Below are 288,358 nucleotides of genomic sequence, written 5' to 3'. Positions count from 1 at the left end.
AATTTAAACTCTTCTACAGGGGTTTCTGACTAGTATCCTTGGTCATTTAGTGTTAAGAGACTTTCCCTCAAACTTCTATTGAGGATCCAGAATGGTTTTTTTGGTGGGGTACTGGGGATTGAATTCAGGGGCACTAGACCACTGATCCACATCCCCAGCCCTATTTTGTATTTTGTTTAAGACAGGGTCTCACTGAGTTGCTTAGCTCTTGCTGAGGCTAGCTTTGAACTCGAAGATCCTCTTGTCTCTGCCTCCCGAACTGCTGGGATTACAGGTGTGTGCTACCACACCCAGACAGAATGTTTTGTATATTTCTTAAATTTCAGAGCAGATAAAGCATATTTTCCCAAAACCTTACGACTGCTGGGTTTAATTTTAAAAGTGGGATTTTCTTTTTCAAAGTTAATTTGGAAGTGTTCTGTAAGCTATAAAGCACTATAGGAGAGGTAGAAATAATAGTATTTAAGAAAGAACAAGTTGGAAACCTCTGTTACCACTATTTAGTATTGGGTGAAAGGGAAATTGTTACAATTTAAACTTCTTTTTTTTCATAATGTAAAAAAAATAGTGTTTTGATGTTAGGATGCTTACTGTAAAACTTTCTTCTAGTTATAAAATATTACAGGTTTAGGAAATTTAGTCCCTGTTTTGAATTTACTATGTAGGGAAAACAAGTTAAAACATGACTATTTAAAATTTCTTTTGCCCAGTAGGCCTGTTGACTATAATAGAGTTAGATTATTAAATGTATTCTTTGAGAGTTTATTGAAATAGTACAGTTTGTTCTTGCAAAGCCAAGTTATGCTTCAAAGATAAAATGAAATAGAAATTAGGCCTAGAAAGTTTCAAGAATGTGTACAAAGTAAAATGTGTAAATGATCAATAGCATAGATCTCAAAAAATTGCCTTAAGTGAACACATTCTGAAAACTTGCAGGTGACTATTTCAAGACTTTTTTAAATTTCAGAAAGGGAAGTGTCATAGTATATCTTCTGTAGAAAATGTTTTTTTTAAATAATAAATAAAAGTTTTATTTTAGAAATAAGAACTATATTCCCTCAAGTGAAATCAGCATACATGTTATTAAAATAGAAGAGATAGATCTCTTTTTAAACATTGCATTTGTTTTTCTGAATAGGAAAGACCAACTGTGACAGTGTTGTGAACCCGCTTCTCCCATTGAGACAGTGTTACTTCAGATTTAGGGATTGCATTTTAATTTCTCTTGCCCTTTTATTTCATGAATATACACCCAATTTTTAGTTGAAAAGGTATAATATTTTTAAACTGGGGGAAATCTCAGATTATTTTGACTTCCTTGGGTAGTAGAAGTCCTTAAAAATTAATTTTGATGTGGAAGATGATACAAAACTTCAGTATAACTTCTGGGCAATTATTTAAAGATGTGATTGTCAGTTGAAAGTTGATATTGTTGCAGCCTTCCTTATTTTCTAAGAGCATTTATCTCTGGAGGAATCTGATTCTTCAATAAGTTAACTTATTCCTTAAGGAACCTAAAATGGTCTTAAAACTTAGTTTGTGATCTGTTCATGACAGTCTTAGATTATTGTAGGCATTGTACACATTACACATACTGATTTGTTATTCATTTAGAAGGAAATACTTTGACCTATACTTGAGTTATATATTAAAATTAAAAGTTAAAAACCATTCGAGGACAGTAACCCAGGCCTATAGTCCCAACAACTCTGGAGGCTGAGGCTGAAAGAACACTTGAGCCCAGGAGTTAAAGGGCATTGTGGGCAACATAGTGAGACCTGGTCTCAGGCAAAACAAAACAACAACAAAAAACCCAAAACCCCCAACTAGGTTAAAGTTCATATGTGACAGTTTCCCCCATAAACAGCACATTGTGTCTAAAATTAGTTGGAGCTTTTTAGGTGGGCTATATGGCCTGCCCAAGTTGGAACTTTTTAATCTGGGTAAATGTTAATATTCTGTTAGGCATTTATGGTTTTTACCTTTTATTTTAAAAAGTACTGACCTACTGATGTGATTTACTCAGACTTGAATGCAGTTGTGAACAAAATTAGATTTTTAAGATGGATTTAATTTGCCTTAGAAATAGTTCTCCTTGCCTGCATTTTTGTAAGATACAGCTGTATGAGGAAGTTTTACCTTCATAAGTTAGTTCCTGACAGTGAATATCTACCATATTTTTTGGTGTTATTTCAGTCTACTAGGTAGACAGTCTTTCCATTGTAGGACAATTTAATCAGAAAAGAAAGTCAGGCTCATAGTTTTCCCTCATCATGTTAGCGAAATTTTCATCTATAGCCAACTTGAAAGAACTTTACAGGAGGCATTCACATCCTACCTCCAGGATTTTCAGGGGTTGTTTTGTTTTGTGTTGTGTTGTGTGGTGTGGTGGGTTGAACCCAGAGTTGCTTAACTATTAGACTACATCCCCAACCCTTGTAATTTTTTATTTTGAAACAGGGTCTCACGAGTTAGTGTCTTCCTAAGTTGCTGAGGCTGACTTTGAACTTGTGATCCTCCTGCATCAGCCTCCTGAGTCATTGAATTATAGGTGTGTGCCATCATGCCTGGCAAGATTTTCAAATTAATATTTTAGAGTACTTGATTTATCACAGATCTGACCATCTGTCCATCCATCAGTCCATCTTATTTTTTTGATGCATTTCAAGAAAAACTGACGTTTTTTTAATTCATTACTTGAGAGAAGAATAAATTCCATTCTTAAGTTTTAGACTGAGAAAATTAGTATTTCACCTGTCTGCAAGTTATTTGTATAAAAATTTTATTTCAGTTGATCATACAAAACATATGAGTACATACTTTAAACATATGAGTAGCCTTGTTTAATGTCAGTTCCTTTGTGCGCTACTGTGTTTTTGTGAATGTCTTCATCCCCAGTTAAATGAGGCTTGTTTGAGTTTATTTAACACAAGCCACAGGCATATACTTAATTTTGCTAGGTGAGCAAATTCTTTTGCTTACAACTGACTAATCTGTCCCAGACTCTGTCCATCCTACTTCATCCTACTTTTGTTCTTAGTGTCAGTTTGATGTAGGCTTCTGCTTAATGGACTCTCAAGTCCTTTGGTTTTGTGTCAAAATCATGTATCTTCTAAAAGATCATTCCAATTTTATCCATAAGTGATTGTTAATGGTTGTCAGCATTGCTGCCAGTAATAAATGGGAGAATGCGAGAACATTGTTATTCGAAAGCACGAAGCAATGGAATTCATTGAAGAAGGTGAATCTAGCCAAAATGCCTCTGTTGACCTGAATTCATCATTTTAACCCTTAGTACAATTCTCCCAAAAGAACAAACAGAAATTTCAAAAAAGTTCTGGTGGTAGTTTAATATTAGGTATATAAATTTAAAAAGTGAAACAAACTTGAAAAAAATTGGAGTTGCTTTCAGTGCAATTTAGTAACAAAGGGCCTGTAAACTTAAGTTTTTTCCTCATGAAAAAGAAGTGTGGATTTTGAGGATTTAAAGTGAGACATTATTACAGGAATGAAGATGATTGAAATTTAAGTGATGATAATTCTAGCAGATAAATTCTTGCTAATTTGAGTATCCTCCAACAACTGGCAGAGTGGCAAATGCTGATGACAAAACTGCTACCGGGCTCTCATTCCACAATTTATACATTCTTTAGTTGGACAGCTGTTATTTATAGCATGTGCCTATAATGACTGCTAGTGATTACCAACCTGATGATTGAGCTTCTTAATACTACTAGAAATGCTACAGATTTTCTGTATGAAAAATGAAAATCATTAAGAGTTTTTGCCTATAACATTGATATTTATACCTCTTTTAACATGTATTAAAATTTTTAAGTGTTTTCAAAAGTTTATATTGACTGAAGATTAAATTTATTTTATGGAGTGAAGTCTTTTTTTCCCTGAAAGTTTCCTCAGATCTTAGTTAATAGACATCAAACAAATTTTAAAATATTAGGTTAGATACAGGTAAGGAAAACATTTCCACTACTTGAAATTCCAAGTACCTGGTAAAAATGTAGTAGACAAGATTGAACTGTAATATTTTGTAAATAGAGTTGAAAATAAGAGAAGCTTAAGTGTTAGGTTGTAGTTGACTTAGATCGTTTTTAAAATTTTTATCATGAGTTCCTTGGTTTGTCTTATCTACATTTCTTTTTCAAAATCTTTTCCACAAAAGATAAGTTGTAGAAAATAAACTAATAAAATGACACCCTCATGTATGCTATCCAGTTTAAGAAATAGCTTTGGCCAGTAGCAGTGGTACCCGCTTGTAATCCTAGCAGCTCAGAAGGCTGAGGCAGGAGGATCACAGTTCAAAGCCAGCCTCAGCAAAATCAAGGCGTTAAGCAACTCAGTGAGACCCTGACTCTAAATAAAATATAAAATAGGACTGGGGATGTGGCTCAGTGGATGAGTGCCCCTGAGTTCAAGCCACAGTACCCACCCACCTCCATAAAAAAAGTTTTTGTTGTTGTTGTTATTTTTGGCGGTGCTGGGGATTGAACCCAGGGCCTTGTGCTTGACAGGCAAGCACTCTACAGACTGAGCTATATCCCCAGCCCAAAAGTATGATTATTTTTATCTTTCAGTTGTATTGGACCTTTATTTTATTTATTTGTATGTGGTACTGAGAATTGAACCCAGTGCTAGGCAATCAGTCTACCACTGAGCCCAAACCCAGCACTGTTTAGTTATTTTTGAATCATTAAGTAGTAACTGAATGCTGATGAAATAAGTAAAATACTGTATTTTGAAGGTAGAAATTCTAGGTGATATACAGTACTTTCTACTTATCCACAGGAAATATGTTCCAAGACCCCATGTGGGTAGAGGAAATTGCTAATTAGCACTGAACCCTCTATATGCTGATTTTTTCCTGTGTAGAATACACACATTTAATGCCTTTTCCATCTGAACTAATTACTTATCACTCACTGTGGCCCTAACTTTTGTAGTTTGAAATGCAACTGTAAAACTATCATGAATTTATTTTTCCTTCTAAACAATTTCATGGATGTAAGATTCATTTTTACTGTAGATCTTAGCATCCTTATGTACTTTTTATTTCCTTATTGAGAACTTTTACTCTTTCACTTAATGGAAGCACTTTATGACTTTTCTCTGGCAAGTGCAAATTGCCAGGACCACTACTCTTGTACTTTGGGTCCGTTAAGTAAAATTAGGTTTACTTAAACACAAGCCGTGCAGTCTGTTTGATAACTTGATTGACCTTTGACCATCAATATGAGTGACTAATGGGACCAGTAGTATATATAGCTTGCATGTGTTGGACAAAGGAATGTTTGACATCGGGGCAAGACAGAGTGAGGTAGCGCCATATTTCATCATGCTACTCAGAACACTGTGCAATTTAGATCTTATGAATTGTTTACTTTTGGAATTTTCCACTTAATATTTTTGGATCATGGTTGACTATGGTTGACCACAGGTAACTGAAACAGCAGACAGGCAGGGTTACTGTACATTAAATAGAAGGATTGGAATTAACAAAAGATTTAGGCAGAATCAAGTAATAGACAAATTCAAGTAATTTAATATATCTTCTCCTTCCAAATTCCATAAAAGATTTAGGTATCTGTAAGTTCTTGAAAATAAAAGAAAAAATATTAGAAATTACCCCAAATAACTGTTGTATATCTGGGGGGGTAGTGTGTTTAAAATAGTCATTTTTAAGTACTATTAGTCAATATTTTTAAGTATTTGTTCTAAGTCAAGTAATGTATTAACTCCTTTATTTGAATTAACTAATTTAGTTCCCACCAAAACTCTTTGGTACAATTATTGTCACTGTTATTTTATAGATGACTGTGATTAAAGAATAAGCTTTTGTTTGAAGTCACACAGCTACTTAATAGCAGCTATTACTTGTCTATCTTTGACCATAAGTAATATTTTTTAAATTTACCATCTTTTTAAAAAGATTTTTAAGATTTACCATCTTTACCTTGGTGATAAATTATTAAAATTACTTTGTGTGTAAAAATAGCTGCTTGTGCTTATTGTTAACATGTTGTGTGTGGACTAGCTGCTCTGGGATTTGTGCTGCAGGCAGGTAGCTATCAGAGTCTTCCTAAATTAAATCACTTGACCCCTGTACTCAGAGGGCTTCTAGACTTGCCTTCACTCATTTTTCTAGTGGTTCTCTTGAAATTGCCTCAGCTCTCAGTCTGAATGATATGTAGGCAGTAAAGAATATCAACCTACTTTTATGCTTTTTTCTGTTCTTTGCGAATTGCCTCTTCAGTTATTTAGTGAGTTAGTGAGTTCAGTGTATCTAAAAGTATCCTCATAGTCTGAAAGAATTAATGCAGTTTCCAGGCCAGTTGCCATGTCATTGAATGTAGTGACTTTATCAAAAAGTAGTTGAGATTTTCCTGAGAATAGACTAACTTGAAACTTTGGAGAGGTTAATATTATACTGCTGGGAAATAGATCTCAGCCTCAGATCCATTAGTCTGAGTTTTTAAAAAACTGAATGTTGGTTAAAATAGCATTTTTGTACTAATTCTCTATGGAGAATATCCTGAAATCATATGTTAGTAATAAATTTGTGTTGTTACATGTTTAATTTGAATATTTTATTTAAAAAAAAAAAGCATACCCATAGATGGAGATACTTTACAGGTTTATTTATAGATGTCAGAGTATTTTAGCTTTGGAAACTTCATTTTTCTTTTAGTTCTTTGCCCTGAATTGTGTATGGTTATTTTCCTTGTTTGAAATAGTGGATTTCAAAGTTATTTGTAACAGGTGCCTGATCATCTCTCAGATATAGACTTGAAAATAGTTCAAAATTATTCCAGGAATGTACTGTCCAATGATAAATCTAATTACATGATCAGAATTGATTTTGATTTCTTGAAGTTCAGGGAATGTATTAAAACTTAGGTAAAGTGCATGGAATGTGGAATTAGGCAGTTCGGTGCAAAGCCTGGCCCAGTCATTTAACTAGCTGTGTAACCTTGAACAGGTGATTTAATTTCTCTAACTCTGAGTTTCATGTCAGTAAAATAGGAATCATTATACCTGCAACCAGTGTTGTTTTGAGAATAACAGCAGGATAAATGCCTAGCCAAATCACTAACACATGATAAGTACTCAATAAAAATTAGTAGTTGTACAATTTTAGAATATGTCATAAATCTTCAGATTAGGATAATCTTGCCTCCCTAGCTTTTGATTGCATTTAATGATGATCCAAAGTGGAAAAGCAGTACCATTTCCATTTGGAGACTATGCAGTCACTAGTAATAGCCTTTTATTATCTCATTTATAAGGGTGACTTGGTTACTTTGATGGGTGTCTCAAGCCTCCCCTGCCTGTCAAATATATCCCTATCTGTGACTGAAGGCAAGCTTTTCAGGTAGAGGAGCAGTTTTCTTCCATAAAGAGCATTTCTGGTTTACTTGCTTTTAAAAAAATTCATAAGTAGATGCAAAATAGCAATATCACTGGTTGCCTCTTAAAGTACTAGAAATAGAAAATTATCAGGTGTGCTGAAATTGGCCTTAGGATCATCTGGTAACCCAAAGTGAAGTACTTCTTTAATCCTTTTTGTATTTTTCTGTCACTGTTCTCATCTGCATCAGCAATATAGTATTTCTTTTGAAAGGAGTGTGGTTAACAGTTTACTTTTATATTCCTATGTTACATCTTCTCTCCCTTTCTTCTTTTATCTATTCTTACCTAAGAACTCGCTGAAGTTTGGTATTTTCATCTCTCCCAAGTTCACAGGTCTCCAAAAGGTATGATTAAACTTGTTTTAATTTCCCTCCCAAAATGTCCATTTGCGTTGTATATTCCAGTCATACCTAGATGTCAGTGATACCCATGAATTCATTCTTCAGCTGTATTCTTTAAAAAAACAAAGTCTTAAATTTGTTTTGTTATTAACTATGAAATTGTTTTGCATTTATTCTTCCTTAAGGATTTATGAGTGATCTCCTGTGGCCTAGATTCTTTATGGTCATTTAAAAATCTTTATCATTTTTCTCTACTTTTCATTTTAATTTTAAAGTCTCTTAATATCGGCCAGTATCTACTTGAACATAGTTCCTTCTCAGTTTGCCCAAGAAAAGACCTTACTGCAGAGTCAGTCATTCTGATATCTAATAGACTAGGAATCCAACTTGCTACTTGTCACTATCAGCCATTCATCTTTTCTGTGCTTACTTTTTATTGTTCTAAACTTCAGTTATAATATTAAGGAAAAAAATTTGTTCACCTGTATATTTTACTTTTTTGGTAAATTCTCAGACTTCCCAGATTTCTAGTCAGCAGAGTCATTTAATGTAAGTGATTGAGAGAGAAGGGATGTTTTCTGGGTTTAATAAATCTCTAGGTCATCTCAGATACAAAATCCAGAAATAAACAAAACACCACACCAGCTGGTCAGGACTACATTCAGCTGTCTCCATACTCCTTAGCAGGAAGATGTCAGTTGTCTGGTAAATTTCTTCTTTCTGATATAACAATAAAGTTTTCTTTAAATCTGGTGTTTGTGGTTCTTTTTGTTATTCCTCAGAACATGAATTAATTTTGCTTTTCTAGAAGATTAAGAAAAGCCCTATTGAGGTGAACCTGATAGAGCAAGTTTGAAGTGGACATCAGAATTGCCCATGAGATTGATGCATTTCATTCATTCTCTCAGATATTTACTGAGTGCCTGTTTTGTGTCAGACACATTCTTAGAGCCTCTGTATATATATTAGTGAACTAAACAAAATACCTCTCTCTGACATTCTGATAGGATTAGATGAATAATAAGCATGAATATGAAAGGTACTACAGGATGGGAGGAAGCAGAGTCAAAGGGAATAGGAAGTAGAATGAGCAGGGTGATAACAAGTTAAACACCATGGATAGGGTAGGTCTCATAAAAGTCACATTTGAACTTGATTTGAAGGAGAGGAAGTTATGAGCCATATTAATATCTGAGGGATGAGCAGTATTCTTTGTTGAATAGAAAGACTCTAGTTAACTGGTAGTCCGAAAACAAATAGGAGGAATGAGGAAAACAATTTCAAAATAGGGATTTCTTTAAAAATGTTTTTACCCCTCAAGCATATACCCAAAGAAATGAAAATATGTCTACACATGTTCACAACAGTTTTTTTTATAACAATTAAAAGAAACAATGTATATGTTAATCAACTGATGAATAAAAAGCATGTGGTGTGTCCATATTATAGAATATTATTGGCAGCATGGCCAGCATAGGTGAATCTACAGTAACAGAAAGGAGATGAGTGACTGTCAGGTGCTGAGGGTGAGGAAGACTAGGGGAAGTGACAGCTGACTGTTTTTTACTGGGGTGATGAAAGTGTTCTAGAAATGGTGATGACTGCAGAACTCCGAATATACTAAAAACAACTGAATTAGTGAACTTATGTTGTGTGAATTATATCTTAACTGTTCTATAAATGCTTGTGAATGAAAATTTTCTTCTAATTATGAAAGGAATACTTGACTTTAAAAAGTCAGCTTGTAAAAATGTAGACCAAACTTAAGTTAGCCATAATTCTAGTCATTTTATTTGCACAAACACTTTGGTATGTATGCTACAATATTTTTTAGTGCATTTTTAATTAAGACCTAGGAAGTTGCCAAGCCACAAAAGCAACCAGTTAATATATTCATTTTTAAATTTTATTCAAAATAAATGAGGTAATGTTTTGAAAATTTATCATCAATCTTTCATTAGTAGCCATCCCAACAAATTATCCTGTAAAATAAACTCAATTTGAATTTCTTTCATGAAATAAATGGGTTCTGGATTTTATGCATGAAGTTAATCAGATTCTGGATTTTATAGACTTGACTTCATGTGGCTTTAGGAAGCTCATTCCTCGTGTGATTCATCACACAAGTTCAACAGCCTTTATCTTCTACATCTTGTTCCACCAGACTCCACAAACCAAACTACTATAAGTTTCTGAACACTTAATTTCAATTTCCTTTCTTATGTTGATTTGACCTGGTAAAAACAGTTTGCAAGTACACTTTGATAGTTCTGTCCTACTATATTCATAAAATGGAATGAATACCTTGTAGCCTTAAAAACAGTTTTCTCCAACAATATTTAATTCCATGGGGAAAGGTTATTTTGTGAAAACAGTTTGAACAATACAAATGACAATCTGTTTTGTTTTAAAAAACATGAGTTTTGTAAATGTAAGGAGAGAGAATGGAATGATTGCCTTTGGATGCAAGAAGGAAAGATGACATACTTTATGAACATTTTAGATTAGTTACTATGGACTTGCATTACTTTTATAATGAGAATTATTAGTTTTAAATTCTTATTTATAAAAGGTGACAGGGACAGCAAAGTAGCTTGCTGAGCAGAAATCTTTTGGAATTGTTTTGACATTTGGGAAACATTTTTAGGTGCTCTTCATGAGTCGCATTATTTTGCAATGTGAGATTCAAAGATTCATTTTTGTTAACTGACATTTTTTATTAGATCCCTTACACTCAGGATGTTGATCAAGGGCAGTTCTTGTCCTTAAGAAACCCAGTCCAGTGGGTGACAACTGACAAGACAACAATAAAAAAAGCTGTAAGAACACTGAACATACCACTAACCTTTAAACATCTTATGATCTTGTAGAGCTTTGAAAGTGAGAGAGAGAGATCATAGCTTTGGTGTGGGACATTCAGGAAAAATGAAGAATACATAATGTTGCATTAAGGATACCAATACTTTATCTTTCAGGTTTCAGCACAAAATGAACATAATTAGGGAAAATAAGGATTTGGCATGTTTCTACACAACAAAACATTCATGGAGGGGAAAGTAAGTATTCCTTTTGGTTTTATTTTTCTGTGCTTCTGTAAAATATCATTTCAAACATTAGCGTTTTGATATCTTGAATAGTACTGCACAGCTCAATTTCCTATTCAGTTCTCTTCTAAAAAGCATATGTGCACATTTTAAAAGCAAACGCTACATTTAGAATAAGTTATTGTTCTTTTTTCTTTTGATATTTCTAGTTTTCTGTATCTGTCTTGAGAAGGAGTTTTTTAAAGAATTGAAACAGTTAAGAAGAATGTAGACTAGTTAGCCACTCTCTTTGCTGCTATCATTTAATTTTGAGGTTATACAGTAGTGACAGTGTTAACTCTACAGTTACATTGCCAGAGTCTAACCTGTGTGTAATCAAGACATTTTTCATATCCATTTGATTCTCATAGGAAATATGTCATTAATTCTAGTGATGTTTGTAAAAGTATTTTTAAGTGAAATGAAATTTAAAAATTGGATTTGGGTCTTCCCCCCCCCCCTTAAGGTGTTGATCATATTGTTTGGTAGCTTTCTTAGGTAAAGGTATAAATGTTACTGTTTCTTTTCTGCAAAATGGATGGTAATTCCTTCACCTCAGATTGTTGTAAAGATTAACTGAAGAGATACTGAACATATGAAGGTATTTAAATTTTGCCCTAAGCAAAATGAGTACTCAGTGAGTGGCATCTTGTTGACCTTCGCAAAAGCAGTTTAGTCTCTGGTCCTCTTGAGTGCTAATGAGTAAAGTGAGTATGTCACATACATGGACATAGGTGACCACATTATTCTAAATTGGGTCTCAAGATAAAAGGGACACATGCAAAAAAACAATGGCTTTTGTTCTTATTCTTTTCATTTTGTAGTTAGAAAATGTGGCAACTTTTGGGATGGTGCAACATTTGAACTCCGTAGAGTTTTTTGTTTGCATTAGCAAACTGACTATAATTTTGAAAATTCCGAATTGTTTGATTTTGTTTTCTTTTAGTAGCTCAATTGTAAAATCTTCTAAATTGGCATAGTTATTACCCTTGTAGAATACTTATTTCTAATATTTTTCCCCAGATAGTTTCATTGAGCAAAGTTAGAAAATCGCCATATCCAGGGTAATATGAGTCATTTCTTTCTTTGAATCAGAGTTGAAGAAAATTGTATGTTTAAATGATTCTTATTTCTTCTCAAGTGGTAGATTGCTCTGGTCATCATAACTTATGTTTTTAATATCATCATAGCATACTCATCCATTAATTCTAAAGAACAAACTTATTGCAATATTTTATGCTTTGTGAGCTTACCAGTAATTGTAATCATCTGGAAATTAGAGAGTAGTGACTAAGACAATTCTCTTTTATTTCCCCTTTTTTTTTTTTTTGATAAAAATTTGGAGCACAACTATTTCTGTGCTTCTAGCACAATTCCTTTCCTCTATTCACACCTTGACATTTTTTTTTGTTGTTTTTAATCACAGCTTTAGGATACAATTTGCATACCATAAACTTGCCCTTTAAATGTATACAATTCAGTGATTTTTTAGCATATTTATAGAATTGTGAACCATCACCACTAACTCTTTTTAGAACACTTTCATCACCCAAAAAATACTTCCTCTAAAAACTGCTTAAGAGAATAGTCTTTACTCCCTTTTCCCTCCTCTTCTCCGCAGTTGGCAGGCACTAAACTAGTTTCTATCTCTGGATTTGCCTATTTGGAACATCCCATGTAAATGGAATGGTACAAAATGTGGTCTTTTGTGACTGGCTTTTTCCACTTAATATTTTCAAGTTTCATCCCCCCCTCGCATATGCCAGTATTTCATTTCTTTTTATTGTCAAATAATATTCTGCTGTATGGATATACCACATTTTGTTTGTACATTATCTGTGATGGACATTTGTGTGTGTACATTTTTTACTATTATGAATAATGCTTCTATGAACATTCATGTACAAGTTTTTGGTTGAATCTATTATTTTCATTTTTCTTGAGTATAATACCAAGGAGTGGGCTATCTGATTTAACTTTTTGAGAAATAACCAAACTGCTTTTACATTCCCTTTAACATATAAGAGTTCCAATTGTTCTTCATTATTGCCAGTACATATTATTGCCTTTAAACAAAACAAAACAAAACAAAAACTTAGCCATCCTACCGGATATGAAGTAGTAGCTCATGTTTTTTTTTTTATTTTAATTTTCCTAATGACTATGACATTGAGTATCTTTTCATGTGCTTATTGGGTGTTTTTATATCTTTTATAAATTTCTGTTCACATCATTTACCCATTTTTTAAACATTTTCCATTGTTTTCTATAAGAATTTATGTGTTCTGAATACAAATTCCTTATCAGATATGTGATTTGTATCTCCAATTGTACAGATTGTCCTTTCACTTTTTTTCTTTATTTTTATTTATTTGTTTGTTTTTTGCAATGGGTTCTCATTATATTGATCTGTGTAGTCTTGAATTCCTGGGCACAAGTGATCCTCCTACCTCAACTTCCCAAGTAGCTGGGACTACAGGGTCCACCACTATGCCTGACCTTCACTTACTTGATGGTATTCTGTGAAGCACAAAGTTTTTAATTTTGATGAAATGTAATTTATTTATTTATTTTTAAACGCTTGTGACTTTGGTGTCATATCTGAGAAGCCATATCTAATCTGGAGTCACAAAGTTTTAGTCTTGTGTTTTCTTCTAAGAGTTTTGTAGTTTTAATTTTGAGTTAATTTTTGTATATGGTATGAAGTTAGGATCCAAATTTATTTCACTAATAAAATACATATGGGAAAGTACATGTATATCTGTGGGAGTTGATGAATTGTACCATGAGTGTGGCTGACACCCACCTCCCCAGTCAGGACCTGCAGCATCCCCAGCACTATGGAATCACACACATACCCTAACTGACCTGCTTGCTCCACCCCTAAGGTGACCTTGACCATGGCTTTTGTTATTACCATGACCTCACACCACTAAAGAACGGTTTTGTCTTTCCTGGTTTTGAATGTCTTAAGGATGGGACCATACAAAATTTAAAAGAAAAATACCCCTCCCACATTCATTTCACATAATTTAATTGTATGAGTATCATTTGGTGAAAAGACTATTCTTTACCCATTGAATTGTTTGGACAGTCTGTAAAAAATCATTAACCATAAATATAAGTATTTATTTCTGGACTCCTAATTTTCTTCCATTGATCCTATAGCCTATCTATGCCAGTACTATACTGCCTTGGTTACTATAACTTTGTACTATTTTGGAAAAGGGAAGTATGAGTCTGTAACTTGGTTATTTTTTTCAAGATTATTTCAGCATTCTGTCTTAATTCATTTCCTTATGAATTTTAGAGTGAGTTAATTTTGCTAAAAAGAGAGCTGGAATTTGAATAGGGATTGTATTGAATCAATTGTTTATCAATTATGGGGTATTTCTACCTCTATAGATGAACTCTTCTGAAATACGAACAGGGAATGTTTCCACTTATTTGGATATTTTAAAATTTCTCTCAACAATGTTTTGTTATTTTCAGTATACACCTTGAATCTTTTAACTTTCTAGAAGAGTCTATGCTTTCCACATATTAAAGTTATTTCATTGGGTTGTGTACATTATTATGTGGCACTGAAACTTTTATTATATTTGTCTATTTTATGTTGCCAATTTTAATCTAGGTTTAAAGTATTGTCAACAATGTTAATGTAAAGAATAAATGACCAACATTAAAATCATTCTGTTGTTTCAGAGTAGCCAATTGAATTATCTCTATAGAAATATTTTATACACAACAAATTTTGCATGTGCTTTTGGGGACTCAGGACTTCAGTTCTAAGAAACCCCATGACCACCTATGTTTCTGACCCAGTCCTGACATTTCAGAAAAGTATTATTGATGGTGGCAGTGAGATGAATACATATTTTTCTTTCTCTTCATATGCCTAAATTAAAGATAACCTCCAGATATTCTCACTAAAGAAGTATGTTATACATTCCTGTCACCTTTGTTGTAGTTTCCATTATGCCCCACATTCCTTCATTAATGCAGGTCTATCACCATCAATCAGTAGAAGTTCTCTTGGTTTGCAGAGTAGCTTTTCTTCTACCTTGTTTTTCAGCCTTGCACAGTATATACATAATTTAATTAGGTCTTCATTCTGAGAAAAGTAAGATGGGAGAGTAGACTTCATGAGGGAGGAAAGCACTTTTCTTTCACAGAAGAGCAAAGTTTCCTTTTTGGCCTAAGCAAGCCATTTCAGACAGGAAGGAAGGTGCAGATGTTTCAGTTAAAGCAGAAGTACGGATTCACTATGGAAAACTTCATGGTAATGTAAGTCCTTAGATTTTTCTGGATGGAAATTACAAGTAAAATCTATTTGTGGATCAATTTAATATTTTTATACATTAGTTGCAGAAAATGTTGAATAGCATTTTAGTATTCAGATAGGATTTTAATCATAATACATTAAGATATATGGTGATTAGTCTATGAAATTTAGTGACAGGTGTTCACTATATTCAAAGACACTATATTCAAAGACACACACAATGTCCTGTAATTAGATACAGGACATTGAGAGAAGAATTGATGGAAAGTGAAGTTAGTGAATTTCTGACACTTTTCTATAAAAATTAGAAAGAGTATAAGAGAAGAGATCCCCTTTCTCTTTGGCTACCTCGCATTTACACACCTCACTAATTCTAATAACCCTGGGAATCCTGAGAGGTTTTACTCCTGTTTTGTCCTAGCTCTTGACCCTGCCAGCCTCTAAACAAAGCTCAGAAGAGTGTGACTTAAATTCTCTTTTTGTTATTGTTGTATAACTCTCTGTGACTATTATCAGGCTATCTGGAATTTGAACATCTTCCATACAGAAGTACAAATTGGATCATATCTTTATGAGAATCTTAGAGTTGGAAAAATATGAACATTGTATCCAGAATTTGAGTTCTTTAAATACTGTCACTTCATGAAACACCCCTTGTTTCTTCTTAGAGAGGCAGGGCATCTTTCTCACTGAGTTATTAGGACAGATATTTTCAGAGTGTGTCCTATCACTATTTTTTTTTTTTTCTTTTCTGAGGAGTTACAGCTTCTGATATGAATGAGCTGTCTTAGGTGAAAGTAGCCATTGACTAGAATCATGTACCCATGTATTCTGGTGATACAGTCAGATGAATGACAATTTGCCCTATCATTTTGTTCTGAGTTTTAAACATGAATTTACTAAAGCAATAATGACTACTTAAAACAAAATAATATGCATTATAATTAATTCACTTATTCTGTTGGAGTTTTGGAATCTCCTCCCCCTTCCCACTATTAGTCATCTAGCAGTGGGAACAGCTAACACATTTTGACTGTTTACTTACACACTAGGCACTGAAGTGCCAAGCGCTTTACAGGGATTATTTGTTTTAAGTAATTATATGTGTCAGCTACATCTTTCACTTGGGGAGACTGAAACTTAAAGACACTAATCAAGTTATCAGAGACTACATAATGGGTGAGAATTTCAGGGAGTATGACCCCAGAGGTGGTGGGCTTAACCCTCAGCTGTGGTGCCTCCTTTAGTAGTGCTCACCATTGAGCTCCTAACTCTTTGTGAAAACTTCTAGTTGTCTTTAATTTTATTACTAGGTGGACTGAAATTGTAGTTCAAGTAACTGGATTTTCAAAACCTTGAATAATAAAAGGAAAAATCCTCTTAAGTTCTATGAGGATCCTAAAGACTTTGAGAAGTTGATGGCCAAAACTTATCTTTAAATGGTTGATGGAAAAAAAAATGGTTGATGGAACTAGGGTGTTCATCCTAGGAAAAAGGAGTCAAATTGAACATCTGATCGAAGGAAGAATTAGGTAAGCTTTATGTGAAGCTGAAGAGTTTGGATCAGAAGGTTAAATTTGTGGTGAATTATGTATCAGTTTAGTTCTGAGGATCAGTTGTCAATATCTGCCAAACTGGGAAATGATAGAATTGCTTTTAGGGAGAATGAATTCCCTCAGAATAGTAGTGAACCATTAAAATGAGAGAGCCTTGCCAGTGGTATTAGAAAAGTTCAAGCTGTTATATTATGGGACCTAGTGAGTGACATAAAAGCGCTCTTCCTAGTTGATTAGATTTGTTTGACCTTTTTGAGGATTTTGAACTTTAAAAGTAATATGCAGCTAGGCACAGTGGCACATGCCTATTGTCCCTGCTACTCAGGAGACTGAAGCAGGAGAATTACAAGTTCAAGGACAGCCTGGGCAACTTAGTGAGAACCTGTCTCAAAATAAAAAATGGAAAAGGCTAAGGATGTGGCTCAGTGGTAAAGCACCACTGAGTTTAATCCCTAGTACCAAAGTGAATGCATCAGTGAATAAAAGTAATGCACAAAGGTCTCATTCCCTCAAGAATTTGAGAACCATTATTTAATAATAATGACAGTAATTTATTGAAAGAAAGTAGTATTAAATTTTCTCTATTAGAAAACAGAAAGATGTGAATTTTCTGTGCAAAAGAGTATGACATTGTGATGATAACCCAGTATATTTTGATTTATCTCTTTGTATCAACATTTATACATGGCAAATATATCCATGTCTGAAAGTAGCTTTCAGACAATGATTGACATGACTACTTTGAAATTCATTTTAGATGTCTGAAGTAAATAATAACAGTTTGTTAGGGAGAAACTCTTTAATGGACTCTCTTTCATTCCCTGCCATATCATCTAACCCAGCACAGATTTGGGTGCTGATTTACTATTGAGTCAGTCTATGGAATACCTAATACAGTATTGTTCTAACATGTTGGTTTTTCCCCCTTAAGAGGTGAAGGGAGTGACCACATGAAAATAATCACATTATAAAAAATTGTCTTGAAGGAGGAATCAGTATTCATAAAGATAAGAAAATTTAATGTTGTCTTAAAATTTTTATTTATAGAAATTAAAGGAGTGTATTTTAATCTAATATAAGTCCACTGTGTCTGTTTAAAACAAAATTAAATAAGCAGCTCCCTCACTGCGATCTATTGAAAGTCAGCCCTCGACACAAGGGTTTGTTAAAAAAAAAAAGTTAAATAAATGAAAAAAAGCTCACATCATCTAATCATTAGGGAAATGCAAATCAGAACCACAGAGATGTGACCTCACCCCAGTAAGAATGACTTCCAACTGAAGTCATAAATACTGGTGAGTATGTGGAGAAAAGGGAACCTAGCACACTGTTGGCAGGAATGTAAATTAATTCATCCATTATGCAGAAGAGTATGGAGGGGCCTCAAAAAATTAAAAATAGAACTACCCTATGATCCAACAATCCCACTATTGGGTATATATCCAGAGGCAATAAAATCAGCATAAGAAAGATACATTTGCACACTTGTGTTTATTGTAGCACAGTTCACAATAGCCAGGAAATGGAAATATCCTAAGTATCCATGAACTGATGAGTGGATAAAAGAAAATGTGGTATATACACACAATGGAATACTATTCATTCATAAAAGAGAATGAAATTCTGTCATTTGCAACAACTTGAATGAACTGGAGATACTTAGTAAATAAACCAGGCACAGAAAGACAAGTACTGCAGGAACTCACTCATAGGTGGGATCTAAATAAAAGTTGATCTCAGAAGTTGCAAGTAGCAAATGATGGTTACCAGAGGCTAAGGAGGGTAAGGTGAGGAAGGAACAGAAAGGTTGATAGGAGCAAGAAGTTCTGGGAGTAAAGTACCTGTTTAGCAGGCACAAGGCCCTGGGTTCAATCCCCAGCACCTCAAAAAAAAAGCTAGAAGAAAAGATTTTTAATGTCTCGGCATAAAAATATGGTGAATGAGAAGATGAATATGTTTAACTTGTGTGCTTTATACAATAAATACATAATGAAAACATCACATGGTACCCACTAATATGCATAATTTTTAAGTTTTTTATTATCAGTTAAAGTTTTATGTGTCAGTTAAACATAAATTTAATAAATAAAAGATGTTAGAAGGGACCTAGGTGTGGTAAAGATGAAAAAGAAGGTAGAGAAGTGAAAACATTTTCTTGACTTAGCCTCTGAGACTGCACAGAACAGTGCTTAACTTCTGGGACATTTCAAGCATTAATTCTTACATTTTTTACTTGGAGAATAAAATAAATATAGTATTATTTCAGGATTATGAAGATTGTCATTTTTTACTCAAGCTGATTCTGCAAAATAGAATTTATGAATTCATATTTCTGTTGAACATTCATTTTCATTGTGTAGTCTTTTAAGTTATATATTGATTTGAGCAAAATCTATTTTATTTCCCATTAATTGGTTAAGCCTCTGAAGTTTTGTGACTCTTCAGCTATTGAGATAAATCCTTACCTACTTGGATTATCCCCCAACCCTCACTCCACTTTAGACAAAAAGGAGTGTTTATATGTTAGGAAAAAGTGTTTTCACTTTTTAATTTCCCACTTCACTTTAGACATGTAAATTGTGGGGAAATTCATAATACAGAAATATTTCTTAATGAATAAATGATAAAGATTAAGTCTGTTTTCTTTTTGCCCAAAGAAAAACTTTATATAATATACCGATTAGGAAAAAAAAAAGAACAATAAAAATTAAAATCTTTGGAGATCATTTTTGATCTTAATGGGAATACTGCTAGTATGTTACCCACAAGTCTAATAATGACTGTTGGGTAAGGATAATATGTCTTTTTAATGTATTAGTAATTCAAAGCAGAAAACATGATCTCTATAAATGTGAAGAAGGCATTTGATTTAATTTAACATCCATTTTTGGATGTATTAACTGAAATGTACTTTTTAAATATCTTAACTATACATAGATACTTCATTAAATATGATCAGTTATATTAGTGGATTTTTCTAATATTGAACTGTTTTCCTAAAATGAGTGTGGTGGATAGAAACAGCTCACATAATGATCAGGAAGCAGAGAGAGAGAGATCTTCACTTGCCAGATACAAATATATACAAAACCATACCTCCAATGCACCTCTTCCTCCAACCCACCCCATTTGCCTTCACTTACCACTCAGTCCCATCAGGTTATTAATTCACTGATTAGGTTAAGGCTGTCATAACCCAAATGTTTCTTCTCTGAACCTTACTGCATTGTCTTACACGTGAGCTTTTGGGGGAATACCTCACATCCAAACCCTAACACTAGTATTTATTTTTAAAATAGGTGTTTTTTGGGTTTTTTTCCCCCTTTTTGTGCTGTCGGATTTTAGTATCATGAGAACTGAGAACCTGTCTTTATTCTGTTTGCTGGAACAATTGAGAAGTATGGGCCTCTATGGTTTCTTCTCTCTTGAAATTGTTGGAGCCTGCTGCTTTTGGAGAGTACTGTTCTTTTTGGCTTTCTTAAATTATTCTATATATAGTGATTGATATATTAGTTTTCAAATTTATCAGCACAGTTTTGCAACATTATTTTTAAATTTCTGTATCTAGAATTCTTTTTATTCTTAATTTTTTGTTTTTTTGTATACTGAGGTTTTACCCATTTTAATATTTCATATCCAAAGATCTATTTCTTGAACTTTTAAGTGTTTTTCTAATTCAATTTCCACCTTTCTCATGAATTCCTCCTTTTCTAAAAGATTACTGATATCCAAATGTTTTTCTTGTTTGGATATGTTACTTTAAGTAAAGGAAGTGAAGTAAGAAGTGAAAATTTCTTGCTTATGAAACTTAACAAAGTTGCAATACATAATAAATGTAATAGGTGGTTGCTTAAGTAGAAATTGATTCCTGATGTGGCCGTGACTGACTAATTGCAGGCCATAGCTTTTCCTTCCTTTACATCATTTTATTGAAAGTATGTTTGCAAAGAATTAGTAGTATACATTCTTTTTTGTTAAAATAAAAATTTACCATTTAAAATTTTCTACCATCCTCAGCTGATGAGGAGTCAGGTTAATGTGTACTAACATCACAAGGTGTTTGTGTACTTTATATATGTATATATAATTTTTTTTTTTAGCTGTTGATGGACCTTTATTTTTATTTATTTATATGCAGTGCTGAGAATCAAACCCAGTGCCTCACACATGCTAGGCGAGTGCTCTACCATTGAGTCACAACCCCAGCCAACTTGTGTACTTTTTATTGCAGAACTCTTAATAGTTAACAGTAAAAGGAATGGTTGGTGAATTTTAATACCAAAAACATTTTAGAACATTAAAAAAAAGTGAGAATATAAAACTCAGCTGTATTTAGTCACCATTAATCAAGTAACATTTCTATTTATTGAAATGTTCCTTCTGTGTTGGTATCATATATTCTTTTCGTTATGATTTTGTTTGTTTAAAACTAAATTTAAGCCCTTGTCTTTCTTTGTAGGTATAAGCGTGTCTTTTCAGTTGGAACCCATGCAATTACTACATATAATCCCAATACCTTAGAAGTAACTAATCAGGTAATTATGTTAGATGCTGATAGGTAATTACATGAACTCTCCTTGGTAATGATCCCTTACTTCTGGCCTGAAACCAGTATTTTAGGATAGGAATATCAAACCTGGAAGAGATTAATATGCTTATTATATATAATTCTGTGTGTTCAGGACCAAAAATAAATAAATAAGGAAGAGAGCAGATGAGCTTATTTTTAGGCTCTCAGGAAAATTTTTTGGTGTGTTAACTCTTGATTGTAGCCATCTCTTATGTAAAACGAGTGAAGTAGTTCTTTATAATTTTTAAACACTGTTATTACAATACAGGTAAAAATTATGTTACAAGTGTAAAGGGTATAAAATACTTGTTATGGAATTAGGATTACTTGTTTATTAAAGGCAAGACCAACTAAACATGGACAGATAAGCATATTTAAAGATATTTTAGCTTATTTTATATTTTAATTTTAAAGTAGGCATAATTTGTAGATTGCTTTTTTAAACAGACTTCCAAGTAATCATAAAATGTTATTCCCTAATTCTTTTTACTTTTATTTTAATTGCTTTAGATTAATGTTATTAATCATTAAAATTTTAACAGATAAGATTTTTGTGGTTGTCTGTGATGACTAAAAACCTTTAAAACAATTTGACTTCTTCTAGACCTCTACTATATTATAAAATTGAGCTCATTTAATCAGTGAATATGAAGTTAAAGTAATAAGTATGCATTTTACTATGTTATAACCCCAGTTGAAAGAATTTCTTTATTTTTGTTAGTGGCCTTATGGAGACATTTGCAGCATCAGCCCTGTTGGAAAAGGTCAAGGAACAGAGTTCAATCTCACATTTCGTAAAGGCAGTGGGAAAAAGTCAGAGACTTTAAAATTTTCTACAGAGCACAGAACAGAACTTCTTACAGAAGCATTGGTAAGAAGGTTCCCTGTTTATAAACTAAATTTCTCTTCTCTTTGAAGTGAAATAGATACACTTCAGTGCAAACATTAATGTTCTCAGCTTCTGTATCCACTGTGCTTATTTTTTTTTATTAATCTTTAAGTGTGAAACTTTTCCTTTTCTCCGACAGAAAGCCTGGAAAATCTTTTATATTTGATAGTTCATTAGCATAAAATTCATATACAAGAAAAAGCACTGTGTGTTAAATCTATTTTGTTCTTCAATAAAATTCCATACTTTTTTATTGAATATCCTTAAAGTGTAATAACAGTTTTTAGTGTCAGGTTATTAATTTGTGCTTTCCCATGAGTCTTCCTGACCAGTTTGTTATCATTAATTGTGGTTATGTTTTCTCTTTCAGAGATTTAGAACTGATTTTTCAGAGGGAAAAATCACAGGAAGGGTAAATATTCAACATTTATTAATAAGTATTTTTATTTGTTTAAATGTTGCCCTTTAATAGAGAAATCATTCCATAACTAGTGTGTTCCTTTTACGGCAAACTTAGGAGGAAAACTAGAAACAGTTTTATTGTTGTCTTATACCATGTGGATAGATAAATGTAGCTTAATAAGAAACTCATGAAGAAGTAAATTTAAGACTTAATTCTAACAGGAAAAAATCATCAGGCCAAAATAAAATAAAATAAAATAAAAAAGCAATAGCAGTGCTATAACTCAGGTGATTCTTACTCAGAATCCCAAGCACTAACACTAGTATTATGCATCATACTGGTTGATAATGCTGGTTGAAACATGCAATAGTTGTTTGGTATAGAAGTTCCTTAATTCAAAAGTATTAAAGTTTTCAGGTTTGGACACATTGAAAATGTGTATATGACATGTTCCTGCCCTGGACCTGGCTTATACTAAAGCTTGGCTTGGTGTACTGACAGCTTTGGGGGAAGTTGGAGCTGCTTTTTGGATCTTAACTTTCCCAGTCCCTCTCCAGTCATGTTACAGCAGCATTTAAACTAAACCAGAGATTTCTGGGGAAAAGGAATGGAAATTTATGCTTTTTTTTTTTTTTTAAACTCTCTTGAAATTTTGAATTTCTTACCCATGAGTAGGTATTACTTATATAATGGGGAAAAATAATGCCTAAACTTACAGCACTGTGTGTAAAACCCTGGCCTCTGACTAAAGGCAGAACTGGGCTGGTAGTACCATCCCTCTCTTTAGCGCTCCTCTTGTCTCTGGATATTCTGCTGCTGTTTCAGCATCTTGGGGCCTCACTGATTTCAACTCTAGTCATTGGTTGGGTGCCCAGGAGCCATTTAAAATAGTTAATGGCAGCTGGCAAGCTGTCTGGTTTCATATTCTTGATGAGCCAAGGACAGATTTCTGTAGATTATAACTTGATATGATTATTTTAATTTTTCTGTTTTCTGTACATCTCATCTTTTTGGGAAACAGCTGTTTTCAAAAACATACTTAGGAATTTTGTTTCTAAGCTTTCCTTTGTATCAGTAAACTTCAGTTACTTAATACTGTTCAAAACTTTGAGGTAGAAACAGTGTCTCTAGATGATTGACTGAAGGTAATCCACTCACTGTTATATCAGGAGTGAGGTATGCAAAGTGACACCTCCACCTCCACCCCAGCGCTGTCCTGATTGAACAGCTCCTACAGAAGTTGAATTTAGCCTCAGGCCCTAGATATACTTGAAATCAGGGTCTTTCAAAGTCCTTTAGGCCTGGCCCCTGCAGTCCTTAGGGATAGTGAGAAGTTTCCATCAGCCTATCTCATTAACAACAGGTGATTGTCTGCTGGGAAGAATGGAGAGTGTCCTGCTTAGTGGGTTTGGGGCATGTAAACAAGCCAAGTTTGAAAAGCCCACCATTTTTTCTGGCCTCCATTCTGCCCTCATTCCTGTGGAGAGGTATAGCATTGATCTCTTTTTAAGTTCAAAATCAAGGCTCTAAATATATTGGGCTAATGCAGTCTTTTTATTTTTCTGCAGAAGATTTTTTTTTATATACATGTAAAACCACTGTGTATGATGCCATAGATTTGTGATACTGATCCTATGAATGTCATTGCTGAAGTTAGTGTTGGGATGTTAGTGGGAGTATTTATTATTTAATGCCTTACTCTTTTCTGAACACCTACCTAGAGAATTTCTTTGTGATTTCAGTTTCAGCTATAGTTATACTCCTGAGCAACCCGTATATCTTTAACTTGAGAATTGTCTAATTGACCATGTATTTTCTTTCATACTGATGGGCAGATAACTGTTATTTAGACATGTTAGCTTTTTTGTCACTGTGATCAGAACCCCCAACAAAAACAACTTAAAGGAGAAAAAGTTTATTTGAATCTCATGGTTTTGGTACTTTCAGTCTATACATAGATGGATTACTCCATTATTCTGGCCCCAAGGTGAGGCTATCATGGGAGAAGGGCACAACTGAGGAAAGATGCTAAACTCATGGCAGGGTCAGGAAGGCAAGGATGGAGGGAGTAGGTGTGTGGACAGGGAAGATGCACCCTTTTAGGCATAACCCCCAGTGACCTACCTCCTCTAGCCATGCCCCACCTGCCTGCAGTTACCACTAGTCAGTCCATTCAAACTAGGGTGAACTGATTAGGTTACATCTCTCATAACCCAGTCACCTTACCTCTTAACGTTTCTGCATTAACAGGAGTTTTTGGAGGACTTCTCATATTCAAATCATAGCAGGAGGAGATATTATTTCACATGTGACAACTTGTTATTCTTTCTCTGCCTCACTAATCCTTTAAATTTATTTTCCTCATCTGTACTGCTTCTCTTAGCTTAGCAGCCTTGATTAAATCTTTTTTCTTTTTAAGAGTAAAACTAGTTAGTAAATGGATATTGATCATTCTAATCATTTGATATGCAGCTACTTTAACTTACAAAGGAATGTTATCTAAATAGAACTTTACTTGCTAATATGATCAAGACTCAAAACTTTTCAGTGCTTTGATTAGATGAGGTTTAGGTAAAATTTAGGCTTCATAATGTTTTTGTATATATTTAAAAAAAATATATATACTAATGTACAGGGTCAAACCAGATTATTTAAATTGAATATTATGACTTATCCTGAAATGTGATTTAGCTATTTTCAGTATCTAATGTGGATTGAAAGAATGTATCATCAAAAAATGAGATTTTTTCCCCATTAAAACTTTTTTTAATTGTTCTATTTAGTTATACATGACAGCAGAATGCATTTTGGTTCATTGTACACAAATGAAGTACAACTTTTCTCTGGTTGTACACAATGTAGACTCACACCATTTGTGTAGTCACATGTACATAGGGTAATGATGTTTGTCTCATTCCACCAGCTTTCCTTCCCCCCCCCCCCGCCCGCTCCCCTCCCCCATTTCCCTCCACACAATCCTATGTTCCTCCATTCTTCCCTTACCCCTTCTTCCCCCACTTATGTATCAGCATCCACTTATAAGAGAAAACATTCTACCTTTGGTTTTTTGGAATAGCATGATATTCTGCTAACTCCATCCATTTACCTGCAAATGCCAGAATTTTATTCTTCTTTATGACTGAGTAATATTCCAATGTGTATATATATCACCGTTTTCTTTATCCATTCATCTATTGAAGGTCATCTAGGTTGGTTCCACAATCTAGCTATTATGAATTGAACTACTATAAGCATACTACAGTGATGCAGCCATTAAAATGCTTAATCTTTCAGAGTACATTTGTATTTAGAATGTCCTTTTTTAAAAATGTGAGGTGAGGTCTCACATTTTGCTCAGGTTAGCCTGGAACTCTGGCCTCAAAGGATTCTCTTACCTTAGTTTTCTGAGTTGCTGGGACTATAGGCCTCCTCCCTCCCCCACCATTAATTTACATAAGAGTTGCTTAAAATTGTTTTCTAAAATTTTGTGACCCTAAATCTTTGCTTATTAAAAAAGAACATACTGTCTTCAGTTAGAGTGAACATTCTTAATTAAACATACATAGCCCCTCTAGTTAAATTCAATGTTTTCACAATTTGGATAGTCACTATAAATATTTATAATGTTTTGATTTTTGGTTGTTACAGCAGTGACATATATATTAAATATAACTGTTTTATGATAAGCTTCAATATGTACTTAAAAGTAATTCTTTTTCTCTATAGAGATATAACTGCTATAAGCATCACTGGAGTGATACAAGAAAACCTGTAATTTTGGAAGTAACTCCTGGAGGCTTTGACCAAATTAATCCTGCAACCAACAGAGTACTCTGTTCCTATGACTATAGAAATATTGAAGGCTTTGTAGATCTCTCTGATTATCAAGGAGGGTTTTGTATACTTTATGGAGGATTTAGTAGATTGGTGAGTAGTGTTTTTAAAATAGCATTTTAAAAGGGATATGCATTCTTGAAGGAAGGAAGTGTTTACATTTCATTTTGAAAATTCATGTGAACCTCAGGGGAAGTTGTGTGGTATTCAGAGTGCAGGCTTTGCTGTCAAAGATAATTGGACTTGAACCTGTTTGCTGCTCTCCAATGGGAGGAGAGTAATATGTCATCCTATGTTTTTCATGAAGCTTGATTAAGATAATCTAACCTAAAATGCTTTACACAGTATATGGCTTGATAGTGTTCCATAAATAGTAGTTATAGTTGTTATTTTCATTAGTATTTTTAATGTGTTACCTGAAAATTTCTAAGCTTAATAAAAAGGTAATATAAAGTCTTTTTACCTTTATGGAGAGGATTCTGTCCTTTGTCAAACTGTTTGTAATATGTAATGCAAGTATGCATTGAAATACCATATTTGTAATGTATTGCTTGTTTTTATCTTGGATTCTGAATTATTTTTACATAAGTTGTGGGATCCAGCAGAAACTACTTAAGATGCTGAGATTCTGTTTTTAAATCAATAATAGAAGCCAAGCTACAGACAATGATCATCTTTGAAGTATCCTGCATTCCTTAATAAAATTTAAACCCAAGATCTCAAATGTAAGCAATATAGTCTCTAAGAAAAGGAACCAAGTTGAACTTACTAAAAACATTCCTTCGTCTTCACAATTTTAATTACTGTAGCTCCCTTAGAAACCTGAGAACACTACCCCAAAATTTAGTGTTTTGTGGGTAAAATAATATCCTTCCCTGGGTAGCAGAGCCAAGGCAAGCTTATAACTTTTAGATAAATAAAATGGTAGATAAGTGGCAAAAGGCAAAAACAAAACAAACAAGAAAAAAAAAACAGAATGATGAGAGTGGGCAGCTAGGTAATCTGATTTATAAAATATAATTTGCTATTCAGAGTTGTAGGCCTTTTTTGTCCTAGATTTCACTCTTTCCCCACTTGGTCGGTACCATCCTAATTGCCCTTATTCAGGAGCGCACAGCTAGATATTTGCTCACCTCTGAGTCTAGATCCAAAAGAGGAAGCCTAAAGAACAAAGCTTGATTTTCTCTCCCACCCTAAAGAAGTCTCAAATGTGTTGTCCACAGGTGTCTCTTCTCTGGGCAGTGGAAATTTGCAACAGTTAGCTTTTGTTGGAAAACATGCCAAATTATAGATATGGGGCCTTTTAGGCCCTAAAAACATAACTATCATAGTAATTCAACCAAGCTCTTTCATGGAACAGTAAGTTAAACATGGTTGACTACCGTTTGATACTTTATCAACAACATATTTTCTTGATTGGTGACAGCAAGAAGCTTTAATTTGAATTATCCGTTTTCTAAGTATAATCTGTTCTCCAAATCTGTGGATTCTGCATCCCTGGATTCAACCAACTGTGGATTGAAAATATTTAGAAAGAAAATTGCACATGTACTTTTTTCCTTGTCATTTTTCCCTGAACAAAATAGTATTACAGCTATTTGCATAGCATTTACATTGTATTAGATATCTAGAGATGATGTGAAGTATGTAAAAGAACACATGCAAATTATATGCAGTTATTTCACCATTATTTGATTTGGGTATCCCTAAGGTTTCCTGGAACCACTCCTCCATATATAATGAGGGATGACTATATGTTCTCTGCCTTTTAAAAGACACTAGTGGAAATAAATCAGTTCACTATAGTATATGATACCACAACAAATTAGTTCAACAAAACTTTACTTAATATCTTCTGCATCAGTGACAAAATGAACTTAAGTAATAAAATCAGGCTCTTAAACATGATCCAATCCAGTGCTTCTCAGCAGAGAAGCTATTGGCATTCAGCCAGGACAAATCTTTTTTTGTGGGGAATATATCTCTGCCTTTTGCAGGACCGTTAGCACTCTGGTCTCCAGGCACCAAATGCAAGTAGCTATCTCTACCTCAACCTTACCTTTGTAAATACAAACCTAAAAGTTGTTTGTAACATCAACAGGGCAATGACTGGTAAACATTTAAACATAGTTCAACATAATCTTACAAGGAAACCCACTTTGTAAAACATTAAATAAGAGTACTTCCGTTGAAGCAGAATTCTACCCACATAGTACCTGCCTACCCCAGTGAATTGACTGGGCTTCTTTATGGAGCCCTGGCTTGTTGTTTTGCACAAGATGGTAAAAGCCAGACCTTAAGAAATTATGAGATAATTTCCATTCAGTGAGTTAGATGCAGACTCTGCCTCAGAGTTTTCACATTTTTGTGATTTTAATTTAGTAACTCTTTCAACTACAAAACTGTTTATTTCCTTCTGAGAAGTTCTATTATGTTTTCTTCTCTAGAATTGCTGCTTTAATACTACTTTAATATCCTTCCTCTGAATTGATTAAATATGGTCATATTCTAGTTGTTTTAACTCTTGACTTTTTTAAAAATTGAAAATTTGTGCAGCATTTATTTGCATCAGAGCAAAGAGAAGAGATTATCAAAAGCGCAATAGACCATGCTGGCAACTACATAGGTATTTCATTGCGGATCAGGAAAGAACCTTTAGAATTTGAGCAATATTTGAATCTTCGCTTTGGAAAATACAGCACGGATGAATCCATCACGTCTTTAGCAGAGTTTGTGGTCCAAAAAATATCACCTAGACATTCGGTAAGACCTATATGTTGAAAATAAAAATGCATTCATCTGATTGTGACAGTTTTCTTCAATAACTTTTTAATCTCAATTTTATTGTTTGAAGGAACCTGTAAAAAGACTTTTAGCACTCACAGAAACATCTTTAGTAGAACGTGATCCAGCAACCTATAATATTGCAACATTGAAACCTTTGGGAGAAGTAAGTTAAAGCATTATTAGCTTAAATGAAATTTCTTCCTATGGATAAATTTGAATGATTTTCTGTGTTAATATTTACTCATTCACAAAGAATGGGAAACAGAATCTGTGTTTAATTCTTAACCTGTTTTGATTTATTGGTCTAATAAAGGTATTGATCTCATGGATTTATTGATCAATGATTCTAAAAGTTACTTTCCAACTTTATAAGAAATGAAACTTTTTATTCAATAATTGTATGAAAATTTTAATAAAACTCAAACTCTGATATTGTAAACTAATGATGTGTAATTTTTATAATGAAAACCATAAAGCTAATCATTTTGTTGTTGTTGAACTTTCTTTTTTCTTTAGGTATTTGCTTTGGTTTGTGACTCAGAAAATCCACAACTTTTTACCATTGAATTTATAAAAGGGCAAGTTCGGAAATACTCTTCAACAGAAAGGTATTTATTTATTTTTTATCTCATCATGCTTTTGAGTTCCTAGCATGTGCAAAGCAAAGTGCTTGATCAAAGAGGAGAAGCAAATATTTACAATCTAGAACTTTAAAATTATTTAACTTTGGAAGACATTATTACCTATTTAAAATGACCTTCATTCAAATTTCAAGTTCCTAAAGACCATATAAGTGGTGGTTTGATTTTGAATGAAATGATGAAAACACAGTGTATTTCTGCAACTTTTTTTTTTCCTTCCATACTGAGGATCAAACCCATGGTAGTCAAGCACTCTTACCCTGCAATATATCCCCGGCCCACTGGTGTTTCTAAAGTATTTCAAAATAGCACCTCTTACTTTCATTGTTAAATTGGATAAAAGTAGCAAGTTACCTTAATGTATTAAAATACACTTGAAGTTATTTATGTGTTAATATTTTAAGTTGTTAGCAATTTTCCAGAGGAATATACTTCTTATTTTTATGTTACTGTGACCTATTTTTCCTGTGAAAACCTGAGCTGCTGCAGCTCATAACATACATAATTGCTAATGTGCATGTCTAATGTCTGCTATGAATATCTGCATTTCCCTTGTACTAAAACTGTTGTCATGAGATTGGCAATTCTTATATCTCAGGTAGTTCTTTCACACTGTTGCAGTGAGTTGGTTTGAGACTGAGTCCAGTTTTTAAAGTTAATACAATTCTGTACATTTTGCCACTATGTACAATACAACCTTCCTGATGTTTTTTGTTTGTTTTTTTCTTCACTTCCTATAATGTGACCTCAGTTTATCTTAGAAAGCTCTCAGAAGTCAACAAGACTGGATATTTAAGCAAAAGGTTACAATTTTTCCTGTTCCAAATTCAAGGAAAAAGCAAGAGTACAGGTATTTTAATCAGAGGAGAGATCTCAACACTCAGTTTGTCAAATACTTTAGTCAAATACTTTATGTACATTGTATTATTTTTTCCTGACTATAGCCTAGGATAAAGGTGTCATTATTCCTAATAATGCTTATATATGAAAGTAAAGCAACTTCTTTGTAACTAGGGTTAGGAACATTTTTCTTAGACATAATACCAAAAACAATTTAGAAAAGGAAAAAGTAGATTAATTAGACATCATCAGAATTTAAAACTTTGAAAATAGTAAGACAAGCTACAGATAGGGAGAAAGTATTTGCAGAACACATTAGCTGATAAAGAAAATGTGTCTACCATATATAAAGAACTCTTGCAACTCAATACTAAAAAAATCAAACAACCTATGGGCAAAAACTACTTTAGATGCACTACAATGGCTAACATCAAAAGACTGTCAGTGCTAATTGTTTTGACAAGGATGTGTAAAAGCTGGAACTCTTATATGCTGCTGGTGAAAAGATAAAGTGATAAAATCACTTTGAAAAAATTTGGCAATTTCTGAAGAGGTTGAACATATGCTTGTCACAGGACCCAGCAAGTCCACCATGAGGTGTTTATGCAAAAGAAATAAAAACATGTCCACAGTAACTTGGATGTGAATGTTCACAATAATATTTCATAATAGCCAAAACCCAGAAAAAAATCCATATATACGTGAGTTTGTAAGTAGATAGATCAAATGTTGTATATCCATACAATGAGTTACTACTTAGAAATAAAAAGGATTGAACTATTAGTAGTAACTTGGATAAATCTCAGAAACAAGATAAATAAAACAAGACATACACAGAAGACTATACAGTGTTTGATTCTGTTTTCTTGAAATTTCTTTATAAAGCAAACTATAAACAGCAGATTGGTGGTTGATCAGGGCTGAGTTTTTTTATAAATGGGCACAAAAAGACAGTTTTTATAGTGATGGAATTATATCAAAACTGGATTGCGATGATTATACATCTTTAAATATATTAAAATTGTACCCATTTAAATGGGGTGAATTTTGTGATTTGCAAGGTAGACCCAAGTAAAGATGTTAAAGGTAATCTTAAAACAGAAACATTAAAGCTACAGTGCTTAAGTAACATATACAAGGTCACATAGCAGCAAGTTGAAAAACAGTGTTAGGACTCTAGGCTCTCGTAAAGCTCTGTTCTTTGTGCTTCTCAAAGCATGATACCATACTGAAGTGCCTATACTACATTCTGAATCAAAATGTCCCTTAATTATCAATTCTAAATCCTTTTTACTTTTAACCTTGCCTAGAGATTCCTTGTTAGCAAGTTTGCTGGATGGAGTGAGAGCCTCTGGTAACAGAGATGTTTGTGTGAAAATGACATCAACCCATAAAGGTCAGCGATGGGGATTACTCAGTATGCCTGTTGATGAAGAAGTAGAGAGCCTACATCTCAGATTCTTAGCTACACCTCCAAGTAAGTGTTGATTTTAATGTAGTTGTATTTCCATCTACTTGATGATAATATAAAAGTTAGGAATACAAATCTCTAAATCTTCTTGAACCTTCTCTTCTTACAGATGGCAACTTTGCAGATGCTGTATTCAGGTTCAATGCTAATATTTCATATAGCGGAGTTCTACATGCCGTAACGCAGGATGTAAGATAAATTGTATTATAATTTGTTCATTGTCATTAATTGGTGTGGAAACTGATGAAATACTCTTTCTTCACCCAGGGTCTCTTCTCAGAAAATAAAGAAAAACTGATCAATAATGCCATAACAGCATTGTTGTCCCAAGAGGGAGATGTTGTTGCTTCAAATGCAGAACTTGAGAGTCAGTTCCAGGCTGTGAGGAGACTTGTAGCTTCCAAAGCTGGTTTTCTGGCCTTCACTCAGCTTCCAAAGTAAGTTGTTGTTTGAACTTAGCTTCTCTTACAGATTTTGAACAACTCAAAATTGAAAATACTGAATTTATTTCTTTATGGCTGACTAAACCTTATACCTTTTATCTGGTGGTTTGTAAGTTTGTATTCATGAGAAATTGAAAAGGAGGGCGAGTGGGGCTTATGAGGGATATTGGTCCCATAATTATGAGTAATATCACTGACTCTTGTTTTATTGAATTTGAATGAAAAATTACTTGTCTTATATTTTTAGTTAACCTTTAAAATTTCACTGCTCGAAGGAAAAAATGATTAAGAAAACATATTTGAGAGATGGGATTCAAATATGCATTTGTTGCTATACTATAATGGAAACTTAAGGTGACCTACTATATTTTAATAATGAAATACTAACAGATGTTTTGATGGTGCTGTTATATACTTTGTTCCACAAGGTTTCGGGAGCGTCTAGGAGTGAAGGTAGTAAAAGCACTCAAGAGGAGCAACAATGGAGTGATCCATGCAGCTGTTGATATGCTTTGTGCCCTCATGTGTGTAAGTAGTACTTTTCTTAAGGAAAACGATTTTTCTTAAGTTGACTGAAGGTTTTAGTTTCTGTGAACCCAGATTTTCATTTTGCCATGCTTCTACATTTCCTAAGTTGCTCTTAAAGCCATTTGTTTGTTCAAATATCATTTATTTAATACATCCTGTATACCAGGCAGTGCTCTATGGTGCTAGAAATGCAAAGATGTTAAGACACAGTTCCCTCCTTCCTTCAAATTGCTAACAGTTCAGTTAAGTAGTCACATGCATACAACATGGGGCCATGGGATCACTGAATTGCAGCACTTATTTTTTGTTTGGTGGTAAGGGGAAGGTGAAAAATTCTGTCTTTCTAGGGATATTCAATTTGATCTGAATGTTAAAGGATGGGTCAGGATCTATCAGTTCTAGGAAGACTTTCCTGGGATAGAGAATAGCACATAGAAAGGTATGTTTGGAAAGAAGCAAATAAGGTTGGGTCATAAGATCTGTCTGGGGGGTAATTAGGAGTATCTGCTAGAGAAAGATGCAGAGACAAGTCATTTGGAAGCCTTTTGTATCAGACAAAGGAGCTAGGTTTGTATCTTTAGTAAGAAACAACTGAAAAATTTTTCAACAAACGAGTAAACTTGATTGGTTTTGATTTTCGTGAAGTCCACTGTGGTGGTATGTGTACGATAGATTAAAGATAAAGTTGGAAGCATGTAGATGAAATTACTATGTAAGAACTGAGATTGCTGAAGTTGGGTAGTAACAGGCTAAAGAAGCATATTTGAAAGCTGTTTGAGCAATCAAGATCTAACTCAGTGCCAGTTTGTGGAGGGAGACAGTTGTTCAGTATAACTTTGAAATTTCTGATTTATCTGTTTTGTGTATTCTGTCTAGGACTTTTCCTTATAAAGTGTTTTAGTAAAGCTTGGTGGTATAGAACAAACATAAGTAATTCCTTGTGTAAACCTTGCATTTATTACCAAGAGTGAATTAAAGAGAAACCTTAATGATGAGTTTCTTTTCTACCATACACTTTAATGGGTATGGTTTTTAATTGTTTCAGTTTATAATAAATACTCTTTGTAAATGAATTTTTTGTGATGCCAGCACATGAGACTGTTTATGAATTTCACTGTTTTTAATCAATAGCCCATGCATGATGACTATGACCTAAGACAAGAACAGCTTAACAAAGCTTCTCTTCTCTCTTCAAAGAAGTTTCTGGAAAATTTACTGGAGAAATTTAATTCCCATGTGGTAAGTTGTCATTAAACTTGTCTTTATGGGAAATCCTGTACCTTTATTGAGAGGTTTCTACATGTACTATGTGGACTTTTGTACTGCAGCCCCCATATTTGGTCCTTATTGGTCAGTTTAGCTTGGTTACTAGTAATAAAATATTTTGTTTGAGTACTATATCCATTTATCTGGGAAGAATACATTGCACAGCTTTTAGATTTTTCCAGTGATATTCTAGAGTATTGTTTCTTTCTTGAGAATTTTAATTGTGAAATAAACTGTTTTAAAAATAAGTCAGATCTTCCCGTTAACCAACATCTAGTTCCTTAGTCATTGGTAATAGTTTGGAGATGTACATTCCATAAAACTGGAAGAAACATGAACAAATTGCCAGAGTCTTACAAGTCTTGTCAAAGATCATTTTTTATTGATATACACATTAACCTTAGTATATACATTTGAGAATTCTCAGTTATTTTCTTGAAATTTGACTGAATTTTAATTATCTTCCTCTTGAGGGTAATGGATTTGGACAGTGGATTTGCTACATTGGCAAAGGAAGTTCTACTTAAGTCATCAGAATTTGAACCTGTTGCTGGTTGCGGTGGTGTACACCTATAATCCCAGTGACTCGGGAGGCTGAGGCAGGAGGATCACAAGTTCGAGGCCAGTCTCAGCAACTTAGTGAGATCCTGTCTCAAATAAAAAGGGCTGGGGATGTGACTCAGTGGTAAAGTGCATCTGGGTTCAATCCCCACTACCAAAAAAAATTTTTTTGAGCCTCACGTTGAGAAATTAAAGTCAATAATTATGCCTGGCTTACAGAATAAGAGAAAGGAACATATTTTTGCTCTTTAAGCTCCTTCTGTTTTAAGTTTTTAAGGCAGTATGTTGCTTTCTTTCAGGATCATGGGACTGGTGCCCTAGTTATTAGTTCACTTTTGGACTTCCTTACCTTTGCCCTCTGTGCTCCATATAGTGAGACAACTGAAGGGCAGCAGTTTGATATGCTTTTAGAGATGGTAGCCTCCAATGGAAGAACCCTCTTTAAACTCTTTCAGGTGAGATCTTGTATTTTTCCTGCCAGATAACAACTAATTTAAGAATGCTACTTTTTGAATCAGATTGTTTTAAAAATAGTTTGTACATTCTTCTGTTGTAATGACAAATGCAGCTGAACCCTAATGTTACCATGTTAGGACATTTTAGCCCACAGTTTTCTTGGTGGTTCACGTAGAGAACCTTGTTGATGGCAGTTGACCACTGTTTTCCTTCGTAAAAGGAACGAAAAATTCGTATTCCTCTATGGCATGCCCAAAGTTGCCCTGTTTTTTTAACAGATTCCTAAATAATACAAGGAGCTTTAGCAGAGCTTTTCATAAACATTGGGAAAAAGTGTCAGTTACTTTCTATTATAAACTCTTTGCATATCAGTATCTGTGAAGCCATATTGTTAGAATACCTAAAATACTTTACCAGACTCTGATCTTACTTTGAGGTGTATTCTTTCCTAATGTTATAGCTCATAACCTTATGTAAAACTATACATCCTTCTTAACAGCAAGAGCTAAATGTGTTGGAATAAAATTATTTTTTATTCACTGATAACTAATTTTTCCTTTTTAAAGCATCCTTCCATGGCAATTATAAAGGGAGCTGGATTGGTTATGAAGGCAATAATAGAGGTGAGAACAATTTTGAAATTTTAAACTTACTTGAATGTTGACTGTCTTAATTGAAAATAACAAAATTGCATTTTGTGGGAAATATGCAATACTTTGGGTAGGAAAAGTAATTTTAACTCTTTATTCAGAAATTAGTTTTAAACTAGTTGCAGAAATGAACCTCAGTAATAAAATGAGAATTTTAAATACTTTAGTAAGTGGGGTTATAGAGCAAATAAATTTGTTCTTGCATCTATTTTATTTAAAAGAATTAAAAGTTAGCTTTCTCTCTTGTTCTCTCACTGGGGGATGATGATGAAGGTATTGAAATCTCAAGGTACTGAAATTACACAGAAATCTCTTATTTGAGTCGAGAGCAAGGTAATGTCAAATAAGAATTGCAAAAGAAAACTCCTTATGTTAAAATACATTTGTAATGAAATTCTAGATACCAGGATGTGCTATTGAGGTTATGAGATATTGCTTTTTCAAAATGGTTGCTTTATCCTTTTATTTTTTTTGAAGCAGTATGATCATGGTTATAAGCATCAAGCACGTAGTGTGATGTTTACAGTGACATCAATCTAAATGACTTGAATTTTTGTGCTCTTTTGTTGTCCTGGTAGCCATTTGGATAAAACATAAGAGTGCTCTGTGATGTATCAGTATAGCTCACAACCAAATAAGTACAGAAATTAGTATGTCCTTAGGAATCCGTTAACAGTTTTCAAAAAGGCATCAAATTGGTTGGAACATCAAAGTTTATTTGCATTTTCAGTGTGTATATACTCCTAAGGGCTAATTTCCCCCCTCTAGTTAATGGGTTCTATGCTCAATTTTAGCTTCCCAAAGTAAGTAAACCATCCTTCAGTTTTACAGAGCTTGTGGTAGCCCAGGAAAGTTAGGACCATGCAGTCAAAAAAAATTATACCCCTGATCTTCACCAACCAGTATGTTGCCATTCATATAATACATGCCATCCAACCATTCATTATATACAAAAATATTTATTTAACACCAAGTGTAACCAAAATGCTGACTTGTCTTCACATACAAACCACACATATTAGATCCACAGCTGGTGATTAAAGCTGATTTCTGTAAAAAAGACTGTTTATACTTAAATCCTGGCAAATTTTGTTTTTGAATTATAAAAGCAGTCTATGGTCTTCGAAGAAAAATTGGGATGTACAGAAAAATACAAGGAATAGATAAAAATAAATCATCTATATCTTTACCACCCAGTATAATTTATATGAGTATATTGGTGAATTTCATCTCAGACTGTATACTGTTCAAAATGACATATGGACATATACATACTGTGTACACAGTTGCATACCTACTACATATTCATTTGGTATAATAGTACTCAGTACTTGTACTTCTTTACTAACATGAACCCTTTTACTTTTTGACAGGTTATCTTAAATATTATACTGCTTATCTAATTCATAGTTCTTTGATTAGTAGTTCTGTTTATCTGTTTGCCAAAGTAAGTCCATGTAAGCAATGTAAAATCAGAATAAAAAAGAACTACCCCAACATCACATCATCCTTTAAAACACAAAGAATTTTATTGACCATGAAAATGAATATGTCAAAATAACAAAAGCAAGCCAGGTTTGCATATGCCTTTGGTAGGAATTGCTGATTTCCCCATTGTTGACTGACAGATATTCAGGAAATTAACCTAATTTAATATTAATTTTAGCAAAGTATTATTTGTAAGGTAATTTATCTGGAAACATTTATACCTTATTCCAAAGCCATATTATATCTTAAAATGTCACCCCTCTGTTTTACTTTTGGATAATTGGAAGTCACATATATTTGAATGATTATTTTGTTTATAGTTGTAAAGTTAGTTTTTTTAAAGTTGGGATAGCTCGTTCTAGATTTCTGCTTTAGGGATCATCTTACCCTTTTTCCAAAGGAAGGTGACAAAGAAATTGCTACAAAAATGCAGGAACTTGCCCTAAGTGAAGGTGCCTTACCTCGACACTTGCATACTGCGATGTTTACAATAAGTTCAGATCAAAGGATGCTTACAAATAGGTAAGCTATTTGATTTAATTTCCTAAAAATTGCTGTTTAGAGAATGGATTTAGATACTACACAAAACAGACTGAATTAGGTATTTGCTTACACAAATATTCCATTTTCTTTTGATTCCTCTAGTTCTTTTCCTTTCCTTGTAGAAGAGTTGTACCCAAATGGTCATTGTCCCTGCCATGGATAACTTTGGGTGGGGAGACTGGTTCCTTTTTTTCTTCTTTTTGTTTTAAACCTACAATTTTATCAAGCTCTTACCTCACAGTCATGGAACTGGAACATGGAAAAGAATGCCTAGAAGCTTATGGAACTGTAATCACTTGTCCAGGCCTTTTCCCCTTCTATTTCCTCTGTGTCTATCTTGTATGCACATGACCCCCAGACAAGAACCTTGCATAGTTAAATTTTCAGATACCTTTGTTTATTTAGGTGCTTTACTTTAAATAAAAGAAAAAGACACCTTAAATATATTTCTAGCCTGAACTAGGCATTTCCTAAATCTCTTGTGGGTGAACAGTTTGTCCTTTGGAAAATCATCTTTCTTTCAGTAAATCATTCAAATAAAAGAAAACCTATAAATCTCTTCATTTATTCCAGGCAACATGAATTCCAGTTCTTTTCATTTTTCTTTGTGATTCCTGATATATGTCACCCTTTCAGCTATCCTAGTCATACCAGATTACAGCATTAATAAAACACTAAGTATCATAAATATATTTAATCATATTTCAGTTTAAGCAGTAGCATAAATTACTGACTTATGTTTTTTTTATTTCAATACTACTATGTGTAGTATTTCAATACTACACATAGATGACATTTTTTGTCACCTATGTCCAGTTATTGTGCGCTGTGGTGTGCCGCCTTGCCAGTAGTGTTTTTTTTTTTTTTTTTAATTATAGAAAGCTATCTGCAAAACCTACTTGTAAATGTCAGCTACTAAAGTAGTCTTCTATATTGACTGAGAAAATGGAGATAGGAAGATTATTTCCTAAGTACTTATTAGCAATGTTAGATCCCATTGTTCATTAAAATGTTGTGTTATTCCAGTAAACCCTTTATTAGGTGTTTGCTTGTTGTGTTCCTTTATCATAATCGGTTAAATTCCCTACTGTGATCAATTAGTGCATTTATTGGGGAAGCACTTGAATTTGGAGGAAGTTCGAAAATGTTACTGTTATTTGAATTAAAGCATTAAAAAGCTTTCCATTTATAATAGACGTACCACTTATGTTATCCCTTTTATCCCTAATTAGAACCTTTTTAGGAGTCACTGATATGAGACCTACTAAATACCAGTGAAGGAAATTATAAATGTTAAGACTCCAATACGTTAACTTCCAGATGGGCTTAGGAATGAGTAGTATTAGTAGTAGTCACTTTCTGATGAAAAAGTTTTGCTGTTCATCTTTGTTCTTCTGGGAATGTAATGTGTAAATACATACGTCTATAGGTGAGGTTTTGTTTACTTCCCTAATAGGCTTCCTAATCACTCTTACAGCAAAGCCAAAGTCTATGAAAGTCTAGAAAGGATCAGTGATGAATGAAATAGGGTTCCTGCTTGTGAGAAGTTTCCAATTTAGCAGACAGTACTTTTCATGGGGGTTAAAATTAATAAATAACCAAACCACAAATTCAGCATGGTTCTTAGATTTTTGCTTTGAACCAAAATTTTAGCTTTTAATAGAATTAGAATAATTTTCAGTAAGTACTTTAGGTCTTTACCCATACTCCAAAACTGAAAATATTTTTTTACTTCTGACCTTTCCAAAAAAATTTTCTTAGAAAATAGTTGTTGACTTTTGCTTATGTTCACAAATTCAAAGAACGCCAGAGTGCTATTTCATTGTATCAGGTCTCATTATATAAACTAATTATGTCATCATAGCTAATTTTTTTTCATTCTCACTTTCTTTAAATGGATAAAACCCTGCTCCTTCGTGTTTCAGATTTATTGAAAATTAGTGTAGCTATCTGGAAAGTACTTTAATTTGGAGAAAATTCCAAACTTAATACTTGAATTACTACCTCAAACACCTCTCCACATTAAAATATTGATTTTTAATAATTTTTAGCATCAGAATGATTTTTTACTTTAGCCATATTTCTTATAATTATATGATATTTTGTTTTTAAAAATTCCTTTCCGTTCTAGCTGAGATAAAGCAGCAAACCTTTCTCAACGTCTGCTTTTTTCAGACAGCTAAGTAGACATTTAGTGGGGCTCTGGACTGCTGATAATGCAACTGCAACAAACTTGTTGAAACGCATTTTGGTAAGTCTGTGTTGAGAAACTGGAAAGATTTTTGTGTTCCTGTCCACAAAAATTTAATTACATATACTATTAAAGGGGATTTTTTTTTTTTTTTTTTTTTTTTGTAATTGAAAAGGTGTTTATTGGAGGACTTACCATATAGTAAGTGTTACCATAAGTGAATCATAGTGTTAATTTATTTGGGCTTTTAAATCTGAATTTCCTTTTGTGCTGTTGTTTTAAAAAATGATTTTGTGTTTTTTGGTTTTTTTTTTTTTAGCCACCAGGCTTGCTGGCATACTTGGACAGCTCAGATCCAGTTCCTGAGAAGGATGCTGATCGGATGCATGTTAGAGATAATGTGAAAATAGCAATGGTAAATATGCTTGTCCTGAGTGTCTTTTCAGGATTAAGAGTATTATTATATACTCTTCTGAGAATGACTAAAAATATAGAAATAAATCAAAAACTCTGGGTTAGTCAGTTTTGCATTGCTTTGATGAAAATACCTGACAAGAACAACTTGAAGGAAAGTTTATTTGGGGCTCACAGTTTCTCAGTTCATAAACAGCTGATTTGGTTGCTCTGGACCCAGGGTGAGACAGAGAATATCCTGAGGGAAGAGTATGGTGTGGAGAGAGGCTGCTTCACTCATAGCAGCCAGGAAACTGAGAAAGGGAAGGGGCCACAGGGAAGATGCACCCTTTCAGGGCACACCTACTGTGACCCACCTCCTCTAGTCAGGACTTACCTGCCTACAATTACCAACCAGTCAATCCATTCAAATGAAAATGAACTGATAAGGTTATAGCTCTCACAGTCATTTTACCTCTGAACATTCCTGCATTAATACAGGAGCTTTTGGGGTACACTTCATACTCAGACCACCACAAACTCATTTTGTCAAATAGTAATGTTCTTTTTTTTATTTATTTTTATTGTAAACAAATGGGATACATCTTGTTAGTAATGTTCTTTTTATTATACTAATTACTTTTTAGAAGTAAAGTTTGCATCCCATAAAATTCACCTATTTTAAAGTATATATTGCATTAATTTTTAGTATATGCAACTTGTACAACTATCATGATCTTTTTTTTTTTTTTTTTTTTTTTTTTTTTTGCGGTGCTGGGGATCAAACCCAGGGCCTGTGCTTATAAGGCAAGCACTTTACCAACTAAGCTATCTCCCCAGCCCCTATCATAATCTTCATGAATATAATTAATTTTGTTGAATATTTCTCTAATAACTTATTTGCAAATTCAGGAATGGATTTTTTTTTCAAATGTATCATGTGATATTTTATACATATGAAATTACAAATGTTATTAGTAAAAGAAGTTACTTGGCACTTTTTTCTTAGAAGATCTATGTTATTAGGTTAGCCTATCCCCAAGAAAATTAAACATCTTTCATGATACACTGTTAGAGTAATAGTATATGTATTGTTTTCCTATTCTTTTTCCTTCCTCTCTGTCATCTTCCACTTGCATCTTATTACCACCAATAAAGGAATCATCCTGAAACCCTAACGATTCTTAGACAAAAAGAACAATTTAGCCAGGCACAGTGGCACACACCTGTAATCCCAGCAGCTTGGGGAGCTGAGGCAAGAGGATAGTTCAAAGCCAGCCTCAGCAACTTAGTGAGGCACTAAGCAACTAAGTGAGACCCTGTCTCTAAATAAAATACAAAAAAAGGCTGGCAATATGGCTTAGTGATTGGATGCCCAGAGTTCAATCCTGGTACCCCCCCCCCCAAAAAAAAAAAAAAAAAAAGAATTTAAAAAATAATAATTTACTGTAGAAACTTTTCACTGTTTTTCCATTTAACCCTAACATCCAATATTTATTTTATCATTTTAAATAGATAATGTGGCTCTGCCATACATAGAATTTTAAAGTAAACTTGTAAATAGGTATGTAATGGACGTCAACATTATTTTACAGGATCAGTATGGAAAATTTAATAAAGTTCCAGAATGGCAAAGACTAGCTGGAAAAGCTGCTAAAGAAGTTGAAAAATTTGCCAAAGAAAAAGTGGATCTTGTGTTGATGCACTGGAGGGATAGAATGGGCATTGCTCAAAAAGAGGTAAAAATAAAATATGCTTCCAAATTTCTAGCATTTCTATATGTCCTAGGCCTCACTCGAGTTGCTATTCACAGAGAAGGCATTCAGATGTGTCCAACTGAATGCCTGAAGCTTAAAAATGAATGACTCTAAATCTGATTCATATTTTTTTCTTCCTTGATTAATAGTTTCATGAATTAATGATTAGAATTTTAGTTAGGTATTTAATATGGAATTACCATCTTAAATTTTCTTCCATAAATTCCAGTTTTCATACTTTTTTTATTCCTATTTACTCCCTCCCTTTGGATTTTGTTTTGTACCTACAAAAATAAGATGCCCTTTGGTTTAGCCTTTTTAGTCAAAACTAGTCAGACAAATGATTCAGAGACAAGGTTTTACATTTTTTGATTTACTTTATTATATATTCTTAAATCTTGTAATATTAGTTCTCAAGTCAAGGTCAGACCTTGTTTTAGTTTCATTCTTCATCATGTACTATGTCCTGCAGAACTTCATTCAGCAGTGCACATTCTTTCATCTGGGAGGTGTTTTCCCTTAATGCAGTCTTCATTTATAGTGACTGGTTCCTTACTCAAGACAAATAATTTTTGTGTCTTTCTAAAACAAATGTGTTTCTTAGGAATTACCAAATGTCTGAATATAACAAAACAAATGTCTATTTGAAATTTGGATGTCTTTGGTTATTTAGAAATTGAGCATAATAGGTTAATGCTAACTCAAATAAGTGATATGCAATATAAAGAATCATTAGACAGGCTTTCAAGTGACTAGCAGAGGCAAGAGAGTACTGAACTTTGAATTGGTTAATTGACATCTAAGTCTATCACTTATTAATCCAAGTTAAAGGTTTTCAGAACCCTACTTTTCTGTTTTCTAAAATCAGAAATAACAATACCACCCTTATAGGGCCACTTCGAGCAAGATAATATAAAAACACTATATACAGCTGGGCACAGTGGTGCATGCCTATAATCTCAGTGGCTCAGCACGCCGAGGCAGAAGGATTTCGAGTGCAAAGCCAGCCTCAGCAACTTATTGAGGCCATAAGCAACTCAGTGAGACCCTGTCTCTAAATAAAATACAAAAAAGGGCTGAGGATGTGACTCAGTGGTTAAATGCCCCTGAGTTCAATCCTGGGGAAAAAAAAAACACTATATACTTATCTGGTCATGATAATATTGCTAAAGCATTTAAAGCATTTGAACAGTTGAAAAATCTGTAGATGTGATATGAATGATTTTCAAAGTTGCTAAAAATTATAAGCTCCTGACTTCAAGTAGTTAAACTTATTTCTAAAATAACAGTTGTTTCAAACTGTATGAATGAAAATAAAAACATATTTGTATGTGTGTGTATATATTTATTGTGTATATGTGTGTATGCATGCACACACATACACACAATACTGGGGATTGGACCCAGGGCCTTGTGCATGCTAGGCATGTGGTCTACCACTGAGCTACATCTCCAGCCCAAGCTGTATAATTATCATACTGCAAATAAATTTTTACTCTTAAGATTTCATATGTGACATTTATCTGTTATTAACTTGAATATAAAGCTGTTTAACTGTAGATAGGGATATCTTTTATTTAAAGACAATTGAGAAGAAAAATGTATTTTTAATATCAAAAAATTTTTACTGGTTTGTTGATATTGTTTACATGGGGTATTATCTAAAATTTTGAACAAATGTTACCAAATACGCTATTCAGGAAGATCTTTGGTAGTATCAACTGATTATCATTTCTGCTTGGGTTTTTAACATTAATTTCTTTAGGAAACAGTAACCTATTTTATTCATAGAAACAACATGAAAATATAGAAAGTAGAATGATCTTGTGCTTTAACTAATCTGAAAACTTGTCAAGATTATTAATACTGGTTAGTCTTGAAGTGAGCTGCATTACATATATAATCAGAGGATGATGTTCATTCCATTTGTAACTATTTTGGATTAATTAACCTTTGGCTAATGTATAAAATTGTTTTTTAATATTTATGTTATTTTCAGTTTAGGGATATGTTTACTAATTATAGTGCTTATTAGCTTGTTACTAATGTCAGTCTGCTCAGTTTTTGGAGAGTTGGTTTTTCTTTTGTTGCTCTAGGTTGCCACTCTTTTCTCCCAAGGTGGGAAGAAAATTAAAGAAAAGCCTTCCCAGTTAGAAGTCTTAAGGAAAGATTTGTTGTGAAAACCCAACTTTGAATTGTTTGTATACTTCAGTCACTTTCTATTAGTTTTCATGGTAGTGTACAGAATTAAAATTTGTAGGAAGCATTTCTAAACATATCCAACAGGTTTTATGTTTCAAGCAGCATTTACTTTTTCAAACTTACTACTCCTTTTACCTTCATTCTTCCTATGAAATATAGTCTATTTTCTTGCTTTATTTATATAATTTGCCACTTTAATGAAATTTTGACTTTGAAATTTCACTTTGTACCACTTTGTACTTTTTGTTTCTCTTACATTGAGGATTGAAATTCTCATGTCTGAAATATCTACAGTTCCACTGGAGCAGAGATTCTTAACCTCTAGTCCATGTTCAGACTTCAGGGGCTCATTGAAATCTCCTCTTCCAGTTACAAACTTTACATATGTGCCTCTCTCTGGAACGGGGGTATTAGCTTTATTTGGATTCTCCAGCTAAAATCTGAGTCATAGACTTAGTGAAGCAGGCAGGCTTTTTTCTGACTTAAAGTTAAGATTATTAATATTGATAGCATCAGTATATAAGTATACTATATAAGTTTATAAATTCATACTGTATAGAAGTATACAGTATGAATTTATATAGCTTAGCACATTTAGACTTGCCTATCCTTTCTATTTTCTTTAAATTTTTTTTCATTTTTTCCTTTTTATAATTAAATTCAGGACAGAAACAATGTGGTGAGTTTAAGTCCCTGCTACGTGTGTGAAATGTGTTAAATTGGCATGTAGAGTCATCTTTGTTTATTAAGTTAAATTCAGTTCTCATTTCACGCGTGTCTGAATGTAGATACATATATCTTCCTTTAGCTATTTCAATTCGTACATGCTTCTCTTGGCTCTTATAGCTGCTCAATAACCTGTAACCTTTTTCACTTGTTGTTTTTCATGATTTTCTATTACTTGCATGTAAATGTTTGAACCAAGTTGGTGTTTTTTTATTATTACAAATTTTACTCGTGAAATATATGAACTTTACAAGATTTGATGTTGAAATGGTAACTTAAGATTACATGGAAAATATTTGAGGAACACTGTAGAAATACATGCTGGCAAATTATTATATATTATGTCATTTAATGTCCTGTACTCACATTTTATAGATTTTATTTTATTAATTTTGTTTCTATCAAAATTTAATGAAAATAATGTCTCATTTCTTATTAAAGTGATGATTTTCTGAATGAACCTATTTGGTAGTCCCAGGTTGAGCACTATATAGTTTCTTTCTTTTCCAGAATATAAATCAAAAGCCAGTAGTTCTTCGAAAGAGAAGACAGAGAATAAAAATAGAAGCAAATTGGGATCTTTTCTATTATAGGTAAACTTCAAGCCTATTTTTCAGCATTGATTAAACTTGATATTTCTGTTAAAGGATTAATGACAGATTTTCCTTCTCTGGAAACAACGTTTTAAAAAAATTTTTTTTTTTAGATGGACACAATACCTTTATTTTACTTATGTATTTTATGTGGTGCTGAGGATCAAACCAGTGCCTCACATGTACTGATCGAGCATTCTACAACTGAGCCACAACCCCAGCCCCTGGAAACAGCTTTTTGCAACAAGTTCAAGACCAATATTGGAAACTTAGACCCTGTCTCAAAAAATAAAAAGGGCTGGGTGTGTAACTCAGTTGTAGAGCTAATTGAGTTCAATCCCCAGTACTGCGGGGCAAGAGAGAAGAGGTAGATATGAAACCATCAGGAGACTTGTGACAAATGAGTATCCAAGTTAGTTGATCTAGCCTTTCAAACATGGTAACTCCCTTCCACTCCCCACTTCCAAACCTCACCTCTAACATACACACAGAAAGACATTGACATTTTTGGGGAATTCACAGAACTTAAAAAGTGACCCACGTACTCAGTCTAGAAGCTGAAATATTGATTGCACCTTGGCTACTAAAGGAAATATATTGTTTAAAAACTTTCATGCTACTTTTAAAGTATATAGTTCATATGTAGGATATCCTTAAGTATATCCTTTGTATTTCTTTCTCAGGCACCCTCAATTGTGTTGTACCCCTAAGAACTTTCTTGAAAGTCATTGAAATGAGACTTTCTAGAAGGAATGCAAACTGATAGTAAGCAGAAGTGGAGTCTATCTATCACCAATTCATATTTTTGTACAAATTTATTATATGTTATTCTATACTTTCACCTGTTGTTGTACTGGGAATTGAACCCAGGGCCTTGACATGCCCAATCCAACTTATTTCAAAAGTATATGGAAGATATTTTGAAAATGTCCATTTATAACTTGGCAGTTTGGTGGTATTACATTGGGTAGTCTATAAGTTTCAAATGTAGACTCTTATTCATCCCATATACTTCACACTAAAAGGGTCAGAATTTTTTTGCCCAACCTGAAATTCAATGTCTGAAAGTAGAATTGTTTTCTAACTCAAAACTACTGTCATGTATATCTAAAATTGTATTAGTAGCAAAAGATTGAAATTGAAATAATAAGTTCGTTTTTTAAAAATTCACATGGATTTGTTTTATAGTTTATTTTTTCTTTATATTTTATTATGAAACTTTTAAACATGAAAAAGGTGAGTTTCATAGCAACTACCTGTGTATTTATCATCAAGATTCTACCATTAGCATTTACTGTACCTCCTTTACTCAGATTTCTGTTTTCTTTTTTCTTGTTAAAGTTTAATAATTCTACAATTTTCTTGTTTATTATACGATGTAGTAAGGGCTATTTATAGAGGCTTTATTTTTTTTTCATGTTTATTGCTTCTGTATGTTTTCTGGTTATATGTTTGTCTAGGTTTAGTCAAGACCATGCCAGGTCAAACCTTATTTGGAATTTCAAAACACGAGAAGAACTGAAAGATACTCTTGAATCTGAAATGAGAACTTTTAATATTGATAGAGAGCTTGGTAGTGCTAATGTGATATCCTGGAACCACCATGAATTTGAGGTAAAGTTCAGTCTTTACCATATATTAACCTTAAAAGATAAAGCATTGGGCTGGGGATGTAGCTCAGTTGGTAGAGTGCTTGCCTCGAAAGCACAAGGCCCTGGGTTCAATCCCCAGCACCGCAAAAAAAAAAAAAGATAAAGCATTTGCTGTTGAGTGATTTTTAAAAATTTGTAGTTATGTAGCTTGTATCTTTACCTTTTCTCTGTAACATTATAGAGGAAATACTGGGAAGCTTTTATCTTTGCTTGATACAAAAATAATTCTGTTGAGTAACTCAGCTTTAACTCATGAGGATCTTGTAGGACTTTTAAATGAATTTTATCCTAGGTATTCCAGATGTGTTCTGTGTGTGTACAGTGTGTTTCCATTTCTGGGACCTTTAGAGTCTTTCTTTGTTGAGATATACTGTTGCCTTGTTCCTTGTAGCTTGATTAATTTTTTTGTGCTAATTTGGTTCTGAATGTGACTATATTTTACTGGACTATTACTAACATGAAAACTGAAGAACAAAAATCATATTCATAGTAGATAATTCTGTGTGTGTTTAATGTGAATATATATATTATAGAGATACATATTATAGACATGTAGATATATGTGCAGTCATGTGCTGCATGATGTTTTGGTCATCCTTAGACCACAAATTCCTTTGTGGTCCCATAAGATTATATCCCTCGTGACATTATGGCTGTCTTACTTGGTATTAAGCATGCTCTACAGTGTTCACATAGGTTGAAATTGCCTAACACTACATTTCTCAGAATGTGTACCCATTGTTAAGTGATTTACAACTGTATGTAGTTTAAACTATTGGAACAGATGTAAGTTTGAGCATGAAGTGATCCCACAGGCTTTCATCTTTAAACCAGCACATTTCTAAAGCATATAACAATTTGAATGTACTTATTCCCTCCTCCTTGGAAAAATTTTCTTTACTCTGATTTTGAGAGACTGAATTTTCCTGGATTTTATCCATTTTTACTGCCCACTTCTTCTCAATCTTCTTTATTCATTTCTCCTTATCTTGCTGACCATTAAATGTTAGCCAGCCACAAAAGATCAGTTCTTGGACCTCTTTTCATTTGTATTTATTGCCTCAGTGGTCTCATGACTTTCAGTGTGTTTTCTTTGCAAATGGCATCCTGATTTTTATCTCCTCTCGGGACTTTCTTTCCAAGACTACACACTTTCATCCCTTACTTGGATGTATAATAATCATCTAGAATTTTTCTCCAAAATTTTACTTTTGTTTTTACCCTCAGCCTTTTTCTTGTAATCTTTAATCTTAGATAATGAATATTCCTTACATTCTAATCAGAAGCCTTGAAATCATCTTTCATTTGTCAGCAAATCCTATTCATTAAGCTTCAATATTTATCCTCTTGCCATTGGATTGTATCAATATCACTGCTTCTTTCCTTGCCTCAAAGTAATCTGTTATCAACATGGCAGCAGTTACATAGCAATGTTATCCTGTTACAATATGAGCAGATTATATCATTTCTCTGCTCAAAACCCTTGGTGCTCCTATGGCTTCCTGTCTCAGTAAAAGTCTTCAGTTCTTGGAATGACTAAGAAGGTAGAGGGTCTGTGAGCCTTTAACTCTCTTGGATTTCATACTACTCTCCCTCACTCTGATCCAGCTACACTGATTCCCCTGAAAACACCAATGTTCTTGCCTCAAGGTCTTTCTACTTGATGTCCCTTCTGCCTAGAATAATCCTTTTTTACAGACAGCCTTAATAATTTGTTTTCTTATCTCCTTCAGATTTTTTGACAGTCACCATCTGATGAACCTTCCCTGGTTACTCTAAAAATGTAGCCCCTTTTATATATAATATGTACATATGCATTCTCTCTCTATCCTGCTGCTTTATTTCAGTTCATCACACCTGTTATCACCCAACTATCATGTATATCTCACTTTTTCAGATTTTTTTGTGTGTGTGTCCTCTGATACCTAGAAGCCGTGCATGGTGCATAGTATATGCTTAGTAAGTAGTTTGAATGCTCTGAATTTTTATAAAACATTTATACACATGTATTTTATGTAGTTTATATTTTAGACATCAGTTACTTTAGGCTTTGGGAAAAGGACTTTGGTAGCCTGGTCAGGCAGAATTGCTTTTTGCAGTTGCCTGTGAATCTTTCCTTGAAATAAGCAGCTTGAGCCCAAGGGTTGTGGTGCTGCTCCAACTTCTGGTGATCCACTGCAGATCACCTCCAAATAGTCTCCTGGGTGAATTATCACACAGAGAGGGATACTGTAGAAAAATATAAAGTTTATTTAATGTGTTTGTTTTAAATCTTGGCACATCAGCAAGAGGTAAAACTGGGGGAAGAGGGAATTCCTGAAGTAGCATGTGCATACTGGGCAAACTGAACTGCTGGATCATCCACTCTCTTCTTGGTTATGGTAAACCCAGAAAGAAATTAAACAAATTTCACTGACACCATATAGTGCTGTGACAGTTTTTATCAAGAAATTTTATATTCATAAAATTACCACAAATTTATACACAGCCAAAAATATGCAAATGTTGACCTTCAGGTCAGAATCTTCTCTCTCTTGCAGTTTAAGGTAATGGATAGTGTAGCCCATCTGAATTTTCCTCACTCTTAATTCTCATAGTTTCTGGAGTTTCTTCAGAATGTGGTGTATTTTATTGTGCTCCTATATAAGATGAAGAATTATCTTTTAAAATTATATTTTCAACATAAAAATTTTGATGTGGTATGTAATTCTTACTCAACATTTAACTGAAATAGTCATGTTGTTAATATTGAATTGCCAGGTGTTTGAGTTCAGGTAAGCTCTGAATAGAAAGAGTATAAGAAACAGTTGTGTGGAAATTGCCAAAAATCTAATGTAAATTAAAGCGATATAATTTGTTTTGATAAAGGTTAAATATGAGTGCCTGGCAGAGGAAATCAAAATAGGAGACTATTATCTGAGATTACTACTGGAGGAAGATGAGAATGAAGAAAGTGGATCAATTAAGAGATCGTAAGCTACACTTCACATCCTGTTGTATTTGCTTTCACTGTTGGTTTCATGGTTACTTCTATTACTGACCTTTATTTCTTACCTAGGTATGAATTTTTCAATGAGCTCTATCATCGCTTTCTGCTAACTCCAAAAGTAAACATGAAGTGTTTATGTTTACAAGCCCTTGCTATTGTTTATGGCAGATGTCATGAAGAAATAGGACCTTTTACAGACACAAGATACATTATTGGAATGTTAGAGAGGGTAAGGATGACATTTAAGGAGACTGCTATATGATAGTGTCACTGGGTGTGTGTTAAATTTTCAAAACTAAATTTAAATTCTACTTGATCACATTATTATTGTGACTTTCTTTTTGAGTTATGCATTAGTTCATTTAAATCTGACTTGGTTGAATAGAAAATTGACCAAATTAATACTTGTCCATGTCGGGTATTTTGTATTTGTTTTTGTTTTTTGGGTGTGCTTTTGAAGAACTTTAGTGATCTATTAGCTAGTCTTTAAATTTAAAAGTTGAAGTTAACTGGACAGGTGTATAAAAGAAATTGTGACTTCACACTATACATACCTGGAGTTTTGGAAAAGTTATAAACAATCTTGGCTAAATTTAAAAGTGTGAAAATGGTCAAACTTTTTAGAACTACAGTGATAATTAGAAAAGGTCACTTGAGTTAGCACCCTTTTCGTTTGTAGCAGAACAGATCAGTCAGTTCATTAATTTGTGTTACCTATTTGTTGTACATACCTTCTTCATTTGTGTTTATATTTCTCTTAATTTAACAGTTTAAATTTTAATGAACTGGTTCAGAGAGGATCATTTTACCAATTTTTAAAATAATCATCTATGCTTATTATAGTTTTTAACTATGAATCATGCTTTTTATGTTAGAAACTTGAATCTGAATAAGGACACTGAACAAGAAAGACATAATTAGGGCAGAAATCCTTATTATTTGCTGTTACACCACATTACACTCTTGAATTCCAGTCTACTCTTCATTCCAATGACCTGGAGAACTTCTGGTGTACATTTGTACTTAAGCCAGTATATTTTTCCCCATTTATGTTCATCATAATGACATTTATGTGTAACATCATTTACCAATTCTTTAGAAGTTTTAATTTGAGTATAATTTATTTCATTTTTAACTTCCTAAAGTTATAGCCATTAATTCATTAATCCCTGACTTTAAAAATGTGCCTTTCTAGGAAATTTAGATAAGTTATATAGAATTACAAAGGCTGTAAGACATTTACGAATTGTAGAAATTGACAGACTTATGATTTTATCCTTATTTAAAAGATACTTCTTATGAACTGTTGGTTGATGTTGTAAAGTGATAGTAATGTTTTAATTTCTGTTTCTGTTTACTTCTGACTAAATTTTCATTTATCTCAATAGTGCACAGATAAACTTGAACGAGATAGGTTGATCCTCTTTCTAAACAAGTTGATCCTTAACAAGGTATGGTATTTCTGCATAAGTAAGTCATTTGATGTTGTAAAGATAAACTCGCACAGTTTGAGTTAATTATCCAGAGATGGTTCTGTTCTTATTTTCTTTAGAGATAAGAAAACTATGAGTGCCTTAAACTTCTGGAGGGAAAAGTGCCAGTTTTCCCTGAAAAGTTTACCCTATTATTGCAGGTGCAAAATAAACTAATGATGATAAAATTCTGAGTGGCGAATAGGGAAGGAGAAATCATTAACCAATTTTTCTTTAGGATTAAATTTTAAGTAAAATAAATTACTTAAAATTGAATTATCAGTATACATTTTGATTATAAAGATTCATTTGAAGATATAAAATGGTGAGTCATTTTACTTCATATTCTTAAAGCCATTTTAATAAGTTCATTCTGGTTTCTCACATGAAAAATTGATAATTGTAGCTGGGTGTGGTAGCACACACCTCTAATCCCAGAAGCTCAGGAGGCTGAGGCAGGAGGATCCTGAGTTCAAGGCAGCATCAGCAACTTAGCATGACCCTAAGCAACTTAGACTCTGTCTCAAAATTAAAAAAAATAATAATAAATTCAAAATTGCAATATACAACATTAATTATTACATGGTGTTGAAATTAAGTTTATGTACATTTTTATGTCTTAAAATTTTGCTACTCATACCATCTTGCATAGTTTTATTCTCACTTTTAGTAATAACAGATGTTTTAAAAGAAAATATAATTAAGATTTCAAAATTAATCTCTAACCTCTAAGAAATTCTCAGTTTTTAAAAGGTTACAAAAATTAAACTAAAATAGCAAAAGATTTTTAATATAGCAGATTTTTTTCTGATTATAGAATAATCTATTCATTAACAAAAAGATCTTGGCAGGATAATTATAGAACCAGAGTTTATCATGTCAGTCTTTAATTTGTTCATTTTTATTTTGTGTGGGATTTTTTTTTTCTCAGAATGTATTTTAGTAGAAATACTTGTTATGATCTCTTCATGATATAGGATTGCCCTTTTCAGTCTGTTCAAATTCATGTCCTCTAAAGACAAAAATCCTAAAAATACCAAGTAATACCCATTGCATGTTAATCGTTTTCAGAGAAACTCCAAATATCTTCTTCTTTGAGGATCTTTTAGAAACTGCCTAAGAGAAAGGTTTTAGATTATGTAAAAATGTTTTCCAGAAAAATGTTAAGGATCTCATGGATTCAAATGGAATTAGAATCCTTGTGGACTTGCTTACCCTTGCACATCTCCATGTGAGCCGAGCTACAGTACCACTCCAAGTATGTATGCTTATTTAGGTTTTAAAGCTTAACATTCTTTGAATATAATTTTAGAGACAAGAATCATAGAAGTCTAAAAACATGTCAATACGTAGTGGTTGATAAAGTATTTCTCCAGTAATTCTGCTAGTACTAATGTCTAGTAGATTCATTCACGCCAAGAAAGTGAAATCACCAGAAGAACAGTCAAAAATGGACAATAATGATCCAGTTTTATTTTTCCAATATCTTTTGTCTTTTAAAGTAACTGCATCTCTAATGTGGCTTATTTTGAGACAGTGTGACCTTTAGGATTTAAACTGAACTCATCAAATATGTAACTAGAACATTTAACATCAACAAACATTGAAAATATGCTTTTTAAAACAAAGCTCTTTTTTATTTGTTCTTTTTAGTTATACATGTTGGTAGAATCTGACATATTTATACCAGCATGGAATATGCCTTATTCTAATTAGGATCCCAGTCTTGTAGATGTACACAATGCTGAGAATCACTATGGTATATTCATGTATGTACATAGAAAATTTATGTCAGATTCATTCCACTGTCTTTCCTATTCCTGTCCCCAACCCCTTCCCTTCATTCTCCTTTGTCTAACCCAGTGAACCTCTATTCTTCCCCTCTTCCACCCTTATTTTTGTTAGGATCCATATAACAGAGAAAGCATTCAACCTTTGGTTTTTTGGGATTGGCTTATTTCACTAAGCATGGTGGTCTCCGAATGCATCCATTTACCTGTGGATTCTTCTTTATGATTGAGTAATATTCCATTGTGTATATATACCAGACATCTGTTGATGGGCTTCTAGATTGGTTCCATAACTTAGGTATTGAGAGTTGTGCTGCTATAAACATTGACGTGGCTGAATCACTGTAGTATGCTGATTTTAATTCCTTTGGATATGTACAGAGGAATGGAATAACTGAGTCAAATGGTGGTTCCATTCTTAGTTTTTTGAGGAATCTCCATAACTGCTTTCCAGAGTAGTTGTACTAATTGCATACCAACAATGTATAAGTGTACCCTTTTTCCCACATACTTGTCAACATTTATTGGTACTTGTTTTCTTGATAATTGCCATTCTGGTTGGAGTGAGGTGAAATCTTAGTGTAGTTTTATTTTGTATTTCTCTAATTGCTAGAGATGATGAACATTTTTTTCATTTATTTGTTGAGCATATTTCTTCTTCTGTGAATTGTCTGTTTCCTTTGCGCTGTTTATTGATTAGGTTATTTGTTTTTTTGGTGTTAAGCTTTTTGAGTTCTTTGTATATCCTTATCTGAGATTTTCTCCCAGTCTTTAGGCTCTCTCTTCACATTCTTGATTGTTTCCTTTTGTGAGGAAGCTTAGATGGATGCCATCCCATTTATTATTGATTTTTTTTTTTTTTTTTTTTAATTTCATTTCTTGTGCTTTAGGAATCTTGTTTAGAAAGTCAATCCCTGGCATGAGGGAGTATTGGGCCTACATTTTCTTCTAGTAGGTGCAGTGTTTCTGGTCTAATACCTAGGTCTTTGGTCCACTTTGAGTTGAGTTTTGTGCAGAGTACAAGGTAGGGGTTCAGTTTCATTGTACTACATATGGATTTCCAGTTTTCCCAGCACCATTTGTTGAAGTGGCTCTTTTCTCCAGTGTATGTTTTCGACACCTTTGTCTAGTATGAGATAACTGTATTTATGTGTGTTTGTCTCTGTGTCTTCTATTTAATTCCATTGGTCTTCATGTCTGTTTTGGTGTCAGTACTATACTGTTTTTGTTACTATAGCTCTGTAGTTTATTTTAAGGTTTGATATTGTGATGCCCTCTGTTGAACTTTTCTTACTAAGTATTGCTTTGGCTGATCTGGGCCTCTTATTTTTCTGAATGAATTTCATGACAGAGTTTTCTATTTGTATGAAGAATGACATTGGGATTTTAATAGGAATTACATTAAATCTCTATAGTACTTTCAGTAGTTTAGCCATATTGACAATATTAATTCTGCCTATCCAAGAACATGGGAAAGGTTTCTATCTTCTAAGGTCTTCAGTTTCTTTCTTTAGTGTTTTATAGTTTTCATTGCAGAGATCTTTCACCTCTTTTGTTAGATTGAGTCCCAAGTTTGTTTGTTTGTTTGTTGTTGTTGTTTTTTGAGTCTGTTATGAATGGGATGATTTCCCTAATTCCTCTTTCAACTGATTGATCATTGATGTATAAGAATGCAGTTGATTTATGGGTATTAATTTTGTACCCTACTCCTTTGCTGAATTCATTTATGAATTCTAGAAATTTTTTGGTGGAGTTTTTTGCGTCTTCTAAACATAGGATCATGTCATCAGCAAACACATAGTTTGAACTCTTTTTCTTATTAGTATCCCTATAATTTCTTTCTTTTGTTTAATAGCTCTGGCTAAAGTTTCAAGGACTATGTTGTATGTTCTAAATTAGACTAAATGATTTCAGTCTTTCTCCATTTAGAATGATTTTTGGTCTTGGGTTTGTCATATATAGCTTTTACCATGTTGAGGTATATTCCTTCTATCCCTAGTTTTTCTAGTGTTTTAAATGTGAATGGATGCTGTATTTTGTCAAGTGGTTTCTCTGCAAACTTTGCCTTTAGGAACCTACAGGCCTATTGAAATCAGCCAAGAGAATAAAACGTCCAGTGTACTGAATGACTTTTTCTGATAGCTAGCTTATAAAAGAGAACTGTACTTAGCATGTTTGATTTTTTTTCTTTTCTTTATTTATTTACTTGAGTTTTGTTTTGGGTTTGTTAATTTTAATTTCCTGTTGTAAGGAGATGTGGGATTTTGCAATTTGGATTTTGTTTTGATTGTGACCAGTGCTGTTTGAACATTTAGAGTATGGGCATTTTCTGTTACCAGGCAAAATCATAAATGCTTATATGCTATTATGGAATACTGGTACCTAGTATATTATACACAATACATTTATATTTTAAATCCCCAATAACTCCCATTATGTCGTTACCATCATTTTCCCATTTTACAATGAGGAAACTGAGGGACAGAGAGAGACTAAGTACATTATCAAAGGCTATCCTACAAATGACAGTTAATGTTAGATCCCAGAAGTCTGTGCTCTTAACCATGTTGCTATATTTCTCTATATGAATCTAACTGGAAACTGATAGTTAAGGGGGTATTTTAAAACCATGTTGTACTAAAATATACTAACTACATGAAATTCTGGTGGGAGTGTGGAGAAAAAAGGTAACTCATGTATTGTTCATGGGACTACAAATTAGTATAGTCACTTTGGAAAGCAATATGAAGATTTTTCAAAAGAATAGGAATGGAACCACTGTATGACCCAGCCATCCCACTCCTTTGTTTTTATCCTAAAGAACTAAAATCAGCATACTGTAGTAATGCAGGCACATCAATATTTATAGCAGCTCAATTTATAATAACCAAGTTACAGAACTAACCCAAGTATCCATCAATAGATGAATGGACAAAGAAAATATGGCATATACACACCATGGAGTTTTAGCCATAAAAAAGAATGAAGTCATGGTATCTGCTGTTAAATGGATGGAACTGGAGAACATGATGCTAAATGAAATAAGCCACACTCAAAGTGAAGGGTTGAATGTTTTCTTTCATATGTGGAAGCCAGAGGAAAAAGAAAAGGAGTTAAAAAGGATCCTCACAAAAATAAAAAGGAGATCAATAGATTATATTAAAGGGATGGAGAAGGGAGGGAAGGTAGGAGGGTTTTGAGGAACAGAAGCTACTAAATTGAGCTATGTTCATGTATGAATGTACCATCATGAATTCCACTTTTATATGCAATTGTAATATACTCATTTAATAATAGATGGGACATCATTAGATGGGATTAGAGCAAGGGAATCGGGGGGAAGGTGAGGAGAGAAAGGGTAGATACTAGAGAATGAGATTGATCAAATTGTGTGCATATATGAATGTTGCATAATGAATTCCACAATTATATATAATTATAATCAATAAAAATAAATTCCTTCCTCATAAAACATTGAAAGAGAAAATTATAAGAATAATCTCTAGTGTTAAAAGAGAAAATTGTGATAAATCGAGGTTTGCAGATCTTAATTGGCTTTATATGTAATTCTGGAATTGGACTCCAGTCTGAACCAAAAATGGTTCAAGATGCTCTGTACCACCACATGGGCAGGTTACACTTACAACCAGAGAAAAGAAAGTAACATTCAAACTGTGGAAGTTGGGTACAGAAACAGCTCAATTAGTTACACTTTGCATCTGTCTTGTTGAACATGTTTGAATATTTGTTTATAACTATGGTTGACTAAAGTTGTGATTGAGATGGTTAACTATCATAAGAGTAGATTGCAGTATGTTTATGTGTGAAGTTAGATTACTGTACAGTATATATGTAGAGATGTTTAGGATGGACCTAAAATATGTATGAAGGCAGCTTCCTGAGAACTTATTAATGATCATAGGAAATGTAGATGTTTTGAATTTAATGTAGACTGTTAAATGAATTTAGGAAAACATTTATTTCAGATGCGTGTTTGGAAGGAAATAGGTTTTTTTTGGTTATTAGGTTAGGTATTTAATTCTTAAATATTAAAATAAGGTCACCTAAACTTTCAAATTGAATTCTAAATGGGAAATAAACTCCCAATTTTTTTTTATGATATGTACCCCCTTAGATTTCTGTGTTGCAAAATAACTAAAATCTTTTTAAAACTTAGAGCAATGTAATTGAAGCTGCGCCAGACATGAAGAGGGAGAGTGAAAAGGAATGGTACTTTGGCAATGCAGATAAGGAAAGGAGTGGCCCCTATGGATTTCATGAGGTATGTGTGTTAGAGAAGCTTTTTGTGAAGGTCTCTGCCTTTCTTTTACCCTCCTGCTTAGCGCACATGGAGATGTGCAATATTTTAAAACTAATTTGAATTACTGCCAGCAGCTCTAAGGGCCCTGTACTTCATTTGCATGTGAAGGAGTAGATGGCTTGCCCTTCTGGAGAAGCTCACATCCATATACAATTAATATCTTCAGGTCTCATTTAAAAACTATTGTTAGGGAGGTAACACTCAGGTTTTTCATGAATTTCTTTGTAACAGTTGCTATCTATTGTCTATTGTTTTCTTTCTTTCTTTCTTTCTTTTATCTTTTTTAATACTGTAGTTTGAACCCAGGGCCTGGCACATGGTAGGAAAGCACTGTCTACCCCTGAGCTGCATCCCTAGCAGCAATTGCTATCTTAATAATTATTATCAGTGGTATGAACAAGTAAGTTTTAATATATATTCTTAACATTGAATATTGAAATTAATTAATATTGAAATTGCCTGTTCAGTTCAATAACTAATGGCCTGTTTTCACTCTGCATCTGCAGTATTTGAATCCTAGTCTCTCATCCTCAGCCTCTGTGGCTCAGTGGAAATTTGGCCAAAGATGGTGTTATGGAGGACCAAGCCTTCTTCTCTTATATCATTGGTCATTTTTCACTCTGCCTATCATTTTTACTCTTTCCAGTATTTCTTATATCCTGCAATTGACCTACTAAATGATTTTTTTTCTATTATTAGACAAACTTGGGTTCCTAAAAGCTTGTCAGTAAAATCCTTTTTTTTTAAAATAGTGAATTTGCATGTTTATTTCATAGTGTATTTCACTGATAGTGTATTACTATTTTATAGTGTCTCCCTCTTTCATATGTATTTACTCTGATGTAGAAAATATTGGCAAATTTTTCATTTTATTTTGTCTGTAATAATGATGCCTTTAATCAATTAAGATGCAAGAATTATGGACCAAAGGAATGTTAAATGCAAAAACCAGATGCTGGGCTCAAGGCATGGACGGATGGCGACCCCTTCAGGCAATACCCCAGCTTAAGTGGTGTCTGTTAGCCAGTGGACAGGCTGTACTGAATGAAACTGATCTTGCTACCCTCATATTGAACATGTTGATCACAATGTGTGGATATTTTCCAAGCAGGTAAAATATAATTAATGTTTTCATGATTAACAGAGCACTCAAAAATATCTTCTTGTTCTCACTGGTATGGATACTTCCTCAGTAACATGGGATTACTTTGGCTACTTAAAACATAGGTGTCCTATTTGTAGCCTTGGGGGAGTGCAGCTTTGGCCTTTAGGACTTTTTAAAACAGATATAAAGGAATACTTTGGAAATTATTGGTAAAGTAGCTGAAAAGCAACATTCTGTGGGAAATTTCAAATAATAAAAAAACTGAGACCTACCAACTGTGCTTAGCAGTGGTAACAATTTGTATGTGAATTAGGTATGAATATTTTGAAATAGATATACTATAGTCCATAGTTGGTGGTGAGCTCCTTATCTTTCGTGTTAGTATTCCTGGTATAGCAGTGTTTCTAGGCCCACGTTTTGCTCCACTTGACTAGTGAAGGTGAGGATGCATTCTTCTGTGGCAGTCATACTTACAACTCGTGCACAGAACTTTTAAATCTTTATAAAATATTTGCATATGTGTCCTTTTGTTTTATTACCAAACTAATGATACCTGGTGATGGAAATTACTGAGAAAATGTCACATATTTTATGATGCTCAAGGTGTTCATGGTTCTAGTTCTCCTTAAAAATTAGACTAGACTCAAAACCTATACAACTAAGCATTTAGAAATAATATGACATTAAAATTAAGTCTGTATTTGGAAAATACTGACTATAGTTAACTTAAAATTTATATTTATGTGACAAAGTTTGATATGCCCTTTGGGGGGACTATCCACTGACAATGTGTTGGACAACACAAAGTTTAATCAATTAAATAATAAATAAGAGTCTTTGGCTCTTCTAGGGTACTGTTTTTCAAGGAAATCTTATGGAAGGAAATGAAGTCATATTAAACAGCCAAATAGATTTAAACCAAAATACCTAATCATGTTCCCAGCTGTATGAGAGCTTAGTCTTCATTAACAAAAAAGTAAGGTAACCTGCTTCATGCCTAGTAGAATGCTCTGAACATACAAATTTTAATAAATATATTAAACATTGACCTTAGAAAATACTTTCTAGGGATCAAGATAACGCCATTATTCGGCCTTTACCCAGAGTGAAAAGACTACTATCAGACAGCACTTGCCTTCCCCATATTATTCAGGTGAGTTCCTTCTATGTTATCCAACTGGGAACAGTATTTTAAGAATTATTTTCTTTTAATTTTATTCATCCTCATCTTTATTCTGTTGTGGTCTGTTTTGTTTTTTGTTTGTTGTTGTTTGTTTGTTTCTCCCCCCCTGGTAACTGAAAGGTGCTTTCTAGTTTGTAGTGCAGGTTGATATTAACTGTTAGGACTACTGTTTCAGAGAGACATGGAGCCTTATACTATAACAGATATCTAGCACATGCCTCAGATTTTGACTGTTCTCAGTTACATGGTTTTGTGTGTAGCAACTAATGATTCAAAGAATCAAGTTGGAATTATGTAGGATTTACTAAAGATATTTCTCTTTTTCTTCATTTTTCCGATCTTTTCAAATTAAATTACCTAAACTCAGATTAGGATTAGACACAAATAAATGAAGTTCCAGAGACTTCATAGGTAGACATTTCCCTCCTGTCAATTATTTTTGTCAAATCTGATTTTTTATACCTTAACTACACATGGCTTAAGAGCTTTGCTAGTAATTTGTACCATTTGTACATTAGTGAGGAAGGAGATAGTGACTCAATATGTGTATTTTTATAATCATATATTACTATTAAGTGCCTGTGGTAATCACTGATACTTAAAAAGATGTGTACAAGAACAAAGGTTTTTTTGTTTGTTTTTTTGTTGTTGTTTGCTAACTGTTATTAAGCATACCAGCATTTAAAAATTTGTATGCTTTTCTATTGTGGGCATTTCTGTTCAGACCTTTATATGAAAGAGCACTGTAATTATTGTTTCTTTAAGCCACTACCACCTCACCCCAGAGGACCATGTAAACGTGTTTGTGAGGGGATTTGTTTTCTGTGTTGGACCTTCTCAACATGTAGATAAAATGCTATACCTGGAAAATCAGCATGTCCCAAACATGTTTCCAAGACTCATGAAACTGAAAGGAATAAAATAAATGCATTAAATTTTAGGCCAGGAGGAGATGACTAAAAAGCATTTAAGAAATAGAGTAGTAAAACATGAAGTTTGGGGGAGATGGAGAAGTATCTGTTTTCATTAACCAGAAACTTTAGCACCATCTGAACAAAGTGAGAGAAGAATTATAATTCTAGCTTCTTTTAATAGTGTACACCTTCTCTGTTTTTTATACTGAGCTCAAAAAAATGTTTCTTAGAAGTCCCCCCTCTCTTAATTTCTGTATTCTAGCATACTGTACTCTTGCTAAAACACGGGTAGCTATAGTAGTTTTCAGAAAGAGTATGTACATTTGTTGGAAAGGGTTTCTATACTTCATTTGACTTTAAGAATTGCCAACAGTTTCACCATCAGATATAACTTTGAAATTTTTAGAGCGTTCGACAATACAGTGAGTTTTCTGGTATAGTGACAACATGAAATACTCTGGTTTTTGCTTGATATTTTCCATAACATCAAATCTTGAACTCTACTAGAGAAAATCCTATGTGACACTTTCTTAATTTTTCCTTTGTAAAATATGTCATAGTATGAAACACTTAAGTTATGTACTTTGCTGCATAGACAAGACACCAAAGCACCAAGAAATTTATGTTGTTTACTTAAAAGATACAGCTCTTCTCACTTCTGAGAATGAAGAACTTTGCCCATGTAATCTGGATCTGGTACTTAGTTCTTTATTATTTTGTTGTTTTTACTGGCAGCATTTGACCCAAAATTGGAGACTATTTAGAAGCAAGTATTTAAAGAAAATTGAAGTACCACCTTTATTAAGTTTCAGAGATAAAATTCTTAAATTTTTTTTTATCAACTGTTTATGACAATTCTGTATGGTTTTAGAGTTAGCCCAGATTCATGGTAGTAGTATCAGATTTTCCTTCAGTATTTCTAGTTCAGATTTTTGGAGGTCGTATCTTTCGGTACTTAGAGTAAAAGTACCGTGTTCTACTTCTGGTATTTGTTTTAGCCTCTTGCCTTTAGTACCATTTCTAAATCTACTTTTTATTGTCATTTCATTTATAGTTGTTCAATACTCTGCTCCTTGAGTATCTTAAGAAGCATTCATGGCATTTTTCATGTTAACTCACTTGAACAAAAACTCAACCAATATATAGCTAGGTTTTTTTTGTTTTCTGCATTTTCCTTATTATTATTAACAGCAAAACCCATTTAGGAACATTTTCAAACAGGAATCAGTTTTACCTGTAAAATTATGACAAAACTAGCTTTAGGCCTATTAGGGATTTTTCTGAGTATCATTTGATCAATTTTCAACTGATACTTTGCTATCTGCACTAAATGTCTTAGAATAAATCCTTTTTTTTTTTTTTTTTTTTTTCCTTTTTGTATCAGGGATTGAACCCAGAGGTGTTATAACCACTGAGCCGCATCCCCAGCCCTTTTTTTTATATTTTACTTAGAGATAGCATCTTGCTGAGTTGCTTAGGGCCTCACTAAGTTGTTGAGACTGAACTTGGGATCTTCCCGCCTTAGTGGGATCCCAAGCCACTGGGATTACAGGCATGCACCACTATGCCTGGCTAAAATAAATCATTTTCAAATCTGATTTGAGTCTAGTAGACAAGCTTACTGAATTGCATGGGTTTTTATTTTATAACTTACATAAGAAACTGTAACCTCAAGTTAGGGTGTGTGTGTATGTGTCTGTCTGTCTGTAAAATGAATAATGATATTGCAGTTTTTTATAACTTAGTAACCAGAACATTTTATTCCCATCTTCAGTTACTGCTGACCTTTGACCCTATCCTTGTTGAGAAGGTTGCTGTTTTGTTATACCACATCATGCAAGATAACCCACAATTACCTCGTCTTTATCTGAGTGGAGTGTTTTTCTTTATCATGATGTACACTGGTTCCAATGTACTTCCTGTTGCTCGGTAAGAACTTTAAAGATAATTTCTTTTAAGCAACTATCTGAATTAAACATAGGGAGATTTATGTATTGAACTTTATCAATTTTATCATTGCTTTAATTTTTGATCACAAAATCTACCTAACTACATTTCTACAAATTTGGAAAGTAGGATGGGGGGAAATTACTTAGAATTGTACCACTTTACCACATCTAATCTAAGAATTTTAATATTTTAACATATATTTAGTTAACTGTGTTCATATTATACATGCAGTTTGACATTTTGCTTTCGTACAGATACTAAGTAATCTTCATATTATTACATAGCCTTATATGACCACACTTTAAAAATCTTTGTAGCACATTTAAGTTCTTGTCTTAATCAGAAATTGGATAATTTGGGAATATGGATTTGTGAATTGCCTTTCTGAGTATTTTTAATCTATAAAAGATCAAGTTTTTAGAAACCTAAGATCACTAAAATCAAATATTTCTATATCTGACAGGTGATTTATTTTTCTTTCTAGGTTTTTGAAATACACACATACCAAACAGGCTTTTAAATCAGAGGAGGTAAGCCAGTTTAACCTTCTGAATACTTAATACTGAGTAAACTGTCTTGGCACCATAGTTTGCTGAGATATGTCTGTTTAGTAGGGTATAAGACCTGAGGGAAGGCACTGTTTTATTCATTGTTTTACATTCTTTGTGGTACCTTGCACACGAAACTAAGCTAAAATTTTTAAGGAAAAGAAATGTTGCCTTTTGGACTTATATTGAAATTACAAGTAGGAATTATATTGTGATACCTCTATAAATGTAAGTTGTTCTCTTTGAGTAAGATTTAGATTAATGATTTTTATAAATATTTCAGTATATACCTCAGTCTCATATAATTGACTAAGATTCAGTAAGACTTCAACCTTCTTTTCATTCAGATCCCATGGTAGAAGAAGTGCTCACTTCCATTCTTGAAGCTTACTCAATTTTTCACATACTCTCAAATGTTCTTGCCATTTTACTGAGGAGGAAAATTAGGAAGCCAAAAAAAGATGAGAATTACCCAGGTAGCCTAACAACCTGAAACTTCATTACCAATTTTTTTAGAGATTTTTATTGTCAAAACAACTGAGGAATATTTCAAAATTTGTCTTTCCACCAATTTTATCCAAAACAAATCGAATAATAAACCAAAACCAAACACTATATAGAAACTAAAGACTGTTATACCACATTGACAATAGGTACTAACCAAACTGTAGGACTTATAGAATAGCCATTGAAGCCCTAAATATTAATCCATTTGTCTAATAATATAAAGTGGCATGACAGTATAATTTCCACAGCTTTGGTTAAATAGGAAATGAAAATATAAAAAAGGTTTTATAAAAACTGTCTCTAATGACACTACCTTCACATAGTATTAGGCATTTTGGGTATTCTTTCTTCTTCCTTGATGTACTGTGCAGTAATACTTGTGTAATATTCAAATATTGTATGAGAAATTATATACATAATTTCACTTAAGTATTTATAGCAAAATTCTGAATGCAGAAATTACCAGATAATACTTTCAAAAACATGAAGATTTTTGTTGTCTAATTTGTCTTTGTACCAAGGGATAAAACCATGTTTGAGTTTATTCCCCCATCTGTCCTATCCTAGAGAAGTGAAACATTTAAACTTGCCGAGAAGGAAATAAAAAAGAAAATTTATAGTTAGTAGGATTTTTAGTTCCATCAGGTAAATAAGAGTATAAATTTTTAGTTATGATAATTAGGATCATTAACCTAACTGCATTTGTCCAGCCAGAAGATATGAACTTGTCAACACAGTTAATTATAATTATTTTGAGTAGAAATTTTCCATCAAACTCCTAGTTACATTTCATGAGAATGACCTCTTTAAAGTCTTTATGATCTTCTGAACTTGTTTTTGAAAACAGAAGAAACAGATACACATAGGAACTGTAGCCAACAGTGTAATCCAAAATATGTGATATCAGTCTTCACAGGACCTTACTGTTGTTCACTACTGTTCCACAAGGTCACATGCAGTCCTAAACAGCATTAGCAGCTAATGTTGAAAAGGTTAATACTGCAGCAAGGTGGGGGCTTCTCCATTTTACCTTGGAATTCATGCCAAGTCAGTTTGTCCCAGACATGTTCAACTTCACATTTTGCTACTTCCATCTAACTTGGTAATGCATAAAAGCAGTTTGTTAGGTTGTGTTCTTTCCTGTAGTGTTCCCTAATCATCATTCATTGTCAGAAAATTGAAAGAGAACTTTAGTGTTTCTGACTACACTTTGTTTTTTTTTTTGTTCTTAAAGACAAAAGGACAAGATATTTTTCAGAGAAGTATACTTGGGCACATCCTACCTGAAGCAATGGTTTGTTACTTAGAAAATTATGAACCTGAAAAGTTTTCTGAGATTTTTCTAGGGGAATTTGATACTCCTGAAGCAATCTGGAGCAGTGAAATGAGGTAAATAATCAGTCCAATTATATTTTATACCCAGAATCATTGCTACTGGTCATCGGGTTTGACTCCTGTTGAAAGAAATATCTTCACTAGTTTCCTGACATAAAACAACAGTAATTATTGGTTCCAAATCAAGTGATGGATTTTGACAAGGCCTTAAGCTTTTTGTTCTGACAAGATTTGACAAAACTACTGTTACCTTAATAGAGCTTTATATGAGAGTACGGCCTCCTACCACTAATGCTTCTTAAATCAGTTGATACAGCTTATAAGATTTTACAATGAACTGATAATATATATGTGGGAATAGTTAGCCATAAAATCAAGACACATCTCTTGGATGTTTGGAAGTAGGATTGTACTTCACTAATTAAAAACTGTGACCCCGTAGAATGAATCAGACCACAGATACTCAAAATAAATTCAGATTGAATGCCCCTAGCCAGCACATTTTGACCTTTATTGAGGGGTTTGCATTGCTAAGGAATGTCCTTACTAGGAAGGGAATGCCACAGGAGAAGCCCGTGGAAACACAGAAAAAGGAGAGGCCCAGAATTAGGTGGCAATGACTGGGCTCTGTCTAGGAAAGACTTGACAGTTCATAGGTCCAGGGTCAAGACTCCCTGTTTGTGGAGAAGCCCTTAGTGCTCTTCCTTAGATGGCATATGATCTGAGTTACTCAACACCTCTCAAGCTGACTTCACACTCTCCTTGCCACCTGCTGGTGATTATTGAACATCTGGGGTAGAGTGACCTATCGGCTTGTCATATACTGTCCACTAGTTTTATAATGTATTCTGTATGGCATTCATATTTTTCTTTGGGAAAAATACATATTATATAAATATGAATAAAATAGGAGCACTTTTTTGTTTGTGTAGTATTTTTCTTCTGAGACTTGCTAAGTTCTTATCTAAAAGATGAATCTCTCTGTACATTGACCAGATCAAGTTTCTGCTTATCCAAAGATCAGATAGGAAGTTAATTAACATAAATATTATGTCATGAGCTGCTTTGGAGTGATGGGAAGCTTCAGTTTCCCGTCTGAACCCTTGTACGTAAAGACAGCTTGCCATTTAACCTTGTAGTGACTGATTTTTTTTTTAACAGGACTGAGTATATCTCTGATATTTACAGGTAAATCTGAAGATAATTTTTTTCTATTGAGTGTTTTTACACAAAAGATTAGAATACCTTGAGTAACTTACTTTGAAGTTATCATATTAGGCCAATAATTAGTTTATTCTAGAGACGATACATGTAATTATCTTTCATGCTTACCTGTCTTAAGCTTCTCTCTAAAGTTAGATAATCCCATCAGAATGATTAAACAGAAGTTTCTATGATTATAGGCGCCTCATGATAGAGAAGATTGCTGCCCATCTTGCTGATTTCACACCTCGTCTTCAGAGCAATACAAGAGCACTTTATCAATATTGTCCCATCCCAGTTATCAACTATCCACAACTAGAAAATGAATTATTTTGTAATATTTATTACCTCAAACAACTTTGTGATACACTCCGATTTCCAGATTGGCCAATTAAAGACCCGGTAAGTTAGTTCCATTTGTGCCTTCTAAAACCATAAAAACAGCCTCGTAACACTTCTGGGTAGTTTTTCCTCCCATGATAAAAAGGATATTAGTATGAATTGACTTAAGTGTTCTTATTTAGGCACTGGATAATATCTCAAATCAAAAAGTAATATTTGGAGGGAGTATTAAGAACTTTATGATTTTGATCTTGTTAACAAAGACAAAATAAATTCCATGCATATAACACAATAATACCTTAATAGTTTGGCAATAGGTTACCTTTCTAGTAGGTTGATGAAACTCCTGGGTGTTGGGAGTTAGGCAATCTGAGATAGAGTTCGGCTTGGCCATTAATAGCTTTATTTAAAACATTACCTTATTTCTCCAAGCCTCAGATCTCGTCTCTAAAATGGCAGAAATAGCTGGGTACAGTGGCACATGCCAATAATCCTAGTGACTTGGGAGACTGAGGCAGAAAGATTCCAAGTTCAAGGCCAGTCTTAGCAACTTAGCAAGACCCTATCTCAAAAAATAAAAAGTACTAGGGATGTAGCTCACTGTTAATGCACCCTAAGTTCAGTCCTCAGTACCAAAAATAATAATAATAATAACAGGTAAAAAGTTAATTAAATGGTAGTAACAGTTGTCTCGGGTGGTGGTTGTGAGGATTGAGAATTCACTTAAGCATAATTCCTGGCACACATAAATGGCATTGTGACCTGCTTATTTGTATAGCAGTAGGTGCTGTTTGCCTGTCCATTCTGTCCTTGGAACCCCATTAACCTGAGCCCTTGTATATCTTTGAGGAACCTAGAATAAAATAGGCCTGGGTGCCCATGTTGTTCTGTTACTGTAGCAGAAATTATATCATCATTATTACCTCTAAAAGATTTCAGAGCAATTGCCATTTGTACCACAAGTCTCTGCCTGTTTACAGTGCTCTTAACAAAGATAAGTGGACCCTGGTACTTGTTCGGGATTCAACATGAAATGATACAAAACATATGGGCTTTTTAATCAGACGTAGGTTTGAATCCAGTTCCACCATTTGTTAACTGGGACACACATAGCTATCTCTCAGAATCTCAATGTGTATACTTGAAATTTTATATAAGAATCAAAGATTCTGTAGTCTGTAAAGCACCTAGCTCTTTGGCATACAGTATGCAGTAAATACTAGTGCTTTTCTTCCCACTTAATACCAGCTCCTTTGAATTTACTATCCCTTACATTTGTTTGAATGCCAGCATACCTGTAATTAATTGTTAGATCATCTTGTAAAGCATACCATGGTATACTACTTTTCTACTAATTTCAGAGTTTTCCATATTTTCTGAGCATTTCTTTAAAAATTAAGGGTAAAGACAAATTGACAGAGAATTTAAAAATCACTTTAAAAATAGAGGAAATAGCCTTATAACAAATACCTTGCTACCTAAATATATTACAATGTTAAGAAGGTAGTTTTTGGTTTATTTGTATTTCAGAAAGCTGTTGATTGGACAGCCTAAAAATTCTGATTTTAATCAAGTATTTTATAACTTAAAAGTTTTGGGGGGTACTGGGGCTGTGACTCAGTGGTAGTGCACTTGCCTCACACATGTGAGGCACTGGGTTCCATCAATCCTCAGCACCACATAAAAAATAAATAAAAAATAGATATTGTGTCTATCTACAACTAAAAAAAGATTATTTTTTTAAAAAAGTTATACTTGGTAATAGTTTTACGTTAATAGATATAAACTTTAATCCTCTGTCTTTAAGGTTAAGCTTCTAAAAGATACCCTTGATGCCTGGAAGAAAGAAGTAGAAAAAAAGCCACCCATGATGTCAATAGATGATGCTTATGAAGTGCTTAATCTGCCTCAAGGACAGGGGCCGTGAGTTATTTTTAGTATTACAATAGTAAATGTCTGCCTTACCTTAAAATACAAATATCAGAGATGAGATGATATTTAAACCAACCATTTTTTAAATTTTTTGTCTATCCTTTGATATACATTCTTGGGAATAACTTATGCATGTGACTTTCACATATTGCAATTTATTAACCAAATTGCATTCTTCTGTTCTTGATGGTTCTCTATTAATTGAAATAATATATGCAGAGTCCCTTCCACTGTTATCTGAGACGTGGTACTCCTCACTCACATATTTGTTTTTGCTCTCCCTCTTCCAATCCGTTTTATGCGTGAAGAAGAGATTTTATAGCAGTAGACCTGGGACACTAAATGATGGACTAGAAAAGAATGCAGATACATTTTAGTAATTTGTAGTAGCTGAGAAATATTAGTAAAAAATGGGGTAAAGACATTTTCTTAAGTATAAACTAAAGTTTTTGTTCATTTTTAGCAACATTAATATAGCAGCTTAGAGAATGTAAATTGTCATTTTGGACATTTTGACAAGTAGGTTTTTTAAAAATATATTTTATTAGTTCTTCAAACCCCAAATATAGTTTGATATTTTAAAGTAAATGATAACCTTGCACAGGGAACTTTCAGGTTTTAATCTTTGACCTGTAAAGATAACATATAAGACATAATCCTATTTAAGGCTTACTGAATTTAATTTGATGCCTAATACATGATCACATAAAATTCCTGAGTAAAATTCTTAAAACATCACTTTATATGATTGCATAAACATTTTTTTCTCATACTCTACTGAATTCATTAAAAAAATTTCCTACTTAACAGGCATGATGAAAGCAAGATTAGAAAAGCTTACTTCAGACTTGCACAGAAGTACCACCCTGATAAGAATCCAGAAGGGAGGGTATGTACTGCCTTTGGGTTATCTTTGGGTTTAGGGGTTGACTTCCTTTTGCTTTGGTATTATTTAGGAGTAAAGTTATCTCCTGTGTGAGAACTTGTCATAGCATATGTGCAGTGCATGTTTAATAAGTTCCTATCCTGTGTGATTAGTCCTCCCTCGGTTTACCAAAGGGATCTCCTTTGGACTCATAGCTCTCTCCTTATCCATCTCTGTTTGAGAATTAACTCTAATAGGCAGTCATAAAAATAATTAAAAGTTAGGAGTATGGGTGAATTTTAATTCATTTATAGGTAATAACGTTGCTTTCCACATTGCTTTGAGTGATTTATGTAATTTTTTCTAATGACATTCAACTCCATAGCATTCTTCTAACTGAAGAATAGAAAATTTGGTTCAGATTTTAAGTCATCTGCTGCCAGTATTCCCTGATTCCACGTTGTCCAATGAGAATTCATAAAAGATGAAGTCACTTATTAAGAACCACTATAACTAGGGACTAATAATTTATTACTAGAAGCTTGGGATAATTTCTACTGATTTCAAGTCAGTGGTTTTCATTAAAAACACAGTATTCCTGAACAGGAAGACATGATATTGAAAAAGTGGCACTTTTATATGTGTAAAACATTTTTTATCAAAAACCTGGGTGGTGGTGGTTTATTTTTTAAGGCTTTTGTAGCAATTCAGATTCATATGAGAAAAAGAACAATCAAGATAGGAAGAAAACTTAAAATCAGTTGTTAAATTGCTAGACACTAAAACAGCTATAATAGTAAAACCAATTGAAACTGACACAACAATCAATATATAAATCAATGGGACATAATATAGATAGGGTACTTGTTTAAGAGCATAGACTTATGAGTCAGAAGCTTGGGATAATTAACTCTGCCATCAATTGACTTTGTGTTTCTAAGCAAGTTACTTACTATCACTGAGTTGTAATAAATAATTTACACACCTTATGTAGCTATTTTGAGAATAAAATAATGGCATTTAGCTCAGTGCTTGGCATAGCGGTCAATAAACTAGTTTATTTTTCTAAATTCTATCATATAAGAGTTTAATATGATAAACTTAGATATATTTTAAGTTCTTATTTGAAGAATTTTTTAGCAAATTATGTTGAGTTCATAGTTATTTGGGAAAAAATAAATTTCACCTTAACAGAATACCCACTAGATTCCAGTTGGAATTAATTCCTTAACATGAACAATAAAATAATAAAGAAAGGTATTGGTAAATTATAAGCCAACTGATTCCTGTTGTGATTTGAGATCATCCAAATTAAAATTTAATTATCTTTGATTATACATAGGATATGTTTGAAAAAGTAAATAAAGCATATGAATTTTTATGTACCAAATCAACAAAAATAGTGGATGGACCAGATCCAGAGAATATAATTTTAATTCTGAAAACACAGAGCATCCTCTTCAACCGTCATAAAGAAGGTAAGGCATCTGTTACCACAAATTTTAATTTATCACCCAACTAATCCTACCTTTTTTTTTTTTCTATAGAATCCTCAGATAGGTTTAGAATTATTGCAGAAGATTATTGAAATCACTTTTTTTCCCCCGTACTGGGGATTGAACCCAGGAACTCAGCTGCAGCACAACCCGTTTTTATAATTTTGAGAAATGATCTTGCTAAGTTGCCCAGGCAACCTCAAACTTGGATCCTCCTGTCTCAGGCTCTAGAGAAGCTTGAATTACAGGTGTGCACCACCACGCCTGGCTATGAAATTGTGTTGATATGGTCAGAGCTGTTTTCTAAAGACCCAAAACTACCTTCCCCATCTTAACTGTGTTTTTTAGTATTTTGCATTTCCCGCAAATTTTTGTTACTCCTTCCTAAATTACATTTCCATTTCATGGAGTTACATGGTTAGTTTTTATGTTTAGGCATTTAGCAGCAAACATCTTAAATGAAATCTAAAATATTAAATGGAATTTAGAATTAAAGGATCGTTTAATGTTGTTCTTAAATTACATATAAAAGACTGACCCTCCTTACTCAAAAAGGCTCAGAAGGTTGAAAACACCAAAACTATTCAGGTTTTTAGAAAGAAATTAAAACTGTTCAAGTGGTCCTGTACATCTTTTCACATCTCTCGTTCTTTTGTATCACTCAAAATCCTCTGATCCCATGGGACAGTTTGAAAAACAGTGATATCAGTGAGGTAGGTATGATTTCAGGGTATAGGATTAATCGGCATGTTTGCAAGACCATGGGGCAGTGATGCTGTATACTGGCAACTTTGACTCCACAATTTGAAATGAAACCAGGTCATGCCAGTACAAATATGCCAGCAGAGCCTTTATTAGGAAGGCTTTCCCTTAAGAAGGGAGACATAGCTCCAACAAGAAGGTGTCAGACTGGCTCACTAGAACAAAAAAAGGAACTAGTTTTATTGACTGCAGGGGTGAACTTTAGGAAATTGCCCCTCATGAGTTAAGTGAAAGCACCTGGCTCTAATATGTGGCTAGTACTGTTTGAGAGTGGATGAATGAGGCACATTTGATATTTCAGGTTAAGGCGAGACTTTTTTTGATGGCTGTCAGGTTATGAGCAGAGGCCCAGGAGTCCATTTGCTCTTCGTTCTTATCTAAGTAGCTCTAACAGTAGCAGCCCAGAAAGCCAGGAGTTTGTTGAAAACATAATGCTTTGTTGGGGTAGCAGGAGTTGGGTTTGATATAGCAGATGCACATTGACTTGGGAACTGAACTTGGCTTGCAGAACAAATGGGAGGCTCATTTGCTATAGGATAATGCTGGAAGAGAAGGAAGAGGGTGGTAGAGATTTGAGTAAGTATGGGGAATGTTGAGTAATTGAAGACCAGATGGAGTTGTAGTTTTAAGTATTGGAGGGGACAGCCTGAAGATCTAGAAATTGATCATTAAGGAGAGCAGTGATTAATTGATTCACTCTTACTTATGAATTGAAGAGAACCATGTGTAAAATACTTCAGTTAAATGGCACTACTAGTGCACATAATCAGCTTAGATATCTTTTTTAAAACCACTTGATTATTTTTCAGTGACGACTATATTAGCCACAAGTTATTGTGACTCACTAGTTTGCCTGTTGTCAAGGCTGTCTTCCAGTCTTCCCTTGGGGATGGGGATTCTGACTAATTCACAATTCTTCCTTATTTTATATACATGTATGTATGTATCTAAAGGACCCTTTTTTGCTTTTTTTTTTTTTTTTTTAAAACCATGAGTTTAAAAATGACTTTCAGTTTAAGGCAGATTATTGGTCAACTTCAAGAGGCAAAAGGCTTTATGTTGATTTCCAATGGAATAACACAGGTACTTATAAAATCATGACAAATTAATTGGCATAGTCCTAATAGATTAGCTTTTTGGAAAACAGTAATTGTGCACCTGTGTATGCCAACTTTTACCTTCAGATTTGCTGACCAAACCATGGAATTAAACTGGGTGTGGTGGTGTCTGTAATCCCAGTGATTCTGAAGGCTGAGGCAGGAGGTTCACAAGTTTTAGATCTTCTTCAGCAACTTAAAAAAATAATAAATAAAACGGGCTGGGATGTAGCTCAGTTGTAAAGTGCCCCTGGGTTCAATCCCCACTACCAAAAGACCCCAAAACGAAATAAAAAATGGAATTTACTAAATAAGAAATTTTATATTTTGTATTTCTAGTAACAAATTATATTCAGTATTTTCAAATGTTTAAGATAATTGATAGCAAATAAAAATACACTTGTCATTCAGAAAGCAGAATATAGAATACAAATAAAATGTCTTCTACAGTTTTTTTTAAAGAGTTGTTTATCAAGAATGTTAATGATCAGATGAAAGTTTAAAAGATCACACGGGTAAAAGAAAGTAGGTATTCTGCACGGGATCAAAACATCTATATGGCAACCTTATCCACCTGTTGCCTCGGCCTTTGGTACAGCGGCGGCTCCTGATTCTTTCGCATTTCTGTCCCCACCAGATCCTAGAGTTGCCTGATAGGTTTTACTCACTGCCACCACACGGCTCTTGGGAGCCAAGAATGCATCCTGTTTTGTTCTAGCTGCCCAGCATGCCAGGACTACTTCCACAAATTTGAGAGACATATTGGCCAACCTGATACCTTAGGATCAGACCAGAATTAAAGCATTCAGGCATCAAAAAGGCAAGACAGTGGTGGGCCAAATCACTGAACATGATGTATGGTGGCATGAGAAGTATATGAAACATCCGTTCTTTCTTTTATTTTTTAATATTTTTTTAGTTGTAGATGGACACAATACTTTTATTTATTTATCTTCATGTGCTGAGGATCTAATCTAGGGCCTCACATGTGCTAGGCAAGCACTCTACACTGAGCTGCAGCCCTAGCCCGAAACATCAGTTCTTGACCCCATGAGGACATCTGTTTCAAAGGCCATAGTATCCCATCCCCAATGCCAGAAACTACTGCCTAAGGCTGTGGGTGGGGAAGAACCCCTGCCTGAGGGCTTATTTTGACTGCTAGTAACTGGACAGATCCTAAGAGAGGAATAGGTATATCTTGGCTTTCAAAGAAGTGGGCAGAGAGGGCAACTCTGCCTCCTCACGTGGTCACCATGCTGGACAACTTTCCCACCAATTTATACTCCATGTCTCAACTCCATGCAGCCATTATAGCCCCCAATAGTGAAAGTAATTTCACCCAGGGAATATTCTGAGGGTATTTACTGAACCAAGTACTGGGAGTTAATATAGGAAGATTGTATGGATCTCATCGCAAGACTACCTTGTGTTGTTGCAAAGATCTACTGGAATCTATACCAGGAGAGCAGCAGTTTGGGGGCCATTGACTCTGAGCTAGACTGGTCCCACAATTTCACCAACATGATAGGCTATACTGATGCTCAGTTCACTGAGCTCATGTGCTTATACCTCACCATCCACAGTGACATGAACATAGCAATGTAAGTGCCCATACCAGCCACTTGGTGAGCAGTGCCCTATAGTACCCTTAACTGTCCTTTGCAGCAGCCTTGAATTGGCCAGCAGGGTCTCTGCTTGGACTGGCAACTCAGGAAGTACTTGTCTGACTAACACAACTACAGAAGGAAGTTGACAAAGATGTGTCAGATGAAGTTAAGAGACTACATCTGGATCACACTCAATTCAGGACAGGTTGTCCCAGGCTGTGGCCTTGCAGTACTAGGGAAGACAGATCAGCAATATTCCTGTCAATGAGAGTTTGCGAGTTTGCTCTGAAACACCTGCCTAATGACCCTATGTTCAAACTTGTTGCTCAACTATATAAGATTGTGCACAATATCCTCCTGGAGCAGGGAAAGGCCAAGAAATCTTGACTGAACATAGATATTCACAGTTGGGTGCTGCTATGGTACTGTGGCATGACAGAGATGAATTACTACAGGGCAGTGTCATGGGCACTGGGTGTGCTGGCACAGCTCATCTGGAGCCAAGCCCTAGGCTTCCCTTTAGAAAGTCCCGAACCAAACAGATGGTTTGATGAAGTTTGTGGACTCCAAATCAGTGTAAAACTGGAGACTTGGGGGAAACTGACTACCAGAAATTGAGGAAGCTTAAAAAAAAAGATATATTTGTTTTGTTTCAGGGGGCCTTTAAAGATTTAAGATTAAGTTGTATCAGATGTCTTTGAAATTAAAATATAAATTAAGACGTTAAAAGCTTTTAAAAAAGAAAAACTATATGCCAAGTGAAGCCAGAGTTAGAGATGAAGTTGGATTCTCTGCTACTACAATTACAGCTTCACAGCAGGGAATCTGTGCAGCAGGCAAAACCTGATCCTCTATTGTTACAGTCAGTAGCAGGATCTATGCTGTAGCTCTATTTGATGCAGCAGAGCCTGGCTCCCTGCCAGTGACTTCTTTCTGGGTTCTTGTCTCACAAATTAAAAAAAAATGAAACCCACAGACAACAGAGAGTAAGAGTAAAGGAGTGGAATTTATTCAAGTGAGAAGTAAAGAAATGGGAGGAGGAAGGTAATAACAGGTTGCCAGCAAGTATACTAGTCTAGGGATTAATATAGTACCAGGCAGAGTCATTGGGCACTATCTTTGCTCAACACATATTGGAAAAGCGCCAAGGCTATTGGTCTATGCAAAAGAGGTATTAGAAAATTGAGTCTACCCTTCACTCAGGTCTGGGTCTGGCCTGCAGCCTGTTCCCTTTTCTCACTGCTCCAGGACAAAGGAGTTGGTTGGAATGTTTGGAATATTTCTACAGGTTAATTTTACTGAGTGGCTTTTACATTTCAAAAAGGCTTTTGGGGGTGGGGGGACATTACCCTAATTGCCTGCCTGTGTAAATATCTATCTTATCTTGTTCACAAGTATAATTTTCCAGAAAAAATTATTTTTCTACTAGAAACATTTTAGAGAAATCCACCAAACAAGTTTTCAAAGAGGAAAGATCCAAAGTATTTTATATTACATTTAATTTCTTATTTTATAGACTGAGGTTAGGAGACATTTAAGCTATCAAATATTTTCATTCTTTTTTTTTTTTTAAGGCAACACAATTGAACATGGTATCAACATTAACTTAAAACCATGGCATGATCAGTTTTTGTTTTTTTTTTTATTTTCCCAGCACTAACTTTTGATTATTTCAGATTTACAGCCTTATAAATATGCAGGATACCCCATGCTAATTAGGACCATAACAATGGAAACTTCAGATGACCTCCTTTTCTCAAAGGAATCACCATTGTTGCCTGCAGCTGCAGAGCTAGCTTTTCACACTGTCAACTGTTCAGCCCTCAATGCTGAAGAACTCAGAAGGGAGAATGGGATAGAGGTAACATGAATAACCTTTGGGCTTATCTTTAAGCTAAAGAAAATTAAATGACAGGACAGAGAGAATCCACCCATTACAAATGCAGTTGATATGGTTTCTCCTTTAATTTATTCCAGCAGATAAAACAATATTCTCTATATTCTAGTACCAAAACTAAAAGTAGAAATGGAGCTTTATTTCTTAATGTGAATTTGAGAGTATTGTGTTCAAAATTGGTAAAGGTACTGTTGCTTACAAAGTAGCTTATGGGAATTCTTAAAAGGGACAGAATTTTAGGAGTCCTTGATGGTTTATTTAACACATTAATTAGTTATCAGATATCTAACACTTAAAGGTCATTTGTCTCTTAATCCTACTAGAAAACACCTTTCAGACTTCAAGTCAAAATGGAGAGTTAATGACTCATTTCTTTCTCTACAGGTGTTACAGGAGGCGTTCAGTCGTTGTGTAGCTGTCTTGAATCGCTCTAGTAAACCAAGTGACATGTCAGTACAGGTGAGGCTAAAACTCTGGTTCCAAGAAAGTTATACGAAAGCAATGCTTCACATGTAAACATATCTGAGAATAAACTAGAGGGCTCATTAAAACATGCTTTTCTGGCTTCCATCCCCCCTCTGCAGTTTTTTCTGATTCAGTGGTTCTAGAGTGGGGTCTGAGAAGGTGCTTTTCTAACAAGCTTCCAGGTGATGCTGCTGCTACTGATCTGTGTTTGTACTTTAAGAAGCCATGTACTAAATCATTTTGTAGTATACTGGTCTAATTTTTTTTTCCTTAGAGTATTTTGAACCCTTTTATCTTCATCACCAGCTTAAAATATTTGTCATTTTTGTCATTCTTGTTTAATGTATCTCCCTTGCCCTTTCCCTAATTTTCTTCTTTTACCTTTCTCCTCCATTCCTACCATTTTAATTGGCTATTATTTGTCAAGATCATAATAGTTGAATTCTTTGATGGAAAATTCATTAGGAATTCATTATGATTGTAGAGCATTTTTTTAATATGGCCCTTTGCTTACACTAGCAAAATTTAAAATATAAAACAGTTGAGTATTGGTTTTTAAGTTTCATCCTGTGTTTCAAAGGGTTTTATATGAATTGTAATATTCTGTCATGGAAATAAACTAGATAAAAATACCTTGATCCAAAGACAAGGAAACTTTTCTTATAAAGGTCCAGAGAGTAAATAAATATTTGAAGATTTCACACTTTATTCAGTCTCTGTTAGATATTTTTGTGTTTTTTAATAATTCACTAAAAATTTTAAACTATTCTTAGCTTATTGGTGGTGCAGAAACAAACCAGGATTGATTTGGCCCATAGCAAGCCACTGTAGCCATAGTTTTCCAACATCTGCATCTGTAAGAAATCTGAATGAGAAAGACAATAACAATAGAAATGTTCTGTTTCGTTTTGTATCATCATATACATCTTTAGCCATTATTCACAAATCTCTTTGGATTTGATTTCCACTGTCTTAAATAAGGCATGCACATGTGACTCCTTTTTTCCCTCTGCTTTGTTGTCTGTAGGTTTGTGGACACATAAGTAAGTGCTATAGTGTAGCTGCTCAATTTGAAGAATGCCGAGAGAAGATCACAGAAATGCCTAGCATCATCAAGGATCTCTGTCGGGTGCTATATTTTGGCAAGGTAGAGTTCCTAATGATCTCTAGGTACAGTCAGCAATGGGATTTTCCTTTCTAATCGCTAAATCCCCAATTTATAAGTAGGTTGTTATCCCAACATTATTTGCAAGTAATTTATTTGAAACTCAAAGCATTATTCACAGAAATTATGCTATAAATGAAGGCTTTGTTCCTAACAGGCCCACAGAAAGTAAGTCTAGAGTGACATATGTAAAGGAAGTGGGTTTCACCTAATTTCCATCAAGAGAGGCAGGGAGGAAAGAGAAAAAACTGGACTGAATAACTGTAATAAAATTAAAGGACCACATAAAACCTAAACTTAGGGTTCATTTGCATGTGGTTCCCTCCCAGTCCAAAACTGCTGAGGACAGTTAGCTGAGAGGAGACACAGCTGGTGACTGAGGAGAAAGGGACTTCTTAGGTAACTGGGTAGAGTAAGTTGTGTTTAATATAACAGGATGGAGGTGCTGATCCTGGACTAAGGTATGTAGAACTTAAAACTCAATGAAACTACAGCCTCAACGTAGCTACTTGATGTCCTTGGAAATACTTACTATGAAACAGACTCTGATAAAATGAAGTTAAATCCTTACACCTGCACAAAATGTATCATTGTATGAAGATCACCAGTGGTGAGTTACTATTGATGCCTTATCGCTATTTTTAAAAATTAAAAATACTAAAAATAGGGAAAACTGTATTCCCAAGTCTTTGCACACTAGTTTCAAAGATGGTAACTCTGGTAACTCATCATGAGGTCACTTTTTATTTTAGACTTTAAAGAGTATAGCATTCCGATTTAAATGGAAATTGAAAATACAGGAAGAGGCAAGTATTTTAAAAAGTAAGCTAGCTTGACATACTTTCACAACCAGAGTCTCTTGGGAGTATTTTTTTAACTGTAAGTTAATTCTGTATTCTTATTCTCAGAGTATTCCACGGGTAGCTGCTCTTGGGGTAGAATGTGTCAGTTCTTTTGCTGTGGATTTCTGGCTACAGACCCACCTCTTTCAGGCTGGAATTTTGTGGTATCTGCTTGGTTATCTGTTTAATTATGACTACACATTAGAAGAGAGTGGTATTCAGAAAAGTGAAGAAACAAACCAGCAGGTAACTTTTATTGCTTTAATATTGAATTCGAACCCAAAACCATTTAGATTGGTGCTAAATTAGTGCAAAGCAAAACTTCAACTGTCCAGAACCTCTAGGTGATAAACTATGTTTTAGGATAACTAAGTTTGTTTATTTATTTATTTATTTGTTTATTTATTTATTTATTGGTACCAGGGATTGAGTTACATCCCCAACCCTATTTTGTAGTTTTTTTTTGTTTTTTTTTCCCCTGCTTGAGGGGCCAGGGATTCGAACCGTGGTCCTTGTGCACGCTACGCAAGCGCTCTCCAAAAGGAGCTATTTCTTCAGCTCCCCCAGCCCTATTTTGTATTTTATTTAGAGACAGGGTCTCACTAAGTTGCTTAGCTCCTCACTTTTACTGAGGCTGGCTTTGAACTTGTGATCCTCCTGCCTCAGCCTCCTGAGCAGCTGGGATTATAGGTGTGCACCAACAGGCCCAGCTAAAAGTTTTATCTTGTCAGCTTATATTTGAAGGATTCATGGCAAGGGAATTTGCAGTAGCATGTACTAGACACAATTTAATATTAATCATTTAGAATCAACCTTGGACTTCAAAGTTAAGTTTGTATAACAAATGCAGTGATACATCAGACTATCAAGGTTAGCTCCCACAAACTCTTAAGTACTTGTTGGATTTTTATGAGTATTTTCATGTGTCTCCTATGAGTTGTCATGTATTGCTCATATTGTCAGTATGTGCCAGCTCCCACCATACTTCCAAATGTGATTCTATAAGATATTTCATGGAAATACAAACAAGTACATAGATTCTGAAGGTCTTTCCTATAAATTAAAAAAAAAAAAAAAAAAAAACTAATGCATAAGTTTTCTCATATCAGTGTTGGCGTTCTTATGCCTTTTTGTTTGTTTGTTTGCTTTCTCCTCCTTAAACATGTTCCATATGATTTTGATTCCATGAAGTTACTGCATTATCTATATAAGAAAACAGGTCTTCTTTAATGTCTTAATTTTTTATAACAGGAAGTAGCCAACAGTCTTGCCAAACTGAGTGTCCATGCTCTAAGTCGTCTTGGAGGATATTTGCCTGAAGAACAAGCAACCCCAGAAAATCCAACTGTAAGGAAAAGTTTAGCTGGCATGCTGACACCCTACGTCGCTAGAAAGCTTGCTGTCGTTAGTGCTGCTGAGGTATGTGCTTCAGAAGCAGCTTGGGTCTTGATGAATAGTTTAAGATCCTTTAATAGCAAAGGAGCACAGTAATACTGCTTGTTCTAGTAAACCCTGAATTTGAAAATGTTCACATGCTTGTTCTCTCAGCCAAGGAAGTCAGTTTATTGTGGATTGATGGTAATGATAACAGCATTTCCAGTCAAGTCTCTACAGGTGTAAATTAACTTTGTTTCCCAGCTGTGGGTCCCACCATAATTCTTAGCAACCTTGAATCACAAAGAGATAGGACAAGAGAGTAAATTTGGAATGGTGTTTCCCAGTGAGCAGAGTACTGGAAGTCAAGAGATAAAATGTGTTTTTAGCTGTTTCTTTTAAGCTATAGCTTATTCCAACTTAAGGTTGAAATCCAGACAGTAAATAGATACAGACATACCCATACACACATGCATACACATTTGCATCCATGTGTACTTACATAGATGCAGTACAAAAAGCAGTACAATCTTGGCAGATCCTGACTTCTTTGTCCTCTTTTATGAGGATCATTGGGGAAAAGTCTGATAATATATCATTAAGGAATTAGGGTTTTTTTTGTTTTGTTTTTTTTTTTTTTTTTTTTTTTTTTTTTTGAGATGCTGGGGATTGAACCCAGAGCTTTATGCATATGAGGCAAGCATTTTACCAACTGAGCTATATCCCCAGCCCACTAAGAAATTAGTAAGCTACAAAAATGCACTGGATAGAATACTGTGAACCCTAGAAGTTTTTAAATGAAGGCACCAGATCCTGTTTTGGGTATTAAAAAAAAAAAAAAAGAAAGAAAGGATTGATGAATCTATACCAAATGTTGACTGTAGTTACCCTTGAATGGCAAAATAGTAAACTGTTTTTCTTTTATTTTCTTGAACGAGCATCTATTACTTTCATAATAAAAAAAAGTTCTCAGGTTTCCAAAATTCAAAGTATTCTTAGAACATAAACAGTTGGGGTTTTGTTTGTTTTTTATAAGCCAGCCTGCTAGATCTTTGTTGTAGTGAGGGTCATGTTTTCCCATGCCCCTGAGTAAGAGGCAAGAGTGTTAGATGTCACTCTAGCTTTGTCATTTCCTGGATTTTGTGTGATACTTTTTGCTGACAGAAAACATTTGTTTTTCCAGAAATTCCAGCAAGTTGGTTATCGTCTTCTATAGACTTGAAAATTTTATAGTATTTCAAAATTGAGTCTTGGAACAGGCTCTGCCTGGATTTAATAATTGCCTATTTTAAGCAGCTATTTCTCAAAGTTTTATGATTTCCCTAACCATTTATTTTTTCAGTCATTTTACTTAACCAGTACTTAACCTTTTGAAAACAAGGATGAGCTGACTTTACATTAGATGGAGGTTAAATCTTCTCTGCTTCATCATAGCACAAAGCTGTATAAATGTAAAGTGTAGATTTTCACTTGGACATTTTAGGAAGTGTCAAATGTCTTTGTTTACATCAAGCATTGAGGAGCGCTGAACAAAGTCAAAGCACCCTGGATAACTAAGCAGTCACCATCTGTGGCTGCTAAACTCCTTAATGTATCCTTGAATCAGGGTGTGGCCAAGAAAAGTATACCAGCTTTGTTGACGTATTTCCCTTCATAAGAGTATGCTTCAAGCTGGGCATGGTGGCACATGCCTGTAATTTCAGCAGCCTTGGAGGCTGAAGCAGGAGGATCACAAGTTCAAAGACAGACTCAGCAACTTAGTGAGGCCCTAAGCAACTTAGCAAGACCTTGTTTCTAACTAAAATATAAAAAAGGGCTGGGGATGTGACTCAGTGGTTAAGTGCCCCTGGGTTCAATCCCCAGTATCACACACACAAAAATAAAATAAGGGTATGCTTCATAAAGACTTAAATTTTGTTTTCAAATATATGTATATAAAGGTAGTATGGTTTGTTTCTTTTTTAATATTTAATGAGTGTTTACTAAATATTTTAATACAAAATTACTGAATTTTCACCATAGCAGAACAAATGTTAAAGATGTTGAAATCAGACTCAGACTTGAATCCCAGCTCATCACTTACTGGTTGTGAAACCTGTGATAAATAACTTGATCTTTCACAGCCTGGGTTTTTCTCAACTGCAAAATGGATAATAGTACCAAACTTCTTAGAGTTATTGGAATACTTAATGATATCCATTACACTTAAAGTACCTATTATAGAGCTTTGCATGTCTTAGACATTAAAAATAAGTTATAACTTTAATCATTTTATTTTAAATGTTACAAAATGGTCATGTTCTGTCTCCTAGATTCTGAAGATGCTTAACAGCAACACAGAAAACCCCTATTTGATATGGAACAATTCTACAAGAGCAGAACTACTGGAATTTCTTGAATTACAACAAGAAAACATGATTAAAAAAGTATATTATTTTATAAATTTCTTGGGTAACTTATAAATTTCTTGGGTAACTATAACTGCTTTACAGTATCAAATGTAAATTTCTCCTACCCTGCCGCCTTCCAGTGGAGAAGCTAGTTAGCCATGGTGGGAGGCACAGGTGCTGGGGGTCAGTAGGATAGGAGATAAGGAGAAAGCCTGTATAACCCACACCCTAGATGGTTGGATATTGATGGTTTGAAGACAATTATATTTGTAATTATGGAATTTATTAGTCATTACTCTTATATCCTAAGTGACTAAGAATTTGTTGTTTTTTTTTAACTCATTCCATGATAGTTACACTCAAGTTTTTAAGTTTTTAAGAATGACAGAGCACAAGAGAGTAAATCTCATATATATCATCTCCTTTTGTATCAGAATGCACTTGATTATTAATATCTTGTCGTTGTTAGCACTTTACAACCTATTCCATACTTTGACATGTTATTTTAGTATGACCTGAATTCCTTGTGACTTCATCCTATATCTTCATGGGAACTTTTTTTTCCCCCACTCCTCTTTTCTTTTTCCTTTTCCTTAAATGAAAATTGTTCTTGATTTCTTAAGCTGTATTATTTCACTGTTTCTTTGTATTCAGAAACTGTTTTCCAGCACTTTCATATAATGTGTTACTTCTTCATACCCAATCCAGAAGTACTCATTTCTCAGCTTTATCCCCATATAGCTCAATAGAACCAAACGTCTGCCTAATGGAGTAAGAAGAGCGAAGTGTTATGTGTGCTTTGTAAACTCTAGCTCTAAAACACTGTTGGCTCACCTCTGTGATCCCTTGAAATTTTTAAATAATTTAATTTAATCTTGGAACTAAAAATTATAACTCAACATTATTGAGTACTCTTCCAGAGTCATAGTACTCAGTGTAAACATTAATATTGCATAGAGCACTGCAATGTGTATCAGCATTCTTCTGTTATGAAACTGAATAGGGATAGATTTAGAAATCAGATATTAATGATTCTGAATTATATCCTCCCCCCCCCCTTTTTTTTAAAGGGTGATTGTGACAAAACTTACGGATCAGAATTTGTCTACAGCGATCATGCCAAAGAACTTATTGTGGGGGAGATTTTTGTTAGAGTATATAATGAAGTCCCTACTTTTCAGCTAGAGGTAAACTTTCTGCCTGTAATTTTGTCTGATGCCTTTGATAATGTGTGACTGAAAGCTACTAGTTTATTCATACTTTATACATTGAAATAATACCTCCTCTTTGCCAAATTAATTATAAATAAACCTAGCTAAGTTTTTGATGGGGTGATCATTGACTACTTATGAACCTCTTTATCTGATTGTTGAAGAATTGAGGGTTACTTTAGTATTTTTTAGTTATCAATAGATATTTATTTAATTTATTTATTTATGGGTAGTGCTGCAAATCAAACCCAGTGCCTCACACATGCCAGGCAAGCATTCTACCACTGAGCCCCAACTCCAGCCCCAAGAATTGAGTTCTTATGCATAATATTCCCCACTGTGCCCAGCACATCTGCCTTCAACTCCCAAAGTACAAGGTCAGTTACACTTTCCATCATGCAGAATGTCATGACAAGACAGGAGGCATTCTCAGACCAATTAGAAGAAAATATAAGTTGATAGCAGAGAGGTCTTTTAGATGACTGTGATCTCATCAGGCTATCTCTTGCAGTGATCCTTAATTACATCCAAAAGCAAGTGAGGATCTTTTTCTTTTTAGTGCTTGGGAATTAGAAATTTTTTTTTTTTTTTTTTTTTTTTTTTTTTTTTTGGTTCTAGGGATTGAACTCAGGGCTGCTTAACCACTGACCACATCCCTAGCCTTTTTTTATATTTTATTTAGAGACAGGGTCTCGCTGAATTGCTAAGTGCCTTACTAAGTTGCTGAGGCTGGCTTTTGAACTTGCAGTCCTCCTACCTCAGCCTTCTGAGTCACTGGGATTATAGGTGTGCTCCACTGCGCCCAGCTTAGAATTCTTTCTCTTATTCGGAGGACATTGCGAGGTGGATTTTGAGATTGATTTGTAAGGAGGAAAGAAATGAATGAGGCTTTGTTTTGGAATTTGCTTTTTGGAAAAAAGAGGAATTTCTTAAACCATAATGTTATTTATCACATAGTATCTCATATGTATGTGTGTGTATATAAATAGAATTATTAAACAGATTAATTTGTGAAGTCCCTTTGAGAACTATCCTTTGAATTTATATTCTAGATGTATAGAATAATTTAAAATATAAATGTTATAATATCATGCAATCAGTTATTTTGGTAAAGGGAAGAAGTACTCTAAACTTAGAATTATTGTACTGAGGTACTTGTGGGAATTTACCAGATCTCTGAAAGTTAAGATATACTCTACTGCAGTTTGGTTTGTTTCCTTCCTCCACCACCCCTCCCCACAACACACACACATAGAACACACCAGTGTGTAAAGATGTATTTGTGTGTGTGTGTATAATTTAATCTTGCTTAGTCACTTTCATGGGTGAAATTTTTTCTTTTGCTGAAAAGTTTTTGTAATAGGTTATTTCTGAAGCCACACATGTGTTTTAAATGTTCCTCTGCTTGACAGGTTCCAAAAGCATTTGCTGCAAGTCTCCTGGATTACATAGGTTCTCAGGCCCAATATCTGCACACATTCATGGCCATCACACATGCTGCAAAAGTGGAGTCAGAGCAACATGGAGACCGCCTACCAAGAGTGGAAATGGCTTTGGAGGCTCTGAGGAATGTCATAAAATATAATCCAGGTGTTTGATTTTACCCTTGATTAAAGAGAACCTTAGAATCAAAGAGCTCTAAAAATTTCCAATTCTCAATTTTACAGAAAAACTCATGGGAAATTATACTTGGTTATAATGTTATACTTGGTATAGTTTTAAGAGGAATTGACCTATTAATATTTTCTACCTACAAATAGTAGGTTGAGGAGAGGAATCAAGGCACCATGCTTAGAATTCCTATTGCTAAGAGAAATTGAATCTGAGTTGAAAAGGCAGAGTAATTTTTGATAGTATGAAATTTCACATTATTGACATGAATTGGCATATTAAGTATAAGTGCTTGGATTAGATTTATTCAGTAATATACATTTTGCCTCTTCTCTAGTACTAACATAGTGCTATATACCTATGGGCACTCATATGTTTTTGAAAACTTGCCTGAAGTTTTTAGTGTCTAAAAATTCAAATAATAAAAAGGTGAGAATTTTCACTCTTAAACATTAGTCTATAAGAGACTGTTTCCAAAAGTATTATCACTGCAACCTGACTCCAGCAAGATGCATGAGTGAAGTTCTAAAGATTTTTCCAATTCCAATTTTGGTAACTTTAATGTGATAACATAGAATATAAAACCTAAAATAATATGAAATTCCATTTAAATTACATGAAGGCTTCAGATCTTTTTCCTTTTTTTTTTTTTTTTTTCTTTGTTTTGGTACCAGGATTGAACCCAAGGTCACATTCCCAACCCTTTGTTTATGTTCTTTGTTTTGAGACAGGGTCTCGCAGGTCTAGAGGCAGGGATGGGATTTAAAATATGAAAACAAAGAAAAATTAAGAAACCCTAATATTTTACTTGTTGCCTTCTAGTGCTGCTTAGAGATACTTTACTCACTTCATGTCGTAATGTTTAAAAAGGGTCATCTGAGACTTACGATTTAACAGTAAACAACTGTGTGTATCAGTTTTCTAAAGGTCTATAATTTAGAATATCTTGGAAAAACCATTATGTTTACTCCCTAGGCTCTGAAAGTGAATGCATTGGGCACTTTAAGTTAATATTTTCTCTTCTCCGAGTCCATGGAGCTGGTCAAGTGCAACAGTTGGCTTTAGAGGTAAAAGTAGTTTATAGTAAAGCATGTTACATTTCCTACCACTTAACTAAATATAGTTTGAGCCTCGACTAATTATCTGAAGTTGGATAAAAGTATGCAGTTTTTTCATTTTACCTATCAGTGTTTTTCAAGGTGTTTCCTTTCTTGGTCACTATCTATCATACATAAGGGCTTTGGGCGGGTTGTTAGATGTCCTGGTCAGTGGATTAGAAATAGGCTAAGCTTAGAAAAGCTACAGACCAGCAAGAAGAGGAGGCAGGGTTTCCATGATTTCTCTGTCCCTGCAGAGAGACATAATGCAGCCAGGGTACTGTTTGGGCTGTGCATGTCATGTGGCTTTGCATTCCAGAGAGCCCAACCTCAGTTGCTCTCCCTTCAGATTTAGTAGCAAGGTAACCTTTTTTGCTGAGTGTTACAAATAGACACCTGGGTGTGCTACTGTTAATAGGAGTTATTTTGGAAAGCCAGCTGCCAAAACTTGTGGGTCTTAAGGGTCCAAGAGAAGTTGGAGGCCCCTTCTTCAGGAGATTGAAACCACTAGTCCTCCAGGGTGCTATTTGAGTGCCGAGTTCCCTCTGACAGAAGCAGAAAGTCCCTGGTCACAGGTGTTCTTTACCCAGGCACCCCAGAGTAAGCTCCCAGGATCATTTTTCAGATGATCCTGTTCATTGTAATACACACAATTTATTACATAGAACACCAAATTCAACCCTGTTTTAGCAGGTAAAGAAGTGGTTTATGAGTAACGCACTTAGATTACCTTTTGGCTTAAAACAGATTTTTAATAGACTACTAATAGTAATACAATAGTAATAGATTTAAAAAAATTAACAGTCTTTTATTTGAGAACCATGCTTCCCTAATCAATTCCTTCAAGTATCTTGTAATTTTTAAAATAAACATCATTAATCTAGAATACTTTGCTTTGAAATGCTGAACATGGTTCAATTAAGTGGCATTGATCTTTAGATGTATATTGTAAAAATAAGAATTGAGAAATCATTCTTTGTTTAGTTCAGCTTTTGTTTCACTCTGACCAAAATACATGACAAGAACAACTTAGAGGAGGGAGTTTATTTGGGACTCATGATTTCAGAGGTCTCAATCCATAGATACCCAACTCCAGTCCTCTGGGCCCAAGGTGAGGCAGCACATCATGGCATAAGGTCCCAGAGTAGGAAAGCACCTCACTTCATGGTGGTCAGGAAGCAAAGAAAGAGCTCTACTCACCAGGGACAAAATATAAACCCTAAAGTCATGTCTCAAGCAACCTTTTCTTCCGACCACACCCTACTGTCTATAGTTACTGCCCAGTTAATCCACATCAGTGGATCAATCCACTGATTAGGTTATACCCCATAACCTAATCATTTCACCTCTTGAAATTCTTGCGTTGTCTCACACATGAGCTTTTGGGAGGCACCTTATATCTAAATTATAACATCCTCTTTAAAAAAAAAAATACCTGTTTTGTTATATGGAAAGGTAGATCCAATCTGTTATGTTGAGTGCTAAAGACATTTACTTTTTCTTCTAAGAGCAAAAGAAAGTCCCAAAAGTGAAGATCATTATCTTCCTAACTGCCTGTATCTCAAATATGTGATTGGAAAACACTATATTGTATACCATAGTTCTGGAGCATGTTCTGGTATAGGATGAAAGGTTTCTCATAAACCTTAAGGTATTATTTCTCAAAAGGTAAATCTCAAAGTCAAAGTAATAAAACCAATCTTTAAAATTAAAAATTAGATACTTTGTCTTCCAAACATTTTCTCACTTTTGTTAAGTCTATGTGACTGAATTTCATTATGTCTGAAATTATTTCCAAACCTTTTAATATCCTGTTGATTAATTTTCAGGTTGTAAATATAGTGACATCTAACCAAGACTGTGTCAACAATATTGCAGAATCAATGGTTTTGTCCAATTTATTGGCTCTTCTACATTCATTGCCATCAAGTAGGTATATTCACAAATGGCATTTTGGAAACCATAGAATGACCAACCCAGGGACGGGAGCAGTTGCATAGCTATTGCAAAACCTCAGGCAAATGTCATCCATATTTAGTTTTGGAATATTTAAAGTGGGATTCTTTATACTAGATATGTCTTCCTAATTGTGTTTTACATAAATTATAAAATTATCTTGAATTTCCCATATCAAAGGTTGAAAGCTGGGGATGAGAGAGGTCTAACAGCAATGGAAAATAACCTGGGATTGTTGGGTTTTTTTAGTATAATCTATACATGAGTAATTAATTAAGTAATTAATGAAAATTAGTATTCCATAGTTTATTAAAAAAGACAGTCTTGGGTGCTAGAAAACATTCAGCTTAGCATTGCCTTGCCTACTTTATGTTTTTTTTATTTTGTTTTGTTTTTTTCTTTTTGTTGTTGTAGATGGACATAATATCTTTTATTTATTTTTTATGTAGTGATGAGAATTGAACCCAGGGCCTCACACATGCTAGGCAAGCACTCTACCACTAAGCCACAACCCCAGCCCAACTTTGTGTTTTACTAATAGATTATTACCATATAGGATAAAAATACCCCAGACTAATTTTTTGAGTACAGCCTGTGCTATTGCAGATTGCTCAGAAACTGTACAGTTGTCCAGTAGTTATAGTTGTGCTAAAACCAACCTTGAGATTGCTTTTCAAAAGGAAGATTTTTCAGTGTGTCATGAAATTGCAGTTTAAATCTAATCTCACCACAAGCCATAAAATACATTGGTCAGTTGACTTTACTAAACCCTTGGATGTCATGGTAATCTTAATTTTGTGTCTTATCCCCTCCTTGAGAATAGGACCCTATCTCTTTCATCTTCCCATTGCCTGGCATGTATTCAGTGTTTCTTTATGTTCAGTGAATTGAATGGAGTTGAATTTTCATTGAGTAAATTTTTTTCTTTTGAATAAATGACATGCTTGAAGTATCTCTTCAAAATAACAACCTGGAGAAATAATTTGCAGATTCTTTTAATTATGACTGCAGCCTTAGTTGTTTTTTCCTTTTTCTATTTTTATTGGTTTTCAATAATGTTGTAAGACTTTAAACAATACAAAACTAAACTGGTTGTTAAACAGAAACCATAATTTTAAAGTGTAACTTTATACCAGATTTATTCAGTAGTTAACATTTTAATCTTACAAGTAAAGTAGGTGACGTCTAGATGTTTTCACCAATTTTGCTATCACTTACACATAATTTAGGCTAAATTATCTACCTTATATAGTGTTTGCTAAGGGATGTTGTTATTGTATTGTTTTAAACTCAGCCCAGTACTTGAAAGTCTCTACCCTCTTTGCTATCACTTTATTCCTTTGTCTTTCTGTCTGTCCCCAGTATACTTGCACATCAAATGGCAGTGACTAGGTGGGAGTTGAGCTTGTGTCCAGAGAAAATTATTATGTCATAGAATGGGACTCTGTTTTCCAATGACTAGTTCCTTGTTTTCCTGAGATAGTAGTACCAAGTAAAAATCTGAGACAGGTGTCCTCTGGATATCAAGAAAGGAGAAGATTTTGTGTGTGCAGGTAGCAATAAGGTAGGAAAACAGTATGCCATAGTAGTTATGAGTATGGACTTGGAGTCAGATGAACCTAGATAGAAAACCCAGCCATAGAGCTCACTAGGTATGAAATAACAGGCTGGGTATACTGGGCCTCAGCTTCCTCATCATAACACAGCCTTTCTAGTTATTGTGAAGATGAAGTATGATTCCTTATCTGGAATACCTAGTTCATGTTTGGCACAGATAGATGCCTAGTAAATGCGAGGTTAATGCATTCCTCGAAATGTCTTTTACTCTGTAGGTCGTCAGCTTGTTCTGGAAACTCTGTATGCTTTGGCATCAAGTACAAAAATAATCAAAGAAGCAATGGCAAAGGGTAATGTATAGAGTTCTTTTTTATCCAGTCTTATTCAACACAATGAAGCATAGTTTCAGTTGCTTTTTGTGCAGTCTGATAAACTAGAAAAATGTTTTAGTGACCTTAAAGTTTAAAAAAAGTCAAACAGCATTGAGTTGAAATAAGGTTGAAAATGAATTTTACTGATTGGAAAATAATATAAAGCACTGATTCTTTTTTTTCTTTCATAGGAGCTTTGATTTATTTATTGGATATGTTCTGCAATTCAACACATCCACAGGTTCGAGCCCAAACAGCAGAACTTTTTGCCAAAATGACAGCAGATAAACTAATAGGTCCAAAGGTGAGTCTAAAACATAGTTCTCAGAAGGAAATTAATTGTTAAACCTCTGTTACTTTGATACTGATTTCATGAAATTCACCAGTCTGAGATGGTGAAGATAAAAAAACAATTTAATATGAAAGTTGAAAGAATGACATCTCTGAGATTGTTGCTGTATATTACTAATTGAGAAAACTAGTCAGGGGAGCTTAGGCCAGAGTTGAGACATCTGAAGAAAATGTGTGGATTATGACGATAAGCTGTTCATATCCCTAAAAGAAAGAACAAAAGTACATTTAGGTTATGAAAGAAGGCGGCTTAGACTTCACTCTGCAAGGATTGGCTTATGGGGTAGCTAGTGAGGCACTGGTGATCTGTCTTTTACATTCCGTTTCCTAATTGGTAAGGTTATACCACCCACAGGAAGTGGACAGGAGTGTAATGACACCTCTGCTTTCCTGCTCCGCAGGGAGATTCGAATCTGGAGGTGACCATATGCTCTCTGAAGCCATCATTCAGTTTGAATAGCAGAAATTTATTAAAGTAATTACTTCTGAATAGAATTTCATTCAGACACAGGTGTAATCAAAGTCCTTTGATTCTGTTGTTAGATCAGTTCCACAAGAGGTAGTGCTCATAGTGCAGCACATCAGAGGCATGGGAGAGCTGTGGAAAAGAGAGACTTCTAAGCCTTACTACCAGAGTCTGATTCAGGAAATTGGGGACAGGGCCCAGGAATTTGCTTTCCTAGTCCATTTCCCACATTATTCTTTTGGAACCTGTCTGGACTAACATTTGAGAACCACAGCTCAAACATATCTGCCAAAGTACCTTGGGTAAGGAAGAGGCTACAGGTAACCTACCTCCATCTAAAGCCATCATGGCCTCCCCTGGATGTGTTGAGCATCCATGAAAAGTTTAGTTTGGAAAAAAAAATTGTTCAAAGCTAATAAACATTTTTTACATCTGTATAACAAATTAGATTCAGTTATTACTATTGTAGTCTTGCTTGATCTCTCAGAATAGATGTTAACAATCTGTCATATGACCCAAAACAGTTTTACTGTAGTAATAAATAAAAGTTTACCTTCAGCCAGGTTGATGAGATGAGGGAATTACCTTTGAATGTCTACAAGAGTCCATTAAAGAATGAATATTGAGCCAGGCATGGTATCACACATTTATAATCCCAGCAACTTGGGAGATGGAGGTGGGAGATTTGCAAGTTTGAGACCAGCCTCAGTGACTTTGTGAAGAACCTGTCTCAAAAAATAAAAAGCTGGAGATTGTAGCTGAGTGGTAAAGCATCCCTGGGTTAAGTCACCAGTACCACTCCCCACACAACCCCTCAAAATAATTTGTAAATATTGATATTTAGTATTGAGTTTTCTTTTTTTTTTTTTTTTTTTTTGTGGTGCTGGGGATTTGAACCCAGGGCCTTGTGCTGATAAGGCAAGCACTCTACCAACTGAGCTATATCCCCAGCCCCTAGTATTGAGTTTTCTTAAGCCAGGAGTTGGGTAGCACATAACTGCAATGCCTATTGTTAGATATTTTAAATAGTATGTTAAATGTTTCAAATAAGTTTGTACTAAAATTGAGCTCTTCAGTAACATTTTTGGCCTTTGAAATACATGTGGGACAAATATTATCAAGGTGAATGTTTTTACATTTAAATTTTCTATATAGGAAAAATCAGCACCTTAATTCAATGATTTGCAGCAAGAGACAGCTGGTCAGTAAACTTTTTTATTTTTCCTTTTTGATAACAGCTTAATTGAAATGTAATTGATATCCAATACAGTTTAATGGTATTTAGGTATATTTGTAGATTGAGCAACTGTAGTCAATTTTTTGACCATTTTTATCAATACAAAAGAAGCTCCATGCCCTTTAGCAGTCACTGTCCTGTCCACCTTCTCCCAGGACCTGCTGTGCACTATACTTTCTGTCTCTATAGATTGTGGAATTTCATATAAATGAAATCATATAATGTATTCTTTTGCGACTGGTTCCTGTCACTTAGCATGTTTTGAAGATTCACCTATTCCTTTTTATTGCCAAACAATATTCCACATTTTATTTACCTATTTTATTTCAATGAACATGTGAATTGTTTCTACTTTTTGGCTATCCAAATACTACTTCTGTGAAAATTTGTGTACAAGTTTGTGTGAGCATTTGCTTTTTTTTATTTTGAAATGGAATTTCTGTCAGATGGTAATAATTTTGAGGAATCATCAGTGTTTTCATAAGTGGTTGCACTGTCTTCTTATTTCTTTACATACATATATAGCACTATAATAGCTCCTCATCTTCTCTAACACATTATATGTTTTGTTTTGTTTTTTATTATAGCCATCCTAGTAGTGCTATGTCATGGTTTTGATTCACACTTCCCTGGCTAATGATGCTAAGTATCTTTTCATGTATTTATTGGCAGTTAATACAACTTTCTCAGAGAAATGTCTCTTCATATCCTTAGCTAGTTTTTTAATTGGATTGTGTTAATTGTTGAGTTGCAATTGTTCTTTATATGTTTTGGATACTAACTTCTTATGAGATACATTATTTAAATGTACATATTCTCTCCCATTCTGTTGATAATTTTTTTCATTTTCTTGATCATGTCCCTTGAAGCAACAAAGCTTTAAATTTTGATGAAGTCCAGTTTGTTTTATTGTAGCTTATGCGTTTGATGTCATATCCAAGAAACCCATTGCCTAATCTGTGTTTTCTCTGAAGAATTTTATGATTTTAGACCTTATAGTTAAGTCTTTGATCCATTTAGATTAATTTTTTGTACATGATGTGAAGTGTGGGAGGGACCGATAAACTTTTTCTTTAAAGAGCTGTATGGTAAATCTTTTATCCTTTGTGGGCCATATGATTTCTGTCATGAATATTCAGCTCTTCTATTTAACAGGAAAGCATCCTTCAGCTATAAATGAACGAATGTGACTGTGTCCTGATAAAACTTTATATACAAATTCATGGCAAGCTAAATTGGCCCCTCATTTGCTAACCCCTCTTGTAGAATAGCTCAGTAGCCAGAACATAACTTTGAAGGTTATGGTAAAGGAAGGTTATGGTAAAAGAAGGTTATATGTTCCATATAAATTTTTTTCTGAAATGTTTAATAGTTTTAGACACTAGTAAGTGTTCAGTTTACATAGTTGTTAGTACTTAAAATGGGTTTTTTCCCCCTTTGAGACTCAGGATGCTTAACCACTGAACCACATCCCCAGCCCTTCTATATTTTATTTAGAGACAGGGTCTTGCTGAGTTGCTTAGGGCCACCCTAAGTTGCTGAGGCTGGCTTTGAACTCATGATCCTTTGCCTCAACCTCCTGAGCTGCTGGGATTACAGGCATGCGCCACCATGCCTGGGTTTAAAATGCTTTAAAAATTCTGATAAACTTGCTTTATAACCAGTTTTTACAAATTAATAGGATAGGGTCATTCATTAAATTGACGATCAAATAGGCATTCTCCAGACATCAAATAAGAAGACTCTTGATTTTGTATAACTGGTCAAATAACTTAGTGCCTTTTTTTTTTTTTTTTTAATATTGGACCATAGTAGACTAGATCAAATAAACTTAGAAATAAGAAAACCTTGGAACCAACCTAGATGTCCTTCAATTGATGAATGGATAAAGAAACTGTGGTGTGTGTGTGTATATATATATATACACACACACAATGGAATATTACTCAGCTATAAAGAATAATACAATTATGGCATTTGCAGGCAAATGGATGAAATTGGAGAATATCATGCTAAATGAGATAAGCCAATCTCAAAAAACCAAAGGACAAATGATCTCACTGATAAGCAGATGATGACACATAATGGGGGGTGGGAGGGGGGCAAGAATGGAGGAAGGAGAGACTGTATAGAGGGAAAAGAAGGGTGGGAGGGGTGGGGGGGAGGAAAAAATAACAGAATGAATCAAACATCATTACCCTATGTAAATGTATGATTACGCAAATGGTATGCTGTTACTCCATGTACAAACAAACAATATGTATCCCATTTGTTTACAATAAAAATAAATTTAAAAAAAATAAGAAAACTTACTAGGTTAAAACATTTAGCCTAAATACAATTAAAGTTTTCTTTTGTATCAATTTAATAATACTAATAAATACAGCTTTTAAATCTATGACATTTGAAATTCATCTAACAGATCAACAGGTGATTTGTGCAGTAGTGTCTTATAAATACATAGTATTACAAGTATATAAATGATTTGTTTATAGAAAGGTTATGCTTTCAAATTTAGTACTTACCGTAAGAACAATTCCATTTTTTTGTTTTAAGCTATGAAGTATTTAAATGAGATTAGTGTTTTTTTTTTCAATATGCTAGAATATAATGAAATGTAATAAAACAGGTACTTCTCTAAAATTCACGTAGAATGGCTTCAACAGTGTTCTGTTTGGATTTTAATGTTGCCTAACTGTTGGGTTTCTAATTAAGTATCCAGTTATCTTTCCAGAAGACAATTTTGTTAAAATGTTTAGAAACAAGAAGTGATTATATTAAAGATAAAGTGATTGGCCTGGAATAGCAAATTGGCAATGTGGCATTGTAAGCAGAACTTGTTAATCACAATCCCGGGCTGCTAACTTGGCTTAATGACTTTGAATATTGTCTCTCCAAACCTAAGTTTCTTTAATTCCATAGTGAGAAAATTAAAATAAATTGATCTTTAAATCCTGCTCTAACTCTTAGTGTGTCTTTGATATATATTTCTCAGAGCTTTGTGAAAATGCATTACTTACTGGGAGTAAGTGTATGACAGTGAGCGGGTCAGGCATGGTTCATACTCAGGAGACTCAGGATGAAGAAGAGTGATACAATCACTTTCAATACCTACTTTTGTTCTCTGTAGAGCTGAATTGTATTTTGGCATAAAATTCTCAGCATACATTAGAGAACATACATATATATGGAAGAAATAAGCTTGTGAAACTTCTGACTGATTTTATCCCAACAGCATTTTTTGATTTAGAACAAAAGCCCTCCTGTGGGAGCCTCAAGAGAAATTGATTCTTCTCTGGAATGTTGGGTGTCTGTGGAGCACCTGGCCTGATTTTATCTTGTGTATTCCTTCTGTCATGTAACCGACATTGTTTACTTCCATTCCTTGGCAGTTAGAAGTTCATGAGCTAAATTTGTGGTAGATATCACTACCAGTTACACAGAGCTTCTGATGTTTCTTTTGCAGTCTTTTGGGTCTTCATTCTTTCAAGTAATCATTTGCCAAATGCCAGGACCTTAGAAAGTAAGCAATGAGCAAAGCAGACCAGGTCAGGGAAGGTTTCCCTAAGATGAGAGTTAAGCATAATGTAATGTGGAGCAAAAACCATGTGATGACAAAGATACTCTTTTCCCTTTGTCCTTATGCCTCACTAATTTTCAATCTTTGCATAGTGTGTGCTACATATGGTTTTTAAAACTACTTTTTAAATTCTTATTGAAAGAAAGCTCACTGTAACATAAAACAGTGTTAGCATGAGAAATGCTGGTTTTTGAGGGCAAGGGGTGTGAGGAAGAGTTGAACAGATGAGCTAAGGATGTTCTCAAAAGAAGTTACAGGATGTGCATCACCCCACAGGGGATACTCTGGGAAATTTACTCTCTAAATTTCTTAAGTTTCTTAAGTTTGAGTCAGGGGATGGAAAGGAAACTTGATAGGTAAGTAGGGCCAAGTCATAGTGAGTCTTGGGAAAGTTACTTTTGCATAAACCAAGGCTTTTCTCCCACTCCAGAATTTTTAGATAATAGTTATTTCTTACATCAGTCATATCACACATTGCTCTGATATTCTTAGAAAACTGTAAAAAGCAAGCTGAATATTGAGATGTTTCCAATAGGTCTTATTTTCTTTCTCATACCTCTTCCCATAGGTTCGAATTACATTAATGAAATTTCTGCCTAGCGTTTTCATGGATGCTATGAGAGACAACCCTGAAGCCGCTGTACATATTTTTGAAGGAACTCATGAAAATCCTGAGTTGATTTGGAATGATAGTTCCAGAGATAAAGTGTCCACAACAGTGAGAGAGATGATGCTAGAGTAAGTAAAGACAAAGATAATAAAGCCTTCAAATAAAATCCACAGGAAGGGCAAACATTTCCCACTCTGCCTCTCTCCTCTCTAAGACTTGCTCCAAAGGTCACTGCAAGTGTTATTTTGTGACTAAAGTTTGGTATTCTTTCCCTCCTTTTTCCCTCAAGGCACTTTAAAAATCAGCGTGACAACCCTGATGTTAACTGGAAGGTAAGATATACTTTTATCTTACAGGGTTTTGTTTTGTTTTGTTTTTGTTATTTTTTAATTACTGCTGAGTTAGTTTAAAATCAACCTATATCTCTGTCATTAAGACACTGAGGTACACCCCTGAAAAAATAAAGCTTCAGACATGAAAGCAGGAATACTTTCTTTTGAAGTAGCTAATAAAATCATCCTCTCTGACCTTTAAGAGAAAATAAAACAAAATTATTATTTGATTATATTAATGACTCGACTATTTCATTATATGTAGAATTCTTTAATTGAACTTGCATTTCCTGCTTTGTGTACAACTAAATGATTGAGTGATTTGACCATGATTCTTTTTCTGTTTAAAGTTGCCTGAAGATTTTGCTGTGGTGTTTGGAGAAGCAGAGGGTGAACTTGCTGTTGGAGGAGTTTTCTTGAGAATTTTTATTGCACAACCAGCATGGGTTCTCAGAAAGCCTAGAGAATTTCTGATTGCACTCTTAGAAAAATTAACTGAGCTTCTGGAGAAGAACAATCCTCATGTAAGTGTCAGTCATCAATACATTTCAGAATTTGCTAAATATACTAATTGTTTTCTTAGGAAACCTCGCTCGTCTTCACTGACCATGCATTAAGAATTAGCTCTCTTTCAACATAGCAACCACATGTAAATTTAGATATGCCCATTAATTTTTTTTTCATTTTTCAATAGTGAAACTAATACCATGGTTATTTATAGATAAAATTTAGAGATGTCCATATTGGCTTGATATTTCTAAGAGTTACAGAAGCTCTGAAAGAATATTTTTGCCACACCATTTCCAGTGATTATATAACTAATCAAAAACCTCAATGTTTGGTGTTACTTTGAAAATGTGTCTGTGCTCTTTGCTCCACTTCGTGTGTATGGCAGGGATGACCCTTGTCACAGAAATTGACAGTATTGGAACCACATGGATGAACCCTGTACTCGTGCTCAAAACCAGAGTCTTTCAGGAAAGCAGAAGATAGCCTTAGTCTTGGTTTGGCAAATCAGAAACCCTGATAATGTCTAATATTTTGTTATCTGGACAGTTATGTTGAAAGCTAGAAATAGATGGTTGTTGTTGAACTAAACACACTAGCTGTAGAGCAAAATGATTTAAGAGTCTAAGCTGTGTTCGTTGGTCCTGGATCACCCAGCCCAGCTTCATCAGTAACCAGCTGGATTCATGATTCTGCTTCATTTGCCTCATAGAATGATCACTGCATCTGCCTGAGGCTGAGGTTTTAATAAGTTAGTGTGTATGGAATACCTAACATGTCTGCCACATTCCAAGTGCTTAGAAATTGTTAGTTACTATCCTTAGTTTAGCAGAACTTTAAAAAAAAAAAAATAGGATTAGGATGCCAAATATTTATCACTGTCACTTTCTACTGTCATGTTTCCCTTTACTAATAATTTTAGTACATACTTAGTTTACTTATAAAATGAAATCCTCACAGATGGGGGTATTGCTGAGGCCCTGGGTTCAATCCCCAGTGCCCAAAAAAAGGCGGCGGGGGGAGAGGGGGGAAGCATAAGGAAATTCTCAAAAGCTGAAACCTAGCAAGGAAAAGCAATAGAAATTTCATCATATGTCACCTATCTTTTTGGGTACATTCCAATTTCTTTGTTCATTTAAAAAGTGTCTTGTTATGGATATGTATGTGTATAATCCATTATCTATAATAGAAAGTTCATTATAGCACTCAAATATGTTTAATACAGATTGAGCATTCTTTTTTTTTTTTTTTTTGCGGTGCTGGGGATCGAACCCAGGGCTTTGTGCTTGCAAGGCAAGCACTCTACCGACTGAGCTATCTCCCCAGCCCAGATTGAGCATTCTTAATCTGAAAATGCGAAATTTGAAATGATCCAAAATCAAACTTTTTGAGTATCATAACAGTGCTAAAAGTTTTGAATTTCAGAGCATTAAACATTTTGGATTTTGGGGTTAGAGATGTTCAGCTGATAAACTCTATGTAAATATTCTCAGATTCAAAAAAGTTCCAAAATTGGAAACACTTCTGAAGCATGTCAAAGTAATATTCAACCTGTAATAAGAATTTTAGTAGAACTGAGCATAGCGTATCTATATTCTCCTTGATCATTGATGTTGTCTAACACGGACATGTCTATAACATTGTCTAGAAATTTCTAGTATCATCTTTTGGGAGATGATCTCAATAGAAATGAGGTACACCTGGCCCAGTGAAATGCTGTTTAGATAATACATTCTTAAGTCCTTTGGATGCATGCCTTTTATCAAAGAAAATAAAAAGTTTGTTGTTCTCTTAAGTTTTATGAATCAACTTCCAGGTGTTAGCACTGAGAACTTTTGGAATCCCTAGTTTTGAACACCAAATATATTGCCAGGGATATCGAGAACTTTTTCAGTATTTTGATTGTTTTGATTGGTTTTTTCTTTTATACTTTCCAGGGAGAAACTCTGGAAACTTTGACAATGGCAACAGTATGTCTCTTCAATGCACAGCCTCAACTGGCAGATCAAGTCCCACCACTGGGCCACCTTCCCAAAGTTATCCAAGCAATGAATCACAGGAACAATGCCATTCCTAAGAGTGCCATTCGGGTTATCCATGCCCTGTCTGAAAACGAGGTATTGATGAATCATTCTTTAGATTATAGCTCTAGAATTTTATCTGTTATTTCCTCTTCCAAACAATGCAATGTAAACCTCTTTCTAACATGAACTGCATGGTATTTTATTAATTCTTAAGCCAGTTTAAATGGTATAATTAACAGGAGATGGAATTTTATTCAGTTTATTATTAAACTTGAAAGTAGTTGTTTTTAAAAATGTGTTACCTTGGTATTTATGCTACATAAAAATGTTTCTCTACAAGTAAACTTCTCTTTTGGGGACACAGCTGTGTGTTCGAGCCATGGCATCTTTAGAAACCATTGGCCCACTGATGAATGGAATGAAAAAACGAGCAGATACTGTTGGTCTAGCCTGTGAAGCAATTAACCGAATGTTTCAGAAGGAGCAGGGTGAATTGGTAGCACAAGTAAGTGACTTTCTAGATTCAACACTATTTTAGGAAAATAAACATAGTAGACAAATATTCCCTGGCTAAGGTTTGGTGGAGATAACTTATGAGTTTGTACACAACTGTATATTTTAACAATTTCACCAACTTCAAACTTTTTTGGCTACTTTTTGTGCATTTACTCTGAAGTTTTCATCACAGAATTTGCTTTTTGTGATCAAAGGTTCTCTCTGATAAGTGGTAGCTTAAACCCAACAAAGTGGGGGTGGAATAGAAATTCAGTGGATAAGACAAAGGGGAATGAAGGGAGGGAGGGGGTATAGGAATAGGAAATAGTGGAATGAATCAGACATAACTTTTTATGTTCATATATGCATATACCACAGTGAAACTTCACATCATGTACAACCATAAGAATGGGATCCTAATTAGAATAAGTATATGTATGTATCAAAGTATACTCTGCTGTCATGTATATATAAAAAGAACAAATTAAAAAAAGAGAAAAAGAATTCCTTTATCCTCTTTGGAAAGATTCATTCATTCCTTTGTTTCTTAAGTCGTGTTGTAGAATCATGCCAAGATTTTATTGTCCTTTTCAAAGAGACTTTTTACCTAGTGAAGTAGGACTTGATACATTATCAATATTGAGTAGATAAGCACTAAAGACAGAAAAATCACACCATAAAATCTAACAACTGTTGCAAAAGTGATTTTTCAAAATCACAGAAATACAGTTTTTTGTTTTGTTTTGTTTTTTAAATAAAGTATAGCTCTTAAGACATATTGCAGGCTGGGGTTGTGGCTCAGTGATAGAGTGCTTGCCTAGCATGTGTGAAGCACTGGTTTCTATGCTTAACACTGCATATAAATAAATAAAAAATAAATTCCAGTGACAACTAAAAGTATGTTTTTTTAAAAAAGTATACATATTGCAGGCTGGGGAGATAGCTCAGTTGGTAGAGTGCTTGTCTTGCAAGCACAAGGTCCTGGGTTCGATCCCCAGCACCGCAAAAAAAAAAAAAAAGAGTGAGGCTAAGAATACATATTGCACAATTTCACCAATGAATGGAATCTAAAACAATCAAATTCATAGAAGGAGAACACAGAATGGTGGTTACCAGAAGCTGGGAGGTGGGAAGAATGAGGATATGTTATTGGTGTGAAGTTTCAATTAGGAGTAATAACTTTTAAAGATCTATTGCACAGCTTGGTGACTATAGGTTAATGTATATTTCAAAATTGCTAACAGTAAATTTTAAATGTTACCACTATAAGAAATAAATTTTTGAAGCAGCAGATGTGCTGTTATACATTCCACATTGTACTTATATATCATAACATCACTATCCTATAAATCTATACAACAAAAATTAAAAAGTAGTAAAATACAACTCAATCACTCTTCATTTTTTAATTTTTTTCCCCCTCTGGTACAAGGGATTGAATCCAGTGACGATTAAACCACTGAGCCACATCCCCAGCCCTTTTAATAGTATTTTTTATTTAGAGACAGGGCCTCACTAAGCTGCTGAGGCAGGCTTTGAATTTGTGATAGTTCTACCTCAGTCTCCCGAGCCGCTGGGATTAGCCACTACACCCAGCTAGTCACTGTTCATCTTAAAAATTCTTTGGTGACTTCCCATTATTTGCCAGATGACAAAGTGACATCTGACATTCTTTGCCTGAAGACAAGGACCTATTCTCCTGGTTCCCTTTCCTGCAACATCTACCCCCACCCTACAACCTCACCTCTAGTCCTTCCTTTAGGCAGGTAAAGATATTGGTAGATCTCAAGGAGATAGTGAATGCTCTGAAGTTCAAACTTAGGGTTGGCTCGGGAGTTTACTAGATGCAGAAAAACATGAGCTAGTCCTACCACTTGATGGCCCTGTGACCTCAGGCATGATTTTTAACCTTACAGTGTTTTGAATTCCTCATCTGAAATAAAGTTATAAACTTATGACTACTTCACAAGTTAAAAAAAGAGGTGCACTCACTAAATGTCAGTTACTTCCATCTCTTCCTTTTGATTTTCAATGAAGATTGATACCACATTATTATTTAGCTTTTATTAGACTGATATGAACTGATGACTGCAAAGATTGCTATTTTAAGATAATATGGGAAGATATTAAGGCATTTCAGAGATTGTTACCTATTAGCGTAGTATCATTAGAGCAGGCACCGTAGTGGCTAAAAACTCAGGTTCTTTGCTTTGTGGGTCCAAATGCAGATTACATTACTGCCCAGTTCCTTGATTATGAATGTGTACACTGATTTTCCATCTATAATAATAATACCTAATTCGTTAGATGTTGGGAAGATTAAATAATTGATACATAGCATTTAGAACAGTTGACAATAAAATAAAATCTCATTAAATATTATTATTATTAGCTACTAAAACAAGAATCTGTATCTGGCATTAAGATACTGTGAAAACAGGTTGCTCTTCTTCCAGGTATTGTCCTGGAGTATATCTTCAGTGAGTGATGTACGTTTTCCAGTATGATTATAGATGCTTCATATGCCTTCTAGGCCCTGAAAGCAGATTTGGTCCCATATCTCTTAAAATTACTCGAAGGCATAGGCCTTGAAAATTTGGACAGCCCAGCTGCCACCAAGGCTCAAATCGTTAAAGCTCTCAAGGCGATGACTCGAAGCCTGCAGTATGGAGAACAGGTGAGTTTACAGGCAGCATTGTAGATCTGCTGATTATAACAAGGTTTTCTCAAAAACAGGGTCATGGCTGTGGGCAATCTGAACACCTGTGTTCGTATCCGCTCATGTCTGCAGCTGCAGAAGAGCCAAAGGCCAAGGATGGGTTTCCATAACTGCCTTAGTGAAAAAGCAAAACCAAACACTCAGCAGTCACTCGGGAGCATTCCTTTTCTGCATGGCAGGGCATGTTTCAGGAAGAAAAATGCTGAAGAATATTCAGCATTTCATACTTGATAAAATTAACTTTGATATTGTCAATGGGAGTCTAGGGGTTGTTTCTCTTTAGTTTTATTGTTGCTTTGGAGAAGTTCTTCATTCAGTTTACTCTATGATCTTACCTACTAATGTTCTTTTCTCATTTAGTTGAAATTTTTATAGCATAAAATTAACTTTTATGCTGAAAAATTTATTGGAATTTAGCACATTAAGTGTTATGTTGTGCAAATACCACCTTATCTAGTTCTAAAACATTTTCACTGTCCCTGTATCTATTAAGCAATTACTACCTATTTCATCCGCACCACCACCACCACCGCCCCTTACCTCCCTGTCACCCCCTGCCAACCACTAATCTGTTTTCTGACTCTATTCTGAATGTTACTTATGAATGGAATCATACCATATGTGACCTTGTATGTCTGCTTCTGTCACTTAGCATGCTTTTTAGGTTCATACATGTTGTAGCACATATCAATGCTTCTTTCCTTTTTATGTCTGAATTATATTTTGTTGTACGTATATGCCACAATTCGGGTTGTTCCATCTACTAATGTTCTTTTATAGGTTTAAATTTACTCCAGAACTAAAGCCTTTCTTTAATAAATCCACAAGATTCCTATGTGCAAGTAAAGAAACATTTTTGATGCTATGGCCCTTTTATCAGTATAATTTGAATGATTTCAAATATTAAGAGAGGTAGTATATACTGCTGCAATCATTAAATAGAAAGTTTTAAAAAGTATTTTTTTAAGTTTTGCCCAAGTCTGTTCTGAATGTAAAGAAAAGGCATTCTGTGTACCACTTGTAGGCATTTGCCTATCCCTGACCCACCTCCCATTTCTAGTGATAAGATGAGCAAAGAAACCCACCTTCCACTCCCAAGGGAGGGGAGGCAAGAGTTATTTCCCAAAATAGGAGCTCCTCTCTCATCTTCACAGCTCATTGCTTCCTCTTTTGCTTTTTTCTAAGGTTGGACTGCTGTCCTATCTTGGACTCACTCACATGGTCCACATGTACATAACTACTTTAATGTGTACTGCTAAATTATCTGGCACTGTCTGTACTCACTACCCAACTGTAAGCTTTCCATTTGACTTCAGAGATAGAGGCTGTCCCTCTCATTGTTCTGTCCACTGTTCTACCACATAAGACGTCTGATATTATTTAATCTGAACATTGATATGGAAAAAAACTTCTCTAAGTAGGTATTTCCTAAATATTTTTTATCTGTGTCACAAAGAAAGAAATATTTTTCATCTTAGTTTGGTATATAGTCACACACATACACACACATATTACTTATTTTCACATCTGTGTATTTTATAGAATATCTACCCATTTTATATATTATACTCTGATACTTTTCTGTGTTCACCTATTTTATCTTCTCAAGTATGCTGTTCACTCCCCTTTTAAAGGATTTCAGAGATCCCCAACAGGTCACAACCCATAATTTAAAAGACTGCTTTAAACTTTTAGGTCCAATTTGTAGAATCCTCTCCTCAAACCTTTCCTCAGGAATAGTTCATTTGCCCATACCACACCATCAGCCATCTGTTACCATCACAAGAAAATACTTTCTTAGGAATCTTCCTGCCCTAATTATATAGAAATCAGTTCATTGCAGGCCCAAATAATAAGAGTCCAGCTGTAGAAGTGCTGATTTGAGCACTTTGAATTGGATTCAGGGAGATGTGCCCAGCACAGTGCCTGGGATAGAGTATTTGATGCATGCTTGTTCTTGCTCCATCTTTGGGTCTTTCCTCACCAGCCTTCTTCCTATTGTTTTCGAAGTTGGTTTTTCTCTTTAGTTCAGTCTTCCAAAATGTAGTCCTTAATTTGTTTATGTCAAAAGCACATGCTTCACTTCCGTAGGTGAATGAAATCCTGTCTCGATCTTCAGTCTGGAGTGCCTTCAAAGATCAGAAACATGATTTGTTCATTTCTGACTCACAAACAGCAGGATACCTCACAGGTAAGTCAGACCTAATTGGCTACCTTAAGACATTTGGCAGAAGCCATTTGGACCATCCTTTTGCCCTGAATAGACTTTGCATAGTGTTCAGAGTGTTCTCCTGGGCTATCACCGACCTCATTTTGGGGTGCTTCAAGCATGCTGTACAGCTGTGTTTTCAGCCCTGGACAGCATGTGCTCAGTTGTTTTGAGTGTCTGTTCACTAAAATATGTACTTTGCTTAGTTTTGACCCAATTGAATAAGGGTGTCATAAGTTATATTTGGAGCATGTCTATATTAAAATGTTTATCTCAAAACTATAAAAAGAATGGAGAAATAGCTGTTCAGGAGTGTTGGTGTCAGAAACATGGTAGCATCGTGGCATTTCTGTCAAATAATAAAATGATGCTCCAAATATATGTAATGTATATGTAAAATATTTTTCTTCTACATTTTCAGTGATTAGTCTATAGTTTTGCTGAATATTTTGTTCTCCCATGAGGGAAAGGGAATATCATAAATGAAAGAATGTTTGACAGCTTTGGATTCAAAAGATTATGTTTGGAACTCAGGACATTTGTCCATTTGCCATACTAATTGCCATAATAATTTTAGAATATATTTTTTCGTATTGGCTCCTGTTTAAGAAAAAAGTCATACTAATAAATTGCTATGTGCTAAAGATGAAATGTAGTGTCTGGTATAAAAGTTTTTAGTTTGAAATTACCTTTAAAGAATACGAGGTGGTTTTAGCCAAGTACAGTGATACACACTTATTACCCCAGCCACTTGGGAGGCTGAAGCAGCAGGAGGATTGCAAGTTTGAGACCAACCTGGGCAACGTAGCAAGACCTGTCTCAAAAAATAATTTTTAAAAGGGGCTGAGAATATGTCTTAGTGCCTCTGGGTTTAATCCCCAGTGAAGAAAAGAAAAGAATATGAGGTGGTTCTTGCTGTCTGCCTGAATTAGTAATATATAAAAAGATGGCAGCCCTCCATCCCTTAACCTGAGATGATATAGGTAAATTGAGAGAAAAACATTGCACCCAGTGTTTCCTATATTGGTGTAATTGTTTTAATTATCCTAATTACTAGTACAGAAGTTTATTAAATCATGCAGACTGAATCAAGTATTAAAAAAATAGGGGCTTTGGAGAAAGTTGTACCTTTGTTTCAATTTTAGAATTGGTTGTGACATTACTGGTTTTCCCTTCACTGTAACTTTAATGTAAATTAACTTCTTAAATTATTTGGAGAACCGTCAATATTACAAACATGATCTTGGGCTGTTGGCCCTGTGTGTATATGTTAAAGAACAGAGTGTCACTGATTTTCTTTTTACTTTTCCAACCCTGCCCCTGATTTTTGTGGGGAGAAATTCGTGTAGAATATGAACTTGGTCTCTCCCACTTCTCTTTTTTAAATTAGGGGCAAAGCTGAAGCTTCTAGCCAGAAGTATGTTCTTACAGGCACCAAGAACTGCCCTTGAGGTTGCTCCCATGAGTTCACACTTTAGTGGCATTCACTTCTTACTTTGTATAAGGATAGTGGGATCGGAAGACTGCCTTAGTTTTGTTAGCGAAGAGTAGAATAGACTTAGAAGTTGGCTGCAGGAACAGCATCCTGTAGTTTAGAAGCCTCTCTACAGGAAGCCTCTCCTAGTGCTGCTTCTTGTTCTTGTGCTCAGCATTCATTGACGTGTAATAAAAAGGTACCAGGGTCCTTGACCTACTTGACAGCTCCGGCCAAGAGGTTATGATTAGAATACAGAAGAGATGGTGTTTATCTTTAGAGACTTAGACTTCATTTGGTCTTTCCTCTCATCTAAATTCTGTAATTATATTGGTTCTCACCCACTTTTCAAATTTCCTAATACCATAAGGGATAAAAAGTACAGGGAGTAAAAATCTTGTCTGTGCCTTTCCCTTTCAGTCGTCTTCTGAATGATGTACAGGAAGCAGCTGTGGTAAGCTGTAAGAATTAGAAGAGCATTAGGGGAAAAGGCAAGCTGAGATTTACAGGTCTCTTCATATTGTGGACGGACTCAAGGGGTAACAAGTTCTGTACCACCCCAACCCGCAGGGAGATAGTATAAATCCCACCCTGGCAGAGGCCTGGTGTTGCTGTGTCATCCTGAAGGCCATTGCTAAAACCTCAGTCCCGTCCACACAGGACAGTCTAAACTAGCTATGATCTGTGTTAGCCTCAGAACTGCCTTGATTCTTGGCACAGCATCAATCTTAGATGTTCTTGTTGAAATGTTGGTTGCTTGACACAGTTTTTCCACCAGCTTTAGTCTATTCCATTTGAAAGGACCAATTCTGTTTCAAGAGTTAAGATTCTGAGTTAAATGCCAGTTGAACGAATGCATGTTCATTGCTTAGGTTGTCAGATTGTTTTTTGGTTTTAGCTTTTTCATTAATATATTTTGTGTCATGAGTTTAATGAAAGGAGCAAGTACTTCCGATACTGCTAAAATCTCATTATGTGGAATTCAGTGGAATGTACTCAGTGTCATGTTGATTCATAATTCTATTTAATTGAACTGTACTCCACGCTACCTCCAATCTTTAGAAGATAGATTGTACCCTGCCTTTCTCGAATCAATTTGCAAATGAACTAAGGTGCTGTGAGAATACAAATCACCAACCCTTTCTTACAACTGGTGTCTTTAGATATGTTTGGCAAGTGGGTATTGTTTAGGAGATGGGGAAAGATAAAGGAAAGTTAATTACTACTTCAAAGTAAGGTGAGAATGACCAACAATTCACTTAAGATTTTCTTCTCTCTCACCACTGAGCAAATGTCTTTCAGTCACATGCTCAGATTTAAGATAAAATTAATTTGAAAGTCCTAGGTAGGATTGCTCAGTGTTGGTAAATTACAATGAGATTACCTACTCCCATAAGTTCTCTGCCCTGATATATGTTTTCTTATGATAAATGCTTATTTAACAGTGCCTCAGTACTATAGATATGTTGTTGCATTATCTAGTGCCTGCAATTACTTAGCCATTTGTTAGGTTCCAGAACAGCTTGTTGCCTGTGACTTCAGAGTCTTATAAAAGTAATTTCAGCAGTGAAAATTCTCAAATCACTTCACCTAGAGTATCAGTAGTGAAAGCAGACACTACGGATGGAATCTCTCCAAGGTGAAGAGGCTTTTAGGAGCTGGAATTAGGGATGAAGAATTTTACATGTGTATACTTCACCGTGGAAGTGAATTCTGTTAGGTAGGATTATTTGTTACTTTTCCATCAGTTTTCATTCCTCTTAAGTCCAGCATCTTTATACAGTGTTTCCACATGCCCTGACACTTCTACTTTCTTCCCACTTTTTTCTGGAGAACACAGCTATTCCATCCCATCTTGATGACCAGGTGGCTCTTTTCATTCCTGAAAGTCAGATGCATCCTCAAGTAGAAACTGGAGGCAGGGATGGGGGAGGACAGCATCTCAGACTGTGCTTGTAGAAGTACCCAGGAGTTGATTTGCCTTTCCTAAATTGGTGGGGGCTAGCATTAGGTTTTTTTCTTCTAGGCCCATCATTTCACAATTTAGATTTTAACATAGGGGTTCCCAAATTTTCTCCACTCACAATGCTCTTAACATCTTAGTAATATTTTCATCCATGCCTAGGTCACAAGAAATACCTAAGAGTTATGAAATAGTTACAACCAGACAACTGAAAAGGAGTTGTTCGCATGACTGGTAGTCAGTAAGTGTCACTGTGTTTCAAATATACCAGCAGTGCCCCTGTGAATTTTTCCAGGGTATTTACCCCAGCACACAGTTTGAGAACTGCAGCATTAGTCCTCTTTCCATAAGTGGCATTCATGGTTCAGCCTCATGACATACTATATTTATATGAACTAAGTTTAGCCCATAGTCAGTTTTTTAGGAACCACACCAGTTTGGAGTGGTTGAGGTTTTTTAATGAGACCTAAGTGATAGTTTTGCATCTGCCTAAAGTTTAGAGAATGGTAACTTGGCAAGTGATGTAACAGTGTGGTGCTATAGCTCTGAACCACATTTTTGGAGAGGCTCAGTGACCTGGTGGTCTTTCCCTTAGCAAGTTTTACAAGGCCTGGCACCCTGATTGATGGAAGGTGGGGGCTGATAGATGTAGGTCCCCTGTGGTGCATGGGAAAGGGAACTGCTATAAGGCTCCACATGCCTGGGCACTGGGGTTGACTCAGTTACAGCTCACACAGGCTGGGCCATCTCTGGCCACATAACCACTCACAGTGTCTATACAAGCCATTTCGCGTTACAATGCAAATGCTTGAGGTGAGAAATGAAGTGAATCTGAACTGTGGCCTTTTGTCCTGCATCAGTCCTATTACGCTTCAGCCTTCGTCAGACTGCTCTGCTGTTTGCACTTTCTCACCACTTCCCTTGCTGCTTATATTTCTTTTTTCCCCCCAGGTGTCTCTCCTTCCCTTCTAACTGGCAGCAGCCCCCTTCACCTCAGGAGCGGGCTTTAGATCCGCTCTGCCAGGCAGCTTGCTAACTTCTGTGTAGCTCTCTGAAGCAGGTAGAGAAACATTTTGCTAAATGCATGCCGCTCCCATTGCCTCTCTAGTCCTAACCCTTTGATGTTCTGTAGTCCTTTGCCTTGTTTCCTACAATTTCAGCTAAAAATATTGCTCAGTATGCAGTATTATGCTATACTTCTCTTGCAAGTACTTGTTAGTTTGTGCAGTGCTTCCTAGATGTAATTAAATGCCCATGTGATGTTTAAAATAAACTCTAGAGGGCTAACACAGTTACAATGCTCTGAGGACACATCTTGATAAATGCTGGCAGGTATATAGCTTTTTCATGAAGTAGAGACAGAATCAAAGAAGACATATGAAACTAAAATATCAGTACCTTTTCCCAGAGCATTCTTGTTTTAACCTATGATAGATAAATGTCTAGAGCCTTCCTCTTTCTCAGAGACTTTGGTTTAGCAACCCTTGTTCATTTGGTGTTACTTTTTAGAATAGCATTTCTTTGCACCAAATGAAAATAGGTTGACTTGAATGTTAACAGTAGTGTTTATGTTGAGGATTTTGTCACGTATGACTTCTGGATGGGTTGAGTGTAGAGTTTCTTTTCTGCGTTTGTTCCCATTTTTCCATTTGTCATAGCTCTTTCAGTGCCCAGGATATTTTGAAAGATTGAATTTCCCAGACATGAAAAGAAAAAATGTTTCCATATTTCCACATCTGTGTTACTGTCCAGCAAAAATTTCAAAATGATTTTTAACTTTGTCACATAGTAAAAGCAAACCATGAAAATAATGGTAGGTAGTTGTCTGTTGAGGTACCGTTGTATATGTAGGTAATTCTCATAGATTATCAGTCTCTCGTGCTGGGGCACCTGACAGGTCTGACCTTTTTGTAAAAGTCAGAGTTTTGCGTGATTCTGCTCTCTAGAGTGAGTGTTTTCTTTCTCTCTTGCAGGACCTGGAGTTGCTGGCTACCTTACCGCAGGTACATCCTCATCAGTCATGTCTAACCTGCCACCTCCTGTAGACCATGAGGCAGGCGACCTTGGCTATCAGACTTGAAATACTCCCGAGAGACAGTAATCCCTGAAAGGCCAGTCCACATTCCTCCAGCTGATACGTTGAAGCAAACTCTTAACTGCCTTTCTCCTGGTTTCATGACAGTGTTATTCCTTTTTCTATAAATATATTTTTATTTAGGAAAAAAAGTCAGTGATTCTAATTGTATCACATTATGAGAAAGCACTCTGTGGATCAACCTAAAGTGGGTACACAAGAATTTTTTTTCTTGATGTATGTAAGCACATTTTTTTCCTTTATATCTGTTTACAAGACTGTGAATCAAAAAGACAACACTTTCTTCCTAGTTTTTATAATGTTTTTTTGAATTAATGTGACTGTGGGGCTGAGCTCCAGTCTTCAGAAATTGGACTAAGTCATTTAACCCCAGAAAAGCGTCGTGTGTTCTCCTGTCACCGAACACTATTAGGTTTTTGTTCCTCTACCTGTTTCCTGGTCTCCTCAATCATTAACTTCTTGAGAGCTCACAGTACACATCGGTATGTATAACTGGCTTTACCAAATTGAATGACAAGGAGCTTGTGCAAAAAAAAAATTTTAAAAAATAAATTAAAGTTTAAAAATGGATGTCAAGATGTTATGTAAGAGATTAGTGTAATTGTGAAATGTTCTATACATTATCAAATATATAAAGCTTTCTATATTGAATGTACATTATACAGATCATTCATATGTGTACATAAAATTTTAAAAATAAAGGGAATTGACTGCTTTGTTAATGAGATATATTTGCTCTAATTCAGTTTTTCCCCTTTTAAAGATATATTTTATTTCTAAGACAGTTTTAGCAGTAGTAAGCACAACCTTCATCTCCAATTCATCATAGTTCCTCAGATAGAAAGCCGTATTGATATAGATGCTCATTAATATTTCAGCCACATCTAAGTTTCCAGAAACTGACAGCGTCTCACCTATTTTCCTTACAGGAATGAGCCAGGTGTTAATAGGTACGTTAGTGTTTATGACATTAATTCTAATTTTTTTAGAGGAGAGAAAATTAAAGAGCCAGTGGATATTTCAAATAACAGATCTCAGCATAGATCTTCTAGTGTGACTGAAAACTACAAAAAATATATATAAATAGATACAGGCGAATGCTTTCTCTTTTATTTTATTTTATTTTTTCTGTACTGGGGATCGAACTCAGGGCCTTGTGCTTGTGAGGCAAGCACTCTACCAGCTGAGCTATCTCCCCAGCCCTCTCTTTTATTTTTGTTTAGTTTTTTCTTCTTGGTGCTGGGATCAAACCCAGAGCCTTGTACTTGCCAGACAATCTAATACTGAGCAAAATCCCTAGCCTCAAATACGTCTTAAAGAATGAGGAATACTCAAGTCTCCAAGTTGCCTTGCAAAGCAATAACCCAGTTTATCCCAGTTGCTATGTAAGAACAGCTATTGTGTGACTGAATGATTGAGCACTTGTCTAGCATGCATGAGGCCCTGTTTGATCCCAGCACTGCGAAAGAAAAAACTAAAGAAACCCAACTAGAATGAAAATTTCTTTTGCAAATTGATAATTTAAAATTTTGCATCAGATTTATCATTTCCCAAATTTAAGCTTATAGAGTAATATATTCCTGTAAGTATTTTAATACGTATCTGAGTTTTAGTTTCTAGATAACACTTTGTCATAAAACTATATTCACATAAAGAGATGGCTACAGTTTAAATAGGGTGATGTTTAGGAGAGTATAAATCAACACAGCAATGTTTTTTCCCCTAACTACTAGCAGAATATAGATAACTTGAATATTTATAGTATTTACAGATCCATTTAAATTAGTCTACAAATATGGATGTTAAAATGCCAATAAGAGGTAATCTTCGCTAGCATTTGCTTTATGCCATGCATTATCTAACCTCATTTATTCCTCAGAGCAAACCTATGCGCTTGGTACTGATATAATTTCCATCTGTCAGTTAAAGAACATGGGATTCAGAGAAGTAAGACAACTTCCAAAACCATACAGCTAATAACAAGTAAGAAATTGAAACTACTTTTACGTGACACTCAAATCTGTTCTGAGCCACTCATTAAGGCAGCTGAAATCTCAAGCAAGTGGTACATGACTGCAAAAACTGAGTTTCACTCTTTATTTGAAACTTTATATGAAACTTCAGCATGAGGCAGTTTGCTTTAATCCTAATATGTAAGTAAAACAGGAGCAGAGTAACAGCAAACTAAGTAGGTAGAGAAAGGACACCGGGATGGGTGGATATGTCTAGAACGGTTGGCAGATAAGAATTCAGAGAGGGAACCCAACATGAGACCCCAGGACAGGCCTGTTGGACAGCGTCCTGAGTGCCAGATGGGCATCGGCATCCAGGCCTAACTGTGACTCAGGACTGTAAGCCAGGTTGAAAAAAATAAACAATGGGTCGTGGTCAGTTTGATGTGTTTGTTGCAAGGGAGGATGGTTAGAAAGTGACAAATTTCAAAAGTTATACTACCACCAGTCCATCTGAGGAGCAGTGCAGGGCAGGAAGGCTGGAAAGGAGAAGACTACCCTGGAACTTCGTCTGTCAACCTTTGGATCTTCAACAGATGACCAGCTCAGGATCCCTGTCAGTCCAGAAATTTTGGGATATCTCTCATAATGCTTAAATTATTCATTATATGATGAAAATCATATAATGTATAAATAATGTATAAATAATTAAGCTCCATTAGATTTTGGAAAGAGCACTATGAAAAAATGTTGCACATAAACTTCGTCTGGAATTTAATTGCCTACTTGAATTTTTAGAAATACGTGGTCTCTTTTTTTTTTTTTTTTAATCATTATAGTTAAACATAGTAGCTGGGTTCTTCCTGACAAAGTCATACATGCATGGGATCCAACCCACTCCATTTCAGTCCCCATTCCTCCCCCTTTACACATTCCTCTGATCCTACCCTTGTCCACCCATTATCTGTCCTCTATTGGTGCTTTCCACACACAAAGGTGAAATTCCTGTGGTATATTAATATATGCACATACCTGATTTCATTAAATTCATTCTGCATTTCCTCCCTTTTCCTATCCCTCCTCCCTTCTTGATCTTCTATTCTACTGACCTTCCCTATATTTTATATTCATGGCATCTTATATATAGTACCATCTTATCTGTGGTTTCAGTTACCCAGGGTCAACTCTGATCCAGAAATACTAAATGGAAAATTATAGAAATAAATAGTTCACCTGTTTTAAATTACACACCATTCTGTGTATCCTGATGAAATGTCACACCCACCTGCTCTTTTCTGTCCTTTGGGATTCATCCCTTGTCCAACATATCCACTCTGTCTGTGTATACTACCCACCCATTAGCTTAGTAGCTAATTGAATGAATTATCACTGTGCTTTGAGTTTATTTTCCTTAAGTATCTTTCTTAATATTGGCCCCAAAGTGCAAGAGATGTGATGCCAGCAATTTGGATAGCCTAAGAGAAGCTGCAAAATGTTTCCTGTAAGTGAAAAAATGAAAGTACAGTCAGGTATTTGTTTTTGGTGCTGGGGATTGAACCCAAGGCCTTGTGCATGGGAGGGAAGCACCCTACCAACCGAGCTCTATTCCCCAGTCTACAGTCAGGTATTTGAAAGACCACATTCGCCTAACTTTATTACAGTGTATTGCTTTATTTTTTTTCCTTTTTACTGCCAGCTGTAGTTGATCTCTTACTGTGCCTAATTTATAAACTATTACAGGTGTGTATTTGCAGTGTTTGGCACTACCCAAGGTTTCAGGCATCTGTTGGGCTCCTCCCTGCAGATGGGGGGAGGTGTTACTATATACATATTTTAGGAGAGGCTTTTATTGGCCATTGAGGGTGTAACCCAAGAATAGAAAGACTTCTTTTGAGTCCATTTCCTTATCTGAAATGTATGCTTGGTAATCTTAACCCGTTCCTCACAGGGTTGTGATGAGGACTGAACTCGGCTGTGAAAGGGCCTTGAGACAGAACAGTGTCATATTAAGTTAGCAGTTATCAAAAAGTAGTTTTATTCCTTTTTTTTTTTTTTTTTTTTGGATTAGAGATGAATTTCAAGAAACTCTAGGTCTATATAGTGATTTGTAATTTTAGAAAAAGAAACTTTTGGTTGGGGATGTAACTCATGGTAGTGCACGTGCAAGCCCAAGGCACCCCCCAAAATATAAATCTTTGCAAACAGTGATGTTGCTATGAAACTAAAAAAGTGATTAATCTGGCTCCAGATGCACTGCGGGTATAATCTTTAGACAGAAAACCATCAGTTTCCTATACTAAAACACCTTTTCCCTTAAAGCTTCTGCTTATTTACCAGCAGATGAATTTCAAGAGGCAAGACCCCAAAAAATGACTTAGTTTCCAAAATGAGAAGGATGCCTGGCAATGGAGTCAAACAAAGAGTTCCGTTCAGAAACCAAGAGACTACTCACACGATGAAACCAATTTTTCATCATAGAGAAAATGTTAGCGTAAGCCGGAGAATACAGAATTCCTGATTTCCAGCAGGGCTGACTACACAGTGGCCAACTTCCCTTTTTATTAGGAGAGCTGAGCACTTGTCCTCTAAGGGCAGGCAGCAGAGGGGAACGGGGGCCCATGCCTGTCAGCTCCTGCTTGGCACCATGAGGGTCCTCCTGGATCTGCCAAATGCTGTCATGTTCAGAAGCAGAAAATCTGACTTTTCCTATGAAATCAAAATTTAAATTTGAGCAGCCTGTTCAAAGTCTTTAAAACAGAGTGAGTCACACAAAATATACTTTTGAATTAGACTTTGCCTGTGGGTTTGCCAGTTTGCTAATCTGGGATGGGAGGACAAATCTGAAATTGGATCCCCTGGAAATTAAGAGTGTTAAAAGGAGTTGGATGGATGCTTTCTATCAGGTGAGTTGCCAAGTCAGTTATTAGCCTAGCTCTCTTCACAACATGCACTAATTTCAATCAGGCATGCTTATGCCACTCCTCCCTGTGAGGGGAGAGGGCACAAGACTCCAGGGAAGTTAGTTGTCATGAACCGAATGCTATCAACCTGTCCATGGACACCAAAGATCATGTGAGCACATCTGGAAATGGCAGCTGCCTGTTGAGCGTCCAAATGAAAACAACCTTGCTGACACGTCGATCTTGAACTTTCATCCTCCTCAGCTGTGAGAAATAAATCTCTTGTTTAAGTCATCCTGTCTGGTATTTTGTTGTGGCGACCAGAGCTAATGCTCCAGTGTTGGCTTGGAGAAGTGGGGGCAGAAGGGAGAAGGAAGGTTACTCAGGTTAGGACAAAGGACTGGTCAAAACCCGGGCTACTTGGGCGTTAGTCAGACTTGGTATCAGTTCAGCACAAAGTACCTGCAGAAACTTAACTGATACCTGTCCTCCTCTGCCCCCCTCCGCCTTTTTTGTTTTTTCTTTTTGGAAGGGGGATAGAATACCCAGGGCCTTGCACCTGCTAAGTGAGCACTCAGTGCCAACCACTGATCTACATCCCCAGCCATGATAGCCTGTCCTGTAGCTGGGGAGGCAATCACCACGGCTGGTCTACAGCACATTCTAAAACTTGTAATTGTCACTGGGTAAGAGCTGGGTAAGCCTGGCTCCTGGGAGTGTTTCCAGGTTCCTGGTTTATTTTAATGTATATGTTAAATTTGGGGTATCCAGGTTATATCAGAATCACTGCTAGGTGGTCCATCCTTGTTTACATAACCCTACATGGTGGATTTGGAGTTAAATTCAGTGTCCAATTTGTCATCCTGTGTCACTTGGTCTGGCTAAATGAGGGCAGGGGAAGTGAGTTGTCCTGAAGCCAGTTCTGGCCTTTACCATGTGACCTTTGGCCTCATCCCTAATGGAGGTCATTAACACCTGCCTTGTGGTGCTTGTGAACAGCTAAGACAGAGTAGACTGGTAATGAGGAAATGGGCTGGATGAGGCTCTGTTGAGTCACAAAATCTGTTCTGTTTAGGATTCTGACCTGGATTATCAATTTCTTCAACAAAATCCTGGGTTGGTCTGGTCAGGAAGTATTCAGTGTTAAGAATCTGATGAAACATACATAAATCCTCCATGCAAAATTACACAAAAGCACATTTAATTTTTTTTTTTTTTTTTTTTTTTTTAATTTTAGTCCCACTCACACACCCATTAAAAGTTCCAGACCTGGGCTGGGGTTGTAGCCCAGTGGTAGAGCACTCACCTAGCATGTGTGAGGCACTGGGTTCAATTCTCAACACCATATATAAAAAATAAAGATGTTTTTAAAAAGTCCCAGACCTAACTCACTTTTCAGAATTATATAATTTCCCTCAAATAATTGGGCTTACCAAGAATCTCAGTCTCCTTTATTATAGTAAGAACATCCAGGAATCTCCTGTTCCTCACTGTTCTCCTGTTGTTAGTTTTTACTGTTTGTTGTTAATATGTTAATTAGCATTTAAAGCAAAGAACATCACATCTGAACTGTCCACTAATTTAAAATTCAGGGAGTAGAGGGTGTGGCCTCCAGCACCCATGAATAGAGGGAGCAGGGGGGCCAGTTTAAAATTACAGTTTTGCCGTCAAGCTCATACACAAAAATGATGTGTACCCAGTCGTAGGGAAATAGGAAAGTAACTTTATGAAAGGCCCAGAAATCTTATGGTAAATTTCAGTAATAATACAAATAAGAATTGTTTATCCTTACATTTTTAACATTAAAAATGTACATGGTTTATCTAACAGGGTTATGTGGTTATTGTGTCTAAGGAACATTAGCCTCATTCCCTGACCCTGTACAGTGTCCGTGAGTAGGAAAAGGAACCTCATGCCCCTGGTCTTTATTTCAGGAAAAAGTTTATGGAAATGTGGCTTGAGTCAGTAAAGGAATGAGTCATTTTTTCTTCAAAGGAGAGGTCATATGGAAGTAATTCTATAAATATTTGGTTTTGCATCAATTCAGGAAAGTTGCTTCAATTAGAACTTAAACTCAAACCCTAGTCTCCTGTCTCACTTTATATGCCTCAAGACGGCCTTGCGTGTGTTTGTTGGCTTGCCCACATTTCAAGGCAGGAAATGGAAGACATTAAATGTAAGAATTGGCCCAAGACTAGCTTCTGAGCCCTGCCTAAAACCATTAAAGTGAGTTGGGATTCTCTAAGCAGCTCTAGAGTTAGGAGCATAAAACTTTTTCAGTTGATAACAGAGCTGGATGATACCACACCCTTCCTGTGATAGGGACTTTCCTGAAGCCCTTGAGCATGATGGAAAGAAAAGCCTTTGAAGTTGTTCTTGGTGTGAATGCTGACTATTCCTCTAGGCAGGAGGGTAGAAGCCTGAATGGGGCTGAACAGGAAGGAGGAAAAAACAATTTGGAGAAAACAGACAATGAAGGAAGAAGAGAACATGAAAAACCTATCATTAACACCTCAGAAAAACATTGTATCTGCAAAACAACAGGAGGCCCTGTTGGAAAATTCTTTTGTTTGGAGAATTAAAATCATAGCTTATAAAAATTTTAAAAGTAATAGAAATGTCATGTGAAAAACAAGTTGGGAAAGAAGTGGAGGAAATCTCACTAAGAGATGACCAAATAGGTAAAATATGTCAGTCACAATGAATTCCACTATTCTAATTAATATGTACCGATAAAAAAAAATTTAAAGAAGTTGGCAAAATCGAACACAAAAGGTAAACAACAAACACAAAAGGTAAACAAGCCCAGTCCAGGAGGCTCATTATCCCAAAACAAAATTAGATCAAAAAAGAGATACTATGTTTGAAAAAGGGCAGGGAAAAATACAGAAAGTTCAAACACTTCCCCAGAAAGGAGTGCCCAGCTTAGTGGATGACAGTAAACTATACCAGTGCAAATCTTTGTGAAATTTTACCAAAGGGAAACAGATCCTACAAGCTTCCAGGGTGTGGCAGGAGAAGGGCAGAACGTTTCTGAGAAATAGTCAGATTAGCAAAGAATTGCTCCAAAACACTGAAAGTTAGAGGACAAAACCTCAGTCCAGAATTCTACAACCAGCTAAACTGCTAATTAAATGAGGGAACAGAAGTAAGACATTTTCATAACACAGAAGGTCTCAAATGTACTTCCTGCAAATGCTTTTATAAGACGCTCCAGAAAGATGTGTGCACCAAATCAGGGTAACCAAGGAGAAAAGGTAGGGATCTCTAAATTATGGTGAAAAGAAACCCTTACTTAGATAAAGCAACAGCCTGCTTCTGGCTCAGGAGACAGAGGCAGACTCGTGAAAAAGTCTTCAAGAAAGTGCAATTGAGGTGCTGGGCTGTAGCTAAGTAGCAGAGCACTTACCTGGCACTTGCGAAGGTTAGGGTTTGATCCTTAATAACACATAAAAATTAACAAATAAAATAAAGGCATACTGTCCATCTACAACTACAAAGAAATTTTAACAAGAAAATGAAATTGATAGGCAACCTATGTGTTTGAACGTACTGAGGGGAAAAAAAAATCACATTCACTTTTTCCTGTAACTTTTCTGGTTAAAAGGTTTGGAGGTGAACAACATAATTGTATTATTTACAGGCAGGGAAGTAGATAGCCACGCTTACAATTAGCTTAAATTTTTTTGTTTCTGTTTTTTGGTGGTGCTGGGTTGAAACCAGGGCCTCACGCATATTAGGCAAGTGTTCTAGCTATGCCTCCAGCCCAGCTTAAAGTCAAAAAAATTAGTCTCTGGGGAGGACGGGAGGGACATCACTGGTGTTTTTCTTAACTAACTTTGGATGGTGATTTGACGGTTCCAACACTGACAAAAAACAAAAAATTGATTAGAAATAAAAACTAGAATTTAAAATCATACCGGTTTGCCAGACATGGTGACACACACTTACAGTCCCAAGTTAGTCGGGAGGTTGAGGCAGGAGGATGGCAGGAGAAACCCAGGAATTCAAAGTCAATCTGGGCAACATAATGAGACCCCTTCTTTAAAAAAAAACAAAAACAAAAAAAAAAAAAAAACATTTTGGGGGTGAGGGATAAAAATCAATAAACTTTCAATGTGGTGATACCTCATTATGGTTTCTATTTGTATTTGTCTAGTGATTAATGGGATTGAGCATTTTTTCATATACTTGCCAGCCATTTCTGTGTCTTCTTTTTGAGAAGTGTCTAGTACTTTTAGATCATTTTTAAATTGGATTTTCTGTTCTTTTGGTGTTCAATTTTTTTAGTGCCTTAAATAATATAGATATTATCTCCTTGTCAGATGAATAGTTTCTTGACAGAAAATACTTTATGATGTGTCTTAACTCTGGATCATTTCCTTTGCTGAGTTGAAGTTTCTTCACTTGATATAGCCCTATTTGTCTATTTCATATCCAATTTGTCTAGCACAATTTATTAAAGAAACTATCCTTTCTCTATGTTCTTGGCACTTATGTCAAAAATCAGTTACCCAAGCCAGGCACGGTGGCACACACCTGTGATCCCAGCTACTTGGGAGACCAAAGCAAGAGAATCACAAGTTCCAAGCTAGCCTCAGCAGCTTCACAAGACCCTGTTTCAAAAAATTTTTTAAAAGAATTTTTTTTAAGGGTTGGGGATATATTTCGGTTGTAGAACAGCATACGAAAGGGTATGGGTTACATCCTTAGTCACATACACACACTGGCTGTATTAATGTGGATTAATTTCTGAGTTCTATATTGGTTACCATCGTTTGTAGAATGTTTTGAAATCAGTTATTGTGATGACTTAAGCTTTTTTATTTTTATTTTTTGATTAGAATTGCTTTGGTTATTCTTGATCTTCTGTGGTTCCCATGATTTTTAGGCTTTTCAATTTCTGTGAAGAAAACCATTTTTTTTTTCATAGAAATCACATTGAATGTGTAGATTACTTTGGCTAATCTAATCATTTTAATTATATTAATTCTTTCCATCCATAAACACAGCATTACCTTTCCAATTTCTTGTATCCTCTATAATTTCTTTTGTTGTGCCCAAAGGCTCGAGACCCCACAAAGACCACCAGAGACCACGATCAATGCAAGCAACAAAGAGTGATTTATTAGCAAGCTCGAGCCTGGTCCTCCGCACCCTCAAAAACCGGTGAGGCTAAGAGGCCCCGAGCCTTCGTTTAGCAGGGTTTTTATAATGAAAGGCAAGCAGTTTTACAGTGTTCTTTTAATTGGTTAACATTTGAACAGCTAAACATTAGTCCTCCTCTGGTTGGGTCCTGCCAATCTATTTGATTCTCATTGGGTCCCGCCAGAACTGAACGGTCCTAGTGGAAGAAGGGAGGAGGGAAGGGGTGAACTATGCAGGAGATGAGTCGGGGCTAAGCCCCGCTCCTGTCCTTGATAGATAAGGTTTCCAGGCAACTGCACATTCCTCAGACAAATATCTCTTAACAACCTTGGTAAGCACGGGGGCCCAGCAGTCCTGTTTGTCCTGTATTGCCTGCATCTGGGTGATTGAGACAGTTAGCAGCACAGATACCACCCTGTTCTCAACACTTTCATTGGTGTTTTATAATTTTCTTTGTAGAGAAATTTTACTTCTTTCATTAAATTTATTCTTAAATATTGTATCTTTTTGTAAATGGAATTGTTTTCTTTATTTTTCACAAAGTTCATCGTAAAAATGCTACTGATTTTTTGTAGGTTGGTTTTGTATTCTGCAACTTTACTGAATTCATTTTTCAGTTCTAAAAACTTTATGGTACAGTCTTTAGTTTTTTGTGTAAAATAATGTCATCTGTGAACATGAATAATTTAACTCCTTCCTTTCCAGTTTGAATGCCTTTTCTTTTCTTCCTTTCTTTCTTTTGTTGTCTAATTGCCCTTGCTAAGACTTCCAATCCTGTATTAAAGAAGTGTCTTGTTCCTGAGTTTAGAGAAAGTACTTTCATCTTTTCCCCACGTAGCATAATATCGACTGTTGGTTTTCCATATGTAGCCCTTACTAGTTTGAGGTATGTTCCTTCTACCCCTAATTTGTTGAGTTTTTATCACAAAGAGATACTGAATCTTATCAAATGTTTTTTCTCTGTTGAGATGATGGTATTTTTTTCTCTGTATCACATTTATTGTTTTGCATGCATTGAACCACTCTTATATTCCTGGGATAAATCCCACTTGATCATGCTGTTGAATTCAGTTTGCTAGTATTCTATTGAGAATTTTTGCATCTATGTTCAGCAGGGACATAGTTTTCTTTTTTTAAATGTCTGGCTTTGATGTCAGGGTAATGCTGGCCCCATGAATGAGTTTGGTAGAGAGCCTGCCTTTTTGATTTTTTTGGACTTGTTTTTAAAAAATGGGAATTTGTTCTTCTCTAAGTGTTTTGTAGAATTCAACAGTAAAATCATCAAGTCCTGGACTAATTTTTTTATATGAGATTTCATCACTCGTCTGTTTAAATTTCTGTTTCTTACCAGGCACAGTGGCGCATGCCTGTAATCCCAGCTGCTCAGGAGGCTGAGGCAGGAGGATCACAAATTCAAAACCAGTCTTAGCTACTTGGCAAGGCACTTAGCAACTCAGCAAGACCCTGTCTCTAATAAAATATAAAAAAAAAAGGACTGGGAATGTGGATCAGTGGTTAAGCACCCCTGGGTTCAATCCTAAATAAATAAATAAATTTTCTATTTCTTTTGATTCAATTTTGGTGAATTGTATGTGTTATAATTTTCTTTGTGTTTATTTCTTCTAGGTTTTACAGTTTTTTAGCACATAATTCCTTACAATTCTCTTATGAGTCTTTGTATTTTTATGGTACCAATTGTAATGTCTCCTTTTCCATCTCTAACTTATATGCGTCTTCTCTCTTTTTCTTGTTAGACTAGTTAAAGGTTTGTCAATTTTACTTATCCTTTTGAAAAACCAACTGTGTTTCATTTATCTCTTGTATTGTTGTTTTTGTTTGTTTTCTTTCAGTTTTATTTATTTCTCCTCTGATCCTTAGTTTTCCTTCCCTCCTACTCATTTTGGGTTTGGTTTGTTCTTACTTTTCTGAGTCCTTGAGATACTTGTTAGTTTGTTTATTTGAGATCTTTGTTTTTTATTATGTATTTATTGCTATAAACCTCCCTCTCGGTACTGTTGTTTTTATTCCACAGATTTTGATATGTTGTGTTGTCATTTTTATTTATTTCTAGAAATGTTTTATTTCTCTTTAATTTTTTCAATTACCATTGGTCATTTAGGAGCATGTTCTTCAAGATTTGTGTTCTTGGGCTGGGGAGATAGCTCAGTTGGTAAAGTGCTTGCCTTGAAAGCACAGGGCCCTGTGTTCGATCCCCAGCACCGCAAAAAAAAAAAAAAAAAAAAAAAAAAAAAAAAAAAAAAAAAAAAAAAAAAATTTGTGTTCTTGTATAATATCCATTCTTGTTGATTTATAGTTCCATTCAATTGTGGTCTGAAATGATAGACATAAGGTATCATTTTGATACCTTTTAAAATGTATTGAGATTTGGTTTGTGGCCTAACAGCTGATCTATCCTGGAGAATGTCCCATGTGCTGATTAAAACAATGTGTATCCTTCTGCTGTTGAATGAAATGTTCTGTAAAGGTCTGTTAGGTCTGTTTGCTCAATACTGTGGTTCACTCAGATGTGTTTTTGTTGATTTTCTGTTTGAATGATCAGTCCATTGAGGCAAGTGGGGTGCTGATGACCCCAACTACTATTGTTATGGAATCTATCTCTCCCTTTAGATCTAACAGTATTTACTAGATATTTGGATGGCTTCATGCTAGGTGCATCTATACTTACAATTGTTTTATGTTCTTGCTGAATTGCTTTTTTCAATACATAATAACCTTCTTTGTCTCTATTTACTGTTTTTTTAATTTAATGTCTGCTTTATCATATATGAGTATCACTACTCTTCCCCTTTTTTGCTTTTGATTTGCACGATATATCTTTTTCCAACCCTTCACTTTCAGTCTAGGTGTATTTTTACCAGTGAAGTTGAGTTTCTTGTAGATAACATGTTGTTGGGTCTTGATTTTTTAATCCATTCAGCCCGTTTGTCTTTTGATTTAGGGATTTACTCCACTTACATTCATGGCTGATTTATTGGTATAAACTCTTCCCATTTGTTAATTGTAGTCTTCTTGTTTTGTTTAGTCTCTATTCCTTTCCATCTTTCTTAGTGCTTATTCTTGTAATCTGGTAGCTTTCTGTCATGTTAAGATTGGGTTCTTTTTCTGTTGGATGTATTTGTTCTCTAGTTAGTTTTGTACTTTGTGTATTTTCAGAATGGTGGCAGTCGTTCTTTTATTTTAGTATAGGACTCCCTTTAGTATTTCTTACAGGATTGGTCTGGTGGTGATTCTTTCCCTTGGTTTCTTATCTGGAAAAAAAACTATTTCCTTTTCACTTCTGAAGGATAGTTTTACTGGGTATTGCATTCTTGGTTGATCCTTCTTTTCTTTTAGAACTTTGCATGATACCATTCTGACTTGTAAGTTTTCTCCTGAGAAATCTGTTATAAATGTAATAGGCATCCACTTATATGTGACCTGACACTTTGCTGGTCTCAAAATTAATTTTGTCTTGTGCTTTTGACCATTTTTTTTTTTTAACTATAATATGCCTTGGTAAAGGTCTGTTTTGGTTGAATTTAAATGGGGTCTTTTGAACTTCTTGTATGTGGATATCTGATCTTCTTTGAAGATTTGGGAAATATTTGGCCATTATTTCATGAAACAGGTTTTCAGTATCTTTCCTCTTCACCTTTTAGAATTTCCCATAATGTGAACATTTGTTTGTTTTTCTTCATTCTTCTTAATAATTGTTTGCTATTTTTTTGTCTGACTTGGTTATTTCAAAACCTACCTTGCCAGGCAGGTAGCATACCCCTTAATCCCAGCAGCTCGAGAGGCTGAAACAGGAGCATCGTAAGTTCAAGGCCAGCCTCAGCAATTTAGCAAGACCCTAAGCAACTTAGTGAGAATGTGTCTCAAATTTTTAAAAAAAGACTGGGAATGTGGTTTGGTGTTTGTAAAGTGCCCCTGGGTTCAATCCCCAATACCAAAAACAAATAAGCAAACAAACCCAGGTCCTCAAGTTCACAAATTGTTTGCTCTGCTTTTCTAGTCTGCCGTGGAAGCTCTCCATTGTACTCTTTATTTCACTGGTTGAAGTTTTTAGCCCCAAGATTTCAGATTGGTTCTTTTTGTTGATATCTTGGTGAGTTTTTCTTTTATAACCTGAATTGTTTTTCTCATTTCTTTGTATTGTCTATATGTGATCTCTTGCATTTCCCTGAGTTTCATTAGGATCATTGTTTTGAATTCTTTTTCATGCATTTCATAGATTTTATTCCAACTGAGATCTACCTCTGTGGAATTATTGGATTAGTTAATGGTATCTTGTTTGTTTCACGCCTTTTGTTTCATCATGTTGGTGTCTGTACATCTTATCTAAACACTTGCCTCTTTCAATTTTATGGACTAGCTTTTGTAGAAAAAGATCTTTTCATTTAGAGTGGATCTAGGGATAAAGGCTTTGACTTTGGTCATAGGTGAACTCAGAAGTGTAGTCTGTGATTTCTTTGGCTTTGACGCAGGCACCGTCTGCGAGTGCCTCAGGAGTCTGAACTGCAACAGTCTGTGAAGGTAGCTAAACAGCTTTGCAGCGAATGTTGGCTTTCTAACATGCAGGTCACCAACCTCCGCAGAGATGAGCACTGAGGGTACCAGGGCTTGTGGCAGGAGCTGCTACAGTCTCGGTGACGCAGGAAGTGGAGGGGACTATCCCTGGGTCCTAGGTTAGACACCAAGGATTACGGCCCAGCACGCATGGTTCCCAAGCCACAATGTGAAGGAGACTTTCCCAGGATTCTCGGAATGAATGTGGGAAGTGACTGGGTCTGTGGCACCAGCCGTCACAGTTTTGCAGTCACAGGATGAGATGTGACTTTTTTCAGGCCCCGTGGGATAAGCACAGATAATGCTGGGGTATTTGGCGCCGTAACCATCAGCTCAAGGTAACCATCAGCTCAAGGTAACCATCAGCTCAAGGTTGTGAGATACAAAGGGATCAGGCCAATGGCTGTGAAGCACAGGCTGACAAGTGGACCAATGGCTGGCTAGGATCGCAGACGGACAGTTGGGGGTGCTGCCATCCCCCCTTCCCTTCCCCCCGCAGGCATGTCCTGCACCCAACTGCCCAGGAGGGCGCCCCATGAGGTTGTATGGTGCAGTGTTGCAGGCAGCCTGAGGCCCGAGGTGAGGACCAGACTGCAGGGCAAATCTAGCACCCACCTGCTGCCTGCCCAGTGAACTGACATCTGGTGGGTTCACGGGGACAGAGTGCTGTGCCAGCAGTTACGGACTTGCTGCACTGCATCCGCCTGCCAGGCAGCCCAGCGAATATTATAATGAAATAGTGGACTCTTAGAGAGAGAGAGAAAAAGAGACCCTAACTAGCTAGGCACCATGGTGCACACCTGTAATCCTAGTGATCAGGAGGCTGAGGCAGGAGGATCACAAGTTTGAGGCCAGCCTCTAAAACTTAGCAAGACCGTGTTTCAAAATTAAAAAGTTGAAAGGACAGGTGATATAGCTCAGTGGTAAAGCACCCCTATACCAAAGAAAGGGAAATAAAAAATAGAGTCACTACTAGATGGACACCTGGATCTGTGAGCATGACTGGTCATGCCTGTCTCTTCAGTTAGAGGAACAAAACCTCCAGTGTATGCTTGCACCAGATCAACTAGCACAAAAGCATGATCGATTTGAATTTCACCAGATTTGAATACCTACACAATGTGCCTGTTATAGTTTGAATATGTGGTGTCCCCGAAAGCTCATATGACAATACAAGAAATTCCAGAGGTGGAAATGATCAGAGTATGAGAGTTGTAACCTAATCAGTGGATCAGTCTATGGATGTGGATTAGCTGGGTGGTAACTGGAGGCAGGTAGGGTGTGACTGGAGGAGGTGGATCTTTAGGGGCATACCTTCAGGTTATATATTTTGTCCCTGGTGTACAGCTCTCTCTCTCTCTCTGCTTCCTGATTGCCATGTCCTGAACTGCTTTCCTGCATCGTGATTTTCTACCTCATCTGGGGCCCAGAGCTATGGAGTCAGCCATCTGCAGACTGAATATCTGAAAGCATGACCCAAAATAAGTATTTCCTCCTTTAAGTTGTTCTCGTCGGGTCTTTTGGTCACAGCAATGTAAAAGCTGACTGAAACAGTGCCCACAACTGGCTGGACTGCTTATTCAAAAAGAAACACTCTGAACCCCAAATATCAAGCGATTGATTTGGAATTTGATCTTTTAAAAAGCTTGCCTGGCACCTGTGCTTTCTGATGGGCTGACAAATCTGACTCCATGGGAATGTTATAGGCCAGACTATGGGGGAAATGACTAAACAGACTCCATTTTGCTCTGAGACTCCATGTGATCTAGGAAATAACCTTCTCCCATGGGAACACCCGCCTCTGTGCCCATCATCAGTTACTTAGTGTGGCATGTTTAGCGATACAAAATGGCAATTTTTATATAATGAAAAATTGCTCTCTTTTGATTCCTATTGCTCCTAAACAATGTACCATGTGAACAGTGATTGTGTGGATGTTAGTAACCATTCTTTAGTTTGTACCTAGGTAAGGGTCATTTTGACCCACTTCCCCCTCTGTTGATGATCTCATGATGTTAGTTTGTAATTTCAAATCATAGCAACAGACACTTATGTTTGATGTGATTTTTGGTATAAGAACCCCTACAAACCTGTGGTCGGGGCTGTTCTCCCAGTGGCCATTTTTTGGGGCATTGTGTGAGACAGTCAGTCGGCCGGCTTAATAAAGACTCTCAAATTTGGACTTCTCAGTGGTGATCCGTCTGTTCTTAAGTTGCGCCCCATAACATGCTTCTCTTCCCAGGAAAATTGTATAAGTATTTGGAGAGCTCAATCCTTGGTGGGTCACTTGTCTTCGCTGAGAGACAAAGGGTGTGTAATAAATCTTTGCCTTACCATGTGTCCTGAATTTTTTTTAGTGGCATTAAGTCAAGAACCCACCCAGGCCAAGTTGAGGTCCCACTGCCCCTTTGGAGGCGTTATGGGGCACAACTTAAGAACAGACGGATCACCACTGAGAAGTCCAAATTTGAGAGTCTTTATTAAGCTGGCTGGCTGACTGTCTCACACAATGCCCCAAAAAATGGCTATTGGGAGAACAGCCCTGACCACAGGGTTGCAAGAGTTTTTATACCAAAATCACATCAATCATAAATGTCTGTTGCTATGATTCGAAATTACACATTAACATCATGAGATCATCAACAGAGGGGGAAGTGGGTCAGAATGACCCTTACCTAGGTACAAACTAAAGAATGGTTACTAACATCCACACAACCACTGTTCACATGGTACATTGTTTAGGAGCAATAGGGATCAAAAGAGAGCAATTCTTTACTACATAGGAGTTGCCATTGTATATTATTAAACATGTCACACCAAGTAACTGGTGATGGGCACAGAGGCGGGATGTTCCCATGGGAGAAGCTTATTTCCTAGATAACATGGGGTCTCAGAGCAAAATGGAGTCTGTTTAGTCATTTCCCTTAGAGTCTGGCCTATAACATTCTCATGGAGTCAGATCTGTCAGCCCATCACAGAGGGACCTCTTTGGTCCCTTGTCCAGTGTCAGTTGAGGTAATGATAGGAAGAAAAGTGGGCTGGCAGGGAGGGGTGACCTGGGATTTTAAATGTCTCTGGGCAGCTTCTGGGATTTTTCCTGAAATTCTGACCATAAATTCAGCTAGCCACCAGCACTTGAGCCCCCTCCTCAGGGACCACCACCAGCTTCAGCTGCGTTGCTCAAGGGGGTGGGAGGACATTTGTGCCTGGTTGAGCTCCCAGAACTCTTACTGGATCAAAATATTGCCATGTGGGGACAGGAGGGGGGACCCCACTGCTCCCCGTACTCCACAGATACACAGATCGGCAGGAAAACAGGTTTTATTCAAAGTCAGCTTTGAAGGAAAATAGGAGAAACTTTTGTGTCAAATTTCCATCTTCAAAAGACCCAAGGGCCAGACCAGGAAAGCTTTTAAAGGAGAAGACAGAGGAATGTGACAGAAAAGGGAGGAAACGCACGTGCGTGGCTTTCGCTGGCCTGTGACCCAGGACACGTCACTGTCATCAGGCCGGATGGACGCTGTCTCCATTCTCACCTCCCTGGGTCCCCCAGATGGGGGCAGCTCTCCAGTCCTTACTCTCCAGAAAATAAACACGATGCAGGGAAGCAAGCCTTCTGGAAGTCGTCCTTCATTTCAGAGGGAACTTACCTTCAGGCTGTTGGATTTTCTCTGCCTTCATTCCCACGAGAGTTACCCTCTCAGCTTCTGGACTTTTCCAACCCCGCCTTTCACACGTATTGGCTCCACTTGGAACATTTTTCTCTACTTATGACCCTGGTTCTTCGAGTGAGGAAGACGTCCTTGACTCCCCAGTAGTGTGGACTCTTCTTATTGAGGCTGGGGGACAAAAAGACAGTGAAGGTAAGAAATAATTGGGTCTGACAGGAAGATAGGGACTGGTTAGAAAGGAAAGGAAATAAAATGCTAGTATCTCCAAAGCCCTTCCACCTCCTCCTCCTCCTGTTGCCAAGGTGACCTGCCCCCAGTTATTGTGCCTCCCTGCAGGGAGGTAGGAGTTGTTAGTCAATGCCTCCGGGCTGCGCCCTTCCTGCCCAGGGTCTCTCTACCTTTGGCCCACCTTTTGGTCACCTTAGGCAGGATGGAGACCGGAGGGAGGCAGGATGGGGGAGGGCAGAGGAAAGGCCTTGGGAACAAAGAAACCCTACGTCTTTGGACACCCAGCTCTGGGGCTCCCTCTCTGCAGAGAAGTCTTATCTCTGTTCTATCCTTTTATAAAACTTGCTTTGTTGAGAACATGGTGATATCTGTGCAGCCATGTTGTATGAACAAGCCATTTCGGGAACTGGCCCATAAAACCTCCCCCCAGGAAAGGGCACACAGGTGCTACCCTCAAGAGCCAATACAGGACAAACAGGACGTGCTGGGCCCCCGGGGCTTATCAAGGCCATTAAGAAATATCTGTCTGAGGAATGTGCAGCTGCCCGGGAACCTTATCTATCAAGGACGGGGGGACTAGCCCCGACTCATCTCCTGCATAGTTCACCGCTCCCTCCTCCCTTCTTCCTCCAGGACCATTCAGTTTTGGCGGGACCCAATGGGATTCAAATATATTGGCAGGACCCAACAAAAAGAGAAAAAATGTTTAGCTGTTCCAATGTTAACCAATAATGTACAGGTCGTTGTATGTGAACGATTGGAAATTTCTTAAGTAGAGTGCTTTCTCATCCCTCCGGGCCGCTCCCCACTCAGCCATGGTAGTGGTCTGAGAGGCTGGTTGTGGTCCAGGCTCGAGCTTGCAATCAAACCTTGTTGTGTGATTTGCATTGCCATGTGTGCACTTTGACTCTCTGGGGATCAGTCAATATTGAACCCCAATAACTTTCTACGCTTGCCTCCACTTTTCTCGGGTGTTTGATCTTCACACCTGGGGAGACGGAACTTGGCTCTGATTGATTCTCCTCACCTGTGGTATCATTATTAGAGCTCTTGGTTTAAGTGGTCTGTCCACGACCACCCCCCCTTAGGAAGGGACAATAGGGTTCACCTTTAGCTCTCCTGGAACTTGACATCATACCTGTAACATAATGGGCACTTACTAAATATTTAGTGAATTAATTAAACTGCTTGTATAAACCAGTTCTTTGTTGTTAAAAAACGCATATAGTTCAAATTCACACAGTATAAAATGAACTATAACAGGAAACAGTAACCTTTACCAGTTGACATTAAGAGTCACGGGTTGGTCTGTCAGAGCTGTGTGGGCTAGTTTTGAACATCACGAATTCCTGCCCCAGGCCAGTTGTCATGACAAGCTTTGCCATTAATAGAGCAGACATATTTGTGTCTCTCCTCAATGTCAGAATTCATTGAATAGCAATAAACCCACAAGCTACATTCACTCCCATTAGCTTTAATTCTTTGAAAACTCATGGTTCACTTGGTATCAGGACTCTGGTAACCACAGGTTCTTTTTATATCATTCCAATCTTGATTACTCAAGTCACGCAGCACACTTTACACAATGACGCATGGGTTACAGAACAGCTGAGGGTTCACAGTGGCCACAGGGTTTAAAGAGACAGAACTGAAAGCAAAGACTCAAATGCCAAGGAGTCACCGGCTGGTGGCCAGATAAGCTCCAACCTAGTGGAAAAACTTGAAGGCACGGAATTTGTTCAAGGTGTATAGTTTTTCAGGGAAAGCAGCTGTTCAAGGTGAAGTACAGAGCAGTTCAAGTCAAAGTGGAGGTCTGGATGACAAGCAGTTTCAAAGTGGGCTGCATGAGACGGGGAGATGGAGCTGAGCTAAACCCCTGGGAAAAGTCTAGAGCTGATCCGTTGGCTCCTGACCAGATGGTCCAAGAGGATGGTCTGAGGATGATGCATCCAGGTGTGTCCCTGCACCACGGTCTTTTCTCCTTTTATGTGCTTTGGGTGAAGGGTCCCATCGTGTGGTGGTCTGTTGTGTTTGGTAATCTCACCAGCCTGGTTTTTCTGATATGGTTTTATCTGCTCAGGCATCCACGCACTTCTGAGTTCATTTGGTAAGTTCATTTTTTAGCAGCACGATTAATTTCCCAGTTTGTGAGCCTTATGGTTGTGCTGTGCAGCTGGGGCTATTCTTTTGGATAAGTTCTGTGTGTCCAGCCCCTGGTGGTTATCCGTTTGCCCAGACGAGTTACCAGGTCGTGCTGCGTTACCACTTGCATTCCAAATAGAGCGACTCAGGGCCAACCCATGAGTGACTCAGGGCTGGGCACGGCCTGTTCTTCACACGGGTCTTCTCTGACTTTCAAGTATTTTCAATAATGCCAACTCCTCGGCCCTTTGAGGCTGGGACTGGAGTTCCCAAATAGTGGAAAGGCCACCCGTGGTCTTTTTCTGCTTCCCACTTCCTGGGTCTTCAGCTTAAGTGGCTTGCATTACTGTGTTCAAGCTTCTACAGTAAAATGGGATCTTAAAAGAAATTCTGAACATGATGTTGCTTTGTTTAATACATAGAGCCAGTTTATTTTCCCAAAGTTACATGGTGGAGGAAAATCCTGTCCTATCTAGTACGGATGGCAGGGTTATTAGATTAAGGGAGTTGTTGACAGGATGAATTACAAGTCCAAGGACAATGAGGACTTTGTCATTCCTGCATTTCCTACAGGCCTCAGCAGGGGTTCACTGAAATGCCTAGGATTGCAGGTTTCCTCATGCTCTTTTGATTCTACGTGGCTTAGTGTTGTTACTTTAGCTAGAAATAAGAAATTCATGGTAGAGTGCTTGCCTTGCAAGCACAAGGCCCTGGGTTCAATCCCCAGCAAGGCAAAAAAAAAAAAAAAAAAAAAAAAAATAGAAAAAAGAAATAAGAAATTCATTTGTCATGATATCACCGGCAAAGATACCACTGAACGCAGGAAGGAAATGTCTTCATCTCCTCAGCCTTCCAGCTTCACATCTGGCAAAATGTTAAAGCCTTGGTGCATACTGTTTCTTCTCTTCTAGAAGTTGTCTCAAACTTAGAAAAAAGAGAACAAAGAAAATAATTGCCCTACTCAATAGAAGAAAAAGTAGGCTGGAATCTCCATCACGTTGGCTTAGTACCAGACTTTCTTAACAAGATGCCCAGAGCACAAGAAATAAAAGCAAGAATCAATAAATGGAATAGATTCAAACTAAAAAGTTTTTATCTCAGCACAGGAAATGATCAATAATGTGTAAAGAGAGCCTATAGAGTGGGAGAAAACCTTTTCCACACACACTTCAGATAGAGCACCTAATCTCCAAAGTTTATAAAGAACTTAAAAAACTTTACACCCAAAATACAAAGAACCCAATCAATAAATGGGCTAAGGAACTGGGCAGACACTTCACAGAAGAAGATATACAGGTGATCAACAAATATATGAAAAAGTGCTCATCATCCCTAGTAATTAGAGAACTGCAAATTAAAACCACACTAAGATTTCATCTAACTCCAATTAGAATGGCTATTATCAAGAACACAAGCAATAATAAGTGTTGGCGTGGATGTGGGGAAAAAGATACACTCATACATTGCTGGAGGAGTTCCAAATTGCTGCAGCCACTCTGGAAAGCAGTGTGGATATTCCTCAGAAAACTTGGAATGGATGCGCCATTTGACCCAGCTATCCCACTCCTCGGTTTATATCCAAAGGACTTAAAATCAGGGGACTACAGTGATGCAGCCACATTAATGTTTACAGCAGCTCAATTCACAATAGCTAGATTATGGGACCAACTTAGATGCCCTTCAATTGATGAATGGATAAAGAAACTGTGGTATATATACACAATGGAATATCATTCAACCATAAAGAAGAATAAAATTATGGTATTTGCTGGTAAATGGATGAAACTGGAAAATATCATGCTAAGTGCAATAGGCCAAGCCCCCAAAAACCAAAGGCTGAATGTTTTCTCTGATAAGTGCATGACAATATATAGTGAGGGGGTGGGATGGGGGAGAGAAGAATGAAGGAACTTTGGCTAGTATAGAGGAAAAAGGGGTGGGAGGGGGTGGGGGACAGAAAGATGGTAGAATGAAACAGACAGTATTACCCTATGTATATGTATGATTATGTGAACGGTGTGAATCTACATTGTGTACAACCATAGAAATGAAAAGTTGTACCCCATTTGTGTACAATGAATCAAAATGCAGTCTGTAAAGATAAAAAATATTTTAATAAAAAAATAATTGCCCTAGCACACGAAGATCACAATATATCATGGACTCACTTGTCAAGTTACCTACTCCTTTGGAATTAGATTTCTTGTTGAAAAGTTTCAACTGTGTTACTGTCAGTCAAACTGGGGAAACTACCTGGATCCCCTCTGGCTGTATTCAGTCACCTGCCCACACAAGAAACAAGCAAATGGTATAATAAGGAAAAATGAACTTAATGCGGTTTGATCAAACTGGGGAGAAATAGGTAGACTGATTTTCCACAAGTCCAATAGTGGTTAAAATTTATAGAAAGAAAATTCAGGAAACAAACACATGGAGATTTAGCTAAGCTGTGCTAACCAGAAAATGTATCAGACAGTTTCAGGTTCCTTGGGCCAGCAGATAGGATTTCAGTTTTCTTTCTCAGCATGAAGAAGTTTGGGAACTTTTAATTTCAAAGGGGCTCCGTTTCAACTGAATTTAGAATTTAAAATCTAACCTCCACCAAAGGAGGGTAAGACCACCAAGGAGGACAGAGCCATGTTGATCCGGCCTGAGAACCAGAAGCCATGCCAAGCATGAAGTTCTTGGTACTCGTTGGCACCCCGAGTACAGGGAGCTTGCTCTTCTGCACAGGGACTGCCTCCATGTGAGGGCGGGTCATCCCTCCAGTCTTATTTCATGGCTTAGTCCCCTTAATACCAGAAGGTTCATAGCATCTTGGAGACCAAGATAGGAATTGTGGTGATCCAGACTGAATGAAATGCAGCAAGAAAGCCTTTTGAGGATCATTTCCTCTGAAGCCAAAAACCTCATTAAAGGCAATTTTCCAGAAGGTGGATTCGGAAAGAATGATGATTACAGTTTTGACTTTTATAAATATGTTTTCTCCATTTCCATGACAAGATCATTATTAATTCCCTATTAATTCCCACTGAGCCAGGAGGACTGTGGCTCCTAAGTCCAGTGGAATCTGAAGAGACTGAGTTCACATACTTCAGTTTCTAAGTGTTAGAGCCAACCTCTCGTTCTCGCCAGAAATTTTAATCACCACGAGTGAATACTAGTTTTCCCTCAAATGATCTTGAGGGATGTCTGTACCACAGGATCTCTGGTAAACGAGATATGCTTAGTGATTCCTGTCCAGCTGTGTTTTGTTTGTTTTCTTAAATGTAGGAGATGGACTGGAGACATATATATATATATATATATATACATATATATATATATATATATATATATTTTTTTTTTTTTCCTCACCAGACAATAGCATAAAAGATAAAATTCACTCTTTTCCCTTAGTTACACTAGTGGACGATTTTTGCTATGTGCACTAGATAATTTAATTTTATTTTCTAACTGTAGTACTTACTTATTTCTGCTCAAATGTTTGTTATTTTTTTTTTTTCCTCCCACTAGTTTTGGATTTGGCTTATTTTTGTTTCTTGAAGTCCTAGAGACTTATTTTTGTTTCTTGAAGTCCTACATCTTTGGGATGTATATTTGAAAGATTTCTATTTTTCTAATGTAGATACTCTCGATATAAACTTGCCTCTTGGTCCTGTTTGCTGCATTCCATAGGTTTGGGTATGTTGTGTGCACATTTTCATCTGCTTCAAGACATTTTTAACTTTCCTTCTGATTTCCTGAGTGATCCATTGTTCATTCAGAAGTGTGCTGTTCAAACTTTTTGTATTATTTGTATTATTTATTTATTTATCATTTATTATTATTTGTAATATTCCTAAAATTTCTTTTGCTGTTGATTTCTAGTTGTATTTCATCATAATCAGAAAATATACAAGGTATGATTTCAATTTTTAAAACTATATCCACCTAATAGATCTTTAAATTGTGCAGCTTATTATATGGTCTATTCTGGGAAAACGTTCCATGTTTTGATGAAAACATATTCAGCATCTTTGTTGGATGGAATGCTCTCTAAACATATGCTAAGTCCATTTGGGCTATACAATAATTTAACTCTGATCTTTATCTATTGATTTTTTTGTCTGTATGATCTGTTCCCTGATGAAAGTAGGGTGCTAGGGTCCCCTACTACTAAAGCATTAAGAGTTCATCTCTCTCTTTATGTCCAGGTTCTCATGATAGGTGAAGACTCATTCCTGTCATTTTGTTGAATTTCTCCTAGTTATTTCGAATATTCTTTGTTCTTCCTCTCTTATTCATCTTTGTGGTTGGATGGTTTACCACAGTGATATTGGGTTGTTTTTATCTTTCTCTTTTGCAGATCTACTCCTCTAGTGGGATTTACACCCTCACGATGGTTGTTACCTTTTTTTCAACTTCTGCATGTATAACTTCCTTCAATATCTTTGGTAAGGTTCCTGTATTTCTTCAGTTATGGCTTGTCTTGGAAAGCCTTTAATTTTTCTTCACTTCTGAAGGACAACCTTGCTGGGTGTAGAAACCTTGGTTGGCGATTATTCTCTTTCAGGATGTGGAATGTCATTCCTTTTCTCCCTGGCCTATGAGGTTGCTACTGAGAAGTCGGCATAGTCTAATGGGGATACCCTTAAATGTGACTTGGTAATTTTCTCTTGCAGATTTTTAAATTCTTTCTTTGTCTTCCATTTTGAGAATTTGATTATAATATGCTGTGGTGAAGATGTTTTTGGGTATGTCTATCTGTGGTCCTATGAGATTCCTGTACATGATAGCCCTATCTTTCTCAAGGTTATAGAACTTTTCTGCTATTATTTATTCAGATGGGTTTTCTATATTCTTAGCTACCCCCCCCTTAGCTTTTGGAATTCTGAAAGTATGGATGTTTGTTTAATTGATGGTGTCCCAAAGGTCTTGAATGTTCTCTTCATTCTTTCTTCTTTTTGTCTGACTGATATTTAAAAAGACCAGTCTTTAAGGTCAGATTGTTGTCAAAGCCTTCAAATATATTTTTTATTTTACTTATTGAGCTTGTTATTTCCCATATTCCTATTTGGTTCTTTTTCAGATCTCTCTGTTGAATTTCTCACTCATGTGCTGCAATGTCTTCTGGTTTTATTTAACTGTTTATGTATTCTCTTGGATCTCACGGAATTTAGAAAATAATCATTCTTTTCAATTCTTTATCATGTATTTCACCCATTTCAATTTCACGGCTATCTGTTGCTAGAGAGTCATTGTTTTCCTCTGGAGATGTCATTTTACCTTGTCATTTTCATATTTCTTGCACTCCCACATTGAGATTTATATATCTGATAGATCAAGTATCTCTATCACTCTTATGGGGTGGCGTGCACAGTAGGCAGTTTCACCTGGAAGTGTCCTTGAGTGTTAGTTTGTTGTGCAACATTGGCTTTGACTCTAGCTGGGCACCATAGTAGTTTCCCTGTAGCTTCTTTGGCTTGGATTCTTGACTTTGCACACAAAACGTACTGTGAAGTCAGAGAGCCCCCCTGTGGGGTCCAAGCCACCGTGGGCACACGATAGCAGTTCAGGCAGGTAGGGGACATTAGCAGTGGGTGTGAGGCGCTCACTGTGTGGCTACGCCTGCCATGGGACTGGTGGTCCCTGAGGTAGTGAGGGTGTCCTCAGGTGCTGGCTAGCCCAGTGGTGGCAGGCTCTGGAGCACTGGTCCTTGGACTAGCCAGTGATGTTGGCTCAGATGCTGCACAGAAGAGACTGTGGCAGCACCTTTGTGGCACTCACACCTAGTGCAGACGGCGGTGTGTGGTTAGAGTAGGTGTGGGGGCAGGACTGGGGCAGAAACAGGGTAGGTGGACAGCAGCAGGAGCCTCGGTGTTCATTTCTCTCCTGTTCCAGTGGCAGTGCCCACCTGAGAGTAAGACTTGGGCCAAAGCGGGGCAAAGATGCTCCTGGGGCCCTCTTTGGCTGTGCACCCAGAGGCAGGAAGATGGCTGGAGCCATGGGATTTCTCTAGGCCCCCTCACGATGCCCCCTTGAGGGGGCAGCCTCGGGACCCACCTTGTAACCTCCCTGCCCTGTCAGCAACAGACCCCTAGGGTGGCACGGGAGGGAGGGTCATCAGCAACTGAGTGGGCACTTGTCTTCAGTCTCTGCAGTGGTGTGAGTCCCAGCAGCTGGCTCAACCTTGGTCTCAGAGCAAGTCCTCCATCCTCCAGTTCTGAAGGGCACCACCCTCCATTCCCTCCACCTGTCCCTGCAGTTCAGGGCACCCAGTGGGCTTCATCACTGTCATCTGCTGTGCCAAGCTGGGGGGTAACGAAGCAGCTACCTTCTGAGCCTGTGCAGTGGATCACCTGTGGAGTCCCAGAGATTGGAATGTGTAGGGGTTTCTGAACTCTGGGCTCCTGGTCACAACCGTGTGGGTTCACCAGGAGGCGAGGTGAAATCCTTCTGTGCAGATTTCAGGTGACCTATCTGGGTGGGCTTCTAGCCTGGTAGGCGACGAGCCTTTCTAGTAGCTAGGATTGCAGCCTCCCACTGACAGTGTGCTGGGATTCTCTTTTTCACCCTGGTCTTTGTGAACAGGAGAGTCCTCCTTTCCTGGCTATACAGCCAGGGTAGTAGATACTGGGTATTTTGTTTCTCTTATGCTGTTGTCCAGGTCTCCAAATCTGCCAAGTTTCCATTTTTTGCCTCTTGCCAATTTCCAATGTTCTCCTATGACATTCACTGTGGGGGTTTCAGCCAAGTCCAGTGTGGATGAGGGAAGAGTTTACTGCCAGAGGACAGAGGTACTGGCAATAAATCAATTAATTACTCACAAACTTTTCTAATCAATAAACACACAAGAGCCAATACTCTTTTCAATTGAAAGGGGATGCGACAGATCGGGCCATGCCAGCTCTGGCCTCCAACAAGATGAAGAATCCCACCTTCACCTTTATCTATAGTCACACAGGTAAAGGGGCCTGGACCAGGAGGACCTTCTTCTGTAAGGAACAGGAAGGGGTGGAGTTAGGGAAGCCATTTGCTTAGGGAACTAGCATATCCCCAGACGCTAAGTCACTCCCATACAGGGCCACCTACTCCCCGGTGGTCTGGAACAGTCTCTCATGGCTGCCACTCCCTGGAGTCAAGCCTCTGTTCCCATGGCTCAGCCAAGTCTGATTCTGCTAGGCATGGATGGCTCCCCACAACTCACCTCAGAAGGCATCTATTAGCCTGCTGCTTTGGTTCTTTGTGGAGAAGCCAGTGAGTGCTGGTCACCTCTATTCAGCCATCTTGGAGTCCCTTGTTTTCTCTGACCACCACGGATCTTGTTCTCTCCTACTCTTAAATTACACTTGTGACTTGCTTTATATTTCTATTCATAGTACTGGAAGAACTTTTGTCTTCTTGGACAACATGGGACAGGCCTGTAAACCCAGTTTGGCTAACCACACATTCCTCAGAGTTGAGCAAGTCAGGCACGAAGGAGAGAACTGGTGGGCAAGGTCAGACGGAGGTCACACTGCAGGATGGCTCTCCCATCAGCCTGCTCTGGCTGCTCTGGCCCAGCTGCAAAGACCTGTGTTCCTGTCTGATCTTGGTGAGATCCTCCAGACTTCCTCCGTCTTCCCCTCTCTGGGTTTCACCCCGGGGATTAATTTTGCTCACATCAGCCAGTCTTTTTCGGGTGATTGCAGCCAAGCCCCTGAACTGATGATCAAGATTTGTCAGGAAGCAAGTCTCTATCCTTGGCCCCCATTTCACTCTGAAACTTGTGATCCCTGAAGTCACCATTACTAAAGCTAGGCTGGAGCAGCTGAGGCTATATTGATTACAGTGCTGAGCCAGAACAAAAGCTCTGCTTTAGGACCTAAGCATGTATGGCCAGCGAGTCAGCCGGAGCCTGTGCGGCCACACTTTGAATGCAGAGATTAATCAGACATCCCGGGATCCCTGTCCTCCTGCACCTGGTGTGCATTCCTGTGTTCAAGAAATATGGAAGAACTATTGTTATGTTGCAGGCTTTGCTCCAGCTACTAGTGTTGTGACCAAAACAGGCAAAATCCCTCTCTGCTAAAGTATAGTTTTCACCGGAAGAGGGAATAATAAGCAAAAGAAAAATATATAGTATATCACATGATGGAAAAATTTGAGCCGACAACCAAAGTAGAGAAAGAGGGTTAAAAGTGCGTGGGGGTGGGGGGCTGGGGAGATAGCTCAGTCGGTAGAGTGCTTGCCTTGCATGCACAAGGCCCTGGGTTCGATCCCCAGCACCCAAAAAAAAAAAAAAAAAAAAAAAAAAAGTGCGTGGGGGTGCCCCTTCCCAGAAGGTTTTGAAACTTCCATGGGGGATGGTCACAGCAGAATTCTTAGAGAGTTACATGGGCAGGAAAGGAGTAAGCCTTGAAGGTATGAAGGTGTGTGTGTTGCGGGGGTCGGGTGGGGGGATTTCTAGGTGAACAAACACCTCTATAAAGACCCCCAGGTGAAAAATAGAAAGTGTGATGGTCCATTTGCAGAATATAGTTTTCAGCCTTAATTGGACTTAATTGAGCCCTTCCCTTTTGCCCGCCCTAATCCTAGAATTAGCCAATTGCATAGAGCGCGACCCCAAGCTCCTCCAATCAGAGGGAAGGGCAGCGGGAGGGGTTAGGGATGCCAGCCGTGCACTGCCACCTGGGAGCTTGCTGGCCAGGTTCTGGGGGCAGCCCCTCTGTAGGAAGTAAAGGTTCGCCCTTCACGTGCCCACCCACTTTCTTTCTGACCTTATTTGTTCATGGGGTGCTGAGGATCGTCCCCAGTGCCTGACACGTGCTGGACGAGCGCTCTACCCGAGCCACGACCCCAGCCTTTGCCCACCCTCTTTCGAGCACGCGATCGATTTCTTGTGGCGCCCCCTGATTCCTAACCGGATAAACACCTGGGCTATCGGAGGACGAGCCGGCAGGAGGAAAGGAAAAATCAGTGGAGACGTCAGAGGGACAAGGCTGGCGGAGCGAGGGGTGTCTGCGATCTCCGCTTTCACCATTAAAAACCGTGCAACTGAAGAGTCACCGTCCGGCGTGAGTCACCAACCCGGGGTGGAGGAGGCCAGCAGAGCTGCCCGCCTGAGTAGCGGTTTGGCCCGTGCTTACGTAGGGCGTTCCCGGAGCGAGGCACTTTCTCCGGGGTAAATCATCACCCTTTACTCGTGCTGGTATTTGTGGGGTAAAGGTAAAGCAGAGAAAAGCCCTTGTTTCACCAAGCTTAGCCCAGCCACGCACACAAACTAGGTTGTGTGTTTTCTTCAGGAGGAACACGGTGAGAAAGAGGTGCTGAAACAGAGGAACAAATACAAATATTATGATAGGATCATAAATCCTAAATGTGTTTTGTCCACCCTGAATTAAGGGAGGACACTTCCCAGAATTCTGCTTATTTGGAAAGTTGGGAAATTCTAACAATCACCAGAAGTGGTTTTATTTCTCTTAGGTGTCCTGACTTCCCTCTGTGCCTAGAGCTGATCACAGCCCTCTGGCTGATTAGTTCGATCAGGGGAAAATATTTAAATGCATATTCTCCTGGATTGTTAAATACTCTTTGAACGTCTGTTTCAAACTTCTGGGCACTCCCACTGCTGGGCACTGATGCTCCTTCTCAGGCCTAGTTTTCTTTCCGTGGTGGTGATCATTCCAGGTCTGCGGTCTGATCTGTGTTCCTGGGCCTGGGATCAAGCTTGAGCTCTTTGAGGATTTATAAATGGATGCTTTACCTTCTCCCCATTGCTGTGCTGCAAACCAGGGAGCAGCAGAGCATGCACAATCATTCATCCACGCCTTCCTTCATTCTCTTGGTAAATGCCTCAGCCAGTTCTGTGGAACAGACTTTGCTCTGCAGAATCTTCGCCCACAAACAGGAGCAGGATTAAAGGGTGAAGATGTCAGACATGGTTTCCAGGGATCAAGGAGACACATAAAAAAAAGTGATATAAGTGAATCTGGAAGGAAAACATGAGCCTTACCGTCTGGTGAGAAGAGAGACCATGAATACATAGATATTCATACGAGGCAACAAGTGCTGTGACAATAGAGGCAGTCAAAGGGCACTCTGAGGTGGCCTTCAAGCAGGCGTCTGGAAAACCTCAGGAAAGGGAAAGAATCAGAACAAGGCTCCAGGCCTGGATATGCTTGTGTGCTAGACCAGCAGCCAGGAGACCATGATGGAGTGGACCAGACTGGGGAGATCAGAGAGTGGTCACCGGCCAAGCTCAGATGGAACCTCGGTCAGCCAAAGCAAGGAATTTTAATTTATTATGAGACAAAAGCTGCTGAAACATGAGAGGCTTGTTACAGCTGGTAGTTCCGCTGTGAAAACAGACTAGAAGTCCAGCTGGGACTACTGCTGTACTCCAGGCACCCTGCCCCCCAAAAAGGGGAGAAATATATGCCTCAGATGAACACCAGCTAGAATCACTAACAGGAGGCATACGATTCATTGGCCTCCCCTGCCTCCCCTCTACTCTGCTCCTTGGCCAGGGGAGAGGGGTGGGAACATCTCATTCTTACTTTGAAATAGAGAAACCAGGTGAGGCTGCCAGTTGAAATAGGTTATTTTTTTTTTCATAGTAGACATTTTCATGAATACATTTCATTTGATAATATTCTTTAAGAATTCCTTAGGAAGTCTGGGTAAAAAGTGCCTGCCCTCTGAACTTCCAGAGACTGTGAAATCTTGATTCAAGAACAAGGAGAAAAGTGGGTTTGGGCGAGCCTTGTGCCACTTAGTGGGTTCCATCTGTGTGGAACATCACCTTCCGCTTTTTCCCTTTCAGTCTGTGTGTGTCATTGTTGGTGAGGTGAATTTACGACTTCTCTGTTAAAAGACCTACCTGCCACATTGGACTTGGCTGCTTGTCCCCTACCTTAGTTCTCTTCAACAAAATATGAGCATCCTTGTCGCATGTAAGGGGACCACAGTTGTGTGGAACAGCTGGGGTGATGGGGACCCACCTCCAGGAGGCCTTTATAAATAACATAGGTTGATGAGGAAACCTCCTCCATAGTTGTGCGTTCTCAAAGTTAAAAACTTCAAGTATCGGAGATCCCTTGCTGGCTGCTCCCCTGGACAAGCACACTCACCCTTTGTGCATCCTAGTGTTTTGCTGAAGCAAAGACCATGACCTTCTTGTGTGGGACCTTGTGTGTCTTTCCTGTCTGGCAGCCTTTAGCTCCTCCTCTTCTGCTACTAGCCACCCAGGAAATCTTGGAGGGGTCTTGATAGGTGAAGCCCTGACTGGGGAGCTCACCCTCCTTCCTCCCTTCCTGCTGTGTTGTTTTATAAAGGACAACTTCTCATTTTAAAACCATGTGGTTCCTAACACATGGCAAAGCCAGCACTGTCCCAGGTGGACTGTTGCTCAGTGACTCCTGGCAAGAGCCTGGGGAGACAGAGCCCCAGAAAGGACCTGAAGCTCACGAGCTTATAGTCAGTGCACTCGCCCACCATGCCTAGGGCCAAGGGACCCTGGTTCTCTTCATTTTTATAATTTTAAGACATTTTTTCTCTTTCAAAAAAATTCCTCTGTTCTTTTACCATAATTTTATCTAAATAAATAAAGGTAGGGAAAGAGGTAAGTATTGATGACATGGAGTGATCTGCCTTAGAGTTTGGTATGTACAGGACCGTAGATAACTGAAACAAATAACCAATTTAGCCAGCTTTCTTCAAAGATAAAAAAAATGACAAGATTTATCAATATTGAGCATAACGCTTAATGTCAATAGTTAAAAAAAAAAAATCCTGATTTCTTCTAAAGTACAACTTTGAAAATAAGTAATAAGGTTATAGGATTTGACCCACATCAGATAAGGAGATCTGATAAAGTATGATGTTTCACAAATCTCAAGGTGTTCTATGTGGCTTCAGTGATTCTCACAGCAGATCCTCGGTAGGTAAGGGTCCTCTGGGATTAAAAAATTGATTTCAACGTATAGAAAGAAAACGAGTTACAGAGGTTAAGGTGGCCAGTGTCGCAGAGGACCTCACAACACGTAGGGGACCACATCTCGGGGCTGGCCAAGTTCCTGCTCACCTCCATACTCACCCAGGGAGAAATTTACATCATGACCAAAAGCATCTAAGGACATCGTTAAATTCATGGGATGTGTATGCATTCTGATAAAACAAGCCTAAAAGTTTTTAGGGGAAAAAATCCTTCTATTTGAAAATTAAAAATTTTATCAGTTATTATTCCAATAACATTCACACTAAAAAGGTAACAAGAAACAGGTGAAATGATTTTTTAATAATATACTTTATTTAACTCAATATTTCCAAGTTGTAATTTTGATATGTAATCAATATAAAAAGGTTCTGAGAATTTTTCATGCTAAGTTTTCAAAATCTGGTGTATATTTTACACTTACTTTGTTTTCTTATTTGAGTGCCAAATTTTGATTCAAAATACTTTCTCTGTATTAAGATTTCATAAAATTTACAGTTGAAAAGTATATTCACATAATCAAGTCATCCTAAGCATAAAGTGTTCCCCATAAGTTAATTTAAATTTTTTTAAATAAAAAATTCCGTTCCTCACTTTCACTAGCCACATTGAGAATGCTCAGGAGTTACACGTAGCCAACAGCTGTCCTGTGTGGGACAGCTGACGTAACTGCCACAAGGATAGGCTGCTGTTGTCAGCCACTCAGAGCAGACTATCTTTAACTTCTTAACAAAATGGAAGAACTTTCTTGCAGCTCAAACTGTCCACTGTTCTCATTAACATTTTATAAACAAGTAAAATGGTTCTTAGTTATGTTTTCTCAAAGTATGCCATGTTTTCTTATAAGTGTCAGGTGCATTCAGATTGAGGACGTAAGTGCTCCCCGCTACATCATGAAGAGGTTAGAACTGCACGAATTCTGAACAACACACTCCATTCAGCCATGTGTTTTTCTGCAGTGCAAACATTACGACATGATGTTAAACTAACCCCCAAAAAAATAGTGTGAAAGAGATTCAACTATATATTTTTAAAAGCAGGATGAAATATTACTGAAGTTATTTGAGTAATTCCTAAAATTCAAAACATCAAACCATTTCTAAGCCTATGTTTTAGAAATGGTTCTCCAATTTACTTCATGATCTCATTACAAGTTACATTTAGAAAGCACATTCTAAACCACTTAGTTACTAGACTTAATTACAGCTACAGAGTTTCTAACTTACATCTGTGTGACCCTTGACATTATAAAACCCACTGATCAAAACAGAGGCTAAAATCTTCCCCACAATCGAACACTAACCCTGTTCTCAATTGTTGCAAGTGTGAGACTCGGTGCCACCCTCCTCACATCCTGGCTCTCATTGCCTTGGCCTGGTCCTGTAGCTCCATTTTGGCGATTGCTGAGAGGTGCACTTCGTCAGGTCCATCTGCTAGGCGCAGAATTCGTGTTACAGCATACCTGATAAAACCAAAAGAGCAGGTATCAAAGAGGAACATGGTAAGTTAATGGAATGATAATTCTAAACCAAGATTAAGTCCAATATAATAGGTATTCCTACTATATTGAAAAAGAATACAACTAAAATGAAGGGAGTAAGACAGAGGACTTCCAAAATTTGGAGACCTGGGTCAACAACAAAATATCCCGGTGTCTACCATCCTGGCTCTCCAGGGTCAGGATGAAAGAGAGAATCCCAGCACCCTATCAGTGAGGAGGCTGGATGCTGCAATCCTAGCTACTAGAAAGGCTCATCGCCTACCAGGCTAGAAGCCCACCCAGACAGGTCACCTGAAATCTGCACAGTAGCCTTGCTGTGGAAAGGATTTCACCTCGTCTCCTGGTGAACCCACATGGCTGTGGCCAGGAGCATCTTGAGAAGGGAGCTATGGTCTGGATTTGGACTGACCTAGGGTTCAGAAACCCCTACACATTCCAATCTCTGGGACTCCACAGGTGATCCACTGCACAGGCTCAGAAGGTAGCTGCTTCATTACCCCCCAGCTTGGCACAGCAGAGTGACAGTGATGAAGCCCACTGGGTGCCCTGCACTGTAGGGACAGGTGGAGAGAATGGAGGGTGGTGCCCTTCAGAACTGGAGGATGGAGGACTTGCTCTGAGACCAAGGCTGAGCCAGCTGCTGGTACTCACACCACTGCAGAGACTGAAGACAAGTGCCCACGCAGTCGCTATGCCTTTCACCTGAGCCACCTGCTACTGACAGAGCCAGGAGGGAAACCACAGTTCCCACTGTTGCCCTGACCACAGGGATGAGCTGAGGGGCCTTGAGCAGCTGGCTCCAGCCATTGACTCACCCCCATGTGTGTGCTATAGATAAAGGGTTTGTGAAAGTCATGGCTCCCGCAGGCACTGGAAACCCAGGTGTGCATGGCCAAAGGGCACCAAGAGGAACTTTGCCTAACTTCAGTCACCACTGCACCCCCGGGTGTGCACTGCCACCGGCATGGCAAAGAGGAACATCATGGCTCCTGTTGCTACCTGTGCCACGCGACTATGCACTGCTGTCAGAACTGGATGTGAGGACCACAGAGAGGGTGCTATGGCTCCTGCCACCTCCTCTCCCCATGCAGGTTCTGGGCTTGAACCAGTGGGTTAATCTCATGCTTGGTTTGCTACATGTTACCGGAAGCTGAGAGAGCTAAGAGCTATCTTAAGTAAGGCTCAGACAGCAAACCGTGTGACAGCATGTGTTTCTTTCTTTCTTAAGGCTAAAAATCCATGGGCTGTGAGACCCTCTCTCCAGTGCCATAGAGAAGGTAGCACTGTGGCCATGTGTGGCGACAGGTGGTAAATGGAGAATGTTCCTTTTCACCTCCCAGTAATGAGAATCTGGCTATCTCATGGTCACTGGCATTCACTGCTGCAAGTCCAGCTGCTGGTTCCCTCGGTGGGTGGTGACCTGTCCAGGACACACAGCTGGCTCTTGGCTGTGTTTGGCTCTCTGTGGCCCTCCCCTCCTTTGTATTTCTGGGTAGATCTCCATGCTATGTCTATATGCCAGGAACTCTTAGTGGGTCCCCTCAGTGTGAAATTGAACATGTCAGACTGAGCTGATGATTGTAATCATAAGAGTCAAACATTTCTTGGTGCTGAGCTGTATATTAATGTCTCAGATCACCTCATTAAGCCTTCAATTATACTTTAAAGTAAGTTAGTATCTTTATTTTCTTCCTGAACAATTAGTGTCAAGGCATCTGTATATTTCTAAATAGATATTCTACATCCACTCACATGTTAGCCAGAGGGAAATCCTGGGAAACACCTGCACCTCCACACACCTGGATGGCTCGGTCAATGATTTTGCAGACGGTCCGTGGGGCAGCCACTTTGATCATTGCAATCTATAGTAGCAAGATACGCAAGACTGCTTTTTAGACCATATACACTATGCCAGAATTTGATGTAATTCATGTTTTCCTCTGTGAATTGAAATAAGGAAACTTTCCCACACCAAATCACCCCTAAAACAGGATCTCTGGTGAAAGCCAACAATGAAATTTTCTATAATGCAGTTAACAGCCATATTTCAGTCAATGCAGACCTTCTGTAAAGACCTATCTCTTCCAAGTCATGTTTTATTCATTTATTTATAACTTGCCTTGTTTCCAAAAGGATTTCAGGCAGCACATAAATTACACTTATCATGTTTGGGATCATAAAAAGAGTTCAAGGGTCATCGCTCCAGTACTCAGTTTTCTCTTAGCAATTTTATGGGCTTTTAGAAATAATATGTCCTTATTCCATATAAGCCAGAAGGAAGGCAGGGCACAAGAGGTGCCTTTTGTGAAGCACTTACTCTGTGGCAGAATCATCCTATGCATTCTATATGTATCATCACAGTTACTCTCCTCAAGAACCCTAGGCCAAAGCAGCAAAGTTACATACTTTGCCCATGGTTTAAGGCTAGCAGAAAGTGGCCTAATATAGTAATTAGTACTATTAATTCCAGGCCTATATAACACCTGGAATTTCCCCATTCCTTGTCGCTGTGTGTCAAGAAAGCTGATATTCTGCATCCCCCAAAGTCATTCCTTAAAGCAGCCCTATAAAAACTAGCAAATAATAGATATTTATAATCTTTAAACCATAATTACTTGAGGGCTTCCAATATTCTGAGAGCCACTGAGGTGTCATGAAACCTGAAATGCACAATAGGGGGGAGAAACTGGCAAAGGCTCTGCAGTTAGTGGTCCAGGGGCCTCACCTCCTTTCTGGCCCTAGCACTGCCTAGAGTATCTATTTTGTGGGCGGCTTTCAAGGTCAACAAGCGGATCTCCTCAATGGCAATGCGGCTCTCAGCAATCCAGTGAGCCACAACTTCCTGTAGGGGAGCAAAAGGAAGGAGAAGATAAGCTGGTGTCTGATAATCACATGTAACACACCTTTGTAGTTTGGCAAAAACAATTTCTAGGCCAATGATCATTCTATATCATTCTAAATGAAAGAGTTCACTTGGTCCATCTACACCACCTGGCCACATACCTGTGAAATACTAGTTAAAATCAAAAACTTAAAAATAAACTTTATTTGTTCAAAAAAATTCTTTATTTTGGATATCTCTATGCCTAAGGTCAAGATGGCTGAACTGGCAATTTTTTGCCAAACTACTCCTGAATGTTATTCCTGAATACAAACTGCATGTTCTTATTGAAACTTGACTAGATGTTTGGTGGTGGAGTTGGTTATGGTCAAAATACACAATTCCCAGTATGGGGATGACTCAACAGTATCCCTTTATTTTTTAATTTTTAATTTTTTTTTACTTTTATAATATTATTATTATTATTGTTGTTGTTGTTGTTGTTGTTGTTTGTACTATGGATTAAATCCAGGGGTACATAGCCACTGAGTCACATCGCCAGACCTTTTTTATTTTTATTTTTATTTTTATTGTAAGACAGAGTCTCACTAAGTTGATCAGGCCTCACTAAATTGCTGAGGCTGGCTTTAAACTTGAAAAGCATCCGTATGTTGCACTGTTATTGTTATTTATTTATTTAAATGACCCTTTCCCTTGGTGGACAAGTATATGAATTTATCACGTGTGTAGACTGGTATAACCACAATCAGGATACAGACCAGTTCTGCCTGCCCTCAAAACTCTCAAGCAATCCACAAAAAATTTTCTGGAACTTAAAAGTGAGTTTAACAAGATCATAGGATACAAGATAGACACACATAAATCAACTGTGTGTATATAAATATGTATATGTAAAGAACACAGAGACACTGAAATTAAAAATACACCACCACTTGTAATTGCTCAAAACCCAAAATACTTATGTGTAAATAGAGTTATGCACACAGTTCTGTATGTGAATTAAGTGTAATTGTGGGATACATTCTGAGAATTGTGTACTTAGGTGATTTTGTTGTTGCATAAACATCATAGAGTACACTAGGTGATATCATCTTATGAAACCACCATTGTATATGCAACTCATCATTGACTAAAACATTGTTATGTGCTGTACGACTGTAAAAAGACATGTAGAGGACTCGTTTGCTGAAAGCTACACATAGATGATAAAAGAGACCAAAGCAAAGCTAAATAAATGGAGAGACATGTTCATGGAATAAAAATGTAACACAGTAAAGATATCAATTCTTCCTAAACTGATGTATAGATTTAACATAATTCTTACCAAAATCGAAGCAAGATTCTTCGTGCAGATAAGAACAAGATTATTCTAAAAATTGCATGGAAAGGCAAATGAAGCAGAATAGCTGAAACACTTTTGAAAGAGAAATCAGTCACTAACTGACTTTTGAGAGGAGTCAGTCTAGTTTATTTCAAGACAAGCTTTATAACTACAGTAAGCAAGACTTGTGTGGTGTTGGCAGAGAGACAGACATAGATAATTAGGACATAAAAGAGAATCCAAAATAGGCCCACATAAATATATCTGATAGAGTTTTGAAAAAGGCACAAAAGTAATTCAGTAGAGGAAAGATACCCTTTACCACAAATGTTGCTGGAGGAATTGGACATCCATGGGGAGGGGGGACCAACCAAACAAAAATCAAACTTAAGCCTTATATGTTATACAAAAATTAACTCAAAATGTATTGCATATTCAAATGTAAAAGTTTAAGGAAAAAAATCATAAGGGAAAATCTTCAGGACATAGGGCAAAACAAAGTGTTCTTAGACTTGACACCAAAAGCATGACTCACAAAAGCAAAAAATGATGTTAGAATTCATTAAAATTAAATACTTTTGCTCTGTGAAAGACCTTGTTAAGATGATGAAAAGAGGAAGAAATATTTGCCAATTATACATCTGACAAAGGAGGTTTTCTAGAATATATACAGAACAGTAAAAAAAAAAAAACAACCAATTAGAATATGGGCCATAATACATGAACCTAAGAGGATATAAATGGCAAATAAGCACACAAAAGGCTCATTTACAATTAGCTATTGGGGTAATGTAATTAAAGCCACTTGAGATATCACTACAGATCTATCAGAATGACTGAAATAAAAAAAAAGTTTGACACCATCATATGCTGTTGGGGATGTGGACAAACTGGATCATTTATACACAGTGAGAATGAAAAACAGAAAACAGACTGGCAATTTCTTCAAAAATTAAACATGCTAGGCTGGGGATGTAGCTCAGCAATAGAATGCTTGTCTAGCATGCATGAGGCCCTAGGTTTCATCCCCAGTACCCCAAAAAACAATAAAAAATTAAACATGCAACTGCCAGATGATTTGCTGTCAATAGTTAAGTAAACTGTCGTACAACCATACTAGGAAATGCTACAACAAGAAAAATGAACCAACTACTGATACCCACAACCTAGATGAATCTCTAAAGGATAAAGCAGCCAGTCCCCAAAGTTTACATACTGTACAATTCCATTCCTGGAGTAAAAAAAGTATAAAAATGAACACGTAGGTGGTTGCTAGGAGTTAATGAGGATGTGGGAGTGAGAGCAAAGTGGGTGTAGGCCATGAGAGGACCTTGTAGGGATGGAAATGTTCTGTAGCCTAACTGTATCCATAACAGCATGTGGTTCTGATACAAGAGGTGGTCACTGGGGGGAACTGGGTAAAAAGGTATAAAAAAGGTATAGGGGAATCTCTGTATTATTTCTTATATGTCTATTTATAATTATCTTACAACAAAAAGTTTAACAAAAATTAGTAGTTTCTTCTCACTTATCTTGGTGAACATTCTGAGAATTTTCCTTTTTGTCAAGCCTCACCATAATCCCAGGAGTAAATGGACATTTAGAATTCAGCACGGAAGCCCAGGCAACATACTAAATGCTTCCTGTTAGCTGAAATCAGCTTCTGTTTCCCAGTTTTGAACACAGCATTGTTTTTTCATTGGAGAACAATGTTTAAGGAAGTTAGCCCGGCAGACAATTACAGTGCTTTCTTGCAAGCCACCTTCACCTGCCACAGACATTTTTAGGCATAGTCATGTTTGCTCTGGGAAATTTCTTCAGCCATAGGATGTCTGGTTAGAGCATCTCTGGAGCACTTATGTTCAGTATGACAGTCATTAATCAAATGTGGCTACTGAGCATTTAAAATATGCTCAGTCTGAATTGAAATGTTGTGTAAGTGTAATACACATGCCCACTTTTATTTATTTTTTTATTTACTTATTTATTTATACCAGAGATTGAACTCAGGGGCACTTAACTATTGAGCCACATCCCCAGCCATTTTTTGTATTTTATTTAGAGACAGGGTCTCACTGAGTTGCTTAGGACCTTGCCAAGTTGCCGAGGCTGGCTTTGAACTCACGATCCTACTGCCTCAGCCTCGTAAGCTCCTGGGATTCCAGGCATGTACCACCATGCCCGGCTATATGCCCAAGTTTAAAGAATCAGTATTTTTAAAAAGAATTTAAAATATCTCATTAATAATATTTTTATATTGATTTCAAGTTGAAATGATCACTTATTGGTATCTTGGGCTAAATAAAATAAATTTTAAAATTAATTTCATTTATTTGCTTTTACTGTTTAAAATGTTGCTACAGTATTAGGAGATTTAAAATTACATTTGTGCTGGGAATGGTGGCACACATCTGTAATGCTAGCTACTCAGGAGCCTGAGGCAGAAGGATCACAATTTCAAGGCCAGCCAAGGCAACTTAGTGAGACCCTGTCTCTAAATAAAAAAATAAAACATTAAAAGAACTGGGGCAAACTAGGGAAAAGAAGACTGATCATCTCTCTCAATTAGAATAAATCTCATCAATCTCAAATTCATAGAATTTGAGAGAGAATTTGAATTGTATAAAATATATTTGGGGGCTGGGGTTGTGGCTCAGTGGTAGAGCGCTTGCCTAGCATGTATGAGGCACTGGGTTCAATCCTCAGCACCACATAAAAATAAATAAATAAAATAAAAAGTATTGTGCCCATCTGCAACTGAAAAATTAAAAAATATGTGTGTGGGTGTGTGTGTGTGTGTGTGTGTGTGTATATATATATATATATATATATCTTAGCACCATTCAAACAAACATTTTATTAAAGTATAATATACATTCAGACAAATCATAAGAGTAGTACTGCTGATTTTGTACAGAATGACTCTGTCTCTAACATCTATATCAAGAAAAAATTTGACCAGTAGCTCAAAAGAACTGCCACACCACACTGCCTCTTTCCAGTCTTGACTGTGCTTCCTCAAAGGATAACCACTGTCATGATTTTTAACGCCATAAATTTAGCTTTAAACTTTGTATAAATGCAGTATTTTTGATTCTGCCTTTTTTTTTTTTTTTTGTCTTGGTATTATGCTTGTGAAATGTGTCCATATTGTTATCTATATCTGTGGTTCATTCATTCTTTTTTGCTAAGTAGTTAGCCCTTGTACAAATATGCTATAATTTATACATTCTACTGTTGGTAAACATATGAATGGATTCCAGATTTGCTGTTATAAATAGTGCTAACATGGACATTCTTTTGTATGTTTTCAGGTAAATATATGCACACATTTTTGTTGTGGCATTACTTTGAGGAATGACTGAATCAGGGGTTGTATACTTGTGACATTTTAATAAATACTATGAAGCACTTTTCCAAAACAGTTGTAGTAGTTTACATTTCAGCCAGTAGTGTGGTTGCTGTACCTCCTTTTTATTATTTGGTGTTGTCTGTCTCTTCATTTTTAGCCACTCCAGTAGCTGTATGGTAATTTTATACTGTTGTTTCAATATACATATCTTGATGGCTAATAAAATTGAACTCCTTATTATATGTTTATTAGCCGTGAATATCCTCTTTTATGGATAACCTATCCAGAGTTTTGGCCTTTTTTTTTTTTTTTTTTTTCTATTTCATTGTCTACTTCTTATTGATGTATAGAAGTTCTTTATATATTCTGAGTATGAATCCTTTGTCTGATATATGTGTTAGAGATATCTTCTCCTGCTCTGTTGCTTGTCTGTTCACTATTCAATGTCTTTTGAGGAAGTCTTTTTTGTTTTTCGTTTTGGTATCAGGGATTGAACCCAGGGGTACTCAACCACTGAACAACATCCCCAACCTTTTTTAGTTTGAGACAGGGTCTAAGTTGTTTAGGACCTCACTAAATTGCTGAGTCTGGCTTTGAACTTGTGATCCTCCTGCCTCAGGCTCCTGAGCTGCTGGGATTACAGGAGTGTGCCATTATGCCTGGCTTTTTTTTCCCCCCAGTGCATGGGATTGAACCCAGACTTCATGCATGCTAGGCAAGCATTCTGCCACTGAGCTATATCCCCTGACTTTGATGAAATAATTTTAATGAAATCAGATCTATCATTTCCCTATTTATGTTAGTCCTTCTAATGTCCTGTTTAAGAAATCCTTTCCTACCACTGATACCATATTTTCTTCTAAAAGTTTTATTGTTTTTACCTTTAACATTCAAGTTCATAATCTATCTGGAATTGATTTTTATATATGATATGGAGTATAGGTTCATGATTCATTTTGTTCTACATGTTTATTCAATTGACCCAGCACCATTTATTGAAAAGAATTGGATCTCAAAGCATTTTGATGTAAACTAATTATAAAAATAACATTGTGACATATAAATAACATGTGCATATAATATCAAAATGTTTTTTGTTTTCTTTAAAAAAAAAAAAAGAACTGGGGGAATTGCTCAGTGATAGAGTGCTCTGGGTTTACTCTCCAGTACCATAAAAAATAAAATAAAATTTGGAACTCAGTATATTTCTATTGGATGGCATTGTCTTAGAGGTTGAAATATGGTTCTGAATTCATAATTTCAAACAAGCTGCTGGCAGTCAACAGAAATTTTTTTTTTTTTGATGGTTGCAAAATCAAGTAATTGTAACTTCACAAACTGACTCAAAATGCATTTACATTTTTAGCTTCATAATAAAAGAATGTGTTCTCAATTGGGTCACTACAGACCCTAGATTTGCTAAAAAGCACTAGATGGATAGAACTGAGTGTTCTAGGAAACTGCCAATTTTTTTTTTTTTTTAGTAAGACTGAATTTTGCATTAGAGTCTGGCATTGTTTGAAGAGAGCTGGAAGGAGTCTCCAAATTCAGGGAAATGGAATGTTACTTTCAAAAATTGGGGGTGGTGGGTAAGCTGGCCTGAATTTTTGTTTATGACATACTCACACATTTCTCTTCCTGCTTCAGCTAGATCATCTTATTTATACCAGATGTGAGAAGTGTCAAATGAAGAGGCATATTTTTAAAAAGCAGAAATTTCTGACCAGGGCAGTATTATTAGTGGCACATGCCTGTGATCCTAACAACTCTGGAAGCTGAGGTAGGAAGATCTTAAGTTCAAGACCAGCCTTGGCAATTTAGCAAGACCCTGTCTCAGAATAAAAAATGCAAAGGGCTGGGATGTAGCATAGGGGTAAAGTGCTCAAGTCACATTTGAACAAAGTGCTTCTGTGTGTTCAAGATGTCTGTCAATTTTACTATGTCCTCCCTTCACCCTGCTCAATGGTTTATGTGGCAAAACCTGAAAAGAGAAAAGGGGAAGAGGTCATGGTTGTCAGGAGCAACTCTTTAGTCCCTAAATAGCAGCAGCAGGGCTGTATCTGTGACCCCAAAAGGTCATACACCTCACTCCTGCAGCAGTGCCCACCAATGCCTAAAACTTGCCCTGCTGGGTATTAACAGGGTTCCCACAAACTGTTCCCGGTTATGGTATCATAAAGCAAGCTGTATTTTCTTCATGAGAACAGTGTTGCAACTAAACCATGTATATGCTGAATGAGCATAAAGACTATAAAATATTGACCTTAGTAGCCATTGCTATTTTTTTTTTTTTTTTTTGGTGTGGTTCCCTCCTTCCCACCCCTCCCCCTCACAGTACTGATGTTATTAATATTACCATTAGTAACTACTGCCATTATTACCAACATTGAGCATGTTATACTTCATGGAAAGCAAACACAGTCTAAAAGAATTTGGGTAAAAAATATACTGCAAAAATTTAAAAGATGGTCATAAATGTACTTTATAAGGGGATTAATGTACTTTAGTTAAAATATACTTGTCCAGTAAACACAAATACAATTCTATTAATACAAGTTTAACCTAATATTAGCTTGCTAGTAAGAGTACACATTAAATATTTAATAATACTTTTTCTTGATTTCTTAAAAATTAGAAGGATGTTTTGGGGGATGATTTCACTCTCCCACTTTCTGTAGAGAGCTTTTCAAGGAAATCTGCAATGAGGTTTTCTATTCCCTCTCAATACCTATTTGCTAATTTTTATTATATTGCTCTCATGTAACTATGTTTATAGTGCTTTGTAAACAAAGGACTCAACAGACTCTGATTTGTAGATGAAAATTCAAAATATCATGAACATTCCACCAATTCTTGGTCCCATTTCTACCCACTTTCTCTAAGTGACAGGGAACTCACTTCCTCCTGAGGCAGACCATTCCAAGGTTCAATCTCTCTATCAGAAAGTTCCTCTTTTCACTGAGTGTTGGGCTATTTCCTATATCTTTACACTAATCTGTCCTGATTTCTTTCACAAAACCAAAGGACAAGGCAGGTCCTCTTCCTGTGACAGCCTCTTGATGTCCACAGCAAGCTCTAATGACCAGGTTCTCTAGAAAAGGAGTCTGAGAAAGCTGAAGCAGTTGTCCACACTATGTGCCCAGGTGATGAAATACTGTAGGAGCTAAACTTCCAAAAGGTAAGCATTTCTCATCAGACTATATTTAAATACAGACGTAAATATGCTTTATGGGAAAGAATCACCTCATTCATATAGAGGAAATTTCGCTAGCCAAGTAATATTGGTTTTGTTCATAATAAGTGTAGTGTACTGGGGTGCCATAAATTCAGGAATGTAATCATCCTTACGTGTTCATATAGTTTCTTCTTAAAGGTTTTCCTTTGTGCTGCTCGTTCACACATGATTTGCAAAGCACGTTCTGCCAAACCTACTGTTCTCATACAGTGGTGGATTCTGCCAGGTCCAAGGCGGCCTTGGGAAATTTCAAATCCCCTACCTTCACCTACAAGTAAAAAAGGAAAACATGAAAATGACCCAGCCTATTCCTTTTGTTATTTACACAAATTCTGGAAAACTGACGAACTGCCCTCAATAAAAATGACCTTTTGGTGAGGAAAAAGAAAAAATAAAGGTTCGTTATGCATTTATAGGAATTTTGAGTTCTGTTTTTTTAAACCACCATCCTTAAACATTCAATCAGACTTAAGTTCTGTTCTTGAGCACTTGCTATGCATAAGGTACTTTAATAGTGTTACAGTAGTTATAAAGGTAGATAAGACACAGTCCCTACCCTAGGAATTTAGAATCCAGAAGAACAGGCAAGGATAAAAGCTACAGAGAGGGCCAAAGAAAGGCAAAGGAGGGCTAGATTGTTACAGTAGTAACTTTAGGGCCTGGCAGAGGTTTGTTGAGTAGATGGGGTGAGAAATACAAAAATATTCCTGAAAGAAGTAGCATTTGAGATATCATTTGAAGGCTAAGTAGGATCCCAATAAGCAAGAGTCTTTCCAGGCATGCAGTGTATAAAATTGTTTATTTGTCTGTTTTGTGTGTAAGACTTGAATTCAGAAAATACTGAGGTCTTCTTAAAACAAGGAGACCTACAGATCATGTCTTAGGAAAAAGTGTGTTGCTCTAAATTGGATATTGGATGATTTTTGTATTAAGCTATGTTTTCAATTGATTTGATACACAAAAACACTTCTAACATTTTTAAAAAACCATATCATTCCATGTAAGAAAATTCACAAAATGGAAAATTTATCCTTGATAAATGGAGTAAATAAGATGGAAAAGTACCTAGATTAAGGCTGACAACACTGGAGAATTATCCTTCCAAACTTATCTTACCTAGTATTAAATTGGTGGCAGGAACTCGTACTTGGTTGAAATGGATCTCAAGATGCCCTCCATGCAAGTTATCTATAAAACAGAAAATACAATTTAAAGAGAAAAATGAAAAAAGAAAAAGAGAAAAATTAGGTGACTAAAATAAAGTTATATATAATGAATCTACTGAAGTACAATTACTCAAAAAAAAGGAAAAGGGTTTAAAAGATGCATGTGTCACAGACATTCCTAGTTGGATCTCAGCCCTGAACCCCCAGCACCCAGCAGCTCAGACAACTCGTCAGCTGTTCAAGTTAGAAGAGACTTTAGAAATCATTTGATCCAGAGATTTCTCTGAAATTGCAGAGCTATGAAAAAGAAGATTGGACTCCATAGCACTAGCAAGACTACCTTATTATTATTTTATTACTGATTTTTTTCTTTGACTTTCTGTAGATATAGAATCCCAAAGAAAATTTTGCCTGAGGGGAAAAAAAAGATTTGATGTTTGAAAAATCGAAAGTAAGTAACGTAACTCAAGTTGCTATTTTATCACTATGAAAATCAATGCCTGAAGATGCAAAGAGCCTGCTTGAGGGGACAGAGCAGGCTCAAGCATTAGTGACAAAGCAGAGACCAGACAGACCTTCGTTCAGGTAGGTCACTCCCAGTCTGCAATTGTTCCATTATGTGTTTGCTTCCTGAAAATGCTGGCATTTCAGTCACTGAGACAGGCCACATAATCCCTCCTCCTCCCCACCAAATTCTAGAACTAACCTCTGGCTAACTCCACACCCTTTCCTGTCAGAATGAACATTAAAAATCAACTTTCTCCTCATTGTGTCTTTTGGCCTTGGACAAAGGGAATTGGAGAAATGCCGGTGAATATTTCATAGTGAAAATCAAAAGCAGGCCCTGCGAAGGAGGGTCTTTGCACCTAACCTGTACTTAAAATTCATTTTTGGTGTCTCCATGCTATTGCTTTGCAGCCCAATAACTTCCTATGTGCGATTTGCTCCAGTGAGCTTGTTTGCCCCATCTTGTCCCTATACTTAACTTGTGGGTACATCTGACAGAAGGTTCTGATGACAAACATTCCGTAAAACCAAGCCTTGCATCTGCTACTCAAACATATTCATCAGTCATCTTCAATAACAGAAAGCCAGATTCCCACAGAGCCTTCAATAAATACTTGCTCAGTGGTTGACCTGAGCAGCAAGGACACAATGAAGATGTGCCCAGGATGGGTGGCAGGAAACAAAAGCAGTTTTGCTTCTTAGAAATTCGGCCCAAGAGCAGAAGGAAATAATTGGCCTTTGGTTAAGTCAAAACAGAACTCATTGCTTATTAGCAGCTGTTGTAGGTTGATTGACTAAGAAAACTAAACTTGGAGACAAAAAAATTACTTTTATGCAGATTATCTCAACTTGTTTATCTACATCCACTTCATTAATCCATTCTCATGAATGACAGAGAAAAGACTGGTGGTTTAGAGTTGCTTTTCCTTGAAAACAATCTGCCTTTTCCTAAGCAGTAAATGAAATGCAACCACATCCTGCACTACCTCATATGCTGTACCCTGAATTCCACCAGGATCCTAACACGTTGCCAGGGCCAAAGGTATTTCTAAGAATACCTCTCATACATTAAGATGCTCTCTATTCCCGCCAGCATCACTGCAGATTCAAATCTTCCTGCTTGCTAATGCTTGTCATTTAGGAATCAGGGACATGTTTGCTGAGTACTTACCCGTGTACCCAAAAACTGACAAAGGCCTTATTATTTTTATTCCAGGTGTGTTGATAGGAACAAGAATCATGCTGTGCTGTTTGTACCTAGTCAAAAGAAAAACAGTGTTAGGAAAAGTTTAAGAGGAGAAATGAGACAGACATTATGCAGAGTTGAAATTGCCTTGTTATAATCACATAAGCAGTAATGATTGGAATGGGGACTGTGTAAAAGACTCCCTGAGCGCAGTCTAATGCAGGCTGTGATCTGGAACAAAAACAATGATTTGAAAATAGTGAAAGTTATTTGATTGAGGCTTGTTATGGTTTGGATCCTAAATATTCCTCAAAAGTTCATGAGCTGAAGGCTTAATGGAGCTATGGGAGCTGATAGAAAATTTCAGAAGCAGGGCCTATTTGGAGGAAATAGTGGGGCATGTCCTTGAAAGGTATACTGGGACTCTGGACCTTCCTCTCTTTTTCTGCTTCCTGACTACTACAAGACAAACAGCTTTGCTCTACCATGCATACTCCCCACCATGATGCTCTGCCTCAGTGCAGGCCCAAAGTGTTGGTGCCAAGTGACCTTAGACTGAAGCCTCTGAAACTGAGCTAAAATAAACCTTTCCTTCTTGAAATTGATTTATCTCAGGTATTTTGTTATAGCAGTGGAAATCCAACTAACACAAGGTTTCTTGTTGTTGTTCAACAATTGTAACTAGGAAACTGATATGAAAAATTAAACATTTCAAGACTCTGCCTTTGATTAAAACATCTAATCACTTCAATAATACAGACAGTTCTGAAAAATCCTGTTAATCATCTAATCATAACAGCTTTGATGACTAAGTAACATTTTCTAATGCCAGAAATTCCAAAGTGAAGAATGTACAGCAACACTCCCGAAATGTTTTTCAAATGTATCTTTCAGTGAAATACTTGTGAAATGCAAACAATGAAATTTAATCTCAAAATATATTTTATACTATTATGATTTGTAAGCCCAAGTGGTATATTTTAAGTAAATTAAATGAACAGCAAAATTTACTTTTATTCCTACATATATTTTCAATCAGTATTATTTTATTACCTGGACTCAGAAGTAGTTTTAGTTCTTCCCAAAAGAATTAAAATTTTACACCTGGGATTCCCAGCTCCTAAAATCAAGGAGGAAATGATTAGAACGCTTTATAAAAGGAAATTTCTTATTTGACATTTTATCCTGAAGGTTCTAATCCTTCCAAAGTTTATCTCTGGCCAAAAAAAAAAAAGAAAAAAATATCTTTGATTCATTAAAATAGCAATGCTTTACACAACCCTGTATGTCACCCATGAAAAATGATTAAGCAAGTACAAGATTGGACTCCATCAATGAAAACTTTGCACAAAAATAAGAAGTCAAAAAAGCAAGTGACAGCTGCAAACTTTAAGGCAGTTCTCCATTCACGTCATATGTCTGATATAATTACATGTCATATATAATACAAATTTTATATGCCTAATATAATATTTTATATGTCCTTATGTAAGAGACTCTGATCCCACTTTCAGAAAGCCTGGGTTCTCATTTATTAATTTATTAAGGGTTAAAATTTGGCAATTTAAAATTATTCCTATTTTTTAAAAATATTTTTTAGATGTTGATAGACCTTTATTTTATTCATTTATTTATATGTGGTGCTGAGAATCAAACCCAGTGCCCTACACATGCTAGGCAAGCACTCTATCACTGAGCCACAACCCCAGCCCCAAATCATTCCTAATTTAATGTTAAATATTATTTTATCGCATATTTCAGGGGTCTGAGCATTCCCCATTGGTCTTGCAAAAAGCACATTTCATGTTTACCAGTAAATCTAAGTACCTGGTCCCTCAGGGAAACTACTGAATTGGCCTTCCAGCTACACAGCTGCAAATAATTGTATCAGACTGAGTTAAATATGTGTATATGAAGTCTCAAACAAAGTATCAGATTCTCTTTTCCAATTTTTATAAAAAGAGGTTTCAAGATATTTGAAATCATATAACGATTTGGTGAGAAATGTAAGGAATTATATCAAATAATTGAATAACACCATCAAATTCCAGAAGACATGGAGAGATAAAAGCATTATCAACCATATGCAATTTTTAGACTTTATGTGGATACTAATTCAATCAAACAAAATAAAAAGTATTAATGGCACTTATGAAACAATTAAAAATTTGAACACTAATGTAATGACAGCAAGAAATTTAGGTTGCTAACAGTATTGTTATAAAGGAGCTCTTATTGAGATACATACTAAAATATTTGTGAAAGAAATGATGTGATAGGTGAGATTTATTTCAAAATAATATGGGGAGAGGACAGAATGTGAGTAGGAATAAAGCAAGATTTGCCATGAGTTGAAAATTATTGAATCTCAAAACTATTCAGAGACTTCCTAGGGAACTTCAGTGTGCAGCAGGGACTTGAAGGAGAAACATGAGTGGTGTACCAAAATGTCTGGAAACAGCTCATGTATAAGCAGGAGCAGTAAGGAAAGCAGTGCCCAGAGGAAGATGCTGCTTTGCCTCTAAAGATCAAGCAGGGGTTGGGAGGAGGACACAGTGGAGCAAAGCCGTACTAGGAGAAAGGTAACAAGGCAAGAAACAAACACCAAGGCAAGCAGAGGGAAAGAAGGAGTATAAACTGAGGAGTAAAGTTAGAAGTAGTCCACTGTAGGTAGATTCTAGCACTTACAATTGACATTTTGAAACACCTGCAGTTCAGTCTGTGTATCTGTAGAAGACACAAATGAATCTAACTGAGGGATACTAAGTAAACAGAAAATTGGTAGAAAAGGAAGTAGAGGAGTCTGTAAAAGCACACAATTGGGGGTGCTCTTGGCCACCAACAGATAAGGGATTTCAATGAATGTCTCAGAAATAGGTAAAGGCAAGTGGAACAATGAAATGTGCAGAGAAGTTAGTGTCTAGAAAATAATATATGGAGCTGAAAATGGAGAGGGTTCTGGCCTCACAGTCAGAAAGTGTGACTCAGAAGTGAGGCTACAAAAGAGGGATTAATGAGGGATTTATAAGAAGAGAAACACAGCAGCTGGTACCCTCATAGGTGTCTGACACTTAGACTGAAGGGGAGAAGTATATATCATGTTACAAAGAAGCTGAATGGAAAAATTCTAATACTGGGGGTTGCAACCCCAAAGCTGGCTTCCAATAGCTAACCCTAATGGGAATCATGGCCCTACTCCAACAGTGTCTTACAGAATTCTTACTCAGGAAAGACACATGGCTGGAAAAGAGTTCTCTGTTAGTAACAGAGGAAACTTTAACCAGTTACTTTTCCTTTCCTCTTAAGTATTAATGGAAAACCAAAGATCTGTTGTATATGAAGAAACCTGCAGCATTCAAGAGAATGACTGGCCAAACTAATCTGGAAAACTGACCACAAAGGAATGAAATAAAATAAGAATCAGAACCTAAGTAACAAACAAGAAACAACAAAACTGAACTAAACCAAATACAAAATTTCTGATTACTGTAACAGGAGAGATTCAATGTATTATAGCCATAAAACCAGAAAAAGATGCTTCCTGAGAATAATAATACAAAAACTTTTAGAGATTAGTATATTATTACTAAATATAAAGTTTCACAGAAGCACTAAAAATAAATCAAGAAAATTTCCCAGAAGTAGAAGAAAAAGCAAGAGACTGAAAATAAGAGAACAGGGGCTCTCTTCACGGGGCGATACAAGATGGCGGCCTAGAGGGAGACTGCACCCCCAGTCGCTCCAGAACCCAGGAGTTAAGAAGGGGAGGCATTGAGAGACTCGGACTGAAGTGGAGCCACGGGTGAGTCTGCCCACTGGGTAAAGCTCGGCCCGGGTGGCAGGCCCAGATAGAGGTGGCTTATCAGAGCCGGGCAGGGCAGCTAGAGTCATCCACAGGCAGTCCTGCGCACTCCGGCGGTGGGCCCCGCCCACACAGCCAGCTTCTCCAGGTTCTCGGAATGGAACTGGCCCGCTAGTGAGAGCCTTTCTGAACAGAGCAGGCTCCGAGTCCCGGAGCCGCTGCAGCGCAGTGTACTCCTGCAAAGAACCAGCGGAGAGCCTCGATCTGCAAGCAGCCTCAGGGATAAGGGCAGGGCAGCCGGAGACCTCTTCAGGCGGCTCTGCCCACTCCGGCTGCGGGCTCTCTTCACGGGGCGATCCAAGATGGCGGCCTAGAGGGAGACTGCACCCCCATTCGCTCCAGAACCCAGGAGTTAAGAAGGGGAGGCATTGAGAGACTCGGACTGAAGTGGAGCCACGGGTGAGTCTGCCCACTGGGTAAAGCTCGGCCCGGGTGGCAGGCCCAGATAGAGGTGGCTTAGCGGAGCCGGGCAGGGCAGCTTGAGTCTTCCCAAGGTAGTCTTCCACGCTCCGGCAGTGGGCTCTTCCCACACGGCCAGCTGCACGGTGCAGGCCCACAGTGAGAACATTTCCGCACAGAGCCAGTTCCAAAACGTGGAACCAGTAGGGGGCTAGGGGCAGTATTCTTCGAATGAGCTGCTTTATCAGATTCCTCCAAGACATCAGGCTACTGAAGGCTGGGAGGTGATACACTGGAAATCTACTGGGACACTATAAGCCAATAGTGGAAAACTGCAATATCTCAGGGTCCCACTGACAACTGACCATTATGAGAAAACAAGGGAAGAAAATGTCCCAAACAAACCTAGATACTACATCAATAAAACCCAATGACAGCACAGCAGAAGAAATGTCAGAAAGGGAGTTCAGAATGTACGTAATTAAAACGATCAGGGAAGCTAATGAGGAGATGAAAGAGCAAATGCAGGCACTGAAGGAGGAGATGAAAGAGCAAATGCAGGCATTAAATGATCGCACCAATCAACAGTTAAAAGACCAAATACGGGAAGCAAGAGATCATTTCAATAAAGAGTTAGAGATACTGAAAAAAAACCAAACTGAAATCCTTGAAATGAAGGAAACAATAAACCAGTTAAAACTCCATAGAAAGCATAACCAATAGGATAGAACACCTGGAAGACAGAACCTCAGACATTGAAGACAAAATATTTAACCTTGAAAACAAAGTTGAACAAACAGAGAAGATGGTAAGAAATCATGAACAGAATCTCCAAGAACTATGGGATATCATGAAAAGGCCAAATTTGAGAATTATTGGGATTGAGGAAGGCTTAGAGAAACAAACCAAAGGAATGAACAATCTATTCAATGAAATAATAACAGAAAATTTCCCAAATCTGAAGAATGAAATGGAAAACCAAGTACAAGAGGCTTATAGAACTCCAAACATACAAAATTACAACAGACCCACACCAAGGCACATTATTATGAAAATACCTAACATACAAAATAAAGACAGAATTTTAAAGGCCGTGAGAGAAAAGAATCAAATTACATTCAGAGGGAAACCAATAAGAATATCAGCAGATTTTTCAATCCAGACCCTAAAAGCTAGAAGGGCCTGGAACAACATATACCAAGCCCTGAAAGAAAATGGATGCCAACCAAGAATCTTATACCCAGCAAAACTTACCTTCAAATTTGACGATGAAATAAGATCCTTCCATGATAAACAAAAGCTAAAGGAATTTACAAAAAGAAAGCCAGCATTACAGAACATTCTCAGCAAAATATTCCATGAGGAAGAGATGAAAAACAACGATGCAAATCAGCAACAGGAGGCGCTAGCCTAAAGGTATAGCCAAATAAAGGAGAAACCAAATCATGTCAAAAACAAATATGAGTCAATTGACTGGGAATACAAATCATATCACAATAATAACCCTGAATGTTAATGGCCTGAATTCATCAATCAAAAGACACAGACTGGCAGATTGGATTAAAAAGAAAAATCCAACAATATGCTGCCTGCAAGAGACTCATCTCATAGAAAGAGACACCCATAGACTAAAGGTGAAAGGATGGGGAAAAACATACCATGCACACGGACACAGCAAAAAAGCTGGAGTATCCATCCTCATCTCAGATAATATGGACTTCAAACCAAAACTAGTCAGAAGGGATAAAGAAGGACATTACATGCTGCTTAAGGGAAGCATAAATCAGCAAGACATAACAATCATAAATATCTATGCCCCGAACATTGGCTCATCCACGTACGTCAAACAAATCCTTCTCAATTCCAGAAATCAAACAGACCACAACACAATAATACTAGGCGATTTTAACACACCTCTCTCACCATTGGATAGATCGTCCAAACAAAAATTGAATAAAGAAACTATAGATCTCAACAACACAATCAGCAATTTAGACTTAACGGACATATATAGAATATACCATCCAACAAAGAATGAATACACTCTCTTCTCAGCAGCACATGGATCCTTCTCTAAAATAGACCATATTTTATGCCACAAAGCTACTGTTAGTAAATACAAGAAGATAGAGATACTACCTTGTACTCTATCAGATCATAATGGATTGAAATTAGAAATAAATGACAGAATAAAAAACAGAAACTTCTCCAATACCTGGAGACTAAATAATACACTATTATATGATGAATGGATAACAGAAGACATCAGGAGGGAAATAAAAAAATTCTTAGAAGTAAACGAGAACAAAGACACATCATATCAAAATCTCTGGGACACTATGAAAGCAGTACTTAGAGAAAGATTTATTTCATGGGGTGCATTCAAAAAAAGAAGTAGAAATCAACAAATAAACGACTTAACACTACAGCTCAAAGCACTAGAAAAAGAAGAGCAGACCAATACCAAAAGTAGTAGAAGACAGGAAATAGTTAAAATCAGAGCCGAAATCAATGAAATCGAAACAAAAGAAACAATCGGAAAAATTAACAAAATAAATAGTTGGTTCTTTGAAAAAATAAATAAAATTGATAAACCCTTAGCCACACTAACAAAGAGAAAGAGGGAGAAAACTCAAATTACTAAAATTCGGAATGAACAAGGAAACATCACAACAGACACGACTGAAATACAAAACATAATTAGAAGCTATTTCGAAAATCTATACTCCAACAAAACAGAAAACCTCAAAGACATCAACAAATTTCTAGAGACATATGAACTACCTAAACTGAACGAGGAGGACATACACAACTTAAATAAACCAATTTCAAGCAATGAAATAGAAGAGGTCATCAAAAGCCTACCAACAAAGAAAAGTCCAGGACCAGATGGGTTCTCAGCCGAGTTCTACAAAACCTTTAAAGAAGAGCTCATTCCAATACTCCTCAAACTATTCCATGAAATAGAAGAGGAGGGAACCCTACCAAACTCGTTCTATGAAGCCAATATCACCCTGATACCTAAACCTGACAGAGACACATCAAGGAAAGAAAATTTCAGACCAATATCCTTAATGAACATCGATGCAAAAATTCTCAACAAAATTTTAGCAAATCGCATACAAATATATATTAAAAAGATAGTGCACCACGATCAAGTGGGTTTTATCCCAGGGATGCAAGGTTGGTTCAACATCTGGAAATCAATAAATGTCATTCACCATATCAACAGACTTAAAGTTAAGAATCACATGATTATTTCAATAGATGCAGAAAAAGCATTTGATAAAATACAGCATCCCTTCATGCTCAAAACACTAGAAAAAATTGGGGTAGTGGGAACATTCCTAAACATTATAAAGGCCATCTACGCTAAGCCCATGGCTAATATCATTCTAAATGGTGAAAAACTGAAAGCGTTCCCCCTAAAAACTGGAACAAGGCAGGGATGCCCTCTTTCACCGCTTCTATTCAACATCGTCCTTGAGACTCTAGCCAGAGCAATCAGACAAACCAAAGAAATTAAAGGGATACGAATAGGAAAAGAAGAACTCAAACTATCCCTGTTCGCTGATGACATGATTATATATTTAGAGGAACCTGGAAATTCCACCAGAAAACTTTTAGAACTCATAAGTGAATTCAGTAAAGTAGCAGGTTACAAGATCAATGCTCATAAATCCAATGCATTTTTATACATAAGTGATGAATCTTCAGAAAGAGAAATTAGGAAAACTACCCCATTCACAATAGCATCGAAAAAAATAAAATACTTGGGAATCAATCTCACAAAAGAGGTGAAAGACCTCTACAATGAGAACTACAGAACACTAAAGAAAGAAATTCAAGAAAACCTTAGAAGATGGAAAGATCTCCCATGTTCCTGGATAGGCAGAATTAATATTGTCAAAATGGCCATACTACCTAAAGTGCTATACAGATTTAATGCAATTCCAATTAAAATCCCAATGATGTACCTTGCAGAAATAGAGCAAGCAATTATGAAATTCATCTGGAAGAATAAAAAACCTAGAATAGCTAAAGCAATCCTCAGTAGCAAGAGCGAAGCAGGGGGTATTGCAATACCAGATCTTCAACTCTACTACAAAGCAATAGTAACAAAAACGGCATGGTATTGGTACCAAAATAGACAGGTAGATCAATGGTACAGAATAGAGGACATGGACACAAACCCAAATAAATACAATTTTCTCATACTAGACAAAGGGGCCAAAAATATGCAATGGAGAAAAGATAGCCTCTTCAACAAATGGTGCTGGGAAAACTGGAAAACCATATGCAATAGAATGAAATTAAACCCCTATCTCTCACCCTACACAAAACTCAACTCAAAATGGATCAAGGACCTTGGAATCAGACCAGAGACCCTGCATCTTATAGAAGAAAAAGTAGGTCCAAATCTTCAACTTGTTGGCTTAGGATCAGACTTCCTTAACAGGACTCCCATAGCACAAGAAATAAAAGCAAGAATCAACAACTGGGATAGATTCAAACTAAAAAGCTTTCTCTCAGCAAAGGAAACTATCAGAAATGTGAAGAGAGAGCCTACAGAGTGGGAGAATATCTTTGCCAACCATACTTCAGATAGAGCGCTAATTTCCAGAATCTATAAAGAACTCAAAAAACTCTACACGAAGAATACAAATAATCCAATCAACAAATGGGCTAAGGAAATGAACAGACACTTCACAGAAGAAGATGTACAAGTAATCACCAGATATATGAAAAAATGTTCAACATCCCTAGTAATAAGGGAAATGCAAATCAAAACTACCCTAAGATTTCATCTCACCCCAATTAGAATGGCGATTATCAAGAATACAAGCAACAATAGGTGTTGGCGAGGATGTGGTGAAAAAGGAACACTCATACATTGCTGGTGGGGTTGCAAATTAGTGCAGTCACTCTGGAAAGCAGTGTGGAGATTCCTCAGAAAGCTTGGAATGGAAACACCATTTGACCCAGCTATCCCACTCCTTGGTCTATACCCAAAGGACTTAAAATCAGCATACTACAGAGATACAGCCACATCAATGTTCATTGCTGCTCAATTCACCATAGCCAGATTGTGGAACCAACCTAGATGCCCTTCAGTTGATGAATGGATAAAGAAACTGTGGCATATTTATACAATGGAATATTACTCCGCAATGAAGAATGATAAAATTATGGCATTTGTAGGCAAATGGTCGAAATTGGAGAATATCATGCTAAGTGAGATAAGCCAATCTCAAAAAACTAAAGGACGAATGATCTCGTTGATAAGCGGATGAGGACATATAATGGGGGGTGGGACGGGCTAGCATTAGGTTTAGGGTTAGGTTTAGAGTTAGGCTAAGGAGAGCGGTAAGAATGAAGGAAAGAAGGACTGTGTAGAGGGAAAAGAGGGGTGGGAGGGGTGGGAGGGGTGGGAGGGGTGGGGGGGGAGGGGAAAAATAAAATAAACATCATTACCCTATGTAAACATAAAAAAATAAAAAAAATAAATAAAAAAAAAAAAAAAAAAAAAGAAAATAAGAGAACAAAGAGATAGCCAAAACATGAAGTACAGCATCAGGGTAAAAATCAGAGGAAAGAGAAAACAAAAAATTAAAAGAAAGAACTTTCTGGATGAAATTTTCTAAAACTGAAAAACAAAAGTGGAGAATCTTCAAACTGAAAGAGTCATTGATAGGTAAGAACAATCTATCAGATATGTGCTTAGGACATTTCAAAACAAAGTGAACTAACAGATTTCAAAGAGACTAAAACATGTCACCTGGTATCAGACTTCTCATCAGGCTCACAGGATACTAGATAAAAGCAAACAATTCAACTTAGACTTCTATACCTAACCAAACTATCAATTTTTGTGAAGGCAGAATAAATACACATTTAGTCATGTGAGATCTGAGAATTATTTTTCCCAAAGAGTTAAGAATGAACTCAAGCTAAATAAGGGAGTAAATCAAGAAAAAAGAAGCCCTTATTATCCTAATAGCCCAGGAAATTAATTCATGGAAACCCCAAAATAATTGCTCTAAAGTATGCCTAAATAATAGTCAGTCTAGGAAGGAAAAGACTAACCTCTACAAAAGTCTCCCAGAAAACAAAGTTTAAAGAATTAACGTGGTCCAAATATAAAAGAAACTGTACCATTCTTGCTCATCCCATGCAGGCAAGGGAAAGGGTTTTGGTGGGAGGGATGGGCTGGCTGTGAAATAAAAGTTTTAAGAAATATATATCCGAAATAAAGGCAAAGAATATTTTTGAAGCAGGGGTGTGACCGGCTGAGCCATCCAGAAGGGTCTGGCTTTAACAAAGAAGTAGCCTGTGCTTGCTTTATTTATAGCAATACAGATCAAAGGGAACCTGTTGGAGCTTCTTCTGGAAAAATAGGATAGGGGGTGGAGGTAAGCAGGCCATTTGGCTCTAGCGAGTCACTCCTGTGCTTGTATTTAAACCTGAGCAGTGAGCTAACGCACCATACCACATGACTCAGGCATTACTGAACAGTGCATATCCGACTATGAGCTCCTGAGGCCAGGTATTCCTTGTTAATGGCTCCAGCTTTGCCCCGTTCTCATAGGGGTCATGGATGGCTCTCCATGTAACATGTCAAGAATTTAAGTAATACCCAGAGTGTAAGAAAAGCTGTTTTAATTGACCTTGATGATAAAACCACTCCTTAGACTGGCCAGTGATTTATAGTGTATCAGTTATGGAAGGACACAAAAATCTAACACAGTACTTAGACTAACAGTAAACACTACTTGCATAGCCTTATAAGTTAAGTGTTATGTATTGGTTTTCAAAGTTTAGACTCATCCTGTGGTCAACTATGATTTCGGTTACAAGACAATATAAATATTAGTCATCTTAACAATGTAAAAGTGGAAACCATAGCTAACACAACTTACAAGAAGAAAGGAAGGAATAATATATAGAGAAAGGGGTGAAAGATTTCTTATAAGGTAGAGCTTGAAGAGATTCTGTCAAATGCAGAAAGGGATTTAAAGATTAAAGTTAAATTTTTTTTTTTTTTTTTTTTTTTTTGCGGTGCTAGGGATTGAACCCAGGGCCTTGTGCTTGCGAGGCAAGCACTCTACCAACTGAGCTATCTCCCCAGCCCAAAGTTAAAATTTTTTTAATGGAATAAATATCTACATTAGGAAATGGCAGTTTCAATACAAATGACCTAAATTGTAACTATTCAAATTCGAGTGTCAATAACAATGTTTAAAATGAATGTATTAAGAGTGAGAAAAAAGCATTTTATCTAGAATTATAGTGTTAATGTTCTCCAGGGCATAATGTTGGTATGTGGAATGATAGGAAACAGTATAGTCTTAGTCTCATTTGTTACCATTTCTAATTGAATAATAATAATGACTTTAAATATATTAAACAAAAAACTAGCCTTCTATCTTGTAAACAAATCAGTAAATCCCAATTAGGAGAAGGAGAGGCTTGCTGAGTGAACTACAATGTTTTCTTTATTTTTCTTTCCTAATTTCCTTTTAATCTGAGCATTTCACCTACAGGCTAAGGAGGAGTAATTTTCTGCAAACAGTGGGCCATTTCCCCACTTCTCTGTGATGAAACACAATTTCAGAAATCCTATATGCATATTGTGCTTGATAAAACATTTAAATTGATAAAAAAAAAAAACAAAAAACAAAAAAACACTTAAAATAGATTTCACTTGGGAAAGAGAGGGAAGGGCAAGAAGGCGGTATACCTTAAATGGGTGACTCTTCTCACCCCCAGGCTGATGGTAGAATGAGACACCTAAACTGACTTTGAGTTTGAATGACAAGTCTGCTTTCCTTACAGTTACAGTCATCAGAATTGTATGAATATGAAATCATATACATATATGTGATTTTTATCTATGACTAGAAAGGGAGAGGCCTTTTAATTTACTGAAACTGGAAATGCAAAAAATAGAATAAAATTAGTCAGCAGATGTCACACTGTAATCAGATAACAAATACATTAGGCAAAATTGTCTGTCTTATTTTTTTCCTAAATACTTATTATTCATAGTATATGTGAGAGAGAAAAAATTTCTATCCTTGTGTGCATTGGCAATATTATCTTATTATTAAATCCAATAATTAGTAAATTAAGTGAAGTAAAATACAAAATTATCATAGTGAAGGAATATTTTTCATTAAAAGAAACTTCCAAGCATTTTCATAAATATAAGTAAGAATATTGTAATGGTCAAGTAGAAGACTTTGCCTCAAAAAGTCTGCAAGTAGGTGCACTGACATTAGACAACAAAGGCCCTCAGGTTAAACATACTTTTTTATATTAACCTTTGCTGTAATTTGCATGTTCAATGTCCCTGGAAGGCCCATGTGTTACAGACTTTGTCCCTAGGTGGGACTACTATTGAGTAGTGATATAGTGATAGACCCTTTTGGAGATGAGACCTAGAAGGAGGTTCTTATCTCATTGGTAGTGTGTTCTCAAAGTAGATTGTGGGACCAAAGTTCCATTTTCTTCTTCTTTTGATCTCTGGCCCTGAGGTGAGCATTTGCTCCTCCACATACTTCCCACCATCACCATCCTGCACCTGGACTTAAAAGCAATAGGTCAACCCAGTCATGAACTAGAACTTCTAAAATCATGAGCAAAAATAAATCTTTCCTCTTTGTAAGATAATCATCTCAGGTATTTTGTTATAGTGACAGAAAACTAACCTATGAGACAATAGGAAATAATAGTTTTAGAATTTCTAGAATTTATTCTTCTTTTAAGTGGCAATCTGCCCCTCTCTTTCTTTGTAGATTTTAACTAAGACTCATTATCTGAAAATGTTCAACTGGGGGAAATTTATTTTACCCATAATTGGCTCTAGCTGTGTAATAATGTATAATGATGCTTTAATTCTTTAATTAAAGAAGAAGAATCTTTTATGGAGTGTCTTACTTTTAATTCTGCAATGATATATATTTTTTTTACTTGGGGCTGTTTTTGAGGTTTTACTTGTAGGAACTCATGGCCAGTTGCTGAAGGGTTGAGTTCCATGCACTGCATTGTCTCTTTGCTGGGCATACTTTTGAAAATCAGATTAGGACATGATGGTATGATTTGGGGTTAATTTTCATTTGAGATCTTTTCTTTTTTATTTTCTATTCTGGCAATCAAGAACATTTTGGATAAATCTTTTAAGGTTTCATTAATTCTAGATAACCGGAAGCTGAAAACTTCAGAAGTAAAATCTCTATAATTCTTTCAAACTCTTGTCCAAAGCTGCCTTTTTCTAATACTCAGAATATATAGTTTTCCCTAATACTTCCTAATGTTATTATTGCCTTGTTCTTTCTATTTTGAAAAAATTTGTTGCCACATCTTTGCATAAGCCAAATAGATTTCAAATAGTAGGTAAATTTTGAAGAAGCTAAAAAAAAAAAAACAAGGCAAATAATTCTTTGATTTTTGACTTGCTCAATCAAACATGGAAAATGATTCAGATTCTAAAAAACTGAACATCCAACCTGGTTCTTTTTGCAAACATTAAGTAGAGGAAGTAAAGGTGAATGCATTGTTTGTAAAATTAAAAATATTTTTATTTAACCTTGATGTCTCAGAACATAAATATATCATCTCCTCTTAGCTACAAGCAGAATTTGGCAGATGCAGCAATTGAAACATCCTTCTGTTGAAGATAATGATTGCTCTTTTATGCTACTTTAGTTAACAAGCAGGATTCAAAAAGTCAGAAACAAAATGTATTAGGGAAAATATGAATAATCCTGAGAACATTTCCACATATCTGCTGTTACAGGCCTTCATGAATGAAAACAGATGGCATAGATAAAATATTTTTGTTTTTAATCCAGACTTTCTGGTATTTTAAGACTGTTCAAGTGCCAGGATTAAGTCAGAATGAAATTATATCTCCCTGATATTTACTGATTATTTTTTAATTTCTTAGGCTTTAAAGCCATCAAACAAAATCATTTTCTAACAAAAGGAAAGATGAAAAGTTTAGGAAAAAAAACCCATGAGTGTCAGTATGATGTGGTCTGAAACAATTAATAAGTAATATAAAAATTATAAAGTAGAGTTAGTCATTCACAGTCTCAGGGGTACTTCTACCAACATTGAATTTTTGAGGTTAAAAAAATTGATTTGGTTCTAGCTCTAATTTTAACAATTCACAGTGGAATAAATAAAAACCATTTTTACAATAAAATCCCCACTTGCAAAAAAATATATTTATCATACAATCCCAAGGTTAAGAGAAAAATAATCTAATTTGTTGGGGAAACACCCTTTGAAATTCATTGACTCCATCTAAATTTTAAGTATTCAATAAATGTTACATGCTACTGCTCTTACTGCTACATAACAGAATATGGTTAGAGGGAAAAAATTCCTAATAGAGTTGAAATTTTTTAAAATTTTAAATAATTAAGCCATAAAAATTGGCATAAAAAATCAAATACTTCTTATATCTCTAGATGGGAAAGAATTTTAAGCTTTAAAAACTACAAATGAAAACAAAAGGAAAAGATCAATTGGTTTGCCTATATAAAATTGTTATACATTAAAAAACAAAAGCAAGGAGATTTAAGATGATGAACCAGAGGAAGGCGACATTCCTAGTTGCTCTGTGGCTCAGTTTTCAAACAGCAGGAGTACTACTTCTCTGTAAGGTGGGTGAAAGAGATTCACTAAAAATCAATATTAGACAGTCGGAGTGTCTTAGAGACTCAGACATTTGAGTATGTTGAAGACTACGTTGGAGCCAAGCTGGTTGTGGCAGCTGTGGTAGAGGTGCTAGTTTGGTACAGAGGGAGGGGGAACACAGAAATAAACATAACAGACAGATTCAGTATGGAAAACCTGATCACAAAAGCAGGCCGTCCTTAGCTGATCCAGAGGCTGCACTGTGCACTGGTGCTTGGTAAGTGCCCTGTGTTTCCCAACTGGCTGTGGAGAGCTGAGGCAGGAGGGAGCACACGGCAACTGCTGCTGTGGGAGCCTGGACAGATGAGCAAACACAGCTGCACTGTCCTAGCAAGCGCCTTCTGTGTAGCCTAGGATAAACCTACCAGAACAGGAGTGAAACAGGCACAGAGTATTCAAGTCAGAAAAGCAAAGGGGAGCTGGTATGCTTTGGATGTGAGGTGTCCCCCAAAAGCTCAAACTAATGACCAGACCCCACTAAGAAACAGGGATAGACCCCATGTCTCACAAATGGACATCTACTACCACAGCAAAAATAGAGAATTAACACAAAAGCTGAAGCTACCACATCTATGGGGGAGGGTCTCAATCTAATCACTCTAGGACATTTTGGAAAGTGAAGATTGTGCCCTAAAAAGGCCTACACATAAGGGCAGAAGAGAAATATCACCAAAGAGATGCATAAAACCCAACATACAAATACAAGAAATATGAACAAACAAGTAATGTGACACTTCCTAAAGTTCATAATTCACCAGCAACTAACCCTACTACTGAAATGGATGACACATTTCATAAAAAATTCAAAAGAATCATTATAAAAGTGACCAAAAAATAAATTCCAAGAGAAAACAGAAAAAAAAAAAAAAAAAAGACTGAATGAATTAAGGAAGTCAGTACAGGATATGAATGAGAAATTCAATAAAGAGATAGATAGAAATGTTGAAAAAGAACCAGATAAATCTTGGAAATGAAAGACACAATAAATCAAATAAAATGTTCTACTGAAAATCTCTCTAATAGAGTAGACCATGCTGAAGACAAAGTGGCCAGCCTTGAACATTTAGACAGCATTACAGAAAAATAAATCACCATGATCGGAATATGCAAGAATTCTGGGACCAATTTAACATTAAGAGACCAAATTTAAGAATCACTGGAATTGAGGATGTCTGTGAGATGCAGGCCAAGAGAACTGATAACATTTTCAAGGAAAAAATAGCAGAATATTTTCCAAACCTTGAGAATGACAAGGACATCCAGATACAAAATGCTCTGAGAACCCTGTGTAGACAAGATTAAAAATGAACCTCTCCATGACACATTATCATTAAAATGCCTAACATACAGAACAAGGATAGAAATTTAAAAGCCTCAAGAGAAAAATAACAGGCCACATTTAGAGGTAAGTCTATCAGAATCACTGTTGATTTCTCAGCATAAACTCTACAAGCTAGGAGGGCGTAGAATGATGTGCTCCAAGTGCTGAAAGAACTTGGTTAACCAAGACCACTATATCTAGAAAAGCTATCATTCAAAATCAAAGAAGAGATAAAAACTTTCCAAGATAAACAATAAATTAAAGTAATTCATGATAACTAATCTGGCACCATAGAACTTACTTAACAAACCACTCCACACAGAAGAAATAAAAAATAAACCCCAGAGTTTACAAATGAAGAAATCTCATTTGAAGAATAGTTAAGCAAATGAGAAACAGGACCAAATTAAACATTACAAATAAATCAAAATGGCAGGAATAAACAGCTCTCTGTAATAACATTGAATGTAAATTATTACGAACCTCAAATTAAAAGACATAGGCTGACAGAATTAATTAAAAAACAAGCCCCGACTATATGTTGTATACAGGAGATGCACCTTACAGATAAAGACAGTCATTGGCTGGAAGTAAAAGGATAGAAATTTAATAAACAATGCAATTGGAACCCAAAACAAGCAGGAGTAGTTACTCCTATAACTGACAAAACAGACTTCAAATCAAAATCAATCAGAAGATGGGCTGGCTCAGTGGTAGAGCACTTGCCTTGCATGTGTGAGGCACTGGGTTCAATACTCAGCACCACATATATAAATAAAATAAAGATATTGAGTTAATCTATAACTGAAAACAAAACATTTTTTAAAATAAAAATAAATTTTAAAAAATCAATCAGAAGAGACAAAGTGGTCATGTCATACTAAAGGGAAAATCCAACAAGAAGATATAACAAATATTATGCCCCAAACGTGGGTACAACTAATTACATGAAAAAGACACTACTCAAATAGAAGCCTCAGATAGACCCAGTATAATAATACAGAGTGAACTGAACACCCCTCTCTCACCATTAGAAACATCATATAAACTCTGTAAATACTCTTTGGATCTGAAAAATATTATAAATAAAATGGACTTAACAGACATCTATAGAATATTTAATTCAACAACAGTTGGACACATTTTCTTCTCAGTGGCTCATGGAACTTTCTCCAAAATAGACCATATTTTAGGCCACAAAGCAACCTTTAGTAAATAAAAAAATTGATATAATTCCTTGCATCTTATCAGATTATAATGGTATGATAGTAGAAATCAATATAACTAAACCCTATAGAAACTATATAAACACATGGAGATTGAATAATACTCTTTTGAATGATGAATGGTGATAGAAAAAGTCAAGGAAGAAATTTAAAAATTCTTAAACTCAAGTAAGAATAGTGATATAAAGTTTATAGCTATGAGTGCCTACATAACAAAATCAGAAAGATCCCATATAAACAACCCAATTATGTATCTCAAGGTCCTTGGAAAAAACAACAACAACAACAACAACAAAAAAAAAAAAACAATTCCAAAGCCAGTGGAAGAAAGGGAATAATTAAGATCAGAGCTGAAATCAATGAATTTGAGAATAAAAAACAAAACAATACAATATAAAGAATTGTTGAAACAAAGAGTTGGTTCTTTGAAAAGATAAACAACATTGATAAGCCCTTAGCCAAACTAACCAAAAGAAAAAGGGAGAAAAACCAAGTTAATAAAATTAGAGATGAAAAAGAAGAAATCACAGACATCTCAGAAATCAAGCACATCAATAGGAACTATTTTGAAAACTTACACTCCAATTAATTGGAAAACCTAGAAGAAATGGATACATTTCTAGACAAACACAATCTGCCAAAACGGAATCAGACCAATGACTTGTAATGCAATATAGTAATAAAAAGCCTTCCAACAAAGCAAATCCCAGGACCAGATGGATTCTCAACTGAATTCTACCAAACCTTTAAAAAAGAACTAGTGCAAATTCTCCTCAAATTATTCCATGAAGTAAAAAAGGATGGAACACTTCCAAATTCATTCTGTGAAGCCAGTATCACACTCATACCAAAGCCAGATAAGTATGCACCAAGGAGAGAAACCACAGACCAATATCCTTGATGAACTTAGATGTAAAAATATTAGTAAATCATATTCAACAACATACTAAGAAGATTGGTTTTATTTCAGAGATGAAATGATGATTTATTATATACAAATCAATCAATATAACTTATCACATTCACAAAATTATGGGCAAAAATCACTTAATAATCTCAATAGATGTATAGGAGGCCTTTGACAAAATTTAGCACCCAATCATGATAAAAATACTAAAGAAACTAGGGATAGAAGGAACCTCTCTCAACATCATTGTAAAGGCTATATATGACAAATCTAAAGCCAACGTCATAGTAAAGGGGGAAAAACTGAAAGGACTTCCTTTAAAATCTGGGACAAGTTAAGTATGTCCACTTTTACCACTCCTACTTAATACAGTGCTAGAAATTCTAGCCAGAGCTATTAGGCAAGAGAAGGAAATAAAAGGTGTAAAAATGGAAAGGAAGAAATAAATTATCACTGTTTGCAGATGAGATAGTCCTATATCTAGAATATCCAAAAAAAACTCCACCAAAAGACTGCTAGAGCTAATAAACAAATTTGGCAAAGTAGCAGGTTACAAAATCAACATGTAAAAGTCCGTAGCTTTTTTATATACCAACAATGAATTTGCTGAGAAAGAAATCAGAAAAGAAAAATTCCATTCACAATAGTCTCAAAAAAAAGAAAGAAAAAAAGAACAAACAAACAAAAAACCAACGTAGGAATAAATTTAATCAAGGAGGTAAAAGGGTTTTAAAATGAAAACTATTTGATCATTGAAGAAAAAAATTGAAGAAGACTACAGAAGATGGAATGACCTCCTGTGTTCCTGGATGGGCAGAATTAATATTGTTAAAATGGCCATACTATCAAAAGCAATATACAGATTCATTGCAATCCCCATCCAAATACAAATGGCATTCTTCACAGAACTAGAAAAAGCAGTAATAAAATTCATTTGGAAGAATAAAAGACCAAGAATAATCAAAATTTTAAGCCAAAAAAGCAATGCTGAAGGCATTACAATACCTGACTTCAAATTACACTACACAGCTATAGTAACTAAAACTGCAGGGTACTAGCATAAAAACAGACACATAGACCAATGGTACAGAATAGAAGACACAGAGACAAACCCACACAGATTCAGTCACCTGATCCTTAACTAAGGTGCCAAAAACATACACTGGAGAAAAGACAGACTTTTTGACAAATGATGCTGGGACAACTAGTTGTCCATATATAGAAGAATTAAAGTAGACTATTATCTCTCACCTTGCACAGAAATCAACTCAAAATGGATCGAAGACCTCAGAATTAGAATATAAACTATGCAACTCCTAGAAGAAAACATAGGGCCAACACTACACCTTTTTGGCACAGGTAACAATGTTCTCAATAGGACCCTTAAAGCTCAGGAAATAATGCCAAGAGTTAATAAATGGGAGCATCCAATCCAAAAGCTTTTGCACAGCAAAGGAAACAATTAGGAATGTGAAGAAAGAATCCACAGAATAGGAGAAAATCTTTGCCCAGCTACTCTTCTGACAGGGGATTATCATCTAGAATACATAAAGAACTCAAAAAACTTTCCACCAAACAAATAAAATAACCCAATTAATAAATGGGAAAATTAATTAAATAGATACTTCTCAAAAGAAGAAATACAAATGGCCAACAGATACAAGAAAAATGTTCAACATCATTAGCAATTAGGGAAATGAAAATCAAAACAGTCAGAATGGCAGTCATTAAGAATACAAATAATAATAAATGCTGGAGAGGATGTGAGGAAAAAGGAATACTTTCCCATTGTTGGTGGGACTAAATTAGTACAACCACTATGGAAATCAGCATGGCTGCTCCTCAAAAGACTAGGTGTGGAGCCATCACATGACTCAACTATATCACTTCTCAGTATTTACCCTGAAGAATTAGAGTAATCTTACTATAGTGAACATGCATACCCATGTTTATAGTAGCACAATTCACAATAGCCGAACTATGGAACCAGCCTAGGTGTCCATTAACAGATAAATGGATAAAGAAAACATGGTATGTATACACAATGGAGTTTTATTCAGTCATAAATAAAAATGAAATTATGTCATTTGGAGGAAAATGGATGGAACTAGAGACCATCATGTTAAGTGAAATAAGTCAAACTCAGAAGGTTAAGGGTCATATGTTTTCTATCACATGTAGAAGCTAGAGAAGAAAAAGGAAAACAAAGGTGGGGTGAATCTTTTAAAAATCAAAGGGAGATCAGTAAAGGAAAGGGACCAAGAGATGGAAGATGGGAGGGAGGGGGAAGTGCTGGGGAGTGATATTAGTCTGAATATGTAACAACAAATCCATCAATATGTAAAATTACAATGCGCCAATAAAAATGTGGAAAATAAATAAATAAATAAAATTATCTTTGGTTATAAAAAAGCAAAAAAGGAAAAATATTTCACATTTATGACAAAATATTTATAATGCTTAATACTATGATATCTTTGGAATATAAAGAACACCTGAAAAATCAGTGTAAAGATGAACAAAGAACAAATCTGCAAAAGGAAGAAATAAAATTTAAAGTTTTTTTTTTTTTTTTTTTTTGGTGATGCCGGGGATTGAACCCAGGGCCTCATGTACGTTAGGCAAGCACTCTACTAACTGAGCTATATCCCCGGCCCTTAAAGAGATTTTTGAAGTGACTAATTTTACTACTAATAAATAAATGTAGAATAATGTACTAATGGAATACTACTTTACCTATTAACTGGTATAGATAATATTCAACAGTAGTACAATACTACTGTCCAGTATTTCACACATGACTGGTAAGGAATGGTAAAGTGTACTGAATTTGTTATAAGTTATTTAGAAAGCAGAGGGTAAAGTATCTTCTGTTGGCAACATTTTAGAGAAATCATTGCTAGGAGAAAAAAGTAATACATTCCTATGGAGTACAATTTGGGAATATTCATCAAAATTTCAGACTAAATGAGACTTTGGCCCGACATTCCAACTAGAGGATTTACCCTATAAGCATGAGAAATGGCAGATGCAGATTATATATTGCAGTAGTACTGTTTATATTTGCACAGAACTAGGCATTAGCCAATGTCTGCTAGTAGGAGACTATTGAAATACACTGTGGTATGTCCACATAATGGAACTCTTCTAGGAATAATAAAGAAACTTTCTTTAACACAAATATGAAAGAATTCCAGGATTATTATTCAGCATGAATAGTATGAACACTACCTTTGGTATAAGGGGAAAAAAAGAGGATAATCATATGTACTTATCACATTCTTTAAAATTCCAAAGTAAGATTAGATTTAATTTCTTTCCACATGATATCCACAAAGATGCTTTCCATAACATTATTTATAGTAATAAAACACCGGAAATAATCTAGAAGTCTTATATAGGAGAATGGTAAAGCAAATTATGATAATCTACACAATAAATTATTAAGCTACTGAAATGTCATCTGTAGTGAATTTGCAATAACATACATTTTGCTCAAGCAAAAATATGATGTAAGAAACTCATATAAATGAGTTCAATACATAATAGGATACTACAGAGAAATCATAAAGTTATGCTTAACATAGCTCTCAATATCAGTGACATTCTCAGTGATAATGTAGTATATAGTTTAGCCAATGTCTATCACTGAGCAAAACAACACCACAAAAGGAGAGAGAGGAAATAGATGTGGGGAGAGATTCTTCAGGGACAAGGGACATTGCTGTGTTAAGGCAGGAGATCATTTTGATATTCCATTCATAGAAAATTGAAATCATAATGATTCAGTGCTTAGAAATATGATAAGAAATGGAAGAAAGCTACAGGAAAAAAAAATAAAGAAACTTAAGTAGATACTTTGAAAACTTGTCTAAAGTGAATGATGACTTTCCTTATCTTCAAAGCTACAAGATTACCTTTTACATTCTGTCAAATCTCTCCTCACCAATACTCCTAATTCTCTGGAGAAGAGGAAAATACAAGAAAAAGTCAGTGAGTTGATTTTACCACAATTCACGAGGAGATGGAACTCACTGTCTGATAACAGAAGCAGCAGCTCAATCCTGACATCCTTTATGCTCTTAGGACTGTGTTTGCAAATTCAATAAATGTAAAGATAATAACATTATAACTAATTTAAAAGATGGGAGTCTAATTTATAAGAAATCATGGTTGTCTGGGATGGGGAAAACAAGAAGGGAGAGACACTTTCAAATATCTATAAAATAGTATTGAGAGTTTATAGTAGCATAATGGAATATATAGCATGATACAGTGGATAAAACTGAAGGTGTGAAATCAAATTTTCAGCTCAAGAGTTAAACTTATATGTATGTGGAGGATGTTACTTAAACATTGTTTGACTGATGTATATATTTATTATTCAGTCAGCACATGACATAAGTAAGACACCAAGATAAATGTTGAGAATGCAGCAGGGCAGAGAACAACTATAAAAAACCGAACATTTTAATAAGTACTAACAACAGAGTGGGATGGTACTACAGGCATAAGAGTAGCTGTATCCAACCTAATCTGGAAGGGTTATGGAAGGTTTCTTGGACTGCTTAATGTTGTGGTCAGACCGGAATCTGAATTCTAAGTATGAGTTTGGGATCTAAAATGGAGTGGGAGGGATATTCTAGCAGGAGCAAAGGCCCACAATTCATGATTGCAAACTTTACAGATGGATTGAAGAGATTATATAATTGATACTCAGGAGGCTGCGGTTATCCTTAGTGATTACAGAAGTATAGCATCAAGGACAAGTAAAATGGGAAAATAATCAAAAGGAACAGTAGGACTGCCATTAATCCAAAATATTTATTGAATACCTATTATGTGTCTAGAAGACCTCAGTGAACAAAACAAACACTTCACTTTAACACCAACACTTATTATTGCTTGTGTTGTTAATATTAGCCATTCTAATTGGAGTTAGATGAACCCTTAGGGTGATTTTAATTTGCATTTCTCTGATTCCTAGGGATGAGCACTTTTTTATATATTTGTTGATCACCTGTATATCTTCTTTCTGTTCTGATGAAACCTATAATCTAACACAAGGTGAGAGATAACAGGAAGCAAACAATACAAATGAAATGGTTCACTAGTACATGATAAATGCTACAGGGAAGCAGACTGGAGAAGTGGAGGGGGAAGGGTGTTTTAAATAGAGCAGTCAGGGACTGCTTCAGTGAGTGGATGGTGAGTGGACAAAGACTTGCAAGGGATGAGGGAGTGAGCCTTGTAAATATTAAGATAAAGTGCATTCCAAACTGACGGCAGAGCCAGCACAAAAGCCCTGAGGAGGATGCACCTAGAATATTCTAATCAGTGGGGAAATTGATGTGGCAGGCAGAGGGGCGAGTGGCATGAAATGAGCTCAAAGAAGCAACGAGGGGTGGGAAAGGCAGACATTGGGGATCTTGTAGGCTGCTGTAAGAATTTAGTGGAAGGTTGTTTGTTCACTTCCTCCAATCCGGGTAAGAGAGGGCAAAGACCAGATAGTCTAGCCAAGGCAGGGGTAACACTAGGAGCAGTGTCCTTTAGAAGGAAGCGAGAATTAGAAGAATGATCAACATGGGAAGAAGTGATGCTGCTTTTAGAAAAACTGCTAGAGTCTGCTCAGAGTGCTCATTATGCCCATCCCTTAACGACTTGGCATTTAGTGACTTCGTAGTTTGAAATTGGCCAACGAGGGAATACGGACACCAGGGAAAGTGGCAAATGCCACAAATCCAGGTAGTGAGCTGGTTTGGCTGCATGCAGATACTTCTTCAGGGTGGTGTGAAACAGGAGAAGCTGGCTATACCCTCTTATGTGTACTATGGGAAGATAGGGAAAATGAAGGCAGGCCCTGGTGAGCTGCTTTTGTGTGAATCAACAAGAAGGCTAGAAGAAAAAAAAAAAAATGGCTGGGGTCTAAAATAACTTCAGTAGGTGGGGACTGAGGCTGGCCTTGCATGAGAAAATAAATAAGGCAACTGCCATGCAAATGTGAGGAGAGTCAAGTTGAAATAGACCAGAGAGGGCCAAGTCTGCATATATTTCTCTTCTTTCTCTAATTTTCATTTGTTTGAAAGTATGGAAAAATAGTATCCCCAGATAGAAGGATTTTGAAGGTTTGTATGGTGGTCTTAGGAAAATGTTATAAGCAGGCAGGAGAGTATAAAGTCCAGCGGAAGGTGCACTTTGGGGCATGGAGAAAGAGTATGGGGAAGCCAGGAGTCTTACAGATTAAATAAAATACTCAATGATGTGGCAAAAAGTATTAAATTCTACAAAAGTATGTAATGATTACTCATTATTTAAGAGTTCTTGACAATTTAGTCTTTTTTTTAATGTATACATATACACAATGGAATATTAGATAATTTACTCTTCAAAAAGATAACTTTCTGGGGTAAAGTAATTTTTTTTTTGTTTTCTTTCCTAAGCAAAATAACTTCACAGAGTATTTCTCCAGATGCCTCCAACCAGAGAAGGTTGCTGCTTGTGGTGAATCTCCTGCTTTAGCTGTTATTTGCTAAGCTGCAGGCACTTTCTTGTTCCCTTCAGCTGAGTGGAAACTTTGAGAGGTCTGTAGTTTTGCAAACAAGATGGAATTCTTCCAAATTTGCATCCTGGGACACTTAAGAACTTGGATTTGACTTTATAGAATGGTTTTACATAAAAGAAACGATCAAGTCCACACGAGGTTAAAATTTCAGGAAAGCTTTCTTAGATCCAAGATAAAGGCGGGGTATAAAAACGAAAACAAAAGTAGCCCGAGTTAGAGAAGCCCTGTCATTTCATCCTCTGCACTCAAGACTGCTCCTCTCTGCCGGGTGAAACAGGTTGGTTCATTCTTTCTTTTTTCATTCTAACTTGGATATAATTTTTTTAAGCCCAAAGATTCTGTATTTTTACCTATTTAGAGGGAGGCTATATACATAAAAGTGTAAGTTTTTAAATAAAAAAAACTACTTAAAACCAACTGTACACTTCAACCTTAGAGTGAGAATCTGAATATAGCAAGAAGAAAATATTTTCAGTACCATTACTTGTGTGTAAAACCTTATTAATGAGAAAATAGGTTTTGCTGTGCTATCTTCTGCTTTCTTTTACAAGCACTATTTTGTGTTCTTATAATAGTCATAAAAACATTTAAAGTCTTTCTATATGTCTGCCAGAAGGCTCATTTCTACAAATAATTTCCATTCCAATTGCTCACCTTTTTAATAAGATTAATCATTACTTTAAAATAACCTTTCTTAATATCTTATATTATTTGGCCATATTATTCTTTATCATCAGGCTCAAGATCTTTGGGATAAAAGAGAACGAAGTTCACATTATGTTAATAATTAATTCATAAATAAAGAGTACAGTAGTCTGCCAGATTGAAGCTTTTCAAATAATAATAATAAAAATAATAATTTTAAATTTTGGTACTTTTTAAAAAACATTCTTTTTAGTGGTCAATGGACTTTTTTTTTTTTTTTTTTATGTGGTACTGAGAATCGAACCCAGTGTCTCACACGTGCTAGGCAAGGGCTCCACCACTGAGCCATAACCCCAGCCCAGTACTTGGTTTTTGCATAATGAAAGCAATTCTTCCATGTGGTATCTTTCCTCAGGGGACCAGCTTCACTTCGCTCTACTCATTCAAAAAGGGTTAGCCAGTTTCAGACTGTTCTTTTGAAAATGTACCATAGTTGGCACACTGCTTTGAAAATATGATCTTCATTACTGTTTCTATGCAATTACTTGAGATTCTTCAAAGGATAAAAATAACCAAAGGAAGATAGAAAGGCTAAAGACAAAACAAAAGAATGCTTAGCATCATAATAAAAACATTCAAAGTCATAAAATGCATTTTAAAATTTGTGAATACTGTGTGAGATTATCTTAGTACTATCAATAGAGTACAACAGCTTCATGTTGAAACAGGAGATTCCTGGCACATCCTCTAACCATTCTAGAGTAACAGCTTTCTACCTGCTTGCAAAGCTTCAGTTCGACAAATATTTACTGAGTAGTTAGTGTGTGCCAGGCACACTAATAAGGCTTCAATTACAATCACAAATCAAACAGGTCACTCTTAGAGCCTAGAGGGACAAGGCAGTCCAGGAAACATGTTTTCCATGGGATGGGATCGATTCTTTGGGAGGTATGTATTGGATCAGGAAAGTCTTCTGGGGAGGTGACATCTGGTTTAATTGAGTAGGAACTGGCAGGGAAGGGCAGGAAATAATGTTGGATAAAGGATTAGAATGAGCAATGATGCTGTAGCGTGTTGTGTGCCAACCAAATGCTGGCAAAACAGCATATTCCTATCCAAGTGTGAGGCATGGAGCTGGGAGTGGCACCACATTATGGAGGGAGCTTATCACACTAGGAAGTTTGGACTGTATCTTTCAAAGGAAGCAATGTGCCTTCCAGGTGAGAAGCTAGGCAAGCGGGTGGCAGACTGGCAATTGAGAAACAGAGTACTCAGACAACAATAAGAAAAATGTTTTTGACAAGGTGATGAGGAGGAATCCAGCAGGATCCCAGCTAGGATGATACTGTAGTAGACCAGGTGAGAGTCATGATGCTCAGATTAGGTAGATGTGTGGAAGAGTGTGAACTAGAAGGAAGAGACAGATTCAAGACCTATTGGGAAGGTAAAACCAGAACATATGGACTGCCTGGAAATCAGGGATGAAGAGAGAAATCAAGGATGGTTGAGGCTTAGAGTCTAAAGCCTAGGGGATATAGGGGGGATAATAGTGCTATCAAATAATAGTACACCCTGAGCAAGTAGTGACTGGTTTGGGAGGGAAGTTGACTAACAGAGTCTTGTTTTATAAAAGCCAACTATGAATCTTCAGTACAGATGTTGAGGTTATTTATTTAGCTTCAATTTATAAATGATATAAAAATGAGAAATTAATTTATTTTTAAAAATTCATCATAGATATACTCCATAAGACTAAGTCATACATGTAAAAATCATAACTTTTTTATTCTCTTAAGTTGAAATCTGACTAAATATTCATGTTTTAAAAACTATATTTACATAAAAGTCTTCCATTTTATTTTAAGATTTAATGATTAAGAAAATTTCCTAGGGTATTATTTATCATCCCGGTGTCAATCCCAGTTCCTGCCACAGACTTGTAAAGTAAAAGGATGGGTAACTAATTTGGGGAATATACTCCAATGTGGCTCCCTTTAGAGCTTTTCAAAGGGTGGCAGATTCAGGCTCACGCATTATAGCAATAATCTACTCTGTAGGAAAGAACAGAACACGTGCTGGGCAAAAGCTGTTTCCTTTTAAACAATATTAAAATTAGTATCTTGTGTTCTTTTTGCCATCTAGATGCAGTCATGGCTTTGGAGCAGAACCAGTCAACAGATTACTACTATGAGGAAAACGAGATGAATGGCACTCATGACTACAGTCAGTATGAAGTGATCTGTATAAAAGAAGAGGTCAGAAATTTTGCAAAAGTTTTCCTCCCTGCCTTTTTTGCAATAGCTTTCATCATTGGACTTGCAGGCAATTCCATAGTTGTGGCAATTTATGCCTACTACAAGAAACAGAGAACCAAAACAGATGTGTACATCCTGAATTTGGCTGTGGCAGATCTACTCCTCCTATTCACTCTGCCTTTTTGGGCAGTTAATGCAGTTCATGGGTGGGTTTTAGGGAAAACGATGTGCAAAGCAACGTCAGCCTTATACACAGTAAACTTTGTCTCAGGAATGCAGTTTCTGGCTTGTATCAGCATAGATAGATACTGGGCAGTAACTAAGGCTCCCAGCCAATCAAGAGTGGGGAAACCTTGCTGGATCATTTGTTTCTGTGTCTGGATGGCTGCCATTTTGCTGAGTATACCCTACCTGGTTTTTTATACAGTAAATGACAACATGAGGTGCATTCCCATCTTTCCCCACCATCTAGGAACATCCATGAAAGCATCGATTCAAATGCTGGAAATCTGCATTGGATTTGTAATTCCCTTTCTTATTATGGGAGTATGCTACTCTCTGACAGCAAGGACTCTCATCAAGATGCCAAACATTAAAAAAGCTCGACCCCTCAAAGTTTTGCTCACAGTTGTCATAGTTTTCATTGTAACTCAGCTGCCCTATAACATTGTCAAGTTCTGCCAAGCCATAGACACCATCTACTTTCTGATCACTGACTGTGACATGAGCAAACGCATGGATGTTGCCATCCAAATCACAGAGAGCATCGCACTCTTCCATAGCTGCCTCAACCCAATCCTGTATGTTTTTATGGGAGCCTCTTTTAAAAACTATATTATGAAAGTGGCCAAGAAATATGGATCCTGGAGAAGACAGAGACAAAATGTAGAGGAGATTCCTTTTGATTCTGAGGCTCCTACGGAGCCAACCAGCTCTTTTACCATTTAAATGAAAAACTATTCTACCTTTTGCTTTGATACATAAGAATGATGCTTCTCCCTCTGATAAAAAATTTGCAGGGAATCTGAAACTCATATCTCAAATACTGTCGTTACAACTTATAACAAAGAAGGAGTTGGGGTGTTGGCGAAGGTAAAAGTCAAAAAGAAGAGGAAATAATAAATAAAACATGAAGATTAAAATTAGTGATATAGGGAAAAAAGTAATAACAGGCATACATCAAAGCACTAAGATGATCCTTATGAGATGGAATGGTTTTTATATCTTGATTACTCTATTGGTTACACAAATCTACAATGTTATATAATGACACAGACTTCTATACACATTGTAATGATTTCAACTTCCTGATTTTGATTTTATACTATAATTATGAAAAATAAACTATTGGGTTCATCTATGGGTGAAGGGTACCCAAGATCACTCTGTACTATCTTTGTAACTGCTTGTGGATTTCTAATAATTTCAAAATACATGAGGTTTAAAAAGAAAAACACTATATTAGAATTTAGGATCTCTAAAACTGATTGATAAAGAGGTTTATGTTAAGGAGGCATTTATAATGATTTTTAAGTATCTAAATTTTAATGTAAGAACAATTTGCTTGCAAAACTTTAGTACCTGAATAACTGCAGCAAAACTATCTTTTTTGTTGTTGTTTTTTTAACTTAAAAGTAATTTTATAAAATTCTAGAAAGTAGAATAACTGAAACAACCAAAACAACAACAACAAAAAAAACCTCATAAGCTTGTCTAGCTCTTTTATATATTCCTGCTAAGTTTTTTTTTTTTTTTTTTTTTTACGGTGCTGGGCCTTGTGATTGCAAGGCAAGCACTCTACCAACTGAGCTATATATCCAGCCCTCCTGGTAAGTTCTTAAACACATATTTTGCTTCCATAATGTCTACTTTCTTTAATAATACCTGGTTATTCTGATAAATGTTGGTTTATCACGTATGTTTTAGAAGCAATTCTCAAATTATAGTTTTCCGTTTTCCAATTTTTATAACTTCCTAAAGAACTCATTTCTTTATGTAAGTCTGAGAGCTGAGTAACTCTATGTAAAAAAGATTCTTTATAATGTATAGTTTTCATTTTTCATTTAAACACTTGTATTTTTAAGCAATAAAAATATGTACCATAATAAATTATTATTAGTATTATTATTTTTGGTGCTGGGGATTGAGCCCAGGGCCTTGTGTAATACCATACATGAGTTCTACTGCTGAGTTATACCCTATAATAAATTATTTTTTAATAACATGCACAACTTATCTTCTTTAAATTACTTTTTCTCTTATCTACTATTTCTAAATTTGAAAATGCTTTCAAAGGCAGAATTTAAAGAACTGTGATCATGAAACTAATATCTGTGAATCACAGCATTATTCTAACACAAAGGATCAATCTTTTGAGTAAAAAAATTATGCTGAACACTCACCACTGCTCCACCATTTCTTGCCATTAATTATATAGCTGTCTCCATCTCGCTCAATGCTACAAGCAATATTTGTGGCATCGCTTGAAGCTACATCAGGCTCTATAAACAAACAAAACTTGAATTTACAGGTAGGCAGATATCAGTTTGCAAAAGAGGCTTAAATAAGGGAATACAAACCGTGGGCATCCTTGTCTCTATCATTTTCCATCCTTCCTCCATTCCACCCTGGTCCTCCCCTCACCTACACATTGTAGGTACTCAATAAATATGCATTGGAAAACTGAATGAATTAAGTATATGGAACATAGGGGATCAGTATTCTGAACTGTGTTCTTGGTTTCCTCACTGATGTATATTACTTAGGATATAACTCGTTCAGTCCTTTGGGCAATCACCAAAAGTAGATAAAAATATTGTTTTTTACTTCTCTTGTTAGAAATCTGTACTAAATTCTGGAAAGCCAGTTTTCCCCACCATATTACTTACTTTCTTACTTTCTAACTGTGCCTTGCAAGTTCCATTGGAAATACTTTCACCAACTTACATATCTTGCATTTTATTATTGAGACCTTGCTGAATATAGCCAACAGAAATTCAGTTTAACTCAATCACGAAATAATGATTTTGTCCTTTAAAGTGGTCTTAATTATTGTTTCCTATATACAAATAGTATAAAAAGCATTTTTATTAACATTTTTCTAGTTTTATTTTCTCATATGCTTATAATTTGAGCCATATGTTCAGGACTGGTTAAAGTTCCATTTTTCTAAAATTATCAAAAAGATAAATATTTCACACATAAGGATAAAACAATCTTAAATATCCACAGATAGCAATTTTAGAAATGCAGGTTAAAAGATTATGAGACTAGATTTACTCTTCTGCTAATGCTAAAGCAGGTTGCTGAAAAATATCATCTGGTATCCTCCCAAAGGTGAGGATAATTTTATTCTGCATATAAAAAACTGCAAAATTTAAAACCAAGTCCAAAACACACATATTCACATTTCTGACCATTGGTAACCACATCCCATGCTTCTTCAGCTCATCCATAACAACTCCAGGATGACTGAGGACTGGGGGAGAGTGGAGATTTGCCTTTACCTGTCATACAGAAGGCAGAGGTAATGTCCCCTTGAAGAAGAGGTTCCAGCCACTGCTGCTTCTGTTCCTCACTTCCATAGAGATGCAGCACCTCCATGTTCCCTGTGTCTACAAATAGGAATAAAAAGCATTTGTTTTACATTTAAAATTTTACCAACATGAATTCACAACTTTATGTAGACAATAAAGGCGTGCATCTTTTAAAAGCAAATATTTTCTAACAAAAACATTCTGAAACACACACTAAGTACAATTTGCAATGATGGCATGCACAGTTGTAAGTATGTGGCATTCAGTACATATTATTTGACTTGTTCTGAATCAGACTCTTCCCCAGTTCATCCCAGCAATGCATGGCTCTAATAGTCAAATCAATTAAGACTGAAGAACATGCCCTGTGCTTTCTAACTTCCACCATTTGCTTGGACCAGCTCTTTTCTCTGAAAGTCTATGAATCATCTGTAAATAAATTCTTGTTTATGATCTCCCTTCTCTGCAAGAACCTCCAATTACCCATTTGAAATATCTCCTTCCTCTGAACTCACATAGCAATTATTGTCTTTATCTCTAACATAACTCTTACTTTCGTGTATTCCATACTACATAGAAAAGTACTAAGTCCTCTCTCAAGCATGTGAAAGACAGAATCCCTGCCCTGGTTAGAAAGCAGCAGTAGATAACTTTCCCAACCCTTGGATGGTAGTAGTATTTGGTACATGATACACTGTGGTATCTCCTCAGCCAAAAAAGCAATGCTTCCTGTTTTCCATGAGCAGAATGCTCTAAGATACCTTTGTGAATATCCACTTCCATCAGATTTCTAAACATACTACCTAAAACATCTCCTTGTGTGCAGATTACTCAAGAATTTGAAGAAGGATTTTTCAGTATCAACTCTTACAACAAGTTTAAGGATAGTTACTCAAATGCCTATGAAAACTAAGTTAAATCTAAGTTAAGTTCTTCCAGATGTTTGTATTCTGTTCAGATATTCTTCACAGAACCAAGATTCACAAAATTCCTAGTGATTAGTTGACATTCTTTCTAAATGAGAGAGAAAAGAAGTCCCGAGTTAAATTAGATGAAACTCATTGTTTGCATTCTTTGCTTGTTTTAAATTCAGTGTTATTTGTTACAATTAGACTAAGATAAATACTGAATTAAAAATTCCAAAATTATCAGTTATTCTAAGAATCTGGCAAAGTTATCATGTATAGATTGGGAAACTAAGCCCAGTTTTTTCTACGAATTTTTTTTCCCATTAAAAAAATCATCCCAACAGTTCCCCACTGTTCCAGTAGAGTTGGGATTAAAATTGCTGTGAAAACAACATTCCAGTATAAAATATCGTACAACTTATTGAAGGGTAAATATACAAACTGGAAGAACACATGTTTCCCATAAACTTTCATAGTTATGGTATCTGGGAAATGATTTAGGTAACATGTGTAGAAATTGATCTTTTATAGTTAAGAACACTTACATTTCCTTCTTTATCTGCTTTGGAAATGCTCTAAAACACAATGTTCAAGGCCTTAATGAAGACATCTCCACCACAAAAAGAAAACACCTCATTTTCTACTTCTAATTTCTATATTTTACTTGCTTAGTAGAGTTGCTAATTATTTCTTAATCAAAGCACATGTATTCCCCTGCCCAATTAGAAAATTTCAACATCATTTAAACAATACAAGTGATAGACTTATGAAATTCTAATATTAGGAAAAAAATCCATGACCATCTAGTAACAAGTAAGTTCACAGGCCAAATTGAAAATAGTGGAAGACAGTTGAATCTGTAAGAACGTCTCTCAGAGTCGTATTTGTCATATTATGGCCATTACTGTATCAGGGAATCAATCTGGTAAAATGGGGCTAGCATTCCTTTAGAAATAAAATAGAAAACATTAGATTAGAGTCACTGGGAAATATCTGAATGTACTACATGAAGTAAGCAAAAGTACTGTTTCATGAAACTTTTGTTCCTGTACCATGTAGGAATATTTATCCATCCATCCATGAACCCACATGTACACTCATATGCTACATATTGCGTCACAATATAATATATATTTCTTACCATGAATAGCAATAAAAACATTTAAATTAAAAGATTACTAGTTAATTTCCCTTTCTACGAAATCATGCTACCTATGTAGTATGTTGTAATAGCTTTACCCAATTAGGATAACTCTTTACAAACTTTGTGGAAAGATTTCTTTTCATTTATAATAGTGTCATTATTGGAATACAATGCAGTAGAGTGATTTTTGGATCAGTGTTTAGAAAAGAGAAATCATGTCAGGGCCAAGCTCTGTTATCATCAGAAGTCTATGAACTGTCTTAATAGTGCCAAAAACAAAAAAATGAGACAAAGACTGGAATGAAGCCACTTTGCTAAATTCAGAATGTTTTCTCACAGAAGTCCAAGATAGTTGCATATACCTCTTTTTTGGTAGCTTAACACTGCTTTAACTCTTGGGGAAAACCTTAGCCTCAAGGCCATATGATGAGTACAAAAGGCAATACCGCCACCTAACTTGTGTGGGGACACTGTCAACCTATTACAAACCAAGTGCTAATCCTTGACTGATAGCATCAGAATAACCAGAGTAACTTGGGGCAGGCAGCGGGAGACATTCCATTCCTACTCTAGATATACTGAATCTGAATCTGTAGGGATAGAGCTTGGGAATATGAATATTCCCAGAGCTTCTTAAGCAGTTCTACAAATTCAGGTTTGAAAATACCTTCTACAACTACATTTACCTCTCCTTCTTCATCTGATTTTTCACAAATATCCTTGGAGGCATCATTGATTCCTCCACTGATAATCCATATCTAATCAGTAAATCCTCCTGGTTCTTCTTTCAAAATATACTTAGAGGGCTGGGGATATAGCTCAGTTGATAGAGTGTGTGCCTTACATGCACAAGGCCCTGGGTTCAATCCCCAGCATCACATATACACACACACACAAAATATATATTATGTGTATATATATTTATTTAGAATATATTTATATATACATTTAGAATCTTTCCACTTACCACTCTCTCCACTACTACCCCAATCTAAACCATCATCATCTTTCATCAGGATTACTGAAACAGACTTCCTGTTTCCCATCTTTCCTTCTTTTGTCAATTCTCAACATAGCAACCAAAGTGATTCTTTTTGATCTGAAATTACATCTTGTCAATGCTCTGCTCCAAATCCCCAAAGGTTCCTCTTCTTCCTGAAGGTACAACCCCTTACCTGCCCAATAAGGCCCAACAAATGAGGCCCTTTCCTCTTGGATCCCTTTTCCTGTTATTCTTCCTCTAGCCACACTGGCCTCCTTAGTTATTCCTGGAATATCCTAATCACACTTTTGCCTTAGGGTCTTTGAATTTTTTGTTTCTTCTGCTATGAAAACTTTCCCCCCAGATATCAGGATAGCTAAGTCATCAATCACCTTCTACTTGTCTTTATCAAATGTCATTTTCTCAATGAGGTCTATCCTGATCATTTTATCTTAAACTGTAACCTCCCTGTCCCTCAGCATTCCAAAACTCCCCTATCCTGCTGGTTGCTTTTGTTTTAAAGTACTTTCCATCCTCAGATTTACTGCTTAATTTATTTATTATCATTATTATTTATTTTTGTCTCTCTCTATTAGAATTAGACCCTTAAAGACAAGGTTCATTGAATATTTTATTCCCTACCATAAGAGCCTAGAACAGTGCTTGGCACATAGTAGGTAATCAATAATTGGTGAATGAGTGAAGAGATAGTGAGGTTAATCAAAAGACTTGGAACTTTATTCAATCTAAAGAGCCACGGAAATACCAAATCCCCAGTCAGGAAATTAGGATCCTCAAATAATCAGTCCCCTTTTGTAGCTACCTTTCTTCACCAATACCCTTACCGTAATGATGTTTAACATAAAAATAATCCAATGAGAACCTCAAATTCATTTTTTATATTTAAATCAAAGCATATGAAAAATAAAAGTTATAGTGAAATTTATGAATCAATGACTGTAGAAAAACTTCATCATGAAAGGTAGAAATTTTAAATAATGCTCAGAGTATCAGAGAAAATTCTGTTTTGAATTAATTAGTAACCTGGTGCTTGGCAGTTAAAGACATCTGGAGCAAAAAAGCATTTTCCTGTTTCCTCAGCAACCAAGGCATAGTCCACCTGGCTCAGACCGCTCACAGCTGGCAAAAACAAGTTCCAGAGGCCCTGTGCTTTGGCCATTTCCTGTCAAGGTGAAGAACATGCCAAAGTGAACAGAATCCACCAGGACATAAATGATCTTATTTTAAAAAGATAATGGTATTTATGCTTTCTGAGATTTAAAAACACTTAACAGAGTTTTTCATTGTATTCTATAGTATATAAAACCAAGCAGTTAGTAATTCATTATAAATCAAGAGTTTCTTAACAATTAATGAAATGTCTTTTCCTCCATCTTCCTTAGATTTGGCAAAACAAAAACAAAAACACTAAATTTGTTTAGAGCTTATTAAATCAAAACTATTATAAAATCTCCCATATTTGAGCATAATTATGCCAATATTTTGTGTGTTTGGAGTTCTTACATGTGTTGTTGATAAGACTTGAAAAGTTGAAAATGAGAAAGGTGAATTAAGCCCATGTGGGAAAATGCCCTACTTTAAAAAAAAAAAAAATTCAGTTCTGGGGATTGAACTCACAATTTTATTCGTGATGGGCAAGCTCTCTACCACCACACTACACCCTATACCCTGAGCCCCCAAGTGCCCTGTTCTGACTTTGACCTTAGTTTAGTGATAGCCGATAATGAATAGTTTTAATCTAATTTTTATTTGAATAGCTAAAAAAGTGACCTTCATCATATACCATATACAATATACAGCCCAATTTATTGTATCATAGATTCTACTTTCTAGCTCTCTTTTAAAAATTATGGATATGATTATCTTCTAAGGACATAACAACAAAAACTAAGATCTCCAAAAACACTTGCATTTTCTAATATTAAAGATTCTCTTATTTTTCTTACCTTGAGTTTCTCAATCACTAAGGGTTGTTTCCACTTCTCTACTGAATTTTCATTTTGAGCACAGTATTCAAATACCTCCTTAAGATAATAAAAGAAAAAAATTATAGGCTTAAGTTAACCAAATTAAATAATGTCACAAATGAAGAATATCAAAAGTAAACATTTTTGGGTGAAGAAATTTTTTCAGCTGCTATTAAATGAGTCATCTTTTTAAAACCAGATACAGAATAACAAAAATTCTAAAGGTTTGCTGCTCACAAAATTATGCCGCCCCAATATTAGATAGTAAAAATCTTATAACCAAGATTTGAGTATTTCATTTCCAGAAATACGGTACACTAGATGGGTATAGAAATCCCTCAACTAAAAAGGTTAGGCAAAATATTAAAAATAATTTTGAAATATATTTAGTAATGCACGGCTGTGCTGGAAGGAAAATAAGAAATCCCTCAAGGCCAGGATAAAACAGGTCTGACTCTTCAGATGTGAGAGAGGACTGGAGCATGTTTGTCTGGGCCATGGAGGCTGATCTATCCTAGCTTAGGCCCTGGGTGTTAATGGGTCACATAGGCAGGTGTCCAGAGAAAAAGTCAAGTGCCTGAAACACAGCAAGAGGGAGTATCAGAGATTCCCTCTTTCCTCCACTGAAGCCAGTACTGGGGATATAGCTCAGTTGATAGAAGTACTTAAAAAATATATATATTTAAAAATACATCTAAAAAACCATACACACAAAAATCCCCATCCCTAGACTAGTGTGGTGGTATACCTGTAATCTCAGCAACTTTGGAGGTGGAGGCAGGAGTATTGCAAGTTTGAAGTCAACCTCAGCAACTTAGCAAGACCCTATCTCAAGATAAAAAATAAAAAAATAAAAAGGGGTAGGGGTGTAGCTCAGTTGTAGAGCACCCCTGGGTTTAATCCTCAGTATTGAAAAAAAATATCCCACCCCTCTGAGGTAGTCCATAGAAATAGAGACCCATATAAAGGTCTTAGTTCTGAGTGGAATAGAAAGAAGAGATTCTTCTAACTTAGTCTGCCTTCACCCAAGTTTGGAATCTGAATTCAAGTCCTGTGTGGTTTTAGGAAAAAACCTCAAACCAAAAAGTAAGTTTACAACGTTCCTGGTGATAGTGTCCATGAGCACTTGGCAAAAACAAAAGTAAATCTTTTCTGAAGGAAAGTTTTAACACAAAAGCCTTAATAATTCCTTCACATAAAATTACATTCCAAGGAACATGAGTACACTATGAAAAATTACTAATCACTCAAGCAAACAAGCCACCACAAACAAGAACTAGCAAAAACAATAATTCAACAAAACAAGCTCATACTTCTCAAAGACTACAGATAGAGTAATGATGAGACACAGGATATAAAATATTTGTATTCAATAGATTTCAAAAGCAAAAGCATTAAAAGTATGACAAAGGACTATCAAAATCAACGAGGCAAATTTGAAAAAAATGAAAGCAACTTGAGAAAAACAAAACCTCAGTGATTAAGCTTAAAAACTCTGTGGCAGGGTTGGGTACAGTGGTGCACGCCTGTAATCCCTCAGGAGGATTCCAAGGTCAACGCCAGACTTAGTAAGGCCCTCAGCAACTTGGTGAGACCCTGTCTCAAAATAAAAAAATTAAAAATGCTGGGGATGTGGCTCAGAGGTTAAGTGTACAATCCCTGGTACAAAAAAAAAAAAAAAAAAAAGAAAAAAAAAAAAAGAAAAGAAAAGAAAAGAAAAGAAAGAAAGAAAGAAAGAAAGAAAGAAAGAAAGAAAAAGAAACAAAACAAAAAAAACCTCTGTGTCAGGGATTCTCAAACTTTGGTGGTGTCAGTATCACTTGGTGAAAAAACGGGCATAAGATAGGCCTTATCATACTTCAAGGAGCCTGGGCTTCTGTGTTCTTTAGAGCTCCCTGGGCAGTTCTGACACTCCAAAATGAGAGAACAGTTATTATATGGATGGTTAAAAAACAGGCTACATACAACTTAAAAAAATTTAAAAAATGGAAGAGACCTGAAGAAATTACTCAGGATGAAGAACAGAAATTCAAGAGAAAGAAAATATGAGTGGTGAAGGGATATAATGAATTTAGAGAGAAGTTCTAACATAAGTCTTCCTGGAGCCTTAGATGAAAAGAATGAGAGAGGCAACATTTGGGAAAAATTATTCTAAGAAGTTTTTAGAACTGATAAATCAATTCAGAAAATAAGACAAAGATAAAGCACAATACAACTACAGAACATCAAAGAAAAAGAAAAATCTCTTAAAAGGAAAAAGAGGAAGGGGAAAAGAGATTACTGATAATAAAAAAATTTTGAAAGCTGACTTCCACAGTGACACAATGAAACAAAAAATCAGTGGAAAAATATCTTTAATTGCTGACAGAAAATAACTATCAACCTATAATTCTATATAAAATAAAACTATCTTTCAAGAATTAGGGCAAAATAAATGTATTACCGATAAAAAAAATCATTACCCACTCACCCCAAAAAAAGATTAGAGAAAGATAAAAAAAAGTTTAGCATGCAGATTTTCCCTAAGGAACTTGATTCTAGAAGAAACACCTGAGTTGCAAGAAAGAATAATAAATCAATAAAGTAACAAATATGTGAGTAAACCTATAAAAAAACTAGTGAAATAAAACATTAAAACCTCTAATGTGTGCAACTAAAAGAAGTTAAAACAATGAAAATATTGGATTATACAGGCATTCTGCAATGTACTGCTATTAATGTATCTCTGTACCTATTATTTTTATCTACACTTAGGCTAGTAGGATACTGGGTTAAAGTCTATAAGCATTGTCAAAACTCTTTATCCTTATTATCAAATTATTTTCCAAAGTTGTTCAGACCCAAAGATATTCATATAAGCTACATACTGAAATGTTCTTTGCATTGAAGAATAGCTACTCTAGATAGAGCCCTGCTTTATTTGGTGATAACCTCAACAAGGCAAAGGTCTGTCCTCTCAAAGGCACCAGGATGAATAGCTATTGTCATTTCTGTCGGGAAGTCAGTTAAATTGGAAGATTTCCTGTTTAGGGTTGTTTAGTATTTCCAATCCTTATATAGCTATAGAAATAATCAGTGCTATTGTGTTTGGTAATAAATATATTATAATTTCCTTATCTCTGACTACCTCTCTATGATGCTAGAATTCTAAGAAATTAAATTACACCAATATTAAAGTTCTAAAAAATTGAATTATGCCAGTGTTTATGCAATTATTTAATAACTTACATTATTTAATACTTCATATTCTAAAATCTATCCATTTAGGGAACTCAAAATCTATTTGTGACTCAGAATTAAATAAAATACCTTGTTACAAAAAAAGAGTCCTCAGTTTTTAAAGTGTGAAAAATAATTTAATAAGCCAGGAGCTGTAATGTACCTCTGTAGCCCCAGCTACTTGGGACTGATGCAGGAGAATCTCTTGACCTCAAGAGTTTGAGGGGTTGTGGCTCAGTGGTAGAGCACTTGCCTGGCATGTGTGAGGCCCTGGGTTTGATTCTCAGCACCACATGTAAATAAATAAATAAAAATAAAGGTCTATCGACAACTAAAAACACATTTAAAAAAAAAAAAAAAAGAGTTTGAGACCAGCATGACAATAAAGCAAGACCCCAACTCAAAAAAAAAATGTTGGTGAAAGACAACAGCAGAAAATATGCTTGGTGCGCAATCTTCCCAACTTTAATTTGGTACTTCTTCATCTACTAACTGAGGAGTATGTTATTCAGATTCTTAAATCTTAGCCTACAAATAATTTCATAATATACGATTTTTACTTTAAACTTAAGTCTACTAGAAAGAATTGACAGTTTCATGGTTTCTGTTTTACATGCTATTTTTAGGATTCCTTATTAATTTTAAATGGGAAGAACTGACTTTTACTGTTTTCATAGATAATAAGTTCTCAGTTTATGCTATTCAAGGAATTTCAAAAGGTCATTAGCATAGTTGTGAAACTTATTTTTTCTTATTATAAAAAACTTGAAAATTATGTAAGAAGATAAAGTCGAGGGTCTTAGTAGCTAAAGATACTGCTAAAATGTTGGTGTTTTATGATACAAACTTATTTTATAAACATGATTGTTTGGAATTTTGTAAAACTCAGTTATAATAATATTGGATAGAATTTTACATAGGATTTCCCCCCTTCCATTTTGAAAAAACTATCTACTTTTCTCTAATATCATTTCAAATGCATATACCCCACAGTCAGGGATTAGTTGCATTCAGAATTATTCTACCAACTAAAATATTTTTACAGAACCTGTGCGGGGTAGGCGGGGGAAGCGAATTTAATTACACAAGTCCAAATCACCAGAGAATAACTAGATTAAAATAGTAATAGGATTACAAGTTGGTTTTTTTTTTTTTTCCCCACGTTACTAGGGATTGAACTCAGGGCCTTGTGCTTGCAAGGCAAGCACTCTACCAGCTGAGCTATCTCCCCAGCCCAGATTACAAGCTTTTAAAAGAAGAAAAAGTGTACATTGTCAGTTATGGCTACTTCCTGACTTGAAAGATTTGTAAAGATGAAAATGACTGTGGCTTTCCTTGCCACATGAAACATGCAAAATCTTCTCTTTAAAGATACAGGCTGCTTTTTAAAGAACTATAAAACATTTTCTTTTTTAAAAATGTTTTTATATACATATTTTTTAGTTGTTGATGGACCTTTATTTTACTCATTTATTTATATACGGTGCTGAGAATCGAACCCAGTGCCTCATACATGCTAGGCAAATGCTCTAGCCACTGAGCAACAACCCCAGCCCAATAAAACATTTTATTTTCTTGTAAATTCTTTGCATATATTTTAATTGCTTCATGATAATAATGTCAGTGGAGTATCACTGCATGACTACCTGACCTGCAGCTCTTTAGTGCTGCAGTTTCAGTTGAATGTCTAGATGCATTTATGAATGAAAGAGCCAACTCACAGTCTGCATTTTAGAGTGAGCAGATAGGAATTAGGGAGGCTGAAAGGCACACTGGAGCCTCCACCCAATCCCCCAACCCCCCACCAAAAACAAAAACAAAAGTAAAATAGAAAAATCAATACATGGAGAGCCCTGCTTAAGCCCACTAACCCTCAAGTTAAAAACCTGACTTCTTCTTTTTTAAAGAATACTGTTGCAGCCTGCTGTTTGGGGCAAATACCATTGCTATGTAGGGTTATGAGAGATCAATCAACCCAAGCAACCCATCTGCTAATTTCTTCAATCAACCATTGGGATTTCTCTTCCTCTTGGAATTCTTTCTCTCCTCCTCAGTCAATCACAGAGGACTCCCTTTTGGATAAATGGTTACCACCTGCGTTATAGCCATTTCTTATTTCAAAATTCTTTTGAGATGTGGCTTCCAATGTAATGGTTTATTCTTGACTGTGATCTTCTCTGCTTTCCAAATCTAATGTACATTCTCTTTTCAAAACCTTTAGTTGTCTGGTGTGTCTCCTTCCTGCATTCATGCTTTTATTGATTTATTCCATTTTCTAGAAAAAAATTTTTTTGATACTGGGGATTGAATCCAGGGGTGCTTTACCACTGAGCTACATCCCCAGCCCTTTTTTATTTTAGTTTGAGAGGGTCTCACTTAGTTGCTTAAAGCCTAAGGCTGGTTTCAAACTTGCCAACTTCCTGCCTCAGCCTCCCAAATTGCTGGGATTACAGGTATGCACCACCATGTATGACTTCCAAAAACTTCTTATTATTGTTAATTCAACAGTCTTCTATTTGGGGGAAGGGAAGAAAATGTTAAATTCAGACCACCATCTGAAAGAAAAGTGTTGCATTCTCTTTTTAAAAACCAAAAGTTCAGAGTTTTAAATCTCAAAATTGAACAAATACTAACTAAAGCAGAATATATTCAGGGATAACTTTAATCGCTGGACATGAGTAGTGATTATTTTAGAAAGAAATTTCCTCATATTAAGTATTTTTAAAGAAACTATATCCCACTCTATGAGAAATCTCAAGACAGATATTTACTTTGAAATGATATTCATATAATTAAAACACCATCACAACTGCCCTACGAACACATACCAGTTCTGAACATTTTTGTTGAAAGAATGGTCTTTTTTGTCCCTATCTGATTAGCTCTAGACCTCTCAGAATCACAGGCAAGTAGAATAGGAATTGACTGTATGTCTGGTCAGACGGATTCACATTGTAGATGAGGAGACTGAGGCCACACAAGGCCAATTAACACTGCCCCACCTAACTGGTAGAAGGTAGGGCCTAGAATGGAGCCCTTACATTCCTCCACCAGGGTTCTACCCACACACGTCCCCACTCCCTTCCATTGTCTCATAAGAGGTTTTATCTTTTCTTCACAGTTTTTGTCAACTTATTTAATGTCTTTATTTCTTGCAAAAGTATTTAAGTGCACAGGAGCATAAATCCTGTCTGTCTTGTTCTTTCTGACTTATCGTTATGTACCCAACAATTATTTGTTAACTGAATGAGTGAATATATCGTGTTGCCTCCCTATTTACTTTCCAAGAACTTACTGTAACTTCACACCTTAAAATAGTAGCTTTTGGGGGAGAGAATGGGTAATACCTGTGAGCAGCTTGAAATGATAAGTGAAACTTTCTGAGTATAATCCTCTTGTGAAGTTCTCATTAGATTCTTAAAGGGATCCATAATAATAATTTTTTAAAAAGCTGAATGTTACTGCTGTAGGAAAAGGTGTGCAAAGGAGTGTTTTACTTCAATATATTAAGGCTCCCAACTGCTAATTCTGTTTGATTACTTTCTATTGTGCAGAGTTACCTATACATTCCTCTCTAGCATGTGTGTGTGTATGTGTGTATGTGTGTGTGTGTGTGTGTGTGTGTGTGTGTGTGTAGGTGGGGGAGACAGTGAGTGTGAGAGATACTGGGAACTGAACCTAGAGAGTCTCTTATGACTGAGTCACACTCCTGGTCCTTTTTATTTTATTTTGAACAGGGTCTGCTAAATTGCCCAGGCTGGCCTTGAACTTACCATCCTCCTGCCTCAAACAACAGAGTCCCTGGGATGACAGACATGCACTGCCACACCCTGCTTCTCCCCCAGTCATATTTTAGGAGCTTGGAATTTCTCAGATGAGGAGGGGAATCTGGGTAAGAATTGATGGCAAAGAAAACAACACCATGGAACCCTATAAGCGAAGATAACAGAAGTATTCAATAGTCCTTTAGCACATGATTTTGTTTATAAAATACCTTTTCAGCTGGAAGAATATGGTGCTTCATGAAATGCTTCACCTTCATAAGAACTTCCTGGCCTTTTCGAGTTTGTACAAACAACTGTCCGGTAGTATCAACCTGTGGCAATGAGGTACTGAATGTTCTTAACCAAAGAAGAGAAAAAGAAAAGAAAAATGTTACCAAAATGTTCAAAATCAAAGTTATCTATTTCTGAAGGAGATAATGTGAAGTCTGCCTTCCAGTTCCCCCAAAATATCCCTCAGAAAGAGCTGCCATACTTTGGCTTTTTGTCTTTCATATTATGGGGTAAATATAGAATCATCTTATTTTGAGCATTAAACTTTAATGCTTAAAGCACTATTTGGGAAAAAATATAGGCCTAGTATGACCTCAATCAATGCTAGTTTTGAATCTTTATTGAGGTCATCTGTCAGTCCCTAAAAAGAAGGAAACTGAATGCAAATTTAATCCTTATTCTTTACAAATACACAAATATGACTGCAAGGTGTTATAAAGAAGACCTTTAAAGGTCAACATAAAACACAACAGAGTTGGTTATCACGGTGTACAGATCACAAGTACCTATCCATAATATGAATTGTGAAAAACCAACTATTCTAATGCTATTCTGCAGGTACTTGTGGCTTAGGCAAAAACTTCCAGGGACAGCATTATACATGTATTCAGTAACAGGACTGTAACTGGCAAAGTGTGTGAGATGCCTCAAAAAGTGCTCTACTGATGGAGATATGGGTTTCAAAGACACTTATGAAGTGTATGAATAAAAATTCATGATATTTGACTGTGGGAGAACTTCATGACCTCACTTAACTAATTATTCGTTAATGAATGAATACTCCATGTTGCCTTCCTATTCTCTGCAAACTAACTGAAACAGACTTAATTAAGGCTCTAATTTGAGTTAATGAAGGAATCTGTTTTCCTTACCTTTTTGAGAGTTGTAATCCAGTTTCTGCCAGAGGGTGCACAATATTGGCAAACAGAAAGCTATCCTCAGCTGAATTATTTCCCAAAAGGTATCTACTATATACTCCCTATAAATAAATTAACACAGGGCAATTAGGATTCATTGAAAACTGTCCTTCAACTATCCAATCAGTCTTTCCAAAGTTTCTCAGCTATGTGGGGAATTAAATTCAGAGTAAGAAGATGTAAATTAGTCTATCAATGCCATAAATTTTACAAGTAGGAGTAGTAATCATACTCCACTAAGTTAAAAGGTCATATTGGTATCATGCAGTTAAAATTCACTCTCATCCAGGGGAAATTGTAGCTGATAATCACACCAAACTTGAAAATGATCCACAGCAGTTACCAAAGACATCAAACCTGCAATTAACATCTCTAATGATCACTGCTTTCTCTTTATAGTGAGGATAAATCTAAAGAAATCAAAATCGGTAAAAGCATTTGTGAACCCCTAATTTAGGAAAATATCCTTCCTTTGAACTGTGATAGTTGAATGTTAATTACTTTTTAAAAATAATTCTGCATTTCTGTATCTCCTTAATAAACACCCCCTCCCTCCAAACACAAGTGATTGGATTTCATTACTATTTTCTTTATGTAATTCTTTGTATAATAAAACAATCATTACATTGTTAATGATTTTTCTATCTTTCCAATTTCATATTTCCAGTTAGAATGGAATGTCTGTGATCACTTCTAAGGCTATGACTATGTGGTTTACATTGGACATTTTAAGTTCAGTTATAACCCATGTCAACTTTTTATTTGAAATGAAAATTATTTTAAAGTCTATTTGATATCTGATTTACAGAAACTGACAGATACTGACCACATTTTGAGAAATCCATTCATTCAATATGATCAACTGTTAGACTATAGGATGAGATGTAATGTGCTATTTCCTGGAAGAGATTTCATGGATAGCATGAACTCTGAGGAAAAGGAAAATTAACTATAATTTTTTCTTGTTCCTTAATTTCTCATTTAAAAAGTTTCTCAGGGGCTGGGGAGATAGCTCAGTCGGTAGAGTGATTGCCTTGCAAGCATAAGGCCCTGGGTTCGATCCCCAGCACCACAAAAAAAAAAAAAAAAAAAAAAAAAAGTTCCTGAAATCTCTTATTTACTCTAAATCCTACTTTGATGAAGCATTTCAATTTCTTAGAACCCTTAAGGTTCCAGGTAGCTGGAAACTGAATGAGTATAAAGAAGGCATTTGTTTAGACTAAAATTGCAGAAAACCTGAATTTTTTTTTTTTTTTTTTTGCGGTACTGGGGATCGAACTCAGGGCCTTGTGCTTGTGAGGCAAGCACTTTTACCAACTGAGCTATCTCCCCAGGCCAGAAAACCTGAATTTATGCTTAATTTACTCTCAAATATGACCGTTGTTAGAAAATGCAAAATTTTACTCATTTATTCACTCAAAAACACAGTAAGTGGCTACCATATGCAAGGTACTGGGATTCTTCCCTTGTCATCAGTCCTGGTTAGTTAATGCCTTTTTAGTCTAAAGCAAAGAACCTCAAAAGAGGTTAGCTTGTTTTCACTTTGAATATTCAGGAAATGGCCAGTTTCCACCTGCTTTTCTCTGACATTATGTCTCTTTCTCTCTCTCTCACCCTCCTTCTCTTAAGTTTATTATACAAAAAAGTGACAAGACATTATTCTACTCAAAATTTTCCCTCACTAAAGCGCTATTCTGTAAGTTCTACATCTACATTTTATCCATAACTGATAGCTGGTCATTGTGAAAAGCAAAATGGTCTGAGGATAAAAAAATCAAATCCTGAAGACCATAAAATACTGTTAACAGTACATGAGTAAATAACGATGAAACATATTTAAAACAATTAATTACCTGTGCTATTCCAGCCAATTTAAAATATGAAAGTGCAAGGAAGAAATTCCAATTAGGAAGAACAGAATTAATTCCCCTGCAGCGGCAATATATTGAAATTAGTTCTTCCATTGATGGTATTCCTATACAAATAGCACACAATATAAACTTTAATAAAAAAAAATGGTGAATATTTCAAAATGTTACAATATGACATATACATGTAAAACAATACAATAACCATTAATACACACATCAAAACATGCTCTAAATATTGATTTCCAAAAGAACATTATATATAAAGGATTATATTTTATCATAAACTACTAAAAATGAAATACTAAATTAATAAAAAATTAATAAAATTAATTAGAAACATTTGGAAGAAAAAACCCTAAAATTACAAGATAATTTAGTTATGATGACAATAAAGATAATTTTATATTAACAGCAAGTTAGACAACATTATGTTTTGTACCTATGCTTTCGTGAATATGAGAACCTCGATTTACCATTGGAACTGTCCTTGGCCAAAAGTAGAACAGGGAAAGATAAGCTAAATCTGACAAAGGATGACCAGTGGTTGAAAGTTCCCAATCCAGAACTGCTATAACTCGAGACTGTAATTAAAAAAAAAAAAAAAGGAAATAGATGAAATAGAATATACTTAAAATCATATTTTCCATCAAAAGCCAATATGAAGCTATAGTTTACGGTTTTTACCCTCAGTGGCACATCTATCTCATTTATGAAGTAATGAAATGAATTAGCCTTGATCAGGTAGAGCCAAGTCCTCTGGTTGCACCCTGGCCAGCAGTCCTGCATTTTACTTTACACAGTCTTGATATCTCTACTGATAAGTAAAGACAGATGAAACTTCTCAACCAGGAATAGTTGTGGTAAAGAAGAAATTCTAATAATTAATTGTATTCAAGAATTCATGTATAATTAAGCATTTGCTCTGGTGATAAATCTAACTATGTAACAAATCTTACACCACTATGGCAATAATACTTTTTAAAGAGAATCATTTTATGCTGTAGATATAAAACCATAATATCTACAAAAGACACTTTTTATGAATACAAAATCTACTATTATACAACAACATAATAAAAAGATTATTATGTAACCTTGCCTTTCTACTATTATGGGCTGCATGTTTTTGAACCCCCAAAATTCATATGCTGAAACTCTAATCCCCAGAGGATGGCATTAGGAGGTGGGGCCATTGGGAGGTAATTAGGATGGAACATTCATAATGGGATTAGTGACCTTATTAGAAAGGGACAGAACTTGCTTCCTCTCTCTGTATCTCTGTCTTTCCCATGTGGTGACTTAGGACCAAGGTTACTGGCGAACCTGGAGGAGTGCCCTCACAGGATACTGAATCCATCAGCACCTAGATCTTAGAATCCCCATCCTACAGAACTATGAGAAATACATGTTTGTGATTTAAGCCATCCAGGCTACAGTACTTACTGAACAACTACTAAGACAACTACTAAAGAACACTTCCTAAGCAGCATTTGAAATATACCTGTAAAGTGAAAAGGTTAAAAAAAAAATCCCAATATCTTTTCTAGCTAGAAAATTAAGCTTTATAGCTATGTTTTTCCCCAGCTAACACTAACATTTTAGAGACAATGAGGAGGTTAAAAAATTCATTAAAAGTACAAGTTTTTTTTGCATTTTAAATCATTTTTCTTTATAAGTTAATAATATAAAAGTTTGCAAGGCATATGACTTCAGAAGAACTAGGTTCAAAAGAACCATCTGTTATCTTGAATATATTTGAGCACTAATTAATGAATGCAGGTGAAATAGCTTTCAACTTATCTGTTTTTATTTAAATATGTTTGTTTTTCAAGTTGAAATGACAACATTTAGATTTTATATTAAACTCCAAACTAAACATTTATCTATCAGTTCTTATCTAAAAAAGTAAAAAAAAAATTGTTTTTCAAACATTATGGTACTACCACAACATTGTTGTACTACTAAATACTTGCTTGAACATGCTCCCAATACTTTACAAATAATTAACTGGAAGTTACTGGTGATTGAAAAACTGAGTAACACACTTTTGTTTTGTTGTGCCCTTTAGCAACCCTTTACTGGCTTACATCAGACATTTCTGGAAGGTTTGTCATCTGAACTTGTTTTTATTTCTTTTTGTATTTTCTAATGATAAAAATAAAACAAGCTGTTGCTTTAAAAAACAAAAAATCTTAAATCTTATAAAATGTACAATTTTAAGTTTCCTACAGTTCTATCCCCTACAACTACTTTTTTTGGTATGTACTACGAAAGATTTATATATACCTTAATATTTTTCCAAAGAATAGAACTTGAGAGGCATCTTAGAAAAGTAGGATAGGAAAACAAAGGGGAAAAATGGGAAAGAGAGGATAATTGAAATAAACTGAGCATTAGCTATGTGCCAGGTGTCAGCTAATTGTTCCATATTCATTACTTCATTTTAGCTGCTTAGTAGCCCTGGATTTCTTTCCAACTGAGAAGGCATGCCGTGCCAATTTCCTGGCTTTGATAATACACTACACTTATGTAAGATCCATTCTGGGAACTCAACTAGCTTTACAATTTCTTGTGAGTTTATAATTATTTCAAAATGGAAAGTTAAAATAACAGCTGCAGTAAAGAGTTTACATAATTTGCTTTAAGGTCACACTGCCAGGGAATGAAAATTAAGTGTAAATATATGAGATAGGAATAGTTAACTAGTGACTAACTAAAACTGATTTTTCTTTGTAATAAATATGTAATATGTTTCATTATATCTGTATAATTTCACTATGAATCAAACCAACTCTTTCAATATAGATTCATTCAGAATCATGTAAGTACCTACTCTATAAATATAAAACACAGTCACTGCTTTAAGAGAGCTCATAGACCAGTGGGTGTTCTCTTTTGTTCTCGCTTACAAGCATGCACTCTGGCTGGTGCTGTCTCTCTCTCTCTCTCTCTCTCTCTCTCTCTCTCTCTCTCATCTATTATGTAGATTCCAGAGAAAAAAGATAAAATCCTTAACCTGAGTAGAAAAAAAAAGTTTTTGATCATATCCCTGTACATATATACATATGCATATTTGACCTGCCATGTAATCCAAAGGCTGATCTAGCAATTTGTGTAGTGGCCGCATGGAAAAAAATCTAATTCCCTACTGTGAAAATTTTAAAAAGGAGAAAGACAAACTATTAACTGAAATTGCATTTTAAAGTTTAGAAGCTCTTAGTGTTAGTCCACAGTATCTTTCCTTCTTCAATTACTCTTACAGTTCACCTTGTATGATAGCACATGGGTAAAATTGTTCTCTTGCTAATTCCTGGGTATCTTTTCTCTTCATCTCTAGTTTGAGCTCATTAAGAGCTGCATTTCCTCTCTATCCCACATTTCAGAGCACATAGTAATGAATAAATGCAAGTTGTCTTGGATTTTGCCAACCAAAGATTATATCTGTGAAGAGTTAGCTACAATAGTTATGGAGGCAGAAGTTGGTTAAATTTGATTTAACTAATAATCATGAGATTGCTGAGTATAAAGTAGAAGACATTTTTCTAACTACTAAAAAATTAAAAGATGATGATATATATTAACAAATTAGTACTGCAGCTAAATAACAAATATCAGTTGTTTCCTTTTAAAAACAAATGTCTCTCCCAAATAATTGAATACCTGGCTTATCTGAAGATAGATGATACCTATTCAGCCACTTTAATCCTATAAGAGATGGGTTTAAAATGTGAGATTAAATATAAAAGGGGAAAACAATTTAATATTTATAATGGTTTACCATTAGTTCAGCATATTAAGATCAATCTTTAAACATCTTAGTAAACAATATATAATCTTTTGGGAGACCTAGGTTTGGATTTTCCCTTACTTGCTTAAGTAAAGAATAGAAAACAACTATTGTTACAGATCATATTAAGGGTTCTAAGTAGTCAAAGATAGGCTCTAAAACATTAATGAATCAAATAATATTGGTCAAAGACAGGCAGCTCCTAATGTTTAAAGGTATAAGCTTTTATAAGTTTCCAGGTACTAAACTGGCACTATTTAATTTTCCTAATCTTAGGGTAGACAGCTAACAAAATTAGAATCTCAAATTCATCCATGCCATTAACCAAAGGTTATGTACACACACACAAACACACACACACACACACACTGAAATGGTCCCCTACTTATGATCGTTAGAATTTTCTGACTTTATGAAATGGTTCAATGACTATATAAATTTTGATCTTTTCCTAGGTTAATGACATGAAGTATAGTACCCTCTTGTGGTCCTATACAGTCGCAGTGGACCACAGCGCTCCATCAGCCATGCCATCATGAAGGTAAACAACCGATACTTTACAGCATACTGTGTTGCTAAGTTATAATGTTCAGTAGAGTAGGTGTATTAATGAATTTTCAATTTATGTTATTTCCAAATTAAAATGGGTTTATCAGAATCTAATCCCATTACAAGTTGAGGAGCATCTGCATATAATTATATATATATAATTCTAATATCCAAACTAAGTTTCCTATGAAAAATTTCCCATCTTGCTAGTAAATGTGCTCACATATCCTTATAAGACCATTTTTAAAAGGATACTTTGAATTATGAAAACGATGCAGTGCAACTTATAATGCTATTTTTTCCCTGTACTCTTCCTGCAAGGAAGGAATATGAAACCCAGAAGCATATCATATAAGTTTACAGTAGCTCTTACTGTTCCAAAAACAATTTAGCGTTGTGAGAAAATTAATGGACCCAGAAAATCCTCCTCTAAGAAGCAGGATTCGGGGAACTATAAATCTTTGATTTGTTAGTACTCTTTTTCTAAAGTACTTTTTCTAAAGAGTACACCGTGTACATTTACACAGGGCAAGGTTACATTAATCTCATGTAATTCCTCTAAGGTCTCGAAAGACTCTTCTGGAATTCTGTCTTCTCTGAGCTTATAATAAACAAACTAAAAATTCTTAATGCCATAAGACAAAAAGAATCCAAAGAGGGCTGGGGAGATAGCTCAGTTGGTAGAGTGCTCGCCTCTTCATGTAAATGAAACAGAAGAAAGAGCAAGAACATGGATAAATCAAATATTTTAAATTGTAAATGAAAAATATCTTTGAAAACAGTGACATACATATAAAAATTCCAAGTCCTTTTTAAGTAGTAAATCAGATACCATTTAAGATTAGAACTCACCTTAAAAGTAGGTATCTATCTGTGCTAGAAGTAGTTTTTTGAAGCTTCGAGTGTGCATACATCCTGAGCTGTTGGGAAGGTGGGGAGGGCTGGTTTCCATGGGGATGCCCTAGGAGGCAGCTATTTAGTACTTGTGTTTCAACTGAGACCTACTCAACTTATTGTAAACATAGCTTACAGTACCTCCTTAGGGTGGAAAATGATGTTATCTAGCTTGAAATCTCCATGAATCAAATTGTTCTCATTGTCATTATCTGGCAAGTTTTTCATCAGCCACTCAGACAGCTGTTTCATAGCAGGAATGTCCTGATGAGCTGCAGCTTGATACTGCTTCGACCAAGTTGATACCTAAAGAGATAAATAAAAATGATAGGGCTGAAAGATGAATGGAAGATTGAGTAATTCTAAAATTAAAACAAATTCATTTATCTCAAATTTCATTACTCTGAAATGCTTGAGATAAATGCCTATAAGTGAAAAATCATGTTAGTTAAAACATTCATATAAGCCCCAAACCTTAAACACTCAAGTCTTTCCTATTTCTCTTCATTTTACTTACATAGCTTTATGTCAGACAATGACAAACAACAACAACAACAACAACAACAACAACAACAAAAAACTGGCCTAGGAATCAAGAGATGTGGCATAGTCTTTAACCTGTGTGTGTGGGTGGGGGAAGAATGTACACAAATACACACATACAAATAAATAGGCATAGACCATTTCTGGAAAGGGTACAAGAAACAAATAGCCCCTGAAAAAGGAAATACAGAGGCTAGAAGAAGAAAGGAGATTTTGACTTTCAATTTTAATAACCTTTCTTAAACTCAGAGTCATCTAAATATACCACAGGTATGATTAGTGCAAATACTTCCTATTTTTAGGATTGAAAACAAACAAATCCATTATTTGTTCTCCAACAAGTGGGACTATATTATGTATCTGCTTTTATCTTTTCATTTCCCAGTGTATCTCTGTTCAATTTAATACAATAGAGCAAAGATCTTCATCTTTAGAGTCTTACTAATCTAGGTTTAAATTATGTCCATGGCACTTACTTGGGTATTACCTGGTTAGTGTAAGCCTCCATTTCCTCCTTTGCAAAATGGGAGTAATAACACTTCTGTCTTACAGTTATTGCAAAGATTAAAAAAGAAGTCAACAGCACATCCGGCACAGGACCGGGCATAGAGTAAGTACTCTCTAAAACTTAGTTCCCCTTCTCCTCAGCTTTCCCACACCCAAATTGGTATACAAAGGGAAACAGCCTCCTACACACCTGTCTTGCTTTCCCTTGGTTGAAAGTTTTACCTGTCACTCCAAATTTTGTCTTTCCTTAAATACCGCAGAATATGTCTTTCCCAAAGACATATCAGAAAGTTTTTCCCACCTAACCAATCTCCAGGCTCTGAATTGGCACTGCTCTTGTGGTAAGCACCAAACAATTTACTACTAGATTATATATTCTTTTATATCATTTTCTAGTTTCATGTGTATGAGATGCACAGGTTCATGTATAGGTCTCTCAAAAATGACAAGTTTCTTTAGAAGAAACTATTCCTCTTGTTGTTTTACACAATACTCAGCAAGAATTAAACACACAGTACAGCTTAATAAATGTTTGCTGGCACAACTTAGAAAGGGAAAACTGATAGCTGGGTGTGGTGGTGCACACCTGTATTCCTGGAATGGGTAACTAACCCAAGCCTGGATGCAAAACAAACTAAGAACACTGTCCTGAGGATTAGTGCCTGGGAAAGGGAGAGTTCTCCTCCCCTTTCTAATCAGCTCTTCTTCAGGGAACTTGATTAGCACTGTCCCCTCCTTTTCGATTGTAAATGACTTCCCCTGGAATCTAACTACTTTCCTTTGAAGTGTAAACACCCCTTTGTAGGCTCTGGCCCAAGGTCTTGTAAAAGGAGACAGTTCTTCCCCTTATCTAACTCTGCTTCTGAAAACATGCTTCCCACTTAAAATCCTGTGCACAACTATGTATGGTATGAACTAGAAAATTTATTAACACTATATAGCATAGGAATGTTGTGAAAAGCTGGTGAGGCGCACTGAGAATTAGAAGTCTGATCTCCTCCGGCCTGCTGGCGTAAAATAAAGTTTGAGTTCTCCCACTCTGCCTTCAGCTGCTTCTTGCCTGATTCCCACAACAATCCCACTGATTCAGGAGACAGACAGGATTGCAAGTTCAAGGTCCCCCTGAGAAACTAAGCGAGACCCTGTCTCAAAATTTAAAAAATGTTGAAAAGTGGGCTGGAAATTAGCTCAGTGGTAGAGTGTCTGCGTAGCATGAGTTTGCTCATGGGTACAATCCCCAGCACGAAAAGTTGTGAGGGCGGGGGTGCAGAGAGGGAGACAGGGAGAGTGGGGGAGAGAAGGAAAGAAAACAAACTGGGCAGAAAATATATTGGCAAATTAAGTGAAGAGTCTGAAAACAGTAGCCTAAAAAAAGTCGATCTGAAGAATGATATAAAAATAACAAATAAAAAAGTTTCAGAAAACTATATAATGATAGGTTTTTATTTTAACAAATAATGAACACTCTATTATTTCCAGGAAGTTTAAAAAGTAGTCTACTACTTTCTGCTGATACATTACCTGTCTTTTGCAGTACCCAGCACCTGGACCATACCCCTCCAGCTGCAACGACTGTAAATTCAAAGAATGCAATCGAGCCAATGTTTCTATCATAGCCACATATATGGCTGAGCGTTCTGCTGGGCTAACTCCAGGAAGTGTAAAGTCACGAAAGATTCGGCCCTGTGGAAGTAATTACAATGGGTAATTTAAATGCTTGAAACCAAAACTAATACTTTGTAGAATATGTCAGAAATACATTCGTTTGTGAAACATATTTAATATAAGAGTATACATTCAGAGGGAAAATATAAGGATGTGCCAAGATGAACGTAAAGGTCAAAACTACTCTTCACTTTAATGTTACAAAAAACAAAATAAAAAATAATTTGAATTTATTGTTCTTAATGGTTTGATCTTTTCTATGGGGAATCACCCGCTCCACTCCCCCATTCCAGGAAATTTGCCATTTATATATAGCTCTTTACTGACACCTAGAGGAAGATCTAAGAATAAGTCAATATTCCCTAATTATTAAATTTGTTCTTGGTCTAATCCAACCCTCCCTCATTATGTGTGCTCAAATTAAAACAAAAATTTAAGCCTTTACAAAGCAAACTGATTAACCAATTAACAGTTGAATAGGCTGTCATTTATAAATACTATAATAAAATTTCATCTAATAAATCATAATTGGCTTCATGATTAAAAATAAAAACAATGAAATAAGATTGTTAATTTACCTGTACATGTTCCATCACGTAAAATTCTGTTCCAATGACAGAAGCATCATTGCAGTAAAGTAAAGGCTTGGGAACAGGGAAGCCAATGGAAAACAAGGCTTTCTGGACTTTAAATTCTCTATCAATCTAAACAGCATGATGAATTGTTAAAAATCAGAAACACAGAAATTTAAAAACTACTTGTAAGCTAACCTTCAGGTAAGAAATCAATTAATTATAAAACATGTCAACAAATAACAAAAACAATAACAATAACAAGTAACAGTAATAATTTCCTTAACAGTAGTGTGTATATGTATGTGTGTATGTGTATATATATATATATATAAATATATATATAAAATTATATATACCTATATATAATTTAGTTGTAGATGGATACCATACCTTTATTTTATTTATTTATTTTTTTGTGGTGCTGAGGACTGAACCCAGGGCTTCACATATGCTAGGAAAGTGCTCAACCACTGGGCTACAGCCCCAGCTCCTTAATAGTAGTCTTAATGCTATCAGTACAATTATAAACTAAATCAGATCTAAAACATTATAATTAATTAGGAAAAAAAGGATGGGCACATGGTTTGATCCTGGGTCTGGTACTGTGACAGAAATAGTTTTTCACAGGTCATATCATCAAATATTCTTTTGTTCTCAGCAGTTCCCTGCTCACTGTTGCCTTATTCTTTCATATCTCCCAAGGGAGCTCAGGCAAATGTCCCTTCCAGTGTTCAACCACAGTCTTCTAGTATGATGGGACCAAGAAAGTTAGAATCTGCAGTTTGTCATTACTGTGATATTAAGCCCAGTCCACAGTGGTCCTTTCCCATTGAGCTAAGCCTGGGAAGCACCTGTTAGACAAGATCACAGTAACACCCTAAATATGCATAGTGTTTTTACCGTTCTTCAGTACTGTGATTTCTGTTCTTATTCTCTAAATATCCATAGACAATATCTCTTAATACAAACAGGAAAACTTAGTTTCTTAAAAAAATTTTTGATTGAATATAATATCTATATGTTTCCGAGATATAATGAGATGCCTTGATTCACATATACATTGAAGTGCTCAACTAAGGGTAAGTAGAAAAACTTAGTTTTTAATAAAAATCTTTTATAATTCTCACTTCTAAGTCTAACATTTAGAGAATACATTAAAATGCTTATTCAAGTCTTCTTATCACCAAAAGATTAAGATTAAAGCCTTGTAGCAAGTATGCTAAAATAATTCAGCAAATAGATACTGTTCTTAGATATAACATTTATGTAACAAAAACATCTAGAAATGAGCAACATTGATAATATTAATGGGCTCATTGTATTCCTTGCCAAGTACACATGGAGGAATCAAATCCCACAAGATGATTGCTTATCAAGATGAATGGGCGATCCAAGATGGCGGACTGGAGGGCAATCCAAGATGGCAGACTAGAGGGTGACTACATCTCCAGTCGCTCCAGAACCGAGGATTCAAGAAGGGGAGGCATTGAGAGACTCGGACTAAAACAGAGCCACGGTTGAGTCTTGCCCACCGGGTAAAGCTCGGCCTGGGTGGCAGGCCCGGATAGAGGTGGCTTATCAGAGCAGGGCAGGGCAGCTAGAGTCTTCCACAGGCAGCCCTGCGCACTCCGGCGGTGGGCCCCTCCCACACGGCCAGCTTCTCCAGCTTCTCGGAGCAGGCCCCCCAGTGAGAGCCATTCTGATCAGAACCAGCTCCAAGTCCCGGAGCCAGTTCGACGTGCTCCAGCCCGCAAGTGCTTCAGGGACCAAGACAGGGCAGCCAGGGACTTCCCCAAGCAGCCCAGCCCCCTGTGGCAGGAGGCGCCTTTCAAGGCTAGCTTCTTGGAGCAGACCGCCCAGTGAGAGCCTTTCTACACAGAGCCAGCCATAAGTCCCTGAGCCAACGGAGAGCTTTGACCTGCAAGCAGCCTCTGGGATCAGGGCAGGGCAGCCAGAGACTTCTCCAGGCAGCCCTGCCCCCTCCGGCCGCAGGCAATTTCCACAGAGCGATCCAAGATGGCGGATTAGAGGGTGACTGCATCTCCAGTTGCTCCAGAACCCAGGACTCAAGAAGGGGAGGCACTGAGAGACTCGGGCTAAAATAGAGCCACGGGGTAAGTCTCCCCCACTGGGTGAAGCTCGGCCTGGGGAGCAGGAACAGATAGGGGTGGCTTATCAGACCAGGGCAGGGCAGCTAGAGTCTTCCCCAGGTGGCCTTGCACACTCCGGCGGTGGGCTCCTCTCACACGGCCAGCTGAGTGGTGCAGGCCCCCCAGTGAGAGTCTTTCCACACAGAGCCAGCTCCAAGCCCTGGAACCAGTAGGGGGTTAGGGGCAGCTTTCTTCGGAAGCACTGCATTATCAAGTTCCTCCAAGACTTCAGGCTACTGAAGGCTGGGAGGTGATACACTGGAAATCTACAGGGACACTATAAGCCAATAGAGGAAATCTGCAATATCTCAGGGTCCCACTGACATCTGGCCAATATGAGAAAACAAGGGAAGAAAATGTCCCAAACAAACCTAGATACTATATCAATAAAACCCAATGACAGCACAGCAGAAGAAATGTCAGAAAGGGAGTTCAGAATGTACATAATTAAAACAATCAGGGAAGCAAACGAGGAGATGAAAGAGCAAATGCAGGCATTAAATGATCGCACCAATCAACAGTTAAAAGACCAAATACGGGAAGCAAGAGATCATTTCAATAAAGAGTTAGAGATACGGAAAAAAAACAAACAGAAATCCTTGAAATGAAGGAAACAATAAACCAAGTTAAAAACTCCATAGAAAGCATAACCAATAGGATAGAACACCTGGAAGACAGAACCTCAGACATTGAAGACAAAATATTTAATCTTGAAAACAAAGTTGGCCAAACAGAGAAGATGGTAAGAAATCATGAACAGAATCTACAAGAATTATGGGATATCATAAAAAAGCCAAATTTAAGAATTATTGGGATTGAGGAAGGTTTAGAGAAACAAACCAAAGGAATGAACAACCTATTCAATGAAATAATATCAGAAAATTTCCCAAATCTGAAGAATGAAATGGAAAACCAAGTTCAAGAGGCTTATAGGACTCCAAATATACAAAATTACAACATACCCACACCAAGGCACATTATTATGAAAATACCTAACATACAAAATAAAGACAGAATTTTAAAGGCTGCGAGAGAAAAGAAAAAATTACATTCAGAGGGAAACCAATAAGAATATCAGCAGATTTTTCAATCCAGACCCTAAAAGCTAGAAGGGCCTGGAACAACATTTACCAAGCCCTGAAAGAAAACGATGCCAACCAAGAATCTTATACCCAGCAAAACTTACTTTCAGATTTGACGACGAAATAAGATCCTTCCATGATAAACAAAAGCTAAAGGAATTTACAAAAAGAAAGCCAGCATTACAGAACATTCTCAGCAAAATATTCCATGAGGAAGAGATGAAAAACAATGATGCAAATCAGCAACGGGAGGAACTAGCCTAAAGGAATAGAAAATAAAGGAGAAACCAAATCATGTCAAAAAACAAAAATGAGTCAAATGACTGGGAATACAAATCATATCACAATAATAACCCTGAATGTTAATGGCCTGAACTCATCAATCAAAAGACATAGACTGGCAGATTGGATTAAAAAGAAAAATCCAACAATATGCTGCCTACAAGAGACTCAGCTCATAGAAAGAGATACCCACAGACTAAAGGTGAAAGGATGGGAAAAAACATACCATGCACACGAACACAGCAAAAAAGCTGGATCCATCCTCATTTCAGATAATCTGGACTTCAAGCCAAAACTAGTCAGAAGGGATAAAGAAGGACATTACATGCTGCTTAAGGGAAGCATAAATCAGCAAGACATAACAATCATAAATATCTATGCCCCGAACATTGGCTCATCCACGTATGTCAAACAAATCCTTCTCAATTCCAGAAATCAAATAGATCACAACACAATAATACTAGGTGATTTTAACACACCTCTCTCACCACTGGATAGATCTTCCAAACAAAAATTGAATAAAGAAACCATAGATCTCAATGACACAATCAACAATTTAGACTTAACAGACATTTATAGAATATACCATCCAACAAAGAACAAATACACTTTCTTCTCAGCAGCACATGGATCCTTCTCTAAAATAGACCATATTTTATGCCACAAAGCTACTGTTAGCAAATACAAGAAGATAGAGATACTACCTTGTATTCTATCAGATCATAATGGATTGAAATTAGAAATAAATGACAGAATAAAAAACAGAAAACTCTCCAATACCTGGAGATTACATAATACACTATTATATGATGAATGGATAACAGAAGACATCAAGAGGGAAATTAAAAAATTCTTAGAAGTAAACAAGAACAAAGACACATCATATCAAAATCTCTGGGACACTATGAAAGCAGTACTTAGAGGAAGATTTATTTCATGGGGCACATTCAACAAAAGAAGTAGAAATGAACAAATAAACGACCTAACACTACAGCTCAAAGCCCTAGAAAAAGAAGAGCAGACCAACACCAAAAGTAGTAGAAGACAGGAAATAGTTAAAATCAGAGCTGAAATCAATGAAATTGAAACAAAAGAAACAATCGGAAAAATTAACAAAATAAATAGTTGGTTCTTTGAAAAATAAACAAAATTGATAAACCCTTAGCCACACTAACAAAGAGAAAGAGGGAGAAAACTCAAATTACTAAAATTCGGAATGAACAAGGAAACATCACAACAGACACGACTGAAATACAAAACATAATTAGAAGCTATTTTGAAAATCTATACTCCAGGGGGAGGGGAAAAATAAAATAAACATCATTACCCTATGTAAATGTAAAAAAAAAAATAAATAAAAAAAAAAAAAAAAAAAGAAAATCTATACTCCAACAAAACAGAAAACCTCAAAGACATCAACAAGTTTCTAGAGACATATGAATTACCTAAACTGAACGAGGAGGACATACACAACTTAAATAAATCAATTTCAAGCAATGAAATAGAAGAGGTCATCAAAAGCCTACCAACAAAGAAAAGTCCGGGATCAGATGGGTTCTCAGCCGAGTTCTACAAAATCTTTAAAGAAGAGCTCATTCCAATACTCCTCAAAGTATTCTATGAAATAGAAGAGGAGGGAACCCTCCCAAACTCGTTCTATGAAGCCAATATCACCCTGATACCTAAACCAGACAGAGATGCATCGAGGAAAGAAAATTTCAGACCAATATCCTTAATGAACATCGACGCAAAAATTCTCAACAAAATTTTAGCAAATCGCATACAAATATATATTAAAAAGATAGTGCACCACGATCAAGTGGGTTTTATCCCAGGGATGCAAGGTTGGTTCAACATCTGGAAATCAATAAATGTCATTCACCATATCAACAGACTTAAAGTTAAGAATCATATGATTATTTCAATAGATGCAGAGAAAGCATTAGATAAAATACAGCATCCCTTCATGCTCAAAACACTAGAAAAAATTGGGGTAGTGGAAACATTCCTTAACATTATAAAGGCCATCTACGCTAAGCCCATGGCCAATATCATTCTAAATGGTGAAAAACTGAAAGCGTTCCCCCTAAAAACTGGAACAAGGCAGGGATGCCCTCTTTCACCACTTCTATTCAACATTGTCCTTGAGACTCTAGCCAGAGCAATTAGACAAACCAAAGAAATTAGAGGGATACGAATTGGAAAAGAAAAACTCAATCTATCCCTCTTCGCTGATGACATGATTATATATTTAGAGGAACCTGGAAATTCCACCAGAAAACTTTTAGAACTCATAAGTGAATTCAGTAAAGTAGCAGGTTACAAGATCAATGCTCATAAATCCAATGCATTTTTATACATAAGTGATGAATCTTCAGAAAGAGAAATTAGGAAAACTACCCCATTCACAATAGCATCGAAAAAAATAAAATACTTGGGAATCAATCTCACAGAAGAGGTGAAAGACCTCTACAATGAGAACTACAGAACACTAAAGAAAGAAATTAAAGAAAACTTTAGAAGATGGAAAGATCTCCCATGTTCTTGGATAGGCAGAATTAATATTGTCAAAATGGCCATACTACCTAAAGTGCTATACAGATTTAATGCAATTCCAATTAAAATCCCAATGATGTACCTTGCAGAAATAGAGCAAGAAATTATGAAATTCATCTGGAAGAATAAAAAACCCAGAATAGCTAAAGCAATCCTCAGTAGAAAGAGCGAAACAGGGGGTATCGCAATACCAGATCTTCAACTCTACTACAAAGCAATAGTAACAAAACGGCATGGTATTGGTACCAAAATAGACAGGTAGATCAATGGTACAGAATAGAGGACATGGACACAAACCCAAATAAATACAATTTTCTCATACTAGACAAAGGGGCCAAAAATATGCAATGGAGAAAAGATAGCCTCTTCAACAAATGGTGCTGGGAAAACTGGAAAACCATATGCAACAGAATGAAATTAAACCCCTATCTCTCACCCTACACAAAACTCAACTCAAAATGGATCAAGGACCTCGGAATCAGACCAGAGACCCTGCATCTTATAGAAGAAAAAGTAGGTCCAAATCCTCAACTTGTTGGCTTAGGATCAGACTTCCTTAACAGGACTCCCATAGCACAAGAAATAAAAGCAAGAATCAACAACTGGGATAGATTCAAACTAAAAAGCTTTCTCTCAGCAAAGGAAACTATCAGTAATGTGAAGAGAGAGACTACAGAGTGGGAGAATATCTTTGCCAACCATACTTCAGATAGAGCGCTAATTTCCAGAATCTATAAAGAACTCAAAAAAAACGCTACACCAAGAATACAAATAATCCAATCAACAAATGGGCTAAGGAAATGAACAGACACTTCACAGAAGAAGATCTACAAGCAATCAACAGATATATGAAAAAATGTTCAACATCTCTAGTAATAAGAAAAATGCAAATCAAAACTACCCTAAGATTCCATCTCACCCCAATTAGAATGGCGATTATCAAGAACACAAGCAACAAATAGGTGTTGGCGAGGATGTGGGGAAAAATGTACACTCATACATTGCTAGTGGAGTTGCAAATTGGTGTAGCCACTCTGGAAAACAGTGTGGAGATTCCTCAGAAAGCTTGGAATGGAACCACCCTTTGACCCAGCTATCCCACTCCTTGGCCTATACCCAAAGGACTTAAAATCAGCATACTACAGAGATACAGCCACATCAATGTTCATTGCTGCTCAATTCACCATAGCCAGATTGTGGAACCAACCTAGATGCCCTTCAGTTGATGAATGGATAAAGAAACTGTGGCATATATATATGGAATGGAATATTACTCCGCAATGAAGAATGATAAAATTATGGCATTTGCAGGCAAATGGATGAAATTGGAGAATATCATGCTAAGTGAGATAAACCAATCTCAAAAAACTAAAGGACGAATGATCTCACTGATAAGCGGATGAGGACATATAATGGGGGGTGGGAGGGGTTAGCGTTAGGGTTAGGGTTAGGTTTAGGGTTAGGGATAAGGAGGGTGGTAAGAATGAAGGAAAGAAGGACTGTATAGAGGGAAAAGAGGGGTGGGAGGGGTGGGGGGGGAAGGGAAAAAAATAATGAATCAAACATCACTGCCCTATGTAAATTTATGATTACACAAATGGTATGCGTTGACTCCATGTACAAATAGAGAAACAACATGTATCCCATTTGTATATAATAAAAAAAAAAAAAAAAAAAAAAGATGAATGGCCTAAGATAGCCTTAGATTTCAACCCAAAATTCTCTTCTAAAACAAAAAGGGATGCAACCCAAGTGAAATTTTAATTAGAAATAAAATGCATTTCCTATTATTTAGTAGCCAGAAGATGACTTTAAAAAAGCAATTTAGATTATTGTTGTGTATATAAAAGGCATTTACTTGTCACCAAAAAATATGCCATTACATTTATCTGTCATACCTTATGTGCTTTAGGAAGGAGTGAACCTGGTGGTTTTTTCCTGAGTACATATGCTTGGAAGCTCTTCTGGAGATGAAAAGTTGGATTGGACTTCCCTGACCTAGATAAAAGCAAAGAAAAGGTGAGTTATAAGGATATGTTTTCTTTCTTCTTCAAATCCTGCAGAAATGTCAGAAAAGACAGGAAATGAAAAGAAATCCACCTGAATGTTAGAAACCCAACAGGGGTGCTATCAGCACCCCCACCATGCAATATACTAGTAGCTGAGAATCTATGACCCATACAGGTAGAAGAGAGGGCCTCACTTCCAATTGCAAATCATGTTTTATTAGAAGTAACCCATGACAATGCATAGATCTAAGTAAATAAAACCTGGGAGAATAAATTGCAGGTAATCAGTCAGAAAAGCATTAAAGGATCCTGGAATATCTGGGTTAGTACCCCCTTATCTGCTCTTGGAGAGAGAATCCCCCTATGTCACCAAGCAACTAAATGCAGCTTTCTACAAAAGGAGAGATAAGTGAGATCCCTGAGTGAGCATCTGGGCCAGGAAAGTGTAAAATTGCCCCTGGTAACTCATGCACACTAATGCACTGGTTTTCTTCTCCAGGTGTACAGAAATTCTCACATGGACTAAGGATATACACTACAATTAACAAAACTATTCAATCCACACCTTCATTGATAACATGGGCAGTTACACATCATCCAACTTTTGAAGAATTCAGTAGTATGAAAGAGAAACCCTAACTAAACAAGCAAAGGAATCAATCCCAGAAGCATTAGGTAATAGGGGAAAGTCGGGGGGGAAATCTCTGAAGTTTCTCCCTAGGACTCCACCCTCTATCAGGAAAGGACAAGAGTGAGGCCAGACTGAATGCAGTAGCAGTGTCCTCTTTCTCCCATACTCCAGAAACATCGTTCCCAGCATTCATATCAAAGAACAATAATCTTAGCACCATCTAATCCTATGATTAGCATAGTGGCTGCTAATGGCGGGGGGAGGAGGGAATTGGGAAGCATGAGGTTTCTTTTTGGGGTGACACAAAATGTTCTAGATTAGATAATGGTGATGGTAATACAACATTGTGAATGTACTGAAAACAACTGAATTATACACTTCAAAATCATTAAAATTGTGAATTTTATATTATATGAATTTTATCTCCCAAACAGCAATTAAAAAACTAAAAGTTTTTCTTCTGAGGAAATATCTACCATGGTTTGAACAAAGACAAAAAAAGAAATCTCATCTCATCAATGCAGAAATGCTCATCTGCATTGAAGGTTTATCACTGACTGTCAACATAGCACTGGTTAAGTTTAACCACTCAACTCATCAGGCCTCCAGATAATCTGGACCAGTGGTGGACTCAACATCAGGATGATAATCATTAAGCCAACTTGTAACTATTGTTTAGGACTTGGATGAGACATTTGGTGCTAAAAGAAATATGTTGATCTACAACCTAAAAGGTGGTACTTTTGGCTTGTCCAGTTTCTTTTAACAAAAATGCAATCATTACATTTAGGTGTGCATCTAGAGACCTCACATAGTTGGAGAAGACTTCAACTAGGTATCAGTCTCACCAGATCCTAAAAGAGCACCTTTAGCATCAGTTCACTTAGAGGCTAATAGAGACAAGAAATATTGTATGCCAACAGGACAACATCAGAGTTTCTTCACTGGAATCCTCATGGTAACCCACATGACAGTCTGGGGGCTCTTCTATATCCCTGTGTTCCCTTAGTGATAGCTCAAGTGCAAGGAAATGAGAGCAGGCAATGGGTAAGTGTGGGTGCTACCCTGCTTGACAAGTTTGTCTTGGTCCATTAAAGGCTGCAGAAAATACCACAGATCAGGCATCGTCTCAAAGTTCTGAAGTCTGTGAAGTCCAAGATCAAGGCGCCAGTAGATGTGGTGTCTGGTGAGGACCTGCTTTCTTTTAAATGGTGCCTTCTCACCATTTCCTCACATAGCAGAAGGAGCAAGAAAGGTCTCTGGGCCTGTTTTATAACACTAATCCCTTCATGAGGGCTCTGGTCTCCTCCAATCATCTCCCAAAGGCCCTCTTAATACCATAACATTAGGGGGAAGAATTTCAACATACGAATTTGAAGATGACACACATGTTCAGACCACAGCAAAGCCTCATGCTCTATAGGAACCATCATCTCCAGTAGTAGTCCTTTGTACACAGCTTTAGGGCCTAAGAAGGGACAAGACCAGCAAACACTTGCTACAAGCAGGAAGGTCCAAAGCTATGACTTCCTAACAGATAAAGTTCATTTACAGACCTTCTAGTTCAGATAGTTCCTCAATTAGATTTTATTTTTACCATAAATAATGCCTAGAAACACAGTAGATAAGCCACCTTTATCAAGTTTCCAGAGAACCATGGATTCACCTTGATGGTGGCTCTACCTGCATCTCCAAACTTCAAAAACTCAGAAATTACTGTAGGACTTCTTCAACAGAAGAACTGGAAAAAATGAGAAGGGGAGGAGGGGGGAAGGGTAGGAAAGATGGTGGAATGAGACAGACATCATTACCCTATGTACAGGTATGGTTACATGAATGGTGTGAATCTACATCATGTACACCCATAGAAATGAAAAGTTGTACCCCATTTGTGTACAGTGAATCAAAATGCAGTCCGTAAAAATAAAATAAATAAAAAAATTCAAAAAAACAAAACAAAACCAAGAACTGGGAAAAAAAAAAAAAAAAGTATCAACCCTATAAGGGCCACTTATGTTTGTGGCTACCTAGTCAGCATCTTGTTCCATTAAATCTTATCCCTTGTCCAGAGATAAATTTGAAAATATTCAGGATTTGCAGTTCCTCCATGTCTCAGTGAACAGAGAGCAGGTACCATGCTGGGTGCTTTACTAGCAATTTCCCTGGGAGTGGTTACTTATCATTCCAGAGGTGCTTCTTTTGGAACCATGATTGCAGATATAAATTAAGCCAATGAAATCACAACATGAAGTTTGAACCCATTCATGAAATTTGAAGGACACCGATTTGTAAGTAGTTATTTTGATGGCATTTAAAAAATCATATTTCAGGTACTATGTAACATTTTCTTAAGACATTTTGAATACCTGAATATACACAATGAAAGAGTTTATGGTTGCATTTTATCCTTGTGGTAAATAAATGGAAAGTGCAATTCATGTCTGAGAATAAAATATTTTTTAAATTGGCATCATAAAAACAAAAAAGTAAACTCAGAGCACTTAGCTTTCCACTGCCATTCCCCAGTTCCAACTACCTACTGAGATAGTCGGGGACCCCTGTGAAAAACAGGATGTCTTAGTGTTAAGGGATAAACATCTCTTGAGGGAAATAAGAGCCAAGCTAGCGCTCTATCTTATGGGGTTAACAGTCATACCAGAAAATTAGGAGTTTAAAAGTGCACCAGTCTTCAAGGCTATGGGAGTGAGATAACACTGACAGGAGATGGGAGGCTAAGAAGTTAGCTCAGCCTTCCGAGATTATGTGGTCAGCAGAAATGCCAAGAAATTGGAGTCAAAGCAAAATCACTGGAAACGGGACATAGTTGACCTCATTCTGAAAATCAGACTTTCCCAGATGATAAGGGAAAAACCAAAAAGCATGCATATGCAGATAACAGTCACTAAAGTAAACCTTCAATTCGTTAGCATAGTAAAACACCCCACCTCAGGTGGTGACCTAAGATGATAAGGAGACATGTGATGTATGAAGAAGAATGCAGGTGCAGCGAAAATCCCAACACTACATGTGGTGATGTCAAGAGATCAGGTTCCTGCCTACCCTGTAGGTGCCATAAATGCTGTACATACACCTTTGTCCTTTGCTGGAGCTAGCTTGACACTCTTGATCAGTGCTCTCCTCCCTTCTGTCTTGAGCGGAAGCCCCCAATAAAACCTTGCTTGTGCTTAAATACTTCTGGGTCCAGTTTTCATTTCAATCAACTCTGAATAAAAGAACCTGAGTTTAGTAATACTACACCATCCCAGTTCTTAACACTACTCATAGCACCACTTCATTGAGACCACCATGGTGGCCTTCATCCCTGTTGATGTCATCAACAAAGATTCCCACATCCCCACCAGTTGTCTACTGCATTATAATTACCATAAGGCTCTGCACATTCCTTATTGTGTGTTCTCCTACTCCTCATCCATATCTCAAACTTCTGATGCCTTTCCACTGTGCCCCTGGGACTCACAGTCCTTCACAATCCCATACATCTTCAGTTTATTCTCTTAATAAGCTTTTCATCTTCTTGTTCTAAAACATGAATATCCCAGGAAGACCCTACTTATCTTGCAGGCTTCCCAAGGGGTAGATTTTCCCGCACATCAGTCATCCATGGGTCTGGAGATGTAGTTTGTGTCCTTCATTCTCATTCCAGACTCTTTGCTCTGTATAACCCCACCCTCCAGTCTCAGATCATGAGACTCTGCCCCAACATTGGGTGCCAGGGTCTCCATGTTCTCTTCCAGGGTCTGAGATGAGGAAGGATCTCCCTATTTCACCCCCTTAGCAGGAAACAGCCAGACTTGATGTCTATGCCCCAATTCATTATCCCTTTTCAGAGTCTGAAATGAAGGATACGGAAAATAACAACTCCCAGGGGAAAAGGGGAACAAAAACCCCCAGGAAGAACAGAGGACACAAATCCCAGGGAGAGAAGGCAAACAATGGGCTCTGGGCTCTGGACTTTCACCCTTTCCCAGCAACGATGGGTTTTGAACTTTTGCAACTGTTTCCTTGATTTAGGCTTTGAACTTACCAACTGTTCTCCCTGACTGCCCAACTGATGCACTTGGCAAATGATTCAAATCTCACTTGTTATGATCCAAATCTGACTGAAATCCTATCAAAATCAGACCCCTCCTGTATTCAATTGCCATTTACTCTCCTGAAAATGTGCCATTCCACTGCCTAATAAAGAAACCTTGCTGATCCATTGAGGTTCTGTTCCATTTTGGTTATTTTGCTTTCACCATCTAGCCTTATTTTACTGTAGCCACTTACTGACTCCTAAATCATTCCCCTTCATTTCTGAAGGATTTTAGCTTGATTGACAATTACTCTCGTAAATAATACTTGATTAATGATTTCAAAATCCATACAGATATCCCATCTAATACTCAAAATCTATCAGTCCCTTGAATTTTTATCTTCCATTGATATTTTCTTTGACACTATATCAGTCACATGTTATTAGATCCTACACCTAATGAACACCAACAACTGAAGCACTGCATAGCCCTACTTTGTAAGCATTTCTCTGATCTCCTATTTTTCCACTCACTTTGGCTAGTACCTCAACTTCCACAATCCTTTAGTCCTAAGATCTTACCATTCATTGATAATACTTCCTTCCACTCACATCTCCCCACCACACTAGCTTAAATTTAATGGTAAATTACATAACCATTACCTTGAATGTACCTTCAACATACCTGCACTTTTCTCACTTTATGGTATTTGCTTGTAAAAATCCCCATCCTGGTTAAATCCAATTTTCTGCTTATACTTACATAACTGAATGTAGCTAGAGAAAGAAATGTATGGTCATAATTATTGATTTAGGTTAAGTTTTTGAGAAGCAGACCCTAAGGGGGGAAAAAAAAAGTTTGAACAAGTGACTTAAAGAAGTGCTTGAGAAACTAATAAAGAATTGGTGGTCAGGGAAGGGAAGAAAGACAAGCAAGGATATGCTCTAAGACAAAGCTCCTAAAAGGTTAACTTCAGCCTTAACTCATGGGAGTGTAGGCAGGGATTTGGGGAATGGGGAGAACTCTGCAGTTTCTATTACCCTAAGAGCTGCCTTATCTTTGAAGTAAAGATGATGGAGATTTCAAGACTCTTGAATCACTCGAGGTTAAGGGCATCTCAGGCATTACAACATTCAGGACAAAGGGGGCTCCAATAGCAGAAGGGCAGTTCTTCCAAAAAAACCCAAAAAACAAAAAACAAAAGCCCCCAAAAAGAGCCACAGGTGCTGGCTATTAAAAATCCAACAAAGCTGGATGTATACAGAAACAATAAAAAGAGTACCTGGGCAAAAAAAAAATCTACTAAAATAACTACTCATCCTTCAAATTCATCACCATGAACCTCAAAGTGACCCCACTTGGCAATCATTTTTCCTTAGCTCATTTATTCTTCCAAGCTCTTGAATGACTACTTCATAATTTCATTCTCTTCAAACATCTAGCTCCTTCTCCATCTTAATTCTCAGCTAATTACCTAGGTTCCCAAATCAGTGGGAAACAATTGGATCAGAATCTCCACAAATTTATACTACAATACCCACTGCACACAATTATCCATATCCATATATTATTGTCTTCTCTCCAGAGTCTACAGAAGAATGTTCACATCCATGTCTAAGACAACCCCATCTCTTGTGAAATGAACTATTCTGGTCTTCAAGGTCTTTGTTATAGATATCCCTCTTGCACAAATTACAGATCTCTGCCATGAGCACCCAGCAAGCCATATATATTCTTTTTTTTTTTTTTTTTTTTTGAGCTTTTTCTTAAACCCCACTTCTCCTTCCACTTAAAACATTTCTATTCCCCTTTGTGGAAATGCTCCTTGCTCCAATTTTCCTCTTTTTGTTCTTTCTTAAACCCATTTCAATCAAACTTTCATTCCCATATTTCCACTAAATCTACTTTTTCAAGGTCACTGATACAAACCATGGTTCTCACCTCTGCTCTGGCCACTCCTTCTCAGACTCCTTTGTAGGTTCCTTTTAATTCTCCAACTTCTTCATATTGGGGGGCTGTGGACTCACTTTTTAAACCTTAGCTTTATGACTCATTTTCTCTGTAATTATTTGATCTCATGGCTCTAAATACCTTCTCTGTTAATAACTCCCAAAATTATGTCTATTCAGACCCATGATCTGACCTCTAGGCTCACATCCAGCTGCTGTACATACATATTCACTTGAATGTCTAAATGCCATCTTGAAACTTAACATTCCTAAACTGAGTTCCTGATAGTCTTTCTCTGCTTTTTTTTTTTTTTTTTTTTACAGTCACTTCTATTTCAGTTCATGATAATCCCATACTTCCAGCTACCCTGGCAAAAATGGAGTAATTCCTGTCTCTTTATTTTCTTTCCCATGCTACATCTCATCAGTAAATTCTTCAAGATAGACCTTCACCATGACCACTTTTCGCACATTCTACACTGCTAGTCCACGTCCACTACTTTCTCTCTACTGGAACATTGTGATTCGCTTGTCTTGTGTTTACCCTTGACCTCATCAGTCAACGATGCTATGTGGAAACTGAGGAGCACTGCATCTTGTGTAGTTTGAAGCCATGGAGGACAACTGAAAAAGAACATTGATGAAAATGACAAAGGATGGGTCAACTGGAAGGATAGCCACATCAAACCAGAGCCCTATAATGAACTCATAAAAAAAAGAAGACCTGTCTATCTTACATCAGATTCACCTAATACCAAAGGAAATAGATGAATCAAAGGCATATGTGATCAGAAGCTTAGTGGATCACAATCATCATTAAGGGATTCATATATAAACAAGCATCAGATTTTGGAATTGATTATGCACAGCTCACCCTCGGAAATTTTGTGAAGATGAATAGTCGAAAAGTTTTGGCATTTAATCAAGAATTTGAGATTATTCTGGGATACCTGGAAACAAGGGACTGGCAAGAAGTATTTTTCACTATCTTACCCCAAAAGACAGGAGTAGTTTACACAAAGCCTGTGAAAGTTCTTCCAAGACAAGCAGTCTGCCGTGGTTGAAGGTGGATCAGACAGTGATTCCAGTGAAGGGGGATATAGCAAAATTGAACCAGAGTCACCACATAAAGAACAAAAGCACGATAAGGAAAATAGTGCTGAATCTGCACCACACTAGCATTACCTGTTTTTCTTTTAGTATGGAATAATTAGGAGAAAGTGAGGTGCTTCATCGAATATTCAAATTGGAAAAAAAATTTACCTTATTTCTTTCATAAATTTAAAAAACTCTGTAGAGCTAAATGATAATGAAAATTCTCTTACAGAATTTTTTGTTTATGCAGAAGACAACTATGTGTTGCTTTTTAAGCCTCAAATAAGAGTTTCTGAGAATTTTACTTTATTAGTATACCCTATTTCTCTTTCATTTGCTGGGATGTATTCTTCAGAATGTGCCTTCTGACCTTTCTGTTCATATCAATGACCTTTATGGTGCTCGCTTCGGCAGCACATATACTAAAATTGGAACAATACAGAGAAGGTTAGCATGGCCCCTGCGCAAGGATGACACACAAATTCATGAAGCGTTCCATATTTTTTTGAAATGAAGGAAATAATAAACCAAATTAAGAACTCCATAGAAAGCATAACCAATAGGATAGAACACCTGGAAGACAGAACCTCAGATATTGAAGACAAAATATTTAACCCTGAAAACAAAGTTGACCAAACAGAGAAGATGGTAAGAAATCATGAACAGAATCTCCAAGAACAATGGGATATCATGAAAAGGCCAAATTTAAGAATTATTGGGATTGAGGAAGGCTTAGAGAAACAAACCAAAGGAATGAATGATCTATTCAATGAAATAATATCAGAAAATTTCCCAAATGACCTTTATGTTTAAAAAACACTTTCCTCCTTTGCTCAAAAATCTCTAATCTTTCCCCATCTCAACATGTCAAAGCCCAGTGCTAACAACTGACAGGGCTCCTGTTGCCTTTACTTACACTCTTCAGCCACACCAGCCTGTCCTCCTCCACACAGTAGGCACATGCCCTCTTCAGGGCGTTTGCATTAGTGGTCCCCTATGTCTTGAACATTTTTTTCCCAGATATTTACATGGCTCACATTCTTATCTCTTTCAAGTCCCTGGGGAGTGCCACCTTCTAAATGAAGTCTTCCTGCCTTGCCCTTAAACATTTCCTTTTCTCTCCCACTTGTGTATAACAACTTCTAGTACATTATCATATTTAGAAATTGTGTTTATTTAGAAATTGTCTTCTTTAAATAGAATGGAGGTTCCAAACGGCAAGATTGCTATATCCCAGCGGACGGGAGAATGCCAGATATATATTAGGCACTCAGCTGCAAGTCACAAGTTTTGTTGTATCATGCTATATAATACTTTCATTACTGTGTAGTTCTAAATTATTTATATTTCCAGTGACTTAATTTCTGCAAATTAAAAAATTCAGAAACAAAACTTAAAATGCATAAAGAATAATACCACAAACACCAATGTTCTCACTACCTTGAGAAAATTATGACATCTTTGAGCCCTCTGTATGTCCTTCCTCTTCAGAGTGACTACTGCCCTGAGTTTTATATTTACCCTTCTTTTGAAGTTTAATTAAACAATATGCTAAATGTGCTTTTTATTGTCCATGCTTTTTATTCTGTGCTGTGTACAGCTGCAGGGGACCCACATTCACTGCTGGATGGCATTTCTTTACATCATTACAGTACATGTATCCATCTATTTTACTACCAATAAACTTGTTGGGTCCTGGATTTTTGTACTACAAAGTGAATGCTTTTGTACATTACCTCCTGATACCCTAGCATAAAAATTTCTCCAGTACACTTAGGAAATAGTATTTCTGGATTATGAGGCATGCGTATCTTCCTAGATTCATTTTACAAGATCAAGCCAAGTTGTTTTCCATTGGCTGCTATACTAACTCACCGCTGTGAATTCTTGTTGCCTCGTATCCTAACCAATGCTGTATACTGTCAGATTTTAAAGTCAATCTGGTGGTAAAATGGTATCTCATTTTTAAAAACATTGACATTTCTCTTATTACTCCAGCATAATTAAGTTGAGCATTTTCGAGTCTTTTGCCCATTTTCTCTGTGGGGCCACTATGGTTCTTTATATTCTAGGTAGGAATCTATTACACATGATATGTGCTGAAAATGTTTTATCTTTGCATGTTCCTTAAGGACTTTTTTTAAAAAAAATTTTTTTAGTTGTTGATGGATCTTTATTTTATTTATTTATATGTGGTGCTGAGAATTGAACCCAGTGCCTCACATGTGCCAGGAAATCGCTCTACCACTGAGCCACAACCCCAGTTGAAGGACTTTTTTAAAAAAAATGAAATATATAAATTATTCTCTTATGGTTGAATTTCAACTTTTTCGTATGGATAATAATTATAATTGTCCCAGTATAATTTATTTAAGAAGTCTGCCTACACACATATTCTTAATGCCAGCCCTGTCGTATATCAAAGTCCTATGAATATCGAATCTTTTTGTGAAATCTCAAATTCATTGGTCTACTTATCCACTGCTATGCTAATACCATGCTATCTTATTCAAATTTCCATTTTGTTGTTCCTTAGAAGTGTTTCTGCTGCTGTTAACCTTATGCTCCTGCACACAAGATCTAGGATCAATCTTAAAAATTAAAGAAAAAAAATTAGAATTTTAAAAAAGAAAAATTTACAATATTGTATTTTTCTACTCATGTATATGGAATTTCTTAATTTTAAAATTTTAATTTCTTTTTAAAGTCCTAATAAAGTTTTGCCATTTTCTCTACAGAGAATAAATTTTTGTCATTTTCTCTATATTTTTATAAAGTGAATATTAATATACTTAATATTAATATATAAACCAATATTAAATTCATACATTAACACACATACTCAAGATTGAATCCAGGTGTGCTTTGCCACTTAGTTATATCCCCAGTCTTTTTAAATTTTTTATTCTTGAGACAGGGCCTAAATTGTTGAGGCTAGCCTTGAACTTATGATCCTCCTGCCTCAACCTCCCAAATAGCTGGGATTACAGGCATGTGCCATGGTGCCTGGTTGGTAATTTTTATTTTTGATGCTCTTATTAATTATAGTTTTTTTGAAAATTCCTTTTTAACTGTTGGTAAAGTATAGAAACACAGTGCATCTGTTTACTGAACTTTCATAAACTATTATCTGTGTAGATTGCCTCTTTAATACATGAATTTTCTGAATATGTATTTGTTAGCTGTTTCTTCTTCTGCTCAAGTTTTGGCACTTATAATCTGAAAATGTGGGTTTTTCAAAAAAGATACTTTGAGGGCTGGGGAGATAGCTCAGCTGGTAGAGTGCTTGCCCTGCAAGCACAAGGCCCTGGGTTCCATCCCCAGCACTGCCAAAAAAAAAAAAAAAAAAAAGATACTTCGGAATTATTGAGGCTTCCATTGTGGTTTAATGTGTCTTCTGCTGTCATAAATTTTTTCATTTGTTCATTCATTTTAGGATCCAGTTCCATTTGTTATGTATTACATCAAGTTCTGGAACATTTCTCCAAGTAATTTCTATAATTTCTATACCACAACTAATTTAATTTATTAAGCATTATTGTTTAAAATTCAATTTAATTCAGAATTAAGTATCTTTCAATTATTGACTCTACAACAATTCTAGAAGGTGAATATTATTCCTTTTTGCCAAAGCAGGACTTGATGTTCAAAGGGCAATGATTCAAATTCCAGCGTGACAACTGACAATTGAACTTTGATCTATTTTAGTTTGTAAACATTATAAGTCTTCTAGGCCAGAAATTTCAGCTATTCTTTATTCCACTTCTCCTGTATTCTAAAATATCTCCTGGGACATAGGGCGTTTTAATTTTTATACCCCCAGACTCTCTTATTCATCTCCTTTATTTCCATTTTCACTGAAATCAACAAAGAATATAAACACCAATGATAAAATGCCAATGTTATTTCGAAGTTTATACCCTTTTACCTATATTACTTTATTTCATTATGAAGACTAATCAGAACACACAAATACCACAAAAGGAAACCTGTTCTCAAAGTTTATGTAATATATTTAAAATTCCCACGTAGTAAGTGGAAGATCAAGTTAGGAGTCCTTCTATAGTTCTGTGTTTATAAAAATACAATTTTAAAATAAAGTTTTAAAACTTTAAAACGGGATTCTCCGGATCATCTCATCCAGTTTCATTTCCTGCTTTCAAAAACTGAGGCCCAAAGTGGTGCTGTAACTTGCCAAGTGAAGGGATTAGGATCTGTTTCATCCTCCAGGTGGTACTACTAACTCTAGTCTCCAAAAAATATGGTCAATTAAACGTGATTACACGGGCTTCTCAGAAAAAGGTCTTAAGCGTGTGGCACAAAAGGTCAGAGAAAGTAACTATTTCTCACTGTACTTTCAGCCTCAACTACCTCAGTGAATCCTTGCGTCACATAATATAAATCTTTAACAAAATTTCCAGTGTGTGGTGTAATGGCAAATGTTACTGTGTTTCCAGTACTGCCCTCGAACTGGGACCAGCCAGAAATGGAGTTCTGGTACAGACAACAGCAGTCCCCGCCCACAGGATGCGTCACTGCAGAAAAAGAAATCGGAATGGGGAAAATAGGAACCCACCCAGGGCCAAAGGAAAGAGAGCATAATGCACAGATCTGTTTCTGCTGCATCGATACCTGTACTGAGTAATGGTCAGCGTAGCCTCGGGCTCCGCCCCAAAGCCAGGCAAATGACGGTTTAGGTAAGCCTCCAGGGACTTGCAGTCTAACTTGTGCTGGGGCAGCACTTCCGCGGTCTCGGGCTCGCGGGCAGCATCCGCTTCCATGACTGTCGCTGCGCTGCAAGCCACAGACTGGAACCCGGCAGGTTCCGAGCGCCAAGGTTTCCCACAGGTTGCGGCAACTACACACCAGAACTTGGGGGCGAGGCCGGGGTGGGGCCTGGCTCTAGCCAATCACGCACCCTAGGGCTCCATTACCGAGTGACTCCGGCCAGCTGAATCTGGTGACTTAGGAAATACGGAAAGCCCCCAGTGTGTGCTCGAATTTGGAAATTTCTGTCAGTGTCAGCATCGGAGGGCTGTAGTGGTACCTGCGGGCGAATAAGGATGCAGGGGCCGCTTTCCCCTGATTTAATGCACCACGGTGCGGAAGACCTAGCCGGTCCGCTTCGGAAAAGAGACCGTCAGGTCTTCGAGCCCAGGCATGAAAGATCCGTGTATTTCTCCTGGCCGCGTAGTTATAAGGCAACCTCGCCGTCCGCGTGCTCTGGGTCCTTATAACCCAGTCCTACGGCGCCTTCTTCTAGCAGATGTAGCGAAGCAAGAAGTCAGAAGAGGCAAATTTTTGCTGAGGGGAGCGATGACAGCGACGCACCGGAAACGGTACCTTGGAAGGTCTCCGGGAGTAGCAGCGACGTGTCGGTCTTGGAAGCGCCGGGGGCCCTTCGCTAGGTCCCTGGGCGTGGAAGACGACGACTAGGTGCCCAGTCGAGCAGCGTGGGGCGGCGGCGGCGGCGAAGGCCCGGGCTGGGAGCGTTGGCCGCGGGGGTCCCAGCCATGGCCGAGTCGGTGGAGCGGCTGCAGCAGCGGGTGCAGGAGCTGGAGAGGGAACTTGCCCAGGAGAGAAGTCGGCGGGCCCTGGGTGGCGGCGACGGAGCGGGCGGCCGGACCCGCATCGAGAAGATGAGCCCGGAGGTGGTGGATTCCAATCCGTACAGGTACCCAGTGTCGCGAGTCGCAGGCCGGCGAGGGGCGAGGTTCCCGTCTCGGTGTGGTCAGGCGGGAGGCGCTACCCCCATCCGGCTAGCTCGACCTCCCGCCACCCTGTTCCTGGTCCGGGGGGTCCCGTTCCCTGACTCGCAAGGCCACTTCTTAGTGCTGGTCGGAAGATGTTCTTTCTCTGATTTTAAAAACCCAAGTGAGCCATCCATATGGTACTGCTCCTGCGCGGGCGGCCGACGTGTGTTCAGCTTCCTGCTCTTGCCTCTAATTAGTCCTTACGCTGCCTAAGATTAGGAACTTTCAGAAGACATCAGACGTAAAGCCAGCTTAGCCTAAACTTGGAGATTCATACAGGCTTTTCAGTGTAATTTAGATGGAGCAGGGCGAAGGAGCATCCTAATACCTGATCTGAGGTATCTCAGACCTTTCTACTTTACAAGATCTGCCTCTCCTTTCCTAGGGAGGCTTGTCAATTCAGTGCGGTGATTCAAGTAAGAACTATACAGCCGGGCTAATGGGTTTTACCCCCATTTTATAGGTGAGACTTAGAGAGCTGCTTCAGTTTTTATATATAAAGTCTGAACTGGGGTTGGGGATGTACCTTAGTGGTATAGCACATTCCTGAGGCCCTGTGTTCAATCCCCAGAAAAAAAAATAAAATAATAATGCTCAAAGCCTGAACTGGCATTAGGTTTGACTTAATCAAAAATTCACATGAACTGTCTCCCCTGTAAAAGTAAATAAGCCAATTAAGTAGTGTGGCTAAAAACTGGGTCATCTTAACATGTGAAATAGGGAAGAGCTGTTTTTTTTTTTTCCCTTTAGAGAACATGAGGATTTTTGATGTTTTTAAAAAAGGTTTTAGTTGTTTGTGACATATAAAGCCTCAGTGGCATTGTTAAGGGAGAATGTTTTAACTGAATTGCCAAATATTAAGGGTTAATGATCAAAAAATCTTTAGAGACTGAATAAGCATAAAGTATTATCTCTAATCAGAATGAATGCAAACTATTCCATTTGTTATATTTCAGTATGTTTGAATTTTGCAAATGAGACTTGGAAATTTTCCATCCAAGATAAAATGCAAAGGAATCTGGGTCATACATTTAAAGTCATCTTTCAGACATTATTTTTATGAAAGATGATCCCTTGACATTGTAATAATCACAAACAAAACTTTCAGAACTCAGGTCTAAACATTTAGTATTCTCTATCTCATTTATACCATTTGACTTTATTAAAACTGCTACAGAGGAGTTATCTTTTGATACCCAGGTTGTTTATTGAAATGAAATTGTATATGAAAGTTTGGTCAGTCTTAACATTTTGAATTGTTCATTCAGCTCAAACACTTACTGACATTCCCCCTCCCCCCCCTTTTTTTTATCTCTAGCCATCTTTGGTACCTTTTTATGAGTAGTTCTTATGCACAGACACTATGGCTGTAAAGCAGATATGTTTTTTTCCCTCCAGAATTTACTAGATCAGTGTGAGATAGAAAAGTAAACACGCAGATGTAATACAAGTTAAAAAATTATGAAAGGGAAAGTACAGAGAAATTGGAAAATAGAGGAAATGACTTTGTATGTGTTCAACACCATTTTAATTATATCAAATGATACAAAAGAAATACAAAGTCCTTTTGCTTTAGTTTGGGAAACTAAATGGATGTGGAATAATGGTCAATACAACACAAGTAACTGAAATATGTGGTACAGAGTATGATTAAAGCACTTGGAGAAACTGGAGACACAAGCAAGATTAGAACACCCAGGCTCAGAAACTCAGCTCTAAAATTACCAGTAAGCTGATTGTGGGCAGTAAGTTATTTTGATTTTTTTGTCTTATCCTGATTTTTTCCCCCACATCTGTAAAGGGAGGTTGCAATACAGTCTTCTCAATGGTTTTTTTTTTATAAAATTAAAGAGAGCATGAAGATAAAGATGGCAGACCACAGGAACTTACTCTTACTTCTATGCATCCCCACTAACTAACAGTAAAGAAATTTTTGAAAAAGTGTAGTCCTGCATTGAGAAAATAGAGGGTTTTCATTAACATGTTGGGGGAGAGGAGTGGGTTCCTGTACTTGAAGATTATAGTGACACAATTTTGGAAACTTGGATGGATGAAGCATGACTGATTTAACAGATTCTAAGTTGAATTTTAAGCCTGCATCTGAACTTATACCACAGAATCCCCCCAAGAGACTCAGGAATAGGTAGGTACAGGTACTTCTAGAAAGTCTTTAGACAAAAACAACCCAAAGACACTCTACTGTGGGTAGCTGAGCAAATGATCCTTCCCCATGAGGAGAGAAGATTGGAGATTTATTTATTGAAGAGAGCAAAATAGAGGTTTTCTGTTAATGACCGGGCAGGTTTTGATCTCGGCTACACCTTAGAACATGGAAGGAGCTTTTAAATAATGTATGTATTATTTCACAGTTTATACCAGGAAGGATACACAAGCATCTATGTGTTTAAAGCTGCTGAGTAATTTAGTTCCATCTGGAAAAAGTCAACTGAAAGATTCCTCTTATTTTAAAAGAGGAGTAATGATTAAGTTTTGGTGTTTATGTATGATGTATGCTTGTTTATATCACCATTAACTAAACAATTATAGGCTTTAAAATATTTTTTCTTTGTTTTAAGCCGCCTGATGGCCTTGAAGCGAATGGGAATTGTAAGCGACTATGAGGTATGATAACCCTTTCCAAGTTTTTGAAAACAAGTTCAATAAGTGGAAATAATTTCTGGTGACAAATTAAATGAAGAATTACTAACCAGCACACACGTAATTTTGCATTTCACAGAAAATCCGTACCTTTGCTGTAGCAATAGTGGGTGTTGGTGGAGTTGGTAGTGTGACGGCTGAAATGCTGACAAGATGTGGCATTGGTAAGGTAAAAATATTTCTCTTTGCCTGTCATATAGGGAACTACTCAATCCTGGAACAAATCAGGTACAAGTTAGGACTTCTTTCTTTACTACTAATGGTCTGTTGATTTGATGTGAATTTATTCAGATTGTTCTTTCCACCCAAAAGTTTGAGACATATCCCATCCAAATAAAAGCTGATATATAATTAAACAAGGACTGTGTCCAGAAACTTTTTTATTTGAACTTACGTATTTTAGGTATAGAAATTAAGAAAGAAGACTGTTAAATTGATAAAGTATGAGTGAAACACTGAACCATATATAAATTATTTTATTAAACATAGAATTAAATGATAAATAGGCTAGGGACCATGTGTCTTTCTTACTCTTGAATTTGTACTAGAAAATGTTCCAGATTTTTAAAATCCATGGTTTTTAAAATAAAAAAAAAAAACTATTTGAATTGTGGGTAGGAGGGAAAAGTAAACATAACAGAATTCAGTCCATCAGTTTTAGAGTTATATAGCCAAGTTCTATGATGTTAGATACATAGTAGCTGAATAGATAAGCTTTCTACAATTATATTCCTTTTGATTTTCATTTCGATAAGGCAAACATTTTCCCATATAGTTTATCAATATTTCGTAATATGTTGGCCCACTTCAAATTCTTAAAGTGGTTTCAGAATTGGTATGCATTCATCGATACGAAGACACCATGAAAATATTAGAAATATTCATTAAAATTTTGATGTCTTTCAAGAGGTTTACAAAGGCAGGCCAAAAATTGCTTATAGCTGACTTAGGTACATGTTTGGTGAAGATATTAGAAATCATTAGGGAAGATTAGTGGTTCACAAGTTTGAGTATATTATCAAAAGCACTTGGAGAGCTTATGAAAACACAGACTGCCAGACCCTACATCAGTGGTTCTGATTCTGTAGGTATCAGGTAGACCTAACAATTGTCATTTTAGCAAGTTCCCAGGTGATCCTGATGATGTTCAAGGGACTAATTAAACTTCGAGAACTGCAGGAGTCTTGCTACTCTTAAGTCTGGTCCTAAGTAGTGTCCTTGGCATCACCTGGGAGCTTGTTAGAAATGAAGATCTTCAGCCTTTGGGCAAGTGCCCTAGTTTCCTCATCTTTAAGATGAAGATAAGAGTACCTGTGTTTTGAATTTACATATGGCACCTAGTGTCTTAGTTAGCTAATATCATCATCAAGCTCTTAAACCCATCAAATGTAAGGTCCACTAGTTTGCTGTTAATTTTAGTTTTGTGGAATGTTTTTCATTGCAATATATTTTCATTTTAGTTGCTCCTCTTTGACTATGACAAAGTAGAACTGGCCAATATGAACAGACTTTTCTTCCAGCCTCATCAAGCAGGACTGAGTAAAGTTCAAGCAGCGGAACATACTTTGAGGTAAATGGAATTACATTTAAGGACTATATTCAGTGAAATCTTATTTTGTATATTTGGTGTGAGTTAACCTAATATATAGTCTTAAATTTTTCTCTATAAAAATGCAGATTTCACTTACACAAAGAAATCCTTTACTTCTTGGACTTGGATTGGCAAACTTTTTCTGTATAGGGCTGGATGGTCTTTGAGGCCCTTATGGTCTCTGCAACTGCTCAACTAGGAGTTAAAGTGTGATAATAGCTATAGACAACATAAAAGTGAATGAGCATGTCTGTGCTCCAAAAAAACTATTTTTGGACTCTGAAATTTGAATTTCATAATTTTCATGCCATTAGATATTATTCTTTTGACTTTTTTCTCAGATGTTTAAAAATTGTTCTTAGTTCGAAGGTTGTATCTGGTGGTGGGCCAGATTTGGCCAATGGGCCATAGTTTGTCACCCCCTATACTGAACTGAATATGGGACAAAGAAGCTGTTTTGTTAGGCTCCCAGAAGTAGTAAAAGATGAAACTCCCAGCACATAGATTGATCCAAGTCTTGTAATCCTTATGATAATCTACACATTTACTTAAACCTAGTTCTTGAAGTGGGAAAAAAGAGGTAGAAGAGGACTTTGAATTTTCTTTGAATAGCTTTAATTCCACTTTTCTAACTTACATTAAATGCTCTTTAGCTCTTTCTACTTTTTCTTACTGTACCTACTAGTAGTCTTTTTAATCATTCCCTTTTTTCCTCTTAGGAACATTAATCCTGATGTTCTTTTTGAAGTACATAACTATAATATAACCACAATGGAAAACTTTCAACATTTCATGGAGAGAATAAGGTAAAATTTTTAGTTATGGATATTTTATAAAATACCTAGCTCAATTAAGCAAGTATTAGACAAATCCACTGATTAATTTAGTAAATTGGCAGATTAATATATGTTTTTGTGTTTATTAAAATAGCAATTTTTATGTATTAGAGAGCAGGAGGATTGTAAGTTTGAGGCCAGCCTCAGCAAGGTAGTGAGACCCTAAGCAACTTAGTGATACCCTGTCTTAAAATAAAATGCTGGGGATGTGGCTCCATGATTAAGTGCCCCTGGGTTTAATCCCTGGTACTAAAAATAAATAAATAAATAAATAAATAAATAAATAAATAAACAAAAAAAACCCTGATATTTACAATAGTTTTTAACAAGGGGCCCTCATTTTAAATTCTGTGTTCTAGATTATACTACTCTCTCTGAAAATAGTTTTCTTCAGAGACTGTCAGACCTCCAAAATCATGAATTATATTAAATTAGCTTTTGTTACATTTATATTTGTAGTAAAGCATGAATAGGGTAGTAATGATAGTGGAGTGAAACAGACATTATTACCTCATTGTACATATATGACTACATGACCAGTGTGATCCTACAGTATGTATAATCAGAAAAAAGAGAGATTACACTCCATTTATGTATGATCTATCAAAATGTATAAATGCATTCTACTGTCATGTACAACAAATTAGAACAAAAAAAAAATAAAAAAAAGATTTCAAAAGCTAACAGGGCAACTGTTGTGAATAGACTTCATATTTCCTTCACCCTTTTACCATGATGGTATCATTGATTTTATATTCAAATGGTTACTTAATATTTGATATATACAGGATATTTAATGTTAAATGCTTATGTTATGCTCAAAAATTTAGCAAAAGAATAAAGCTGACTGAACAATAAAGTCTAATTAGAATGTATTTTCTATCCTGATATTTTTCAAATAAAATTTGTTTTCTTTGACTAGTCATGGTGGGTTAGAAGAAGGAAATTCTGTTGATCTAGTTCTTAGCTGTGTGGACAATTTTGAAGCTCGGATGGCAATAAATACAGTGAGTTTTTCTGTTATGTAAGCTGTAATACTCATGGATTAATCTACATTCTTGTATGACCCCCAAGTATACAATCAGTATACAATCCCCATCCTAAAAATAGTTGTGAATTTGAGCCCTTTTTTGTGCTTATTTATAATGTTCTCTTAGCCTACTTTTAAATTTTATAATAGTTGTGGGACCTCTCTATCTTTGTTGGCATGACAGACATTTCAATTGTCCCACTCTTTGATGCTTATCAGAAGCAAGGACTTGTGATTTTTTTGGTTTGTTTCTTGAGATGCTGGGGGTCAAACTCAGGACCTCACATACATCAGGCAAGCACTTTACCACTAAGATACTATCCCAGTCCTGATGTGTGATTTTTAAAATAAATGAATATTTTATATTTATTCTCAGTCACCATTGATTTTAACATTTTTGACCTGTTATGTAAATGGCTAAGTATATATAAATCAACTGAAATCATCATTTCTCCAAAAATAATTCTTTTGAATTATTTTTAACTTTTCAATTACTATTTTAGATTCATTTTTGAAATTTTAGAAAAATAAATTTTATATTAATCTGGTAATAAATCTAATAAACTATGGTTTCAGTTAATAAATATTGATTTACCAATTCTTTAATACTGGTAGTTTATTCTTTAAGTAGAGTATGGTAATTGCTAAGAAATTCAATTATTTGTAACTTTACTCCTTTTTTCCTGAAAATTAATTCTTAGAAACCCATGGTGATTGATTTTGAGTAAGCCCTAACATTTCACAGCAAGAATTTGTAGTAAATTACTTTGTGCTTTTGTTTTCTTCCTTGTGTTTTCACTTATTTCTATTAAGGCCTGTAATGAACTTGGACAAACATGGATGGAATCTGGGGTCAGTGAAAATGCAGTCTCGGGGCACATACAGCTTATAATTCCTGGAGAGTCTGCTTGTTTTGCGGTATGCATTATTTATCTTAGATCATTTTTCATTGTTAGGCACTAGAATTCTTGGGGGAATTGAAATTGTATTACAATTCAAAGAAAAAACAATCTTGAATGTGATGGAATGCTGTTTGAAACAGCTCATGTTTTTCCTTCTTTCTTTTGAAATTGTTTCCCTTTGTTCTTTTTCACCATACCTAGTGTGCACCACCACTTGTAGTTGCTGCAAATATTGATGAAAAGACTCTTAAACGAGAAGGTGTTTGTGCAGCCAGTCTTCCTACCACTATGGGAGTGGTGGCGGGGATCTTGGTACAAAATGTGTTAAAGTAAGTGAGGGCTAATTATTTTGAATCGTTTTATATGCTTTTGATAAAACTATTTTGTGAACTAAGAATTTAATTTTTTAAAATTTAGTTTTAAATATATTTTTATTTTTTATATGTGTACTTTCAATCCTTATGTTTACATTAATTTGAATACATTAAAAACACATATTCATGTGTGTGTATGAATGTCCATTACTCTAAGCAAAAAATCCATATTTCATTTTAATTTTCATTTGTTTAAAAAAGGTTTAGAGTACATATATTTCTGTGAATTATCTTTAATATCCTTTCCTTTCATTTTTCTTTTCTTGTATGTTAAGAACATGCATTTGCAAGTATTTTTCCTTTTGTCACTTATGTTTTACACATGATTTTTCTTCTATACAGAAGCTTTTAAAGGGAATCACATTTGTTGGGGAAGGAAACACAAAAGAACTTTATGGGGTCTTTGAATGCTCTGTATCTTGATCTGGTAGTATTTACATGGAAGGCTTATGTAATATTTTATTGTACTATACATTCGTAATTGTGTACTTCATAGTAAACGATAAAATTTTAATTAATTAGATTTAATATATCAATATTTTAAAAACTTCTTTCACATTTTGATCTCTGAAATCAGTATGCTTCTTAAAGCTTAAAAACTTTATAAAATGCTGAGATTCAAAACTGAATAGTGCATTCTATAGTTGATGAAATGGAGTAATCTTTTCTTTCCTTCATTAATTCAGCAAATAGTCAAGCACCTACTTATGAAACAGGCTCTGTCAATAAGATAGAAAATTTCTCTTTCTGAGTTGCACATTAGAAAAATCATTACATATTCCAAAGTCATTTCTAAAAAAATCACTTTCTTTTAGTACTTTTTATGTTTTTTTTTTTTGTCTTTGTTTTTCTAGGTTTCTATTAAATTTTGGTACTGTTAGTTTTTACCTTGGATACAATGCAATGCAAGATTTTTTTCCTACTATGTCCATGAAGCCAAATCCTCAATGTGATGACAGAAATTGTAGGAAGCAGCAGGAAGAATACAAGGTATATGTCAAATCTGTCAGAATGTTTGAGGGATTTTATTGACTAGGATAGTAACTTAAATAATCAAACAAAAGAAACAAATTTGGATTATAAGATAAATGGATTCTGGAGTTTTATAGTTTTAATTGTACAATTTTAATTTATCCATCATACTTTAAAAATAAAAATCCTTTCTTGTTTGTGATAACATAAAAAACCCCTGTCTGAATTCTTGATTAATGCTTCAGAGAACTGATAATGATTGAAAACACTGGTATTATTTGATTTCTACAGAAAAAGGTAGTATTACTGCCCAAACCAGAGGCTGTTCAAGAAGAGGAAGAGATAATACATGAGGATAATGAGTGGGGTAGGAATTCTTTTATAAATTGAAGACATTACATCCAACAAAATTTTCTGTGGGAGAGAATATAAGATAATTTTGAATAATTATTACTTATGAAGTTTCTTCAGAACTGTTATAGAATCTGTTTTAATTCAACAGGTATCGAGCTGGTATCTGAGGTTTCAGAAGAGGAATTGAAAAATTCTTCAGGTCCAATTCCTGACTTACCAGAAGGAATTACAGTGGCATACACAATTCCAAAAAAGGTACTTTTAAAATCTGATTTATCTAAAGAGAATATCAGATAAAATGTGTACTTAATTCTTTTATCTCTACCCTATTTGGTAATGCCAATACAATAATTGCTGTATCAGGTATTTTACACCATAGGCATTAAGATGTGAGAAAGAAGTGTTTGGTGTTAACATGGAGTTGCATACAGCTCATGTTAAACTTTGAAAATACCAACTTGAAGTGGTTTTGTTTACTCGTTGATAGGTCATGTATAATAGATTTTGATTAAATGAAAATATGATGTTTATATATTTATAACTTTAGCCACAATACCATTTAAAAATACTACAGTAGACACCTACAGTACCTTTCTCTAAAGAAGACATACAAATGGCCAACAGAAATATGAAAAATTGCTCAACATCATTAATCATCAGGGTAATGCAAATCTAAACCACAATGAGGTTATGCCCTCACTCCAGTTAGAATGGCTGTTATCAAAAAGATAACCACTGGCAAGGATATGCAGAAAATGGAACCCTTACAGTTGGTGGGCATATAAATTAGTAGATGCATTATGGAAAATGGCATGAAGTTCCTCAAAAATTAAAAATAGAACTGTTCTAAAAATAGAATGTATGTGGAATAGCAATTCAACTACTGGGTATATATCTAAAGAAATGAAATGTTGAAGAGACATCCACACTTCCAAGTTTATTGCAGCACTATTCACAATAGTCAAGAAATGAACTCCAGTTAAGTGTCTATTGACTGATAAATGAATAAGGAAAATACGGTGTATATATATACTGTGGAACACTGGTTCAGCCGTATAAAGGATATCCTGTTATTTGTGACAACACGGATGGAACTAGTGGTCATTGTGTTAAGTGAAATAAACCAAGCACAGAATGACAGATATTTCACTCATGATCTCGTAGATATTGAGGTGCTGAATAATGTTTACCAGAGGCTGGGGGAGAAATAGGGAAAGTTGGTCAATAGCTACTGAGTTACTGTTAGAGAATAGAAATAAGTTCTGGTATCCCATTTCACAGTAGCATCACTTAGATAATGTGCTGTATTTCATATTTCAGAAAGCTAAAATAAATGATTTTTAAATGTTTTTACCACAAAGAAATGATAAATGTTTGAAGAGATATGCTAATACTAATCAAAACATCACATAGTACCCCATAAATACATATAATTTTTAGGTCAATTAAAAAAGTAGAGATGTCAAGAATATGAAAATTACTGCCTTGTAAATCAAATGCTTGTGGGGAAAGTAATGGACTTTGTCTCTCCTAAAAAATTACAAGGCATGGACTGGGGCTGTAGCTCAATGGCAGAGCACTTGCCTAGCATGGGAGAGGCACAGGGTTCTATCCTTAGGACCACATAAAAATAAACAAAGGCATTCCGTCCATCTACAACTACAAAAAAAAAAAAAAATACTAGGTGTATTTATTGGAGGAAATTAATAAACTTGTTGAGCGTGGTTAAAACTTACTGATTCCTAAGCATAAAGAATTCTGTAAGGGTATTTTTTTCACTGTATTTTCCTCATTTGTTGACAGCAAGAAGACTGTGTACCTGAAGTAACTGTAGAAGACTCTGGAGAAAGCTTGGAAGACCTCATGGCCAAGATGAAGAATATATAGATTATGGACTGGCATATATTTTACTTTTTCTGTGTTTAAGCCTATTCCCTTGAAATTTAAAAAAAAAATTTAAAACTGATAAAACTTAGGGCAGTATTAACTGATATATGCATCTTCACTAAATAGTTGTACTTTATGAAAATACTGTAGTTCTTCCTTTTTGCTCTCCCTTGCAACTAAATCAATAGCTGTCCTAAAAGGTTTGCCTCCAGAGGACTATTGTAGGCAGTTATTAATCTTAATGAAAACATAGCCACCAAGATGTCTTGGCCTTTTGAAGGTTGGGGAAGGACCAATCTTATTCTATATTCTTTTTCTTTCTAGTAATTCCTTGTGGTCTGTGGGTAAGGACATGGACAATAAAGTAGTACAAACAAGGAGGACAGGTGCAGCCTATTGATGAGAGCTGGCAAGTGTCTATCACTGTTTGGAATTGCTTCCTAGAAAAAAATTGCCCAGTACTACTAACTTGACCAACAGTGATTTAAGATAGTTAACCCATAAAATGAAATCATCCTCTCCAGTGTTTCCAGATGAAATACAAACTGAAATGTAATCATTGGAGAAGTTTGAATTATATACTCAAGACAAAGGCAAATCAGTGGAACCTGTCTTCATGGGTAAAGAGATGAAGGCACTTTAAGGAAAGTCAAATTTTATTTTATTCTGCACTGACCATGGAAAAGAAGTCATTACTATCTGTGGCATATACATTTGGAGTTTCTCCACTTTATTGGAAAACAATGCATAAATTTAGACTAACACATTCACATTACCTACCATATAGATTTCTTCCAAATATTGGACAGTGCACATGAAAGAAGAGTTTTAAATTACCTCTGCAATGACTAATGTATATTCATTCCCTGGAAGTCTCATTTCCTGACTGACTACTAAATTGTAAATTGATATAAACTGGTTTTCTCTGAAACTGCAAACAAATAGCAAAGGTTTAGCCTTGGTTGGAGTAAATTCTCACTGATTTGGAGATCAGTAAACAACATGCAGGTTTTACCATTGCCAGTAGGCTGTTTCTATTTATATCTTATATCCTTTGAAGATATAAATGTACAGATTATATCTTCGGGGGAAAATGTTAGTAAAGTTAAAAGTACATTCCCTACTTGTAAAATAAAGTTGTAAAAACTGATTTCAGAAATATATTCAGTACATTACTTTTGAGATTCTAGAATTACACTGTGATTTTTATGTTTATAGTAAAATGAGGAAATAGGATGGTTTTTCTAGCCTTAAAACTTTCTCTCGCCTTGAGTATTTTACCATTAAAAAAAAAAAAGTGCATTGAGTTATAGAATAGCTCTTTTAGTTACTAAAGATGTTTTGGATTTTAAAAGTGAAATTCAGTCTTTCTACAATAATTCTGCTTTGGAAACAGGTACACAAATTTGGCAAGGCTTTACTTATAAATTACTAAATTTGATAAAATATAATATATAGAATTCACCACTGAAGACCTTTTATCTGCTCCTATATTGGCACAGCATCCCTGCTGATGTCTTAACTACACCAAATTTTATTTATCTCATTTTAATTTGGGGGGTTCTAATATTTTTCATAAACTATTGGATTATTTTATCAGAAAAATGTATGGAAACATATCTGTTGCAACTTGGAATGAATGTTCTCTTGACAGTCTGTGGGCCATGAAAACTTGTTTAAGTAGGCAGCCAATTATGAGGAATTGATCATGACAGACTTTTGCATTACTAAATAAACCCACAGTGTTTGGCTAGACTTGTAGACACTAGGGATTCTAATGTGAAAGATGGAAAAGCTATCCTAATATTGCCTTAGCAGACTATAAGTAACAAATCACTCCACTTTAATTTCTTTTTTGTCATCATTAATGGAAAATTAATTTATGGTCTGCTCAGATTTTTTATGTATACAGAAGGTATGTATTATGGTTTTCTTTTCATAAAAATATTCCTTAATTCACAATAGCTAAACTATGGAACCAACCTAGGTGTCTTTCAACAGATTAATGGATAAAGAAAATGCATTGTGTGTATGTGATGGAGTATTACCTTTAAAGAATGAAATTATGACATTTGCTGGTAAATGGATGGAGTTGGAGAATCTCATGCTAAGTGAAATAAGCCAAACCCCTAAAACCAAAGGCCGGATGTTTTCTCTGATATGCGGATGCTAATTCACAATGGGGGTGGGGGGCCGGCAACAGAGAAGAATAGAGTTATTTTATATTAGGTAGAGGAGAGTGAAAGGAGAGGAAAGGGTACGGGGGTAGGAAGAATAGTAGCGTGAAACAGACATTATCACCTCATGTACAACATGACTGATGTGAACCTACAACATGTATAATCGTAAAAATGAGAAATTATACTCCATTTATGTATGATTTATCAAAATGCATAAATACACTCTAAATGTGTAACTAATTAGAACAAATAAAAAAATTAAAAATAATTAAAAAATACTCCCTGGATATTTAGCCCATTCAACACAGAAAGGTTAGAACCATTTAAGAATATTTATTAAGCTTTGACTCCCTCAGATCACATTTTTTGTTTTTTATATTTCATTTTCATTGATGAATGAAAATTATGAACAAAATTTGGTTCCTACCAATTCAGATTTATGATTGAGTTGTTTGAAAGCTATCTTTTCTATTGTGAAAGTATATATTATTATGAACATAATATTCCTATTGGAGAACCTCAGATACACATATACCACACAAGAGATGTCTCTTGTAGTTAACATTTATCTTTAAGAAGACATTTGCATGAAAATATATAAAATATACACTTGTTGGTAATACAATAAATAGCAAGATCAAAATATAGTTTTTACATTTAATTATTTTGAAATACATAATTAAAGTGGATATTCCCAGCTATAATTAATTTTTTACCATCAAGTCACTTTGAACTCAGGGGCACTTGACCACTGAGCCACATCCCCAATCCTATTTTTGTTTTTATTTAGAAACAGGGTCTCCCGGAGTTGCTTAGTGCCTCACTTTTGCTAAGGCTAGATTTGTACTCTCCATCCTCCTGCCTCAGGCTCCAGAGCCACTGGGATTATAGGCATGTGACACCGCCCAGCATCATCAAGTCACTTTAAATAACAGTAGACATTTCTAATATTTTTTGTAAGTTTTTCAAGCTCAAATTTTGGAGAAGCAAAGAATAAATATATATATTATTTTTAAGTTTTTTCAAGGTTTTTCCAGAGTAGTGGTCTTATTATTTCCAAAAGCAATTTTTTTTAGACTGGTAATATAATACTTATAATGCATTACTTATATTACTAAATCAGATTTTAAGTTCCAGTAGCTTAATTCTAAAATTAATGTCCAACATATTTGTGAATTCAATTATTTGTGCCTTTCACAGCAAGGTGAAAGGTATGTTATAGTCATATTTTATCTTCTTTTCCCTCAGAACCTCTCCCAAAAGGGGAAAGAAGGTTGCTCATTTATAAGATCCTACTTAATTTATTTTAAATGACCACTATAGGGCATTGGAGTTTTACCAATGCTTCTCACACTTATGTGCATATAAATTACCTGGGGATCAGGCTGAGATGCAGATTAGGACTTGGTAGGGGTCTGGGAAGAGGCTGCAGAGTCTGAATATTTAATAGGCTTCCAGGTAGTGATACTCTTTCTTGTACCATCCTGTGAGCAGCAAGGACTTACAGAACATTACCAAGTCCCTGTAGAGTCACCGACATTCTTCAAGTTGAGCAGACTACTAAATATTGACAACATTCAAGTCTTTTTATTAATAAATGTTCAATACATTTCTTAAACAATTACCCCAAATGTAGAACTCTTCTATTAACTTGAGTGGGAAAAACACTTGAAATTGCACTTTTATTTTAAACAGTAAAGTACGGTTTTTACACTTCACCTTTACAACTACTACATCTCACAAATGTTAACATTGATGAAGATTTTACTAAATATAAATACATAAATGGTATAAATAACATCCAAATGTGGCAATATTTATAAAATCTATAAAAATATTTAATTTTTAATATAAAAAGTAGGCTAATTTGAGTATGAGGTAAGTGAGGAGACAGATTTAGCCCACTCAAGAAAGATGAGAGAAAGCTATGTCCACTATGGGGCAAGGTCAAAGAATGCTAAAGAGTTGGCTTGTTTCTGCACAGAGGACTTCAGACACTATAGGTACATACAGCACAGTCATAAAAAATATGCGATGTGGTGAACACAGAAGGCAGGGTGCTTGGCCCGATCTGTCAAGGGAAAAGGCAGACTAAAAAAGAAAAAAAAAAACAAAAAACAAAAAACACAGCAATCAGGAATTCCTATGATTAATTTGAAGAGAATTCGAACCTTTCATAAACATCATCCCTTTAATCCTTGAAACTTTTGAGGTAGAGAAGTGGTCAGACCACTGCTGAACACAAGACAAGGAAGGAATGGGAGGTTAAAGGGGCTCTCGAGAGGTGAAAAGAATCATGGAGTTGCTGGTTGCTCTGCCAGCTCTCAGTGAACAGAGACTAGCCAACTCATGATCCCCTCCTCATGTCGTAGAATGGTCATGTGCCTATGCCCTTGGATCCCATACATTAGGAAAATTAATTATTTTTATTATTATTATTATTTTTTTGCGGTGCTGGGGATTGAACCGAGGGCCTTGTGCTTTCGAGGCAGGCACTCTACCAACTGAGCTATATCCCCAGCCCGAAAATGAATTATTTTAATCAACTTCAACAGATATAATCATAACTCAAATGTAGTCCAATATAATTCCAGACAAATACCAGTTAAATCACAGAGTAGTAAAATTTTCTTACAAACATCACTTTTAAAAATGTTTTAAATCTTAATGTTCCAAATGGTTATTCTTTTATCATTAGGTATACCTGCAAAGAACTGTAATTGCCACTGTTACCTTTGTCCTTGAGGAAGGAAAACATTAGGAGAGTGAGTGGTTTTTAAGCTGATAGTGTCCCCACTTGATGAATGTCTTGAAGGAGCTTTTCCCCCCAAGAGTGATGTTTCTGCTTCTTTTATCTCCATGGCCCTTTTGTACAGTTCAGCAGCTTTTTCAAAATCCCCTTCTTCATAGCTTTGAGAGGAAAAACGGAGAACATAAGCTCCTAACAAATCTGAATGACCTTACGGGACAGAGAAGAACCAGCTGTGAGTGCTTTCTCATTTCCCCCCCTTTTGCAGTGTTCCTGCAGGTAGACCAGTATTCTCTCTGTTCTGTGGGTCATTTGCTTGTGCGTCTCATGCACACCATTAAGACTATGTTACAGTGTGTGCCGTGCAAGTGCTCGAGGAAGTTACTGTCTGCATCTGAGACAACACAAATGAGCAAGCGATACTCAGTGTGCTTAATGGTGAATGAGCTCTGAGGACAGCAAATTGCTCGTCTTCTCCCCAGAGTCAGTTAGTAGCAAAGGTAAACCATCCTTCACTATTTGCCATGATGCACTCCTCTGCAAAATAAATCATGCAGCCTTCATTTCATTTCTGGATATGACTTTAGTTAATCTCTGAAAGTACATCAGCAAAAATCAACCCCTCTTGTCTCCAAGAAAGAACATTCAGCAATAAGTATTTTGTGCTGTTCTGTGATGGGTCAAAGCTATTCTACAAGAAGCGGGATACCTGAGGAAGGTGAAGAAGATTCTTACCTAAGCACAGCTAAGTTTTTTAACGTTTCTCCAACTCGAGGATGCATCCGACCCAGGCTATCTTCATAGATCTTTAATGCTCTTTCATATAATGGCAAGGCTTCAATGTGCTTTTTCTTATTAAAAAAAAGTAATAATGTGCACGTGAACACTGGGTTTCTGAAGGTACTATTAATGCTGTTTACACTAAGTTGACCTGCTTTGGTAAGCACTTAAAAAATGTTAATATCCTTCAAAATGATGTGAGTAAAAAGATTTAATTTATTAATAATCATATGGGAGAAGCATTATAATAGTCAAATAAGTTTTTGACCTGGTCTGGTAACCATTTGACCTTAACCTAACAATATAAACAAAAATCTGTTTCTTTATTACCTAATGGGTAGATGCTACAAGCTTAAAGATAATATTCTACAGACAGATGTAGGAGTCTCCAGAATTTAAAAAATAAGCCTATACTCTGAACTTAACATTCAGTGTTCTAACTCAGAAAGGGACGATCTTACAACTCCAACTTCAATAATTTCTCTAATATTAAAAATGGAAGCATTAGGTAGAAAAATATTATCTTACATTTACTTTATTTTACTGTGCCATAAGCTCATGCTTAGCTATATTCTATACCTTAGGGGCATTCATTATAAAGAGTTAAAATGAGGGAACTTACCATTTGGCTATAAAGAACTGCTAAGTTCACCAAAGCTGTTGCCACACTAGGGTGCTTTGGGCCAAAGGATTTCTGCCGAATTTCAACAGCCAACTCGTATAAAGGCACAGCTTTGTCTAGTTTCCCCTAAAAAACAAAAGTGTAATCTAACAAAAATATTAAGGCAATATTACTATCGGATCAGAACTTTCCCCACAAATACAACTGTGTATTAAACAACAATGTTGAGGAAAAAAGTCCCAGAAGCATTTTACTTGAGTTTAAAGGTTAAGTTTATAGATAAGTGAAAATATAATAGGATATATAAGTAAAGCTATACTAAATCTAAAACCACTGATAATTTTGAAAGCCCTTTAAGCTCATTCATTATTACTGACTGTTTACAGTCAAAGAATATATTCTAAAGTAGATCTTCTTACTATACTTAGAGATGGTATCAGAATAAAAACTCACTTCTTACTAAAATCCCTTCCAGATTTTTCTAATTATTTCCTTCTACTGGCAAGTTGGGCAGATATAGCACAATGGACCCGTCTTACTAAAATGTCAATTCAGTGCCAGGAGCACCACAAAGTCTAAAGACAGTGTAGGCAACTCTACCTGCACTTATTAGGAGCAGATTTCTCTGATGGTGTTTGGAGAACAGATATAAAAATTTCAAACTTTGCTCCTATGGCAAAAAATGGTTAAGACTTTAGGCAAAGTCAAAAGAAAATGAAATAAAAATGCTTATATATGCAACTAGCAAGATACTGCATCCTGATAGCTGGGTGATTTGCTATGTTTATGGCTGTTTTATACAACCAAGATAATAATGGTGGGTTTTCAGAACTTCCAAAATGTAATCTAAGTTTCATTAGAAGGATGACAGATCTATATTTGTAATATGTTTTCACAAAATCAAATCAGTCCCTTAATTAAGTATGAAATAATATTTTTAAATGTTCTATATAGTTATTATAGGTTAAAAATTGTGATTTTTTTCAAAGCTCATATAAAATAGCCTTCTACCAGACGACAAATTGATTTGCTAATAGTAATTATGGCTTCATCGGTGTATTATAAAACATGTAAGTATGGCAAGGATTACTTACCATTTTCTTATACAAGATTGCAAGGTGCTTCACCGTATATGCCAAAGAAGGGTGATCAGGAGCTAAGGCGCGTCTCCGAATATCTAAAGCTCTTTCGTAAAGCTCTTCTGCTTTCTCATACTGTTTCTTTTCATTGCACAGAGCCGCCAGATTATTCAGAGACTGGGCACAGTCGGGGTGATCTGGTCCTAGAACACGCTCCCTCATTTCTAAGGAACGCTTCAGAAACTGGTCAGCTGTTCTGTGAACAAAATCCCAAAATGGTTTAAAGCAGCTTATTCTCTAGAAGTCAGTCCTGAGCCCTAGTGAGGTGGAGAACTGAAACATTTTAAAAAAATTAGACCCAATATAAGGTGAAGGATTCAGCTCAAAATCCTCCCCTTGCTCCCCATCCTCTCCAGTCCTTTGCTTCCTGACAGTTTTAAGTGCATAAAATATCTGAATGTTGCCACTTTGCGTCTTACAAAAGAAAAACTCACAAATATTTTCCAAAACAAACTTCTTACATCTTTACAGTTATTAGATCTACATCAAATTAAATATTTTGGCATTTATTCTTTCTCTTTGGAGTTAGTTCTAAATAACTGTTAGTAAAAAAACCTCCTATGAGACAGGCTAAATATTTGTTGCATTTTTCTGACATCCAAAGTTTTAAGTTTGTTAGATGTTTCTAACATTTAAAGAAAAAAAGCCTTTTAATAAAAGCATAAATATAAATGCCATTTGGGACTTTTATGTCCAAATAAGCTAGCAGCTATATACATTCTTTGATATGTTCTCCATTAACTAATGAACCAAGTTTCTTCTGTAAGTTCTCATGAACAATAACTATATAAACTTGCTTTTCATAAATGTATAAAACACACTAGGGAAGCTACAGAATCTTTCTTTAGTTTGGAAGCAATGTGACATAGTAAAGAAAGTCCAACTTTAAGTGTGGGTATTTTTATAACCTAACATCATAAAAGAAATCTGGCAGAATTTTACCAATTTTGCCTAGCTTTGGATTTGATAGACATATAAAATGGCTTTGAATTGAAGAGAAAAATAGACACTTATTTTTAATATTAACAGCATGGTACTTACTCCAGGTTATTTTGAAGATAGTAGAGAACACCCAGTTCGTTGAGGGTACGGGCATTATCAGGTGTGTCCTTACCTAAGGTAAGCTCTTCTAACTGTAGGGCCCGTCTTCGTAGAAGGGCAAACCCATACTGGAGCAAACACAAAAAATCACACAATCAAGAAGTGCCATCCTTGACTCCTGAAACCACACATTGGGGTCCTAGAAACTCCTTTCTCCTTTTCTCTTTAATCTATATGGCAATTATTTTAAATAGCACTCAGAAGTAGTCTAGTGGTTATGAAAAATACATATATTTCCACATGGATCATGGTCTTAAATTCATTAAAAACTACTTTGTGAAAATGATGATGAGATATTTGGTAAAGTGTATCTCAAAATGCTCCAGAAAAGATAGGAAACAGAGCTGATTTGCAGATTTCACCAACCCCACTGCTAAACACTTGAATATCAGGTTATTAAAAAGGCACATAGCATTTTAAAACAAATATGCCATATTTAGATTTTATCAGCAACTCAAAAAATAAAATCTTTTGTGTGCTCAAGGAGAATTCCTTTGCATCTGAATTTAACACAAGATGCTAATTAAATTTCTTTTACTCCCTTTTCTAACCTACCATGCAAAAGAATCAAAGTAGCTTAAAATTTCATCTTCCAAAGTCTAGCCTTCAATTGAAGTTTCCACTTTAAAATTCAACCAGGTCATAATATGTGAACATATTATAAATAAAAAATAAAATATTAAGAACTTTTCTGGAAGTCACTTTAAAATCTAAAGCTTTTACAATGTGAGGAGAATGTACTTAGATCTTTCCCTCTGGTTCAAGATACAACACAAAAGAAATCTCATTACCAAGTTGCCTTTTCTCCTTGTAGCTTTCTGACGAATCTTAAAGGATTTTTTCCTAAAATGTTCAGCTTGTTCATATCTTAAAATAGAAAAAAGTATAGTAAGTCCAAAGAAGCATACACTCAAAGTATTCCATTTCAATGAAATGCAAGCATTCTTTAGATAGTGTGAGACCTTTTTGGGAGATTAAATATCACAATATTCTAGAGATAGTCACATGTAGTTCAAAATCTTTAACAACACCTTCATAAAAAGAGCAAGGTAAATCTAATCCTCTAAGTAGTTGATATTTAATTGTTTTTAACTGATTTAACTCATTCTGAATGTTCAAAGGGCAACCTAACTAAATAAAGAGTAAAAATAGCATCTTTCTCTGCACAGGCTAATTTTTGGTTAAATAGAAATGTGAAATTCACATAGATTTATGTGAACAATACTTGTGGAAGTTAAAAGAAAAACTTCCAATACATCTCATGTAGAGATTTCTGACAGAGGAAGAGATGTCACTCTGGGTGTCTAATAGATATGAAAGCTTTTTTTTCTTTTTGTCAGTGCTGGGGATTGCACCCTGTTATGCCCTGCACTGAACTACATCCCAGCCCTTTTTATTTATTATTTCAATTTTGAGACAGGGTCTTGCTTAGTTGCTGAGGTAGGCCTTGAACTTGTCATCTTCCTGCCTCAACCTCTGGAGTTGCTGAAATAATAAGCTTGCACCACTGCATCTGGCTGAAAGCTTTTTAAAATATATCTTTGTTTTGTTTTCCCAGTGCTGGGGACTGAATGATGGTCTTCGCTACCCTAGGCAAGCACTACCACTGAGCTACAGCCCAGCCCCCGAAATCTTTTTATTATACCAGGGATTGTCAAACTTTTTCTATAAAGAATTTGGTAGTGTTTTAGGCTTTGTGGACCCCAGGGTCTCTGTTGCAACTAAGGAACTCTGCCACTGAGGCATGAAAAAAACCAGGATAACCTGAAAATGAAAAATGTTGCTGCATTGCAACAAACCTTATTCACAAAACTGGACTTGGGCTGTGGTCAACAGTTTTTGCCTCTGAGTTAGTAAAGCACTCGATATGACAAAGCTAGCCTGAGAAAGAGCCAGGATTTGAACCCAAGATCACGTGATTCCAAAGTCCACACTCTATCCTTCACACATCTTCAATTAGAGATGAACCAGTAGTTCTAAGCTTCTCTGTCTACCCCATGCAGATCCAGACTAAGAAATATTATTTGACATGATGCACAGGGTAAGGAAATGCACAGAGCTGCCAAGCGAGCCCCGCCACGTAAGTACATTAAAACACTGTAGTTCCCTTTATGAAATCAGAGTGGTACTGATCTAAATATTACTTGTTTTGCTTCTGGTACAAAGTTGCAAGTGCCTCCAGTTCACGAGCAGTGTGAGGATGGTCCGCGCCATAAGCATTTTCTGAGATTTCCAAAGCCTGTTTATACAGTTGCTCTGCGTTGCCGAACTTCTTCCATTGCACATACACACTTGCCAGCTGGTGGAGGGACTGGGCTACTCTTGGGTGATCTGGATCTAAGGCTGTCTCTCGAATTTCCAGAGACCTCTGCAAAGGCACCACAGCCTGGGGAGAAAGGTGAGAGCTGATGTCAGTGAGGGAAAAGGTGCCAGAGCTGTCAGACATCGGAGCTCAGCACAGTGAAAACCGCTCCGCCTCCTGGGAAGAAGGAGAAGAGTGAACATGAAAACCACCCACGTCCGACTTCCTGTGGAGGTTACCTGACTGAGGAGGCCAAGATCCTTGAGAAATCGTCCCAGGGTTTCATAGAGATCAGCTAAGCAAATCATGTTCTCCTCTCCTTCGCAGTTTTTCTCATACTGCTTCAAAGAGTCAAAGTATTCGGTCGCCATTGCACTTTTGTCTTTGCCAACAAACTGCCAGTAACTCAGCAACTCAGCGAAGTGTCCTCTGTTCCAACAAATAACAGTGATTTAGTGGAAAGCGACCTTAAAATCCCCTCTAGAGTGAAAATACCAGAACTCATGGCACACTTTCGACAGTTCATGAGCATGGTGTAGCAAGGTCAGAGCTGTCCCAGTTGTGGGCTCTTGGGCTGGCTCGCTGGCCTCTCACACCTCATTTCCTTGATACCTGTCCTGGGTGTGGCTCTGAGGAGGTGACTGGCCCTCCATGGTGTTGGCTGTTGTCATTAATGTTGTCATGGTTACTCACCAATGGAAATTTATCTGAATCTCTTTTAGACATTTCATGTTATGCAGCCAACTGAGTCCAAAAATTACTTTAAATGATGGAAATCAAGGAGAAGAAACTAACAAAAAAACAGGTAAACTGCGAGAGAGTATCCACTTTGTATCTTTGTCAAGCAATGGAGTGATAACCATCATCTTATTCATTTGCAGATATTCACAGAAGGATGGGAGAGCTGGTGAGCTAAGGAATGCATCTGATTTCAAGGCAACTGTCAAAAGTAGGAATGCAGATCAGAAATCACTTAAGAGGTTCAACAAAAGCAATTTAAGAGAGTTCACTCAGGAGCAAAACAAATTAGTTTATTTTATGGAAAATGTTTACATTTCTAAGTGAAGTAGGGGAACCTTCCTGAGGCTTATAAGGTCAGAGGTTTGGTTCATAAAAAGGAAGTTATACCCCTGACCAACTCAAACGTATCAAAAGGGACAAGCAAGATACATTTATGAATAAGGGTAATTCTTTCTTTAAAGTCAATTTAAGTCAGATGCCACCTGAGGCTGGGTCTGGTTTGAAGGCCACAGTTTTGAGATACCTGAAGGACCTGAGAAGCATACACCTTGAATGACTTCTCTGGGTGGTTCAGATTTAGATCTGCTTCAATGTAAGAATAAGACAAAGTTGTCCCATGGTCATTCCAGATCTGATTTTCCTGAAGAAAACAGATCTCACCTGCAAACTTCTTAAAATTTTTCTCATGTTATTTGTTTTTCAGGTACCACTGACACTGGACTGATTTTTATTGACTGATCTACTGATTAATTTGTAGTGCTAGGAATGAACCCAGAGCCTTGTGCATGCCAGGCAAGCACTCTACTGCTGAACCCCCTCCCAAGTCCATGGACTGATTTTTTAATTAAAAATGCCACTTTTTTCACTGTTAAATGGAAGGACTATTCAAATTTATCCTTCTGGAGAGAGATGTTCCAGAAGCTTCTCACCTTTTGTAAAGGTTCTGAGACACGAAGAGGTTGAGGAGGCAATCGTGCAGCTTCTGTTTACTTCCCTGCTGCTGCAAAAGCCAAGGGAGCTCGTCTGCGCTCCTCCAAGTCACTCTGTCCTGGCTGTGGGGAGAGAGGAGACAAGGCTGGACAATAGCTTCTTACACGGACAGTGCTTCAAAAGGCTTCAGGCAAATGTTGAAGGAAGAAAAATATATTTAACATATATCTCTAAGTACAGTCTAATCCCAAGACAGGTCAAACTCGGGAACTTCACCAATCTATGCAAACAAACACGAAGGTATTCTGGACCATCAATCAAACTCCTCCTCAGACCTCTAGGGGGAAGAAGATAAAACACTGAAAGGCATTAAGGGGAGTCAAAACCCCAGGTCTTTAAAACCCTATATTCTAAAGGTATTTTCCTAAAATTTGAACTATTTTTAAAAACCTTCAATAGACCCAAATATACATAGAGAGACAAATACATATGTAATTTAAACAACTGAAGGAGAACAAAATTAAATAAAATGACCCTGCACTGATTTTACTTAAGTTGAAACCTTTAGCAATAATATTAAAAGATCTCCTTACAAAATCATCTTTTATTCTTTTTTGTAATAACTACATTTTTATACTTAAAAGTTAGATGCTAAGAAAGAGAAATAAGGACAGAAGGAAAGAGGGTGTCACCAAAGTTACCAAAGAATGATGTGGACATTCATAGTACCTTAGTTGCAAGGTGAAATAGCCAATTAGCTTTTGCCTGTATGAAGAAATGGTGGCAGGACCTTCCATGTACTCTAGTCTCACTGTCTCCCAGGCCTAGGCAGAAAATGCTGCATTTTATTTTAAGTTCAGTCATTATATATCTGATAATTAATTTGTAAATGGGAATATACTTTTATCATTGTACAAAAGAAATGGCATTAGAATATTTTAAAATTCAGGATATATCTATATGATAAATATAAAAATTCCTGTACTAATATTTAAGAACTCAAAACAATTTAGTTCAAACTTTTAGTTAATATATTAAAAATTCCAGAAAAGCGGACTGAAAAAGTACTAAAAAAAGTTAAATTATGTTCAAGGGATACATGATAAAGGATAAGAGCTCTGAAATGGCAAACATTTCATATCTAGAAATATAATATAGTGCACTCAGAAGAAAGACTTCATTTGCATTTGCACACAAATACCAATGAGCATGGCACTGCACATTGATGGGACTATGAGTTAATAGTTCCTAAATATTTACTATTATGTGCTAGACATCAAATCCAGAAACCTCTTTTTTTTTGTTTTGATTTTTGACCTTTTATGACTCACTCATTCACTCACTCCTTCCTTCCTTCCTTCCTGCTTTTTTAGTTTAAAAATTTTTATTTTTATCATGGTAAAAACACTTAACATGAGATCAATCCTCTTAATAAAATTTTAAGTGTACAATACAGCATCATTAACTTTATGGACAATGTTGTACAGCAAATCTCTAGAAATTAAAGCAGCTTGAGATATAACCTTTCAAAATAAGAGTCACCTCATAATGGGACTACGTAAACATAATATTAGACAATTTTTAACCTAAAGTCATTGCAAAAAAATTGTAATGCCAAATTTCAGATAATTTTATTTTTTAACTGAAACATCAAACTAACGTAGTATAATATAAAATAGTGACATATTGACATTTATGAGTAAAAAATCCTTATTAAAAGATGTTTGAAATAACACTTACTTGGAGATGTTGAAACCTGAGCAAGCCACAACCATATGTCAACAAACACATTTTATGTAAACTGTGAATGAGGGAGGTCAAGACAGCCCAGGACATCTCAGGATAGAGTTCCATCAATTCTGATTCACTCACCCCATTGTGACTAACATTGACAAGGCAGAGAATCTGGGCAGAAAAATAAACAATAATCACAAAGCACCTTTCTAAGTAACTAACAGTCATTACATTTTCTAGAATTCATGTAAGCTTATTAACATTTTACCCATACTTACAAATGATTTAATAAATCAAGAAGCAGAGTTCTTACAATAAAATGTGCTGCCAAAAAGGCATTAATTAAGGACAAGGTAGTATATGTATAAAAACTAGCATCCAAAGATCACACACATAAGTGCAGGCCATATAGCCCATCTGGTAGAGTGCCTGCCTCTCATGCTGGAGGCCCGGGTTCGAGTCCCCAGCACTCTGGGATTGTGGAAATAACAAGGATCACACACATAGAGAAAAAAGTCAGTGAAAATTGGAAGAGCATGAAAAATATAAAAACTAATGACAGGATTCCAATTTGAGAAGACAGCAGGAAAAACAGAACTCCTACTACAAATGCCTATGAATATCAGACAACATGTAATAGGAAACCAAATCAGAGGGACAGGTGCTGAGCTACTGTCCCTGGAGAAAGTGGAAACACAGGCAGCAGTCCCACTGACTTAAAGTTTTGAGGTCACACCACACTGGAGTGTGACAAGAAGTGGGAACTAGAATCCCTGTCAATACCAGGACCTACTTTCTGAGTGAAAGGGTTCAAAAGGAAAATGTCAGACATGGAAAGAATCCAAGGAAGCTTGGTGGTAATATGAGAAGTCAAAACACCAGGAACCACCAGGTGGAGAAATTCACATAAAAATGGATCCAGCAGGCTGGGGATATAGCTCAGTTGGTAGAGTGCTTGCCTGTTAAGCACAAGGACCTGGATTCAGACCCCAGCGCCGCAAAAAAAAAAAAAAAAAAGGATCTAGTTTTGAATTATATGGAGCTCAACAAGGTGGCAAGATATAAGATAAATGTCCAAAAATCAAAAACTGAATGTATTAACAAATAATAAAATACTATTTTAATTATAAAGTACTTATAAACAAATCTTTATAGATATGTAGGATCTTTATGGGGAAGAAGATAAAACATTGAAAGGCATTTAAGAAGATGACTAAATAATGGAGAGTCATCTTTCCATGCAGGGGAAGACTTTTATGATCATTCTCCCCAGGTTAGTCTTTACATTCAATTCTCTAACTAACATCCCTAAATGAGCTTCCATAGCACTCATGGAGTCAACTCCAAAATTTATATAGCAAATTAGCTAAGACCATTGTAAAGAAGAATAACAAAAGAGGATTTACCCAACTAAATATCAGAGTTTAAAGTTCTAATAACTAAGACAGTGTGGTACTGGCAAAGAATAGGCAAATTTGGCATAGAAGAGCCTGGAAACAGACTGGCATTCATACATGAGCTTGATTTTTGTTAGTGAGTATTCCAAATCAGCAGAAGAGGTGTACTATTTAGCAAAAAGAACAATTATCCATCCATATGACTGAAGATTAAATAATAACTTCCCTCCTCGCACAATAAATAAACATACATCCACATGAGATAAGGACTTGTACAGGAAGAACTGCAGAACCTTTTCAAGGAAATTACACACACACACACACACACACACACACACACAATTTAATGACAGTAAAAGATTTTTTTAAAAGATACAATAAGTCTAGACCATAAAGGAAACCGTTGATAAATTTGATTTTATCAAAATAAAACTTTCAATGAATGACATCCTAAAGCTGAAAGATAAGACACAAACAGGAAAAAGGCATTTATTTAGAACTCCTACAGACTAATAAGAGAACAACAACAACAACAAAACCCAACTAAAATATGAGTAAAGCATGTGAACCATAATTCATATAAGAAGAAAGAAGGATAATCAATAAATGTGAAAAGATAAGAAGCCCCAAAGATAATCAGGAAAATGCAAATTTTGGCAAGCATGCATGGCTGCCAGCATTCCTGTATAAGCTTGAAACATATTTAAGGACAAATTAAAAAAGAATTATTTACTTCAATTCACATGGCTACAAACAAGGCCAGCAAGCCTTCCTTTTATAAGCTGACCACACTTTACCTGTCTCATTAGCTCTCTGTCCACGTCGTTTGCCATGGACTCCTGGATGGAGCGCAGAACAAGCCTGTACAGTGAGACAGTGTCTTGGCACTGGAGACACTCCTGAAGGACCTTATCTACACCGCCTGCTCTCCCAGCACTGCTGGAATGGAGAACAGATTTTATTCCTTACAGACAGCCAACATCTGTGAAAAATCTGGGGTAAAGACAAAGTAATGTCTATTTTTTTGTACTGCAACTAATAACAGGAACTGAATAAAATATGACACAGGAAACATGTAATTTTGTGAAGCTACTAGAATCATCAAGTTTATTTTAGTAAACTACTTAATTCAGTCCAGTGGGCCTATGCTGAGACTCCTTACCTTTCAAGAAATATCTATGCACTGTGGAACTTAAAACTGAGTAAGACACTGAGAAGCCACCTACACACAGAATGCAGGGAAGGAATGGTAAGTACTGTTAGTAAGTTAGCCATGCAAATGAAATTTGTGTAAAACCAGAACTTTTCAAATGTTAGGCTAATAAACTGAGGGCAATCAATAGAGGGGTTTGTTTTAAAATACCAATAGTTATTTTTTTGAATATAAAAATGTATGAAGAAGAGAAAAATAACCACAAATGGTCCCTAGTTCCTGTTAAAATAGATACTCTGATAAATATTATGAGGTCTGTGTGAGAAGCCTTCTACTCTGAACCGCACTCACTGTACTGCTGACGTTCATGGAAGCAGATTCCCTGCTGCAACTTAACTGTGAGAAAGATGGCGGAAATGTCATGCACCCTAAAGTTTTAGGAGATTTTTTTTTTCATTCAAATTTTGTACTCAAGATGAGAACTGGAATTAACAGACAAGAGTACTAGATTTAGTGTTTGGAAATAAGAGTTGTGCTAGAACTATTATACATTGTGATGAATGCCAAAAAAGTTATTTTAAAAAATGAACCTCTGGCTGAGGACAAAGTAGAAGCTATCCTGAAGAAGAAATGAAAGTAGTAAAAAGTTCTAATGCTTACCTAAAGGCAGATTCCTAATGGATACTAAAACAGAAGAACTACTGTATGACAAAATGTTTATCAGGATTTGAGAACACAGACAGTTGGAGATTCCTGCCTGCACACTGACCTGATATTCAAGGACACCTGAAACAATATTCTTATACCTCAGATGTCTGCTCCACTTTCCCAAAGCTAGGGGCCTCTGCAGGTGGCACCGAGCACTGATGGGTGGCCCTAAATGAGGGTGAAATCCAGTGGGGAAAGGGTTAGGGTGATGAAAATTAGATAAATCTATCACTGAGTTCTGATAATTCACAGGCTAGTCAGCCTTCAGCAGTCAGCCGCTGTCATGGAGTGTTAGTGTCATCATTAGAATAAGCAGGAGTCTGAGCGGCCCAGGCAACTGTTGTAAGGAGCAGCCATCGGTGCAGGGGGAGGAAGTGCTCTGTAGTAGACACAAAACAGGTAGACTGGGGACACGGCCACCACTCACCGTGCCATCATTTTGCCGAAAAGGGTGACATAAAGGGCATTGCAGGTTGTAGCAGAACGACAGTGTCGTTCTAGTTTCTTCTCCTGCATGGGTTTCCCCCCAAAACAAAACAAAAATACAATAATCACTCTGGAATTCAGTGGTCATCACTACCGAGCCATCCACAAACATCCCAGCAGAAACAGTGCTTTCTGCCATCTCATGGGGACATCACTCCGAGCAGCAGAGGATCGCTGGCTGTGTCAGAATGCAGCCAATGTGAAAACGTGTTTTTGCTTTTCAAATACCTGCTTAATATTATACAGCATTCCTTAAGCCCACAATCTTTTCATCACTTCTCTGTTGTTAAAGAGGCAACACATTTACCAAAGTAATTACTAGATTCCAATTCTCTTTATAACCATAAGCCCCAATATTGAATTTTTAAGTCTCACATAAGATATTTTATAAGGAAGGTTGACACAGAGTGAAAACAGTATCAAAATTAAAAATACTTACCTGCTCTTTATTCAATTTAATGTCTACAAAATGGCATTCTGCAATTATAATAGATTTTGCATCTTTTGGATTTAAAGGATCGAGATGAAGTGTAGGCCACAACCTTTGGTTTAAAGAAAGTAAAATTCAAATCATTCAACAAGAACAGTAATCTACCCACAGCAAAAGTTAAAAACTATTATGGAAATTAGTTTTTTATTCTGCTTTTATTAAGTAAGTGAAGTTAATCTCTGTAAATCACATGAAGTAAAATGATTATTCTGATTTATTCTAACATGTATATCATTACTTACAGCAATTAATCACAACGGTGTTATAAATAGCATATGCAATAGACAACAAGTGGTAAAACATTTCTAGTTATGTGTTTTGTACCTTTGATAAAACTAAACAGAGGTATCAATACTTATAGGAGTAGTACAAGACACAGTCTTTACTCACAGGACTTATAAAGCAATTAAATTTAACTGTTACAATATTCACTTTCGATATGGTAGCAAAAAATATTTTTTGGAGGGTAGGGAAAAATCTTACTTTTTTATGTAAAGCACAAATACATACATATCTGCTTATATACGAAAACTGATAGTGTATGTGTAGCAAATTGTAGCATTTTCTTAGGGATCAGAAATTAGAAAAAAATTTCTATCAGGCTTCTTAGGGGGGAAAATAGGCTGAGAAATACTACTCTACAAAATTCAACCTCTGTGTCACTTTTTTGAGTGCTACTAAATTAAGCTTTAGTATTTCAAGATAACAGGAATCTGTACTATTATTTCTGGTCTGCTTTCCAGTGTTCCTTGCCCATAAATTAAATTGCCTACTAGGCATCGTTACTTGGATCTACAGTTGGCAACTCAAGCCAGCAGTGTCTAACAACTGAATTCAACACCTTTCCCCCACAAACTTGACTGTACTTTGTGTTTACTGTTTTAGTTCATAAAATCACCATCAGTTTCATTTCTTTGTGCATGGGAGTGTGTGTGTGTGTGTGTGTGTGTGTGTGTGTGCGCGCGCGCGCGCGCTGTACTGGGATTAAACCCGGGTGCACTGCACAACTGAGCTACATCCTCAGGCTTTTTTAATTTTTGAGATAGGGTCTCTAAATTGCTGAGGTTGGCCTTGAACATGTCATTCTCCTGCCTTAGCCTCCTGAATCACTGGGATTACAGTTGTGAGGTACCAGGCCCAGACGTTTGATTTCTTGAATTTAGAGTTATCTGAGCTTTCTCCTTTCCCCTTATATCCCAGATCTAACCTCTCACCAAAACCTACAGATTGGATCTTTTTCTTTTTCCTGCCATTTACATGAAAATCATGAAAAACACAAATACATATCAAAAACCATTCCTTGTTTGCCCTTAAAACATTCCAAGTCATCTGAAAGAACTATAGGTAGCGTCGTACCTCCATGCTGCAGGGCAAGTTTCCACGTTCACAGAAACTATTACTCTTACGTTCACTGGCAGTGGGTCTATTAGCCATTTCATGTGCTTCTCAACTTGCTTAAAAATATAAAAGCCAAATTCAGTCTATTAATCAAGATATTGAAACAATCCAATAGTAATTCCCCCAATATCATGAAATTCTCATTAAATTTCTCTTGTTATTAAGGATAAAAATCCTATTTTGGGATGATTTAGGAATTCAAAAGAACAAGTGGCAGAACACTATTATCACTGATCTGAATTTTGAACACTTAGGGAAATGTCCAGACTCTGAATATATGTGAAAATGATTTTTGCTAATTATGTAAATTCAGTTGGTCCTTCCCAATAAGATACTGGCACACGACACTTTTTTTTTTTTTTTTAAATCCAAGTGCTTTCTTCCTAGAAATTAAGAAGGAAGAAAAGAAATAGCATTGACATTTTCTTATCACAAACATGGAATTTAAACACCTGCTCCAGCCATCACTGATATTTTTGTCTTTCAGAGTATAGCAACAGGTAACAAAGTGCAAAAAGTACCTGAACTTGATCTATAGAATCGATAATGATGATGATGCTGCCTTGGTGACGTGCAGAGAGTTTCTCTAGCCAACGTGGAAATTCTTCCAGGAGCTTAGCAGGATCCAGAGTCAGTGCTGACACAGACCAAGAGTGCTGCATCAACTACAGGATGAGGACAGGCACAAATGAGGGGGCGCCCCCATCACAGCTGGTGGAAATGCTCCCGAGCCTACTTTTTACATCACAACTGAGTTACCCAGAGGACCTGATTACATGCTATTTTTAACCATATACAAAACCAAAACTGCCTCCAGGCTGACTGTCCCTTATCTGAAATGCTTGGCATCAGAAGTGCTTCAGGTTTCAGTTTTGTTTTTTTTTTTTCAGATTTTGGAACATTTGCATATGCACAGTGACATTTACATATCTTGGGAATGGGACCCAAATCTAAAGATGAATTTGCTCTGTTTCATATACATCTTCTACACACAGCCTGAAGAGGGGGTGTGTGCAGTATTCTTAGTGTGCCTGCATTGGGATTGTGACCCTGGGCACATGAGGTCGGGTCTGGAATTTTCCACTGGTGGTGTCATGTTAGTGCTCAAAAAGTCTCTAATTCTGTTGTTTCAGATTTCAGATTAACCTGTAATGCTACAAATCTATTTATCACCATCTCCTTAGTCCTGACAATTTCTGAATCTAAACAAAATTCTGAGAGTTCCAAAGGTGGCATGCTATACCTTTAAGGTCAGCCGTTTAATAATCAAGGAGGACTCTGAGCTGGTTGACATGGGCCTCCCCACAAAATGAGAAAGGATCAGCGTGTTTGGGGAATTCTTCTGTTGCAACTGAATCCTGAAAGACAAACAGGACTGTTACAAAACTGACCAGCGCCTGCACTTCAACAAAAGAAGAATTCACAGCAAACTAGACATTAAATACTGCCTGTCAGCATGGTTAGTCACTTGTAAATAAATATGGAGTGTTCTGATTTTCCCCATTTTTACAAACTTTTAAATATACTTTACAAAAATTAGAGATTCATTTTAGTCACAAATTGATACTTACATTAGAGGTTGTTAGTAAAGTAAGCATTAAAATAGTTTACATTGGAGGTTAGTAAAGTAACAATTAACTTTTCATTAAAAAATGCTATTTGAGGAAAATTTATTAGGTACAAAAATACTGTTTTTCAAACATAACTTTAAATAATAGAGCAATAAACAAGAATCAATAATATAACTCTTCAATGTAAATAATAATTATGAATAAAATACTCTTAATACTTGTTTTAAAATAATACAATGAAATTTATAAGTTTATTAGTTTATATGAGCCTTAGGCTATAATTTGAAGACCAAACTACATTCACAGTAAAGGTTATCCTTAGTTTTGATGCCTTTTAGAATTTATCTTGCTTTAAACGGTCTGTCTTGAAAAGACTAGATTTAACCCAGGAGCACTTTACCACTAAGCTTCATTTCCAGTCCCATTTATTTATTTACTTATTTATTTTATTTTGAGACAGGGTCTCACTAAGTTATTTAGGGCCTTGCTAAGTTGCTGAGGCTGGTCTTGAACTTGAGATCCTCCTGCCTCAGCCTCCTGAGCTGCTAGAATTGTAGGTATGCATCACTGCACCTGGCCATAATCTTTGTCATTTTTTAAATATTTTAAAGTCCTATGGCACTTTTAAGATGGAGTCAATAACTGAAAATAAACAGGCATCCCTCTTTAATTTACCTAGTTTCTACCACACCAACATGGCTTACACCTGTATTCCTTTATCTCTTACCAATGTAATTTATGTACACAAGCATGAGTGCTCACATTTCCTGCTTCTTTTTTATTCTGTATTTTATCTCTGACATCCAAATTCTAGACACTCCAAGGAGCTGTCATTTTACTTCTCTTTGTTAGTGGTTAGTAAGGGCTGTGCGGCAGACAGACATGCAGTGCGTTCTGTTGAAGGACCTCAGTAATTCAAATGGTGAGGATGAGTATGATTTAATTGCACTTTATCATACCACTTTGATAAAAGAAGGGACTTTCCAGAACCTGGTCCTCCAGACACCAGAAGGGGTGGAATCGGGGCTGGTGCTGCCACCAGGTCATTGAGGCGTTGGTAATACTAGAAACAATAATGAATTTAAATTGTGAGGAAGTGTGTGCCTCTGAGAGTACCAGTCAACTGCTGATTATCAATGAAAATACTGGAAAAAGCCACATCGGAAAACTCTACTGTTAGGGGACAGCACCTTCACGATGGCTTATTATTGTGCCTGAAATATACCCGAAGTAGTAAACTAAGAATGGGCCCCTCTTTCTCCTCCCACAGTGTTGCTGCCAGTTGATGAGTGAAGGACACCACTTCAGATCCATGCAGGTTTTGCAATTCAGATGTTTTGCAGAACATTGCAGTTCAGTCACTGTCACACTGGAGCCCTGAACCAAAGAGCCACAGAAAGCCTTGAGGCCCTGGCAGGCATGGTAGATCTCTTCATCACAAAACCAACACCTGCTTTATCGGTTGACTATCCCTTATCTGAAATAGTTGGCACCAGAAGTGTCCTGGAGACCTTCTCAGTTTCCAGGGACTGGTGAGAATCGCTCCAAACAACAGCAGGTTTTTTCTGGGGCCTGTGAGTCTGCCAATCTGCCCCACGGAATCAGGTTAGCACAGGATGTTGGAGATCTTTCTGAAATTGAGTTCTATGCAAAATCCAAGAACCTACATTTCCCAGGCTCTTTCTCAGACACTCAAAATTGGTTCAGAGCTTAAAGGACACACTCAGCAAACCAAAATATCACAGTACTTATCACAGTTCTTAGGGAATTTCCAAAGCTATCCTGGGGTTCAGATGTTCATTAAGTAGCCTAAATGACAGCTGATGAAAATTTTTAAAAAATCTGTAATAAGTAGTTTATGGCTTTAGGCTAGAAAATTTCTCTAGGAACTATAAGAAAGGATTACTTGGTATAGTTTTACAATTAATTTTTCTGCTTGTCTACCTAGATATAGAATACATTGCCTAGGAACCAAGGAATTCTGCTAGTAAAGATGCATCTGAGGGAAGAAAAGAAGGACTTCATAGATTAACCTTAGACATTCTAACCACTTAGCATAAGGTTCTGTAGAAAGTTCATTTATAGATCCATCATTTTCAAGTTAAGATCCCTTGTTATAGAAGAAAAAACAAAGGATTTGGAGCTAGAAGACGCAGGTTCAAATTCCAGATCTACAATCTACTCCCTGTGTTGTGCTCTTGGTTAAACCATAATCAGAACTTCAGTTTCTTTGTGTATAAATAACAACGGTAGTACCTCTCTTATAAAATACTAATTTAACATTTGTCTTACAACTGATACTGTGCGAAGTGCTTTATGTACATCATCTGGCTTGAGTACCTACCTATGAGGTAGGTACTAGTAGTTATTATTATCGTACAGACAAGGAAATCAAGTCTAGATTTGGTCAAAATCAAGTGATCTGACCAAATTCCAGTTAGGAAATGATGGAACAGGACATAAACACATAACACAAATTATAAAGGTTCTATAAAATACAAATGTTAATGTTAGTTTCCACAATATTCTTTAACATATTATCCTTACATTAATTTTTTAATATTAAGTATTTTTTGAACTTAGACAACCTTTGTTTGTACACATCAAGTTACTTTAATTTGTTTAGATATTTAGGACGCTGACTAGACCACTAAAGAACTGATCTGCCTGTTGCATGAATGGTTGCACTCTGCTTTCTGAGTGTTTGATACGCTGATTCTTTTAAATTGGAAAAATAGCCTTACTATTCTAATCAAGTTTCCTAGCTATGCTACACCCAGCCCAGGTGAGCCGTAGATGGTGGTATTACGAATTGATAAGTTCTAATATATAACCAGAATTTCTTGGTCCTCGTAAGTTTATCTGAATCTCACGTATCTTTCATATCTCAATATAGATAACCAAGCTATGATAGCAGATAGCTAACCAGTCATAAACCCTGATTATAACACAGTCTTTTAGTGATGACTGATCTTTGCTGTAACAATACTCCAAATGTTTACCTTCTCGAATCCTAACTCATGAGCTGAATTAGAAGCCTGCTGAAAGGTTTCCATTTGCTCCTGTTCATCATGTATGTCCCACAGAACATCCCCAAAATCATCTTCTTCTGGAGGGGAATCATCACTTCCCAAATCCTTAGTCTCCAGGTCTGTGTTCTCAAAGCCCAGTATGTCCTGAACACAAAGAACAAGCACACAGAAAATGAAGAAGAAAGTGAATGAGGAGCAAAGACCTTGCATCAGGGGTGAGCAAACAGGCCCAAGTGTGCTTGGGCCCAAGTGTACTCTGGTACAGGGTACAGAGGAAGGCATGTCCAAATATATGGCCTTAATATAATACCTGTGAGAATAAAGTTATAACCATAAATGCTGATTTAAAAATAAGGAAGACAAAAATACTAAAGTAACAAAAACAAAGACCTCTTCTTACTAACATAAAGCTATAGGGATATTGGACTCTGATGAGATTTTTTCTGAAAAATCCTTCATGGGATCTGTGGTTACATCTGCTAGTGAATAATTTTAAAGGCTGTGGTTATATCTGCTAGTGAACAATTTTAAAGAAAGTGGGGCCCTAAGAAATATGCCATAAAAATGTAATTACTAAGATGGAGTTCCTTTTTTTTTTTTTTTTTTTCAGTTCTGGGGATGGAACCCAGGGCCTTGTGCTTGTGAGGGAGGCACTCTACCAACCGAGCTATATCCCCAGCCCTAAGATGGAGTTTCTTGATATCAAATATCTGTGCTGTCATATCTCATCTTTATATTAGATCACTGAAAATATGTTGTCCTTCAAGCATTAAAGATGGTCAATATGGCCAGTTTCACTTTGCTGAATTCATTTTTTTATTTTGTCCTAAAATTTGCAAGATTGCTGAAAATATAAAAATTTATAATGACAATCTTTATATTAGATAACATTGTACAAAACTGTTTTGGGCTCACTTTTTTTCTTGGATAATAAATTTCCATATCTATAATGTAAATTAATTAGAAAAGGTATTCTAACCCCTAACTTCTCAAATAGGGTCTCTGGTTCCCTACAGGTGTCTAGAAGGATGGGCAATTACACACTAACAATGATACATCTTCCTCTTGTGCTCATTTGACTTGAAGATGGGGGGTGGTCTTTGATTATAGTTATTGATATTTTATTGATAAATAATTTTTTTTTTTGGGTGCTGGGGATTGAACCCAGGGCCTTGTGCTTACAAGGCAAGCATTCTACCGACTGAGCTATCTCCCCAGCCCCCTGATAAATAATTTTGACAATAATTTTAATATTAAAAATAAGCAGGGCTGGGGTTGTGGCTCAGTGGTAGAGCACTTGCCAGCACATGTGAGGTACTGGGTTCAATCTTCAGCACCACATAAAAATAAATAAATAAAATAAAGGTATTATGTCCATCTGCAACTGAAGAAAATATTTAAAAAATTAAAAAGGTATACTCTCAGACTAAATAAGACAAATATATAAGATAACACATGAAATTTAATAAAAACCTTAAGCTCCAGACACCTCGCTGGTTCATATTCTCATCCCTGGTATACTTGAACCTCTCTCTGCTGTTAGGGATAATGTGGTGGGAAAATCTGAGGACTTTCTAATATATAAAAATCTAAATTGCACACAGAATCTAAGGAACCTCTCTATTGAGTAAGATGCACATTTTACATCAAACATCTATTTTTCTGGGGAGGGGTACTGGGGATCTAACTGAGGGATGCTTTACCACTTAGCTGCATCCCCAGCCCTTTTATTTATTTATTTTTTATTTTGAGACAGGGTCTCACTAAGTTGCTGAAGCTGACATCAAACTTGCAACCCTCTTGTTTCAGCCTCCCAAATTGCTGGGATTACAGGTATGTGCCACTGTGCCTATCTGAAATATCTGCTGGTTAACTTGCACTTTTGTAATGCATTTTACACTTATTAGGTATGAACTGTCAATCATCTCTGTGAGACAAATGAGTGGTAAAGGCACATGGTCCTAAGTAATACCATGACCACACAACAGGATGGACTCCCAACAAAATTACAGTGCTTTCCTCGGGTACTGTTCTCAGAAGAACAAACAGGTGTTTTTTCCTGAGAAACTCTATGGAAAATAGTCTTAAAACATTTTAGATGAACTCTTATAGGAAATTCATATTTACCTGTTTAATAATCTTTTCCACACAAATGTAAGTTTTATATACTCCTTCTGCAGGATCTCCTGAGTGATCAATGAACTGTGGAAAATAAAAATGTTAAAGGTAACAACAAAGTAACAGCAGGAAGAGGTGGTGTTGATACACTACCTAGGGTGATTGTGTGTCAGGAAATATTCTAGGCTTAAAGTATCTGCTCTCGTTTATCCTCAATAATATTATAAGGGAGAAACTATTATTACCCTCATTTTACAGAAATGGAAACTAAGGCATTTAAAACAGAAAAACTTGTCTAAAGTAACACAAGGAGCTTAGTGTGAACAGTGGTGTAATAAAACCAAAAGTACACAAGTTTTTGACCCTTATCACCTCTCCTACTACCAGCCTGGTCTGAGCCACTAGTATCTCTCACCTGGCTAGTGCCACAGCTCTCAGACTCTGCCCACTATCCTCCAAACTACTCTCTCTTCTCCACAAAGTGGCCAGAGATTACTCTAGCCAAGCTGGCTTCCTCTCCCTCCTCAAACACTCCAGGCTCACACCCACCTTGAATCGCTTCTCTGCCAAGCATTTTCTTAAAAACGAATCCTGTGAATTTTACCTTGGCTTTGTTGGCCTTGTTGAGGTTAGAAACTTGATCAATCAATTGCTGGACAGAGTCGGAACTGACTTTCCCATCCTCCAGACGATGATAAATTAACCGTGGTTTTCCTTCAGGGTTTTTCAGAAAGGCTTCTTCACAGTCTTCCAATAAAAGGCTAGATTGGAAATGGGCATTTCTGGTGCTGCATTGCACTGTGGCAGCAAACGGTTAGTAAAACAACCTATGCAGTGACAAGTGGCCAGAGAAGGACCAGCTGCAGCCCAGCAAAGGCTTCTGAAAGTGGCTCCAAGTCCTTAATTCTACAATGAAACTCTGTTCTAGCTTCGTCTTAAAATACAATGTGTTCCTTAGCCAACAATTAGAGTCACTATGATAAATTAAGCATTAAATTGTAAAGTTTATACAACTATATTTTTTAAACCTCACAAAATTCTCAAAAATTCTGTTAAACATGGCTCAAAACAGTGGAACCGGACTCATGAGACTTTGCAAATACACGGAAACAAAATTCCATTGACAAATATATATTTTCTAAGTTTAAACACAAATACTATCAGCCCCAAAGGCTCAAGATTCTTTTCTTCTCCAGTCTTTTAGCCTTTTCTCATCTAATAATTGGCCTGAAGATGTCCAATATCTACTATGAAAAAACCTAGGGGTAGATGGGTGAGGTCAAATGACTAGCAAAAACCTTAACTGTGGTAAAGTTTTGTTTTGTTTGTGTGTGTGTGTGTGTGTGTGTTTTTAAATAAACTTTGCTGCAGGGAACCGTAATTATATTGTTTACAAAAGTTACAGAAAAATTCCAGTACTAAAAAACAGGAACACTGCAGCCAATTCCCCTTCCTAGGAAATGTTAAAGTTGTCTAGAGAGGCAATGGCGTGTAGGTGTGCGTGCATGTGTGTGTAGGGTAGGGGAGCTAGTAAAAGATTCAGAATTTGCAAATGCAGAAACTAGACCCAAATAAAAAACAGAAGAAAATAATATTCTACTAGATATTTCTATGCCAACCAATCTTCCAATCCACAGAAATTTTCAATGTTGAAATCATTCTGGACATGTTCTATAGAAGTTTGGAATTTAAATTCCCATTTCTTTTTGCTGTAGTTAAAAAAAAATCTGTGGCCCAAATGAATGCCAAAGAGTGGGCCCTCTGTTCGGATGCATGTTTGTATTTGAAAAGCAGGCCCTGCAAAACTGACACAGGGGCTTAGGTAAAACGCTATGGTCTCTGTGATTTGGTGGCATCTAGTGGAAGAAAGGAGATGGTACAGATGAAATAAACAGGTCAAGAGTTAGTGACTGCTGAAGTCAGAGAGCATGGCAGGCCAGCTGACGTGATGATAATCTGCACTGCAGAATCCAGTCAGAAGGTGGGCTGAGTGGACAAATGCAGAGGGCAGGAGCTGACAGAGATGCCACCATGTGAGGCCACAGGAGTTGAAAGTGAGGAAGATGAGGAATGAAGAAAGCTCAACTGCAGGAGAGGAACTTCCACATAACTCAATTCTGTAAGGAAACGCTACAGGCAAGTTGTTACTAAGAACTGAATGAAACCAAGAGCAGGGCCTAAGAAGTCTTGAGAGGTGATGTAATTACCCTTTGGTCCCTAAAGGCTGCCTGAAAGGGAGCTCTTCTCCTTTGAGAAAGATGAACAATTCACTGAAGAAAACCAGTCCCTGTCATCCCTCTGTGCCAGCAGGACCAGAGGCTGCCTCCAAAGGGAAAAGCAGCCTTCCCTTCTACTTATGATCAAGAATTCTTCATTAGCCTGGCTGCCCAACAAGGGTCTTGCCACAATGAAGGAGGGCAAAGAGTCAAGAGCAAATCATCAAGAGCAAAGAGTATCCCAGACCTTCATCTGAAATATTCCTACATGGCCACTCTCCTGGAGTCTCCATATTTCAGTTCCCATCCTTCACTTGAAGAGATTTCACCTCTGATTCTGCCAGGAAGGGAAGCAGGTCAAATTAAGTACAACGAAGGCAGAAACACACAGACAAGCAGTGTCAGAAGTCTGGCCATTTCCCTTCTCTGGTGAGTGACAATGAAGAGGTATGGCTTCTGTGTTCCTCACCTGTTGGGGGCTATGCGGTGTGGAAGGCACCGGGATGGCACTTGGCAGCCAGTCAGAGGTTGCTTTGATCACATCGGTGGTGAGGAGGTTGATTGGCACAAGCACACCCAGGTGATTTGTCATTGGCCATATCCAATTAAGTCCACGCACACAATGTGTGCATAGGTGCTCCTGCTCATGCCTGCTCATTTTGACCTTTGCCATGATTGGGCAGCTAGCTCTCGCCTAATCTTTGCATGACTGGCGTCAGCCCTACACTTCCCCTCCTGGAGGGGATATAAGCCGCTCTCCTTGAGCGCCAAGAGAAGGAAGAAGAAGAAGAGAGAAGAAGAAAAGAGAAGGTTTTTTTTTTTTAGAGGTTGAGGTTCCAGTTCCCGGTTTCCCGATTCATCAATAAACCATCCGAATTCAGAAGCCTTGCTACTCTTATCCCCCGCGCCAAATTGACTCCGCTGGACGGCGTCACTCACCAGATAGAACTTTTTTTTTTTTTTAATGAGGACTTAATGTTGTGAGAAGCTACTGAATAGTATCTTTAAGTAACTCTGTGGGTACAAGTATAATCATTGGTCAGAAAAGCATTTCCCCATCAAGCTTTCAGGAGTGGTATTTCTAGACTCATCTTTCAGGAAAGATGAAGGAGCCATTAGGAGAGGTGAATGGGCAATCTGAGAGAAATGAAGGCCCCAAGGGCCCCTGCTTATGGTGTGAATCTTGTCCCTACTGCCACCCTTCTTGACAGCCAGGAAAGAAACAAATAATTAAATAAAATAATAAATGAAGTAAGAAAAATTTAAGTAAAATAAAGGCAAAGAAGAAGCTAAGAAAAGACTTAAGTTTAAAAAAATTAAAATTCTGGGCTGGGGTTGTAGCTCAGTGGTGGAGTGCTTGCCTGGCATGTGTGAGGTACTGGGTTTGATCCTCAGCACTACATATAAATAAATAAATAAAGGCATTAAAAATTAAAATTAAAATTCTTATTCTTTAATAAGAATAACCTTTTAAAACCTAAAATAAGTGTAATTTTAGTTAAAGAAGATAAATGAATCTGCCAAGCAGAAGTAATAAAATACAAAAGAAATGGGGGGTGGTGACATTAAGAAGAGTTTAAGATTAGAAAGATAAAGTTAAAAGTATCAAAATAATGTAGAATATTCTATAACAAGTTTCTTTAGGCAAAGAAAAAACAAGATGGCTTCAAGGATTAGAGATAGGAATTAAAGAAAAATAATGTAAAACAAATGACATATTAACAAGTAAGATAAAATATTACTAATATTAAGTAAGAGCCTTAGCAAATATAAAAACAAGGAAGAAAAGGTAAAGGGGTAGATAGTAATAAAACTCACTGAGGGCAATCAAACGGACGGACTCCTTAAACACACTCCAGGTGAAGGCTCATTGATCAGCTAGTTCCCACCTGCCTGGCCACTAGGCAGTCTTTTTGGTTTTGGTGCCAGGGATTCAATCCAGAGGTGCTCAGCCACTGAGCCACATCCCCTGCCTTTTTTTTTTTTTTTTTAACTTTTTATTTTGAGACAGGGTCTTACTAAGTTGCATAGGGCCTCACTAAAATGCTGAGTCTGGTCTTGAACTTGTGATACTCCTGCTTCAATCTCCCAAGTCACTGAGATTGTGCCACCTGGCCCATTAGGCAAAGTCTTTAGGACCAATGATGAGTTATACAGCAGGGAAACTCTTGTCAAGCTTTAGGTCTCACATTCTTCTATATACAGTAAAAGTCAGTTTGTCCTCAATCAAAAAAGAAAAATACTTTGAAGGGTTAAATCTAATCAGATAACAAATGTAGAAAAAAAAATTATTAATCTCTCCGTAAGCCTGTTTGTCTTTTATTTATGTATCTAACTGATTTAAAAAATCTGTATTTGTAGATAAGATTTATTGGCATGCTTATATTGAGATTATAAAAAAACTGTCTGCTGGGTTTATTCAAATAGTAAAGCTCCTCAACACACTTCAATTATGATTCAACACATATACAAGTGTTTAAGTGTGTATGTATCATATAAAATTGATAAGCCTCTGAAATTGTATCCAAAGAAAGAAAATAATGAAGGTTAATGATTACTGAAATCAGGGGTCACCAACTTTTTCTGTAACAGGCCAGAAAGTCAACATTTCATGCTTTGCAGGACTTACATTTTCTATTCCAACTACTGAACTTTTCCGTTACAGTAGGAAAACAGCCATAGAAAGTACATAAATGAAAGAACATAGCTGTGTTCTGATAAAACTTTATTTACAAAGGCAGGCACCTGTCTGGATTTGGTCCCTAGGATATAGCTTGCCAAGTCCTGATTAAAATAATCTTTGTATTAATGATGTTCATACAACCTATTAGACAAGTCTAATAGTCTAAAACTTTTAATTCTTTATTTTAGGTAAGTGTGTAACAGTTATAGAACTTATTAAATTTCATATATTGTTTTTGATTTTAAGTATGCAACTACAACCTATCTTTCAAGTTCATTCACAATTTCAATTCAATTTATAGCTAATGCCTATAGTAAAATTTTCCATCTTACCTTGGTAAAGTTGAGTGAACAAATAAAATAACTAAAGAACTCTTCTCAATTTCCCATTTTCTTATAGTGAGGTATTGATTTTCAACATCTATTGGAAAATAAACAGCATGGAAAAAACATCCCATTGTCTCGCACATTCTTTTAAGTTTAGGTGAATAATCCTAAAAACAAATTATGATATATAAAAGAAAAATGTATTTAACTTAAGATGTAATAAGAATCATATGACTTTAAAAAAAATCAAGCTTTAGAACAGGTTATGGTAGGTATTTTCTAATACAAAAGTTTAGAAGTAATAATGAATCACATTTTTAAAGAAATCCTAAAGAGAAAAAGCAATTTCTCTCTAAAACATAAATAATTATAGCTTAACCACCAAGCTATTTTCTAGCTCAGAAAATGATTTATTTTACTACCATAACAGGAGAAAGCATTAGGATATTTTGTTTTGGTGTTTGTTTCTTTTTGTTATTATTATCTTCAACAATTTTGGTTTTATTAATCTAAAGAATATAAAATATTGGTCTACAGATCTATATAATACAAAGACTCCATTTGATATATTAGAACATCAAAGCAGACAGAACTATGCTAGAAACATGTTGGCCTTTAATAAATTAGGTTACTAACTTAGGTTACTAAGTAAAGATGATTATTATGGAAAAATCAGTAATGATCTCAAAATATCCTTGGGAATAACCCATAGGCAATTACTGAATGAAAACTTTGAGTTTTATTTTATTTTTTTTACCAAAATTGAGTAATACCATAGAGGAAAGCTAAATGTATTTATTAGTCAACAATCTGGAGGATATTAATACAGGAGGTTTGGTTCATGGGTTTACTTAAAATTCATTGGAAGAGTGGCAGGCAAACTTTTTCTTTAAAGAGTTAGGATGGCAAACAGTTTTACAAGAATAATAAAAGCTTAACAACTTGTCCTTTTAGCAGGGATCTTTAAAGTCTATTTGGCTCCTGTCACAATTTGCTCTGCCATTGAAATGTCCTTGTAATGCAGCTAGAGTTGATATATATCTATATACGAATGAGTCTGGTAATGTACAATAAAACTTTATTTATAGACACTAAAATTGGGATTTCATATAACTTTCACATGTCATGAAATATTATTCTTCCTGTGATTTTTTTTTTTTTTTTTTTTTTTTAGCAATTAAAAAATGTGAAAACCAGTCTCAGCTCTGGGCTATGTAAAAACAGGCAGAAGGTCAGATTTGACCTACAGGGTACAGTTTGATGATACCTATCTTAGAAAAACTTCAAAGGTTGCCTTGAAGAATTAAAAACTATAACAAGGATTACATTTGTTACTACCTGCAACAGATTCAAAGGATAGAGCTGGCAGATGTCACTGAAGTAGGTGTGATCAATTAAGCAAATAAAATGTAAAACAACATAAAGCTCCAACATCCTAACATGGTATTCAATACTAAATACAATTAGTTAGAATTCTGTCTAACTCCTTCCCTAAGAAAGTCACTCTCAGAAAGCTAAAAATCAAAACCCTTAATTCAGTTATCAAACAGTTATCTTTCTTTGCATCTAATACCGAACAAGGTTTTCTCTGAAGAAAAGTCCACGATGCATCCTGTTCCTTAAGACATATAATCTAGTAGCCAGCAAGTCATGTGGTTTAGAGACAACAGTATCCTGAATAGGGAATAATGTCAACTTGTGTTTTAAAGCAGGGAATACAGAATTTATAGATCTCCTCACCTTCAGGAAAAGATCCATTTCAGGTTGGGTTTCCTCTGTGTAAATGAGGTAACATCTGACAGAGTTACTCCATAGAGAATGTGACAACAAGGGAGTAACCTGTAATAAACTAGCTACGGCCATATCCCAATCATCTGAAAAGAGAATTTCCAGAAGTTCATGGAAAAATTACCAGAAGGCATAACAGGCACATTAGAATGGAATTTGATGTCACAAATTAAGACTGAGATGTCTTGTAGAATGGCATAAAAGGCACTTAGTTCTTGAACCTCAAATTCCTTCCTGGGACTTGAAGCAATAATGTCCCTAGTGGTCCTCCTAGGTGTACTGTGATTCTAGTCAAACGTCCCAGAACTATTTTACATGAGCTGTTCAATTACTCTGCTATTTGATGTTCAATTACTCCCGTATCCCAGGATGACCTATCATTTTACTTTCTTATTCTCATTGTATTAAGTCAAAGAACATTTAAGAAAAATATAAAATGTACTTTATGCTATTTAGTGAGAATGAAAACCGAAATGTATTTGGCTAATTTGAAAAGTACAATTTAAAAAAAAATTTTATTTTGCAAATAGAGAAAAAATTTTATAGTTTTAAGGAAAAAAGAGTAGAGCTACTTACAAACCTTCTCAGGTCTGCACTGATATGAAATTGTAAACAGACCTTGTAGACTTTTTGGACTTTTTAGATTATATGAAAACAATTCTTTTGACTAAGAATACTATATGACCTAATAGGCTTTGTGTACTTTGTTTCATAATATGCGCTAACCTTCTACATCATCAAAGAAACAACAGAGGGCAAGACTAAACCCTATTGTTTCTCAGATAATAAGCATCAGACTCTTGCTGCTTAAACAAATCACCTGAGCATTCAGACCAGAAGCATAGTAACTAGAAGCTGGTTGGCCCAGCTGGCTGCAGCATCATCTGATTTCAATATGAATTATGTAACCTCATCAACTATGTATACCTAGTCAGGTACAGAGTCAATGGAAGGTACTCAGAACAAATTTCATGCTCTGCTGGTAGCAGATGTCTTAGCACGAGATATATGAAATCAATGACACTAGGCAAGTAATTGGCAAGCAGCATGTGTTACCTCTGTTGACATTTGCAAAGGGTCCCTCCACATCTATAGAACTGTGGGCAAACTCTGGACCTCTGAAGGACTGCTGAAGCTGGATCAAGCTCCCTATGGAGGGCTCACTTCCCAAGGCTCCACCACTCCAATATTCACACTGGGTTCCAGCAGCTGTTTTAGCAAGAGAGTTTTACGTTGTGCAGACCAAGTTACCAAATGTTCAAAAACTCAGCTCATATATTGAACAGGATTTATAACTTTAAAAAAACTATGAGATTACAAATATAATAAATATTTAAATGATTTTGAAAGTACTTTGCCACCAACTTTTGGCACATTTCTAAGGTTCTGGTTATCATCTCAAATTCAAGGAGGAGATTAAAAAGGAAGGAAGAAAAGAAATAGGAATACAATAAACAAAAGAATTTTAATAAAAGGACAGTTTACCCCATGCAAAATTCTATTTTTTTTAATTATACATTGTAGATATCAACTAAAATCTAAAAGAAAGAACTTCAAAGGCAGGCTGCTATTCATTACACTAATAACTAATCTTTGTAATTTGTTAGGATATGAATTCTAACCTCCAAGAACAACACAATTTATGTCTGAATCAACAGTTACTTGTGAACGTGTGGATGATTTCCTAACAAACCACATGGTCCAGAATACCTAGATGTCATCCTTGACTAACTGTAAGTAAACTGATGTTTGGACTAAATCTCTGGCAAAACTGGAGTTTACTATTTACAAATGGTAATAGTAATTTATAACTGGTAATTTTTGAATATCAAATGGGTAACATTCCCTCAAGGATTCCTTCTTCAAGTTTAAATCAAAATATGAAAAAACACCTAGTTGGGCGTGGTGGCACACACCATAATCCCAGCAACTCTTGAGGTTGAGGCCAGCCTCTGCAATTTAGCAGGACTCTTGTCTTAAAATAAAAAGGGCTGGGGATGTAGCTCAGTGGTAGAGTGCCCCTGGGTTCAAACCTTAGTATCTACTATCCCCACCAAAAAAAGACCTAAAAATAAATATTACATTGTTTTTGTTAAAAAAACCCAAGTCAATTACAACAGATTTGAAGCACTGTGTATTTGAACATGCCAGTACTGAAATAACCACTCAGGCTAACGTGACAGTGCCAGAGCTGGGGATTGAACCCAGGACCTTGTGCTTGCAAGGCAAGCACTCTACCAACTGAGCTATATCCCCAGCCCTATGTTAGTTGTTCTTGGCCAGTCAGAATCACTTCAATTTTTTTTCAAAAGTTAGTAATAGAAGTCCCAGGATGCTGCTCAGATTCCATGGGACCATAACAAAAATTTAAAAGGAACTGTCAGTTACTATATTTTACTCCAAAATGCACCAGTTTGTAAGAATATAATTTTATAGTTCCTTATAAGTGGGAGAGTGACTGTATTTTCCCTCTGCATTTAAAACAGAATCTTTCCTTTTTTCAGTATTAAATTTGTTCATATTTTCTTGTAACATGGTGAAGTCTTTCGTTCTGTGATTTCAGGCCTTTTTGCTAGAAATATATATTTTATATGTTTCATCATGAAACAAAAACTTTTTAATAGCTTGTGAAACTACACTGGGAACACCTAGGGAAATATAATGCAGGTATTTCTAAAGGATAATTGCAAAGAATACATCATTATATGGGAAAATAATGTTTCAGAGAATACTAGTTCCAATAGCCCTCACACTTGAGTGGGGTGTGTCTGCCTGGTTATCAATTATACTTTCCAATCCTTCTAGGTGAAGTTCTGGCCAATGGGATTTGAGCAGAAGTGATCTGAGCATCTTTCAGGTTGTGTCTTCAAAGACAGCAATGTGTTCATCTTCTTGGCTAAAACACAGGTGTGATGGAGGACCTGCAGCAGCTATCTCAGGCCAGAGAGAAAAGAGCAATGGGGTACAGTTGGGAAAGCAGCATGGCAGAAGGAACCTTAGCCCCTGACTTCCTGTACTTCAGGAAGAGGAGAGACACACTGACACAGGAAAAAGTGAAACTCTATCTGTAACAGCAACCTAAGCAGTCACCTAGCTAATATAGACAAATATAAGGAATATGGCAGGATTCAAAGTTGGCTCTATAATATCACTATAGCTATGTTGAAAGCTCAACATATTATAAATAGGAATTGAATTTACCAGTAACATCTGTACAGTTGTCATCTGAATCAGACTCCCCAGGATCAAATACTTGGATCCCCTGAGCCTGTAGCCTCTGAAGTTTGCTCTCCAGTTCTCGCTTGGCCCTCAATAAGTCCTGAATTTCATTTTCTTTGGTCTCCCTAAAAATCTTTAAAAAGGAGAATTTAATTTTGAAATCTTTTTCATAATCAAAAGGTTGTACATCAACTTTTAAGGGGAGAAAAGCTTTCATTCATAAAATTAGTATTCACTTGGTTCCCCATCTCCTCTTTTTTAGGATAAAGTCCCAGGAGCTTTTCCTTACTGTTTCACACCTGGAACCCACTGGAATTGGCAGGATGGATGTGTGTGGAGTGGGACTTTCATGGTCGCTGCATGACGGTCAGTAAATCTGTCTTTTTCTCACTAAAATCCCAAAATTTAATCCCCCCAAATTTCCCTTCTCCAAGTAGAAACATTTTCCTTTTTTAAAAATCTCTATTAAATGTTCACTTTTATATCTTCTATTTGTTATATCATGTCCAACTCAAAAATGAAAAAGTGCTCTACACTAGTTCTTATTAAAATTCTACATAATTTATTTCTATTTATTCATTGCAGTATTCCAGGAACTTTTAAAATATATTGATTTTATTCTGTGTCATTCTGAGGTAAAAATGTAAGGAATTTACCTTGAATTGCCTTTTAACTTTATCTCTGTCATGTTCAAATGTAGCTGCTCTCTCCATTGCTTGGTATTTTGCTTCTAAAGCACTTTCTTTTTCCCGAAGTATCTTCTGATAAGTTTTCTGAAGTGCCTGGAATAATTTACCTTGTTATCTCTTATCAAAAATAATCTTTCTACCAAATTTTATATTTGTACCTTTATATTACATAGTTTAGGATTTTAATAATCCACTATTTTGTCAGTTATCAAGAATTCCAGTGGGCTGGGGAGATAGCTCAGTCGGTAGAGTGCTTGCCTTGTAAGCACAAGGCCCTGGGTTCGATCCCCAGCACCCCCAAAAAAAAAAGAATTCCAGGGGGCTGGAGTTGTGGCTCAGTGGTGGAGCGCTTGTCTAGCATGTGTGAGGCACTGCATTCAAGCCTCATCACCACATATAAATAAATAAAAATAAAGGTATTGTGTCCATCTACAACTAAATATTTAAAAAAAAATTCCATGTTGCCATTTTATTCAAATATATAATGAAAAAATGCAGACATGCTGGGTGTGTTGGCGCACACCTGTAATCCCAGTGGCTTGGGAGGCTGAAATAGGAGGATTGCCAAGTTCAAAGTCAGCCTCAGCTAAAGCAAGGTGCTAAACAACTCAGTGAGACCCTGTCTCTAAATAAAATACAAAATAGGACTGGGGATGTGGCTCAGTGATCGAGTGTCCCTGAGTTCAATCCCAGTACCCAAAACCTAAACAAAAAAGTGCAGACATGCCTGAACTAAAGAGACACTTCAACATTAAGCCTTCCATGGAAATTAATACTTTTTTTAAAAAAAATACTTTATTGGCTCATTGGCTCTTAACTTCCCTATGTCTCAGTTTTTCTGATTTGAAGATAATAAAAAAGACAACTTAACTTGAAGGACAATTAATTCTGGGAGTCTGTTTGCTCCCTGGCATTATGTCTTAGTCATATTATTATCCCCTGAGCGTTCACAGTGCCTGATATACTGCAGGGCCCCAGTAAATGTCTAACTGACTGACTGCAAGAAATATGGAAGAGTTTTTCATGCCTACATAGGTGAGAAAGGAACCAAATGCATTACACAAGGAATTGGGATTGGTAACAAGTAATCTGGAACTGTGATATTTGTCCAACCCTCCTTACACTCTGCCTTATTTGGTTTGGCCTTCTTTTCTACCTGTCAACTCACAGTGATTTTCAACAAGCAGTATCCACTGGGAGTGGCCTGGACACATGAAATCAGATATCTGAAACACACAAGCCCACTTTATGTACCCAAGTGCATTAAGTCCACCCAGTAAGAAACTGATAACGGACTAATGCCAAGTATGTCTTTGCAGATAAGGTGCAAATTATATAACATAACAGCTAATGTAGGGGTGAAATAAGAAAACCCGACTGAAGAATGCCTAGATTAGAAGGAAAGGGGCTTCCTTCTTTTACATAAATGAATCTGAGGTATTTATTTAACTCCTACTGTGGTAAGCCCAGGAGCTGCCTAGAAGTCTCAACCACAGTAGAGAGTAAATAACCATCAGAGAAATCCAAAACCAATGGCATAAAGTCTAAGAATTTTGCTCACTGAAAACAATCGTTTGCTTTTTATACTATCAATGAATTAAAATATATCTATTCCAAAGAAGGCTGCGAAAACTGCTCTGAGCAAATTAATCATATGGACTAAAGGGCTCTGACTACATTCAGGTAAGATTTTCAACCACAGCAGTTGGAGGGTGAAAACCAGGAGGTTTCCAGAAAAACTCATGTCAAGATCATTAGAACACAACAGCTGTGGAACTTCACAACTGAGCCATGAGTCCACCTTGGCACTGTGTAAAACTGGCGGTGGGGTAGCACTCCTTGGAGGAATCTGTGGAGTTGCTTCAACAGACGCCTCCAGTCTTGGTGTGCGCGCTTCAGAGCCTACTTTCCTGGGGGCTGGCATTTGAGGCTTCGAGACACTCCCTAGCTAAGTACTTTAAGTTGCCTAAATGAATGGACCACAGATCGAAAAGGGGGAGAACAGCTGAAAAGGAATCAGTTTGGACTCAACGAAAATTATGGTCCCTCAAATGAGGGGAAGTTTCTGTTCAACTTTTTAAATTATTTGATTTGGAGAAGGGACACGATGGGACGGGTCAGGCGTCCAGGGTGCAGCCTAGCAGTGCCACCAAGCGGCTGCGCAGCGTGAGCAGGCCGCCCTGGGCCTCAGTTTCTCCAGCGTCACGACTGCCCGGGTGCGCGCCCGCGTTACCTGCAGCTCGGCCCGCAGCCGCTTGTTCTCAGTGTCCAGCTTGGCCTCGCGGCGGCCCATGGACAACAACTCTTGGTTCTTGCTGACCCGGAAGATCTCGTACTCCTTCTTGAGCCGCTCGTACTCGGCCGCTGCGTACTCCAGCTCCGGCACCGACGACCCGGTGGACTTGAAGCTGGCGCCCAGGAGCCCGCCGCTGCCCGCAGCGCGGGGCAGCGACCCGGGCCCGGCCGCCGCCGCCACCCCCGCGCCCCGGCGGAACGAGTTGCGCAGTAGGCGGGCCTTGGGCTTCACCTCCACCGGGATCTCGCAGGCCTCGCCGCCGCCCGCCCCGTAAGTGTCCTCGATCACCTCCCCGCCGGCGGGACTCACGAGCGACGAGGCTGTCCCCATGGCGCCGGGGTCCACCGCAGCGCGTCCGCTGGGTACCAGGAGGGGGCGGGACAGGAGGAGCGGCACGGGGCGGGGCGGCCTAAAGGGCGGAGCGGGGCGGGGCAGCAAGACGGGGCGGGGCAACCGAAAGGGCGGGACAGGCACTAAAGAGTGGGACGGGGCGGGGCAGCAGAACGGGGCGGGGCAACCGAAAGGGCGGGACAGGCACTAAAGAGTGGGACCGGGCGGGGCGGGGCGGGGCTGGGTAGCAGGACGGGGCGGGGCAGCCGGAAACCAGGCGGTTCCGCAAGAGACCAGCGGGGCTAAAGCAGCCTGGCAGGGCGGCCGGATCGCGAGGACAAGAGCTAGCGGGACTGGGAGGGATCGCAAGAAGGGAAGGGTTTTTGGAGAGGGGCAGCAGGATACGGCGGGACAGCAAGAAGGGCTAGCTTCTTGGCCGCCAAATCAGACCAGTACAGTAGTTACAAGGCCCAGATGGATCGGCCAGCGGCATTTAAGGGCTGCTCCTGCGTCCTCTGCCCAAATTGAGATTCCTGGCAGGCGGACCGCACAGCGAGCACCAACGTGGATCTAGCTGCTTACTTCCGATGTTAATATTTCTGTCGCTGCCATTGTCCCTGACCGGGAATTCCTTTCTGCTGGCATTTGGGAAATCTGAGAAATGTATTGAGTACCTATTATGTGCCCCTTGTGATGCCCCCTTCTCCCCCCCCTCCCTTTTTTTCTTTTTTCTTTCTTTTTTTTTTTTTTTGGTACTAGGGATTGAACCAAGAAGTGCTTTACCACTGAGCCACATCACGATGTGTCTGTCTGTCAGTATGCATGTAGATAGAATGCCCGGGAAGACAATACCAGTCAAGAAAAGAACTTTCAGGTTTTAGAACAGGAGACCATCAGGGACAATCCTTAGAGAAGACCAGGTTTTATAACTTGTGGCAATAAGAGACATTGGGGATCGTACACCAGAGGAACTGTGAGGCAACTCACCAAATAAAGGGATAAGAAGTATTATAGTATTTGTAGGAAGGGTGGGATTTAAGTAATACAAAAAAGTGAGGAGAAACTGGGTAGGACTGCTCAGGGAGAGAGTAGCTGCTATCTTCTTCATTATTCTCTTTTGTGCTCTTGCCTCTTGCCCCTCTGCCAGCTAAACTCTGCAGATTGGAACCTAATGTAGAAGGGAAAGGACGAGATAGGGGCAGGAAAGGTGGTATTTGTCACTTGTGGGCTGGATGTTGGTGCTTTTTGGACTGGGTAAAAAAAGCTGGCTCTTTCCTTCTTAGGCAATTTTGTGAATCCTTTAAAATACCACCCACCCTGCCACCTCTCTCCCAGTTGCTTGAAGTTTTTAATCTTCAATTCTGTTGACCAGGGCCAATGCAGTTTCAGTCCAGCTGTAAGGAATCCAGTAATACCTTAGGCATCCTCTCCATTAACCTTTGTTCATTGGTTCTGGGTCCTCCTTGAACAACTTTAAAATAATCTATGATGGCTCATTTAATGGTAGGGCCCACATGTGATCCACAGGTGGTTCTGGCTTTCTGAAAAGCAGACTCTGAGATGGAGACAACCATGCAAGGTGTTTGTTAGGGCGTGCCCTTGGGATCAATATCTGTGGAAAGGAAAAGAAAGAAGCAGAAACGGACAGAAGGAAAAGTTGAAGCTGGGCTATGATCTCAATAGGGGCCTCGGCCAATCTTGCAGAAAGTTTTGAAGCTGGGATGGCCATGCAGAATTGTTCTAATTTAGGGGAGGGTGTCTGGAACTTTCTCTTTCCACCTAGGCCAGTCTCAGTTCTCTCTCTAGCTGATGGAGGTTGACAGCTGAGAGCTGTCTGCTGGCAGCACTTCCAGTGGCTGGAGGTCAAATCCTTCAGACATCACATCTACCCCAATAATAAACGCAGCTCTCCCTCAAAGCACTCTGGGAATGCAGACCAATTCTAACCCCCAAACAACGTCTCCTTCATTCCCTTCTTCAAAGTAATCATCTATTCTCTGGCTTTTTAGATTTTCTTCAGGTCATTGGGTTCTCCAAAATTCAAGGAAAACATATGTTATGGTTTGGATGTGAGGTGTCCTTCAAAGCTCACATGTGAGACAATGTAAGAAGGTTTGGAGGAGAAATGATTGTGTTATCGCCTTAACCTGGTCAGCTAATTAATCCTGATGGGATTAACTGAGTGGTGACTGGAGGAGGTGGGATGTGGCTGGAGGAAGTGGTTCATTGGGGATGTGGCTACGGGGTATGTGTTTTGTATCAGGAGAGTGGAATCTCTCTCTTTGCTTCCGGATCACCGTGTGAACTGCTTCTCTCTGCCACACTCTTCCGCCATGATACTC

The 288,358-nt window shown here is 36.4% G+C and overlaps 5 protein-coding genes, 1 long non-coding RNA gene, 4 other non-coding genes and 2 pseudogenes across 16 annotated transcripts in view; 9 read left to right on the top strand and 3 right to left on the bottom strand.

Annotated features, from left to right (window-relative positions):
• Positions 1–111,715, top strand: part of Dnajc13 (DnaJ heat shock protein family (Hsp40) member C13) — a 120,452-nt gene extending 8,737 nt beyond the window's left edge. The window contains exons 2-56 of the mRNA XM_047563839.1: positions 10,742–10,822; positions 21,150–21,225; positions 21,982–22,131; positions 22,520–22,561; positions 26,279–26,479; positions 28,943–29,149; positions 29,241–29,336; positions 29,690–29,781; positions 31,965–32,131; positions 32,235–32,314; positions 32,393–32,562; positions 32,997–33,096; positions 34,228–34,335; positions 35,223–35,378; positions 35,946–36,002; positions 37,918–38,039; positions 40,236–40,311; positions 40,571–40,666; positions 42,240–42,383; positions 45,840–45,922; positions 47,383–47,536; positions 50,443–50,546; positions 50,633–50,792; positions 51,952–52,014; positions 53,192–53,293; positions 58,003–58,107; positions 59,055–59,257; positions 60,320–60,404; positions 63,123–63,277; positions 63,783–63,828; positions 65,588–65,742; positions 67,092–67,293; positions 69,041–69,156; positions 69,976–70,054; positions 71,373–71,508; positions 76,669–76,853; positions 77,274–77,348; positions 78,382–78,501; positions 79,428–79,607; positions 80,613–80,780; positions 83,048–83,161; positions 84,196–84,312; positions 85,749–85,926; positions 86,923–87,014; positions 88,874–88,973; positions 90,833–90,907; positions 91,120–91,232; positions 97,131–97,300; positions 97,462–97,504; positions 97,855–98,028; positions 99,949–100,128; positions 100,400–100,540; positions 103,064–103,207; positions 105,341–105,440; positions 110,869–111,715. Coding sequence (XP_047419795.1) covers positions 10,755–10,822; positions 21,150–21,225; positions 21,982–22,131; positions 22,520–22,561; positions 26,279–26,479; positions 28,943–29,149; positions 29,241–29,336; positions 29,690–29,781; positions 31,965–32,131; positions 32,235–32,314; positions 32,393–32,562; positions 32,997–33,096; positions 34,228–34,335; positions 35,223–35,378; positions 35,946–36,002; positions 37,918–38,039; positions 40,236–40,311; positions 40,571–40,666; positions 42,240–42,383; positions 45,840–45,922; positions 47,383–47,536; positions 50,443–50,546; positions 50,633–50,792; positions 51,952–52,014; positions 53,192–53,293; positions 58,003–58,107; positions 59,055–59,257; positions 60,320–60,404; positions 63,123–63,277; positions 63,783–63,828; positions 65,588–65,742; positions 67,092–67,293; positions 69,041–69,156; positions 69,976–70,054; positions 71,373–71,508; positions 76,669–76,853; positions 77,274–77,348; positions 78,382–78,501; positions 79,428–79,607; positions 80,613–80,780; positions 83,048–83,161; positions 84,196–84,312; positions 85,749–85,926; positions 86,923–87,014; positions 88,874–88,973; positions 90,833–90,907; positions 91,120–91,232; positions 97,131–97,300; positions 97,462–97,504; positions 97,855–98,028; positions 99,949–100,128; positions 100,400–100,540; positions 103,064–103,207; positions 105,341–105,440; positions 110,869–110,975 — 6,732 coding nt within the window. The 5' untranslated portion in view covers positions 10,742–10,754 and the 3' untranslated portion in view covers positions 110,976–111,715. The remainder of the gene's footprint in view (positions 1–10,741; positions 10,823–21,149; positions 21,226–21,981; positions 22,132–22,519; positions 22,562–26,278; positions 26,480–28,942; positions 29,150–29,240; positions 29,337–29,689; positions 29,782–31,964; positions 32,132–32,234; positions 32,315–32,392; positions 32,563–32,996; positions 33,097–34,227; positions 34,336–35,222; positions 35,379–35,945; positions 36,003–37,917; positions 38,040–40,235; positions 40,312–40,570; positions 40,667–42,239; positions 42,384–45,839; positions 45,923–47,382; positions 47,537–50,442; positions 50,547–50,632; positions 50,793–51,951; positions 52,015–53,191; positions 53,294–58,002; positions 58,108–59,054; positions 59,258–60,319; positions 60,405–63,122; positions 63,278–63,782; positions 63,829–65,587; positions 65,743–67,091; positions 67,294–69,040; positions 69,157–69,975; positions 70,055–71,372; positions 71,509–76,668; positions 76,854–77,273; positions 77,349–78,381; positions 78,502–79,427; positions 79,608–80,612; positions 80,781–83,047; positions 83,162–84,195; positions 84,313–85,748; positions 85,927–86,922; positions 87,015–88,873; positions 88,974–90,832; positions 90,908–91,119; positions 91,233–97,130; positions 97,301–97,461; positions 97,505–97,854; positions 98,029–99,948; positions 100,129–100,399; positions 100,541–103,063; positions 103,208–105,340; positions 105,441–110,868) is intronic.
• Trnas-cga (transfer RNA serine (anticodon CGA)) lies at positions 47,588–47,661 on the top strand. The gene has a single exon. It is a non-coding gene; the product is annotated as a tRNA-Ser (tRNA).
• On the top strand, positions 73,291–75,572 carry LOC124992755 (citrate synthase, mitochondrial-like; annotated as a pseudogene).
• A 33,144-nt stretch (positions 111,716–144,859) lies between the features above and the next one.
• Positions 144,860–234,681, bottom strand: Acad11 (acyl-CoA dehydrogenase family member 11). Of its 2 annotated transcripts, XM_047564691.1 has the most exons (20): positions 234,114–234,675; positions 221,659–221,758; positions 213,694–213,819; positions 212,972–213,133; positions 210,542–210,706; positions 205,610–205,751; positions 205,153–205,274; positions 203,255–203,361; positions 202,322–202,448; positions 195,088–195,165; positions 194,165–194,303; positions 190,057–190,164; positions 188,953–189,051; positions 159,720–159,786; positions 158,652–158,737; positions 156,924–156,995; positions 155,921–156,075; positions 147,783–147,899; positions 146,810–146,919; positions 144,860–145,018 (listed from the first exon to the last, which is right to left on the bottom strand). In XM_047564691.1, the coding sequence occupies exons 1-20, from the start codon at positions 234,260–234,262 to the stop codon at positions 144,904–144,906; spliced, it is 2,346 nt and encodes a 781-aa protein (XP_047420647.1). In that variant the 5' UTR covers positions 234,263–234,675; the 3' UTR covers positions 144,860–144,903. The 2 variants fall into 2 exon arrangements, with proteins under 2 accessions (XP_047420647.1, XP_047420648.1); XM_047564692.1 differs by lacking the exon at positions 147,783–147,899 and having other exon boundaries at positions 234,114–234,681.
• Positions 183,603–188,764, top strand: Ackr4 (atypical chemokine receptor 4). Its single transcript, XM_047564695.1, has 2 exons — positions 183,603–183,927; positions 186,438–188,764. The coding sequence occupies exon 2, from the start codon at positions 186,446–186,448 to the stop codon at positions 187,496–187,498; it is 1,053 nt and encodes a 350-aa protein (XP_047420651.1). The 5' UTR covers positions 183,603–183,927; positions 186,438–186,445; the 3' UTR covers positions 187,499–188,764.
• Trnav-uac (transfer RNA valine (anticodon UAC)) lies at positions 192,946–193,019 on the top strand. Its single transcript has one exon. It is a non-coding gene; the product is annotated as a tRNA-Val (tRNA).
• On the top strand, positions 209,147–213,333 carry LOC124993104 (uncharacterized). Its single transcript, XR_007110248.1, has 3 exons — positions 209,147–209,498; positions 211,496–211,553; positions 212,985–213,333. It is a non-coding gene; the product is annotated as an uncharacterized LOC124993104 (long non-coding RNA).
• On the top strand, positions 228,368–229,565 carry LOC124992754 (tRNA methyltransferase 10 homolog A-like; annotated as a pseudogene).
• On the top strand, positions 229,880–229,986 carry LOC124993872 (U6 spliceosomal RNA). Its single transcript, XR_007110386.1, has one exon. It is a non-coding gene; the product is annotated as a U6 spliceosomal RNA (small nuclear RNA).
• On the top strand, positions 234,177–246,218 carry Uba5 (ubiquitin like modifier activating enzyme 5). 2 transcript variants are annotated; one of them, XM_047564693.1, is made up of 12 exons: positions 234,177–235,155; positions 237,811–237,856; positions 237,972–238,061; positions 239,353–239,462; positions 240,203–240,289; positions 241,242–241,326; positions 242,163–242,267; positions 242,453–242,580; positions 243,480–243,615; positions 243,889–243,964; positions 244,100–244,206; positions 245,755–246,218. In XM_047564693.1, the coding sequence occupies exons 1-12, from the start codon at positions 234,995–234,997 to the stop codon at positions 245,836–245,838; spliced, it is 1,215 nt and encodes a 404-aa protein (XP_047420649.1). In that variant the 5' UTR covers positions 234,177–234,994; the 3' UTR covers positions 245,839–246,218. The 2 variants fall into 2 exon arrangements, with proteins under 2 accessions (XP_047420649.1, XP_047420650.1); XM_047564694.1 differs by lacking the exon at positions 234,177–235,155 and having other exon boundaries at positions 237,824–237,856; positions 237,972–238,056.
• Positions 246,219–248,810: 2,592 nt separating this feature from the next.
• On the bottom strand, positions 248,811–286,053 carry Nphp3 (nephrocystin 3). Of its 5 annotated transcripts, none has more exons than XM_047565119.1 (28): positions 285,624–286,053; positions 283,358–283,483; positions 282,684–282,834; positions 280,539–280,691; positions 279,435–279,568; positions 277,701–277,861; positions 273,074–273,230; positions 272,479–272,553; positions 270,322–270,495; positions 268,279–268,382; positions 266,992–267,106; positions 266,270–266,413; positions 265,707–265,804; positions 264,300–264,402; positions 263,802–263,884; positions 262,311–262,452; positions 260,123–260,287; positions 259,112–259,206; positions 258,382–258,504; positions 256,951–257,140; positions 256,554–256,795; positions 255,201–255,276; positions 254,350–254,477; positions 253,264–253,504; positions 252,170–252,295; positions 251,503–251,618; positions 250,752–250,928; positions 248,811–250,109 (listed from the first exon to the last, which is right to left on the bottom strand). In XM_047565119.1, the coding sequence occupies exons 1-28, from the start codon at positions 286,014–286,016 to the stop codon at positions 250,037–250,039; spliced, it is 4,065 nt and encodes a 1,354-aa protein (XP_047421075.1). In that variant the 5' UTR covers positions 286,017–286,053; the 3' UTR covers positions 248,811–250,036. The 5 variants fall into 5 exon arrangements, with proteins under 5 accessions (XP_047421075.1, XP_047421076.1, XP_047421078.1 ...); XM_047565120.1 differs by having other exon boundaries at positions 262,311–262,449; XM_047565122.1 differs by lacking the exon at positions 283,358–283,483.
• Positions 281,666–281,741, bottom strand: Trnaa-ugc (transfer RNA alanine (anticodon UGC)). Its single transcript has one exon. It is a non-coding gene; the product is annotated as a tRNA-Ala (tRNA).
• Positions 286,054–288,358: the final 2,305 nt, after the last annotated feature.

Source organism: Sciurus carolinensis, chromosome 9 (assembly GCF_902686445.1).
Source record: "Sciurus carolinensis chromosome 9, mSciCar1.2, whole genome shotgun sequence".
NCBI lineage: Eukaryota > Metazoa > Chordata > Mammalia > Rodentia > Sciuridae > Sciurus > Sciurus carolinensis.
Note: the sequence above shows the minus strand (reverse complement) of the source record. Positions and strands in the feature narration are given on the sequence as shown.

What these genes read in the sequence shown, in the direction of transcription:
- Uba5 (XM_047564693.1), top strand. Translation starts at nt 234,995, where the DNA reads ATGGCCGAGTCGGTGGAGCGGCTGCAGCAGCGGGTGCAGGAGCTGGAG. An exon ending in GAGAGTCTGCTTGTTTTGCG is followed by an intron (nt 242,268 to 242,452) that starts GTATGCATTATT and finishes CACCATACCTAG; the next exon opens with TGTGCACCACCACTTGTAGT. An exon ending in AGCAGCAGGAAGAATACAAG is followed by an intron (nt 243,616 to 243,888) that starts GTATATGTCAAA and finishes TGATTTCTACAG; the next exon opens with AAAAAGGTAGTATTACTGCC.
- Acad11 (XM_047564691.1), bottom strand. Translation starts at nt 234,262, where the DNA reads ATGGAAGCGGATGCTGCCCGCGAGCCCGAGACCGCGGAAGTGCTGCCC. An exon ending in CTTTAACTGCCAAGCACCAG is followed by an intron (nt 190,165 to 194,164) that starts GTTACTAATTAA and finishes TCCTATTTGTAG; the next exon opens with ACACAGGGAACATGGAGGTG. An exon ending in CTCTGCCTTCTGTATGACAG is followed by an intron (nt 189,052 to 190,056) that starts GTAAAGGCAAAT and finishes GTTTGTTTATAG; the next exon opens with AGCCTGATGTAGCTTCAAGC.
- Nphp3 (XM_047565119.1), bottom strand. Translation starts at nt 286,016, where the DNA reads ATGGGGACAGCCTCGTCGCTCGTGAGTCCCGCCGGCGGGGAGGTGATC. An exon ending in ACTTGCCCTGCAGCATGGAG is followed by an intron (nt 264,403 to 265,706) that starts GTACGACGCTAC and finishes TTTAAACCAAAG; the next exon opens with GTTGTGGCCTACACTTCATC. An exon ending in TTCGGCAAAATGATGGCACG is followed by an intron (nt 262,453 to 263,801) that starts GTGAGTGGTGGC and finishes TCTCCATTCCAG; the next exon opens with CAGTGCTGGGAGAGCAGGCG.
- Ackr4 (XM_047564695.1), top strand. Translation starts at nt 186,446, where the DNA reads ATGGCTTTGGAGCAGAACCAGTCAACAGATTACTACTATGAGGAAAAC.